Source organism: Anas platyrhynchos, chromosome Z (assembly GCF_047663525.1).
Source record: "Anas platyrhynchos isolate ZD024472 breed Pekin duck chromosome Z, IASCAAS_PekinDuck_T2T, whole genome shotgun sequence".
NCBI lineage: Eukaryota > Metazoa > Chordata > Aves > Anseriformes > Anatidae > Anas > Anas platyrhynchos.
In genome coordinates, this window is record NC_092621.1 from 48,035,635 (window position 1) to 48,323,992 (window position 288,358).

Below are 288,358 nucleotides of genomic sequence, written 5' to 3' on the forward strand. Positions count from 1 at the left end.
GTATCTATAATCCCTAACTAAAGTCCATGGTTATTGGAAAGCAAAGTCCCAACTAAAAGTGTTCCTATAATCTCCCCCCACTACCTACCCACTCTGGCAGTTTTAAATACCAGATCTATTACATCATTCTTAGTAGCAGATGTTGCAGCTTCTTATCTTATATCCAAGCATAGACAGAACCAATGAAGATTTTAACTCTCATTTGTCGTGAAAAATAGTCATCCTACAGAAAGGCTTGAATGCTGAAGAATTTCATGATGGCATATGGGGGGTGGGGGAGAGAAATGTTACCAGAGGGGAAAAAAAAAAAAAAAAAAAAATTTATTTTGACATGAAAGACATGAAAACACTGTCCAGCACATATTTAAAGAATACAGGAATGTGGGAAAGCAATTAGTTTCTAATCACAAGCCAAAACAAGGAAAAAAAATAAAAAAAAAGAACTGAAGGAGATTAGGAGATTTGAAAACTACCAATCTCCTTATTTAAACATATTCATTACCCTCAAAAGGGTAATGAAATTACCCTCAAAAGGGTAATGAAATGCTGTATCTGCAGAGAAAATGGATGCTGATGAGTAAAAGAATGAAGGTCCTGACTTACACATTAGGAGTAGGAAAAAAGAAAAATCCTATATAGGTGGTCAAGAAAGAGAAGATAAAAGAAGGAACAAAAAATAGACCAGAAATATCTCTGAAGACTAATTTAGCAAGAGACCCAGCAGAAATTTGGATCAGTGCTGGGGCTCATCCCCTAATGTCTTTATTGATGATTTGGATGAGGGAATTGAGTGTACCCTCAGTAAGTTTGTAGGTGACACCAAGTTGGAGAGAAGCATCAATCTGCCAGAGAGTAGGAAGGCCGTGTAGAGGAACCTGGACAGAATGGGTCAATGGACAGAGGCCAATGGGATGAGGTTGAACATGGCTAAGTGCCAGTTCCTTCACTTTGGCCACAACAACCCCATGCAATGTTACAGGCTTGGGGCAGAGTGGCTGGAAAGCTGTGCAGAGGAAAAGGATTTGGGGATGTTGGCTGATGCTCACCTGAACATGAGCCGGCAGTGTGCCCAGGTGGCCAAGCAGGCCGGCATCCTGGCTTGTGTCAGGAATAGTGCAGCCAGCAGGAGCAGGGAGGTGATCGTCCCCCTGTACTCAGCTCCGGTGAGGCTGCATCTCGAGTACTGTGTTCAGCTTTGGGCCCCTCACTACAAGAAGGACATCGAGGCCCTGGAAAGTGTCCAGAGAAGGACTATGAAGCTGGTGAAGGGCCTGGAACAGGGCCCTGTGAGGAGCAGCTGAAGGAACTGGGGTTGTTTCGGCTGGAGAAGAGTAGGCTCAAGGGAGACCTTATTGCTCTCTGCAACTGCCTGAAAGGAAGGTGGGGAGCTGGGGGTCGGCCTCTTCTCACAGGTGAGATAGGACTAGAGGCCTCAAGTTGCACCAGGGGAGGTTTAGGTTGGACATTAGGTGAGACTTCTTCTCAGAAAGAGCAGTCAGGCATTAGAATGGGTTGCCCAGGGAAGTGGTGGGGTCACTGTCCCTGGGGATGTTCAAGGAAAGGTTGGACATGGTACTTAGGGACATGATTGAGTGGATGACATTGGTAGTAGGGGGATGGTTAGACCAGATGATCTTGAAGATCTTTTCCAACCTTAACGATTCTATGAAATTTGGAAGTATACTTGTGACTGTAATGGGACAAGTTTAATTTAGAAACAACTGGTAAAGTTAGAAATATCAAAGTCCTCAAAAACAAAAAGCTTTTTGTCTTGGACAGAGCAACTAGGTTTCTTAACCCAGAACTTAAAATATTAACAGGTATTACCAAAAAAAAAAAAAAAAAAAAGTAATAAAAGTAATATACTTCTAGTTAACAAAGGAATTGTTCTGGGTTTACAAACTGCAGCAATACATAAAACAATTTATTGGAGAAATTCATAAAACACACAAAAAAAATAAATATTGTTATTATACTTGGAGAGTGTAAAAAAAACTTTCAAAGAACAGAATGGTCCTTTCAAAAGCACTGCTGCCAGATACAGAGTGAGGAACCAGCATGAAAGTTTGAATAACAGGTCATTTTTCCTTCACCTGTACTGAAGATAAGGACAGTGCTGCACAGAATTTGAAATAACAAATTGAAAATGGTGTGGTTTGTCCTCTATGTTCTTCATTGGTCACTTTATTCACTGAGTCCCTAGTACAAAATTATATTACTATAATATAACAGCTTGAGATATAATTAATCAAAAGAACATAAAACTATCCTGTGTCCCAGTGATGTAGTACTAATGGCTATCAGTGTTGTAAAACACTTGCCCTACATTTGAAGGAAATTAATCAACATAGTGATAAATGATATTATATAATTAAGCATTGTTAATGTTGAAATCTAAGATTACCCAACTCTCAGGTAAGCTCAAGTTTGTGTGATATTAACAACTGTGTGACATTATTGAAGAGAAAATAGTTTTCCTAAACATTGATAAAGAAAATAACATTAACCTTCCTCTACTGTTTCAAAATTACAAGATGATTAACTGCAACAGAAAGGTAACAAAAGACTTACTCCATTTATCATGGCCAAGACATAAACTGCTAGTCAAATTCATGATAGGTTCATTTCAGGGGTCATCCCAAAAGAGGTTACTGACTGGGGAAAAGAGCACCGCTGGAAGCCAAATCTTTGATTGATTATTTTATGGAAAAGAGGAGATTCTGCCAATGTTAGTGGCATAGCCAGATAAAAGATAAAGGTTTTCAATTTTAAAAAAGATTGCTAATATCACATAGCTTTTACAATTCATGATTGCCATTTATCATATTCATGGAAAAATAATTCCTAGATAATAAGAGGTTGACCAGAACAAATGAGTCCTTACAGAGATACAAATAAGAGTGATTGATGACACCTATCAGTGTTTGCTTGTAAAGCTCAAATATGTTAATGAGATCTCAGTGTGTTTAAAATAGCCACAGAAAGCTATCTCAAGTGTAATTGTAATAGCAGTCAGATTTGTATCCTACCCTATGTCACACGTGCTTCTGACACTAAGATGCAGATTGGAGGTGGGAGTTTCCAGGTTCAATTCTAGTTTTGTAATTAGGTGACTTGTCCCCTAAGTCCATTTTCAACACACCTAATTTTAATCACATATCAGAGGGTCTTAAGTTAGTAGTTTAGTCATCCTAAACGTCCTCAGCAGTCTACGGAAAGAGATAGTCACCTGTAGAGGACAGATCAGATTTTACTGCAGTGGAATTACATTTACTGAATGCCCTACTCAATAATTCAGACCGAAGCTATCTACATTAGCAGTTCAAATGTTTGAATAGCATTTGGAACAAATAAATCCCATCTAATCATTAAATGAGTTGTATACTTCTCTCTCCTAATTTAATCTTCTCATGAGCTGTTTTTTGTGAAAAGCAACTTGGTGGCCTTTTAATCATCATTGCTTCTGTATTTAGTATCTTCAAAAAGGGATCATTCTTCCTCCTTTATCATGCTGTTTGCTTAGGTGGAAAATGAGTAACAATCAGGTTTTCAGGAGACTAGCACAACAGCCTTTTTAGATAACTACAGGTGGGTGAGCAGCTGGACCACCTAATCACTTAGCGTACTTTAAAAATATCCAAAATTCCCAAATATTTTGGCTGATGTTCAAGGATCTTCTATTCCCATAATCCAAACATCTGCTCTTTCCTACATGTTATTTAGTAAGATGATGCCAGGGAAAATAACTTCATTTAATCATTTTATACTTTTTTTTTAAAAAAAAAAGAAAAAAATGTTTGAAAAAGCAAAATGTCTGACAAATAACTTGTTGGTAGTCATAGTTAAATAATTTTCCCAAAATACAGGATAATATGTCAAGTCTTAGAAACTGGTAATAAGAAAAAATAGGCCTTATTGCCTCTTCTATTTCAATCATCTGCAGATTAACAATATGAATACCGGAAGCTATTTAGTAAGCGTATAACATAATGATACAATTTCTAAGGCAAATATAGTGTGCTAAATAAAGACAAAACATGGAGTGCAATTTAAAAGTAGAAACAAATATGAAAAACAAAAACCAAACAATCAAAATACTAGTTGAATTTTAAACATCTTTAGATTCTGACTGCTAATTTATAATAAATACTTATTAAAAATGTTTTAGAAAAAAGCTTCTCTTGGAAAAAAAAAAAACATATTCATGACATCTTCCATTCTATGTGACATCATAGCTGCTCAGAAAATTTAGCTATACTTCTTCACTCATGATCAGTTTCTGCATTCTAGGAACATCATACAGAGATACCAATATTTTTTTTTTTTATATTAAAGAGCTTGTCAAAAAAAAAAAAAAAAAAAAAAAAAAAAAAAAAAAAGCTAAGTACTAGCTTAAAGAGGTTGTCAAAAAACAAAAGCTAAGTACTAGCTTTTGTTTGAAAAAAAAAAAAAAAGTCAAACCAAACCAAAAAAAAAACAAAAACAAAAAACACTGCTTCTTTTTTATTATTCGTCTCTAAGAATCTGAGAGGCACTTTCACAGTAAATCTTTATAGGAAACTTTTCTACTTACACAGGACCTCACTATATTTATTGGGATTTATTGCAGATATATACAGATACTACATTATAAACATTTCAGAAAAGGTACTATATTTCCTTATTTACATTGCAAGAAGATTTGGGGATGAAGAAATACATGAATGAATAGATTAATGAACAAAAATACATTTCATTCAAGTATAAAATGGAACAGTATTTCAGTTGTGTCATTAAGTATTTTCCTAGTCAGTATTCAGTAAGACAGGATTTTCTTTATGTAATGTCTAGAGACAAAGAAAGATCAGAAGCTACCACATGCTTCTCTCAATAAAATACTTTCAGTGAGCCAGTTAAGGCCAGTGAAGCCCTTTAATTAAGAATGGCACACAAACAGTGCAAGATTACAGGAATCTCTCATTTGCTTTAAACTCAGCAAATCAGAATCTCTGTGTTCTTATCCTTTCTGTTTACTTGAACAAAGTTCACTTTTTTTCCCTTTTACCTCCTTAGAGCAGCTACCACTCGCCTCCCTCTCTGCCCAGGAGCAGTGGTGTAGCTGTTTGCTCTATAACCTCATCCTGACATCCTTCTGGACTCGAACCACTGATGTTTACTAAAATATTGTAACCAAAGGAAGAAAATTCTAGAAAATCAAACCATTTTTTTGTTGTTGTTGTTTATTTGTTCTGTTTTTTTGTTTGTTTGTTTTTTTCAATGATAGGGAACATGGGTGCTAAAATGACATGCATGTGGCAAAAACATCAGTTAAATCTCAATAAATGGTGTAACAGGAAGGTTCAGGTAGGTGACCATAGGATCTTCAGTGTTGTTTTTCCTCATCCCTACCTGGAGAATTGAATTCAAGGAACCTACTTTGTTGCTGGCAATTATATGCATTGGGAAAACTATTCTACAGTTCTTTTCCAAATAATAGGTCTTTAGCTTGTGGCTGCATGTATGACTGCATGGGAGCACTTCTGGTTGAATGGTTAATAAGGGAACCTGGCCCCCTCACCCACATATCTGATGCTGCAGAAAGAGGCATCCTCAGTAATGCCTCATAAAAGTGCAGCTGAAATGCTACCATGGAATGGTAAGGCGGCATCAGTCACAGCTACAGATCTTACTCAGAGTGCCATAAATATGGCATCAAACCATCTCAAAAAAACTGTGATCATGTTTACCAGATGCTAACAACATCCATTTCATTTAGTTTTGCCTTCCATGCAGTGAAAAATATTGTAATTTTGTAGGAATTACTGTCAAAATCACAGCTCTAATTACATTCTGCCATTTTCAAATGATTGTATATGCATTTAATGTTTCTGAAGGTGTCACCCTGAATACTGAAATTCTCTGTTCATTCACAGAAGAAATACAATATTAACTGCCAATGCGACAGCACCTTAATGTCTGCTAAGAAAAATCACCAAGGAAAGTAAGATTCAAGTGACTGTTTCCAACTTAAAATCTAAGGTATTTATGCAGCTACTTTTGTAGTGCTGCAAAGCACCTGGCTCCTTGGTTTTACACCGCAGCAAGGATTCTGATAGAGCCAAAACATATGTTGAAGAACTTCTGCCCTTGGACCAAGCTTCAGATTCTTCACCTGTGTCTTCATCTTTTAGTAAATCACATCTTTATCCCATCTTTCAGGAAGGTCTTTGCCCTTTCAGACCCCACTCCCATCTCCAGATGATCGCAGTGACAAACCGAATCTTCAAGTCTCAAGTCTCTCTCCCCCCCCACACCCCCACTTTCCACATTCAATTTGATGTAACTATTCTAATTCTAACTTTTGAGAAATTAAAATATTAAACTTCCCAAAGGTTATTTTTTTTCCACTCCTTCAGATATTAGGTTGATGGCTTAAATAAGGGGATACAGCTTTGAGTTAAGTAAAGACTGTCATTAGTTGTTACTAATTTACAGTAATTGGCTTTGGCTATATACAGATCAGATAAATGAGAGCACATGTTTAACTAACAGATGATACATTACAGGACTGTTTGCTTTAATTTATCATCAATCATATGGAACATTTTTATAACAAGTTAATTTTAACATTATTCCATTCCAAAATTCTTTGCTCAAACCTTTTTTTTTTTTTTTTCCCCTTGTGGCTCCATCTGTTGATTAGAAAAATGTTACAAGGCACCATGGCAACGCTTGCTATGCTATAAGACAAACTGAAGAAAGTTTTCAGACTCCTCAAGCAGAACTCAGATATACCAAAAATGAACAACAATGTCAGAGAAATACTCCAAAGATATTATTTCACGTAATTCATAAATATTATATATTTTTATCTTAAAAATATATGTATAATGCACAGACTGGAAAAATTATCTTGCCCTAATAAAAGGTATTTTGGTATTTCATTGTTTCAACACATTTTGTTGTTTGAAACAAAACTCAGGCACTCTCGAAGTGTGACCTGGCAATTTTGATATCTAAACTTCACTGCTCGGCATCCAGATACCGGTGTTGACGATCAATGTCACAAAGAGACAAGTGATACTCATAAGGACAAGCTATCAGGCACACAGGGTTAATCTCACTAGACTTCCTCTTCAGTCAGGAAAAAAAAAGAAAAAAAAGACTCTTACAGGAAAATTCAGAGAACAGACCAATTTTCCCTTTGTAAAGGTGTATCTTTGTCACAAAAGAGACCTAGGTGACCAGCTATGCTATGATTAGGTTGCCCTTTTGCCCTCAAAAATCAAACCAGCCCTGATCTTCATTGAGGGCTCACTTGTAGCAGCACACCTTAGTAACCAATATCAAGCAGCAGGAAACAGAGCATGATCAAACCACAGCATTCATCTTTTACGCAGTCTTCTATCTCAGAAGAAAAAAAAAAAAAAAAAAAAAAAAAAAGGAAATAAATAAAAACCCACATCTACATCATCTATACTGTGCTCATTTATTCCTGCCAAGTACAGCTCATGGAGGATCAGTTCCATCTCCTGCTTTCAGGCTGGATAACGAGCCTGAATTTACCCTTTTCTATTTAATCTTCTTTTGCTTGCAAGCTTCCCTCCATCATATAATAATACCATTGTGATAACAGACCAGTGTTGTCTGAATTTTCCCAAAGGCTGGGGGCTTGTTTCAGGTGTGTTTTGCCTTTAATGAAATGGTAGACCTGACCACAAAGGTCTTTGAAATCCATGCCTTACCATGTGAAATTAAATGCTTTCTATCTGTCAAGACCCAACCTCCATTTATAACACCATCTACACAAAGCATAATAATTTCTCAGCAGTTTTTGTAAGGCCAAACCAAAACAACTGTGACTCAATCTGAGGTAACGATTAGTTTATGTGGTATCCTGAAAAACACCCTTCTCACTGCCAGTCTTTCTTCTGGTATGTCCCAAAACAGATTTTTAAGTCTAAAAACAATAGTACAATCACAAAGTTTTGCACACTTCAGGGCTTTTTAAATACTACAGTTCCAGATTTATATCCTTGTCATATTGCAGCTGCAAACCAATAGCAGTGACAATATTGATCCCAATTCTTTCTAAAGACAGCTGTAGAACTTGGTTTTAAATTTACACTCTACTGGAAACCTACGTACACCAGAAATCTAGTGATAGTCTTAACACACCAATTTGTAAAACAATTTATCTAAGCTGAGAGGCTGATGGAGGTGTCTCTTTGGGGATCAGGTTTAGATGAGCACGGCAACTGTGTCTCCCCCCTGGGTTAAAGTTAAGTGACGACGTGGCTATAAGCCATCTCCACCACTCACAGTCGCTTCCAGAGGCAGTAAGTTGTGTGACATTTTAGCTAGTCCCCTGCTCTGTACAGTACAGAGACAGAGAAGCCAGCATGCACTCTGGCAGGCACGCTCCACAGGCACAGATATATGTACATCTACAGTTCAGAGCCAGTCAAAAACCTGATCAAAGCTTACAAGCTCCCATTCTCACAAACGAATGTTGCAACTGCAGCAGTTATGTTACCAAACAGCCTGTCCCAGAATGCAGTAAACAGACCAACTAACAACATTGTTCTGTCTTCCTAAGGCGTCAAGACAGTGATTTCCATAGCCTCCACCATTTCATTTAAGATTAAAATCAGCATGGCTAGCAATAATTTTATGGAATTTCACAGGAAGAAAAAAAAAAAAAAAAAAAGAGGCAATTCATGAAGTCTGAGCTAGTGGTTGATGCTTTTTGAGATACAGCGCATCATATGGCCTCTGTCCTGAGTCTGAGGATGGGGAGAACAAAAAACAAGAACTGCATGGCAAGACAAAGCTGGTAGCAGCTTAAAGTCTGGTGTCCTCTGGCACAAGAAAAAGCTCATGACATATATCTATTTTTCAACAGTGGAATCAGATGTAAAAATACCTGATGACTATTATGAAATATACTGTTTACTGGTATTGTACTGCTCACCTACATCTTAGTCCAAAATCTATTAAGATGACCAAAGACTTCACTTATTTCAAGTCCAATCAAGTTCGTGAGGATGGTTAACTCTAATGGGTGGGAAGGGAAAACCCCAATTTTAGCACATCTGCAAGCTGGCAAAATGGGACCTGACTCAGTATCCATGACAACCTTGCTGATGTGCTACTATAAACAAGACAAAGGCATTAAGTTTTAATACTTATGCAGGAATCAGTTTGTCTGTTTCTATTCTATGACTTTGCAGAACTCTTTTTTTTTTTAATATAGGTTTGTACGTACATATAAGCAATGATGTAAGATTCAGCTATGGCCAGAACTTCACTCAAGGATATTCTTAGTATAGCAGAAAAAAAGGCATGTTCTCTTAAGTTCTTACAACAGGAACAGTTTAAGGCAAGGTCTGTGGAGGCAGGTAATTCCTTTTCTTAGATTAAATGATACAACGAGAGAAAAAAATGGACAAGGGTTCAAACTGAGCATGTCACCAATATATATCAGTTTTAGAAATGAAGTCATCTAAAGTAGTTTTTTGTTTGTTTGTTTGTTTCAGTCAGGTTTGCAACAGGTCTCCAAAACAGCAAGAGTGGAGCAAACGCCATGCAGAGTTGAGTTTGGTGAATGCTTGTAGTCTGACAGGTAGGAAAGAATGACTCTTGCAATTTTTTTTTTTTCAAGGCAGAATCACCTGCCTATCTATGTTATAACTATTACATTATCTTCTGTATAGATAGGACATGGTAATGTGTAATAGGAAAATTTAACCGGTGGATATTTTTCTTTAGATGAAAGACTAAAAAGTTGGTTGTTAGAAAGATATGGGTGAAACAATGAGAAACTAAAAATATCTGTACTTAATTATGAACAACAGCAACAAGTTTTACTTACCAAGATAAATTCAAAGTTCTGTGTAACAGAACTGTAACAAATGACCATTCTAGTACCAAAACTAAAGAAGCAAGGAAGGAATTCACCAGGAACACTGAAAGTTGAGATGTATAAGCATGGATAAAATAGATAGTTAGATTAGATAGATAGATAGATAGATAGATAGATAGATAGATAGATAGATAGATAGATAGATAGATAGATAGATTTAGCTTGCAAACTGGAGGATTCAAAATTGTGGGAAAGAAATCAAATAACTATTCAGTGCAAGGGAAATACTTTGATATAAGCAGAAACAAAAATGACCACAAGAGAATCACAGAATCACAGGATCATCTAGGTTGGAAGAGACCTCCAAGATCACCTAGTCCAACCTCTGACATAACACTAACCAGTCCTCCACTAAACCATATCACCAAGCTCTACATCTAAACATCTTTTAAAGACCTCCAGGGATGGTGACTCAACCACTTCCCTGGGCAGCCTATTCCAATGTGTAACAACCCTTTCAGTAAATAAGTTTTTCTTAATATCCAACCTAAACCTCCCCTGGTGCAACTTTAACCCATTTCCCCTCGTCCTGTCACAAGGCATGTGGGAGAACAGACCAACCCCCACCTCACTACAGCCTCCTTTAAGGTACCTGCAGTCAAGGTAGACCACATCCGCAGCCTTTCCCTCATCCATCCAGTGTGTCCCTTTGTCATACAAGGAGATCAGGTTCATCAAGCAGGACCTGCCTTTCATAAACCCATGCTGACTGGGCCTGATTGCCTGGTTGCCCTGTAAGTGCTGTATGATGACACTCAAGATAATCTGCTCCGTGAGCTTCTCTGACACTGAGGTCAAACTAACAGGCCTATAGCTCCCCAGGCCTACCCTTTGGCCCTTCTTGTAGATGGGCGTCATGTTTGCTAGCCGCCCATCGACTGGGACCTCCCCTGATAGCCAGGACTGCTGATAAATGATGGTAAGCGGCTTAGCCAGCTCCTCTGCCAGTTCTCTCAGTATCCTCGGGTGGCTCCCATCTGGCCCCATCGACTTGCATACATCCAAGTCCTGTTGCAGGTCACCAACCATTTCCTCATAGATGGTGAGGGCCACATTCTGCTCCCCATCCCCTTCCACCAGCGCAGGGTGCTGGGTATCCAGAAAGCAACTGGTTTTGCTGCTAAAGACTGAGGCAAAGAAGGCATTAAGCTCCTCAGCCTTTTATTCACCCCTTGTAACTAAGTTTCACCCCGCATCCAGTAACGGATGGAGATTCTCCTTGGTCCTCCTTTTTGTGTTGATATATTTATAAAAACATTTTTTGTTATCTTTAACAGCAGTAGCCAGATTGAGCTCCAGGTGAGCTTTGGCCTTTCTAATTTTGTACCTGCACTGCCTCACAACATCTTTATAGTCCTGAGTGGCCCACCCTCTTTTCCAAAGATTATAAACCCTCTTTTTTCTCCTAAGGTCATGACACAACTCTGTTTAGCCAGGCTGGTCTTCTTCCACGCCAGCTCATCTTTGGGCATGTGGGTACAGACTGCTTCTGAGCCATTAAGATTTCCTTCTTGAGGAATACCCAGCTTTCCTGGACTCCTCTGCCCTTCAGAACCACCTCCGAAGGGACTCTGCCAACCACTGTCCTGAACAGCTCAAAGTCAACCCTATGGAAATCCAAGACTGCGGTTTTACTGATCCCACTCCTGACTTCGCCAAGAATGGAACTCCACCATTTCATGGTCACTCTGCCCAAGACAGCTCCCAACCACCACATTTCCCACCAGTCCTCCTCTGTTTGTGAAGAGAAGGTCTAGCGAGGCACCACCCCTGGTAGGCTCACTAACCAGCTACGTCAGGAAGCTATCTTCCACGCTCTCCAGAAACCTCCTAGACTGCTTTCTCTGGGCTGTGTTGTGCTTCCAGGATATGTCTGGGAAGTTGAAGTCCCCCATGAGAACAAGTGCTGACGATTTTGCAGCTTCTGCCAGCTGCCTGTAGAATTCCTCATCCGTCTCCTTATCCTGGTTTGGCAGTCTATAATAGACTCCCACCATGATGCTTGCCTTGTTGGCCTTACTGCTGATCCTAATGCATAGGAACTCAACTTTATCATTCCCAGCCTCAAGTTCCATGACATCAAAACACTCTCTGATATAGAGAGCCACACCACCACCCCTTCTGTGCTGCCTGTCCCTTCTGAAGAGCCTATAGCCAGTCATTGCAGCACTCCAGTCATGAGAGTGGTCCCACCACGTTTCCGTGATGGCAACCAAGTCGTAGCCTGCCTGCTGCACGATGGCTTCCAGCTCCTCCTGTTTGTTACCCATGCTGCATGCATTAGTGTAGATGCACTTCAGTTGGGCCATTGCCTTCTCCTCTGGCCTAGCCATTAGTCCCCTGGCACACCTCCAACAAGCCTTGTTTCAGCCCCATCTCCCTTCCTACCTAGTTTAAAGCCCTCTCAAAGAGCCCTGCGAGCTCCTGGGCTAACTAATAAATCAGATGAGTTTCCATGAAATAAGGCAACAAGACTGAGTGAAACTGGGGGTTAATACATATTCACAGGAGCAGAATAAATTATATAGCCCTACATATAATTAAAATCCCTACATACTGTTGAAACCCTACATACTGTTGAAATCACCCCAGGAACAATACATTTTGTTCTTCACATGCTTGTCCCATGGAAGAGTGGTAAATAATGCTGTGAACTGAAGCAAGATGGTGGTACTGAATATAAGTTTAGCTTCATAATAGTAGGGATAGAAAAATAGAGGCTGATATATAAGGAAAATAAAACATAAGATTAGGTTCTGTAAACAGAATTGATTGTTCCTGAAATTTCTGAAAACTAAGTTCTATATAACTGCAGTGAAAAACAGGATTTGGAATGCCAGGAGAAACTGATACCAATTAAACATATTGCATTTTCTCCCATCTCTACTAAGTAGTCCAGACAGACCACAGCCCTTGGCCTGACTCATCACTGAGCCTTTGGTGTCAGGCTTAGGAGAAAGAGGGAGGGGAAGTCAGATGTGTGTGTGTGTGACTCCTCAAAATGGGGAAACCCTGATGCCTGACAGGGTGACTTTTTGGATTTTTATGGGAGAAGTGTGGGAAATCTTATCCTTTAGCATGTATTCTATGACATTTAGATTCTCCTACCTTCCAATCTTTGTAAATGTTCCCTCACCGTGACAAAAGTATTAATCACACAAGTGTTAGTCTTTGAGATGAAAAAATATGTGCTCTCTGTCCATAATCTGCAAAAAAATCTGTCATGAAATTGTCTTCAAATGTTTAATGAACCAATTAAAATCATCAGAGCCAATAACCATAACTCCCAGTTTTCAAAGGCCACTTTGTGATTTAACATGAAATCTGTGAGCCCTCCAGTGGCTATTTTAAATCTTATACTGTTACAGTAAACACAAGACAAAATATGTGTACACACATATATATGTTTTATTCAGATTCCGTTAGATTTTAATTGAATTCAGTCATCAGCAAGTACTCTAATTAAACATCATATTGTGGCAAACTATTAAAAGGCTTTACAATACTTGCAAACCTCATACATTTTCAACTTAGATACACTTGCTTCCTCTCCTCTGTATGTGCAAATTGTATATGTTATTAGTTTTAAATATTTGAGGAATATTTACTTAAGGGGAAGGAAAAAAAGGAAAGAAAGTCTGCATTGGGTTCAAATTCAAAATTCTAGCCTCTAATTCTCTAGTATTTCAATCCTATCCCTGGAAGCAACAGACTACAGGAAAAGAAAATAATGAATAAATCATTTACAGGCTCCTCCAATATAAAAACAAGGATGTAGCTGATTTAATGTGAACAAAAGAGGATGCATGCTCTCACAAACAAACTTGTTCAGCCATGGAACTCCTTGCAACAAGATACTTTGGAAACAGAATGTTTATATAGGCCTGTGAAATATGGACTATACAGACTGTGAAATTCATGAAACAACAATCCGTCTGGGACTGTCACATGCAAACAAATCCCTGATCAGTAATCTTTAAGTCTAGAGAATGTGGGAAGGTATCACTGCATATTTCTCCAACTCTTACACTCTTCCTGAGGCATACACTATAGAAAGCTGCAGAGACATGTTTGGCTAAAACGACCTTTTCTCAGATCTAGCACTGACGTTTTTAAGATTAAATAAAGCCCTTACTCTAACCATTTAAGCACTGTCCTAAAAATATCAGGCCAATGAAAAAAATCTGAGAGGTTTCATTGCAGATCTTCTTCTGTTGGTCCACTTTGAGATTCTGTCATTTTGCACAATCTACAAGACAAATCTGTGTGGGACTGTGCCTCCTCTGACAGCATCTTCTTATGCTTGACTCTACAGTCATTATACAGTATCATCCTGAATTTGCTATATGAGCCTTGGTTGCTATGGAAATCATCATCTCCTAAATTCAGTATTATTGATTTTGTTTAGCACAGGAACACTTCACTGTGGCTCCTCTTCAGATCTGAGCTGTACTCTTTAGATAAGGTTCTGATCACTCCTTTTACAAGAAAATCCATAGAAAGAGAGCTGAAGAGAATTAAATCTCCATGAGATGACACATCAACACAAGCCCCCAGACTGCTAGGATCTCCATGGATCTTGGGATCTCAGGCATTCTGTATTTCTATCCCCACCCTGCAGGCTGGGCTCCTTTATCACTTGGGAGTAATTTATTCATGAAAGCCTTCAAAATGCAGTTCTTGAATCAGTGCAGGTACTGGAAGGAGTACACATAATTTTATGTGTTTCTCAATTCAATTTATCTTCTCTCTGATGGCAATCCTCAGGAATTCTGCTAGACTATTTTCAACACGTACACTAGCTTACTTAGAGAGAGATAAACCATCAAAATACAGCATCATTCTCTAGTCTCTTCTCAAAGACCTAGATCCCATCTTTCTGTGAAATGCAAACCAAAAGATAAATAATCCATTTTCTTTAATTAACTGTGGGGAGGTTAATTAGCACACAAATAATTCCATGCTTAATGAAAAGATTTTTCAGACTGAGTTAGACAATAAATCCAAACTTAAGTATCTAAAATAAGACAAAGTAATTTTGAAGATCAAGCCTGCAAAGACAAATATTGTTAATTTCACACAGACAAGAAGTCTGATTTAAGTTTGTAGGACCAGTGCTTTGAAGATTTCTGAGACGTGAACTATGAGGCAAATACCATATCAAGCTAGAAAACAAAATCTCGGTCAAATAAAACATTTGCTTACTGAGTATCAGAACTAAGTGAGACTGATTTTTTACAGATTCTTGTTTTTTTGAATGATAGGCTTTTATGTCTTGGAAGGCCTGTGCACCAAAGGCTGGAGGATATTTACTGTGGAGGCATTGGTATGTTTTTTGTTCAGGTTCTTTGGTGTCTAGTAAGGTGTGAATTTGACTGTATTGCCTTGTCCCATCATAACGTTTCTGCTCTGTCCGTCCACCAGCTATCACAAAAACTTCAATAATTTATTTACGAACATTTCTGTTAACTGAAATCAGTCAATAGGTTCAACTGAATCAAAGCCAACAGAGAGTACAATTGCTTACACCTTGTTTTCACATGAAACAGATTGAAAGTATAAATGCTCTGATACCAGTTCATGGATATATGAATGTGATTCACATGTAAATTATTCACAAATTGTTAACTGTATATGCGATCATGACTCATGAAGAAGTTACAAAAGATTCCTTGACCATTATCTTTTTTTTCAAATATCCCATAGAACAGGAAAAAAAAAAAAAAAACAGAGAAATTGTTTTGCAGACCACAAATGGGAAACTTTTCCTCTTCCCCTTCTGTCAAAAATCACTGAAAATGTTTTTATCCACCATAACTTAGATCCTGAATTCTGTATATGCAATCGTAAGTGGCACATTGGTCCTTCAGTATGACAGTTTTGATTTACCATACCCGACACAACTCTGTAGATGGCCTTGGTCACAACCAACAGGTTACACAAAGGGTTGCAATCTGCTCCTGTCTGGATAAACAAAATCATCTAAAAAAGCCAATGTTCATAGTCCATCTGCAGTCCTGAAAACATTTTGTGCTAACTACAGTCATACTATTTTCATACAGATTCTTGCATCTCAAAATTATATGTGCCTACATAACAGCAACAGAAGAGAGAGAGGAGCTCAAGAATATTCTCTACACATTTTTGTCATTTTCAGATTTTATTGGACAGGGCTTCAAGCAGATGCATGCTTTCCATCAGAGTAACTCATGTGTTTCTCCTAACAGGTGCACTATAGGCCTTTTCAGTTTGTTGTATGGCATGCTGTCAGCCAACAACTTGCATGCATGCACAGTATTCAGAAGTAAAATCTCAAATTCCAACTTAAACTTCAAGATATACTTCATTATATGCCTTCAAGCTGCTGAGGCATGAGTGAATAGTAAGAGACAATCAGCAGCTTTCCTCTATAAATAATTTAGATGTTTGTAATTCATTTATTTCTGATCTGGTTCAGAAGCTTCAAAGTCAGGATCTGGACCCACCACCTAATAACACTAATTCCTGAAATTAACAATAGCTATTATTTTTTTGTAATGAAATTATAATAATTCAAATAAAAAAATCATTCTAGAGCATTAGAGAAAACAAACAAACAAACAAACAAACAAAAAACTTGCTGTGAACATACAACTGTCTAGAAAAGGCAAAAGTTGAAGTGGGAAGGCATAACTGACACTGCCACAGCAAGTATCCCCGAAAGAAACCACTGGGCAGAGACAGAATTCGCTGGATCTAGGACATTCCTGCAGGATGTGTTTTTTCTGAACTGTTATTTAAAATGTTCTTATTCTAGTGCTAAGATAGTTAAATTAAGTACTGTTATGAAATGTTTCCTAAAATCTACTCCAAACCTGCCTTAACAAAGACTAAGCTTGCTTTTTTTTTTTTTCCCTTCTTTGCAATGATGACTGTCGTATCCTTTGTGTATAACAATTATTCTAAAGAAAGTGCCTCTCTGGCACTTTTTCACACAAAATCACAAAGAATTGATAAGGTTGGAAGTGATGTCCGAATTTTATCTGGTCAAACAATCCTGCTCAAGCAGGGCCACCAAAAGCCAGTTGCCCAGGTCTGTGTCTGGGCAGCTTTTGAATACCTCCAAGGACCGAGATTCCACCACTTCTCTAGGCAACATGTTTCAGTGCTTGGTCACCCCACAGGCAAATAAATAAATAAAAAATCTTCGCCAATGTTCAGGAGTAAGTTCCTGTGCTTCATTTTCTGCCAATTGCCTCTAGTCTGGGCACCACTGCCCAAAACTGGACACAGTACTCAACGTGCAGCCTCACTGGTGCTGAGGGGAGGGGAAAGCATTGCCAGCATTGACCTGCTGGCAATGGTTTGCCCACTGGAGCCCAGGATACTGTCGACTTTCTTTGTGTCAAGGGCTCATGTTCAGCTTGGTGTCCATCAGTTCTCTTCTGCAGAGCAGCTTTCTAGCTGGGTGGCCCCCCGCATGTTGCAGTGCCTGGGGTGTTCCTTCCCTGTTACAGGACTCTGCACTTGATGAAATGCATGAGCTTCCCGTCAGAGCATTCCTCCAGCCTGGCCAAATCCCTGTGAATGGCAGCACAATCCTCTGGCATATCAGTCTTTCCTCACAGATTTTTGTCATCTGCAAACTTGCTGAGGGTACACACTCCATGCCACCATCCAGACTGGATTAATCAGACTGGACCCAGTATTGACCTCTGGGGTACAACACTAGTTATTGGCTTCCCAACAGACTTTGTGATGCTGCTCTCCAGTCTCTGGGCCTGGCTGCTCAGACAGTTTTCAGTCCACCTCACTGTCTCTTCATCCAGCCCGTATTTCAGCAACTTCTTTGTCAGGATCCCATCCAGTACAGTGTTGAAAGCCTTTTCCAAAGTGGAGGGAAAAAAAAAAAGAAAAAAGAAAAAAGGAAAAAGGAAAAAGAAAAAAGAGAAAAGAGAAAAAAAGAAAAAGAAAAAAAAAGATTAAGGAAGAAGCTGAAATGGCATTAGAGTACTAACAGAGTATGTCCTAACCGTGTGTTGCTAAAAACAGTGTGTTAGTCTTGTTAGCTCTGCCACTTAATTAACAAATACAGTACTTCAGTCCTGATGAACAAGGACTTTGAAAATAATGAGGGATCTAAATGAAAATTGAATGCCCATCTACCTGAGAATCCTCTTAATCCTCTTTAAAATTATGATTCGGTATAATTGTATTTTCAATAGAAGAAAAAGTTGCTTTAAAGGAACTCCAGGCTTTCAATTCCGAGTGTACTCAAAGGATGCTTATACATAGCGTGACGTTAAGGTCAATTTTCTGTGCTGTTTAATATGCATGAGATAAGCTGAAAAGTTATAAATAAGGCACATAGATAAAGCATCTTTGGTCCAGCAGAACTGCTTTGCTGCGGTGGTTTTCTCTCTTTTTTCCATTATTATATAATGACATTCCTAATATCAATTATTTAGTGTACCACCTGTCCTATCTATTAAAAAGTAACTGTTGTTCTGCCATGAAAAAAAATAAATAATATAAAGAAAAAAATAAAAAGAAAAGAAAGAAAGAAAAGGAAGGAAGGAAGGAAGGAAGGAAGGAAGGAAGGAAGGAAGGAAGGAAGGAAGGAAGGAAGGCAGGCAAGCTTTGTTTAATCCAGCTAACATCTTAGGAAACTGATGGCTGGTTTGTACTATGATTGCATTGGGATAATGTTACCTGTTAGATAAGCAAACTCCTTTAAATAGTTGTAAGGGCTGAGATTGGTGTAAATCTCTTCATTTAAGACTTCAGACTGCACTGCCACCAAAAAAGCCACTTCATTTGTGGCCTACTGCTAAAAGCAGTGATCCCTATACAAGCATAGGTGTCTGCATTAGTGCCTTGCACAGTTTTACATTCGTTTCCCATCAGAGCAGATCTCAAATAGATGCATTGCAGGATTAGAGATAACACGTATGCTTCTGGTAGCACCGTGAAAGCAGAAAATTAAGCTGGTTTTCTCTTTAGAAACATTAAGGAGAGCAGGCAGGAGCATGGTGTAGGCACTGAAAGCAACATGTGGGGAGGAGAGGAGTTGCCTTTGAGGCAACAAACATGGAGCTAATCTGAGGGTGACTGCACCTGGGAACCACTACTGGAGTTCAGGAAGGCACAGCGTTGGGTGCTTACATACTGACAACGTTTGGTGCCAAAAACAACTTGTGTCTGAGGGACTGCACCGCCCCTCGGCCATTTCCGGGAACTTGCCGCAAGCGGCCACTACCAGAACATTGACGGTGCTGCTGCTCTTCTAGGTGGGGCGGCTTGAAAGCTGGCACCTGTGCCACACCTGTGAGCACACCCGTGCCTCACGTTTGGCTGCGCACCGAGCCAGAGCGGAGCACGGCGCTGAGGCCGAACCAGGGGCTCGGAGGAGGCAGCGCCTCAGCAGGTCCCCGCCTCAGGGCACCGCGGGCAGCCCCTGTCCTCCAAGTACCGCGCAGCCACTAGAGGGCACGGCACCAAAGGCACTGAGCAGCCAGAACCCAGCGCGCTGTGAGGGGACAGGATATGGGGGAGGACGAAGGGAGGCACGGGCATTAACGGCCGTTAGCAACGGGCATTAGCAACCGTCGTTAGCAACCGTCGCTAACGGGCGCTAAGGGCTGCCGGACGCTACAGCAGCCACTGGAACCGCCCGCCGGCCGCCGGCCAATCACCGCGCCGCTCCGGTCACGCGGTCAGCCCGCGCCCCTCCCCGCCCCGCCCCTTCCAGCCCCGCCCCTCCCCGTTACGCAACCCGCAGCTCCCCAGGATTGGCTGGCGGGGCGGCGCGGCTGCCGTCCCATTGGCCGAGCCGGCGGGCCAATCGGCAGCCGCGGCGTAGGATTCAAACGGAGCGGGCGCGGCCGCGGCGCTCAGTCGGCGGGGAGCTCCGCCCGCAGAGCAGCGCTGCCGTGCACCGCCCGCACCCACCGGGCCGCGCCGAGCGGCACAATGACGGACGGGGTGACGGACGGGGTAACGGACGGGCCTGCCACCACCACCACCACTGTCAGCCCGGCCAGCAAGCAGATCTACTACTCCGACAAGTACTTTGACGAGCAGTACGAGTACCGGTACGGCACCGCGGGGCGGGGGGGGGGGCTGCGGCTCCATGGGGTCGGGGGGGGCAGCGCCTCGCCTCCAAGCCGGGGGGAGCAGCGGGGTGGGGGAGGGCCCTGCCGCTGCCTCGCTAAATCGCCGGTATGCGAAGCGAGTCGTAACTCCGCGTCGCAGCGTGGCGCTAACAAATGTACGGATAAGCTAAAATGAGGCCGGCGGGTCCTAGCAATCGGTATGCCAGGATTCTCTTTCGGGAAGGGCTGGTATTTGTAAGTGAGCCCGCAAGCCACCTTTCAACAGAGATATGGGCGAGGTTTGTAGGGATTAGCGTGTGTAACATGTTAATTGCTAAATTTCTACAGGCATGTGACGCTGCCAAGAGAACTCTTAAAACAAGTGCCAAAAACTCATCTAATGTCTGAAGAGGAGTGGAGAAGTCTTGGTGTTCAGCAGAGTCTCGGATGGGTTCATTATATGATCCACGAGCCTGGTAAGTACAGCTGAATAGGATTAGATGAACAAAAGTCTAAAATATCAACTGCCTGGTGCTTCAACTGAACTATGAAGTGCGTAGTTGATTCTGCAGTTAAACCTAAGTGGAATTCACTACTCAATGTTTAGTCAGTTTCTTGCTATTTCAGCATGGTAGCAACATAACACAGCAGCTCCTTCTTTTTGAACTTCACCTCTTATTCTCAGAACTAGCTATCTTTCTTTCTTTCTTCCAAGTAGATCAGTCTACTGGTAGATAAAGCATGCTAAATTTGAAACAGTTTCTACAGAATTATTTTTCTGAGCTCTTCAATGATGTTAGTATATCAGGATATTTTTACATTATGAAGCTGGCACACCTGCTTACTACAAAAACCTAGCAGATGCTGATGTATACAAACTCCTGCATAAATGCTTTGAAAAATTTACAGTTTGAGCTCTAGTTATGCTACCTACAAAATGAAAAACTAAAACCAGTCTTTCAATTTAAAGGGCACAAAGCCCTAACACCTCTCCAACAAGAGTCTACTGAACATGGCCATTCCTGATGCATGGTAATCAAGCTTGCAAATGGTGATAGATAAATTGCAGCTAGTCCTATAAAATTCCAGGTTTCCAAAAATGCAGATTCTAAAGACATGAGAAGGCTAATTTCTTGGAAAAAAATCTGCAGGCTGTATCAACTTAAGGGACTTGATGCTTGACAGTGTGTACCTAACAAGGACAGCACCAGCAGTTTTTTTATACTGTTACATTAGCAGAGCTCACCAAGTACCTAATGTAGAGCAACAAGTCTGGTACCAACCCTGTATCTTCAGTACTTCCTTCCTGTACACATTCATGATACTGACAACCTTTGCTATGAATTTTTTTAGATCAGCTGCTTGATTCAGAGAACTTTACTGCAAAATTGTAGATGCTACATGTGAACACCTTTGTGGACCTAATTTATGTTTCTTATTTAATTAGTAAGGCCTAAATATTGTCCAGATGTTGTTAAATGTATGAAATATCTGTAACCAAGACATAAGGGTCAGACTGACACTTTGTTCAATTTTATTTCTGCAGAGCCGCACATTCTTCTCTTTAGAAGACCTCTCTCAAAGGATGAGCAGAAGTGAACCACTGTCTAGAACTTGTCTCCTAAATCTTCTGGAACTTTATGTATAGGAGTGTATACATGCTGGTAGTATTCAGTGAATACTTTAAGATGTACAAACATATATCCGTACCTGTGCATGAGCTGTATTATTCACAGCAACAAAGCTCAGTCAAATGCAATTCCAAGGAGGCTGCTATCTGTTCAAAGAATAATGAAACTATCTGTTTTCTTTACTGTTACTGTGTCTGTCTTACTTTGCACTGAATTTCTTATTAAAGTTCACCTACTTTAAAAACCTCGTGTTCTGACTAGATGACCACTTGTTACCTGTGTTCTGTAACTTCTGCACTCTGCTTTGCTGCTGCGTTGCATGCTCAAATCCAGTGGTGCAAATGTTCAGTAGCAGACAAAAAAATAAAACTATTCTTACATGATCTATGAAACCTAGATGTCTAGAGTTTTAATGCACCAGGCAACTAATGTGATGAAGCTATATTGTTCCTCTGCAAGAATTATCCTACACTAGAGGCCAAGATTTGTAACCTGGATATGATTAGTCTTATAAAAAATCAAGTTAAGGGTAAATAAAATGGGTTATGCAACTGATTCTACTTAGTTGTAACCTGGTAACTGCAGCCAACCTCCAAATGCAGCTGGCAGTGGAAGGTGAAATGCAGACCGGCTGGTCACATCCCGAAATTAAAGGACTGGAGCTGGTACAGTCCCTGATGGGAATGAACAAATAACAAATGGTGTGGTGTAACCCTGTCCTAAGGTGTCAAACAACAGCTGAAACATTCCATGAAACTTTTTACACATCGATAACTTCCGTAGTACCATTTATAACCCTCGGTGACGATGCCCGGCGGCCCAGGCGAGCGCCCCGCCGGGTGCAGCACCCCCAGCCCCCGACACAGCCCGGCCCCGGCCGCGGCCTCCGTGCGCCCGCCCCGCCCCGCCCCGCCCCGCCGGGCGGTCCCGTGCCGGGGCTGCCCGCGGCCTCACGTCATCGCCCGGCGCCGCCGCGCTCATTGCAGGCGGCGGAGGGGGAGCGGCGCGGGGCTGGAGCGGAGCTGCGGGGCCCGGCCCGGCCCGGCCCGTCCCGGCGCTGCCGCCGCCATGTGTGCGGGCAGGTGGCCGGCCCCGCTGCGGGGCGCGGAGGTGAGGCCGGGCACGGCCACGGGGCGCGGGGCAGGGCCGGGGGGCGGCGGGGCTGCACGGGGGCGAGCAGGGAGAGCCCTTCTTGCTAGGTGCCATAGGGCAGCCTCGGGCCGTGCAGCAGCGCTCGCCTGCTGAGCTGCCCCTGTGCTCTCTGAAGCGGGCCCGTGGGGTATTTACCGATAACGTGGGGATTAAAGGAAACTTAATTTCTCCTAGGGCTCCTTGGTTTTTCTGCTCCCCCTTCCTCTCTCTTTCTTTTCGGTGCGCTTTGTTGTTTTGCATGCTTTGTGAAGAGCACGGAGAGCAAGCTAACGCCCTTCTGTGGTAGTTCTGCTCGCAGGAGTGAATGTTCTTCGCTTGTAATGTTAATCTCAAAAAGCACGTAGCCTAAAAACGTTTTGTTTCCTAGGGCGTCCAGTTATCAGCAGAGGTCGAGCCGTTTGTCCCAAAACATGCAGCAGTAGCCATGGCATGGACAGAATCCTCAGTAGCATGCATGTCTCCTACGTACTTTACTCCGTGCTACCCATTCTTTCAAAACCCATCTCTGGATAAGTATGTACATTTTCTGAATGTTATTTCTTGGGGGTTTTCAGCTTTCCAGTTTCGGACACTGAGTGCTCTGGGAAAGTCAAAGCTCTGATACACTGATATTCTGCCTCTAGAAATGCTCCACCTGTTGTTTTCCAGGCTTAGATTTGTGTATTTGTGTATTTGGGATTATGGCTGGTACCTCATCTCCTGTTCCCAAGGCCCTGTTTTTGTAAGGACTTTTCACAGGGAGAATGTTGATCTGTGGTGACAGGCCCGGCTCTTGTCATTGCAGGTGTTATTTTGACTGCAGTTTATCAGAATTCCAACAAGCATCTTGTTCTGATGGGAGCGTTTTTGTGTTTTTCATCTCCCCAGGGATGAACAGCTTCATGCTGAACAGCTTTAAAAATTAGACAGAACTGTGTTTTTCCCTCCCTTTTCTTTCCTATTAAACTGTCTTCATCTTGACACAACAGCTGAGAAATGTCCCTCCTCCCCCCTTAATCAAGTTTGGGCCTCAGCATGCAGTTTCTGTAGAAATTATAAAATGAAACTGGAAGGGAACTTCGAGTACACCTTTGAAGGAAAAATGCACAAATTAGACATTTTGCTTTGTATTTCATACATGCCTTCTACCCCATAAGATGCTATATCCATACTTTGTTATTATGCCATTTTGGGATAGATTTCACTGTTTAGTGCTTGTATTTTTGTAGTCAAGTGTCTAATGCATGTTGTGTAGTTATACTGTGCGTTTCATTTGTTTCACAAGAAAAAGCTGACCAAAAATAAGAACAAAGAAGGCTAGTTACCTTAAACAGAAACGAGGGCTGTAAATATAAAACATACTACATTTGCAACTTGGAAACAGGTAACACCTGTATTTTTAAATATTTCCTAAACTGCATGTTTTATCCAAAACAAAATATGTATTTTTTAAACAACCTACAGCAGTGAGCAAATACTTAATTGCAATAACATGGAATACTTTTCTCTTGAAATATAGCTTTCCTGTTAAACAAATCATTCAGACCATGAATGTTATGTTTATCTAGGCATCCAGTATATCCTGAAGATTTACCCCAGGACGACTTCTCATCTCTTTCTCAACGTCCCTCACATAGGGTTATGGGAGCTCCTGCATTCTGTGAATACTCCAGCAGCTCTTACTCACCTGATGTTGTTTCAAATATGTATCCAATAGCTGGCTCATACCATCCTGGTAACAACTCAGCACCCTGTAATGATTCTGGCCTAGTTAGTCAATCTGCCCAGCAAAAGTACCCAACCAGACAAGAAAGTAAGAACCTTTCAAAGGTGAGCACTGTTTTTAAAGTTATGATATTGTTTTAAATCAGTCTAAATGTTTTCTTCCTTTTCAAAATTAATAATATGTAGTTTGGTCAAAAGCTTGGAATGCTTTTAGGATTTTAGTCCTTTTCTAGAAGAAACTCAGTCTTAGAAACTAAGACTGGACAATTTAAGACAAAATGATTTTAAGCTTTTGACAATGCTGTGATTGATTTTAATGAGATCTTAAAACATAGTTGCATAGAAGCATGGAATTCCCATGCTTCTATGCTTCCCCTTTTCCATGGGCTACAAGTAGCACAGTTAAAAAGTAACAAAGTAGATAAAATTCAGTAACAAATCACTTAATAGCTGTTCCTGGTTTTGTTGGTTATTTGTGGTTATGGTGTAGTGTTTATGATGTATTTGCTTCATTTTCAAGCTTCAGGTGCACAGTTAACTTAGTTTTTCTAAGTTCTAGAATCAACTAAACATGTCACAAATACTTTGCAGCAGAGGAGATCAAAAGAGGATGAGAAAAAATCAGACAAGAAAGAGCATGATAGAGAGCAGTCTTCTGTCAAAATCGTGAACAGGACTTCATCCCAGTCCACTGCATGGAGCAGAGATTCCATGAAGCCAGGTATAAATTTTGGGTTGAAACATGTAGGATAGAAGTAAAATATTTGACTGTGTTATAACTTCTAGTTTGTGATCATTTTTCGATATCTAGAGTTGTTAAGGAACAGGATTTTTTTATTTTTTTTTTTACTCTGTGACTTTTTGACAACAGATGGTAATGTCTTCTTGCTGATTGCACAAGCTCATGTAAATTGATGTAAAAATTTCCTGAGCAAGCGTCAGAATTAAATGTCAGTTGCTTGTCAATTTGTTGTTGTTTATACAAGTTGGTTATAAACACTAGGGTTTGGTTTGTTTGTTTGTTTTACTATGAGATGTGTATATAGCAGTGGTTCTTGTAACAGTTACAGTAGCTATGTCAACTGGTGTGCTATAGGACATACAGAGACAATCACAAGCAAGTTTCATTTTTTTGACTTTGCATGCTTTATTCAGACAGCTACAATAAAACTACAAGCAAGAAGTCAACTCAAACTCCAAAAATAGAGTCTCTTCCTTTACCTGCCTTTGAAACTACTCTTTTGGATTTCCACAAGTCACAGAGTTTTGAAACCAGTGAGACATGGAATGTACATCATCGAAGTGGACCAGTATGTTCAGCAGAAAGTAACTTTACGTGCCTTAGTCAACCAGAAATGTCTCCTTGGTTGAACGGAAAGGTTAGCTAATGCTTTCATGTTGCAGAACTCATTAAAATACTTTTTTCCTAAATTCAAGAAACTATTTTTGCATAATGTTAATACCTGTTTAAGTAGCTTGCAAGTGGGATGTTTCATAGCTTAACACTTCTTTTCTCTTTTACTCTTTCTTTCTATTCCTTCGTTATCTGGTGCTGTGTGCAGATACAGGAAAGCCATGTACTATGACAGTTTAGATTGGTAATGCTGCCATGTTCAGCAGTATGCCAAGCATGTTGAATCAGAGTTTTCAACAGTGGCTATAGATGAATCCTTTTGAAAAAATCCAAATAGCATGAGACTTACAGTACCCTTCAGGGGAAAACTGCTTGTGATGGACAGAATACCTTTTTGCTGTTCCTTTTTTTTCATTGCTAGTTTGAGTTTGGTGATGGACTTTGTTTTCAGTGTTCTTGAGAGATTAAGAATGAACAATAAAATGTTTTAGAATCATTGTTTGGGTAACTTTGTAAAATGGAAGTAGGCATCGTACTTGTTAAACACTGGAAAAGCATCTGCTAATATTTTATAATGCAGTGGGGTCCAAATGATGATTCCACTAAGAACAGCAACAACAACAACAAAAAAGTGGGCTGCAAAATTCCCTACACCTTTGTTTGCAAGGGTTGAGGATTTTTTTTATTCTGTTTTTAAGTTTTAGCTCTGTTTAGGTAAGTGGTGTTATTCATATTTGTATGACATGACCCTCTATTTTACAGGAAGATGTTTCTGTGGAAAACAAAGCCCCATCAAAAACTTTAAATGAAGCAGTAGCCAGCTTAATTCCCTCTTCATTTGATGGTAGAGGTAAGTGCTGCAGGTGTAAATTCTTTCCACATATTTGAACTGCTTGCATTTATCAGTTTGCAAATGTTGCTGTGAGTTCCTATCCCCCTGAATAAAATTGATGTTTGAAATGAATGTTAAGGTTAACCTTGGGTGCCCACCAAGCTGCACTCCCCCTCCTCAACCTGCCAGAGGGAGAAAATAAGATGGAAAAGCTTGTGGATCAAGATAAAGACGGGAAGATTGCTTACCAGTTACCATCAGAGGCAAAACAGACTCAACTTGGAGTAGCTAAATTTAATTCATTGCCAACTACAAGTAGAGTAGGTGGTGAGAAACAAGGACAACCCTAAAATGACCTTCTCTGCACCCCCAACCTTCTTCCCAGGCTCAACCTCACTCCTCTCCTGAGTCTTACACCTCCTCCCCCTGAGCAGTGCAGGGGAACAGGGAATCAGGGCTGCGGTCAGTCCCTGAGGTTTAATCTCTGCCGCTCCCTTACGGTCCCTCCCTGCCCCTGCTCCCTGCTCCCTGTGGGGTCCCTCCCACAGGATGCCGTCCTTCCCCAGCTGAGCCTGTGGGGGCTGCCCACAGGCAGCAGCTCTTCAAGCAATGCTCCCACACGGCTCCGTCCCACAGGGTAGAGTCCTTCAGAAAGAGACTGATGTGGCCTGTGTCCCCCCACTGAGGGGGAGGCTGCCTGCCCCTATTGCCAGCAGCCTGTTCCAATGTGGCCTCCCCACAGGCTGCAGCTTCCTTCAGGGCACGTCCACCTGCTGCACTGTGGGGTCCCCCATGGCCTACAAAGTGACAGCCTGTTTTGTGCACCATGGTCTTCTACGTGGGCTGCAGGGGAACTTCTGCTCTGGTATCTGGAGCACCTCCTCCCCTCCTTCCTTAGTGACCTTGGTGTCTGCAGAGTTTTCTCACATTTTTGTCACCCTGTCTTTCACAGCTGCTGTGCAACATTTTTACCCTTCCTTTAATGTGTTAAAACAGTGGTGCTGTCTGTATCACTGATGGGCTCAGGTTTGGCCAGTGGTGGATCCTTTTTGTTGTCACTGGAACCAGCTGTGTACAACCTGAGGGCAGCCCCTGGTCTTTTCTCACAGAGGCCATCCCTCCAGTCCCCTCACTACCAAAACCTTGCCACATAAACTCAATAAACTGCTGTATTTAATCACTCAATTATTTTTATTTATTTATTTTATTTTACTTTTGATGTGCTTTGCTATGTTTTAGGAATATTTACAAAATGTGTGAGTTCTTTTCTCCCAAAACACCAATACCACTAAATGGTAGTGGGTGAAACTCCTGTATGCTGAGGCATGTAAGGAAACCTTTTAGCTTGTGTTTATGTATCTGCAAAACTGGAAACCTTTCAGAAAGTAGAAAGTACTGATGTGGCCTTGTATGTAAAAGCTGTGTGGTTCACAGCTGGAGGAATTTTATATAGACGAATTTTATATAGAAATATCCTAGGAGTTCATAGTTTAAAAAATATATGTTAGAAAATGAGCATGGAATTTATGTAGTTTGTATGACAGTATAATTTCCTGTTATAATTTAATTGGACTAAATGTATGCATATAGGGCCTGACAATATGTGGAGTAATTGTAACTCTGGAAGCTTTTCTGAAGGAGCAAAATGTATAAGACAACATCTTATTTCACTCCTTCCTCGGAGAGAATATAGCTCTATATTGTATTTGCTAGTCCTTGATTAAATCACTATTGACACTGTGTCTTCTGAATATTTGAGAAATATTTTGTGATGTCTTTGAATATCACTTTTTTTTTTTTTTCCTCAGAGGCATTTCCTAAAGCACCTACAGCTGATTCTGCTCAGCCAGGTCTGACTTGGGCTATGGTACTTTCACAACCCCCAAAGAAAACTCCATTGTCACCAGCATCTGAAGGTCTTCCCAGAGGCAAAGAAAAGCAGGGTAGTCCAGTAAAGGTACTTGAGAATTACCTGCTTTAAACTAATTTCTCTTACTGTGTGTCTCTTGATGTGAAACACTAGCTTTTTTTCTTAGATACTGTATCTAGTTATGTTACTTTAAGAAGTGACATAAAGTTCCATTGTCCTTATTAGATTTTTTTTTCTCTACTTGTGGTCAAAAAAAGAATAACAAGGTATCAGAAGAACAATGCATATCCAGCAACACAGAATTCCAAAATAGCTGATTTGAATATGCCACTTTTAGGCCAGACTTTATTGAAATTCCCACATTCTGAAACAGGAATGTAACATGGAAATCTTGTCCTACCTGGGTGGAAATTTCATATTGGAATCTCAGTAGTTCAGATATGTTCTGATAATTATTTAATGCACTTCAAATGAAGAGTTCTTGCAGTACTTCTGAGTTACTAAGAGATCTTGAATTTTCTAGCTTAAGCTGACTAAGATGCATATTATTTGTGTGTGATCACTCTTGTATTTATTTTCATGGGTGATAATTAAATAAATCAATTTCTAATAGTCATACCTCATGATTTTTGTGAACAGGAAGAAATAAACACTGTTGATAATGAAACTGAGAATAAAGAAGCGTCAGAAAAGAAGAAGAAAAAGAAGAAGAAGAAAAAGAAAAACAAGTCACCCACCACTGATGTAGAAGAAACTCAGAACAAACCTACTGCAACACAGGAACCACCAAGGATTGAGGTACAGTGAGGAGGTTTTTGTTGTAATATATTTTTTTTTGGTGTTATGAGTGTGTATTGGAAGACCAGATGTTAGTCAGCTTTCCACACATTTAAGTTCAAATGCCATTAGTAGAGGAAATTGGGTCATGTCCATGTCAGTTACGATTTTTGTTAGAAGTTACAGGTGGGGAGCGGTTGTGCCTTTTGACTTATCAGGGATTGAACTAGCATAGTTGTGCAGGAAAGACTGGAGCATCTGGATGTTAACAGGCTCCAAAAAAAAAACAGATTTCCTAAATGAAAAATATTTTGCAGTAACTGTTTCAGAAAGCAAAGTGTGCAATGGATGGGGAGTATACTTGATACTGTAGTGTGCCACAGTATTAAAGAATGCAATATTGGTAATGTGCTTCAGCCCATCTCAAATCTGGAAGCAATTCTTATGGAACATAGTTGTCACTATTCGTTTACATTCCTGATTGCTAATTATTTTTTTCATTAATATTTTAATTTAACTGTAATATGCATATTAGTGTATTGATACTGTTGTGTATCAGTATCATGAAGGCCTTAGACTCTCCCACCTTAAAGAATTGTTGTATGATCTGTGGTTTAACAACCCTGCATTGAAAGTCCAGTAGTGTACAACAGTAACCACCTGTGTTGATTTATATGTTTGATGTATTGTATGTAATATTCAGTCTGTGAAACGACAACGTAAAGAAAACCTCCTGGCTTGCCTCTGTTCTGTACATTTTAACATGGACCATATGTCAGAACTGTCATTGCATGCATGGTTCATTGCCCTGGTAGGTCAAAAGAAACGACTTTATTAACAGACCTTTTCATTGTTGTGGATAGAATCAAAGATCTGCATGTTCTTATGTTCTTTCCTGCATTACAATATCCTTTTTTTTTTTTTTTTTTTTTTTTACTACATGCCAGAATAGAATATCTGATCTGTGAATGACTTATCTAAACAGAAAGAATGGCAGGAATTGTGGAGAATAGTAGGAGGGTAATGGTACTTATGAAGACAAAAAGAGGGGAAAAAAATCACATAGGACCATAGAACAGAATGTACATATGGCACTGAAATCCATGATGTGGATGCAGCATCTGGGGTGGTAGTTGGGAACAGCTTACAGAGCCTCCTGGTTTGGTAGTTGGGAACAGCTTTCAGAGCCTCCTGGTTTGATAGAAAAGCTTGAGTGTGAAAAATGCATGAGATGCTAGTATGATATTCTTGTAATAGAAGAGCATAAAACGATCGTGTACGTAGAACTTCTGGGGACCTCGAGAACTTAAGAAGGTTCTGCATTTGCAGCTGCTCACTGGAGGAATGTATTGGAATGCTTACTAGATTTCATAAAAGTCACTAATTAATAGAAACTCCTAATGTGTGTAAATTAGTGCATGTGGGGAAAAGTAATCCTGTTTTTATGTCCACAATGAATGTCTCTGAACCAGGTATTTTCCCTGAGGGAAGAAATTATTAGTAACAGCATCAAATCAGGCCAGTGCTAGTAGTACTGGTCAAACATGCAAGCAGCGTTATGAATTATTCACAGAAAAATAGGAAAGAAAATGGAAAACATTATGACATTATAAATCCTGGACAGATCTGATCTAAATAGAATGTGGATGCTGGTTTGCATGCCCTACTCCTTAATAAAAAAAATGCACATACCTGAACTAAAAAAAGATGGAGGGCTCTGACAACGATCAAAGGTATCAAAACTGTTCTTGTGGAAGGCAAGACTGAATAAGATTTCTTGGTCTATAAAATAGATGTCTTAGAAGGAATCAAAAGAGACAAGAGAATAAAAAGGCGATTATTTGCTTGTTTTCATTAATTTGTTTTATGTCCTCTGTTTTTTCTGCGTAATGAGTTAAGAACAAATATAAGGAGGTATTATGCCACTCTGAGTGCTAGATTTTAACTATTCCCTTTACTACAGGGTGTTGCAACTGCCAGAAGTTTATGTAATTTCAGTAAATGATTGGACAAACTGAAATAAGTATTTGTTCTACCGAGGGCTATTTAAATCCAAAAGTACTAACTCTGGTTAAAGAAATCCTTAAGATGGAAGAGTGCATTGACAAAACAGTTTACCTTTCTTCCAGTCTTCTTTTGACCTTCTTCTAAAATAATTTATTGAGTTAGGTGTGTCTGTACAGACTGAGCTTGCCTGTTCTTAAACATACTAACTCGGGCTGTTTATAAGAAGTCTTCCAGGCTCTAGAAGAAGTGTTGGTATGTTCAGCAGTATTGTCACAGCTGAAAAGGCCTCTCAGAGAGTGGGAGGAGAAGCAATTGAATTAAAACCAGGCTGGTGGTTTCGAGTCATTCTGATTGAAGCTCTCCTGGGTATAAAGTGGCCAGTGTAGAGCAAGCTCCACCCTGTCTGTACCAGTGACTTAATTAATCCAAAATCTGGATCCTTTGCTATTAAAATTTGCTAAGTGTCTAAGGCTACACAATCTCTTGACTGATTTATCTGTTTACTTCTGTACTGTAGTCAAGAGTTATTACCCCTTTGCCTGCCCTTTTGTTCTTCACCACTAACATGTTTAAGGCAGAATTGCACAGCTGGAGACTGTACTGGAAGAAGAGGGTAGTTGCTTGCAAGGCTGTTAAATGATCTGAAAAACACTCCTTTAGGAGCCATTTATGTCTAATTATTTGTATCAGCTGACACCAATAACAAGCTGCTGTTGGAAGCATTTCTTTCCTAAGCTCTTTCAGCCCTGAATTAACAACTACTGCCTAGTTGATTTAACCATTGTAGTGCTGATTATAGTTGGTGGCACTACACTCAGCTTCTGAACTTTTGTACAGTGAAATAAATCATGGTGAGTGATAAGCAGGGAGAAAAACATTTGAGCATAGGAAAACTCAGTTTTGAGAATATGGACTTGACGGTTCATACAAAAGCAACATTTTCTGTTTAATTTATTTAGGATGCTGAGGAGTTTCCTGATCTGGTAACTGCTTTTGCTAGGAGAACCAAATTAGGATCTCAGAAATCACCATTAACTCCTGCTGTCAAAAAGGAAGTTGAAGTAAGTAATCTTACAACTTTACCTGAATTTTAAGAAAATAAGCATGAAAAGACTGCAGGTTTTTGTTGAGTGAAGGTGGAGTTCTCTTGACTAAATGTGAATGCTTACGATGTAGCCCTCTACCCATGGCTTTCCCCATAGGTTCTCTGTAAAGTCAATGTATTCAGTAGATTGAGGATTTTCATACATATATTGTTAATGTTTGATTTTGCATTTCATAAAAGGACAAAATAGGAAGACTCATTTTCTGGCCTTGCTGTTTGTGCATACAAACAAATTTCATTGGCATTGGAATTGTGTAACACTGTTGTCAAACTGTGCAAGGGTAAGAACTTCAGTCTGACATTGGTCATAAATTCAAGCTACTTAATTATAAATCAAAGCTACTTAATTTTCCATAAGTAAAATGAATTAAGGATTCATTTGAAAATTTATTAAGGATTAATACAGAAATGCATTCAGTATCGGTATGAATCCCAAATATAAATCACAAGGATTGGAAATGTGATTGCTCTTGCAGAGCAAATAAATAATAAAGGTGAAACACTGTTTCTTTGAAGCCAGTTTTGTTGGTAGAATTTTTTGTCCTTGGTTTTGATTACTGTGAATACTAGTGACATTAACAAAACACTTTTTTTTTTCTTTTTACTGCTCAAGGCAGTAGAAGTCATGGTGATTGCTCAAGCTAGGTTTGCTATAAAGAAGGCAGTTTGCAGACCTGCAGTGAAAACGAGAGAGAAGCCTTTGACTTTTGTAAGCTTAAGTGGAATATCACCTCTCAAAACACGCATAGGTTGTAGAGGCATTATCATAAAGTAGTTTATATTCCTTCATAACAAGTATTTGATGAGGAAGCTGTTTGCTGTTTTTAATTACAAATATGAAAAAAGTAAGGAAATATGAGCCTGATGTAATAGGGCAGCAAATAAGTGATTTCACTGTTACAAGAATTTCATTGCTGCTTAAGATGTAGGTCATGGTTTTAAACCCCATTTACTGTGGATAGGATGACTAGCATATACCAAATGAATTTAATACCATTTTCACTTTACCCTTTTTGTGTCTTTTAATACTTTCTCTTCCTTGTTACCTTTTGTTTCTAAATAAAGATCCATTACCCCAAAGCATCTTGGGATAGTTCCTCTCCCACACAGGATAGGACTCCTAAAGTAGATGGATTGTCATGGAAGCAGGCTCCTTCTTTACCATTAGGAAGGAAGAAAATGCAGGTAAATTAATTTATATTTGAAAATTCAAAATTACGAAGGAAACTAACATATTTAAATATAAGACTAAGTCCAAGCCCTTCCATGATTGTATTCATAGTTCCTCATTCATACTTTGAGGTAAGTGACAAGGTCCTCTTGACTCAAAACACTCAGTGGTAGTAATTGCTACCCCCCTGGTTTGTATTACAATTTTTAGGGGAAAATACTGTTTTTTTAATGCATGCAAGTTTCAGGTATTGCAATACTTCTTTTCTCCTCTCTTACTTGATCATTACATAAATCCAGCCCTCACTGATTGTCTTAAGAAGTTGAGAACCTCTTGAAAATGATTTGGCCAGATTAAGACATGGAGATCCACTTAGCCTGGGTCAAGAAAGAGAAAAACACCACAACAGTGAGGTCAATAAGTAGTTTCATGTTGGCTTGTAGGTTCTGGCATAGCTCTGTTGAAAGGTATGATCTTGCACTCAGCAAGAGGAGATCATATTCCTTAACTGTGTTAAAACAGGAGATAATAGAATTGATCTGCCAGAGTAAGTAAAAATCTGTGAGTTATTTGCTTATCATGTTCTGCAGTCACAGTTTGCGCTTTCTTAGTCTTTACTAGTCTATTCGTTTGTAATCTTTTTATATTCTGAATCATTACATGCCGTAGCAAATATGGGACACCACTTTCAACTTCTCTTCAAAGCAGACAAAGATTAGTGCTTATAAGGCAATGCTGCTTAAAGGAAGAGCTGGTGACCTCTTTCTTAAAAAAGCATTGAAGATAGTGATGTATGTATATTGCAATCACATGCCCTAGAAATTTCACTGTACTTTTAACAAGACTTTCAATTCTGGTAAGCCTTTTTTCTATTTCAAAAATAGGTGGCAGTTTAACCAAAGTGTGATCCTGACATGAAACACCTGCTTTAATAAAGACTTTATTCTATGCTTTATTTCACTATTAAAAAGTAACAACACAGTATTTGAACTGTTTTTGACTTTTTATGTCTCACATTAAAGTTCATATGAGTTTAAAGAGCATAATAGTTTGATTAAATCAAGTTAAAAATTAAAAGTGTACTGTGAATTAAGTTTGTAAGAATATATTATTCAACAGTCTCTGCATTCAGAAATGGAAAACAGTTCTAATCTATACTTCATTTGCTCAGGAAACATCCAAAAGCAATAGTAAGAAGAGTCAAACTCCTGTGCAACTGGATTTAGGTGGCATGCTGGCAGTCTTGGAGCAGAAACAGCAGACAGAGAAGTCAAAACAGTCTTCTAAACCTGTGGTGTTTTCAGGTACTGGTTATGATTAAATTTACTTTCTTTCAACTTGATTTGTGTTTAAGTATTCAAAGTTTAAATGCAGCCTAATTCTGATATATAATCATCTGTGAATATTCAGGCGGGAGCATTGTTCACAAGATGCAAGAGAAAATTATCTTATGTTTTGTGTGTATTTGTTGTTGTTTTTTAATTCAGTTGTGTTTGTTTTTTTGTTTTTTTTTTGTTTGTTTGTTTTGTTTTTTAAAAAGACGTGAAAGTCTAAATTTTTTAGAGGAAGACTTAGGGCAAGAAAAGATCTTCAAGACACTGAATTGTAAAAAAAAATAAAAATAAAAATAAAACATATAACTAGTTTTGAGGAAAATATTAATGTTTTGGGGAGATTTTACTTTGTCTTAAATAAGTGTGTTACTGTTGTGCTTTTAGCTTGCAGGAAGGGGTTACACAATAACAAAGGCCATCTTAAACTCTTTCAATGCTAAAAACCCTAGAGCTATGAACTTATGCAAAAAAAAACTGCTTTGTAAACACAGGGGTTATATGAGAATCACTCAGCCCAATCCAAAGGATGAATTCTGCTGTTCCTGAAAATTGTGTAGCCGTGGCTTTTAACAAAATGGTAGATTTTTGGTGATAGAATCCTTCAAACCTTGTTGACGCATACCAAGGAAACAAATAGTGCCTTTTCTGTTGTAGGTCAAAATTTAGCCTTAGCAGTGTTAGTGTGGTACGTTTTGCAAAAAGAAACATGGTGTTTGCTGAAACTTAAGGATGACAAATGTTCTCTCATGATTTTAGTACTGCGGAAATAGCTAACTGAAGGAGCATTCATCTCACAAAGTTTAATGTGATATCAGGATAAGCTTTTCTAAAAAGCTCAAATTACTAGTCTTCAATCAGGCTTTGTTGAGAGACCCTGTATGATTTTTATTTTTTTTTTAATTCTGCAGTTGATTTTTACTTTTCCTCCATTTGAGTCAGTCAGTGCTGTGGAGGTGCTAACAACCAGTTTTGGTTATATATTATTATATAATGCATGGATTGAAAAGTAGGTGATGGGGCACAAATTTATGGGTCACAGATCTTCCTTTCTAATAATAGATTACCTGCACAAGACAAACTTTTGTATGGTGTTGATATCCTCAAAGTATAAGGCAGATGTTACCTCACTTTCCCGTTTTTATTTTAGTGTTATTCAGTGCAATTAAATCAGTGCTTATCAAAATGCAACATCAGTTTGTAAAGCAGCATTGTGCTGACCTCTGTAGCTGGAAAAGAAGCACAGTGAGCAAGAAAGGCAAGGAATGCAACTGCAGCTGAAATTATTTCATTCCATTTACTACTTCTTTTGGTGAATAATCTGTAGCTGGAAAAGCATAGTAAAGCAGTAGCAATTAGAATTTAAATTCAATTCTGGAAATGCATCAGTCATTCAAAATGACAAACTGTTGAAGTCGTCAGTTTCAGCAACGTAAGTGCTCTGAGGTGCCTGCAGGACGTATGTATTGCTTCAAATCCAGTTTTAATTCTTGATGACACCTATGCTATCATACTGCAACGCATTCTTGGCAGTGTTCTCAGTTTGCCTTTGTTGCACAGTGCCTAAAGAGAAAAGTAGTGGTGTAAGAGATTTGTGAAGTAAGCGGCTTATGCTAATTGTGCTGTATGTGATATTGGAGGATCAGCATGTAAAGACTTTGGAAGCAGTAAATGAAGATGGCTTAAGACAAATTGCCAGAAGCTTTGTGTAATTTTCAGTGGGAAGAGGTTGCCTCGGGTACAGAGGTTTGTCAAGCTCATTCCACTGTTACTTACGTCATCCTGCTCATTTACTTGGTAACGTAGCCTGGTTTATATTGCAGGTAGTGGAAGTGACAGGATGCAGTAATTCTTAGTGACCCTGAGCTGAGTGTGGTAGGGTATGGTGTGGTGGTTCCAAGTTCTGTCACTCGGCCAGTCATTTAAAGCCTCTGTGCCCTAAACCCTCTGAAAAGTGCAGGTAAAGTGGACATCTTCAGAGAGATGTTTTGATTGAATAAAAGAGACTTAGCGGTAGTTTACAGTGAAACACGGAGAGTTCTGAAGGTTTACTAAGCTGAGGTGGCTTGGTGGTAAAGGCAGCATGGAGTGCAGTGATCTGCCAAATTCTACTTCTGAGACAGAGTTTGTGATTCTGGTAGTATGATAATAGTAGAGGAATTGTCATTAACTTGGGAGGGGTCTACGAATACCTTTTTTAAAGAGCACCATTTAATGACACAGAATTGCCTATAAACATTCTTAAAAGCAACACAACACAAATTTACTGTGTGCATACTAGTCCTATTCCAGTCATTAATCTTGCATTGGATTCTGCTTTAGGTACTTCGTGCTAGTTGTCTGATACAGACTTCTTTTTTATCTCAGTTGGTGGTGCCATACCATTGCTTTCTAAAGAACCTGCTACAGCTACAAAAAGTCGCCGGTTAAATCAAGGAAAGATGCCTCATAACCCTTTGGACTCCAGCGCTCCTTTGGTAAAGAAAGGGAAGCAGAGAGAAGTCCCTAAAGCAAAGAGACCAACACCTCTTAAAAAGGTGCTGCTATTTTTAACATTTATAGAATCATAGTACATTATAGGCTAATGCAATTTTAGTATTATTCTGAGACTGTTAAAATTCCTGTTACAGGGATAGGCATCTCAGCTTCTGCTTGCCAAAATTCAGTGTTGGTTTTTCTTGGTTTAAGAAGAAAAGGGGAGGAAGAAAAGTCTTAACAAACAGCATATACCATTTCCCCCCAGAATTCATTTCCTTGCTTACATGACTTTATAGCTGAAGATAGCCATCACTACAAAAGTGTGTGCATATGACTGGAACAGGGGGACACCCAAAGAATCCTTGCGTGGTTTGGACAAGATATGGTTATTTTCAGGAGTGGGGAAAATGAACATGCAAAGTTAGTGTTTAATGTATCTGGGTTCTTCCAAGACAGAATTTCTGCTGACTCTCCAGCAACTGGTGTTAGATCAGCCTGGGGGTTTCAGTTCTCTTCCCTCTTTCCCCATTCATGCTGTTCCTTGTTGTGCCTCCTATGCAGAGTATTTTTATAATACCACTGGTTTCATTTATGGCACTGTCCCCAGATGTAATACTCCATCACTGGGTTACATCTTGGTCTAGAAAAGTTCTTATGGAGCTAGTGAAGGTAGTTTGCTACTCGTTCTGTGCTGACTGTTTGAGTTTGAGAACCGTACACCATAAAACCGTAACAAACTCTTGTGGAGGGAGGGGAGGGATAGTAATCACTGTTGAGTCTTTTGGCTGTTCTATTTTCTCAGGCCCAAAGTGGGTCTGAGGAAGACAAAGATCTGCTTTGTCTGCATAATATCTTGTGTTCTGAGTGTGGTAGGGATTATCTTTCTTCTTTCTTTTTTGACAAACACAAATGGAGAAATTTACTTTGGCATTTAGATTCCATGGTGTAGTTCATTACAAAGTTTGGGCAGATTATCTGAGCTAGGCAGCCTTGTGTACAATAACCACTTCTAGCCAACTACAAAGGCAGAGAAGGAAGATGAGTTTCAAGAAACTGATTAGTGCTTTCACCTATAGCAGCAAGTTTGAATTGAACAAATTTTTGTATTGGATTGTCTTTCTTCCCTTCCTTCTTCAGTGTACCATACAGATAGTGATCTGTAGTTTGATTTTTTCTTTTTTTCTCCAACCTGCAAGTTCAGAAACAGCAATGCAATAGAGATTGACTTGGGATTTTTAACAGGGGTGCAAATGCAGAAGGTAGACTGGTGGATTCTTGGTTAAGCAAATTGCAATGTTCAGGATGGTGGGTGGGAAAGAGAGAGAATTTGAGTGCTTAGCTGAAGTGCTACAAATCTTCAGTTTGAAGAAGAAAGGTAAAGAGGGAGACATTTTTCATTTTCCAGCCAGGCAGATCACTAGAAATGATTTTCTCTACCCACATGCTGGTAGTGTAGGAAAAAAAGATATTTTTTAATGTAGATTTAAGGAATTATCTTTCCTTCCCTATAATGTTACTCTGAAGAACTGCAGAATTTATATGTAAAATTAAAAATACACGTAAAACCTTGAGTTATAGCACCAAAGTTCTCTGATTGATCTGTATGTAAACACTTGGTAAGAGAAACTGTTTTTTTTTCTGTGATAAAGATTTTTTTTATTTCTATGTTTTAGATTATTCTGAAAGAAAGAGAGCAGCGAAAACAGCAACACCTGCTAGAACAAACGGCAACACTAAAAGATGGAGATACTTGTCTCCCTGCAGAAAATACTACTGAAGGTGAACCACTTCCACAGGCTAGTGAAGCAGGTATCTTTCAAGCTATAACATAGTATGTAGGTTGAGATTTGAGAATGAGCACACTTGGCACTTTCAACAATTGTACCAAATACTGCTAAATGAAAACGTAACTTCAAAATTTTCAAAGATTCAGCACTGGCTTATCTGGAGTTTAAAGTATGCCAAAGCTGATGCTCACTGTAGCTGAGTAATTGGGATTCTGATTACTATTTCACACGTTTATGCCTGTTGGATTTATTATACGTCATAATGAGACTCCCTGCATCTCTATGGCAGTATGTTTTAAAAAGAGGAACAATAATTAACAGTGACAGGGGAAGGTTCAGGTTGGAAAACTGGAGAAGGTTCTTCACTGAGAGGGTGTGTGGGCACTTGGAATAGGGAAGTGGTCATGGCACTAAGCCTGCTGGAGTCAAGCATTTGGACCATGATCTCAGGATATACAGTCTGGATTTTGCATTGTCCTTTGTGGAGCCAGGAGCTGGACTTCATTATCCTTGTGGGACCCTTCCAACTCTAAGATTCTATGAATTAAAAAAAAAAAAAAAGTCGTTCACATACTATAGTTATAATACTGAAATAACTCTTCAAGAGATAGGTACTTCACATTAGTCTCTTCCCAGTAGCTTTGTCGCCTGTCTTTTAATTGAAACATCTTTATTTATGTGATAGCTGTTCCTGTAATGCAAGTTACTGAAGGGTTTCTGGAGAGCACAGGAACCCAGGAGTCTACCAAGGAGTCTACAGAAAGCTCTATGGCTTCAAAGCAGCTAAATTGCTGTCTTCCGAAAATCCATAGTAGGAGATTTAGAGAGTAAGTACCGATTGTACTGATATCTGTTTTCCAACAGTACCACCAATGTGGCAACTTCCTAAGAAGATACTTAACTGCATTCTGTGCAACACAAATTAGTGTTTAGTCTAAGATTCTAAATTTCTTTTTCTATAAGCTGGTGCACAAGTGAAAAAGTGAAATCCAGAGACATAGTTTTTACATCATTGTAGCTGTCACTTCAGAATAAATTATCCTTGCAGGAAAAAAAAAAGGTGAAAAAATCATGAGACTGAGGAAGGAAAAGTAGCTGAGTATAAGTACCTTGCATTAAATAAAGTGCCAGCTTAATACTCAACAATAAGAGTAGGATACCTTACTTATTTTTAGTATGGAGTTTTGTTTTCTTCTGAAGTGAAAAATGGCAAGTATGTAAAAAATATTTACTTAAGATTTTTTTCAGTGGCTAAGAACTTGATAGGACAGCTAGATGCCACAGATAACAAACCAAAATAAAACATATATATAGGTTTATGGTATAAGTTTATATATATATATTTATACCAATAAATAAGTCTTTATGTATTTTTTCTAATAAAGCATTTTTCTGAGGATCTTTATTTTGACCTGTCTAAATCAAAGTTCAACAATGAAAGTATATAATTCTAATTTATTTCTTTAAATACATGGCTACTTATAATAAAGATAGAAATCTGAATCAAATTCCTCCTTCTCAGAACATTAAGAATATGTTCTTTTTGTCTTTTGTCCTATTTCACTTAACTTCAGTATCAGACCACAGCCTTGTGGTAAAAATGGATGTACTTCATCTTTCTAGTATTTCCTGGGAAAGATAAGGGTTCTGAATTTTTTTTTTCCCATCTTTTACACAAGTAGCCCTTCAGTAAGGAAGGGTCTCAAGGAAAAAAACTAAGGATGTCAACAGAAAGATGGCAAGTGGCAAATTCACATACCATTATGCGAAGAGTCCAGGGTAAGTCCTGGCTCTTGAATAGTTACAATTATCTTAAGTAAATATTTGTTTTCTTGTATGTCATAAGTGTGTCTGAAGTGGGAATAGAAAATGGACAAAGACACATTTGTAATTTCAGAGTTGTTAACATTTAATTTATTATTTCTTCCAGTTATTGCAGCCAGGTACTTAGCAAAGAAGTTGACAGTTGTGTGACAGACCTCTTAAAAGAACTGGTTCGTTTCCAAGATCGTATGTATCAGAAAGACCCAGTAAAGGCTAAAATAAGGCGCAGGCTTGTTATGGGGCTTCGAGAAGTTTTGAAACATCTGAGGCTGAACAGACTGAAGTGTGTCATCATATCTCCTAACTGTGAAAAGATTCAGTCAAAGGGTAAATAAGTTAAAAATAAAAAATAAAAAAAGTTTGTTTAAAAGAAATGTAAAAAAGCAGACTTTTTATACTTATGATGACAATTATTATTATAATTGGCAGAACCTATCTGAGTAGCCTTTGAAATCCAATCATATAGAGAGGCCTTCCCTTTTCAGATTGTTTAGTGTTGTGCATCTGAAGTGTGAACTAAGTCAAGAATACCTTGGGTGGGGGAAGTTACTTGAAACTGACAACTGTTTACTTACTGATTTGCATTGCAGTTGCACAAAAGATTGCACTGGCACAGCTAAGAAGAGAAAAAGATTACTGATGTCAGTTGTGTCAGCACAAAAAACCCTCCTGTTATCAGTATTTTTAGGCTGCAGATTGACAATGAGTTGTCAGTGATTCTTTGTTTAAAAATTGCTTTACTAATTATTGTCATTAATTTCTACTAACTTTTAAATATTTTTGTATCAGTCAGATCTTTTTATGGCTGATTTGTTTCTGTAGTAAATCCTATTGTTTTTACATACAAAACCAAAAAGAATAGTAGCAGACTAAGGATACTGCTAGTTAACAAAAAAAGTATGAAGTTCTCCTTTAAAATGGAGATCTAACACTGTTATTGAGATCCATGTATTTGTTCTTGTAAACTATTGTCATTTCTAAATGTACCCATAATCATGTAATTTTCATCATCTTTTAACACTGTCTTCTAGCTTGAGTAGTGTTGTTCATTGTTAACACTTCTATCTGCTACAGGTGGGTTGGATGAGACGCTACACAACATTATCGACTGTGCCTGTGAGCAGAACATCCCATTCGTTTTTGCCCTTAATCGCAGGGCCCTAGGCCGCTGTGTGAACAAATCAGTGCCTGTGAGTGTGGTGGGAATTTTTAGCTATGATGGGGCTCAGGTGAGTTGGGAGATCAAGTTTTATGCTTTTGTTGAGCTTTACTTTTTACCTGTAGGGTGGAAAAAAAAGTTCCTTCTTTAAAGTTTTGTTTGTTTTGCTTTTGCATACCTGTATCCTTTATTCTAGGTAAGTGGCTTATATGAGAAATTAATTATAAATGTACAGCCACTCAGCAGTGTTCAAAAAAGTGATTTCACAATCTCTTCCTGACATTGTCTCCACCTAGATGTCTTTCCAACTTGTTTGTTTCAAGAGAGTTAGGTTTCTGTAAAAGCTTGGTTTGTTTTGTGGTTTTATAAACACTTAGGTGGAGGAGTTGCATCGTTTACAATATGCCCCATTCCTGGAAGTGCTGAAGGCCAGGCTGGATGGGGCTTTGAGCAACCTGGTTTAGTGAGAGCTGTCCCTGCCCGTGGCAGGAGGGTTGGAACTGGGTCATCTTTAAGGTCCCTTCCAACCCAAACAGACAATGGATGCTTATAAAAATATTCTTAAAGATAGGGAAAAGCCAAGGCCAAAGGTGGAAGGTATTAAAGATCACCACCGTTTGGTTAGCTGAACAGATGTTTGAATGAATCTGCACGATAACAATCTTGCTGTGAAAATGGATGTAATATGTAGAAGACTGTTTTAAACTTTGCAGTGGTTACATGTGTGGACAAACCTACATTAATTGGTATTGAAAATTTTTTCATTCATGATTTTTCAGCAAAATATTCCTATGCACATTTTAGATTTAGTTCTTACTGACTAAAAACAGACATTGGGTTTCAACTTTATATATAAGTATGCATACATTCCAAATAATGGATATTCATTCAGATTTTCATAGAGATGTTAAAACATACTGTCTCATGTAAGTAATACTAGTATTTTGTATTTAAATAGGACCATTTTCATAGAATGGTACAGCTGACAGAAGAGGCCAGGAAGGCCTACAGAGATATGATAGCGGCTTTTGAGGAAGAAGCTGAAGGAAGACTAAGAGAAACTGAACTGAACATCGTAACCACTGAACATGAAAAAAGTTTCTTATCAGACACTGATAAAACAGCTTCCAGTGAACTTGAGGATGTACCAAATTATAGTGAGTATTTACGGACTTAATTTGATTTATTTTTTTCATCATTCCACTTCATCATTTTCACTGGAAAGATGACACCTGTCATGTTAGTGGTTAGTAAGGGCAGAGGGGCAGAGTTGTGCTTTTCTGTGATTTTTGTTTTCCTGATTCTGTGAAACTGAGGTCAGCTTTGTCTGAGAAACTCTTAGACAAAATCCCTCTCTGAAATCCTCTGGCAGGTGAAACATGTTGCTTTATCCAAGGAGGTTTTAATGGAGTTGCTATTTCCATTTGTTAGAAAATCCTACAAATGTGTTTTATCACCAACACCTTTCCCCCCAAGGTGTATATACTCTGTACTTAGGGTGGACTTAAGTTCTGTATTGAAGCTTGTTTGAGATACATCTTCCTGTCCAAAATGTTTTGTTAAAGCCTAGTACTTCTAGAAACACATTCTTCCAGCTCTGTTAATGCATTCAGCAGCCAACAGTAGTTATCATAGGTACTAGGCAACTTTAAAACTTCTTCAGAAGTTTTGAAAACTTAGGAGTTTTTGTTGACACAAAAGTTGCATACACCTTCAGAGCTGAGCCTTGCTTGAGTGTGAGGCTGGGTCAAGGACCTCAGCACATTCCTGCATATTTAAAATGTTTCATTGGTCATCTGATGTTTCATGATACATGTGCCAACTTACCTCAGGAGGAGGAGGAGCTTCAAAATCAACAACTTTTCATTTTAGGTTTTGCCTCAAGTGTTATAAAGTAACGTAGGGGATTTTGGCTTTATTTTTCTTTGTGTGTTTGTTTTATTCTAATATTCTCTAGTTAAAATCTGGAAGAGAAAGCTTGAAGAAGAGTATAACCCCTATGCGCTGGAACTGGCAAAGAGTGCAACTGCGAATTCAGAAGAGCATCACTTAATGTAGATCTGATTCTGTTAGGTGTCTTAAGGTTTTTCATTTTTCTATAGATCTGTAAATAGTTTATCTAAAATCAAATATCCATCTATGAAAGTGGCATAGCAAGATAAAACAATTTTTAAAAATTGTTATCTGAAGTCAGCTAAGTAAACTGTTCCGAATCCCCTTAAGCAAAATGCACACTGGAATACATGAGGCACTGCCTAATTCTTCTAAAGTTCCGTGTACTTGGCTGATTCCTATAGCAGATGATAATAGCAAACAAATTGTCTTAACCCAGAACAACTTGAACCGGCTTTGCATACTAGTAATGGTTTTATGGACTTTTGATTTATAAACAGTGCAATATACCAAAAGAACTTGTTAGCAAGATGTCTTGCTTTGGGGATAGATTCCACATGATGGATATTTGGAGCTTAGGGGATTTTGATTTATGTTGTTGTTGTCTTTGTTATGCCTTCTGTTTTCTTTATAATAAACCTACTCAGGTGGGCAGGCTGGCATAATTGTCACTCTCTACCAGTCAGCAAGAAGTGAATTCTGGGCTGGCACAGCTAGTTAAAACCTAATTAAGGAAGGCTGTAATGATGAAGATTCCCAGTTCTTCCTGTGATAATGTATTGTTCTGGGATCATACTGCAGGTGTAAAGAAGAAAATATGGAGTATAAAGGACATTCATGAAGTGAAAAGGGAATGTTCTAAAGTCGATAAAGGGAACAGTGATGATGTTTCTGTTCTCTGATGTTACCAACATCAGTTCACTACAGGTCCTGCTTTGAATTTAAAGGATACCAGAGGACATACAATGGGCCAGCCTGCTGTCCTATCTATCTGTACCTTTTCCATGCCGGCAGACTCCTCATTCCTTCATTTCAGGGTTGTGTCGGTGTATATATGCAAGAGTTTTTTAATCAGTCTCTGTTTGTATCTAAGGTAGGGAAAAAATTTCCTATATTTTAAATAAATTTAAAAAAACTAAATGTGCTCATAACAGTGTGGTGGAGCACCTAAGTAGGAATGTTCTTTATAAACACCTCTGTAGCTTACAGATGTAAGAGGACAAGCCTGAAAGAAGTCATCAGAGGATGCAGATGTAACTGGTCAGCTGTTCTGAAAAAAAAATAAAAAATAGATGCCATGTGCTACAGGTAGCATCTCTGAAGTGCATTAATAAATACTTCACCACATTAAACTGTTGTAGTGCAGTACTTTAAAAAGTAGCTGCCTCTTTAAGTTAGATGTGACGCAAAAATCTTTCTTTAAATGAACACTTTTGTAGAATGTAAGATGTATAAAATCTATAACAATATATTGTTTCGATAAACTATGGTGGAAGTGTTCTTTATGATTTAAATAAACTCTTCTGATGGGTATTTAATGGATACCTGAGTTGTTAATTTTGAAGAAAAACATTGGTAAAAGAAGTAAACCACCCTTAGGCTGAAATGCACAGTTGGTTACTGGCTGTGGTGATCATCTCCTAATTTATTCTAATATTAAATGGAATTTGATCCTAGTGATGAAAGATGGTTTTGCCCACAGCTATTCTTGACCCAGAGGTAGGTTGTGATTTGTTAGCATTCATGCCACTTTGATACACATCTAAAACTGCTGAACTGTTTTTTCTAGTCTCTGTGTGGTAGTGTGGAATGGGGACCAGTTGCTGAAGATCACAGCAAAAGCTTCATTTTTTTTTTTGCCACATATTCTATTTTGTTTTATTGTAGAAGAACATGAAAAATGACTTTGTAAACATTATGGGTTGTTCAAAATCTTATGGAATTATTTTCTGCTCTTTGAATGTATCTAAAAATTTCACTATAAGGTGTCACAGCTGTGTTCACTAATTGTTAGACATGTTTTTTTCTTTACAAAGTAGAGCTGAACAAAATCTGACAATCAGTTTTTAACTACTTGGAGTACTTCTTTGCACTCAAGGCAAAATTCAGTTACACTTTTCTAAGGTCTTACCTCATCATTCAGCAACACAGAACTAAACTGAAGTCTGCTCCAAAGCTGTTGAACAAACAGAGGAGGGACAATTCAAGAGAAGTCTTTTTTTGATTGTCCCTTAGCCATGAAAGATGTCATAAGCATAAACAGAATGAAGGAAGGGTTCCCACTGAACGTTGGTGTCAGAGGTCTGTCAGCATTAATTTGTGATTATCAACATGAACAGGGAAAAGAGTTTGCATATAAGAATTTTCAATCTGAATGTGACTACGGAGTGGTTCAGTATTGGAAACCAGCGGGTCAGGAGTCCCAGAATTGGGAGAGTGCTTTCTTCAATGTGAAACAAATCATCTGAAGAAATTCTTGTTAGTTAGTAGATAATATTGGGGCTATGTGTGAATCTTTCCTCTATTGCTAGGAGCAGCTGTCCCCCAGACTCGCCCTATAATGATTCTTAGGTGACATCTTACTTGCTTACAGATTTTTTGAAAAACACTAAGATAAAACTCTATTTCTGTCTTCTGTTTATTAGATGCAGAAGGCCAAATGGCAGAACAGCAACACAGTAATACAGTTTCACTGTGAAATAAGTAGGTCCACACATTTTCAATCTGCAGTTGTTAACTAGCAATAAATGAACATGATGCATGTGTAGTCTTAAAATTCACTCAGTGTGTAATTTTTTAAAGCTACTGTAAATATCTCAAATAGGGAAGAATACTTTGCAATAACTAAAGATTTTAACTTCAGTACGTTTTAAGCTGTCTGTGTTTTGAGTGTTAGTCAGAAACTCTTTATCTGGTACAAAAACTTTATAACCAAAGGAAATGTGTTCAAATAAATGAGCTTGCTAACACCAGAAAGGAATGTTCTTCAAAATACTGCAAACAAAGTATAAGGTTAAATGCATCAAGAGAAAAGAAATGGGAGAGTGGAAGTGCCTTTAAATAAATGTGATCCAAATCTTATTTATCAATCTCTTATTTATACACCAAGACCTCCAAGTCCAAAATAAACTGGTTTGCTTGTATCGAACTCAAAACAGAGGCAATAGATCATAGTACACTGCTTGAGCTGCACAAAGGACCATTTTCATTCTGTGTTAAACTGAAATAACTAGCGTAGAGATGGTTCCAGCATGGGAGTGGTGGCCTCTCTCGTGGCACTGGTGCACACCACACTCATTCTTTGGTGCAGTAAGTATGTCTTGTTCCACCTTATACATCAGTTGAAATGCCAGTCCTAACACTTGCAAATAAGTCTTCAAAAGCTACAATATTAAGAGTGCTGGGCACTCAGAAGTTGCATACATTTCTTTCCAGTGTGCTCATTCCTTTGTACATAAGCAGCTGTTTTTCTTGTTGCAGCTTTCCTGAAGGATAAAAAGGACACGAGTATGTCAACTCCGTTTTATTTTAAAGCTATGTTAAAAGATTAGCTGTATTCATTGTTACACAGGCGACAAGTACATGTCATAGCCAGAAGTTAAATAATCTTTACTCAAACTGTTGGAGAAATAAGCTGAAAGCTAAGTAGAGGTGTGTTTTTAAGAAAGGGCAGCTTCGATTAACGATATTATTTATGAAGACAAATAGTGTCTGCAACTAATTAAAGCCAATCAAACTAACTTACTCCATTCAGTGCACAGACTTACTTTTTTGGGCAGGATGAGAACTATTTCCTGATTTAAACCTTGGTTAGTGTACTGAAGGAGCAAGCTGACATTAATTGTATGTGATAGATCAGGCAGATCATACCCTTGAGAGGGTCAAGAATGGCAATGTGTACAGGAACACTGATTGCCTTGTTATATAAATCCATTCAGTTGCAGAAGTGTTACAGGCTATCTATAAAATTGAGAGTAGTCTATCATGTAGGAAACCCTGCAGGGGATGCCTGCTCCAAAAATTCTTACCCAAGTCTTCCTCCAGTTTTGCATCATCTTGTCGTGTTCATTGATGGCAGTTCTCCAGGTAACAAATTCTTTGGTCCATCCATCCTGACAAGCACTATCTGAAAATTGTAAGTGGGATGATTACATAACCAAGCAATGGTGAAAGGAAGCTGATAACAACTCAAGCAGGACATCCTGTGAAGAACCAGTCCAGAAGGAAGCCAAGACACCATTTTATCATTCATTTTGCTCTACATTCTCTCCAATTACTTGGAAATAAGTTCTGTTCAAGTGGTCATGTCTCTTCCCCTCTGCAGCAGACTTTATAGCCTCCAGCGTGAACAAATACAGTGCTTGAGGTTCCTTTTAGAAGCATGGGAATCTCCATTTAGAGTGTACAAAGGCCGGGGAGGAGACCCGTATAACACAGCTGACTTTTTCAGTAATGTTACGTAGTGAGTTGTCCTCCATTCCATATTTGAGAACTTAAGATGGATTATTTTACTGGATCTTGATAAATTTTTACTTCAAGTCCTGTCTACCAACTATTTTTTAATTTCAGTCCCTACCACTATGGCGGTGACATCCACAGTTGTAACATTTTCTATTTTTCTTTTCATGACACTAGTGGCAGAGGATGCTTTTGAGCACAGTGGAAGGTGCCCTCTGCTTTACGCTTACTTACAGTAGTTTCACTGAGGTGCTCTTCATTTAGCTTCCAACCCTGAGTTTAGTATAACTAGGATGATAGCAAGCTGACTTGTACCACTTCTACTCCACTTTTCTCTACCACGGAAAAGGGCTGGGTTGAGCTGTTAGAGACAAATTCACATTTGCCACTGACCAGCTAAATATGAATTATTCTTCTCCTTCTTCCTACCAAAACAATCCATTCTACAGCACCTTCATTGTTCCTGCTGCCTTTTTGAAGGCTGTTCGGACTTTCTGCAGGTGCGGGGATGTTCTCAAAAGCTAGTTGCAAATAGTGCTCAAGTTGCCTTGGTTAGTTCAGGGTGCGTAAAGATCTTGCCCAGGTGCTTGATTTACCTGACTGACTTCAAGCCTAGTGAGCATCAAAATAAAGAGGTAGGAACTGATACTGCCTGGCTGCAGGCAATTCATAAAATGCCTGACTTTGAAATGCACTGTACGGTGGGCATTTCTTTTTATCACTTTAGTTCTTAGCATTAAAGATCTTTTCTTCATTACCACATACAGTTCTTGCAGAGTGTTTTTGTTTAATATTCACCTTACATCCAATCTGTGTCCATTAGTTTAGCAGTTTTGGTTTCATTTCTAGATCATAACTGCTAATTTGCAGGTTAGTCCTGTAGAAGAGTGTGGAAGAAACAACTTCTATGGTTGTAAAACCTTTTCATACATAACTGAAGTGGACACTAATACAGTAAATGAGAGTTAGTATCTTCACATAAACTTGTGTGCAGTGATTATAAATCAGGATCAGGACACACACAGCATACATTCAGAACCAGCCTACCTTTATCTTCTGCTGTGATGAGCACTTCTGATGCTGTGTTCCCAACTTTTGAGATGAATGAACATTCATATTTTGTATTTTGTGACACTGCATCGTTCACCCAACTTAGAACATGCAGTCTGCCATCAAACAGCATATGAGATTGCTCAGTGATGCATGCCTTCATCCTCTGCCCATTCTTCTTCCAGACAAAGTGTGAATCACTCGGACCTATAAAAATGTCAGTCAGCTTACTTTGGGGAAAAAAATGATACAACTTGTGTCTTTGAAAAGAGAACAAAAGCCTAGGACCTTAAGATTAGACTCAAAGGCATAAAACGTTTTATTGCAATGTTACTTAGGTCCAATTAGCTGCAATTCTGGGCACCAAAAGAATGGGATAGAGAGCTAGCATTGAGAGCTTAGGTTCAAGCCAAAGTTGTAACTAAGTTCATATGTACTAAGGAATTTTGTGTGTGTGTTCTCACGAGGGGGACCTGACCCCCAAACAGGGTAGACCAGATAATGAAGATCAGCACCATCGGCCTGTACCTGAAGTACCTGAAGAACTGGGCCACCCTACAGCTAGTGTCTGGTACAAAGCTGAAACCATCAGACGTGCCTTCTAAAATCTGAAGCAGAGGCCAGGAGGGGAAAAAGTTCAAGAACTCAGGGTGTCAGAGATGCTGGAGCTAATGAAAGAAACAAAACTGGAAGAAGTGTAGAACCATTAGTCACAGCAGGCAATTAGACAAGACAGAACTTGGGATCGGTTTGGATCAAGAACAAAGAGCAATCTAATCTTTTACCCTTGTTGCTATTATTCGTCTTAACCTGCGAGGACAGAATCTGAATAAATCAGAGATTGACAGTAGCCCAGAGGACAGAACAGCTGTTCCCAGAAAATTAGCAAGGTTGGATGAAGTGTACTTGGCACCATCAGAGCCTTTTCATTTAAAGGAAAGGTATCTGGGCCAAAATAAGAACATCACAGTAATTCTGACTTTTAAAACGTGCCTGTTTCTCCCCTGGGGCTTAGAATCCAGACTAGCCTTAGCAAGACAAGATGTAAAAAGAAACTCACAGTAAAAGGAAAATAAAGGATTTTTGCAAGTAAGTGTTGAGAGAACAGGCAACCTACTACAAAAGTCAACTTTTACTATGCAAACTTTTTATTGCAAATTGATATGGAATTTTTGCTAGATAAAATACCTGATTCTTGGCCTGTGTCCTGAAAAATAGTTAAATTTTGGATTGCTATGCAGGTGGACAAAAAAAAAAAAAAAAAAGGTAAGTAGCCTGTACATCTATGTGCTTCCTTAGCCTAACCTTTCAGAAACAGAACTAATAATCCTCTACAACTACAGAGAAATAAATCCGAAGTGAGTGCAAGGCTGAAGTACAGAGAACGTGATCTAATTAAGACATGGTAGATTTCATGTCTGAGGGAAAGAGGTGTGGGGGAGAGGGAGGTGGCATAATCCTGAGAAAGACTGATGACAGCTCTGACAAAAGTGGGGAGGGCAAGCATAAGCAGAACTGCAAACAACTAGCAAATAATATTCTTAAAAAAAAAAAAAAAAGTCATTTATAGATGATTGCACTACTTCTGTGATTAAGAGAAGGTAGGTTACAGCTAGCTAAAAACATGGGAAATTGGGACCATGACCATGGACAACTGACGAAATCTAATGAAGGTGGTATTTAGACAAATGGAAAGAAGAGGAAGTAAATACAAACAGACCGAAATAGAAGTCTTGAAAAGAAAGCAAGGCTTTGAGATACTGGACTTTGCATCCACCTTTTGAAGAGCAGACTCGATTAGAAGCGCTAGTGGATGCCACAGATTAAGTGCTGAAAAACTCAAAACCACTGTGTTGGCACTGAAAACAAATCAGGCAATAGTGTCAAAAGAAGTGGAGATGACTTGGAGGAGCGAAGACTAACTTGGCCACTGTAAAGATCAATGTGCTGGGGCACAAGCCCCAGGATGAGTGTAAGAGTTATTACTCTGGCATCGTAAAGCCAAAAGCCAGGTGCTTGAGTAAAGCCACAAGCTCACAAGTTTTATGAGCCGTAATTCAAGCTCTAGGATGTGACAATAGAGCTATTTATTACCCAAGACCACGGGTTTGAAAAGCACTGTTTTAGGGCCATGCAAGGAAGTGGCACGTTGAGCACAGGACGCTTCTCTAAACATACTTAAAGCGTTTCATGTTACTGTTCACACCAAAGAACCCACTCACTCTATTTTCCGGTGTTAAACATCACAGGTGTCTGGGAAATGCTGCCAACAGCTCGCTGTAGACACATTTCTCCAACAGTAAAATCCAACGGTTTCCTACTATGAGAAGTTTTCCGGGCCACGTTGCTTTTGGCCAGCCCCTGAGCAAGCTGCAACTGGGCGATTTTACCCTACCTTTGTTTTCTGTGCAGCCAGCACTGCAGTTCCTCAACAGCAAGATCTAGGTTCAAGCACTAGTCAGGGTTTCTTTCGAAGATAAAATAAATGAATACAAGTTTATATTCTGCATTTGCTGCTGTTGCTATAATACAAGTGAAATACACATCCAGTGCAAACTTTAAAATATTAATGGCTAAAACATTTCTTTACTTACATGGCCATCCATTTTAAGAATGCTTGAAAGATTTAAGAAAATGATCTTTTTAAAACATTATAATAAAGCAGAGAATTAAACAGCAAGCCAGATTAGACATGTAAATAGCTACATTTAACAATGAAAGGTATTTCAAACAGTTAACTCTGAAAGCATTGTTTCATCTCAGTAAAATCAGCATTCATAACCTAATTCACCCTCTTACCTGGTCTAGAGGTTAACATAGCCTGGAGGAAGGTTAACATTTATACAACAAAATACTATTAAAAAAAAAAAAAAAAAAAAAAACTTGTTGCACTTTCTGAGCTATCCCCTTTCTTTGCAAAAGTCCATAATAATTTCTAGTGTGCATGGAAGCATTTGTTATTTTTTCACGTAGATGTCATTTTCTGTTCCTCTGCTGTCAGCATTTTGTGTGAAGTGTTACTGCCCAGGTAGGTGAAATGGGTCCCATAACCTGCTTTGAGTCAGGCAGGTTTGCACAAACCACGTATTTAGCAGCTGGATGATTTTGTCTCAGGATCTGCAGGAAAAACTCCAGCAGCTGTAGGTAGCATTAAAAACTTGAACTATTTCAGCTGCTTGCAGAGTAAGTTTCTACCTGCCCTTTAAATTTATTCATTAAAGCATTGGTTTAAATTCCGTTTTAGCTGAAAGTCAGTCAATCAGTAAATCCAGCTACAAAGAACTGAAGAATACAGCTACAGATTCAGAACAGCATGCTGATGGGCCCCACGAAACCGCACCGAATCGAGCATTTGCTGTATATGCATGAAATCCTAGGAGACATACGGCTTTCAAGATAGCTTGGAGATACTAATTTAAGAGCAAGAGATTATGGATTAAGCACAGCTCACTGACATATGGCTGGAGCAGGGGGGTAAGAGGGAATAGCAGCCCCTCTGGTTCCCCTTGCCAGGTGCAGGAACGTGTGCCTAGACCTGAGCAGACGTTTCAGAGCTACCTGGTGAGGCTATGCGGTGAAACGCTCAGGAAGTGCTGCTACACCTTGCTGTTGGCTTAATGCACTGTTTTTCCTCACTTTTATACAGTTCTTGGAGATAAAAGGGTAACAGGAAAACTAAACTTCCCCCAAAATGACTCAGAGAAACGTTTCAACATTGAGGTAAAACAAAATAGAGCCAGAAAGCCCAAGCCTCCCAGCTAAACTCATCTCAAAAGGCTGACAGCAAATAGAAATCCAGAAAAAAAAACAAACATACAAAAAAAAATCTCTCCTTTATTCCCCAATACTCACCAAAACTTTTACAAAGTTCACAATAAGTATCAGATTAAGGGAAAAAAAAAAAAAAAAAAAAGCCTGGCATCTGGAGCATCTGGAGTTAACATTTGCTATCTAACTTGCAGCTTTGGCTTGTACTGAGTGCTGGTGAACCAATCATCCCTGATCTTCGGAATGCCAAGATCATACAAGCAGCTCATTCAAAGCAGGGATTATGTTTTAAAAAGACTCCATAATCTGGATGCAGAAAGATTATGTTCAATCAGAGATCAAAGCACAGGAAAAGGTGACACGGCCCCTAGCCATTAATATGGAAAACAACCACCAGCACTTCCCAGCGAGTGAATGGAAGTTAATATAGGAGACTGGCTAGCATTTCAGGAGCTGTAGGGGTCTGAGTCACTGCTGCTGACAAATTAGCAAAATAACAAATGGAGCAAACATTTGCAGTGAAGGGCTGCAGACTGGAAGCAGGGAGGAGGAATCATTAAATTGAGACAAGCACCTCTGCAATTTTCTGAAACTGGATTATCAGGCAAGTCCTTTTATTATAGTTTTTATGTCAGATAACTGGGTTTAATTTTTTAAAAATGAGGTGCAACCCATTATCACTCTACAAGTGACAACAGTTTATCAGCGCTTAAAAAAAAAAACAAAACAAACAAACAAAAAAACACATCTCTAAAATGCCAACAGAGAATATTATTTCCAAGAGCAAATAAACCAGTCTGAAGAAGCACAGCATACTTCTTCAGAACTCTGGTGCTTCTGTTACCTCACTGGTACATTTCAAGCTGGTGCAGCCTTATCTGAACAGATAAGGAGCAGGAAGGGCTGGGCGAGAAGCACGAGCCTCATTAATGCACAACAAAGTAGCCATCCCCAGAGGAGGCAATGCACAATGCATATCGATGAAAGCAGGACACGGCATCTGCCTCCTCAAAAAGAAACGTAAAAGCAGACTGGGAAAACGTCTGGCTGGTCTGAGATGAAAATACAGAGCATACCTGGCTGTGCTTCCCAGCACCACAAGCACTTGTTAGCTATTATTATCTGAGTGGCTCCAAGGCAAGAGTTTGCAATTGGAACCCAGGTAATTGCCTGCAAAGAACAATTAAATGGAGTCCAAACTAGGGACTAGAGCAAAAGAAGTGTGGAGTTTCCAGTTCCAGTTTGCCTGTTTTTGCCTCCACCCTGCCCTGTCCCTGTCCCCCCATCAACTAACAAAGCTATTACGTTAAGTTGTAAAATACGGTGAAAAAAAAAAAACAGAGACCATAGCTATTTTGGGGAGCAAAATGCTCTCCAGAAAGCATTCCTCCTCTCCAGAGTACAAGCTATTGAATTTGCTCCACTGTTTCCTGGACAGATGTAGTGACTGGAAGAGAAGAAAATGAGATATTAACCTCCACCGCAGGCACAGCGCATGCGGCATGTTGAAGCAGCTCTGGTAAGTAATGGCTGCAAAATGGCTCAAAAAAACAACAACAAAAAAAAAAAAAAAAAAAAAAAACAACAGCTATGCTCCAAATCAGTACCCAGCTAATCAGCCATTGTATTGAGGGATTAATTACTAAAAGCCTACAGGTTGTAGCTCTCCAAGGGAGAAAAGTGGAGAGGCAGTCCCTTTGCAAACAGGGCCAGTGGGGGGAACGAGAAGTCCTGAGGAAAAGCACGTGGAAGGCAGCACTACCTGCCAGCCACTCCAGCCCTGGTCCAAACCTCACGGGTCTCAGCAGGCAGGGCTGGGAAACCCGGCTTCTCCGCCCAAGAAAGGGTTTTGGGGTTACTGCTCAGTGCTGAGTCGGAGCTGCATGCTAGGCAAGGAGAACGCAGCACACGTGGTTATTCTGAATTATGAAATAAAGGCCAGCAGGTCAAATAAAACCCCATAAGCAAATGGTGTAACAGAGCACACGTACAGCAAAGAGAAATCTCCTGTGGTTTTCAGGAGACGTGCTGAGATGCAGGTGGATGTGCAGCAATCTTTGCCTTTTACCTACAGCTAGCTGTGCTGTAAAAGCTGCCACGGATTCCTGAGCACATCTTTTTCTTACGTGGCTGTGGTTTCCCAGTGGCCATGTGTGCATGAAATGCAGCAGGTGAATGCTGCTGCTTCCCACAAGTTCTCCTTGGCAAGGTTTTTACCCAGACTTGAAGGTACCATCTGTTCTCCTGTCTCCAGAGACCTTCTGACAAGCCCAGAATGGCTTGGTTCCACCTGTGCAGATATTAACCTAAAACTTCCCGACCAGTGCAATTCCAGCTCTTGGAAGACCATCCATGTGCTTAATTTGCCTAAATCCTCTGCTGACAGATGATACAGCTGATAAAATTCAGCAGTGAATACTCCAGAACACTTACAGATTTCACTGGTTTTCTTTGGTAACAAGGGATAGGCTACAACACGAAGGCAGTTTCAGAGTTTTTAATCTTTAAGCACATTACAACAGCAATAATTATTTGCAAGTTACACTTACTAGTACTAACAGACTCGTTTCCTCATGGGGAAAAAGATTGTAATGTTTCTTATGTTCTAAGTATTTACAAAATTATCAAAAGTCATATAAGAGGAGGTTCTCCAGCTGCACCTGATTATTCACTGCACAGGAAAAACCTGTGCGAATACAGTCAGCTGTATATCGTACAGGATAGCATTCAATTCAGAAGAAAAATAAGGAAGGAAAGCTTCTGAAGAGGAATTAATGATATACTCTCGATTTTATTTCTTCCCCTCACTCCCCTCCTTTATCTTTAGGTGCCTTGAGCTTAAAGTATGCATACATTGATCTTAGTCTAGTCAAGACTCTTAGTCTTAAAATGTTACAAAATAAGGAGATGGCTTTCTTGCATAAAACTGCTGGTGGCAGCCTCATGGTACTTTGAGGGGGCTACAAGAAAGCTGGAGAGGGACTCTTATCAGGCAATGTAGCAATAGGAGGAGTAATGGTTTTAAACTAAGAGAGATTTAGATTAGACATTAGGAAGAAATTCTTCACTCAGAGGTTGGTGAGGCCCTGGCACAGGTTGCCCAGAGCAGCTGTGGATGCCCCATCCCTGGAGGTGCTCAGGGCCAAGCTGGATGGGGCTTTGGGCAGCCTGGTCTGGTGGGAGGTGTCCCTGCCCACGGCAGGGGGTTGGAACGGGGTGGGCTTTAAGGTCCCTTCCCACACAAACCATTCTGTGAGTTTGTGATTCTGTGATTTTCAGACACAGTAACATGGGTACTTCTTCTAGTGTCTCTGGTTTTTATTCAAAATGTGTCTGCAGTATGTAATTGATTCTATAACCTTAAGCAATGACTTCCAAGTCCTTTTTTGTTAATACATTACAGGAGCAATTTCAAGTTTTGAAGTTATCTTCTAGATGCAATTTAAATAATAAAAAATGTGGCACATCACAGATCCGCAGGAAGGAATGGTTTTATCATGCTAAGATCGCTTCAGGTAATGAATGTTCACTCAGAGCAGAAATCACTGAAAGAAACGGTACAAAACCACAAAATGACAAATTAACACTTGCTATCAGATAACTGTAGCCACAGGTGTTGAAACTGAGTTGTAGGCAGGCAGCAGGCAGTAAAACACCAGAGGTTTGCGACGGAGCTAATTCATACACGGAGCTACGGAACTGCTCCAGCAGGTAATATTGTAGCATTCCCAAACGAGGATGGGGATAAAGGTAAACCAAACACAGGTTAACGAGTAACCACGCAGATTAAAGTCAAGGGCATTGCTTCAAAGCATCACCATATAAAATTCTATGATTCCATGACTCAGATAAAATTCAAAATATACTACACACAAATCAACAAAATGTTTCAGGCAGTTCTGAGGTATTTACGTAGTGGATTTCCCTGTGAGATGCAGAGCTTTTTCCCCCTCCTCTCCTCTGTCTCTCAGTTCTGAGTGCATTGGCCTCGGAAAAGCCAGACCTCAGGCACCCGGACACAGCCTTGGGCACGGTCGGGTCTGGCTCAGGCTGCAGATGCTCTCTGGAGCTGAGCCATCTGCAGCAGTGCCCTCGCAGCCCGTTTTCCCCACTCTCCTGCACGCCTTTCGGTGTAACTCAGCAGTTCCCTGCCAGCAAAGCGTCAGTGAGTCGCTCATGATTCTGACTACAGCGAGTTACGGATCTTTTCCTGGACTGACGTGGAAAGCTGTCTTGCACTGCCTTTAAAATAACGTAACCACAGGGAGCAGCCACTGCAGGACGTGGGATTTTATTACGTGCCCATCTCACTATGTCTGCGAAATAACTCCTGTAAACTATGTTCCTGATTTTGCAGAGCTTTTGTCTCACAGGGTTATTGAAATTAGACCAAGAAGTTAAGCAGCAGTTATGGGAAACCTCTAGCTCCAGACAAACTAAGGGAAGTGGTTAGACTTCTTGACAGCACGGAAACTGACGGAGTGTATCCGCAGGCCAGAAATACAAGAGTGAAGCATAACGCTTTGCACTCCTTCTACACTCCATCTGCAAATGTATTTAAAGCATTGCTCAGCACACTCAGGATATTCTCGGATGCCATGCACCTGCCGTGACAAGGTGCAGGATACACTGCCCTGCAGCTGGGAGCGGGGGTGGTGTCAGTGCCACCACAACCACCGAGACACCGCCCGGTTCCTCCTCCATCTGCACCCAGCAGAGCACAGCAGACAAGCGCACGCCGGTGTGTACAGCGTCAGCATCAGCTCACTGCCTCTCCCCTGCACCCGACAGCGCAGTATTTCATTCAGTGTGCTTGAAGCCAGCCTGAAAGGCTCTTAAGCTGTACTAAAGAAAGCACATAGCAAACCTAGCACGTTGTTGAAATGGCCCACTTACAAGGCAGCCACGTGTTGTCCTTCGGAAAGTTTTCAGGTTAAAACATGTGGGATGGGTAAGGGAACTCACCAGCTCCTGCAGAGCTCCCAGACAGCTTGAAGCAGACGCTTACAATTAAAAAATAAATAAACGAGTAATTCTCATGAAAATAATGTTAAGATCTTAATTAAGCTTCAGTCTGACTGTGTGATGTGGCAGTCTGTGCCTATAATCCCTCACAGGGGGGGAACTTGCCTATCCTGCGCCCTTTGTTCGGAAGGCCAAGCACAACACTTAACTCTGCCAGTCCCGTTCTGCCCCTCTGTTCTTTGCAGACACATTTTACCTTATGTGTTTATTTTTTATCCTGCTGAGGGGAAAAAAATAAAAATAAAAAATTCCATTACAGCTATGTTTATGGGAAGAAGGATCAACAACCAGTGGAGGAATGTGAATAAACCCAAGCAGAGATCTCCTTGAAGAAGCATTTGCCAGCCCCCGGCTCCAGACAGATTTGTACACCCTGACACGCCGGCCACAGAAGGAAGCAGCAGGCCGGCATCAGGTCGACATGCTGGCTTGTTGTTTTTTAAAACAAACAAATAAAGCAGTAATTCTTGGCACAGGAAGGACGCGAGGTACCAGCCAGGCATCTTGTTTGCCAAGGAGAAGGGCAGCCCCATCCATACGACAGAGCCACCCCTTGCCTTCTGAGCAGAGGTGACTGCAGCTGGCTGGCTGCCCCCGTGCCACTGCTGCTGGTTTCAGGAGACAGCTTCTGGTCACAGCTCCTGCCCCTGCCTGCCCCTGCTCCCTCGGGCAGCAAGCTCCACAGGCTGCCTTTACGACGCTGCTTCTTCCTTCTCAAGCTCACTACCAAGGCCATTACTGACACACTTTAAAAAGCCGGCCATGAATACCATGCTAAAACACATATGTTAAAGCAATTTTAAAATAAACTCCAGATCTGTAGTACAATCATCAACCCACTCAAATCCTTTGCACTATTCATGCTATTACTCCATTATTATTATTTATTTTTTTTCCCTTGGTGAACAATAAAAGGCTTCTTGAGCATCTATAGCAGCAGTGAGCAAATTATTGCTAAAAGCCCTGACCCCACTGTTGCTCTTTCTGGCCTTGAAAATACAAACCGTGTCTTTGGTAAGACCTGCTTTAATGAAGATTGATGCATTGTGATCTGACTCCATGTAACATTTTAACAATCACAGACAGCCCAGTATGAAACAATGCTTTTAAATTGATCTATTTCTTTTTTCTTTTAACGAATGAAGTTACATTTTAAGACCTGTCTAGGTATTAAATTCATTAAACCCCACTTAAACAGGCAACTACTGTCCAGACAAAAGCTGAAAGACAAATGTCGAATTTTTACAAGAAAAAAAATAGCTTTGACTTTCTCCTGTAACATCAGACAGTACGTTCCCCATAAAATGGAAATTATCATTACCAAAAGTACTCTACCGTGTGAAATAAATAAGAATGAAAAAGAATACCTGACCAGGTCTAAAACAATATGCAAAATTCAAATCTGACAGAAGTTTGTTTTTTTTTTTTTTTAATTGCGTACATCCTAACAGTGAAAATATTTACCTTAAACATCCATATGCAATCATGATTCAGCAGGCTCCTTCAGAATGCAAATGAGCCTACTGAAGTCAATCGACTATTAACAAACTGAAGTAGGACACTAAATCAGAGCCTGTATTTTGCATAATGCTATTTGCAGTGCCTGACTCTTGGTAAAAAGCATGTTCACAAGACATCCTGGAATAGTCCTTTTTTTTTTCTTAATTTTTTTTTTCTTAAATTTTTTCTTTTCTTTTTCTTTATTTTTTTTTTTCTTAAAAAAAAAAAAAGTCAAAAAGAAGAGCATGTACATTGCATGGTCACACATCTAAACCTTTAGTGCAGAAAATACAAGTTGACATAGGGGTCCTCCAACTTACCTGTGGCTTGGCAGAAGAGGTGAAAGTGTCCCCCGACACTAATATGCTGTGCCTGGTCACTTAGGAAAGGTGGCAACAACATGACCTTTACAGGGTCTGTGCTAGACCAGACATCAGGCTGGGTACTGGTGGGTGAAGGAGGTGAATCACTTCCCACACAGGACAAAAAGGAGGTACCAGTAGGAGGGAAAGGTATAGGAGATGAGGCTGTGCGACAGAAGAGGACAGAAAAGAAAAAAAGAGGGTACTAAGGAAAAAAGTTGCAAGAAATACATCACACATTGAAGAAATAATGCAAGAAGACAAATGAATTTTAGAAGGGTAATAAATGGAAGTGTCCTTAGAGCACTAGGAAAGAATGCTTTCCTCCTTCACCCACGTTTTTCCATCCTTCCAATCCCCCACAGGGCAATAACCCATTTAACTGAAGCTGAGAGTCTTCTCCCAACTCTTGACAAAAGTTTTCATTTTTTTCCCCCCTTAAAGGCAACCACAAGGAACATGAGTACTTGCAGTACGGAAAGGAGCGTCGTTATGTCAACCTTCATAAAAGTCAAGGAGTAATACAATTTATTTTAATATTTATTCTGTTATATGTACATAATTAAAATAGAAAAATAAAACCGAACTGAATCTTATAAAATATAAACCGTTTACACTAAGATGGTCTAAATTAACTTTGCATGGATGTTCAACATAGAAAAGCAGCCCAGGCATACTGCTATTTACTGTTAAAACGTACTCTACTTCTAGTCATATTTACAGAAATACGCAGTGAGAGGAACAACTCTTCAGAACTGTACCGCACAAAATGCTTTTAACAGACAAACAGTGCTGTTGTGAACTGCGCTTAGAACAAATGCACATTTTCACTTTTGCAGGCATGATTCACACAGACAGTTCAAATGACTGATTGTTTGAGCAGCTCCAGTTTCAGTCTCCAGTTGCATAGGAGATTGATTGGTAGGTGTCATCCAGAAAGGGTGACGCTGCAAAGATTTGTCACGAAAAAAAGAGGTTGAGTTATATCTGAATCTGAAAAAGAAGAAAAAAAAATCGGCAACATTTTCTCATCAGGCTGTATCCTAACAGTCCATTCCAGCGAGTCGCAAGTTGAGTTATTGTCGGGAATTCTTCTCAATTCCCATTTTGCTTCCACAGTGCAAAAAACCTCTCTGTGTCACTGCTAACTGACAGTTGCTTGCCTGTATTGTTTCATTAAAAAAAAAAATAAACAAAAGAAAATGAAGAAATCCAGTTTTGTATAGAAAAAGAAAATGTGTCCAGCTTGCTGTTTAAAGAAGAAAAAAAGCATTCCTAAATCTATCATTTTCTTTCTTCCCCCTCTTACTCCAGTCCACGTTTTGTACCAATATCGTTGTACCTAAATTTCTAAAAAGCAGCAAGGAAAAAAGCCTTTAAACAAGATTATCCCTGAGAGTCTTACACAAATCAAGCCAACTATTATCCCCATGTTTCTTAAAATCTAAGATATTTAAAGAGCAGTTAAAAAAATTAACTTTAACAAACTAAAGAGACCTAGCGTGCCAAAACACAAAACATAAAACTAAAAATAATCACTAGAAGCAAAGAAAAAAAATGTCCCAATCTGGACAAAAGTCTATAATTTACCAATCTGATAAACTAAACTTAATTTCCAATTTGGAATTCAAATGAAACTAGAACTTTTTTTAATGGCAGCTAAAAGATGTGCAGACTGAAGTACTTTTTAAAGCCAACTGAATTAGTTACTTTTATCCTATGGAAGAAAAGGGCCAAGAAAGGAGTGGGCAACTGTTCACCAGAGTGAAGTGCTCAGGGTTGGGTGGAAAAACCAGGAATAAACAAATGGGGATCTGAAACTGGCCATTTAAAAAAAAAAATGACAGTACAATACAAGATGCTATGGTCTGCAGACAAGAACACCGCTTCTGTATCTGGTGAGATCTGAATGCAAAGTGGCTTGCAGTGTAGCTGAAGCGCGAGAAGCCCACGATGGCTCAGCGGTCACGACCAGGCGCTCGGTGTTCAAAGCTCGCCGTGGCACCGCAGCTGATTTCCACCACCGAAACCGAAGATCGCGTCCTTCAGTCTCCCTCCACGTCTGAGTCAGCGTACTTGAGCTCACACTTCACATCGAAAGGCTTGTCCTTGGCCTCCCTGGGCGCCAGCACGTCCCCGGGCTGGAGCTGGCCGTTGCCGCAGTCTGGCTCCGTCTCGTAGCCGGTGTCGTGCGCCGGCTTCGGCTGCTCCCCGCTCTGGTGGCTGACGCTGCCTTGCTCCACCAGGGTTTCCTTCACGCTTTGTTCACAATCAGAAAAATCTGACTTTGTTTTTTTCTTACCCAGCAGCATGACAGAGCGAAACTTCAAGCACTGTCCTGGCAAATACCCTTTGTAACAGTTGTAGGAGAGCAGGCACAAGAAGAGGATAAAAAAGAAGAGGAATAGGAACATCAACAGAAAGTTATCGTTGGACTTCAGGAACATTGTCTTTTCTGGGACTGCGTCAGGGATTGAATTGAAGAGCTCTGTGTTGGAGGCTGCGCTTGTTAGGACAGGGCCAATGGGTTTTGTTATTCTTGCAGTTGTCACTGGTACAATCTGAGTGGTTGAGGTTTGAGCGGTAGAGCCCTCGGTTGATACAGCTGACACTTTCGGTACATCACTATTACCTTCTGTGGGTGCAGCTGCCACTGTCGGGCCCGCTGTTGTATGCTGGACTTTTTTCAGTTCCAAAACATGCTTCGCCAACACTTGAGAGAATTTCTTATTCTTCACTTTTTCTTCTGACAAACACTGGTAAACACCACTGTCTCCTTCTGACAAATTGAAGATGAGCAGTGCCTTTTCCAGCAGGCGGTATTTGGGGCTCTCCACTCTCAGTACGTCATCTTTGAACTTCCAAACTACCTGCGCCAGATTGGACTTTTGAGAACACTTGAGCTCTGCTGTGCTCCCATGCTTGAATGTATGCTGTAGGGAATTCTCTCTTACTTTATCTGGAACATCAAAATAAATGTGCAAAGTATCAGCAATGATTCCTGCTTGGTCTAATCTGTACAGTTTCATGAGACCGTGCTAGTTGTAATGGAAAGATTACGGTGTTAAGATTATCTGACAAGACCACGACAACAGCATGCAAGAGTCTCAGTGAAACACTCAACTACAGCTGTGTACAGGAAATCAGAAAATACTATGAGACTGGACACCCCAAGCTCCAAACAGCCTCCATTTCCAGGGAGTGGGTGAGACCTTGCTGATCCACAACTGAGCGTGCCTCTGAGAAGAGTCATTATTTGAAACAAAATGCTGAACTTGGTATCACTTTAAAAGCAATTAGTGCATTTTAAAGTAGATCAGCAACTACAAAATATCCGAGAAGAAATGTGACAAAAGTGCTGGTACTCAAATCTCTTCTGAAAGTATCAGCACCTATATTTCATGCCCACAATGATGTAACTAACAAGCGAAACTCTCACAGCAGTCCTCGCTATGCTTGGATTAGAAATGAAAACAGTAAAGCAAAGTGCTGTTTACTGCAATACAAATCTTCTGTAACACTAGTCCTCTTTAAGATCATGATCTGATGTCAGCAACATGCTATAAAGAAAGGATCTGTAGTTACTTGCCTTAAAGCACACTGGAGAGCACCTCAGTTGCTCTGCATGATGTTCTGAGCCCCCCTCCCCTCTGATCATAAAACTAGCTTTTTTCAGGATCATTTCATCTGATCCAGCAGCAATAACCAAGCACTTATCAAGGCTCACAGCAGAATGTCAAATGCTGTTATATCACATAGACAGAGGCCTCTGTGCTAGATACACTTATGACAAATAGTGCTTTCATTCACATGGCGCTGTGGAGGTCATTTCAGAGGTTTGTGCACTGCACACTGAAGTGTACACAAATACAGACATTTTAAGACAACATAAAGGCCATACAGATGCTCAAACATTAAAATGCAGAATTGCATATCTATTAAGATATAAACAAAAGTCCAAATAATCATGGAAACAAGCTGAACTAAACACTACTGTTTCACTATTCCACCTAGACATGTGAAGAAATAGCTCTTCAAAGACTGTAACTCACCAGAACAGGAAGATGCATCTCCACCTATGTTCTGGATCCAATTCCTGTAAAATATAGCACAAATATCGCAACTTCAAATCTTATTTCCTTATTTTTTTGTGTAAAATGAAATTTGTCTTCTAGCACAAGCAGGTATTTTTGACAGATGCAGTTAACAGATAGAAAAAAAAAGCCTACATTTGAAAATATTCGGATAAAAATTACTGGTAAGGAGCAAGACTGATACGATACTGATTGCGATTGTACGGTAATCAAAGGCTGCCATTACCTTTCAATTTCACTTTCTTTAAAAATATCAACGCAGGAAGCTTCAAGGGGTTTCCATGCACAGTAAGGATCCCTTGCTAAAACGCAGTCAACACAAGTGGTGTACTTGTCGCAGAATGCCACAGGAGACTGAACCACGCCGGAATTCGAACCAGCATAGAGGTATCTTCCGCCCTAAAAACAGACACACAGCCCATCACTTTCTCAAACTGCAACAATCAAGTTCATGAAGCAACTGAAAAGTGTTTAAAAGTAAAGAAGTACATACATACAGCTGTGTATCTGTAAAAGCAGCTTTACAATATTCAGTGATACCAGAAGTGGAAAAAGACAAAAGAACAAAAAACTGAAGTCAATACACATTAAGGGAAAGGAAAACTACTGCCTAACTGTAGCTTTATTAAATATTTTTTCTGCAAATATGAATGCACTGAAAAGCTTCATAAAAGGGAAGCCAAGCATATGCTAATGACAAAGCTGCAAAGGGCACATAAAACCCCCAAAAGGGAAGAAGATTTTCTACATACACAGACCACTCCTGCTCTCTTTAAACCAAAGCAGCCCTACTGCAGACCATCCAGATCTCTGCAGATCCATCACCGTCAGCCCTGCATCTGAACCTTGCAACTGCCTACTTGCTACTCAAGTAGAGTTCAAAGGAAATAATGTTGGCTATTACCTAGCAAAAGGGCGATATAAAGGAAACGACTGCTTGCCCTCCTGTTGCTGGGGATCACAAACAAGCCTCACCCAGAGCACACCAGGAAAATAATCACACTCATCCCGAACACCCTTGTCGTAAAAGATGGACAACTGCATTTCACTCATCTGTTCCAAAGTTCAGGGAAACCGATGGCTAAAGGTACACTGTGAATTTACTCACTGCTATGCAAAGCTTCAAGAAAGACATCTGCCCTGCAAGCCCAAAACATCAGTGGCCTACCCTCTAGTACTTTTGAGAGGCAGTGTATACAAAGCCAAACAGTACACCCACCTACGCAGTGGATCTACTCCATCCAGAGTAGAATACTGAGTGAATTTATTGGCACTCTATAGCTGTTGTCATGGCAAAGAAGTCAGATCCAAGCATCAAGTGTTTTTTTCTGTATTGCAGCTGCACAGATTTCAGTACGTAGAAATGCACTCAAGGGTTGTGTCTGCAGTGAGACTGCTTGACCCTGGCAGGATGAACATGGTTGCATAGGCAGGTATCCAAAAAAGCCTCCGAGTAGAGCAAGGCTCTTCATAAACCTCACATTCATGGTGCAGGCTTTTGTTCTTGACATCAAGAACAGCCTCAAGAGGTAAAAAACACAGCTAACAGGGCATCTTAGAGCTGAACTGAGGTTTGGGAGCTCACTGTCACCTCACTAAATTATGTGAAGAGGTATTCCCATGAGGACTCAGAACAGGGTAGTCTCTTTAATGCAATGAGCATGAGAAAGTCTGTTTTAAGAACAAACTAAAGAATGATGCAGTGTGTGTAGCAGCAGTCTCTAGAGGATGGCAACAAGATCAAGCATAAATCAGTTTAGGTCCCTCATATATATGAAGCATATGAAGTGTTCAGATGACTTTCAAGGAAAAACTTGATCCTAGAAGACAAAAGACAAAACAGGACAAAAGAAAAAAAGAGTATACCGGCCCTGCTGGAAGAGAGACCTTGAAAGAGAACAGAACTTCAAAGACATACAATCAAATGCAGTCTTTCATCCTAAAAATTAACTTAGGTTAGTGTTAGTCTGTGCTCAAACGTTCCCAGAAATAAGTCTGCAGCACTGGGAGACACACGGCTTTCTAGGAAAAGCTTCCCACCCGGACAGAAAGCTTGCCCTGCTGCACTGCAGTCTGTTTGTCTCCCTAGAGCTCTGGTAGCCAACATCCAAGCCAGCAGGGCAACGCTGAGCACGGGCTGCAGTGCCTTGGCAGTCTGGGGGTTCAGGAAACAGGTGGGGAACTGCGCAGACCACTTGTAAAACCCAGACACACCTTCCAGCCAAACAGGAGTTACGGGGACCTGCCGTAGGCTCCTGTGACCGACTGCAGCCCTCCAGGCAAGGTGAAGGTGTAAGAGAAGGGCCTGGAGAGTACTACAGTACGGTGTGAGAAAGGATTCCTACTCCAGGGTGGTCTGAAGCCCATCATCATGGGTAACAACTCTTGCCTGCTTGTGGATATCAATTACTACAGGATGCCACTACACATCACAATACCAGCCGTATGAAGGACTTCAGTTGTATCTAACTGCAATTCCTTACTGGCTGACCAAGGAGGCAAAAGCTCAAGCTTCCAGGACAGGGAGCAGAAGTAACCCCCACTTGGCTGGTACCACAGTTACAAAACTTCATGACTCCAGCACCACCCAAGCCCAAACTCCAGTCCATCACTGGCAAGGACTGCTGCCTTCATGGGAGTGTGCTGGACAGCACTGCTTCAGCTTTTGGTGTCAGAAGTTGTTCCAGCCACATAGAGGTTTTTACTTCCTGAAGATAAAGAGATTCTGCACCACAATACCATGAAGGAAGCTGTGTTTTAGTTTTAATTCTTAAGTCTGAGAGAACTTTTGGTGTGAAAAGACAGTGCATTCCCTATGAAGTCCCTATGCTGTGTTTCAGGAATATTCTTGAGTAACTGAGAACTTGGCAGCTGGGTTCAGGATGCATAAACTCAGTGCCACCATTTCTACATCAGGTTGTAATGCTTATCCCTTCACTACCATTTCCCAGGAATGGAGGAACCACAAGTAAGCCAGTACATGAATGACTGCATAATGTACCCACAATTACAAGAATGGATATTAACTTGTGGTCCTATCAGAAGTACAGTAAGTGTGCATTTTTAATTCCAACCCTATAGCTGAGATTTTCAAAAGCCATCTGGACATTGTCTGGACCAGCCTGCTGTAGGTGACCCTGCTTGAGCTGGGGGGTTGGACCAGATGACCTCCAGAGGTCCCTTCTGACCTCAGCCATGCTGTGGTTCTGTGATCTGGCCCGTATGATGCATCATATATACAAATACAAAAACAGAGATACTACTGAAATATATGAAGATGGAAGTTTTTAACCACGTTGACTTTGATCTGTCTGTCAAAAGTATATTCTATCTTCTCAACACTTTTTTCTGTTACAAGCGTGAAAGGACTATTAAGCATGCAAGATGAGCTTGGAAGAATTTTGGCATACAGTTCATCTCCAGAGAATAGATCACGTTGGCAGAGTGTGTTTTTTTGTTGTTGTTGTTTGTTTGTTTTAATAGGACACAAAAGTAAAAGCTGCTCTTAAGATATCTTGGCAGTATTCCTAAATCCCTAATATCTGAGAATTCATTGATTACTGGGTACTTACCAAACATCAGTAAGATTACTACATACTTTTAAACAGAGCCATTCTTTCCTTAAGGAGTCCAGAAATTCCAACAGTTGAAGGGTCTGATGGTAAAAGCCACTGTTTAGGGGTAATACTTTTGTAGGCATTTATGGATCTGCAAGTCTGAGTAACTAGGACTAGAAGGGCTAGTGTACAAGATACACAATGTGATTATCCTCCCATTGTTGAAAAATCATTCTGGGATTAAACCCAGCAATTGTTTAATAATGCTGAACGACCACTGGGTTTGGAGCCTGCAGCAAAGCTTGTGTCTTCCAGCTGCAGCTGAAGCCCTCCCTTGTCTGGCGGGCAGGACCTCACCAGCAGTGGAGTACTGGAATGCAGCACCGAAGTGTCTACTCTCACAATAAATCTACCACACAGAACCAGCCTGCAAAGTTTGGGACAGCAGAAATCAAATACAAAATTTGAGTCTCTCTGCTAGATAAGACTGTTCTTCTGTTAGGCTTACTCCCTCAGGAAAAATATACCACAACTCTTCTATTACTTCTCTGAGGATTTTTCCTCACGGATTTCTACTGGCCAGAAGGGGTCAGGATTTTTACATTACTTCTAAGCTAAAAACTGGTCCCTTCAATAAACAGCTTACAGTTTTCAGCTCCTGTACAGGCAATCAGACTGAAGACTTGCACACCTGTGCCATTCTCTCATCGCCACCACCACCACCACACACACACCTTCCCCATATCTGCACACTTTCAGAAGCATGCTACCTATCCAGTGCAATGGAATGTATTGGGTAATAAATAGATTGATACCGCTGCAGAGAATACAGGTGCAGCCTTCAGCAGTTTGCATAGTCATGGTCTTTCATCAGGACAAGGTTACAAGTTACAAGGTTACTTAGTAAATTTTGTGGAAGAGGAAAAAAAAAAAAGATGAATGCTGTGATGCTTGTAGCACCTACTTTTTTGGATGAAAGCAAGAGTGTTTGGACTGGCTCAAAGTTTGGGAAAAGCTGTGTTTCTTCAATAATATGCATTCCATTTTCATAGCTGATAGCTTTGTGCAGGGCTCCTTGATCTGAAACAAGAGAGCAGTGTATTTAAGTAAGATTCTTAAAACAGAAAAACATGGAGAACTGCACACTTACTATAATTTGTATCAATTATCTGCTTGCAGTGCAGCTGAAGACTTCACACCATTCTGTGTCAAAGGCAACCATTACATGTAAGAAGTTCGGAGCAAGAAAAAACATTCTGGGGGCACAGAATGACCTCTTAGGGATTATGTCATGCATGGTTTTTGTTGCACACATTGCACTTTTGCAGTTCTTCTCCTGCAATAGCTCTTCAAAGCATGCAAGGTTCTCCACTAACTCGCAGTGGCTCCCCACTTTTTAGTGAAAATACCACCTGATATAAAAGCGCTGTAAACATGGAAATCTTTTGAGTTTGTTAGAGCATATCTCAGCCTAGAGAACCATCATTAAAAAGAGTGTTTTGCAGAACTCACCTGTACTGATGAACATAACATCATATATGGTACCATTGAGTGCTCTGACTCTGTCCACTACAATCTGGGTGTACTTCACATCTCGTTTTACTAGTCGGGGCCTGTCTCCCATTGGAGTCACAGAATCATCCATTAGAGGATGATCTTTAACAAACTGCAATGTTTTGTCTGGTAGATTCAGAGAACTCATGTAGTTCGATGCTCTGGCTTCATTGTTTATGCACTAGTATTTAAAATTAAAAAAGAGAAACACCAAATTATATCATAACAGCAGGCACACGTATTTTCTTCTGCACATTATTTTGGCCAGTAAGGGCACCTTTACATTATATTCATTCTACCACAGAAATTACTCAGGTCCTGCAGCACCCTGGCTTCTGCAATATGCTGATCTCTGAGCAAATGCTTCATGCTATGTTTTTGTTTAGACCCAAAATATATTTTTGGAAAACATTCTTTCTAGATTCCCATGCTTCTTAACTACCTCTAACTGTCCTCTTATCTATGAGTAGCAACAGGACAACTGCAGGAAACACGAGAAAATAAGGAAAGCATGCAAGAGACCCAGCACTACTAGCATTTTATTTTGTAAAGCAACTTACTGTATTCGATAAACCTGTTGAACCTAGAAAGACAATGCAACAATTGTTTTATACTTCTGTTCACCTGAACTAAAAAGTCTTTGATGCTCCCTAATGTATACTAATATCTATTTCACCTCTAGAAAATGAGTAACAAAATAATGAAAATATGAAAACAGCAATTAACTCAAGTATAAATAAAAAAAAACACTTTGATCCCCAGAAACAACATTTGGAATAAATCACATGAAGCATTTTTTTCTACAAAATCTTTACGACAGGAAACATCCATATCAGGGCAATCTAATACTATGCTTTAGTAGGTTTTTTTGTTTGTTTTGTTTCTTTACTCTTGCATATTAAAAAACATAAGTCATTAAATCCAAGATACAGAAACTTACTGCACCAGGTCGAGGATTAGGAATTTCTCCATTGTACCGTACCCACTTGGTATGAGACTGTTCAACTGTAGCACTCTGCATATACTTTCCTTTTGAGAAGACTTCTTCTACAGTAGACATATTGTATGCACACACTGCTGACAGCCCCACATTATTCCTACAAGTACAGGAAGAAAGAGAAAAAGTCATGAGTAATTATTACTTGCTTTAGTAACCAGTCAAAATCAAAAGTATTCGTCCAGGGAAAGACGGTAACACACTTACAGTTGTGGGGTAAAAACTCCATATATCACTGGTTCCTTCAAGGTTGGGGATTTGAGAATAAAGACATCATTGATAATATTGAAAATTAAATTCTTATCAGGGATGGTACAAATCAATCTGGCCTTGAGAAAGGAAGTCCATTTCTTCTGTAAAGTCCTTAATCCTCCTTGGTCTCTCTTTTGGCATTAAAAAGAAGGGGAAAAAAAAAAGGAAGTGTAAAGGTGTTTGTGAGGAAGATTAGGCATCATTTTTGTACTAGCTACAAGTACGTAAGAACTATATCTAAAATGCTATTGAACCCTTGTATTTTTTCTAAGATTTCATCAATAACTGTTAACATATTTATATACAGAACAGTAAGGAAGTCAGTTTTGTGGTTTTTTTTTTTTTTTTAATTTAAGCCAACAGAAATAACACTGAATGGTTTCTGTCAACACCTGTGACTAAGATGAGATATGGGCCTTCTACAACACTGTATTTCAGCAGCATTTGAAGAACAGAGATGAGCAACATACCTTCATAAAACACACATGTTCATTAGAACAATTAAAATTTAGGTATATTTAAGTAAAATGTAAGTATAAATGCCTATAGATCTGCAATGTGCATTGATTCCTATTCCTATCAAACAGCAGCAATAAAGCTCTCATTCTACGATACTCCTGTTCTAAAGCATTCACAAGCTGTCAGTGGGCAGAGGGCCACAATAATAACTCCCATGTAAACCTGCCTCCAACTGCTTGTTTAAAGGAAATCTCAAGGGCACTAACTTGTTATTGATGTTTTGACTTCCGTGTTTAAATATAAAACAGTAAAGTCAAAATAAAGCATTTCAACCTCATCAAAATGAAACGGCTAGATAAATTTCCTGTTGGAAAAAAAATACTGAGGAAATTGATACATTCCATTGAAAAGGTTTTTTTGTTAAATCAACATTTTCTACTGGAAAAAAAAATGTCTTCCATCAGCAAGATTTTTAACCAACACTATATACTTGACTCAGTCTAATACTGAGGCTTAAACATACTAAGTGTGACAGAATCAGATGGATGGTGACTGTTTTGTTTGAGGTTCTGGCAGTTCTGCCAGCTTCGTGGAAGTCCCATCTGCTACAACTAGCTGTATCTACGGTAGAACAGTCTTGCTTGTATGCAGCTACTAGTCAAGAACTACAATTCTCAAATGTCCTAGCTGCTCAGCAATAACCTCAGCAATAACCTGCTCAGCAAATATGTCAGTTTTTCCCAGAGGACTGTACTTAAACTTAAAACAAACAACAACAAGAACAAAGCAAACCACACAACAAGAATAGACATCTTCTGTCTGTCTTGTTCTTCCCCCCTAGCCCCCAGAGGTGGGTAGAACACTCAGATGTACTGAAATTTCACCATTAAGTTAAATCAACTATTTGTTTCCAAAGCAACAATTAGACTTTTTCAGTTCTGAAAAACTGATTAAAATTGCTGATTCAATGAGATAAACCAATGAGATTTAACCACTTCCATTTATTTTCTAATAAATATTTTCATATTAATATGTTATATTGATATAGATATAAATATAATATAAATATTTTGTATTAATATTTATACCAATATTTAATATAAAGTATTTTTTATATTAATAAGCAAAATCCATTTAAAGTAGTAAAAGGAAATTGAACTGTCCCACCTTGCACACTCTAGCTATTCTTGGAATCATCAGTTTTCCAACAAACTCATACTCCACGGAGACCTCGGTGAAAAAGAAGTATATCTTGTCGTCCTCTCCATCTGTGCTGTTTTGATCTGCTCTTACCACATCAGCAAAAACAAAATTGGGCTCTAAAGATACAAAGAGAAGAATTTTATATTACATACAACTCTTATAACTTGATTCCCTCTAAGATGCTCTAGGAGTCCTCCCAGGCCTCGCACTGTATTTGACTGCTCATTAACTGACGGACATTTCTTCAAAAAAAAAAAAAAAAAATAGAAATACAGGAAAAAAAAAAAAGCTATGTGAAAATACAACAGACTAAGAGAGATGACAGATCTCTAAGGTCTTGTATCTTGTTACTTCACGTTTTTCACCCACACTCAGGACTGGTTTTCTGACAGGCTTGAGTAGCTGCCTTTCCCTTGCCTGCCTCTCTGAACAAAAGCCAAGGTGCTCCTTAAGGGAAACACAAACATGAGAGAAATGATATGGTGTATTTTTCTATGGTTCATTTATATTTAAAGAGAAGATCAGCTAAAATGTGCAAGTAATAACTTGCCAAGGTTGGCCAGCTATCAGCACCTGCAAACCTGGCAGTTAGTTGGTCCCTTACGAAGGCCAAACAGCCTCAGAAATTCAACAATAACAAAAAAACAACACTAAGCATACTCCCAAACTCTGTTGGCTTTCAAATACGCATAATCATACTGCTGTTATCCAGCTTCCACATGTGAAATCAGAAGACATTTTTCTCAAGATTTAATTCATATCTGCCTTGCAAAAACAACAGTCTTTCAACTACATACACAGAATACCAGACCCTTAATATTTGTGCTGTTAGCTGAAATACTAAACATAACAACTACAAAATTTGCTACAAAATTCCATATCCTACACCTTTTGGACATAGTGCTTTTTTTTTTTTTTTTTGAATATGCCGATTTTATAATTTTGGTTTCTTACGGCCGAAAGCCACAAACCTCTGAGAGCTCCCAAAACTCAGCAAGTTTTGAAATTCAGTAATTGAGATAATTGGGAACCACGGACTTCAAATCGATTTGAAAACATGTTAAAGACAAAGGACATTCTCCTTCATTCTATATCACAGGTATCCTGTATCATAGCAAAGATGAACAAGTGGATATGAACAATAAGTTAACAATGAGTTAAAGTCTGTGTCCTGTAACAATAAGTTAAAGTCTGTGTCTCTAAGCTGTCTTCATTGCCAGTATTGATAAATGTTCTGAAATTTCTAAAAAATAAATAAATAAATATATTGAAGGCACACACAGGCGCATACACTTATACCTCAGTGTATGCCAGTATTACCTAAGCTATCCTCTTTCAGATACCGGACAATTGTTCCTCACCTCTGAAAGGAAACTTAAATTTCTTTGTCTGAAATTGTGACTTTGAAGAAGGAAGAATGATTTGATCTAGCCTGTTCTCACACCCACTTACCATTAAGCCAAGGTATCGCATATTCTGTTCTCAGAGGACTCTGATGAGAATTCCGTGAAATAATAGGTTCACTTCCCAAGAAATTGTAGGAAGTCCCAGAATAAAGCTCCTCATCTTTAACACAAAAACAAATATTTTAAACTTTCTTATATACTGGATACCAAAAAAGGTATATAAATACTTCAAGAGACTATGTTAGCTTAAACTTCCCACAAGAAACGATAAACAAGGACTTCCTCTCGGTTGCCCCAGACATATCTTCGATGTTTGTATTACTGCTGACCACTCTCAAAGCTAACACTTTTACACTTAGTTTATAATTGCTCTAACACAAGCAACTGGCAAAAGTTAGCACTGTTTTCACGGTACTTTAACACTTCCTATGTAAACCTGCAGTTTAAGTAAACTTGTGTTTTGATACATAAGAAATGCCACGTAAGTTTTGAACTAATTGTTTTTTTTCTCTTTACACGCTGCCAATATTCAAACTAAACTTCAGAACACAGGCAGCAACATAGTGAGCAAGAGCTTTACTTTTTCATTTCCTGTTTTGTGTCATTACAAGTTTCTCTTGTATGGTCTTGCGACACCACAACACAGTCACTTTGGCTTTACTAAGTCAAGATTCAGTGGCATCTAACCATGTGGTTATGTCCCTCCAGTGTCTGATTTCCCTGTTCTGTTTTATGGATATGTCTTCAAGAAAGACAGAAGTTCTACTTGTTAAATTTACTGAAATTGCAGTAATTTATAATACAGAGACAGTCAAAATATGTTTAGATTACTTGGACTGAAGCACTTAAAGCTAGTATTTTGAAAGTTGGTATTTTAAAAGTTGCTTCCAAAACAAGCCAAAGTTCTGTGCTCTCCTTTTAAGACACACACTAAGGTTGACTACATGAGTATTTTTATGTCTATCTAGTTACACAGTAGATTTAGAAATACAGACCCCAATCTACCATTTCAATATTGAACTGGAAAATGATAGTGAAGACCAAGTATTTATACATAATAATGAGGTATGCAAAGAAGAAACTTACCAACCATAACAGATGTGTAACTTTGAGCAGGATCAAATGGACACCTGCCTTTACCATCCTCATTCTTACCTCCGAGCTCAAACGAAATCAAATTCTGCAAAAAATGAAGTTGAAAACCATAAAACAACCGTTTTTACTTTTTATTTCAGCCACCCAAATCATGCAAAGTTAACAAAAAACATACATTAATAGACTAAACCTGTAACTTTCAGCCTGGAATGCCTGTTTTCTAAGATTATATAAGGTTCTAAGGTTATAGAAGGCACTTGAGTTTTCAGAAAAAAATGTATGAAGTCGAACAGAGAGGAAATGTGATCCTATAATTTGTGAGGGCAGTAGCAGAAAAGAATAGACAAAAAGTTAAATCCAAACATAAAAAGAGACCTCAAGAAAGAAAACCCAAAAAGCCAGACAATATGAAAAGCAGGAAAGTTAACCAATATAAGGCAAAATTTGTAACTATTGAATCAGCCTGCACAAAAATGGACAGTTTTAGAAATCAAGATGACTTTCTGAAGTGGACTGAGCAATTTTTAGATGATGATAAAATGGTGAGATGGGATATAATTATAATCCAACTACATTTTCTAAAAGCAAGAGAGTACTTTGACTGCTACTTTGTAAAACCCTTAAAAATCAAGGGAATAAGTATCAGTAAGATAATCAGAACTATAGCAACAATACTGGGGAAGTGATTATTTATACTGTGTAATGAAGACATTCGAGGCTAAGGACAGTGACTTCTGGCAGTGCTCCAGAGCTGATGGCAGACAGACTTGCAGGCAGGGGAGACAAAAAAAAAAAAAAAAGAAATTTTAATATAACTACAAGACTTCTAAATTTCAGAATCATTTAGAGCCATAGTAAAGAGAACAATGTCAGAGTCAGCAACAAGAAAAGGAAGTTTTAATTCTGAGCCAAGACTTTATTCTGAAGTGCTCAGCATTATGAAGCTATGGCATTGCCAGAAGCAGAGATGAGACAAGCAGAGTCAGGAATCTGAGAAATTTCAGGGAGATTCAACAACGGATGGAAGTCACAAAGAACATCATTTCAGTTTCAGAAATTATTTTTACACTAACGTACAATACACAGAGAATTATGAAACCTATGAAAGAGTAAATCTGCTGTTAACTAAGGTGAATCAATAATTCAGTGTTTTGAAAAAGGAACAGTATGGTTTATTTCTGTACTCTATCATCACTGTGAGACAGTATTGTAAATGCTTCAGTGCCATGACTAGCACTGAAATTACAAGTGTCTTTGGGAAAAGAGATTAACTCATTGTTTATATGAACTAGTTTTAAGTTAAAGTTGTTACTGGATCAAAAAACCTGTAGGCTCTTACCAGGTAATCACACGTTGGCTGAAACGCGTTAGTTCCACACACATAGAGAAAAGTGTCATTTAGCTGCTGCAGAACACGCACGTAATTACGACACTCTGTCTGTAATAGAGGACAAGAAAAGGACGGGTCTGAAACAATAACTTCCATGTTACAACATAAACAAACAATTAAAATTGCACTGTCAACTCTTCTGTCACCGCTACTCATGCCACACCACCCCAGTAATGCTGGGTGAGAGTCACCCCTGGGACACTGCCACCTTACAGCCTCTGGGAGCCCGAGTCCTGCAGCAGCTGCTTTCCTACAGTCAGTAGTGCACAGCTGCCTCAGTAAACCTCTTACGGTAACGTGTCTGACTACCACACACTTACTCATCACTAGTAACCCCCACTGAACCTGGAGAACACAAAAAACTCCAAGTCCATCAGGGAGAGCCAAAGAGGAAATGGTCCTTAACTGCCCACCACACCTCACCTTAGGCAGGTAAATTGCCTTGATGGTTCTCAGTCCAAGGAAATGCAGATAGCTGAGCAAAGGAGAGGATAGCCTACTCCATATCAAATGAGCCCCTGAATGCAGGATGTCTGTCAGCCCGGAATGCGCCTGGGGTTTTATAACCGGGGGAGCACCAAAGAAATTGTGGATGTAGGGGTGCTGATGTCAAATCCCTTGAAGTGTAAAGTAGTACTGCTTTCTGTATCTGCAGCGCACGCAGCCTTCCATTTTCAAACCTGTACTAAAAGCCTGACCACGAATCTTGCCAAGAAAACCCTTGCTTCACTGTATCGCTATACCATGTGGCACAACACAGAGGGCAAGGTATCCCCACCTACGGTCAATCACCCTCTAGAAACTACCTCTGTGGAATGGCAATATGAGCAAGCCAGCCTGTGTGCCGACAGTCCAGAGGGATGCCAGACACACTAAGGGAGCCCTTGGGCTGAGCTGCCTGCACTGCCAAGCTGGGAGGAGACCGGGCTGCTCAGGCGCCAGGGAGCTGTCTGAGCAGTCAGACCAGCAAGGAGCACACGCATTCAGCATCACAAGGAGGATATACAGCTAGTGAAAAATGCACCGGTGCTAAGTGCTGGCCTAATAAATAAACCCTATGCCCTACAGCAAAGAAGATAAAATAACCTGTCATTTTAGAAAATCAAATGTTGGTGTAGAGTTATTGTAGTAATAAAACAACAGTTGCTATCAATTACCTCAGTTACAGTAGCATTTGTTTATCAATTTAATGGAAAAACGTAAAATAACTAAGCACACATTATTGTGTTCAGATTTTTTAACATTCAAATAAAATTCAACAGCAAGAAATAATGAACTAAGAGTTACCAAAAAGACTAAGCATACTGCTCAAGTATGCTTCTAAAGCTCAAGTTTATTAAAGAATTTAGGTGATTATTTAATTGCAAACGTTTGGAGCCTTTCTTCTTGAACATCATTCCTCTTGAAGTTAAACATAAAATATCTTTCTTAAAGTCCAATAAAAGAACATACCTGTTCTGATTTGCCCTTGACTGCACATTTAGTCCTTTTATCTTCAGTGACCTTCCATTGCAACTAAGTGAAAAACAGGTAATAAGAAGGTACATTCAAAGCACTTTAACACAATTGCAGTATTTTCAGACCTTGCATTACAAACAAAACAAGCAATTCTAAGGTTACTGTCTGCAGCAAATTTAAGTCATTTTGCAAGTAGCTTTCATTTTGCAAGTGGCTTTCAAAAGTTCAAAGCCATTCTTTTCTGAGGAGGTGACATTTCCAAATGCATGTGTCATCAGGGAGTTCAGAACCACTGCTAGTATCTTTGGGGTTAATCATTATATTTCCCCTCAAATTACTTAAAGACCTCCATTAACATATGCTTTAGCGAGGTGCAAGAGTATCTGCTTTAAGCACTTCTCACTTTAATTCACACTGGAAAAGGAAACAATTTGAAAAAATAAAGAAAACTTATTTGACCAGTTCATACTGTGTGGAGAGGTACAACTTTGACATTTACACACAGCCAGAATAATAGTGGAAAGCGAGCTTTATATACTCGTGAAGTTTCCTATCATTATCCCTGAACATTTTGTTCATATTAGAAATCATAGAGCATCGTTCAGAACATCCTGGGTGTGATTCCATGCCATGTCTCTAAGCTTCAGCCTGTACTGCTGGTGTGTGAGAAGCAGGAGCCTGGGAAGGACCTGCAGCAACAGAATTGTGTTAGCAGGCTTCTGCATGGGTTAACCTGCTCTGAGAACCAAGTGTCAGCACACCCAGAGCACTTCTGCAGCTGAGCTAATTCTGAGCGAGCTGGACCAGACCTCTTTGCACTGCTGCTTACCCTGCAGACACAGCTAGAGACACCACACAGAAGCTGAAACTTAATGGACAAGGCCTTCGTCGCATCAGAGGCATGTCTGCGGCTTGCCACTCCTGAGCAAGCTCCAACTTTGCTTCTGTTTCAGATTAATTTTCTTCTGATTCAGATTAAGAGGAGATATAGCCCACTCCCACCAATAAAATAGATATCTAAGGGCCACCTTGACAGCTCATATGCAAAGTCCCTCTAGTCCAGCACACTGTCTGCAAAGAAAAAATACCTATGGAGACCTCTAATAACTTGTTTGTATTTCATTTTCTCTGTTCTTCCTCTCATCTGGTGCCAATAGCAGCTCAATAGCATCTTCCAGAAATAAAACAGGGGTAGCCCAGACAGCATTTTCTCTTTTCAGTACATAACACCTAGAACACAGTGCTGCTGGTATCAGAAAGTGAAGTCAAATTTGGGATATGATTTATATGTGGAGAATAGTGTATTAAAATGCATACTCACCTCATGCTGCTTTTCAGCAATATTAATCGCATTTAATGCAAAGATCATTTCTCTGGCTCCTACATACAGGACATCTTTGTCCTCACTTAACAGCAAGGTTGAATAGTTTGACACTTCTGATTCATGAAAATGTATTAGCTGGACCTCTGTTGAAATGAAAGGAAAATAGCACCACATGAAGAAACATGATCAGTTAGGGTCAAGTTTATGGGTCATTTTTCTAAGCTGTCTAACAGCCCTTGGGTATCTGGAAAGCAACAAAGCTTAGTTTGGACAACACACATAACAGATGAGAGACCCCCTCAGAAGCTTGGTTCAGCAGAAACAGCAGCTCCCATCATTGACATCAAAATCAATGGTCCCTACTTTCTGGTTCAATTTCAAATGCCTACAAATTTCCTCCTGCAGTGATCCCCATAACTCATGTCTACCTTCATATTTTTTTTCCAATTGTTAATTCTTTTTTTTTTTTCCTAACCTCTCATCTTACACATGCACTGTTGGCTCTTTCCTCACCTTCTCCCTTCCACATACCCACCTACTGTGGAAAACTAAATAATTCACCACATCCCTTGCACCCTCCCCAGACAAATCTCACAAAAAAAATCCCTCACCTTAAAATAAGACATTTCAAGATATTATCACAGGAGAAATGAGACAGAGAAGCTAGAAAGGAGCCATGTATGCAGCGTCAACAAGCCGATTTTCAAGTGGAGACTGGAGATAAATTGCACACAACAGTAAGAGATGTGGGAAAACAATGATGAAAAGGAAGAAGAAGAAAAGGGGGAAACATGGGGGAAAGAGGCAGTGGAATGAGGAAGCATGAGAACTGGAACAGAACGGCTTGGAGAAAGATGACACAAAATGATTAATAAACAGGAATATTTATTCTGCGTGTACAAAGAACACGGAAAAACTACTGAAAGGTCGGGAGGCCGTACTTTGTGAGAGAATCTACCATGAGATAAAGCTTCGATTTTCAGAGATAGGCAGAAAACAACATATTTTTCTCAACTGTAACATTAGAAATTGCACCATTTCAGCTGCAAGACCTGGAAAAATAATCGTTTTAAACTAGATTCTGAAGCATACGATTTTAAAATCTTTCACTTGGCAGTAAAATTTTCCCCCAAAGGATGAACTGGTTCATACAACTCTTACCTGCCTGTTCACTCCTCCACTGAACTAAATTCCCCTTCCTATTTAAAGTAAACTTCTTATTCTTAAATACAACAATCTTTAGCAGACAGAGACAGAGAAATAGCAGGAACAAACAAACAAAAAAAATCACATATTTTGAATAATTTGGATACAGGTCTGTGATGCATAATACCACTAAACAGCAACTTGCCAAGTTTGAACTCTTATACACCACAAGAGCACCAAGGAGCCTAAGCAGGAACTGCAAGCCTTGTCTAGACTACTTTCTGGAAAAAACAGTATATCAGCAACTCATTTATTGCTACACCAATAAAAAGGAAAAGCATCTCTACAGCTTTCTCATAAATCAGCTCACTGTAACTATATCCTTAAGCTCCATTTATTTTCTCCTACAGCCTGACTCCTCAGCATTTAGTATCTTTACTTATGGTTGCTTCTTCATACTATCCATAGGTTTATTTGGTTACAGCACACTTGGGTGGCTAACTTTTAACTACCAGTAAAAGCAGGAGTCAAGGACAAAAGCTTTTAAAAGCTAAAACATCCATGACACATAGGGGTGCAGGGGAAAAAAAAAAAAAAGATTATTCACAAACAGAAGCACTATTCCATAGCCTGTGCTCTAGAGCTCTCTTCAGACCCAGGTTGAATAATTAAACCCAAAATCTACAGGAATATCTGATCCCTACTGTCTCTCTTTATGCTACATCCCGCTAACTGTACTGGGAGGTTACAACTATTTGCTGCAACTCCAAGCACAGTGTAAGTAGTGTTCAGTGGAAAATGCTGGGTTGGTTCAGCTCCAGGCATCAAATAACACTGTCAGAAGAAGGCCAAATGTTTTCCTTCACCTAGGGATTAACCTAGAGCTCAGGACTATTCAGCATCAAAACACACCTCAGTCCAAAAAAGTATTAAAAGATCAATGACCAAAAAAAAAAGAGCATTAGCTGGAGAGGTACATTTTGTTATTATGTTCTGTCTCTTGATAACTTGATTAAAACAAAATACATCTGTTTATTGTTTTTTTTTTGTTTGTTTTTGTTTTCCTCTTGGAGCAAGGTTCTCCTGTAAGAATCTTCAGCAGAGAAATCCCAATCTGAAATTCCTCCTTTAAGAAGACACATTTTCAGAACTGTTTGAAGGATATGCAAGAGGTCAAGTCAGTGCCCAAGCCACTGCTGGATATTCTGGTCCTAAGCGCTATAGGATGAGCAAAGCCATCAGAAACTGACTAAACTTTCTGCAGGCAGGCTGGAAGAACACACACAAACCCTGATGTTGTTGCAATCTTCCCTTATTACACTATTTCTCTTCTTACCTCTGTGTTCCCAAGTGATTCTTGGTACCGGACCAAATGTTACTGCCACTTCCACAAGGATAGCCCAAACTGCATAAAAAGCGCACAGAGCCATCTTCACTGTCCTTGCTCTTTTGGGCTCCTTGGATAGCTGCAGCAGGTTGCGCTCCTTTAGCAGAAGAAAACCAAATTCCAGGCAGTATTAGAGAGCAGGCATTTCAGCGCTTGAGAGCAGTGCAACAAGGCAGGCTGGAACAGTCTTCTAAGTATGTGCTTTCAGCAGATCACTTCAAGGAAATGCACATTTTCCAGGATGCTGAATACAGAGACTGCCCACACTCTCCACAGGCTGCAGGGCTGCTGATCAGCGCTACTGAGCGCATTCTTCAGTTTCACTGAAGAAATAAATGATGCTGTGGAGAGAGGAGGGGAACAGTAAGTAGAAGAGAAAGTGAACTGAGCATTGCCAAAAATAGCGCATTGCACACACTCGTCTTGCAATACTTCTACAGCTGCCTGCCTCAGTTTGGAAAGTGAGGGTTCCTTAAAAACTTCCCATGTATTACACAGCATACAGGCAGTAACTGGAAGTAGCCATCTCCATCTAGAACACGTGGTATAAGTATCTTGAGCTGTCATTTATGTTTAACGCCCAAAACCTGACTTTAACCTATGCATTTTCTTTTAATAGTGAGTTGAAGAAAATCCCACCTCTGCACTAATTACACAAACCAAGGTAACAAAATTACTGAGACTAGTTTCACAGAGCAAAAGACATAAGAAGTGCAGCTAAATGTTAAATACTACTTACACAAACCTGCCCCATCTCCTGTTCTTGGGATCTTATTAACAAAAGTGTCATTTTTAGCAAAGTCTTCTTGTGCACTCAAAGTGCAAGGGGGTACAAAGAAATTCACCTAACAAAGAGGTAAGGCACAGTGTACTTAAAAAAAAAAAAAAAAAAGGAAAAAAAAAGCTTAAATACTCAAAGTGCTAGACTGTCATACGGAAGTCAGTCTGTCACCAAGCTGCCTGTTGCTCTCAGGCCCAGAAAGATCACCAAAACCATTCGCTACCTTCTGTGCTATCTGTCCATGAGCCGCCAGTGCTCCACTTCCTATGCTCACTCCCAGCTCAAGACTCATCCAAGTACATCAGCATGGACTGGTGAGGGGCAGTGAACACATTCATCAGCCACTAAGTTACTGCATTTAGGTAATTTGGGGGGACTCTCTGTGGGGCTGCACACTTTAGAAGGGGTGGGAGGGCGGAAAGAGGCATTTTGTGCCACGACAAACAGCAGCAGGCGGTGTCGAAGCCCGATGTGCTGTTTCAGGGGAAAAGGGCAGCACGTGAGGAGGCCAGTGCTAAAAGCTAGGCAGGAGCTGCAGCAAGGTCTCCGGGGAGAAGAGCGGTGCCAGCAGCTTCTCCTCTCCTCTCCGGGAGGGAGAGGTGCCGGCTTTAAACAGGCAGAGGCCAAGGACCTCTGGAAGCTGCGGAGAGCAATCCATTAGGAGCACAGAAGTAATCATTAGCACTGAGCAGGCGATCCACATGCATTAGAAGCTTTTACATCTGGTTTACTCAATGATTACACAAGATTAAAAAAAAAAAAAAAAAAAAAACACTTTTCTTCCTAACAATCTTTTGCCTACTAAGAAAAAAACAATAATCACAATTTGGTCAAACTGAGCCTGGGATTTAAGTTATTACTACTACTATTTTATAATTAGTGTTTAGTTTTGGTAAGCACTTTGATCCAATCACTGTTACGGATCACAGAAATCTTTTTTTTTTTAAAAAAAAAAACTTTGTTTACATTATTTATTTGTTTGTCTGTCTTGTACCTTTCCTGTTTATTGTCCCAAGCTGAGCAGCCCCGCTTTGCTACCCAACCTGTTGAACAGCCCCCTTGCCTCAGAGCTGCCGAAGCATCTCACACGTTCTGATGCAAATAGCTCCACAGGCAGGTACTCACAGAGCCAGCAGCAGTTCAGCGGTGGAGTTCAAGGCAGTTCAGCAATCTATTTTAATGGAAATGTCAGGGGGAAAACAGCACTTTGACGATGAACCCTGGGCCATTATTTCTACACTATTAATTCTTTTCAGGCCATCTTTTGTTAGTAAAAGAGACTCAAAGCAGTATCATTTCCCCTAAACTCTTTATTTAAAAAAAAAAAAAAAAAAGACAAAAAAAAAGACAAAAACTGCCGGAACAGGACTATTCAGCACCAGTCCCAACAATAAGCAATCACACACTGTCTCCAGAGAAGAATTTTCCAGTCCTATAAAATTTCTGGACTTTGCTGGTTTAGCAGACCATCGTGATGCACAAACCTGAACAAACCTTCCCATAGCCGTGATTACACTCCTAGCTTAGCTCGCCTGTCTCAGAAAATGAAAAATGACAACAAAATCTTGCTACTACTACTTGTTATTACCTTCTGAAGGTGACAAAATGACCGGCAAGTGCTTACGTTGCTGTGTGGCCAGGGAACTCCTCTGGCTACACAAAGCAGAAGTCTGTCCTTTCACAGATGGGCTTGCTGTGTAGGTTTGCAGGACAGAGCCTTTTTCACGTTAATATTTTTTTCACATTAATATATTTGACTTACAGAAAATTATTTGCTGAATTAAGGTAAAGTTTTGCGTATTAGGAAAGGGGGGTGGGACACCACAGTGCATGCTGCATGCCCAACAGTGCAAGATGTTCTCACTCCCTTTAGTTTAAATAGCGATGAAAATGCACTCAGGAGCTTGTCCTTAAATTTAGCCTTCAATTTAATTACTCTCCCTCCCCCCTTCCCTGTGCTGAAAATTATCTGGAATAACTCCTTCACTCACATCCACTGGGAAGTCATCCATAATCTAATATGAACCTGTTTTGATATAACACAACGGGTAGAAGGAGCACAAAACCCAGACAATGGCCTAATTTCCAAATTAGCTCAGCTCCATCAGTGTTCACTGGCTTTGATTAGAGTTGAGTGCTTTGCATTTTTGAGAAGTTAGGTCTCCTAATGCTTTAGGTTTGACTCCTAAAAATGAGCTGTAATTTGCTTGAAAACAAGAACATTTAAGAAGTAATTCAGGAAGAAGCCTGCAATGCTTAGTTACACAATTAAACTCTAATTAAAGTGGCCACAGGTCTACTCTTTGGTTTTCTGTAAAATTGCTGAACATTTTCTAAGGTAAATTTAAACAAGTAATTTTCATTTAGGCATTCTTCTGCTTGTGTTTTTAAATCAATGTATTATGATGAACTGGAGCAAACTACTGTGTACAGCACTTGCATGAGTTTTCCATAATGCTCGTATTTATGGTGTCTGAAAACAGGGCAACTACAGAAGAAGAAACAATTAACAGAGCTCCTGTCAGTTTGGCAGGGCACAGCTGGAAATTGCGAGCTGTGAACGCTCCTGTTGACAAGCATAATTTTAGTGCACAGGCAGAGAAAAGAGACGAGATTCTGCTCTCTCAGAGGACAGAAAATTGAAACTGTTAAATACAGGAACGTTTCAGGATGCCTAATTGCTTATAGTGAACAACCCATGTAAAAAACTAACACAAATTACGAAAGCGGGGAGCTGCAATGGCTTATCTTACCATAGTAACTTATCACAGAGCAGTTTGGGTTGGAAGGGACCTTAAAGATCTACCTCCAACCCTCTGGCCAGGGGTCAGGGACACCTCCCCCCAGACCAAGCTGCTCAAGGCCCCATCCAGCCTGGCCTTGAACACCTCCAGGGATGGGGCATCCACAGCTTCTCTGGGCAGCCTGCGCCAGTGCCTCACCACCCTCTGAGTGAAAAATTTCTTCCTTATATCTAATCTTGACTGTTACTGAGATGGAAAAACATCTGGCTCTCACATCGCCCACGTCAGTGGCATCCGATGAGTACTTGACAGACTTGCTGGAAAGAAACAGTGCTCTGGTCCACCTTCTTCTGGAAAATCACTCTCACCACAAAACACAAGCTCTGCAATGGGAGAAGTTGAGAAACCAGCAACAGGAAGAAGGCTCCTATCTTTCTCATCCTCTAGGGCACAGGCACAAAAGAAAGCACAAAGGGGTATTTGTGAAAGTAAAGTTTCACCTTTCACAGATGTCAATTCAGCGACTCTTATCACTACCAGATTAATTTTATGAATGAAGTAATAAAACGCAACACTGAACACCCAGAGGTCAGCGTCTTCTCCCCCTGACAACACTGTAAAGCTGCAACCTGTACGTGGGATACTTGCCCAATCCATCTAAATTCTGGAATTTCCAAGTTAGGAAATGCCCAGTTTTGCAACCTTGATTTTGAAATATTTTTTTTTCCCCTTTTCTTCTCTTAATAAGTACTTACTTACATTGCGCAACTCCTGAATTCTGCTCGGTGTTGCACAAAGTGCTGGATGGATCTTTCCTTATCTTCTTGACAAAGCCTCGGACTTCATGGCAATGAGCTGAGGCACCCGCAGCACGCAACATCACAGCTGGGGCCTCGGCACTCCCCAGAGAGGATCGTTAGCAGCACAGCACCCACCCTACCTCTCCCCCCAGTAAAGGCAAGGCGGACGCCCACCTCCTGATGTCCTCTCACAGCTCCCCAGGCACACCGAGTTCCCACAGCACTTCCCCATCTCTTCACGTAGCCCTGTGCTATGTGCCCTGGGCAATCTTTTCTGGCAATGCTCCGGCACTGCTCCACGGCAGGTCCCACACAGAGGGGCTGCAGCACTTTGGGCACCCTTAGACCAGCGGTGGAGATGCAGCACTGCCCCAGGCGAGCAGCCCCAGGCAGCAGGGACCGGGCTGGGACAGGGCTGTAGCAGAGACACTGCTTGCCCAGGGAGAGGGCCTTGCCAGAGGGCCTTTCTTGTCCAGAAAACACAGCTCCTGGGCCTCCACAGTGGCAGAGGCACTCACCTTTCACACCTAAGAACCCACTGCACCGCCTGCCAGGGGAAAACTAAGGGTGAAAACAGGAACGCTGTCAGCTGCATGCAATTACATTACCATAGGTGATGCAAGCCTCCATGAGGCTGCAAGACAAATGAGCACCTTCCTCTGGGCTGCAAGACAGAGCTTCAAACACTCACAGTTCCCTGCCTCTCCATCTAATTACTTCCACATCTTCCGCTGCCCTGGCAGAGCAAAGGAGGCCTCACCTCACAGTAAGCAGCAGCTGGCCACCAGGCATCCCCTGCCCCAGCAGGAGCAAAGAACACACAGGCTTCCTGGGCAACTTACCCATCTATTTTTAAGACAGATAAATACAACAATTTAATTATGTGTTTGCAAAGTAGTAGGGTTACTGTGATGAGGGATAGGAAGCTATACGGGGCGACAGGCAAACTTTGAGCTGCTTCCTTTGGCAAAAAAAGGGGGAGGTAACGTGATTCATCTGTCAGATGGCATAAAATGTTTTCCCAAAATAATTTCCTTCAAAGGCTTTAGGAAACTTTAACAGAATACAGACCTGCTTCAATGTTTACTGAAGCCTATTCGATAACAAAGATTTTAAGGCTCCATATGAAAAAGCAAACCACAGAACTCCCACTGCGAGACTTTGCTTAAACCTGATTTTTTCAATTTGCTTAGTCTTTGATTCCAAAAATAGACGGAAAACTTAGCAATACTTGTGTCATTACCTGTCAAAATTACAAAGACAGAAACATACAATTCACCTTTGACAACTGAGTTTTATTTACGTAGTTTATTTTGGACTGGTATAAGGACAGACGGGAAATGCCCCTTGCTTTAGATCTCACCCTGTCACAACCTGAAGCACGGTGCCGTTTTTAGACTGCCTGATGGAAAACATCATTTCTATCATCTTTTCTTTATTATGCAACACACACAAACTCACGGTTTGCTAAACTAAGTTAAGACCTCAACCTAACAGACCAGTGTCCCTTTATGACTAATACAAATGTAGAGCAGAGGATTATTTACATTTCAAACTGTATCAAAAATACTTAATAGTTAACTAGGTACTCACAAATTAGGTGAAGCTTTTCAAGATAATTTGATGCATCCTTTACCTGCACCACAAAGCTTGCTGAAGGATGCGTGCTAGGGCTAAAAGGAGGACAAAGTTTCTGAGGAAAATGAAGTTCCCAGTTGCAAGTCGTGTCTAAAATTTTTTAGGCTGAAACCTTCCGTGAGGACAGCTGCAGGGCTATGATCTTGGGATCACCAAGATGTGGTGGGCTGCATCCCATGACTGGAGTGCTGCAATGATGGGATACAGGCTCTTTAGGAAGGTCGGGTTGGGATGACAAGGAGTCCTTTATGTGAGAGCACACCTGGAAAGCATGAAGCCCTATGAAGGGAATGGATGAGGAGCTGACAGAGACCTTACAGGTGAGATTAAAGAGAGCACAGGTAAAGGTGACATGATGCTGCAGGCCACCTGGCCAGAAGAAAAAGCAGATGAGGCACTCAGACAGATGGGAGGAGCCTCATATTCTCAGGCTTTGGTCCTCATGGACCTTCAATACCTGCTGAAGAGACAACACAGCAAGACCTAAGCAATTCGAGAAGTTTATGGAGTGCAGCAATGATACCTTCCTCCTTCAAGTAAGGGGCAAGCTAACAAGGAGAGCTGCTACTCTGCTGGACCTCATACTCACCATTGACAAGGGGCTTATTGGGAACACAAGGATCAAAGGCAGCCTTGACTGCAGTGACCATGAGACGGTAAAGTTCAGGAGATCCTGAGGGCAGGGAAGAGAGTGAAAAGCAAGCTCACAACCTTGGACTTCAGGAGAGCAGAATTTGGCCGCTTCAAAGATCTGCTTGGAAGATCCCCATGGGACAAGGCCCTGGAGGGAAGAAAGTTGTTTAATACTCAAGGATCACCTTCTCCAAGTTCCAGAGAGGTCCATCCCTATGAGCACAGAGTCACAAACGCCAGGAGGCCTGTGTGAATGAACAAGGAGCTCCTGGCCAAACACAAACACAACGAGGAAGCATGCAGGACGTGGAAGCAAGGAGAGGTAAAACGTGGCAGGAGCAGAGACACGGTCAGTTACTTTGACACTCTCCTCCTTAACATTGACAAGGAAAGATCAGCTCATAGGCAAGCTGTAGAGGCATGGGACTGGACGGATGGACAGAAGGGTTGATCAAAAACTGTCTGAATGGCTGGGCCCAGAGAACAGCGATCTGTGGCACAAAGCCCAGTTGGAGCCCAGCAACAGGAGAGTACCCCGGGGTCACTACTCCAGAATATTCATAATCTTCATTGGAATACCTGAAGAGACTTTTTTTTTTTAAAAACTCACACATGTTCTTTTCCTAACTAGTAGGAAAAAAAAAAAAAGAAGTTACAAAGACAAACTACTATGCTGAGAAAAAGGCAAATTATTAAAAGACAAATTACAACACCAAATAAACAAATACCAAAGACTACAAAGGACAAATAGGAGATTAGAAGTCTTATTTTTTCAGATAACTATAGCTGGATTGTCAGAAATGTTGTTAGCCTTCAACTCTGAAGAGCAACAGGAATGAGTAAACACGCTTGTTTCTGTTTGTTTTTCTTTGAGAAAAATAAAAACTAACTCTGGCCTTGCACAAGTCAACCTCTGAGCTAGCAGAGGCTGTAAACATTGTTGTGGGTCCTCGGTCTGGCTGTGCAGAACAAAACTAAGCAGAAGTTATTAATTTAAAACTACACGGATGGTCAGTGGGACCCGTCTACAGCTGCAGTGCCAGCACCTTCTGCTAACCTGGATGTTGAGCTACGTCCCAAGTCCAGACAGAATTCAAGAGCTGCCCAAGGGAGAGATGTGTTTCACTCTATTCCCCTGTGTTATGACAGCATCACTGCTGCAGTACGAACTGTTCAAATGACCAAGAAATAAGATCCATGAAGCTCCAAGTCCATCTTCCCCTACAATTTAAACACCCTGTCACAACATAAAATATTGGTCAGCTTCTTCATTATTTCTTCTCGGGCTTGTTGGACTGAGTCAGTCAATAAAAATTATTTGAAAATGCTTACTGGCTACTAATGGTACTCTCAAAGGCACCTGAATGGCTAAATCAGTTGTTTTTATTTAAAAAGAAACAACAAAAAAGACTAGACAAGATGCCCAGCAACACCTTCAAAGATATAGTTGTCTCAGAAAGCAACAGAACTACCCCCCAGACACAATCTTCTTTAACACAGTACAGCTGCAACCCTGAACAGAAGCTTTCAGTGGTAACCAAAGCACAAGTTAAGCATACAGTATGTTTCTGAGTGAATAAAAAAGTCTCTTTTCTCATAAATTTACTGAGAAATATTTCCATCTGAAAGCAAAACAAAATAATAAATCAAGCTTATTATGAAATCCTTATTTATGTTTGCCATACAGATCAAGACCCCAGTCTTCTTGCTTGTATAGGCAATATATTTGTGTGATTAAGAAAGACACCCCCAATGCAGCTATTACAAATCCCACTGCAATAGCAGGGAGGGGTAACCCACATTTTCCCGTACCTGCCACTTCTTGGAGCCTCCTGTGTGCCGCTGGAAACGTGAAGTCGTCAGAAATCCTTCTTTTCTGCAAAGAGATAATAGGCGGAATTTGACATCGTTACCGCATAAACCCGAAGCACTATTTTTGATATGGGAATTATAATAAAACCTCCCCCAGAGGCTGGCTTTCATTTGCCAGATTCTCAGTGAGAGACTGCTTCTGACAGAAACCAGAACCGATCCATCTGTATCCCATGAGCCAAGATCCTGATACTGCATTTAATACCAAGAAAAAACCCACGAGCAAACAAAAAACTGCTAAGCAGACCTGATAAAAAGCGTACACACAAGCCTTTTTCAGCCACAGTTTGTTCCTTCCCTCCCAAGCCAGCCAGTACAAAATTATTCAGCATTTGCATTGTGGTAGCAATTATTGATCCTCCTAAGCACCTGGGACTTCCCTTACGCTGGGACTGAACACACAGAGAAAGCTCAGGAAGTTTAGACACCGACCAGTCTCACGAACAATTAGCTCTACCAAATCCACATAGAGCAATCTCAACACTCCCCTGCATTACTGAACTTATATTATGCACAAGTGTGGAGCAAGAATATCTGGATACTTATGATAAAACCTACTGCATTTGTATGTATTTTGGTATAATCAAAGAAGAATGGTAGGACTACTCTGATGCAACCACAGCAGGAAACATTTACCTTAGTGCTTATTTTAGGTAACATTTCTAAATATGCAAACATATCATATTGTTACATCAGTTTGTATCCAGCATACACACACACACACACACTTCCTAATGTGCACCCAACAGATCTGAGAAGGGTACGGGCCGCTTGCAGGGTTAGTGCTTTTAAACACTTGTCACAATGGATCTGATTTGGATTTCGATGAGCTGAACAGTAAGGGGGCTCCTGCAGATCTAGATGGGAAGAAACTGCACCTAAAAAAGTCGCCACTGTACACCTGAAGGCTCTGTTCTTGATCCAGAGGATTAGAGTGAAAGGCAGACAAGACAGAAGGCCCCAAAATAAACAGACCAGACCCAAAATTACAAGAAAGTGAGATCAATATTACATGGCAATACGGGAAGAGAGAGCCTACGTGTCTGCTTGAAAATACAGTGCCTGTCTGCCCTGTCCTTCAGCAGAGCCCATTTTGTGATGGGCGGTGGGTGTATTAGCAGGTACCAAACGGCTACATCAGATCTACTTTTGCTGGAGAAAAACGTCTTCTCTCCACAATTCAAAATCATTTGGGATACAGAACAAGGAATGTCTGGTTCTTTCCCCACAACATTTTTTTGGACAAGATATCCCAGAGAAATCTTTTTCTATGGCAGCATAGCTTGCCTGAGCTATTGCCCACCAGTCATTTTTCCACAAGAAGCATGTAGGCAACTTGTTTTTGTTGCAAACCCAAAGCAGTTGTCTATCTTTCATTCTTTGAAAGACAGAAAAAAATAAAAATGAAAAAAACACAGGTGAACCGCGAATCATCCTGGCAATCACAAAGCTCTCCGTAAACGAGCCAACATCAGATCATCTCGATGGCAGTACCTACTCAATACAGAAGAGAATTGTTAAAATCTGTAGGAACTGCTACTTGCTGCTGTAATAGGCCATTGATCGCCACAGTTGTTATTGTTAGCTGTGATTTTCAGGTCCCAGAGAGCTTCCTCACAGCTTATTGCTTACAGAGCAAACAGACATATCCATTTTAGCTGTAGGTAGATTAAAGAGAAGAGAAAAATTCTCCTCTGCCTCCACTTAGAGACGACTTCTAATATTCTGTGGCTTTTACAAGTACCTTCATTATAATGAAGCACTCACTTCTAAGTAGGTACAGGTAGATGCTAATTACTCGAGCAATCCTTTGCAGCAAATAAGCTGACCGGCAGACTTCAGTAGTTCTGAAAATGGTTCATCACAGAAATTCCCCTATCTCAAGAGGCAAGTAGCCCCAGGTTTCTCAGCTAAGACTGGCAGCGACGGAGGAGCTGAAAGAGAGACAGGCAAGTGGCCAGGCCCCAGGCTAGCTTTCAGCAAGTGGATCTTCACAGAGGTGGGGAGATGGAGAGAAGCTGCAAGGCTGCCTCAGCTCAATAACGTGGCTCCTGCAAGCACTTCATTGCTGCTCAGAGAAAAGGGGTGGGAGGAAAAACCTGCCACCAGTTACCTGGTGGTTGTTGGTGTCTTTTGCACAGACCCCAGAGACTCAGGACCTGGTGTGAGGGCAGCTGAGCACAGAGGGAGGTGAGTTTGCAGCACAGGTAGGTTCTTGCCCTTTGATCAGGCCTCTGCTGGCTGCCTGTTTGGGCAACACCTGCTGTCGCACTGCACAAATAAATAAGTAACTCGTCACAGCTTGCCAAAAGCGATGACATAATTGCACGCTAATTCAACCGGGACTCGAATATTACATTAACATTCATGTAAATATTGCAAGTTTTCTGGCACCCTTCAGTCCTTCTGTTTGACCTATATCTTTCATATGGGACTCCAGAACAGGCACTGCAAGAGCTCCCGAGCAACCTTACATGTTGCCAGGCTTTAAGATTGTATTTCGGTGCAAATTTCAGGAGAAAAAAAAAAAAAAAAGACTGTTTCTTCTGGTAGCAATTACTTAAGATGGGGGTAGAAGTACATGGACAAAATAAATTACACCATGAAAAGCTCATTATTTTGACAACTGTGACTAAATCCTCAAAGATTAAAGAAAACACCTACTGGATTACAAATGAAAGACAGCCTGGAATATATTATGTAGAATAACATGACAGTCACTTTAAGGAAACTTTAAATAAGAGAGCTGCAATCTTTCATATATATGTGTGTGTGTGTGTGTGTGTGTGTGTATTTATTTATTCAAGGATCTCCTTCTCCTTTCAAACTTCACAACACATTAACCTATTGCAATGTACTTCTGACTGTCACAGACAACTTGCACTAAAAACAAACAATAAACTTGTACTACTTCTTTCTGTGTATCAATTACTATCAGAAGCATTTCTTTAATCCCTTATTCAGGCTTACAGCTTAATGCTGTAACTAGGTCCAAGAGACTAAATGAGAAGAAAAAAAGGAGAAAGGAAACACAGAAGAAAGCTAGTGAATAAGCAAATTTTAATCACTCACATAGCTCTTTGGGAGATGAAGGAGACAAATTTTAACTTTGGAAATGTTTGTATTATTACAGCATCATTTACCTGCCTTACCAAAGTAATTTGCAGATCAATACCCTTGATGACTGCAAGTGGAGGTGCTTTTGCTACCTATACCTCAAGCCTGACACAACCTATTTGTGGGCTAGCATTCTTAGAAGACTATTTTAGACATGCGTGCAGAAACCACAGGTTAGGCAGACAAATTGCTACGAACAGCTGGTTTACACAGAGCGCGCTAAAAACGCTTCTGCGGCTACTTTGTGTGATTTTGGAGTTCTAAAATAAAGTAATTACACGGAAAGGTAGGTTTGACTACAAAATTTAAGAACTGTACCTATTATCAGCACTTTATTTCAGTAGTTCGGTATGTGTAAAATCAAAACACATGGTAGTTTTCCGTAATTTATTTCCATCACTATTTCCGTAATTCCTGCCCTCTCCTGGGACTGGTCAGCTTGATGATACCTGCTCACCACTTGTGTGAGGTATTTGGGGGAAAGAAAGTCAAGTGGCAAAACATGCTTCAGAACTTACAAAGCCAAGCTTCACAATTTTTTCTCCTTTCCCACCTGCAAAGCTCCACTTTACATAAAAAAGTTTTTATTTCAAATAGCTTCTTACTGGCTCATTAAAGTCCCCCAACTTTTTCTAAACTTTATGTTGAAAATGCATTTGCCTTGTTCTTGACTTTATGTGAACATCTTTGAACTACAGAAGAGCATTGTGCTAGTCCAGGTTTTGTAACAACAAAGCAAAAAAGCCCTCTTATGTCTCAGTCATTTTAATTTTGCCCAAACTGGAATGGGACCTTCAGCTTTCAATTCCCCCCTCTACGCTGACACTCCTCAAATCTCAGAAAGCTGAGAAGAAAATGGAGACTACTACGGAGAGACAGCAAAAGAACTGTGGGTCCTCCTGCATCCAAACAACAAAATACAAATACAGAGACCAGGCCAGCTAGTACTGCTGGTTGCAATGGAGTTCCTTCATTTTTAAGGATGCTGACAAAAACTGTAATTAACAAAACTAACTTCCACAATACCAGGTGGAAGCGTTCGTGATGTTATCTATGCATCCCTACCCTTCTTCAATAAAGGCTTTGAACGTATTTCGTAATGTTAACTTTCCTGCAGATATAATATTATACAAATATCAACTCAAAACCATTTAAATAACATATTTATTACAATCATACTAGTGGTTTTGAATCAAATTCTAGCAAAACCAAAAGGCAACAGAATTGCAACTGTGTAAAACCAAGAGCAAGAGAGCACTGGAGAAAGGAAAGGAGGAAACAACTGCACAAAGACAGTAGCAGATACCAGCACTTCGATTTCAGACTGAACTTTTTAAGCCTCCACTTCAGGGACATGTAAAATTTATGTGTACTCACTATAGGGTACATTTGCTTAGCAAAGCAGCATGAGAATATTTTAAATGTTCAATAAACAATGTACCCTTTGAAAAGCAGAGGTCACTAAGAGCGTACCTGTATTCAACACATTTTTAGCCCAAAAAGGTTAGTACAAAGGAGACAATTACTTCAGCTTCCACTCTACAAGCATCATCCCTTATTGTCCTAAAAAGTCTTCTTTTCCTCCTATAAAGAAAGAAGCAATTCATAAAATGATTTGCTGGTTCTAAAATCTGAACAAGAAGAAAAAGTATTTGGAGGCTCGTCTGCTGCTAAGTATTCAACACTTCCTGATTAATGTTCTGTAGGAGAATGAATTAATCACACTTCCAGATCCTTTTTTTATTTAAAAAACAAAACAAAAAAAACAAAACAAAACAAAAAAAAACTGAAGTCTCTACTACAACCTCTGCTTTGTGGATGTCTTTTCCAAATGGACTATCAGCTGCCAGGTACTCAGCAGGTAAGTGAATGAACGTAATTTTTTCCATATTCACTATGACAATATAGCAACACAGAAAAACTAAAGTCAAAAAAAAGAAAATCAAAGCTAAAGCTGTAACATAAAACATAATTTTAATGTCTAGAACACATCTTTTGTAGCTTTTCAACTTTATCACTCAAACACTCCCTTCCATTTCCTATAATTTTTTTTACACAAAATGCCTTATCACTGTTTATAGGGGATCATCTAAATAATGTTCAGATATCTCATGAATATAAGTCTACAAAACACCCAGGTGCTATTTCACATTGTTCCACACCAAGCAGCTTTCAATGCTTGCTGGTTTCTTTCTTCTTTCCCTTGCCTTGAGAAACGCATAGATTCTTCCAAAAAAATGAAGGCAAAGAGAAGACATGAAACTGAGTCTCTAATGCATCAAGAACAGAGCTTTACACTACCACCATGCAGTATAATAACCTTATTCTTCAGTAACACATGCAAGCTTTTCAAGCTTTCAAAAGAGTTCAACAAGTTATGCCAGGTACTGAGGCAGGTGACAGGCCCTGAAGTTTTCTGCCTCTCAGAGGAAGTAAATACATAAAACACTTTGTCCACAGAGCAGAAGTTTTCAGTACCAAAGCATCCAAGCATCCTCAGCCAGTCTGCCCATTCAAAACAGCCAACTGATAATGGTCCTGTACATACCCACACGCCCTGTGAACAGCATGCACTGCCCAGGGGAAGTCACAGCAACGAGGCAAAAGGCAAAGACAACTCTTAAACCTGAAAAGTATTTCCAAATCACTGCCTTTTTCTTTGTCTGGTTTGGTTTTGTTTTCTCTTTAATAAATTAGCAGTAGATGGAGAAGGAGGAGAAGAAACAGTAAGTTTAATCTCAGTACGCATGATAAAAACAGCTCTTCTCTAACCTGTGCAGCAGAGTTTTCCAGCTTCCCAGAGAGAAGTCTTGGTAAAGCTTACCTGTCCGTCGTGAGTAAAGGCTTCTGTGCCGAAAAAAAACAGGGAACTTCATTTCAAGGAGTCACGGAGACACTTCCTGGGTTGTGTAAGCTACAGCAGCAGCCTCCCTGAGGGAGCTGCGCAAGATTGCTGAAGCAGGGAATTTGAACCAAGTTATTCTCAAAACAGAAGAGAAATAACAAAAACAAAACTTTGCTGTGCTGGACTGTATGAAATTCAGAAGCTGAACCTTGCAGTGGTTCAACTATTAAAAAAACTATTAAAATTCACAGGTGGAATTTTCCTATTTTTTGTAAAAACAAAACAAAACCACTCATGTCCAAACAAAACCCCAAGAGCTATAAAGAAAGGATTTCCTCAAGCTTTACAAGTTACGTAAGGACATCTCTGACTTAGGAACACAGGTAAAAAGCTGTTGTGCTTCTGAACATCTTTATCTCACTGATCATGCATTACTACTCCCTTATCACACACACCCCTTCAAAACTATCTTCTCTCTCACGTCCAATTGCACAGTCATATACATACGGAGAATGTCATTGGACTGGTTAGGGTGATACTTCATATTGCCTTAAAAACATGCTCACTTAATGGCAAAACAACCATGACAGACTGCAGGAAATTTGGACATTCCTGAATCCTCCTGCACTGCATTCCCAGTTTCACCTGGGACCAAGAACTGTGACACCCAATTGGCAAATGGATCTGCAGCAATAAATTGAGCCTTGGGCTTCAGAAGCAGAGGGAAGGCAGGCTGCCTCTCACGTTTCCCTCTGATGTTTAACTGAAGAAATGCAGAAACACCTTTTTCTCGTCCTCACTTACAGTGCCTGATATCTAACCCTCAGAGAAGAAATGTGAAGTTTTGTTTTCAGATACAGGATCAGCAGCCTCGAGCAGCAATGCAGTTTTCCCTGCACTGTTACCACCCCAATTTATTGTGCCTGGCTCCCACTCCTGGCCTGTCACCGGGTCACTGCCCTCTTCCCTACCTGCAGTATTTGGCGACCCTCTCTTCTATCCATATCCTCATCTACTTACAGTGCAGTTAGGCTTTACTGGTCCTAGACATCAACTGGGCACCGGTAAGAAAATACTGGAACATCCTAGTTTTACAGCTCCCATTACAAATCCACAAACACACCAGGGCGTGTGGATTAAAAATCACCTTCTGCTCCCCAAAATGGGACTGGAGGAAAGAAAAGAGGTAACTGCACTCCTCCTTACAGTTACTAGGGGTCCAGCCTGCTTACTGAAAGAAGCCATCCTGCCCACCTACTACCTTTGGGCACTTGAGCCACAGAGCAACCCGTTAGGGAAGTCGACTGATGAACTTCTAGAGGTTTAAAGCAGCTCTGGGGGAAGACAGGGTCAGGTTAATTTAAATCCATCCACAACGCCTCTTTCAGAAGCAGTGTTAGCTTTTGTCAGATTAAATGTATGTGCAGCAGCAGCTTTGAGACATTAAGTCTGAGTCTTTCTCGGAAAAATGGAGCAGAAAACCCAGTAAGTGCTTCACCTACTCAAGCCCTCCCAGCTCGCCTCAGAGCTAAAACAAGAAAAAGCACCCCAGAGATCAGGGCTCCTGGCCTGCAGAAGAAAACTGTGAAGAATTCAGGGATGTCTGGGATTTGGCCTGTGATCTGTCCCCTCTGATGTGGCGCAGCACCCGCTGGGGACTGAGCTTTCTCTGCAGGACTGCTCGCTGCAAGAGGTCTCCAAAGGAGGCAAGTCAGAGAACCACCCGAGGGCAGGGCTAAGTCCCCAGCTGTAAACGTTGCTCTTTTCTTCCTGCAGCATCATTATGAAAACAATTTACTTTATTCTGCCAATGATGAGTAACAAACTACAGTTCCTTTTCATCAGCTAAAATCTGGCCACAAGGGAGTTACTCGTACGTTTACTTGCTTATTCAAGATGTTCAGCTTCCTCTGAAGCACTGGCAAGAGCACGTACTGTAGAACAGCCGCGTGTCCCAGACAATCCCACAAAAATCAGGACGTACCAGGTTTTGGGTCAAAATTCAGAATTCACACCAAACTGCAGAGGTAGGTTTAAATACCTGACACCTTTACAGGGCATGAGTTTCCATCTGCTGTTGGAGACTAATGATTTATTGGCAAGCACCACGTAAATGCAGTAAAATGGCTTCAAAATTCTCAAAATCATCGATTTGTCGTATCAAAACACCTAAAGCAAACAGCATCAGTGGTTAAACAGCAATCCTGGCGTTTTTGCTGCTGAAAAGTGACACAACCACACTTCTGAAAAGAGATGACTAGAAGAAGGTTAATAGTGCTTTCTACAGATAGCACAGGCAGAGGTTACTAATAATCATTAGACTATTACACTGCCACTCACTAACCTTCACTATTTTTTAAACTAGCTGTGCATAGGTAGGAGTCAGCACACTTCCATTAAATATGTGAAGAAACAACACACACCAGTGACTGCAAAAAAGTTTGTGCGGGACAGAACACGCTAACCACAGGTGCTCTGTTGCCAAATTCAGTCAGTAACAACTCATTTCGCTTGTGGTGACCCAGCTCCAGAGTGTGAAAAGGCAACTCTGACTTCAGGACAGCTGACAATGGTGCAGTGGCTTGTCGTGTGTTACTACCTCCACTCTCAGAGGTTACAGAGCATCCATCATACCTGCTCCTACCTCAGTACAGTCCTTCCCGTGACGTTAGCAATGCAAAGGTCATTTTGACCATTAGCTATAAAGCAGGTGTTGGTCCATGCCCACGTTACCTCTTTCCGTACATTCAAAAGCATGGGTGCAGATCCTTCAAGTATTAATGCTTCAGATTTCACATTAAATTATGTGTGAGCATGTCAGCAGCAGGATTAATAGAAGCTTTGCCTGTAGAACATTCTCATGAGCATTACTGGGATTTTAACTCCTGCCAAGCCTAAAATGAGCTTTTTCCTATGCCAAATAAATGTAGCAGAGGGAGTCATTACTACACTTGATGATTAACTTTTAAGAATCTTGTTTGCACCATCATTAAGGACTTTATGAAAAGAAAACATACACTGACAGTCACACACTGAGGAGGTTCTGCCTCAAAGTTTGTTGAGGAAACTGATAATTACTGCAAATTTCCAGCCCTTGAATGCTAAGAAAGGCAACAAACTTTGATGTTTTTAATATTACAGAAAAGCAGAACTGTAAAATTATATGAACACAGTAGTCAGAAGCAAGACAGAATATATGTACTTCCTTATGGCTTAACAGTAAAACATCATGCATTCTCAGCAAAGCTGACCTCTGAGCACAACAGCAGCTATTCATATCTAATCTCATATCAGAAGTCGATACCCCAGAACCTTCACAGCTTACAGATTTCAAATGTCACCCTCAAAAATGAGGTTATGCTCAGCTGTATGCAAAAATGAATTACAGCCTAGGGAGATCTGACAGAGAACTTGATGGCAACTAACATTTTTAATTGTGAAATGCATTCGGTAGAGGTGCTCATGTTAACAGCTGTTTCCCTGCATCCCTAGATAACTGTGAGTCTGGAAGCTGTAAGTGTCTTCTGCGGTTTCACACCGATGGGCTCAGCACCACCATGCCACTCTCACTCTCCCTCCACAACAGAACGGGGTGGGGTGGGGGGAGTGGAGGGGAATATGATATTAAAAAGAAGCTCATGGGTTGAAATAAGGACAGCGAGATCGCTCACCAATCACTGTCACTGACAAAACAGACTCAACACAAGACATTAATGTAGTTTGTTCCCTATTGATAACAGACTGCAACAGTGAGAAGCTAAAAGAGAACTAAAAACACCTTCCCGACATTCACCCTCTTCTACCTCCTCTCACCAAACAACACAGGGGAATCGGGGCTGCAGTCAGTCCCTGTCCCTTCGTCTCTGCTGCTCCCTCAGGGTCCCTCCCTGCCCCTGCTCCCCGTGGGGTCCCTCCCATGGATGCCGTCCTGCCCGAACTGAGCCTGCGGGGGCTGCCCACAGGCAGCAGCTCCTCAAGCACTGCTCCCACACGGCTCCGTCCCACGGGGTCCATCCATCCATCCCCCAGGAGCAAACTGCTCCAGCACGGGTCCCCCACGGGTGGGGGCAGCTCCCCCCAGACCCCCTGCTCCACGTGGGCTCCTCTCCACGGGCTGCAGCTCCGGCCTGGGGCCTGCTCCTGCGGGGGCTCTCCATGGGCCGCAGCCTCCTCCAGGCCACATTCAAAACCTTGCCACATAAACCCGATACCATATCACACCACCAGAAGGAATGGAAACAAAAAAAAAGAGAATGGCCTAGAGACAGCCAGGTCCTTGCTAAATGTCTCAGGACAGATAAAGAAAGAACTCAAGAATGTATCACCATTATCTACATGGCAATTGCCATTCTGAAACTCAAAACATCCTTCTCTTCCGAAGCACAATTGATAGAGCAAGAAACAAACCTCATTTCTCATACTGCCTGAAAAAATAAACAGGCCGTTTCTGTAATTCTCTTCTTTTTTTGTTCCACACTAACTCAAATCAGCTAAACTTTTAAGTTCCAAGTTCTCTGTGGATACACTCATTTCCTAAATTTCAGGTGTCATGTGGGTGATTTCATGAAATAGTTTAATCAGATTTTGTCTGTGTGTTAAAATAAGCGCAGGTTTCATATTGCAAACAAAATGTTTCTTGCTAAGTATTAGTTTCCTTTTCACTTTCTCCTTCCCCTATTTTTTTTTTCTGATTGGTATTACTAGCTTTAAGCTACTGGAAAATTACATAGCATCAAATCAAACACTGTCCAAGTACTAAATTGTGACTTTAATTTTATTTATTTGTGACTAAGGGAACCTAGTCTTACATTCTTCTTTCTAGCCGAATATTTAGGCTTAAAGAAGGTGTTTTTTTGTTGTTGTTGTTTTTGTTTGTTTTTTGTTTTTAATAGATCAAAAGCCATTCAATTTTCCAAGAGTATGAACTTACACTGAGAATTTAAGCCTACTGACAGTCAGCTTGTTTTTCTTATGTAGCTTTGGCATATCTCTTAGAAGTCGTCCACAGTATCCAGAGGTATATAGACCACAAGCTGAATATCTGTATTGCAGCTTAACCACCATTCATTAGATGTTTTGCTATTGCTTTTCTACAGGGAAAGTCTAACAATACTTTTCATTATTTTTGTTGCTACGAAATCTGTCGTTTGTTGGCCTGGTTGCTCATGGTCCTCACTTACTGAGATAGATTCTAAATAGAAAGTTTCATTTAAGCTTCCTTGTTCTTAAAGACTGCAGACATATTTCTGCTAGGTAAAGTGCTTATCATCTTTAACAAAAGATTCACCATTCAGTAACACAAGAAACTGTATAACAGTTTGCGTGCAAGGGTCTGAGAAGTCCACTGAAACGTTCAGCTGACACTGCATACCTCAAGGCACAACACAATCAGCTCTCTATTGAACCCAGATTTCCATGACTCCCTTTTCACAAAGCCCAAAATTAATTTATTCTGCAGAAAAAAAAAATAAAAATATATAAATACAGGTACTAGGTACCTCTGTTCAAACAACTCCTATATCTTTCCAGAATGAGGGGATCCAAGCATTTTACTGTTGGCACCTTTGAGCAAGGGCACTTGCTCAAAAATATCCGATTAGGTTGTAAGTTGTTTAAATTCTAACATGCTTTGAAAGACTGGTAGCACATCCAAAATTTAAGCGACAGCCAACAGTTATGCAATTTCACTACAGTTGACCCCCTCCATTAAGACTTCTAGCAAAACACTGTCACACTGTGGGTCCTCTTGGATGATGTGAAGTGACATCACTCTTCAGCAGAAAAAAGCCCTTGCTCAAGTATCTTTTTGTTAACATGAAACAAGGAATTCAAATATTAATATTTGAGAACACTTCCCAAAATAAACCTTTTGCAAGGCAAGGTCATAGACAAGAAGTAAGCTAAAAAGTCAGATATTATCACTGTAGCATACATGAGATGCTTCATATTGTTGATGCATACTTATTTTCACCACGCTACTTCTGATACTGCTGCTTACTACTGCTCAGGATATGCAAACAGGTTGTTTCATTCTGCCTTTTACAGGATTTTTTTTTTTAAGATTTCCTATGGGAATCTTTCCTGTCCGACGTTAGCAAGGTTTCACGGGACACTTCCATGAGAAAGTCAAGAGTTTTCCTTAGAAAAGCATGTCCTATACACAACCGGTTTAGATCCTCACAAAGAGCCGACCTGGATTGCTGACTAACAATTTCTCACACCACTCTGTGGTTAATAGGTCTTTCCAACCAAGGCCTGGAACTTTTCAGTGGCATTTATTCACTGCCTAACGCTTAGGTATGTTTCCAGCTCTCACAGGCATATGTTATTAGGATTAACCTCCCCGATCTGTGTCAGCGCAGTCATCAGCTCCGTGCCTGAGAAGCAGTGCAAAAGTGTGGCTTCAACTGCTTCACTTCCAAGGAACACAGAAACTGCAAAGACAGGAGATGGTGACTATCGCTATGCTGCTTAGCAGAGCGCTACACCAGCTCCTGGGGTACACCAAAGTTTCTGGTAAAAGACAGGCTCAGGAAGCCAAGAAAAGTATCACAATGGACCCAAGAAAAGGCCCTTACTGGAAGAATACAAGAGCAACAGTTGAAATACAAAACAATTTACTTACCAGGAAGACTTGAAAAGTTTTAAGCAACCCCAGCATAAAAGATGAGAGCGCTGTCTCCTGAGACTCACAAGCACTACAATAATGATTTTCCAGCCACTAGCAGAAACTGAGATATGAACCCCCCTGTGGAAGTCTGCACCATATATAGCTTCTACCACCTTCAGCATAAGCACCTTATGCTTATGGAACTCACCAAGTAATTTTCTCCTACCTCTAAGCCACCTCATTAAGCTTGCAGGGTGACAAACACATTTAATAAACGTATTATCTTCCTGGCTCTTTAACAGGTTTGCTTCTCACTGCGCAAGCAGTGGCAGCACAGCTCACAGGGCACCCAGCCACTCACCTTCTCCACAACTTCACCAGGACAACCCCAGATGCAAAAGATCACCCCAGGAAGAGATTCTGCCATCACCTTACAAGAGGGGTATCCTCTACTTTCTCCTCAGCTAGTCAGTGTAACATGGCTGACAGGAGCCAACAGGAGGTGCAGGTGAGGACATGACAGGCTCCACCATCACAAAGGGCCTTGCTCCATGACTTTGAGTGCTGGGTGGTGACAAATTTTAAGAGCAACAAGTACCAGAATCCACTGCCCCACGGTCAGTGAGCCCCAGGGCCTGCTCTGGGACACCCCCTGCCACCCACAGTTTTAGAGAGGTACAAAATAAATATTTGGACCACCCTCACTGACTGGGCCAAAGGCACCACTAAAAACAGGGCTGGACCATGTTCTTCATGCAAAAGCCCCATAAAATAAAAAATCCTGTTGTGTTCTAGCCTTTGCCCCCAGTAGCTTTGAAATTTAGACAAACAAGATTATGAGATCTTAAAAGTCATCCATTAAAGAGGACAAAGCAAACACTTCAAGGCATAATTGCAGCAATCTGAAAGAAATGGACAAAATATAAATCTCTTTCCTGCAACAAGGAGGCCTTCAGCACCACAGAAGAGCATGGGTTTGTTTCTGCTATCAGTCTGCCAAATTTAAATGGAAAACACTGAATAAAAATGCTAACAGAATACAAAAAAAAAAGTAATTCAATATTGTGAATTGTAGTCCAAAAGAGAAAATTCTGTAACATAAACATGAGTGAGCTACCTCTTACAGAAATGGTTTGCTTGAAAATTGTGTCCATGAGACTGCAGAAGTCTGCAGGGGGATAAGGCAAACCTACAGGCCTTGAAGTCAAGGATCAATCGAGCCTTGCAGAGAAGACCACAGACAAGATAGGGTTTGGGCAGCATCTAGAGCCTGGAGCACAGACCTCTGCTCAGACTCTCTGCCCACGCAGCAGGTGTTCTTCTTCAACTGCAGCTTGAGGAAGATTGAGTAAAAATACCTCAATTTTCTACCTGCACAGTAAACAACTGCTGATTAGCTGGATTCATGTTTAGCACCGAAGATGACACTGTAATAAAAGAATAGAGTAAACACAGCTTACTTGGGCATATGATGGTCCACACAGCAATGACCACAAGGAAAGGAAAAAAAAAAGTTAAATATCCAGATAATTTAATTTTCTTGTTACATGCAGAGAAAGAGGCATTGTGAGGGAGGAAGGAAATAACTCATTCCCAGGCTGTTTTTGCAGCAGTGCTTTGCTGCTTCGGGAGGGATCCACAAGCACCATCAAATGCCATTCCTCTCGAGCTCCTCCCTGTTTAGGCAAAGGCTGTCACTGCCATCCCAGTTTACCTTAAATGAAATCACATTCCAGCATCCCAGAGACTGCACCACTTCATCCATTCACAGGGAAGTATCAGCTTATGGTTCAGAGCTTTCCTTTACCACCACAGGCTCATGAGATGTTCTCATATCCTTACCCCTACTGCTGCTTTCTGCAGCTTCTCGGAGCAGCGTGAAGCTGCTCCTATTTACAAGTGCTAGTGCTGACAACAGGCTCCGAGCTGCAGGATGAATACAAGAACGCTAGTCTGGTTTTCTTTGCTGCAGGTTAGGAAAGCTCTAGAAACAAGGCAGACTGTAACTCCAGCTGAGGATTATTTATACTTGTGTCTTAGCAAGCATTTTATTTTTTTAACATACGGGCCAGGCACTATTATAAATTAGGTTTCAAGGAAGCTGATAATTTACTCAAACAGTACAGAAAAAAAACATCACCACCAGCAGCAAAAGATGTTTTCAGATGTTGAGTATGATTTGGTCCAAACTGATGCTGACTGGACGTGAGAAGCACCTGGTTTGTGGTATTTCTGCAGACAGTTTTTCCTTTTTTTTTTTTTTCCTATTTGTTAAGGTTCTATGTTTGGCAAAACATAAACACAGAAAGCACAAAAATAAAGTATTTCCATGCGTCTAAAAATCAAAGACTGCAAAGTGGCAATAATTTCTGCATTCATGGGAAAAAGCAAGAGTCAGAATAAACTGAGTGAATTTATTTAATCGTAACCACATTAAGCTATTCATCTCTGTGGCAGAATGTCCTGGACTTCATAGCAAACATCTCTCTATGTGAATGGATAGAAACATTTGCTCACATAAGCTGGTTAAATGTGATTCAGCCCAGATGTCCAAAAGGCTTAGCAGTCTTTGTTGTGAGATGTTTGCAAAACATCAAAAAAGAATAACAGACACAAATACATGACAAAGTGCCTGTCCAGCGGACGTGCAAGGCCTGCTGTTCGACAAGGCTATTTTTGGTAATATGTACTGATAAAACTTATTCGTGTACTGTAACTGTAGTTATACAATATTCCATTCTTCTCCAAAGAAAAGGTAAAAACAGTCCAACTTGGACTGTAAAGAGAGGTCCTCATTAAGGTCCCCTCTCTCCTCTATGCAGTGCTCCTGTACCCATCATTAATAGGGAAACAGCAAAGAAATGAGCTATGTAAAACACTGACAATCTGACATGCTGGAAGATACCTGACACACCACACTGCAGCGGAAAGCATTGCACTTAAAGCCTTGATACAGACCCTCAGGTCCAACAAAGGTGTGCCACTAACCAACAAACGGTCCACTCACCTAATTCAATCAGAATAGTAGTGCTGTTCAGCACCTCCTAGCACCATGTGGAGAACACATACAAGGGATAACATTTTACAAGTAGGTACTATACACGTATAAAAATCATTAGAAGAAGTTGGGATAAGATAATGCAGGGAAAAACTCAGAGCAAGGACAGGAACACACCAGTAATTCATCCTTCCAAAACCAAGGTCATTTTCTTCTCTCATTGTGGAATGTATTGATTCTAATTAAGCACAAGTTTTCCTGCAGCAACAGTGGTTAATATGTCTGGTTCAGACAGTTTCTGTAACGTATATACGCTGCTGGTCTACCTTTAAAAAGCAACTTGGGAAAAAAACACAGACTTGTTCTATTACACAAACATGTTTTTCTGTCAGCACACATGTACAGATTTCTACACGACTATTACACAAAAGTGTTTGCTTCAGTATGATGAGACAAACTGATCCCAAACCACTGCCATAAATAAAGGTTTTTCCCCACACACAGTGATCTCACAGCGTATGCATTTCAATGTCACAGGCCCAGATTACCTGCTTGGAGGCATCTTAACAGACTGTAGACCTAAAACCAGCCAGGCAGCTTGGTTAGAGCCCAAATCCTCCCCGGGACATAGCATTTACCAATAGACAATCCACAACACAGGAGCTCAGCCTACCAGCATCAGACCCTCTGAGTCTCCTCGTGCTACTGAGATGAGCTAAAACCTAATTTGTAACAGAGGCATTTCACAGGTGAAAGAATGAACATGCAATAATCAATACCAATAAACTCCACCACAACACTCTCTTCCCTATTACCAGGTTTACTGCCTCCAAATACAAGTTAAAATAATTAAATAAAGGAAACACAAACCCAGATAGGGCTTAACAGGTAAAACTTTCATCTCTCACTTCCCATCCACGAGAACAAAAACTCCAGCTTCAAATTCTTCTCCTTAAATCCATCCCCATCTTTAAAGTCCAACACACCTTCTTCCATTTTTAGCAGGCTATTCAACCTCAAACCCAAGATATGATAACTCATGCATATTTGCCTTGAAGCAAAACTCTGAGGTTTGTGTTTTAATTTTAGGGTGGGTAGAAATCAAGGAAACTGTACCTAGCTATAGCTTAGGTCCAAGCTTTGAGGACCCAGGAGTTGACCCGATGATCCTTGTGGGTGCCTTCCAACTTGTATAGTCTATGATCCTAATTTCCTCTTAACGTTTATTTTGACCTTTGATCACATAACACAACTTTGATCCACACAACACCGAACCCCGGAATAAACAGACCCTTTGGAATGCTACTGCTAGGAGCCTTTTATTAGATGGGAGAGAAACTTTCTGGACATCACTTTCCTTCACAGCTTATTTATAAATAGAGCTAGTTATACATGCAGTTTTTGTTAATTCTCTGGAGAAGGCAAAAACACAAAACAAACCACACAATTTTGTGGCAAACAACAAAACTACATGAATATGTTCAGGACTGAGAAGCAAAAAACAAAGCAAGAGTTTCCCTGCCCAGTATTTAAAATACATGTAGAAAGTGTGATGATTAAATATTAAATCTTCTGTCCTAGTTTGCGCCTATCAGCTTATGGAGCGGAGGCTACACCCCGCTTTTTTTTTTTTTTTTAAAGGTACTTGGACTGATCACCTTAAATAAAATTGATAAAAATATTCTTACTACCTGCCACAAACTTGGAATTGCAATGTAAAAGTAGTTGCTTTGGCCAATTTTCTCCCGGAAGCAGCAACTGCTCTCCTTGCTCCTAAAGAGAATTTAATGAAGCCATCTGCTCACAGCTGAGCTAAATGTGCTCCTGCAAAAACATCCTGCATTCTTTATGTTCCCTTTTACAGTTCAAAGCCTGGCTAGCATCCCAAGGCTACAACCTTTGCAAGCAGCAAAGCAAAAAGCAGAAAAAACATTACTGAAAACGCTGTGCTCATACGTATGTGAAGGTACTTCAGTATCTGCACATACATCTCATATTGTGTATCACTGACAAGAAGTCTGGCAATATTTAGTTTCAAAGAAAGGAGATAAAACAGAAAATTGCAATGTGCAGAATTGAAGCTTGCAGTGCTTGCTTTTGTTGTAATTGAGTTTGTTACTTGGTAAAGTAAACAAACATGTCAAATCAATGAAGCCATTTAACTGATCCACGATGTTAAAATGCCTCTTACACTACAGTACCACATAAGCTTAACAAAGAAGTGAAAAATGCATGTTCGTTCATTTTCCAAAAGCTCTATCCAACCCATCTGCAAAATACCAGCCCAAAGATACAGATTGAAAGAAAAACTGCTGTAGGGACCACAGGAAAGGGCTCTCATACGAGTGAACACACACCTTCCGTGGCCACACTCAGCCAATTAGGCTGAACATCAGCATCATCTGCCCCCTGTGTGGGCGTGAGGGACAGGAAGAGGCGAACACACGCACAGACAACCTGAGCACAGGGACGTCTCCTGCATGAAGTCATTGCTTTTACACACGGACACGTAACAGATACCCACTCTAACGTTTTGATACTTACACGTATGCTTTTCCAATTTCCTGTCTGTCAGCACCCATTTGGCAGCAGACTTAAAAGATGACTTTTCAAGGTGATATACTACTGCATACGATCAGCTTCTGCTGCACCTGGCAGTATAAATAAACGTAAGTGTGCTTTTCCAACTGGAAAACACACAGGTTACATACAATGCAAGTTCAAAAAGGAAAAATTCTGTTGCAAGGTATTTCCAATAAGAGTCCAAAATTAATAGTGTGCTGCAGGTCATCTGGGGACAGAACGTACATTCACCACAACGCCAAGCACAATGGAGCCTTCAATTTAGCCTGGTGCTTCTAGATCACTTTTCCACACAACTGATCATTGTGTACAGCTACAAACAAAACACCACCACCAGAAACCTCAAGAAAATTATGAGTGGTATAATGGAGTGTAAAAACAGAATTGTATTTGTAAGGGAGCAGACTCTGAAAACACAAAACAAGCATAAGCATCGTGCAGCGTTCTGGGTTTCATGGCTTCTATGGCAAGACTTTGCAGTAGGTAGGGAGACAAGAAAGGGAGAAGATTCCCTGTTCCCAATGGGTTTTATGGCGTAAGTTTTCAAAAGGCATAGCTTCTCAGTAGGAGCAATATCTAACATACTAGACTGGCTATTCAAAACTTCATTAATAACCTGTAGCCAGCCATATTCACAGCAGTAGCACGAAACAGGCAAAATCAAAGTGAAACTGCTATTAAAATACAGCAAAGTTCCACACGGAAATGTGAGCATGAACAGCTACTCTGCTCCTGCAGCACTGAATGACAAAATCCCAGTTCTGTGATCACACTTTAGAAAATTTGTGTCAAGTTGCTGTTCACAAAGCCAAGCTTCCTTCAGCATTAAAAAAAAGAAAAGAAACTGAAATACGATCACAATTTACATTTTTTTCTCCCAGATTTTTCTATAATAAAAACTCGTCTTGTATTCATTTAAAAAAAAAAAAAGTGTGAATTCCAAATTTAGCCTTTTCACATTCAGAGAGCAACAAAGGCAAGGCTGTCATTTTTGTACTTTGCAGCAGTGAGAAGCAGAAGCAGAGATGGTACCACAGAGACTAAGACATCATTTTTTATCCAGTGCCAGGATTCTCCAAAAGCAAGCATGCTGCTACAGTCACGGGCATAGCTAACTCATCTGAAACAGGATCTGTCTGACAGAGACAGCTCCTAAAGTAGGCCAAGGTTACCGGAGGGACTGTATCACCAAAACGCAACTTCCACAAGAAGCCACTTCTTTAGTTGTGACTGGTGCCACTTCCTCATCCTGCATGTTATACAATTAAAACAGGAGGTTCATTAAAAGCAAAGCAGAAAACACCAGCGTGGTGCCACAGGTGTTGAAGATACACAGCATTTCATGCTTGGAGAAGGCAAAACCACCCTGTAATTCAGATGAAAACGGTGTAAGGAGGTTGTTTATTACTGCCATTGATTTAAAACAGGAGCACGCACCTCTCCTCCTCTGCACTGGCATGTTAAATTGTGCCCGGACTGCAAAATAACCAACCCGCTCCAGCCTCGCCCTCTGTGGTAAGGTGCATCTGGCAGACTGACAGCAGCACGGGCCTTGCTGCAAATCTTTCGGACACCGGCGCTGCCAGTGCATCCATCACATGCCCCCTTTCTGTGAAGCTGCCTGTAATGTTTCCTGCCTTCAGACCATAAAACTGGCAGCCAAAACCACCTCCCATCACCGCCAGAAAGAGAAGCAAACGACCTTCCTACCAAAGGTGGCAGAGGAGCCTGTGCTCAGCTGCCCATGGCCACGTAGTGAACTGCCTTTCAGTGGCACCTTCACTCACCCTTTTCCCCTCCTTACAGCAAGGGAGGTGCCCGGCATCCCCCCCGCTGCGGTGCCACACAAACCCGGGGTACAGAAAGCTGGAGTCCTCCAGTAATGCAGCGAAGGCAGAAACACTGCTGCCCCCCAAACACAACTTCTTTTTAACCAGGGTCCTAGCTGAAAGCAGGGCAGCAGGAACCCATCCTGCTACTTGTTCCAGCACCTCTCTGATCCGGGAAGATTTGCAGGGAATCTTTCTGGGATACACAGAAAAAACACGATAAGCAAAAGCACATGTATTTTTCAGGCTAGTGCTAGAATCACATCTCTGCAGGCAGTTTTTTCCCCCTTGTTGGCTGGTGTCTGATCCATGTTACCAAGAATTAAAGAGGTCATGAACTAACAAGCAACTGCTTGAAGTTCGCTCAGCAGGGAAAGCCCCAAAGCTCACTTGCTTGAAGTGTGGCGGGCAGGAGAGGGAAGAGACTTTGAACAAACATTAGCAGAACATTAATGAAGATGCAGAGACTTGCCAACAGCAGACACGATCTCCTCTCCACCTCCACAGCCAGGGGCAGAACGTCGTCGCCTGAGGGACCAGACGAACAGGACCAGACAGAAAAACTCAGAGGAGACTCATACAACCACCAAGCTGACAGCGTCTGGAACGACACTCCGATAGCAGAAAACATGTAACTCATACACCACGCTCAGGGATTGAAAAAGCTCTGTGTGCACGTAGCTGGCTTACCTTGTTCTCAGAGATACAGGAAAACACGAAATTTAACACTTTATGTTGGATCAAAAAATTTATCCTGCTGAGAAACTGAGCCATTCGGTTTTTCTGTGCAGAAGTGGAAGTTGTGAGGTGTTACTCTTCTGCCAGGTCCGTACCTGAATGCAGCTCACCGATTTAATATTAGCATGAGGAAACATGTAAGAACTCATTTACCTGCAAATTTTCAAGAAAAATATGCCCCATGTCTTTAACAGTGCAGAAGTGCAGTTTTGGACAGCACTGAGGTTTTGACTGAAATTCTGCCAGCCGGGGAAAATAAAAGGGTGGAAGCGACCAGGGCAGCTGCTGTCACAGAACAAAGCGCCTGTAGGTACCCAACAAGCTCCTCGCAGGTTTGTGTTTCTGCTGACCCCCGTCCCGCTGCCAGCGTGAGGCTACCCGGGTCTGCACGTCAGCATCCTCCTGGCGCTGGCACAGAGGCTTGACAAGAAGTCAGAAGCATGCTCACAGCATGCAGGGAGCTGATCCACCTCCCTGGTGCTCCTGCCAACAGCGTGAGAGCCCGGCCAAACGCCAGCCGAGAGGCGCAGAGGGTGGCTGTGGGACACAGGCTCTGAGAGCCTCATGTCGGGGCTCCTGTCCCTCCCCAGGTCCACTTACAGCCCCTTCCAGCGAGATGCAGCCCCATCCCCGGTGCCTCCTGAGCCCTCCCTGCAGTTACTTACAGTGATGCCCAACCTTCGTCGCACCACTCCCACCAAGAGCTGCTCACAGAGGGTCACAAAGCCCTCAGAAGTCTTTGGTACCCTTCAGTTCCCATGCTGATGGGCCCCGCAGACCCACAGGGCTGCAAGTGAGCAGCAGCACCCAGGAAGGACCACTGAGGAGGAAGAGAGGCTCACGTCACCTGGTCAGAAGCCTGCTTGATGACTTTTATCTATCTTCTGACTTCCCAGCGCTAAAAGCCATTTGAATGCTGTAAGATAGAGCAGATAAACCCCCGAACCACAAGTTTAGCGAGTACAATTTCTGCCACAGGTTGGTTTCACTGCCTGGATATCCCCAAAAAAAAGTATGAACAAGCATGTTCTGCATATTTTAGCTTACTTTCCCCATGTTGAAGGCTGAGAATGTACCATAAAGGCTCATCTTGCAAAACAAAAAACAGTCGGAGTGGCAAAAACACACGCTGCCTGCGTGACAGAGACACAAACAACACAGCCCCAGTTCGACACAGCTTCAGGCTGCAAAATCAGGGAGCAAAATCCATCCGAAGGGCTCCGGTCTTTGAGGAAACAGTTGGAAACCAACTAATGTTTAACCAAAAACTCCCCGTCTGACGCGCTGCAAGCCAGACCGACGTTCCCATCAGAAGATCCTCGCCGCAGCAAGGCTGGAGGAGCAGACAGAGCAGCGAGCAGTCGATGACTGCCCTCTCCGGATCAACGAACAGCGACGGACCGAACACTGCACGTCTACGGCCAGTGTGCGCAGCTGGCAGGGGCGGCTGCTTTCTTCCAAAACGACGGCCAGAGCACCTCACAGCTGCCAAAGGGACGTTAACATACAACTAAGGCCTTCATGCACACGGGCATTTTATTATTTTTAACCTTTGCTTTTCATGCATCGCACCCCTGCGCAGCGCAGATGCGGTATTTTATTTTACATACGTCCTGCTCGCTGTAAATACACACTACCAGAGGTTCCCAAAAGGGACAGCATTACTGGTACGAAATCAAACTTAGATGGGAAAATCATCTGAGGAAGAACCAGGTGGTCCGTGACTAAAACCCTGGTACCCACTCACGTCCCCACGAGGAGAGCTGTTTGCTAAGCATGTGGCTGGAAAGCAGGGCTCTGGAGCAGCTGAGCCCTAGCTCGCAGCCCCTAGTTTCAGCCTGAACTGCCTGTCTATCAGCAGACTCTGAGGTTACAGCTCTCACACCACTCTGAAAGATCTTCAAGGCCAAAGATTAAATCTCCGCATAAGTTAGCACATCACAGAGCGCTGGGCCTGCTAGCACGGTTCCAATGGACTGCAGCAACAGAGTGTCCATTAATTAAAGCTGACGCTTCGTTACCCATCAGTCAGCAGCACATTCAGGAACTATGGCATAATGAAGCCATTGTTAGTCTTTTCTTCACATGTTCATCCGCAGAACAAAAGGTGATGGTTGTAGACTGTCAACAAGGACTTGACTGTCTGCAGGTAGCATTGCTTCTCAAGAACAGGCTCAACAACAAAAGAGACCTCGCACAGAAAGAAGAGCTAAAAAGTTGTAGTTATAAAAAGAAAATAAGACAACACTCTAAAAGCTGTGTGTTACAGTTGTTTAGCACCCTTCCAAAAACGCTGCCAGTCAACATCATACCACTCTGCCATTATCATTAGCTAGAAAAGGCAGGACAAAATGCCTCCCAAGGAAGGATAGTTTTCTCTCCTTCTTTTCTCCCAAGTTGTCACATCCAGTGCTCTTCAGACCTACAAACACAATATGACATTTTGACATCTGAGTATGACACTTACGAGACAAATATATCTAAAAATGAGATACACTCTTCCTCCAAAACATTTGTGGTAGGACAGAGTTATCCTTCAGTAAAACGGAATTAACACCAACACGCTGCAGAACATGTAGCAGAACAAGAAGCCTTACATAAAAGAGCACAAGGGGGATTTTGAACTTGTGGCAGCATTCCATGAATTTGTATGGCATGTTTAAAAACAAATTGATTCATACTCATATTGTTTCTAAACTAAATGTTTCATTAACTACCCTAACTGCAAATAGCAATCAGTTGGCATGAGGCCCAATTCAAAAGAGCAATATAAATGCTTTCTTTCATCCCAATTTTCTTGAAAATAGCAAAACGGAGGAAATGATGTCCAAAGCTGCAGAGATGAGAAAAGATAGGAACGAACCCCTGAACAAAAAGAAATAACGTGGTAAGGCAGGTAGGGGCCTCTAATGGTAGTGATTTATTCTATTACAGCCTGTTACTGTCAGGTTATGTAATGAGCCCACATGATTTAGGAATTCATGGAGGGAGAAAGTGTTTTTCAATTAGCAATATGGATCTGGGTTGGCTCATGTCAAGTGCCTGTAAGTGATAATCTGGAGAAAATGACAGATGGTGACTTTAAACAATAGCTTAAAACTCATTACTTTTTATGGCCTTAAGTTTAAGAAAGAATGCCTTAGCACTATCTTTGAAATAAACCAAAAGAAAATAAAGAGTAGATGTAAGCTATAATTCTCCCAAGTACCAGCCATTCTCTTACACACATACTTTCAGAAGTCTGCTTTTAAATTAGGGTACAGATGAAATGATGTATGAAGCTGAAACACAGAGGTAGGCAACAACAGCTATGAATTAGCTTGTAAGCAATGAAGTGAAACCACAAAAAACAATTAATGCATTAAATACTTGCAGGAAGGAAAACGTAAAAAATAAACATGCAGCAACAAAGCCAAAAGCTGTCACTGAAACTTGATTTGCCCTCCACAAACCAAGGACAGACAGCACCAGTTTGCCATGGCTCAGATACTACAAAAAACAAACAAACACACAAATGACAGCAGCAGAAAACTGCCTTAGGAGTCCTTGGCCATGGCTTTTAAATCTGTTTTACAAGGCATTCAGACAGTGGCTGTCCAAGACCTCACCTTCTCAATGGAACCAAGCTCAGAGCCATGACTCAGCTCAGCAGCCTCTGGGGGTGTCGAGAGGCAGCTCTTGCAAGGAGCCTGAAGCTTCCAGCAAGCACTTACTCTGCATAATCTATAAAACACATTAATCTCATTGTACAACACCAGGGGCATGGCTCAGGACATCGCTTTGTTCCTTCCCATTCTTTATAAAAAGAAAAAGAAACATTTTCAGCTGTTATCTCAGAACACCAAGATTTTTCATTAAATGATGCAAGTTCAGCCACACTGGTGCAGAAGGAGAGCTCCTTGGGTGGGGAAGAAGAAATTAAGCTTTACAGCACTTCTACACCCTTTCGTTGACCACTTCATGTGGGTAAAGAAGCAGAAGTTCTTTTGGTGAAGTACAGATGTAGGAGAAGCTGAGACAGTAACAACAGATTTCGGACGTGGCACAACCTCGCTTGTTCCACAAACATAGTTTCTTTTCTTCAGCGTCAGTCCAATTTTCGTTTTCTTAAGAAATAAATAAAAAACCCTCCTCATTTGTCAGCTAAAATACCCACAAAAAAAGTTTCCAAGAGGAAAGAAAGAAAATGTGACGAGGAAAAACAAAGTTATGTCCTCTAACTCACTGCCTTCCCCCCCTTCATTCATTACCAGTCAGCAAAGCCCTTCCCTTCACCCGCATCAACCACCACCCTCTTCAGGCAGAGAGGGTCTCAACATCTGCCTCCCAGCCGAGCTTCACAGCCTTACGTGGACAAGGGCACGTTAACAGCGGGGGCACATCCAGGCAGGAGGCACCACCGAAGGGGCCGGGGTCTCCCCGTCCAGCACTGCCCAGCACGGCACGTGCCCCCGGACACAGGAGCCTTGTTCGCCAGTGGGGAGGAGGAGAAAGAGAGAAGACAACAGGCAGAAAAGAAAGGGCATTTTGTTGTCCAGCAGTTACCCTTCTGGTTTGGTGGGCCACTTCTGTTTAGATTTGACTTTCTGAGGATGTAAGTGATGCGGTCTCTGGTGGATCACTCAGTGCACCGTGAGAGCACAGGAATTCAAGCTTACTGCTACCACCTGTTTGGAAACGCTAAGTAACACAGAAAAAATAACTTCTTTAAGAAAGGGATTTGGGGAAAAAGCGTAGCAACACTAAAAGGGAAAAACAAATAAATAAAATTTAATAAAATGCTATGCTGTAAGCGAGCACAGCAAGTCACAGAAACACAATGGCGTGGGTCAGCATTTGGAAAAAACACGTAACAGCCTGGACAAAGAGCGTGCTCAGGTTACCGAGAACACCCTACTAACATCGCTGTAAGGGCACATACTTGAAAGAAACTGTTGTAAGAGAGGAAGTTCCACCTCTCCCGGACTGGTGGGAACAAATGCTTCACAAGAGGGTTTGGTTTTCTTTTCTTTTCGGTTTCTTTTTCTGCACCAGACTAAAGGTTAGCCTGGACAAACACTACACTTGGCAAACCAGCCTTTTACTCTGTGTTGCCCAAACGACACCAAATGCATCACTTCAAAACAAACAGAAAGAGTCAGTGAGAGCAAAAACCAAGTTCACCATCCCTGACCACAGCACAGGGCACGCTGGCAGCTTCTTCCCAAAGGAGCCAGGGGTACAGCGGGTCAGGAAACTCAGCGAGGCAGCCCACAGGACAGAAAATAGTCTAAAAAAAGGTTAAAGAAAAAAAACGAAGGTAAAAATCCATGAATTGCTACAAACAGAGGGCACTACTGCGTGGCACCAGAAGGAGCCTAAGCAGCATCACATCTTTCTCAATCATTAACCAAGGCAGGGGAAAAAAAAAAAAAGACATATGCTTCCTTCTGGTAAGTCAGGACACGTTAGCAAGTGCCTGGTTCAGCTCCAGCAGCCCTGAACAAAAGAAAGCATTTCAGAGACCGGGTACACCTGCACAGCTTGCTGCCAGGGACGAGCGCCCAGGCACAGCGCTGCACGGGCGCAGGAGACGCTGGTGGCCGTCCACCCGTGACCATGGGCGTCTGTCTGCAACAGGATGTGACAGACACAGAGGCCTGTGGCCTGCCACCAGCTCTGGGCCACAGCAGCGCAGGAGTCCTGGCTCCACAGGCGCTGACACATCAGGAGAAGGAAGGAGGGGACAGAAATGTTCCTGCTGGAGGGGACCGACACGTGTCACCGAGTCCAGCTGGCGGACTGCTTCCAGAGCACACCGTGACGAGCGTTGTCCAAACGCCGGCCTTCAGACGTGGCTGAAGAAGTGAAGGTGACGCACGAGCCCAGCAGCCGTCATCTGACATTAAGAATTCAAGGCACAGCACCAGACAGTTTTATTATTTTACAAAGTGCTTTGCTGGATGTTAAACCACGCAACTGATTTATCGGAACCTTAAAAGGGGCCTTATCCCTGCTGAACACATTAACTGATCAATTAGTTCAACAGAAGGGTCAACCCTCTTTTCCTGAGGCAGTTCACATGCTGTATCTCCAAATTTTTGCCACCTACAACCTCATCATCAAACACATTTCCTTTATAACCAGAATCCAAAAAGAAATTTACCTGTTACTCAATTCTAGCTTACGAAACACCCACCTGATTTGCACTCGTGACCCATGCACACAAAGCAATGCTACACCCTTCATAAAAGCACATGCTCCCCTGCCAAAGCAAAGGGAAAAGCATTAAAGCCTGAGACATTCATTTTCATGAATTCTTGTGCGAAAGCATGTGATTCCTGTAGTACCTGGAAAGGAAGCTCTCTATATGCCGTTTTGACAGGAAGGAGCCAAGCCACAGCTCACTTTTTAGTTCTTTAAAATTCAAAAATACATGAATGGAAATGCTTTCACTTTTCACTACTGAAAAAAAAAAAAAAAACACTTTTGCAGAAAAATTCATATATCAGATGAATCCTCAAAAGTTCTAACATTCTTCCCCATAACCAAACCTGATTTCACGGATTAACATATTATTTGAAATGAAAGCAGACTAGAGAATACAAACCTGGCGAACTAGAAGTTTAAAGTGCTAGATAAACACACACTACTTGATTAAGTACATTCTATTCTCCACGCAGCCTTCAACAAACAGATTCAAGACTAAACCACCCTACAGCATCCTTTCCTTCAGGAAAATGATTAAAGAGAAGCTGCACAGCATTCTGTCCCTGTGATGCAAATTGTGACATAGAAAGGTTTTTGCATATCTAAAAATAAAAATATCTTACTCCTTGATTTGAGGTTACGACCACATTATTGAACAGCTATGGTTTCCAACATTTCTCTCAGAATTTGTCCACCATTTGTACTACCATATGGGATATATATAGATAGTGTATGATCCTATTAAATACATATCAATCCACAACAGTTAACCATTTTCAAATTCAAACACTAATCTTTGCTTTTGGCCTTCTTACCTAATTAGTTACATGGCATTACATCAAGCGGACCAGCAAACATCACAACTGTCACGTAAGGGTTACCTGAAGCCAGACAGTTCTGCGGCAAATCAGTGCCTCCCGTATGCAAAGCCATTACTGAATGACTTTTCCCCACTAAAAGCCACGGCTTGCCAAGCATAATTACAATACAGGTTGGAAGTAGCATATTACATCTTGGGAAAACTACTTAACCAGCAGAATGGGAGTTGTGAAAAAGCATCATCCACTTACAGTCACACAGACGCAGAAAATAGTCCCTAACTCATTAGCAGAAAAGCAATTAATCAATGTGAGCTGGTCAGCGTTGGAAAATGTACCCAAAAGACTGCGCAACAGATCACCCTGACTTTTCTCACCTCACAGACAGCCGTCCTTCTATGATGAAGGTCCATTTTTAAAACAAGACAGCCTGCAGAACAAAATGCCACCTCCTGAGAGCAAACAAGACAGTGAAAATCTGGGCCTGAACAAACAGATCAAACGCCAACCTGAAATTAAAATTGGAGAGTAAACAGAATACATACAGTCAGGTCTATAACTGTCAGCAAAGAGACGTTTTGGTGCCGGATGCTGTTATTAGACCAGGCTGAAGAAGCTGAGGAGCAGAGGAAATCACTGAGCTGAGCTGGGAAGTAAAGACGGCGGCATCAAAAGGAGGACGTCATGCAACAGGTCTCCTGCACCAAGTCCCCTGCAATTCCTTCCTAAAACTTGGGGGGAGAAAGAAGAAGATAACCTGACAACCTGTCATCACAGAGATTATAATCTCTCGCTCCAGGGAGAGGCGTGGAATGAAAATAACTTTCTTCTTTGGTGACTGCCAAGGAGTATGACCTACAGTTCCACACTAGATCGCAGCTGAAAACAAGCCAATATTTATGAAATATTTTCATCAGCTGAAAGAACCCGTCGCTTCAGCCCAGCCACATTCAACCCTAATTTGTTGGTGCCCGTTTGCATGCCGCGGCTCACCACCACACAGACCACGCCGTGACTCCCCCAGCACCCCTCTCCCCAGCAAAACCAGCTCGGGCGGCTCCTGCCCCCGCAGCCGGGCTGGGAGCAGGGCTGCACGGCCCCGCACCGGCCCCTCCGCCACTTCCAGGGGTCTGTATAGGGGCACGAGAAGGTTAGGCTGGCTCTGCTGGCACTGGAAATGAGGCTGCTGATGGTGAGGAGGAGCTGCCTCCCCAGCATTACGTGGACTGCCTCAACCGTGCCAAGAGGCAGCACCACTGCCTCTGCTTAGATTACCTGGAGAGCACCAGCGACTCGAAAATTGGCTATTTTCTTTCCAACCTACATATGAACACATGCAATTATTGTGGGGACAAGGAAACTGTTTCTGCCCGTGGTTGCCAATACAGTGAAGACACAGGAGATCTTTGGGTTCAGTCACACTGTCCCCGTAGGAGAGCTCCAGTTCACACTTCACTCGCCTCCAGGCACACTCAGGCAGGAGAAGGAGAACATGGGCACACGCCCAGCAGCATGGACAGCAGCTTGTGCCCAAGCCACCACACCGCTGCTTTTATCTCACCAACCTTGTGGGCACCAGCATGCCCGTCCTGGGCTAACCCCAGGTATGATCCCAGGAGGATCCAGTACCTACACGCCCCAAGGGCCACCGAACCACGCAGGTATCTCAGTGCTTGGGTTACTTCGCAATGTGATGGTCACCCCAGCCCAGCCTGCTGGGATTCCTGCCTGTCCCAACACACTGAGGCTACACACCAGCCTTTCTGCCCTCAGCACGGCACTGAAATCAACCAACATCTCAACATCACTGTGAAACCCCGCAGCACCTCTTCCCATGGGTTTTCATGGATGTGTAACGAGCATGCACGAATATTTGCCCCCCGGCAAAGGGCACGCCTTTTGCTGTAGCTGAGGTAAAATGTGTGAATACTGTCAGCAGCCGAAAAACCATCACCATCCTCGAGTAATCTTTATAAACAAAAGAAGCCCCTTCTGTGTAGGCTGTCTGGGTACACGCTGCTAATAAAGAGGATGGAAAACCAGAGGTCATACAGCTAAGAGAGCTTTACCTACCTGCTTCGGAAACATGCCTCGGCACAACATATGGATTGCAAATAAGGCACATGAAATGCTTTTTCGAAAAAGTAGTGCGAGATCCTCTAAGAACCTGCACCTCTACCTCAAATTTTAATTAGGTCTCTCTCAGTAACATGTGCATAGGATTATAGACTCCCCCCCCACTCCCCCCCCCGCAAATCAAGTTTCAAATTGTGGAACAGATCCAAGGAGCTGGTTTCTATGCATTCCTGAGGGAGAAAGGGCTATAGAAAAGCCTTTTATTTCTGCATGTATTTCCCAGAAGGCCTAACTAATGCAAAAGGAAACGTATCAGGCTTCTTCAATGGGGGGAGGGCAGGAGGGGATTAACACGTTTCACTTGCAGAATGTGTGCAAGTGGGAGGGGTGAGCGCTTCGATGTGAGCAATTAAACTCATTTCTTTTGTAAACCTTACGATGAGATAGCTAAAATATCCTTTCAATAGAAAACTACTTGAGTAAATGTCAAGGTGAATTGCGCTGAATGTCACAAAAAGCTACCGTGAAGGGGGACACTTGAGACAGCGTACGTACATCTCTGGAGAGGCACCACTTCAGCACGTCAGCATCGTGAAGTTAAGAGTATAAACACAGGAGTGCGTGTTCTCGGTGTAAGTCAGCATCATCCGCACAAACGATTTCACACACAAGTACTGGCAATGGTTTCCGCCTCCTAAATTGATTTTATACCTGCTTTTCTGTTAAGCCCTTCGAGAGCTAACGAAGGTTGGTTCTGGGCTCGGAAGCACTTCAATCTAACAACGACTCAAAAAAAAAACAATAATTAGGAGCAGACCAACATAAGTTATTCCAGTTTGTCCCTTTAAAGAATGAATCACAAAATACTCCAGCCTACCGTGCATTGATTTTCAAAGTAATACACTCCCTTCAAAACTATTCTTTGTAAGTTTATTAGCTCTTCAGCTTTGATTATTTTAATACTCATTCAGCAAAACGCTTTTTCTACATTGAGTATTGAGGTAAAGGTGCATCCAATAGGAACTCAATTCCAGGGATCACACATCAGTTCCCACCACTAAAATACATCTTACAGAAAACTGAATAAAAGGTTACTGCTCCTGAAGAAGGGCTTGAGCTGCGGGGTGCCTCACAGCCAAAGCATAGCTATAGGCAACGCAGCAAGCAGCTCTTACCCACCTCTCGTCTCAGGGGGCCCTAATCCTGACTCCAGCCACCACATCCACCCTCAGCTGCCCCGTGCTGCATCCAGCTTCTGCTGCCCATCGCAGGTCAGCCGCTGCCCACGGGGCAGGTCCCACCCCCTCGACCCCTGGGGTTTGGGCTTCTCTTTGTGTCCAGGCGCTGGTGTTCCAAGCTCCCTCTCCACCTCGCTCTGGCAAAACAGGACTTACAACACATACAGCAAATAGACACGGGCACAGTTTGCTGAAGGTGCAAGCTGCCCTCATTTCTACCAGGAGGAGAGGCAGGAGACCGCACGGCTGCAGCCCAGAGTTTAGTGTATACTTACCAACATGCAATTAATTGAACGAGGAGCTTAATTCAAGTTTTGCTGCACTTGCTGGTTCAGAAATTCCTACGCCACCTGTATTTAACCACTGTGTTCATGTTTAATATAATATGCAACTAATATATAGCTCTGTTCATACTAAGTAAAAACAAATTCATTCCTTGTGTTACTTGGCATTAGTTAGAGTGAAAAGAACCTAGATTATTTAACTAGTCTACTCAATAACATGGTCATCCATCCTTCCCCCTAAACCTCTTGTAGAAAGGTAAAAGCAGCCAGATTAATTATTTACTTAAAACCAAATAATCAGGTTGATTTTTCTGGGACTGTGCTTTTTGGTGGTGTGCTACTTAGCGTTATATTTAAAACATTTAGTAACTCAAGAGGGGAAAAAAAAAAGCAAGGCAATGCTGATTTTGCTCATTTATTCTTCCCTGTAACGTCATTAACAGTATTTTAAGACTGATAGCTTTGGAGCACTATGTTCTGGAATAACAACTTGACAAATGATAGACATTTGTACACTTCCAAGAACAGACAGAACAATATTTTCAACAGTAAACCATTTGCTTAGGCAGAAAGAAACCACTTCCTACAGTCTACGCAACGAACTGTTAGAGCTGTTAACTACCAGGTGTTAGTAGTAGAAGGTGATATTGCATAGTGTGGTCTTTCATTTAATTAAGTTCTAAAAAGATCCTGTGGCCAGAAACCTAAGATCAACTATAAGATGGAAATACTGTACGGGCACTCAAGGCGCAGAATAATTAACCACTGGACACATGATGAGGTGGGAGATTTGCCATCGTTAGAAACACAGAGTGAAGAAAGATCCTTTTTTCAGCACAGGGGAAACAAGACTAGTACATAAACCCCTGGTCTTGGTGCCAGAATTTCACCCAACAGCACCAGAGACCCATGCTACTTAAGGGCTACGTTAACAACTTAAATTTGCTTTATTTCCCCAAATCAGAAGGGTTTAGGCTGGAAGGGACCTCTGGAGGTCACCTAGTCCAACCCCCTGCTCAAGCAGGGACACCTGGAGCAGGCTGCCCAGGATCATGCACAGGAGGCTTTCGGAGAGCTCCCAGGAGGCAGACACCACAGCTGACAGCCTCCCTGGGCAACCCATGCCAGCGCTCCATCACCCACACCGTAAGGAAGTGCTTCCTGATGATCAGCTATACTTCCAAGGCAGTACTGGGTTATGCTTTTGTCAGATTATCTTTTTGTCTTGGGCAAGCTCAAGTTCAGCACCCAGCCTCACTATCCTTTGTCTCAGACAAGCACTGCAGGGCAGGCAGGATACCAGCTGATGCACTTCTGGGATGATACAAGCCAACTGTTTCCCAGGATGTTTGACTGGCTTTTTCAAGCTTCAGCATTTTTGCTGATAATTTCTACAATGCAGCCCTAGCTACAAGATCCAGAAGCAATGAAGACAGCAACACAGCTGTAGCAGTAGCATGCAAGTCGCTCCAGGCCAACCCCTGACCAGGGCAGCAACCCACTCACTTACCTTCTTCTCCAAGTGCTACCACCTTCTAAAGGTACACCTCACAATCCTGCTCGATGCCCAGAAAAACTTCGTGCACACCTCTCAGTGAGAGAACAAAAATCTAGCCTTCTGGCTATTTTGAAGGTGTTTCTCTGTTTCTCCACAAAAGTTTCATCAGTACAGCACATATTTTTCTGATTATTGGTCTACCCAACCCATCACTAAGTTGGAAGCTAAACCCAGTATAACTACACGCACACTTCCAAAGCCGAATACCTAGTCAGTACAGAGCAAGGCTCTACTAAGTCACCCATATGAAATTCATTTTCAAAAATCTCCTTGACTTCTATTTGGTTACAAAGCTTGGAAAAATCCCACCTCAATTTCAAAAGTGTCCTTCACAAAGCCACACTCTTTTAAGTCTGCTTCTATATGTCATGAATCACTTCAATACAAGTTCTCCATATTAAGTCCTTCAAGCTTGCATGGCATAATTACAAATGTTCTCTCTGCATATTTTTGCATATTTAACTCAGACACATTTCAAGCTATTGCAAAGGAAATGTCTTAGTACACGTTTACTTCATATGTTATGCTTGTGTTATACCATTTATTTCTCAATTTCCAGATAACCTCTAACATACTGCAGGTGTAATTTATAAACAGCAATTATAATACAATATGAATTTCAACATAAGTACACTGACAGAACATCAGCTGAAGGTAACGCACAGGGAACTCCCCAAACTGCACTCGATAATTAAGCACATTCGTGAGAAATCTCACGTGGACAAAAATAAATAAATAAATAAAATAAATAAATAAATAAATCTCACGGCAGCCCAAGAAAGTTGTAAAATCAAATTAATGGGAAGGTAACTTTCAGCCTCAAGACACTGCATGTTCTGCATGCGTGCCAGACCTCAAAAAACTTTCTCTTCAAACCTGAAACAGGATCTGAAGACGTCTGGGACAGTCTGGAATGAAAGGAGAGCAGCAGTTTGTGCTGTTTTGCCTGCGGTAGCATCATGATTTGAGGAACTCGATCACTATTGGTACAACGCAGCATTGTCCAAATTACCATTCAGCTGACTCACCTGCACCGTCTGTATCCTGGTGAGGCGGAGGGGTCACTGAGCATAGCATGAGTGTGGCAAACAGAACCAGCCTGGAAGGCTCAGTGTAAGGATCTCTTCTTTCATGTTTCCAAATCTATCCTGCCAGCAATGTTATGGAGGAAACACCAACAGCAGACAACAACAGGCTTCCCTCCTGCCAGACTTTCCTTCCCCCAGACTGCAAACTCCCAGTCTATCAGCTGGCGTGGAAGTACTATTCATTACTATTCACATATATTTATAGGTACTCTGCAGGAGCCCCGCAAACCTCAGGCAGGGGCATCATGTTTCTTTCCTGCAGGAAATAATGCAGCAGCGTCCCATCAGCCACACAGGTACCTGCACGAGGCCCGGACAGATTGCACTGAGCTCAACTAGCTTCTCTTCTCCGTTCTTTCCTGCCTACTTCCGAAAATATTTCATCTGTTCCTGTCACCCACGGATCTAACACAAGAAGGCAGATCTTATAATGAGAGCTATAAGATCCCTCGGCTTTGAACTAGTAACTTCTCAAATCAAAGAAACAGGTATAACTTGTTATTTCTTCTGAAGTTCCTCATGCATCCTCGGCATAACACCCAAACTTCAAGCAAATAGGGCCCTTCAGGATCCTGTCCTCCACCAGATTTCCAGACAAGAAAATTTGTATTTACATGATAAATGTAATTACTATAATTACTTGTAATAACATATATTAGTATATATTATATGTTAGGTACAATAATATTAATAAAGTAAAATAATTACTTATAAAATATATTTTAGGAAGGTACAGACTTCTTTAATTGACTGATGCCTTTAAAGTTTAAAGCAACATTTAATATAAAAGGAGAGAACTTAACAGGCATGAAAGTCAGCTCATGTAGTCATTTTACTTTCAGGCAAATTTGAGCATCTAAATGCTATTTTCAAGAAGCGTTCTCCTAGCTGAAGCTTCGAACTACAGATTTACGTTGCCCACCTCGCTTAATTTCATAGTCACAGTGCTACCAGCAAGTCCCACCAGACCAAGTCCCACAAACAGACCTCATTTTGCATCTGGTGATGCTGCAGCCTTCCCAGAGGCTACAAACACCCCCCCGCCCAGCCTGCACACTCGGGGACACATCTCTAGAAAGGAGCACAACAGGCCGCCACACCGATGTCCACACTACTTGTACAAGCCACCAGGGATGCCTGCACTATTTGCACGAGCCACATTAGCTGGGGAAGGCCCTGGCTCCTGGCTGGCGGGCTGAGCTGCACACCCCCATCTGGTCCTTGCTCAGGCTGCCCCAGCAGTGACAGGCTAATCCCACACGTCTGCGGGGCTTTCAGAAGAGATCTCGCTCGTTTCACACACAGCAGCTCTCCTGGACCTCATTTCACACTGATGGAGGCAAACAGCTATGACCAGGAGAACAATAGCTGCTTTGTTCATGCAGTAAAACAATGTGAAACTGCCCAGATCGCTCTGAATTGCTAAAATTGCAAAGTTTTATTGCACTACATTAAATAGCTGGTCCGCAGAGCCAAGCCATAAAGCTGTTCTTAGAGGTTCCCCTCTCCCATTCACCCTCTCCCAAAACAGATGCCAACTACTTCATTAGCCACGTTTCATTAGCAAGAAAAGCAGGTGGCCAGCTGATATAAACAGAGGCAGCAACATGCCAGCATGGCTTTGGCCACGTAGGAAGGGGACGACGACACCACACTGAGGACGCCCCCAGTCCCCTCATCACCCCTCCCCTGAAGCCATAATTTTGGGAGCCTGGGGCGCAGGAGAGGCATGGGTCAGGAGGCCCAGGGGTGGTGGTGGCAGCAGGCAGGGGTCAAGAAAGGCCCCACTGAGCCTCCTCATGGCCCTGGCGCCTTCGCCCCAGCCTCCAGCACCCGCAAAGCTGAGAGCGAAGCTAATTACAAGGTGAGGGAGAGGTACAGGAGCAAAAGCAGAGTCCTGCCTACTTGAGTGTGCTCAGGAATCAGGCCCTAGCTAGGGAGTGCTGCCCACAGAGCATGGCCTCCACGCTCAGGTGGAGGACGGGGAGGCAGCAGCGAGGCAGACACCAAAGCCAGCGCTGGTGGGACTGCTCCTCCAGCTGCTGCAGCAGCACGGGTGGCCCCGTGCTACCACCACCCCTCTGACCCACCTGAGACCTCCAGCCCACAGCATCGCCCAGGAAATCCTCCTCTCCATGGAGGCAGGCCAACCCCAGCACAGCCTCACGTGCTGCCTGCTCACTCACAGCCTGCAAAGTCTTACCTGGGTCCTTTATTTTCTTCTCCTGCCTGACTTCAACAAACAAGCTAATTAAGGACTTAGACCCGGACCACTGTAATGAAACAGTCCAATAAATACACATATATATCCGCTAATTGAACACAAGGAAAGTTTCAGCCTGAAGTCCTTCCTCCTCAAATTGCTTAAAACTTCCCCTCCCCCTTTGTTTTCTGTTTCCTATTAGGCAAAGGAACGATGTCAATAAAACCTAACAGCACTGTCTTGCTATTTAGCAGGTTCCTGTTACTATGCAAAAAAGAACTTTTGGAAGCATAAAAGATTATTCTGATGTCTGCTAAAAGGCAGATTTATTCCTGGTTTGCCATTGTTGGAAAGCAAAAGGCAGACTACCTGCAGCTGAGTTTGGATTTGAAGGGAGTGAGTTCTCTTTGTTTATTCAAGTGAACTTTGGTGATGCTGATAAGCAAGGTACACTTAAATTAAAAATGAGCACAAACAGAAAAGCATATGCTAGTTATGCAAGATATATGCTAAGTCTCAGCAAAAAAGCAAAAGCATCAGCATGATTTAATAGCAATAACCAGAAAAACTAGTAGTACATTCTAGGGCACAACCACAACTGAGGGCTTTTTTTTTCCACTCCATTTTTCTTCTAATATCAGCAAGGCTATTCTTTGAAAAAAAATACTGACATTCAGCTGCCAGATACTTATATAAACACAGACTGTTCTGTATATGCCAAGAGAAATCACTTCAAAGTTTCATGTCTTCGAAACAGATTTCAAGCTTCAAACTACAATTTTGCACACCAGCCGTGTACACAAAGCGGCAGCCTGTTCAGCTACAATTTACACAATACATGCATCAAAGGGTTGGGCTTTTTTTGTTGCAGTTGTTAATTCTTATTTAAGCTGTATGGCAATAGAAACCATACAGTATCTATACGCAACTGGCCAACAAAAGACAGGTTCCCAGTAGGTCCCATCACAGCAGTACTGAGGCTCTTCCCTGGGCGTTTCTATTTGTAGGGACTACACCTAACTGTGCCCGACTACTCTCGAGCTACAGACAGGTGCTGAATCCAGGCTGTTAGCGAAGGATATCTCTCTGCAACACGCACACAAACATAAGACCATTTACAATTAATCTCCATACAGGCAACGTGACTCACAGTCGGTTTAAGAAACTCAATCTGCTGAGTAATTCAAACAGCTTTATTGTTAGTTGTGATGTAATGAAATCAGTCAGTCAACAGTGACAATACTGTATAAACCTCTCACATTTCAAGCCTGGATTACAGCATTTTACAAGCTGAAGCAATTATTTTCTACTGCTACTAAATTATTCCCTGTTGTGACAACTAATGTAGTTGATAAAGAACCTTTAAATGAGCTTTCAACTTCCACTGACTCACAAAATAACCAAAAAAATTAATTTCTTACCTGCAACCCAAGCTGCATGGCTGTTCTCACAGCTCTCTTACAAAGACCGTAGCAAAAGGTTGCCTTGAGCAGTAGGCAATGGCCTGAATTTTATCATCAAGTAATGAGTCTATCACAAAAATAATGACCACATGTCAGCAGCCTGCTGGATATAAATCCCTCCACTGATTAAAACTGGATTCTGGATCAATATTTAAGCAAAAACAAAAATAAACAAAACAACAAACAAACAAACCACAATGCTACATGAAAAGAAGAGTAGAAAGAAGACAAAGCATCTATGCTGGTCTCACTAACCATACAGCAGGATGCAAATTAATACTAAATTATTTTATATTCAAGCAAATGTAAAAAAAAAACTTACGGAACAGAACACTTAGCTCTGTGCAGTCAGCCACAAACATGCAGTGCCTCACCGTGCCAATGGTGAAAGCCTTGTAACGGGAGAGCCCAAGACATAGAAATAGTAAAATAAATGTTCTGTGTTTTGTGAGCTTCCCCCCCCCTCCTTCTCTGGCCCTGCTCACCCTTTCCTCCCCTAGGGCTTCAGTTCTTGGTTAACATCTCTCCAGCTGAAAATAATTGCCTGCCTCCGAAAGGCGTCTGGGACAGTGTCACCCCTTAATCAGCAGCAGGACAGCTGAGTGACGCGAGGCACTTCCACCTCCTCCCCGGAGTAATCGCACTGTCTCCGCAAGGCAGTACCATGCTGTCGAGAATTAAAATGACTTCAGATGTGGTGCTCTGCCCTAATGAGAACCATATTCCAGCAAGGCCCCCCTCCAAAAGCCCACTTCACACTACTGCACCAGCTGCCTATTAGGACTTAGCTTATCAATACAGCTACCGCCGAGGGTCAGTCAGTCCAGCCTGAATGCAAACCTCAGGGAAAATCCATTTGCAGAAATGAACCCACAATGCTTTTGGTATACCTCAATACATACATAATCAGCAATGATCAACTGTGTTACCTCTCAATTTTTATCACAGTATGAGCATGGTAACAAGCCACAGTAGATTTGCAAGTCGTCATGCCCTGGCAGAGGCAGGATACCAATAAAACTACCTAGAGTTATAAAACCATGGACAGATTTACAACAAAGGACATTCAAGCAGCTCTCTGCAGAAATACCTCAGAAAATAAAACTAGGTATCGATTTCTCAATGAATTGGAGAGACAGAAAGAAAAAAATGTTTGTAGGCATTACCAATATACTTGCAGCGGGTATACCGAAAAATAAACTGTGTGAATCGGAGTAACGCTAATTTCAGCTTCCATCAACTGCTGTAGCTTCACTCTAGGATGAAATGTCAGCATCTAGAAATTGTGCGGGTATGTTTCTTCAAAACAGTCACCGTCTCTTCCCACATCCTACTTGGAAGATAAAATCTAAACATGTTCTTCAACATCCTCACTGTAAAAGAGGCACCAAAATCATCTTTACTGGCAGGACATGGCATGCTTAAATCCTGTAATTTTTTCCTTTTACCCACAACAGCCACTTTTCTGTCCTTCATATCTTTAACCTTCTCAACTTAGTAAACTGACAGGTAGTCCCCCCCTTCCCTTTTTTACCCTGTGCCTTTGAGATACACGTTTGCAGCATGACTTACAGGAAAGCATTCTCAGACACAACAGCCGAAGAGTCTGACGCAGCAAGACCACGCAGTTCATCTTGAGCTTGCTCTTCCAAATTCTGCTTCTCCTCCTCCTGTGGGGTTCCCTTTCTTCCCGCTCCAAAATATGCTGTAAACTTCCCCAAGAAGGGAACGTGTCTTCCACATGTGTTTATCTATAAACACTGAGTGCACCAAAGCTCTCCTTCAGGCCCTCAAATGCCTACCTGAACACCACAGCCGTGGTACAGGAGTAAAAACATCAATTACACCTGAACCTGATGGCTTCGGATACTTGCAGGAAATGGAGATCGTTAATTAAGGAAATGACAAACTGCCCTATCCCAGCCCTCAGGTCTCTCCTCTCTTCACTAAAGGAACTACCTAACTTGGTTATCTTAGGGCTTGATTGCTGGGATGAGAATTTCAGGGATTGTAGAGCCTTCATATCCTCCTCCACAGCCTCTCAAAGACTCAGGCAAACCTCAGCTTGTTGCTACACAAACATTTTATAAAGTTCACGTTTCTGTCAACTGGAGAAGATTAAACTGCTGGTGGCTCACCCCATGCCACAGACACACAGAAATCTTCAAACCTTTTCAGAAAAGCGTCAGAGAAACAAGTGAAAGCACAATGAAGGATTACGATTAAAGAGTTTTAAAAAGGGAGGAAGAAATGCTTGCTTCAGGAGACCGGAAATAAAGAGTTTTATATCCTTAAAGCGATCACATGAACATAAGAAACTTGAGAAGTGGAAACAACACGGTGACAACATCAGCAGATAGAGAAGCCCTGCCTTGCACAAGTCAGTTGGGGCGAGCCCTTAAGTGTGTGAGTCAAGACACAAGCAAGCCAGGGCTGGGAAGGGGAAGCGCCCGGGCGCCCCTGATTTTTGGAGCGCACCCAGAGCACTTCCTCAGCGAGCGGACGCGTGCCTCCACACCGCCCCAGCCCAACAGGGCCACTGCCATGCCGGGCGCCTCGCAGCAAGACGGGCCTGCCACTCTGCGGGCGGCCACCCCACCACCACGGCCTGTCACGGCCAGGCTGCTAGGCACAGCTCTGCACCGCCTTCACAGGCAGACACAGAAATGCTGCATGTCGTAGCAGAGACCCTAAGACCGTCGTCTCTAAGCCCCAAGCCCAGCAGTGCTGTGCTGGACACAGTACGCCGTGCCCCTCGCCCTGCACGCTTCAGGCTTTGGCACGCACCCCGCTGTTGGATCAGCGCGATGAGGCCGGACAGTCTGTGCCAAGGCGGGTGGCTATCTGCAGCACGTAATCTGCAAACAGAGCAGACGGCTACGTATACATTCGTCGGATGCTGCAGCATCAGGAATTCGAGGCACAGGCAAACGTTACATACAATTCTGCTTTGTTCTACGTGCTGGAAATCCTATGCATGCAACTCAATTTACATAGCTCACATGTGCTAGTCATTAAAAGTGAACTAAAATACCTACTTTGCTCCATGAATGTAAGTATCTCAACAATTTGATATGAAATTTTAGATTAAAACAATTTACAAGCAGTTTGGTATTAAAATTTAAAGTGGTTTTAATTCTAACAAAGCCTGTGGGACATAATTGTCTGTATAAGCAAAGTATCAGCTACGCTTTTTATCAACTGCTTCGGAGTAGAGGAAGTGAAACATAAAGAATTAAAACTAAATTGTATTTTAGCTACTGCTTTTCTCTTTGAATGAGCAGAAGTAATCGTCTGTTTTTATTACTGTTTTGGCCTTCGCATTCTTATACTCAAGACAATCCAGGAAACAATAAAGCTGTTTGTTCCAGTACAGGCAGTACCCACCTGACATGTTCTTGTTCACAGCAGTACAAATAGTTCCACCGATGCACTTTCAAAAAATGACTGGTAGAAAAAAGGCAGTGGCTCAAAACTCTGTATTTCTCCTCTTTGAATGCTGAAATCAGTAGGCATCATTATAGTCATTCTCATAGCAATAAAACATCTTTTTTCTTCCTACTTCCCATGAGAATCCTAATGTATGCCAGTATCACAAAGTACAGCTTCTGTAATGCGTGTGGCTTTACAGTCAACATTTGATTAATTTTAAATCTACCTAGAGGTTCCACCGTGAAGAGAGGGAACTTCACAGGCGTTAGAGAATCAACATATCCATACAGCCTGAACAGCTAAGTATACCATTTTAGTATCAATAGCATATTTACAATTTTAAAGGGTATGAAGTCTTTAAACTCAAGAATTCAACAACTCACATGCATGTAACCACGAAGGATTTTCATTAGCTTAAGAAAAGCTTTAAAAAAACTACTGAAGACATTTGAGCACATCTGAGGGTCTTCTTCAATCTGTGCAGCAATCACAATCCTACATGAACACCTAAACAGCCAATGTTTTCTTGGTGGTGTTGGCTGTAATGAAAGCACATTAAAAGTCTACACTGCTTTTTTCAGGCTCAGAGCTAAATCACTAATAATATTTCAGAAGTCAACAGAAAAATACGCAATTTCTGAACAACACATAGGTACATCTGTTCCTGTTGAGCTCTATCCAGGCATTTCAGGATCTGGATGCCCTCCCTGATCATCCAGACTTCCCAAATGCTACAGTCTGCACTACTCCAGAGCTGCCGCAGCACAACTGGATGTGCATGTTCAGATCATCAGAACTTCAAGGGTTTGAAGCTGTGCACATAAAATACAGAACAAACTTCAACACACACTTTCAATGTGCTTCACTTCAGAACAACTCAGTTCCCCACCTCTACACATTTCCATCTGTATTTGAGAACATTTTCAAACAATATTATTAGGAGCTTGCTTGTGACATAACAGCTTGCACTTACAGAGCTCTACATGCTCAGGATGGAGTTTTTAAAGCTCATGAAACAATTTTTTAAGACTTTAAAAAAAACAAAACAATTAAAGTCTTAGTCGCGGATGACAAAGAAGCAAACTAACAAATGAGTTTATTATACATAACTGAACACCAGGAAAAGCATGCACATTTTCCTGATAGCTGCTGTCAGAATTAGAATCAGTCACGAAAATATGTTTAGCCACAGGAATTAGGAAGGATTTCTTTCCTCAAGCATTGACCCCGTTTACTTTCTGCGTTACCATAGGTATCGAGTCCTCTCCCTCCCTGACACAGGAGCTGATGAAAACCTCACAGCTTTCGTTTTCCGCTGATTAAACACTACAACAAAATTACCTCAGAAAGCCGGTCCATGATTTTGGCCTTTCACTAAAAGCATTCTTTAATCACAACACAAATGACTACCCTCTTCACAGGTGTAACTGGATACACTCAGAGTGTCTTTTATTCAGGTGGAAAGGCAACTTGAACTAATGCTTACTTGAGCCTTAAATGCAATTGTTTAACTGTGGTTAAAAACAAGAGTTGCCAAAACTACAGCTCACACCTCAGCAACTGGAAAGGAGCTCAGTGAAAGAAATCCAGAGATTTCACTCTCAGATTGGTCTTTATTTCGTCACTATTTATATACTGGGACCCATTTTCCAGCTAGCTTACGCAACCTTGGAGCTTTCTTTCCTTAGCAGATTGTTAGTGGGTCAACTTGAGCTGTTCGGTATAATATTCCCCCACACCACATTATCATTCGTTTCCAAAATGCTAACGAGCTTGCTTTGGGAGCAGACTTCAACCAGCATGTAGCTACCAGCTTCATCACTGGCCTGCCACCACCAGCTGAGCTGGCTTGCCTGCAGCACAGTGAGCAGCCTGTGTCCTCTCCTGGTGCAGGGGATCCTCTCTGGGGGTACCAGGGAGCCTGCCCTGGGGCACATCCATGGAGACCTGACCACATGAAGCTCAAACCCAGCCTTTCCCACCCTGCTTGCACAGCAGCCAAGCCTCCGAGCTGGGACCAAACATCACGGTCCTCAAGGGAGATGCTGGACACGAACCTCTGGGAACATCAGCTTTGTTCTGCTCAGAACAAATCATCTTCCCCTCCACAGACAGAGAGGCTGCATGAGGGAACTCAGAGAGTGCACAGCTGCAATGCAAAACCCACAGCTACACCGCTGCTGAACAAGCTGTCACCGCGTCACACCACGCTGCTGCAAATCTTACGAATCGCCAGTCCTTGGAGACTTGTCCACACAGTAAATTTTAAGCCAAACAGCTTTGGAGACCCTGAACCAGCTCCATTCATATCTGAGGGAGGAAGTGTGCAAGGCCAGGTTGGATGGGGCTTTGGACAGCATGGCCTAGAAATGACCCTGTCCATGGCAAGCATGTTGGAAGAAGTAATCTTTAAGGTCCCTTCCAACACAAACCACTCCATGATTCTGTCATTCAGCTCTGTCTGTGTCTGCAACCAGGACAGCATGTCCCATCAATACGAAAGGAGACCCAGAAACCGCGCATGTCCTCAAGGAGTTTAAGCCTGGCACCCTGCTGCAGAATCCTCCCCAAACACAGCCCTGAGGGGATGCCCTTGTGCAAGGCACCGGCATCACCCAGTGCGTGCCCCAGCATCTGCACAGGTCTTCAACCCCTCTTCCTCACCGCATGCAAGGCATAACCACAAAGCTCCTCCACCTACGTGCCTCCAAAAGGGAAACAACATAAGGATTAAGCAAGAACTTTCACAAGAAGCAATTTGAGCGGCAGAATGGCTGATGGTGGGTAAAAACTGAGCACGCATAGTTATTTTAAAGGTAGGAAGGGATAAATAGGACATGGGAAGCAAGACACAGCAAAAAAAAAAAAAAAAAAAAAGCCACTCTGAAGCACAGCATCTTCTAAGCTTGTAAAAGATAAAAACAAAGCTGGCTCGTCTCAGCACTACTAACATCCATACGTTCACAATACTAGTAAATGAGCCACCCCGTCACAAAACAAGCACAATATCACAAGCATTTCCTCATACTTTAGGAAGCGTAAGAAATGCAACATAAGAATACATAGCACCAAACTGTCCACGCTAGTACATACACAGTGCAACACAGAGGAGCCCTTGGGCTGTTTCCTGAGACGGAGCAGTGTACTTTTCATCCTCTGACTACTCGGAAAGACAACCGACTAACCCGAAACCCACCCTTCTGATTCATCAAAGTGGTGGGAAACTCCACAGCTATGTCACGGATCCATCTGACACGGTCCTGACACCTGGATGCTCTCAGTGTGCTGCTGCCTTTCAAAAGCCTATCTAGATCCCAAGCAGTATGTCCAAGGCTACACGTCACCAGAAGACGTTTTTGTTGTTCTCCCACTGAGGCAGTCACGCCATTTCTGTCCTCACCTATAGTCAGTGCGGATTAGTCCGAAGCAGAACCAAATTTCAGCTGCCCCAAGTAAAAGCAGAGAAGAAATACAGCTTTATTTCATCCTTCTTCAGAGCTCCCACTGTGCCAGTCCTGATGTTACACCACAGCTTTCGACAGCATGACCATGAAATCCACTAGCACATTCAGTATTTCCCTCCATCTCCCCAGGAATGAATTGCAAATAGCAGAAGGTTGGGGGGAGGGTGAGAAGCGGGAAGGATTAAAAAACAAAACAAAAATATAATGGCAGATTATTCCAGCAGTGGGAAACCCCCAGAAAGCCTAACGCCACGCACCCGAGCACCACATGTGAGAATCCCCAACCCAAACGGGGAGCATTTCTCCTGCAGCACTGCTACGCAACCACATGTTTAAGACCATGCATATGGGGAAAGGAAGGAGGACTGGATGTGGAGGTACACCGGGCAGAAGCATGCCCTTCTACACAATTTTCTAGCTAACAACCAGCCTGTATTTTCTGCAGTTACAGCTTGCTCTTCCCACTAGCATAAGGCTTTTGTGTATCAGCCATTACACTGCTTCAGAGTCTGTAATTTCGGGTCTATCTCATCTTCCTCCTCTTTAAAAACTAATTTTATTCAACACAGAAATAGCTATTTTCCCCAAACACTTTTATCAGAGGCATAAATCTTGCATAACAGACTTCAAGCACAATTTTGGTGCAAAGTACACTAATGTAAATAAATAGCAACTAAATTGGTGGAGTAATGTCAGTGCAGCTATGATCAAAGTCAGATTGCTATCTCCAGAACACTGCATTTGCCCCGAAATGTCATCTCGAAGCCTACCAAATGGGGAAGGGACAGCTGCGTTCCTTATAAAACCTCCACACTCCAAGGAATGTAAATAAGGGATATTGTTAAAGCGAAAGACCTAGTTAAAGCTTTACATTTGTAACGTTTAAAAGGTTTTCCCCTCCTTTTTTGTATCTTTAATCAAAGGTTATAAATGTTTAAATGATGGCCGTTGCCATGGAAATGGGCAGGCCAGGATCTCTCTGTGGGAACCTCAAAGCCTCCTCCACCGCCTAGCGCTGCCTAATGACAGGGTCACATTAACACCTCTGACTCTCAAAGCCCATTTGTTGCATGGAAATTAACACAGCTGACTCCATTCACCTTCTGCAGGCAAACATTAACTGCTCCTGCTGAACCCACTTCCTGCCGCCCTTGCCCCTTCCCGGACACGCACCCGGCCCATGCCAGCACCATCGTTTCAGCAGCAGCAAATCCATCCCCAGCGCCCTCTCCAAACGCCAACCAGAAACCCAGAGTGCAACGGGATGCTTCACGTGATCATAGGCATCACTCCACAATCTGTGAAGAATTTATTTATTTTTTTCCCAAAGCTACTGAAATGCAACAAATTTGCATCCTCTTCTAGAGGATGGAGGCATAGCTATGAAGAAAAACAGAGGCAGACATGCAGTGACAGGAACTGAACTCTCATAAAAGCCAACAATTAAATTAAAGAACAGAAGACAGGCTCTGAATAATGGTTACTTTTTTTCCCCTGGTGACTATCAGTGCTAAAGCAGGAAAAAGAAGTTCTTAAAAACCTCAGTGGAATTCCTGATTATCAGCATGCATCATTAGACGCGCAATCAATTTATGCACATGGGAGGCCCATTTCAGGGCAAATGCAAGCAGAGACTTCAAAAAAAAATTTTTTAAATCCAGATAAGCAAATTCATCCATTTTAGAATGTATACATATCAGTATCTTCATACTGTGAGCAAACGCTAATCCAAGATTTAATATGCAGGCATTTGATTCATATAGTATGAACTGTATGTGGAGTTATTTCATTCAGCCTCTGCCAATGCAATAGTAAATTCCTCTGACACGTGAAGTGTGTGAGAATCAAAATATACTTAGTTACTTCTTTGTGTATTTGAAAAAAATATTTGCGTAGCATCTATCCTTGTTGAAGGCAATTAGTCAAATATCTTAACCGGAATGCTGTAAATGTATCCGTACGGATGGGGTTTTCTTTATTATTATTATTTAATTCTTCTGGGAGATAGAATTGCACAGAGAGGAAAGCTCTTAAGCCTACGAAAAGGCCTGTCTTACATATTTATCATACAATCCCTCAAAACTAATTCCTGTGCAAAGGAAGTGAAATGAAAAGGCCATTATGTGTCCCACTTACCTAGCAGATAATCAGGATGACCTTTCAGAGCAGTTTATCAATTCCACTGACACCTGGAGTAAAGACATTGTCATATTCAACTGGACAGTGTATTTATTTCAGTAGGGCCCAGCACCTAGGCTTGTTAACTGCAAATTTTTGACAACCCTAATAATTTCAAGAACAAAAAGGCGGTTATTCTCTCTCACCTAAATAAGACTAGATTTTAACAGGAAAAATAAATAAATAATGTAATTCTTACTCTGGTTCAACTGACAGATACTTTTCAGTGAGTTTGTTTTTTTTTTTTTTAATTAGTTCCATCAAAGGTGTTTATTTTCTTTACACCTGGAGTTGTGATGGAGGACTCACTTTCTGACAAACGGATCCTTCAGGTAGGGTAGATCTGCAAGACAAATACAGAGGGGGAATCTGTGTGCTTATACATACACATCGTTAGCAAATCCTTAGTAATTATGCAACTGCCGGGCAACTGCCGGGCAGAAACAAGAACGCCAAAGTCTTTGCCTCTGGTCACTTCATGCACTTTTTTTTTTTTTTTAATCAAAAACACAGAAGTGTGGGAGAGAAGAAAGCTCTGCTAGCCCGACATCACTCCGGCAGACTTCTACATCCGAAATGACAACCAAGAGCATTACTGAGATTTTGTATTCACTCCAGCTTTTCTGCTGATGAATTTTGGGAGAAGCTGGGAGGGTGCACTCAAGAGGGAGCCCCATCGTTCAGGGAGAGCTCTGCAGGCGTACCCCAAAGGCAGCAATGCTGCACCACGCAGACGCATGAGAGGGGCCTGGGCTGTCAATTACGAGCTCCTGCCTTCAGCAGGCTCCTCTGTTTTCAAAGGCTTCGCAGACAACTGTTACTGCGCTCAGATCAAATACAGATTTACAGGCAGAAACATCTCACGACCCACACTACGACGTCTGGCAAGAATTAGGAAGGCCACGAGGAAAACACAAGCTGGGGCTTAGAGGGAAGCGTAGTAAATGTACTGTTAGGTCAGGCTGGAAAAAGACTGTCCATATTCCCAGCAGGTCCAGTGGGAGGTATGGCCTCCTTCCACAAGCTGTGCCCTTCCAGCACCCCAAAAAAGTGGTTTCACCAAGTGGACATGTTCTCCTTGTGCTAACAGCTGGGGCTTTGCTTGCCATAGGCGATCCATAACACAGCTCCTGAATAAACCCAAGCACTGAAGGATAAGGTAAAGTGCACAGGTTATTTTTGATATGCAATATTGATGCATGTTCCTTTCGCTCTGGATTAAGCAGCGGCTGGAGATCCAGAGAGCAAGCCAGCGCTACCCACGTGCACGTGACAGCTTCGCACACCAGCGGGCACAGCAGGTTTATTCTTTCCTACTTCCACAGGTTGCAACAGAACACGTTTCACAGAGTTAAATTACCACATCTCACATGTCCTCACAGAAACTTCGCACAGCCTGTGTTATACTAAATGATGTAAGAAACAGCTATCTGCTTCTGAAGCAGTTCCAGCTTGGGGGCTTAACCACTGCAAGCCTCAGGAAAGCCAAGCACAAGCTCACGGATCTGGTTTATGACATAAATTCATAGGACACTTTTTTGAGAACAAAGTCCGCATAGTTCCACTCTCCCCAAAGCACATCACATTTAAAATGGGAGAATTGAAACATAAATCCAAGACCTTTCACATCTCTAGGCCTCTCCCCTACATCCTGCATTGTTTTTCCAGTAGCAGCCAACTATAATGTATTATCTCTTTCAGTGAAAATGAGAACAAAGACATTCTTTTAAAAAAAATTAGCCTCCACTTTTCTATGCATCCCTTTGTATATACAATGACAAAGTTCAGAGAGCATCATTTGTTTATGAAAAAAAAAATCAAGCACAACTGAGCATATACATATAAAAAGCAATCATCTGGGGCAAGAATAATGCCTGCTTTATATCAGGGGAAGGAGGAAAAACTCGGCAGAAACACAGCTACAGGCTGCCCTGGAAAACCACTCCGGAACAAAGTGAGAGCTATAATCATGTTTCATGCATTTCTCCCCCTTTTCCTCCTGCCCTGCCACTCGCGGAGCAGGCAGTACCTCCCCACGGCACCTCACCTTGCTCCTGCGGTCCCCCTCCTACATGAGGGCGAAAGGCTTGCAGGAGTTCCTGCTCCCCTGCCCGGTCCCCCAGCAGAAACACCCTCCTCCATACGCCCTGCCTCGCTTTGCACATCATCTTCTGTCCCCCAGCCCAACGAGCAGATGCACTCAGGACCCCTTTGGCTTCCCAGCCCAATAACTCCAGGCACTCCTGGTCAGCTCCATGGAAGAGCTCCATCACGTACAAGTCTGATGGGCATGCACATCGCCCTCTTCCTCCTCCTCCTCACGGTGCCGAAAGCATGCTCTGAGGAGAACGGGCAAGTGACACGCAGCCGGCCTGCCCTCGCAACGAGGCCAACAGGTACTGATTTCACAGCACGGCGTTCAATCCTCTTTGGCCTGCCTCATATATAGGCTAACACTAATTTTTTAAGAGGATCAAGGCAGAAAGTGCCTCGTGGATAATGGGTTCACTGCTGTACACGAACAGAGAGAAAGAGAAACAGGTGGAAGAGGCGGGAAAGACTGCAAGATGATCATTATTTCCATATCGTTAACAGACTTGGTCAAAACTTGATACAACGTTTTCAATTAACTTTATTTACTGCCCTCAGAAGGGTTTCTTATCTGCTCACACTGACAGCCCAAGTTCATGTTAATTTGCCACCTGTTTTGTTTCCCCTTAGTACTTCTAGACCATGTTCTTACAGCTGCAGTGTGCTGCTCTGTGCTTCGAAACACCTAACGTCAAAAATATGGGAACAGCAGTGCTGCCAACACGCATGCCCCCTCACAGCAAATACATATTTATGTATTTTTTCCTACCTCTCTCACTCTCGTCCCTGTCCAAAAAGTACTAACAGGATCAAAACTGAATGTCTGCTTATTGACTCATGCCGTTTTCCAAAGTCTGCCTGTGCTGCCAGTTCTGCTAGCTCTCCGGGCAGCAGGGCACCAGCATCCTTTCAGCACTCACAGGCTCCTTGAGGCACTGGATGCCAAAAAGCCACTCTGCAGCCACTTTGTCCCCCTGGAAACAAGACCCTGGAGAAACTGGCAGGACCTCCCCTGCTCTTTTTGATATGCTTCCACCCATCTTCCTCAGGGACTCCGAGCATAGGGCTGCGCAAAGCCAGGTGATGACAGCCTTACAAAAAGCTTCATCATCATCAGAGAAACAGTGAGTGAGAAAGGAAGAGGGGAGAGCTTCAGAGAAAGCACAACCAGGTGCAGAAGGCAGAAGCACATACAGGTGTGCCCCTCTTGGGCCAGCTAGCCGCCCAGCTGGACACATCTTTCTTCAGCAGGCAGCAGCAGAGGACCAGGCACAACAAACAACATCCCCGAGGTGTTTGATATCACCACAATGATGAAGATTGAACACTCATCTTAAACTTCCAGCACAGGAATTTACACGTAGGCGCTAAAATAAGAGAAAGAACCTTTGAAGGATGCACAAGGGAAGTTTATGATCTGTTTTCCTTCTTTTTGTTGCCACCCCTAAAACACCACCCTCTCTGTCATGTGCTACCAGGAACGCACTCCTCTGTTTCATGAGTTTTTCCAAAAGTAAGCCATGCTGAAGAATGATCTCGCAGCTGTGTCTTTAATTAAACTTTAGAGGAAGGCGTAGTAGGGTAGCATCCATTCACAAATAACACTTCCATGGTCACACGCCTTCAGAAATGACTTTTCAACTCATTTAAATCACAGAATAATCTGAATTTCTCTAAGATCCAACATTTGGAAGCATCAAAGGCTTACAAGAAGTGTTACTAAATCTTGGCAATTACATCTTCCTTCCCTCACCACTACCCATTTCAAGCTATCTTTGCAGAGCAAAAGCAGGGATAACCCATCTCATCCTTGGACTCTGATGGGAGATGACTTGCCTTGGACCTGTGTGACCTGGTGGCACGGCGTCAGCCCGTCCCTCACCCTCGTGGGACCGCAGCCTACGTGGTGTAACGCTGCAGCTGCGGCCACGCAGGCAGGCTCAGGAAAGGTTATCAAGCGTTTCGTGTGATAGCTGCTTGCACGGGGGGAGGAGAGGGCCCCGACTCACACCACCAGCGAAGGGAAGGAGCGCAGCACATCAGAGGACACCTCCGAGCACACCTGTACGCACGCTGCCCAAAGCAGCCGCCTCTGAACCAGAGCCGTCCTCAAAGGCTGACAGCACATGGCTCCCTTCGGTGGGGAAGGAGCTACCACCCTGCCTCCCCACCAGCCACCCAGGCCTTTTGTTTCTTTTTCAAACCACACGAAAAGGAGACACCAAATTCAGCTGCGGACCTGCCTGGGTCAGTACGAGTGCGGGCAGCTCTCGCCAACACCCTGAACGCATCTCTGGGTGCACGCAGCTTTTGGGGAGGGGTGCATTATTTGCTCCCGTGGCTGGCAAGTCCCACTGGAGACAGGCTTCATCTGGCAGCACAGCTCCACAGCAGCAGAGCCTGGTTTCTCCCCGTGGCCAGCACGCACGCAGACACCTCGCTGCCTCGCTGCTGGGGGCAGCGGAGCTGCGGGAAGCAGCGCCCAGCGCCCACCCGCACCCTGCCAACCCCCCCGCCCGTCCCGGGGGCCTCGCAGGGCAGCAGGCTCGGGCGGGAGGGCAGCGGGAGGGCAGGGGGTGTCCGGCCAACAAGTGCCCGCTGCGGGGTGGGCGCCACGAAATGGAGCCGGGCTCCCAGGGCTCCCGCAGCGGGCAGGGGACAGGCGGGGACACCGCGGGGCGAGCAGCAGCCGCCTGCCCCCCCCCCACACCCACCCCAGCAGCAGGTGCAGCGCCCCCAGCCCACGCGTGCCCCTGGGTGGGGGTCTCCCCGCCGCAGGCCCCGGCACCCACCTCGGCTCGGCTCGGCTCGGCGGCTGCAGCCGCCCTGCTCCTGCTGCGGCTCCGGCTCCGGCTCCTGCGGCCCCGCTGCGAGCTCTGACCCCGCGCCGGGCGCTGCTCTACCTGCGGCGGCGCGGAGCCGAGCGGGGCTGGGCCGGGCCGGGCTGCCGGGGACGGGGGGGGGCTGCCCGCATCGCCCGGCCCCCGCCCGCCTCGGCGCCTCCCCGCCGCGGGGTGGGCCCCCGCAGCCCCCTCCTCCCGGCGGCGAGGAGGAGGAGGAGGGGAGGAAGGAGGAGGAGGAGGAGGGCCGGGAGCCCGCGTGTAACAAGTTTGGGTTGCCCCGCAGTATGGCGGCCGCCCGGGCTGTGGTTGTGTTCCCCCTGCAGGGCGGCGGGCGAGGCCCAGCGCCTGCCATTTGTGAGGGGCACGGCGGGGAAACGCCACCGGCAGCACCAGGCTGGGTCAGCGCGGCCCCCCGCAGCCCATCAGGGTCACACACCAGCGGGGCACCAGCTCCGGGGCCTCCCTCGGGAAGCAAACACCACAGCCGGGCAGGAGAGCCTGGGGAGATGCCGTCCTCGGCAGGGCGAGGGGCACGTCCCGCCATTTACCTGTCCGCAGCGTGGAAAAGGGTCGCGCAGCTGGGCAGGAAAACCCCCAGTGCAAATACAGTGGCAGGGTGAAAAATCTGTATAGCGTATCGTATTGTATTTGGGGAATTTGCTGCGATTTATGCCGGCAAAAAAGAGTAAGCTGCGTCTCCTCTGGGACTGGCTGCGGGTATTAATAGCCCAGCAAAACCTTTCCAGCGTAGACAAGGCAAAGCAACTCCTGAGGGATACAGCTACGAAATGATATTCCGAGGGAAGAAACAAAGATGTTTCTTAATCCCTTTTGCATTGTGCGAATTCCAGGCTGAGGCAGTTCTCAGCACAGAGCAGGAAAATCACAGGGGTTTTGTCAGGTTTCCCCAGGGAGCTCCCGCTCTGTACAGACATCCCCAAACCCAGAGCAGTACAAAGGAAGGAGCGAAGGCTAGCACCCAGGCAAAATGCCCACTGCTGCCACTGTCTCTATCCGGGTTAGATTTCGTGACCTTTAAGACTGGAGCTGTTCCTCTGTATAGCAATAGTTTTCAGTCTCCGTCCTGGGTACAGCTTGTGGAGTTTTTTGGTATGTCTCGCAGACTGAAAGGTCAGATGTGAAACAGGGTCTTGGTGTCTGGATTCAGAACCTCCCTTCAGGTAAAACATGCTACCAACAGGGATTTGCTGAGACGTAGAAAAAGCCCTAACAAAAAATGGGAACATTAAACAAGCAGCAGCGATTGCACCACTCACAATTCCTATCAGTTCCCATTCAAACATCTTTCACAGTACTTAAACATAAATGGCTTCCTAGACACGACGGACTTAAATCTGGGAGGTTTTCCAAAGATCCGTAACGTTAGTCTGGATTGCATGTGAAGTAGTGGTATAGGGCTAAAGACGCTGATCCTCACGGTAATTATAACTGAATTTGTTTTGCTAAAAATGATCAGCATCTGTCAAATACTACATGCTGCAGCAGTGAGATCATATAATGAACAGCTATTAATGAATGTCCAGAGCAACTTTATAATGGGTATTCCAAAGATATGCATGAAACATGCTTTTAAAAAGCTCCATTAAAAGCATAATAAAGTATAATCTTCAAAAGTACATATAATGTATGCGGTGAAGTAATGATATGTAAGGAGTACCTCAGTCATAATATACCTAGATCTGAAATCATGTTCTGGGGAATATACGCATGGGCATTTTACTCCTAAGCTAGCTGTATCAAATCTGTGCTGGGGAAAGAAAAAGGCAATTAAGCAAGGAAAAGTTAAAGAAAGCATTAACAACTGGCTGTGCTCTTGAAACCAAAGTCCTTAATTAAGCTCAGGAAGAAACAAGCTGCAGGGTGGAAGATACCAGAGGAGAGAGCAGGGAATGAAAGGAAGACTGAAGCTGGCCCGGAAGCTAGGTCTGAAGCTGGGGATGGAGAAGTTCAAGAGTGAGTGAGTGAACAGGTGGTGGGTATTTAGTAAGTCGGTGAAAGGGGCAGTGAGCGTGTCTGGAGGTTTGCAGACCAATATATAATGCAATGAATAGGTCAGCAGCAGAGTACGTGAGAGAATGAATGGGTGAGAGAATAAAAGAATAAATAGTCGGGTTGAATGTATGTGAACAATTCCAAACAAAGTCAGAGTTTCAAGCTATACTGTTTTATAGCTATATAGCTGTGATGCCGTGACTTTTCAGATCATTTGTCACTGATACCAGTGCTAGAGGAAAGCAACGTGCATTACTAAAAACAACAACAAAACAACAAAACAACCAACCAGCCAACAAACAAACAAACAAATAAAAAAAATTCACCACCTTTTCAACTAACAATCTTGGAAAATTACCAAAGTATTGATTTTAAATACACTTTGTAGTTACAGTAGTAAAAATAGCTTTGGAAACCTCAGTACAGAAAAGTAAGCAGATAAAGGCACTCAGAAGCATACAAGCACTGTCCAGTATGTTCATGTTGCTTAACATTATCATTATTAAAACCATAGTGACTGACACAGCTAAAATTATTTGCAGAATAGGAAAATACCATTAACTCTTCATCCCAGCTAGGAAGAGGATGAGGATGCACAATAACTCAAAGTGAATTATGCAAGATTATACAGTAAGTCAGTGGCAGAACCATAAGCAGATAAAACCATGACCTTTTACTTCTCTATATTCCCCATCAGGCAGAGAAAATGCCCTGCCATTCACTTTTGCAATTACAGAGGCAGTGGAACTAAATTATAATAGTCAAGGGGTGTTATCTCCTAACCCTGTAGGGTTTTTTTTGGTCCAAACTCTTCCTATGTCATTATGGATAAACACAGCAATTATGTATAGGATACACTCCAAGACTTTAAAACTGTCTCTGCATTTACCATGTGCCTGTTTGTATGTCTAAGACAGAAGGAGAAGGAGGAAAGTAGGTGCTGCACTGAGGCATCTGCATTTAGACGGTGTGCAGCAGAGGAAGTGTGTGACTGGATGGCACGGGAAAGGAGCATCTCTTTTTCCTCTTTTGGTCCATCTAGCACCCCATGCTGACTGCAGAGAATATTTTTCTTTTCTTATCTTTTTATTTCCTAGTCTGGAATAACAAATTTAGTGGAGCAGCACTGGCAGTTAGTGTCTGACCAAGGGAGAAAAGAGTTATCTGTCATCCAGTCTCCACGAGAGCCCCCTGCAAAGCGTGCTAACAATTTTGCTAAAGGGATGGGGGACAGGTTGAATTTAGGGAAGGATGCCAAGGTGATAGGAATGCCCTCATTCTGATTCTGTGTAAGAGTCCATTAGAACTCACTAGCAAAGTATGTTACTGGCATGTTTTGCTCACAGACAAAGCAGCAACAGCTAAAACAAATGTGTTAAGTGTCATGTATCAGTGTTCAAACTCTGACCCTTTAATTCTTATTTAAGCGGCTAATTAAGCCAAGTTACTTGCATGGGTACAAAAGGAAGAATCTTACCACTCGACTGGTCTTCTCATAGCAGCTAGCATGGAAAGATGTAGGATCAACAGTCAATGAATGATAAATGAATGATAAAAGACACTTCATCCACGATACACAGTGGGGAAAGTGCATGGGTAGTAGAGGATGCACGATGTGTTTGTTAATGAGAAAAATAATAAAAAAGGTGTCAGCAGTGCTTGCCTCAAGGGACAAGGCCTATGAGGCAACATTAATAATGTAGTACAGGAAGAATAATGAAGAAACTAAAACTCAATATATTGTTTTTCTTTCCTCTTGAAAATGTGATTGCATTTCCAAAAAGACCAAAGTTAATGAAAATTTTAAAATGCAGTCATCACCAATCATGTGAATTATCTTCCTTTAAATGTTTTTCATACAAGTCAATATCAAACTGCGGATGTGGGATAACTGTGCTAGCCATGAAGAAGTGTGAATCCAGAGAGGTAACAAACGTGTTTTGTTGTTAACATAGGAAAAGCAAATGTAGGGTATTACAATAATGGAGGAAGACAATTACAAACTTTATACTAAGCTTTCAGTCTTCCTGTATAAACCCTACATTTTTATTGTCTGCATTATTGCAAGTTTTATACTTTCCACAATCATTTTTATAGACTAGTAACTTCATGCCACAGTTCACAAAAAGAAACTAAGAAATGGAATTACAAGGGATTTGTCTGGTGGCCAACTATATTTTAAAATTTACTAGCCCCAGACCTGTCTCTGTTATACAGAGTGAAGAATTTGCATAGCATAACACTATAATCCTGTTTCTTTCCGCACATGCCAGTTTATGAAGAGAGGATCACTTGACTGGTTAGATTCTTTGACTTATACCAGTGCCTGTAACTTATGCTAAATTATCCAACTAAAGCCCGTAGGCTCCGAGTCTGGATGCGGATAAGCAAAGATTATTGACTTAAAAACACGTATCTTGTAGCCGCTGCTGTTCTGCTGGACATCTTCCTCAAATAATGTACAAGGCAATGAATGCCTGACAACACTCAGGCAACCACAAACCTACAAAATAGGAAGTCAGCAATGGAAATATACCGTGAATAAAACATAAAAGCAGACTCCAGTTCTCTCCTTCTGTGCCCTCTTCCTTTTTTTTTTATTTTTATTTTTTGATTTTTTATTTTGTGTGTGCATGTGTGTGTGCTGGCATCCCCTGTCCCTCTCACTCCAAAAGAATGCAAAAACCTGATGTGATTTGCTGCCTGAACTAGGCTGCCCTAATAAGCACCCCTTTGCTGAAGCTAAGCCAGGTCATGGTTTCTCAGTATGATGTTACAGAGACATTTCTTTCCTTCTCTACAGTAAGGTTTCAGTTTCCACCAGTTGCTCCTATTAGATTTCTGTTATTTCGTATGGAGAACAATAGCTAAGGATCCAATTGCCTCAGCATTATAAATTAAATAAAAGGACACACAGCTCAGGAGAGGATGGGATTTTCTAGGATGATATAAGTAATTTGCAGCTAGCAAGAACCTCTTGGGAACATGTCACTGTTCCAGAGAATGAGGAAAAAAATGCAAATAAAGGCTAGAGTGGAAGGGATCAAGGATAATCTTTGACAAGAGACTTATAAAGCCATAAAAGATCACTTTGGCGTGTAGAAACTAGGAAAATTGTATATCTTTCCTATGAGTTGCTTGACAATCAAAGTGAGCGAAAGTGCAGAATATCAAAATTCATATCTGTAACTGTGTCCTGTCTCCTCCACAAATGAAACAAATGCAAAGCTCTTGGTTACTGCATTTAAGGTACACTGGGCATTCTGGTACACAGTGCAAAAAATGTCTTTTAGTTATCTAAAACATCCCCCCTTAGAAGAAGAAGAAGAGGAAACAAGTTTTGTAGAGCAAGCTGGGAATTTTTTTTATGTAACCCTGGAAAATTTCCATTGGTTCACATCAAAACCATTCAAAAGGAGAAAGTTCCAGCTACTATGATTAAATATTTATTTTGTGCTTAGGCTTATCAAGAAAGAGATCCTTAGCCAAAAGTTTTTTATACTGAAAGACTTCAGGTTTTACTTTCCCTGGTTAACTGTAAAAAAAAAAAAAGAAATAAAAAAAAAAAAGAAAGAAGAAATAAAAATCGTGAAATGTAAATAAAACAAATTGATTAACCATTTCCCTGGGAATGATGTCTCTATCCCTTTCCTGGCTTTGAGTTGGTAGCACTTTATTGTCTTGGAAACCTGTCTGGGCCCGGAGAGGAGTCCCCATCTCTGATGGGTGTTCCAGCAGAGGAGAGGTGTGTGACCAGGCATGGGAGAGCCGAACTGCACCTCATGGCATGTGCAGGAGTGGAGGAGCTGCCCCTAGCCTCTCTGCTGCCTTTGGATTCAGTCTGCTGCTGTCAGCTGTGGCTGCGTCCAACACAGCTCTAACCCAGAAGGAGGAGTGTCATAATATTTACTCTTTCTTTTTCTATTTGGTTAATGCTTTAAATTTCTAATTATTCTAAGATAACAGAGATAAGAAAAAGGCTGAGGAAAATGTCAACATTAAGGACATTATAAGCTGATAATCGCTGCTGTTTTTCTTGGCTTTAGGAATAAAAAAAAGGTAGAGAAAAAAAAGTCTGGTAGAAAGAAAGCATCTCTATTAAGAAAAAGGAAAGAAAGAAAGAAAGAAAGAAAGAAAGAAAGAAAGAAAGAAAGAAAGAAAGAAAGAAAGAAAGAAAGAAAGAAAGAAAGAAAGAAAGAAAGAAAGAAAGAAAGAAAGAAAGAAAGAAAGAAAGAAAGAAAGAAAGAAAGAAAGAAAGAAAGAAAGAAAGAAAGAAAGAAAGAAAGAAAGAAAGAAAGAAAGAAAGAAAGAAAGAAAGAAAGAAAGAAAGAAAGAAAGAAAGAAAGAAAGAAAGAAAGAAAGAAAGAAAGAAAGAAAGAAAGAAAGAAAAAGAAAGAAAGAAAGAAGAGGTAGAGGAAAAAAGATTGGATACAAATGTCAGAAAAATAAAATGACTCAGCTGGGCCTGTTATTTATATGTTTCTCGCATATGAAATACATTTTTGCACTGATACAAGGAGAAAGATAAGGAATGTTCTACAATTTGGAGCGATAAAGAAAATTCGCTCCCAGACTTCTAGGGTTTTGAAGCTGCTTTCAAGGCCTGTTGTTTCTGGCTCTTATATGTAACTTCAGTGTTAGGGCAGGCCTGGATTTTCCACCTTCTGCCATTTGTTGCACGATATGCCTAGAGGCAGACATTTTAAAGCGAGGCTTTTTTAGCATTGCTGGAGTACATTGCTATTGTGTATTCACGCCATCTCTACTGTGTACATTCCTTTACTGGAAAAAAAAAAAAATGTACGTGATTCTACAGCAAAGGATAAGAAAATTGTATTTATTATATTGCTCTGCTTGCCCATTTTTCCTGTAACCTTGCACCTGAACAAATAGCTTAATCGGAGACAGTCTGAATGTATTCCAGGGATCACTATCATATCTGTCCCTTCCAGGCACCGTCACACTGCACACGGATCCCCTGGGCTGCCCGGCTGGCGCTCCCTGCCCTAGTGCAGAGCCCATCCTTGTTTCTTTCACTGCGGTCAGACATCCAAGGTTAGTCACTTGGACATCCTTGCGTGCATAACAGACAAGGAATTCTGGTAATACGAAGTGATTAGATAGCATGAAATGATGAAGCAGCAAACAGCATCCAGAGAGCAGCTCACGATTCTCCGCGAAGCAAAGAACAAGGCAAACACAAACATGGTAAAGTCCCTGCAGTTTTTTCGGGAATAAGTTTCATAACCACCAGGTCAGAGACCTGCCTAAGTGCAGATCCTAACAACAGGCTTGGATTGCACATTTCTGCAGTAACTGACCAGTGACAAGCTCAGGAAAAGGGTCCTGTGGACAAGGATGAGAAGCCACGTTACCTCCAACTTCAGTGCAACAGACCAGTGACAAAATATTCACTTGTACCATATCTTTGTTAAAGTTTCATGTCATCTGATTATTTCCTGTGGGGAAAATGGGATAACCAACAGCTGTCCCAAGGGGTTTTAACCCATTTGGTACCATGGCTAGTTTGATGTGCCTGTGCGGTGCAGAGACCCTTCTGCCTGTGGGAAGGGGCCTGGGGAGCACTGCCAGCTCGGCTCCTGCACTACCACAGTCTGAGTAAAACCCTGACCTGGCACCAAGGAGCAATGTCCCAGGGCAGATTGCTTCACCCCTGGCAAAAATACAGATGTAGAGGACGACTTGTTCCTCCTGGGTGACTGCTCCCTTCTCAGCAGGGTTTGCAGGAATCTTTGCAAGGGCAGCCTTCTTCGCCGAGGTTCGATGCAGACGGAAACAGTGCAGGACAATGCTGTTATTGGAAAGCAGCCTTTCAGTTTTCCCCTAGTTTTCCCAAGCACTCCCCTGTTCTTCTCTGGGTTTTAGGGAAGACTCTTGGCCAGTTTCTGGCTGCTGTATGACCAACAGGGGCAGTAGGGACTTCAGTGGGAATTGGCCTTCTGATGACTAGCTGGAAATCTACCCAAAGGTAAAAGGCAGCTACGGACACTAAAAAAAAAAAAAGTAGATGCATTACAATTCTGAGAAATCAAAATGGTTTTTTTGTCCACATACTTAACGCTCCTTCTGGTGTTTCAGACCAAGCAAATTAAATTAAGAAACCACATGAGATATTTCAGTGTGATATGCAGTCAGCCCCAGTGACTGACTTAGGGCAAGCAGCTTGTGAAGGCTTAAAGGCAGTTTTGGAGCACCAGTTAATAACCAATTTGAACCCATTTGAGCTAGGGCATATTTATTTATTTATTTATTCATTCATTCATTTATTTTTAAATAGAGGAAGTTCATTGCTGTCACCAGCGTATGGGGAAGTAGGTTGACAGGAGAGCCAAAACAGCCTGTCTACACCTCCTGTCCTTGACAGCCCTTGTGCAACTTAGGGGCCTCTGTGCTTCCACCTTCCTCCTATCCTCGGACATTCGTTTGACCTTTATGGGGCCAGATTTCTGAAATGACCCAAAGCAATACGGATTCCTAGTCAATAGGCATGCTTGTTGTGCTTGTTTCATAATCTGAATGGAGGTAGGACGTGCTCTTGGGCTCACAAAACACCAAAATGTATCCGCCAACCAGAACTAATTCACAATATGAATTAATTAATGAGAAGTAGAAGCCAGATTAGGATAAAAACGACATGATTTTTCACCCTTTATTGTATATTGCTCCTCCCTGTTCTCAGAACAGCTCAAAAGGAGTTGCAGGAACTGTGATTTGCATTGCTTGGTCTTGTTTATACATGTTGTTAAACCACTCTTCATGCGGGTTTAGTTACACCCTGTACTGACACCCATAATAAATGAAGGATTTTATGAGGCAGCGTAGGAAATGCAGAGCCCTAAGTACTAGGGCTTTTGCCATAGATAACAGAACAGCTCAGATCGCAGCGAGCTGCAACACTCCCCTCTTTCTCTTCATAGATTAAAGATGATTGATCGCTCAGGCTCACCCTTTGTATCACAGAGGTCAGAGCATTTCAGCCAGGGATTCCTGCAGCCCGTGCAGATGATAAGCGCTGTGCGTTTTTCCTGGAGCACAGTACAGGTAATCTTGTTTGAAGGCAGAATAAAAATGGCAGGATGCAGCAGCTCTCTCCTCCGGGTCCAAATTGAAATACCATGTTTTATGGTGTGGGAAGCTCGTCCGGCTGGTATTCAAAGTGCATGTAATTGCTTCTCACACTGCTGCTTTGAAGGAGAGGATGTCAAGTTTTCATGATTATCTGTCCAGCACAATTCACAGACATAAAAGGAGCATATAAATGTATGCACGCGGATATACATACCCACCACACAAGATTACTATTCATCTTGCTCTCTTACTTTCAAATGCCAGATAGCACAAGAAATGCTGTCCTGGTGTATACATAGCCTTGTAAACAAAAAAAAAAAGGATTGCATACAGTAAAATAACTCAGCACAAAGCTCAAGGGAACGATGGTTTGATTGTTGGTTTCCCCCCCACACCCTGCCATGGAGCCTGCAAGTCTGAAAACCAAACACATGTGGGAATCAAACAGATTTCCTACATGCATGGTAATTCTGCAAGAGCTGGTCTAACGGCAGCGCTGCCCTGAGAGCTAACCAGCCGATTTGCAGGATCTCAGCAGCATGTGATCAGTTTAAACCGTGGGGGCATCAAGTTATGACCAACTGGACACTGTTTTTTTACTGCATGTGAGAAAATTGTGACAACCCTCATTGCCTTGCACTTCCTTCCACTGCAGAGCTGCAGCACCGCAAGCCACTGCGCTCTGTTGCTGGAGGTAGCAATAAGCTTAGGCAGCTTAGCCCAGTCCAGGTAATGAAATTACTTGTCACAATTCAGTTCACCCTGGTCAGTGCCCTCAGCCTCCATTTGGAGAATAATTTTCCTGAAAGCAACTGTTCTCAAAGCTCAGCAATACCATCCCTTGCCTCCCGCTAGCTTTTGTAGCAATAAAAGCCCTTATTTCCTTTTTCATTAAATAAAGTATCTCACAAAGCCAAAATGTCAATGCTTTAATGGTATTAGAAAGAAAGAACAATGCGTTTGGCTCTAGCCTCACAGACAAAAATACCAATCAGACCAGAGAGAGCAGAGGAAAAAAGGAAGGTGCAGAGATAACTCTTTGGGCACGAAGCTGTCATAAGCACTCGATCACTCGCTGAACCCGGACGCAAACACATCTTCCATAATGGAAATATTATCACACCCTGTAGCTGCTTTATTGCTAGTCACACTGGCTCTCCACTGGCACACAAAATACAGCGAGTTCCTCCCCAGGGAGCTCCCAGCCTACGTCCCCCTGCCCTGGACATTGGCACAGGTGAGGCCACCACATGTTGGTGACAGTCCCAGATCCACTCCTGGCTCTCCACCCTGAAATCAGCTGCTCGTGACCGGTGCCCCACCACACACCATACTCTCTCCTAGTTGAGGTGTCTGTTTTTGGTGAGTTTCATCTGCTTTTTAAGCTATGTTTTTTTCCTGGGTGGCTCACAGCAAAACCGGTGGAGTGGTCTCGCCCCCCGGGAGCAGGCGGCGAGAACACCTGCGGGCAGCATTGCCACCAAAGGCTCTGTGTCATGAAACTGCAGCCCAAGTAATTATGCTTTTGTCAGCACTTCTCTTGATTTCATGGATTAGCACAAGGAAGACAGGCCATACTAGAAAGATCAAGGGCTGTGATGATTAAGGAGTTAATTAGGGAAGTCTGAAGTTCTCGGTACCTTCCTGGCTCCTGCTAGACCCACGGCTGCTGTAGGGACATGAGAAGGGCTGCGTGGAGAAGGCCAGGAGGTGAAGCTGGGCGTGAAACCAGTGCCCTGCTAATGCTGGGGCACTTCAGGGCCCAGGAAGAGCTGCCTGGAAAGTCCAAGCCTGTGCCTGGGAGAGAGGCTGTGCTCCTCCGACAGCCCTCCTGCTTCACCCTGCCGACTCAGCCGTCCTGTTTATGCATTCCTGGGCGCCTTTATCCTGCTCTGCAAGGGCTGGGGTGGCTTCTTATCAAACTAATTTCCCATCTTTCAGAAACTGTTGTTCATCAGTAATGCAGAAAAGTTTCCCATGCGCTACGGCCTTGTAAAAGGAATTGGTGCTGACGGCAAGAAATGCCACATGATGTTCCCTTCCCAGGAAGACGGTGCGTCTCCCCGCTGCCAGTTTTCAAACACATTCTCATTTCTCAAGTGAAGTGTTGCAGTAGGAAGATGCAGGCCGAGCTCAGAAATCAATGTCTGCTGATACACGTGCTGCTCCTCTGGGAACTTGTTGGCATGAACCAGCACGATGATAAATAGGGGGATGATGTATGGTCAGCTTTTGTAGAAAGCAGCTATGTTGTGATATTATTTATGCAGCACCAGACAATGGTAAGAATGACTCGTCCCTGCAAAAAGTATTTTGGTATAGTTTAATTGTACTCAGTGTGCAGATGTGTGCAATTACTGCCTGAACCAGAATCAACAATACAAAAATCTCTGTTTATTGCTAGCCCGTTATGGTGCAGGCTAAACTATTTGCTCTCCCAATTTATTTATAAACATCCTTGATCCTTCTTGCTAGAAGAGGGATAAAGTTCTTACTCAACATAAGTGTTCTGCATTACTCCATCTTCATTTTCTTTACACAGTGTCAGGCTTCCATCCTACATGCACGCTGCAAATAAAATAACTCCCAGCCCGACTCCTCAGTCCCCGCTGGGTTAACTACACAAAATTGCTGCCGCTAAGTGGTAAGCAGCCAAAAAGTGCTTTAACCCTTCCAGAGAAGGCCCATATCTGTATTCCTTTTGAAAGAACATTGTTATTTCTAAATAAACCATTGTACTTTTGTTAAATGCTTTATGAATGTAATGTCAGTTACAGAAGATGATTTTTATTTTTTTTACAAGAAGCTTAAACTGTAAAAGAGGCACTGAATAATGCATAAAATGCTGCACTTGGCTTTGCCATTTTCATGAAGGAAGTATGTGGCAAAACAATTTCTTTTCTTGCTATTTTAAAAAGTATAACATTTTGGTTTTAGGGGTTTTCTCTTCGGAAGAACAGCCCAGCACAGAAGCTTTGAATTTGCACAGAGATGCTCTGTCAGACTGGTGAAGCGCCCTCTCATTTGTGAAATATGTTTCCTTTTCAGAAAAAAATAAATGAGAAAGAAACATCTCCAAGACAGATGTGTGCTTCAGTGTGCTGTTAGTCTGGCTGCCATACAGAGGTATATGTAGTCTGTGAAGCATCACAGGAAGATTTCCTTTTTCCATCCAAGAACTTAATCTCTGTAAAATCAACCTTCAGCAGCAAATGAAATTTTGCAGTGCTGCCTGTCTGCAGATTGCCCAGAAAGACTTTCAGAAGAGCTTTTGTGAGCTTTTTCATTTTCTGACTTCTTGTGCTTCTGCTTTTATTCAGAATATCTTTTATTAAATTTTTTGCACTTTCTGAATTTTGGTGCTTCTTCCTCTGGCATCGCCCACTTTCCCAAAAGGCAGTGTGGAAGCACAGGTATGTTACTTGGCGGAGACAGGGACTGCCTCTGGCCCAGCTCTTTTCAGAGCTCCTGCTGGTCATTGCTGGGACAATCAGGTAAAAATGAAACTCTAAATTTTAATTTAGGACCTCCCCCCATCCTCCTCTCTCACCGTCCCCAAATCCAGCAGGGCCCTCTCCACCTGGACAAGTGCCCCTTTGTAGGGGTCCTGCACAAGGCCATGGTGAAGGGCACATGGGGACAGGGTGGAGGGTGGCCCGGGGAGGGAGAGCAGTGGGGAGAAGTTGTTCCTGCACTTGAGCTGTGCCTGGCTGCAGTCTATTTTTGAGTAGCAGCCCGCTGTCCACCTTTGTTGTGCAGCCAGGCAGGCTGGGCCGGCCAAGCCGCAGCAGAAGCGTGAACTTTGCTCGTTCCCGTTTTTGGGGGAATTAGCTGAAAAGCCTTCCTGGCTATGTAAGTGCTTTATTGTTAAGCTGGGGAGGCGGAATGGGGAAACATTGTGTTAGGAATCACATCAACTCAATACTAGTTGAATGCTTCAGCTGAAGTAACTAAAATATAAAACGGGACCTAACACTATCCACTGTGAATCCCCATGAGTACGTAAGGATAGTTACGTTTTGGATGCTGTTAGCAGGTCAGGTTGCAGGGATGTTAGTCAGCCTAACAAACACGTGTTCTTCCAAATGTAGGAGCTATGGTGATAGAAATAATGTTGTCAATATGTAGGGGAAAAAAAAAAAAAAACAAATGCACCTTACATCCTTAACCATTTAATTCTCTTACAAAATTTTCAGAAACAGATTTTTCTTCCCAGCAAGCCTGCAGCCGGGCTGCATGGCGTGTAAGCTGCTGTGCTGGCTGAAAACGTTTTGATCTCAGAGGTTCCCTTTGTCTCCCGGCTGGCCTTTGAGAGCTGTGGAGCAGAGCCACAAAACATATCAAAAGCAAAGAAGGGTTTGAAGTGCTGAGTGCAACCACCGGTAAAACAAAAAGCACACAAAACCTGGGAAAATCCAGGGAGATTTCCTATAACGAATTGCACAAACCAAACACCCTCTGGCTAAGGAAGCGTCAGCTGTGCTGGTGAGTTACGAATCCACAAGCTTCACAGCAAAGATACTGCGCTAACTTCTGCTAATGAGTACAAACCTGAGTATAATCGCTGGGAAATGCAGCCGGTGTTTAAAAACAAACAAGAGGCAGGAGTGGAAGACAGGCTCCCTCCTCGCCCTTTGCCTGGACCGGCTCCCTGTGGGGCAGAAGGGACCTGATCCCAACACGATCCCCACATGATCCTGATCCCAATTCTGATCCTTCTGATCCCCAACTGAGTCCTGGCCCTGGCTGCTCCCCCCAGTTCCTCATGCTGGGCCCCAGGCCTGCTGCCACACACATCCTGGTTATTCCCGTTATCTCCTGGGTTTTCCAAAAGACTCCCACATTCTGAGCACTTTGTTTCATGCACTGAAGAGACATCCCCTTCCCAGCAATTTACTGTCTGTCCCCACATCTCCCTAGGCTTTGCCCTCCAGGATGCTGCCTGTAGTCCTTGTCCCCCCAAACAGTCCTGTGGATGCTTGCCTAGACCCTGCAAGGGCGCAGTGACCTTCCCCCCCTCACAGTGATACGACACGAAGTTTAAGGAACATTTTGTTTCCTTCTTCATCTCCCATAATGACTCACACAGTCCCCGTGTCTATAGGCACCGCATTTTTCTTCCCCTAAATAGGACATGCCTGACAACCCTTTTCCTTCTGACGGCAGACTACTGTGCTAGGCAGCAATCTGTCATCCGCTGCTTCGGGCAGCAGGCCTGGAGAAGTGCTCTTGCACACTTGCTGAGAGCAAGGCTGGTGGCGTGCAGCTGCTGGGCCCTGTCCTCCATGGGGTCTGTCACCAGCGCAGAGCCCTTCTGCACCTGCACCTTCTGGTCTGTCTGGGACGTGCTGGCCTGGCCGCGCAGGAGCAGTACATCAGGTGCAAGGCTTGCAGGAGACACTGCTTTCAGACCTGCCAGCATCAGTGGGTCTGTCAGGGAGAAGCAATTAGTTTGGACAGGAAATGAGGCACAAGAGCCAAGTGATGTGCCAAACTATGTGGGAATGCTCCGCAGCAGACCCTGGGAATGAACCTCACCCCTGAGTAAGGCTGTAATGGCAGAAACCATGGAGTGAGTAAACATCAAACGTGACCCCACTTGAACATGTCTGTGCTGTAAAGAAATGATTTCTACCCACCTTTCCAACTCCATTGCCTCTTACATGAACATGGATGAAAGCTGTGCTACGCATTACCCTCTAAAAACTCTGCGGCTACCCATTTATCTGACAGGACACCTACAGACCTGCCTGCCTGTCCTTACGCACTTCGGTTTGTGCAGGGCTAAGACTCTCTCTCTCTCTCAAAGTATTATACAGCTTTGGTAGATTGAAAAATGTATGTTTGCATATAATGTAATACAGAGATCTGATCACAAAAGGAAAGCATCTGGATATTAGGTATGGGTTAAGTGACCTTCCTCCCCTCCAAAAAAAAAATAAAAAAATTTACAAATGACTAGATCTACAGCATCTAATTTTCGACTTTTTTAAAAACTTTTTTTTTTCTTTACTATGCAATAAGTTTAACTGAGAACAAAATGTACCTCAGGCTGCCTACCCTTATTAAAAATCAGTAGATTTTTCACCCACTCTTCTCCCTTTGCTTATCTGTAGAGCAGATGCAGATCTCTTTGCTTAAATCAAGGCTTATGATTCACTGGCACATCAAAAGAGCAGCCCCAGTCGTGTCACTTTTATTATTGCACCTTGTCTGTGTGATCTCCACTGCATCCATGGCGCAAAAGGAGGTCCCTTTATTGCTTCCCTTCCTTTCCTTCTGCTCTTCGTGGAATCTGAGCTAGCAATCAGAATAATAATGATTTACCTCCAAGGGAATGTGAACGCAAGCCAAGTTCTTCTGGTAGGCAGGGAAATCAGTTTGGTATTGTTTACCCATCCCCTGTGGATTCACCAGATGGCATCAGACAGCATTATTTGGAGCTCCTGCTCAAAAGAGAGAGGCAAGGCCTGAGCAGCAAGAACTGACAATGAGAACTTACCAGGAACAGTTCTGATCCTTTTCTTTAATTTTTTTTTTTTTTTTTTTGAGGACATGGCATGTCTTTCATCCTGATTGTAAAGCACACAAGGAAACAAACCATATTGTAACACACCTGGACTCCTAACGTGTTGAGCAGACCGTTTTTAACACTGTCATTCGTGAGTGATTTTGGCTACTCCTCTAATAGCCGCTTCCCCCCGGGGAGGATGATCTGCCTGGGCTGGGGTGAAGGTCCTGAGCAGGTCAGCAGAGGGGAGGCAATGGGAAATGAGGCATTGCAGCTGTTTCCTTCAAAGCCAGCTCTGCGTGAATTCAGTAAATAGAGGATTTAGGTTTCTGTTCTTTAAATATCCCAGGCATAAATTATTCACTCAAAATACATTTGTCAAAGAACAGAAGCACTAGGAAAACAGAAATGGAAAGCCTTAGCAGGGCCTGAACCAGCCATGGCTTCGCTGGCCGCAGCACAAAGCACTCAGTATAGCCTGGCTGCCCTGCCCCGAGGGACAGAGGAGATGATCTAATCATTCTTTCCCATCTCATTTCTGTGACTCTATGATTTGAATTGTTTTCAGTCCAGATACTAAACCGACGTAACTTTGCTCTGCTTTCCTGCAGTGAATACCGCCGCATTGATTTAAAGCCGCTGAGTTTCTGGCCTTTGAGGACTGCTTTAACCTTCACAGTATTGACTTCTCTTTTCATTTTCCCCAGCGCTGGAAACAAGCCCCTCGGTCAGACCCCCGGTTGTGCAATGTGCAGAGGAGCATGGCGCTGCCCCGGTTCCTAAAAGCGGGCGGCCTCAGAGGTGAGAAGTTCAGCAGCCTCTGCTGCGGCACTCATCACCCCGGAAGATCGCACGGTGGTGACATGTGCTGGTGGCACCCATCCCATCCTGCTTGGGGGCGAGGGACCACGACTGGAGGGAACTGAATTTTGCCCTCACTGGGGGCTCCCCCATGCTCAGAGGAGCCACTGAGGGAGGGGGAGCTGCCGGTGGCTGCAGGAGGTGCTGGAAGTTTCTGGAGACACGAATCATGCAGGGGCTTCTCTGGTGACACCACCGCGCAGATCAAAGGGGCTGCTCCAGGAGCCCCAGCCCGTCCCCGGTCTTCCTGGCGACTTCAAAGCGTGCTGGCCCAGCCGGAGCGGTGTCTGTCGGGATGAAACGCATCTCTCTATTTTTGCGAGCCCCGATACAGATCTACCGCTCTGGAAGCTGCTAATTAGGGTGATAAGAGCGCCTTTTCGTTACGCCGCCCCTCTCTGTCATGAGTGGCCGGTTTTCCAAGGGGAGCACACGCCTGCCTCTGGAGCTGCCCGGAGGAGCACGAGCTGCGTGCCTTGTGCCATCAGCTTACAGCTCTCTGTGCGGACAGCAGGGAGGGACAGCATGCCCTGCCGGCAAGAAGCGGGGTCCCGAGCTGGGAGTCTACCTGCAGGATGCACCTGGCCCTCGTTTGTAGCAGATGAGCAGAGAAAATGAGTTTTTTTCTGGGTTTCAGTTCCGAGTTACTCCTCACTGAAAGGCTTATAAGGCAGGTGAAAAAAAAAAAAAAAAAAAAAAAAAAAAAAAAAAAAAAGGAACATCTCATATGCTCCATCCTCTTTTAGAAGTATTTAAAAGGCATATAGAGGCAAGCTTGTACAATGAGAGCCGAACATACCTGGGTGCCAGGCAGAGGGTGTGATTTTATTCACATGCCATGCTTGTCCCCCCTGTCAGCATCCAGGTTTAATGTATGGGACTGTAATGGTGACTTTGGAAGAGGTCTAAGACCTCCAGCTGGACAGGACCTGCACACTCACGTTCTTTGTCCCCCTGCTGAAGCAGGACATTCCCCATAGGGTCTTGCTCATCCTACTTTGACTTAAGGAAGAGGGCAGGGAAATCCCAAGTTTCTCAAGGGTTTATCCCTTCTCCCTTGCCTCATGATGTTTTTCCTGCATTTTCCTTCACGTGGGAACCTCTTGCCCAGGTCCACTTGTGCTGTTGACATTCAGGGTTGAGGCAGCCCGCCGGCTACTTGCTGCTGCGCTGTGGGGGGGTTTACCTGTGGGTAATTTACCTGTGGGGCACCCCCAGGGCAGCAGCACATGGGTCCTGCCTTGCCAAGGGCCCTCTGGCTGAGCACTCTCCTGGAGCGGTGCCACAAAACAGCACATGCACTTCTCTCCTGTGCTCCCAAACACTCCTTTCTCACAGTTGCCCATGGTGCAGCGCTGCTGGGAATCTGGAAATACCTCCTCACACCTATTCTGATGTGCCCCCTAGCAGAGGGAAGGCCAGAGGGGCAGGTAGCACAGGGACACTGTGCCAGCTCTGTGCTCCCCCAAAATTCCCCGCCGCTTCTTTCTCGGCAGCCTTCCAAGCTGTTAGTACCGTGTGAGCGATGCAAAGTGATCCTCTTTCCTGTATGCTTTCATTTTTCGTTTCTTTTGGTTATACATTAGCTTGCAGCTAATCTCACTGTAATTTATCCACATCCCTGGCTGAGGTTTTTAGCCCCCACTTTTACTGTTGTAACTGACAGCGGTGTCCCATTGGCATCGGTTGCAGCTTGCATAAAGTACCCTTTATCCCAGTTAGACAAATAGAGAGGAAAGGATTGGTCAGCCAACTATTTGTTCAGTTATGTTCTCATCGCTGAACAACTGCATGAAAATTAAGGAAGTTACACGGTCAAACAAGTATACTTATAATATTTTGATTGTTATCCATTAAATTGTCTTTCTGCCAAAGCGATACAATTAGCAGCATTTCTGACTGTCTCCTTGCTTGGTGTGAGGACAGGAGTCGGGTCTCTGTCAGGAAGACAGATACCCACAGCAGTTCAAAATGTACTTAGCATGCTGTACTGGTTTCTATTGCATGTGCATTATCACACCACCACTTCCACATTTGTTGGCAGGAATCAAGTCAGCTAATATATTGGAAGAGACAGCCTGGCGTTACTATTGTCTTATGGTCTGTGCACTTCTCAAACGTTTCAGACCCATGGATGGAAGCTCTGCCAGGGGTCAGTGGAGGCCAGTACTCCCTTAATGCAGGCACCCCATGACCTTTCCCATAATAAGATAAATCATCATACACTTGTTTCATTGATGTCTAAAGTCCGGAGACTTTTAGTTTTATAACAGCTATGACAACTTTTAATGATGTCTTCTAGAAGTATAACATGTTTGTTTGTATACCCATGACTGTGGAAAGCCTTGCTAACATAGTCAATAATCTGATCATCAGCAAAAAAAAGTTAATATCCAAGCCAGAAATCAGGAGGAGCAAACCTACTTGTCAGGTCGGGTTGGTGGTTTCAAGATCACCTTAATTATTTCAAGTCCAATCCGAAAAAGTCTGAGGATTTTCAGCTTACATTATAATCGCTGAGAAGTAAGTGCTCAGGGCTGTGCAAGAGTGGGCCTGAGAAAAGAACAATTTCAAGTGTTGTATGCCAAGTTCATCGCTACAATGGCTCATCTGGAACTGAACCTGCTCGTTACCATGCATTGGTTTGGCTCCAAGGCAGCAAAGCAAGAGAGCTTGTCAAGACAAAGGTACACCAACGTGCTGTGTGAGAGAGGCCAAAGTACAAGTTAAAACACATCTTTCTGACTGCCAGGAGCGCTGTGTAATTATTTGAGAGTGCTGTTGTGCAGTGTCTCACTAAACAGGTCTCTTTCATTTTACCTATTAAACACAGCGAGTCCCATGACTGGGCTGCTTGCTGCTTCATAAAATGCAAGGCCGGTTTGTGAAATCTGATTTCTCCTCTCCTCGCCTCCAGACCATGTCCTTTTCATGTTCTGAAGCAATCATATGTAGCTAATCCTGCACTATTTGTAATTACTGAATGCCCAGCTCCTGTTAAATTATCTGCTCCGCATGCAGCACATTCAGCCGGCATCCCAGGTTGTTCATGGGACATGTCAGCAGACAGAGCCGTGTGGCTCTCCGAGGCATCCCCATGGTCTGCGTGACAGCAGTTGCGTGCACCTGGAGGACAGGCGGCCCTTTCAGAGCTGGGAGCAGGCTGCAGCCACTCTCCAAGCGTGTCTAGGTCAGACACTTCCGTTTTTCTACAGACAGGATTTTTTCCCCTCTTCCCCAATTTTTGCTCTTGCAAAGAGTTGACATGACTAGGATGAAAAAGCAATTATCTGCACCAAAAGTCTTTTGGCATCAATATCTAAATCAGAACAGGAAGGAGAGAGGAGAAATTCAAGGAGGGGTGGGGGTGTAGGGGGCATACCTCTAGCCCACTGGGAAGGGAACTGTATGGCTCTGTGTCCTGGTTTTGTGCTTAACAGCCTTCATACCATACGCAGAAACGTTCTCTGGAGCAAGGTCAAGAACTCAGACTTTCAGTCTCCCAGATTTTATTCCCAGGTTTTGCTCTTGCATTGCTCTCTGTCCTGTAAATGATCCCACTGTGGCATTGGGAGGCACAAGGATGAGACATTTTTCAGAAAAGGACTTTGGATGGTGGGTTCTGGTGGTCCTGACCCAGAGCAGTCTCTGCATAGGATGGCATTTCCCACGTGCTTGGTGCTTGCTTCTTGTGGTACAGAGATCCAGGTGTTTTGTCTTGCCAGTCTGAGTGCCAAGGACTTCCAGCACGCTGTGTCAGCAGCCCCAGTATATAACATAAAGTTATTTATTGATCCTCATCCGAGGATCAAGTGTTTAAAAATCCATTGCAGCACTTAACTTCTGCGCACGTCTCTTCTGAACCTAGCCCACAGCTTGGTCTTTGGAAATTTACAGATTGCAGAGGATGATTTCATTTATTATGCAAATGACTAAATAAAACATGAAATGATCCCTACAGTTACAGCTGTTTGGTAAACATACCTGATTTGAAATGCACTTGGGAAAACTCTTGTTTTCCTATAGGTGCCAGTTTTGCAGTTTGCATAGGATTAGCTAACGGCAAAGCACTCAGCTCAGCAGAACCAAGTGCTGAGAGTATTCCCAGAAGTACAGCTCTGCTGGGCCCAGGGCTCTGCATCGCTGCCACAGAGGGAAGAATGTGCCCTGTTCAGACAGTTTCAACCAAAAAGTGTGTTTATAAAGTTTGATGTATAATTCTTAATAGTCCACTAAGTTTCCTCCTAGTTACAGCACTGAAGCATGAATTCGTATCAAGAACATCATTTCCAATTTACATCAATGTGCGGAAGGGAAAACTTGCCCTCAAAGCTATCTGTCCCTAGCCTTAAGTATTTGTACTTTTCTGTCCTTCTTAAATGTCTCAGGCATTTGAAGAAAACCTTCATTTGCCCTGTTACTTCATTTCTGGTGTTCTCTGGCAAAACTTGGCCTCAGTGTATGAAGGTAAGCTTTTCTTAATCCAAGTTTTAGGAATGGGGAGGACCGTTTCTGCCCAAACACTGACAGTTTCAAGCCTGCAGTGTTGGTTATGGTCGCTAGCATCATCCCCAGGGACTGCAGGGATATGTAGCATGCCAAGCTGCAGCACTCCATCTGCTTTGTGAGAGCGAGGGTGATGGCAGTGTCGGATGCGGCACCTCCAGGAGCGTTGGCTGCAGGCACCACGAACCAAGCTGCTTTCGTGCCGTATGGGATGTGAGCTGTCTGCAAGCTGCTCCCTGGAAGCCAGTACATCTCACCACCATCAGCTCCTCAGCCTGTGTGCCAGCAATATGGTGCCATTTTCCTACCAGGCCCAGCCTCAGGCTTATTCTGCTACAAACGTCTTTGAAAATGTGCCTCAGCGGGCCTGACATTAGTTCAACTAACAGTAAAAGCTTCTCTGTCTTCTACAAGTAAGCTCAGTGCAATAATAGCCAGATGCTACTGGAAAATCCATAGGTCTCCACAGGGGTCTGGATGGATATTTACACCCTCTCTGACTGACTACCTGTGTGTAAGAACACAGGCCTCGCAGAACTGAATAACAAGACAAGAACAAAAATTAACTATCTGTGTTTTAAAAACCTGGTGATCTCCTCTGCTTGCTGTCCACCCATCTGCACGGTCATGAACTGCTGACCAGAGAACAGCAGCTCATGAGTTCATCAGTATCCAAACACACCGCCACTTCTGCAGGTAGGCTGGTGGCCAGGACGCTGATGGGAAGGCAGCTGGCTCCATCGCTGCCTGCTGAACAACCCGGGGCTTTCTGACCTCTCTGTGGTGAGGACTGTCCCTCTGATAAACATGTCACCATGGCACTGACCTCCTTGGTGAAGGCCATCCACACCTGCTGGAAAAAACCTCTGTGGATGTTGGGGGAAATGGTTAGAGCAATGATGCTTCTTTGCAGCTTTGGAGAATCATTTTCAGCTAGAAAACCCCTTTTCTCCCATAAGTTTATTCAAAGCGCATCTACATCTTGGTGACAGAAGCTGGGTGTATTTGAGGGCAAAACTGGTTTTGTCACGGACCTGATACAAGTTCATCTTTTTAGAAACCAATGTTTGGGGGAATCAGCACTTCTGTGAACGCAGGGACCACAGACATGCCAGAAATGAGGAAGAAGTGTCAGATCCAGTTTGGGTCTGCCTTGGAGCCCACTTTCCCACATACTCCACAGTGCTGGTGTGCAGCTTTCTGGCCATCCCTCTGCACTGCCTTCCTTTGTCCTCTGACCATTTTGGTCCTGCTGACCAAGGGAAAGGCTCAGCTGCAGCCAGGTGGAACCAGGCAAGCCCCTCAGTGCAGCTCCACCAAGCCCAGATGGGGCTGGCTGCTTCCCAGGGACAGCAAATCCTCTGGGGCAGGGACTGTTCAGCCTGGAGAGGGGGAGGCTCAGGGGGGTCTCATCAATGTCTGTAAATACTTGAAGGGAGGGTGCAAAGAGCAGGGAGACAGTCTCTTTTCAGTGGGGCCTAGTGACAGGACAGAGATACCAGCTGGACCACAGGATGTTTCCTGAAGTTCCCTCTGAATATCAGGAATCAGTTCTTCACTGCATGGGTGACCGAGCACAGGTCAACAAGAAATGTGGTGGCATCTCCTCCTTGGAGATCTTTAAAAGCTGCCTGGACATGGTCCTGGGCAACCTGTTCTGGGTGTCCCTGCTTGAGCAGGGGGGGTTGACAAGATGGCCTCCAGAGGTCTCTGCCAACCTTAACCACTCTGTGAGCCTGATTCTGTGGCTACACTTCCCCCTTGAACTGCAGCGTTCAGTGCAGTGCCCCCCACATCCATTAGCCAGCTGCTGGTAGCAAAGTAATCATAGAATGGTTTGGGTTGGAAAGGACCTTAAAGATCATCTAGTTCCAACCCAGATGACATCTCCCACCAGACCAGGTTGCTCAAAACCCCATCCAACCTGGCCTTGAACACCTCCAGGGATGGGGCATCCACAGCTTCTCTGGGCAACCTGTTCCAGTGCCTCACCACCCTCATAGTAAAGAATTTCTTCTGAATATCTCATCTAAATCTACACACTTTTAGTTTAAAGCTATTACTCCTTGTCCAATCACTTCAAACCCTGGCAAAGAGTCCCTCTCCTGCTTTCTTGTAGGCTCCCTTTAGGTACTGGAAGATTGCTATAAGACCTCCTTGTTGCTGAGAATGAAGTCCAGCCTAGCAGCTCTCCTTGTTGGCACCTCTACAAGTGGTGGGAGTTGTCATCAACACATCCCTGGAACCTCCTGTATTGCCTATGCCCTGCTGTGCTGTCCCTCCAACAGATATTGGGGTGGTTGAAGCCCCCCATGAGGACCACGGCTTGTGGACATGAGGCTGTTTCTATCTGTTTGTAGAGGGGCTCATCTGTGGCCTGTAGCAGACCCCCGGGATAATGTCCCCTGTCCCTGGCCTTTCTGTAATCCTGACCCATCAGTTCCCAGTCAGCTCCTCACCCATCCCCAGGCAGAGCTACATGCCGAGACTGGCCTAGGAGGGCCTCCAGCAAGGTGAGGGGAGGCAGGAAACAGGGGAAGAAAAAGTGAAATCAGTCAATTTGTAGCTGCAGGACTTCTGCATGGCCTCAGCCCTGCCTGCATGCTGCCCAGGGCACCTGGCTGTGACGGGGAGGGACGCCGGTGGAGACAAGGGATCTGAAACGGCCTCTCCCTGGAAAAGACGCGTTTGCCTTTGATTGATGTCTGAGAGGGATAAGAATATAGTGATGATTACTTTCTATTCCATTAGTGAGTGACTAGGGAGGATATTAAATGGCAGATATTAAACTCAAACATTTAAAAATCTGCAGGATTGGATAACTTCCAGGAATTGGCCAAGAAGCTCTCTAAGCCATTAATGTGAAGAAGAAATTGAAAAGGTTGGAGAAAAGCCAATCTTTTAAAAGAGCAAATGGCACGACTGGTGTGCATTCGGGCCTGTGAACTTGACATCCATCACGCGGACAGAATTGGAGCGACCGATACAGGTTGTAATTGGAAAGGGGTGAAAAGTCTCAGCCCCCACAGCACTGGTTAAAAATCAGATATAACCAGTGCTATGCAGAATGGCCATAGCACCCTGTGGAGTGGGGTGCCTGGGGCCCACAAAGACCAACTGTACATGGGGAAGTGCTGTCTGCGGGGAGCGCTTCATGGTAGGCGTCAAGACGGAGACCTCGAGTTCGGGCCAGCAGGGAGCTGAGGGCAGTGGGGTGCCAGGGCTGGTGGCAGAGCCGTGAGCGCTGTGTCTGAGGCTGACCGTGCACAGGCTCCCCATGTCATGCTGTGCTGTGATCTCTTACACGCACCTGCCAGCTCTCATGCGTGAAGCTGGGAGCTGGTGCATTTGGGTCCTGTCTCCCATTGCCCCATAGGTAAGGCTGCGTCTCATGCGTCTTTGTGGCTGTGTATCTGCTCATGCATGTTAGTTGTTACTCTTTAGATGGTGTGAATCGGCCAAAAGTATTTTAAGCTGGGTTGGGAGAGTAATTTGTTTATTCCCATAGTGCTGTTCCTGCAGTGGATTCCAGTGCAACAGTAAATTAAAAATCAAAGCTGAGCAACCCTGCCTGTTATGCCTCAGACAAGGTATAGCTAAGGCAGCTGGTGGCTCACTTTTCATTTGCTTTTTGCTGTATCATAAAAAGGTGAACACTCACTTCAATAAATAGCACCAAGTTTGAGTTCTGGGTGGTTTGGTTACACACCCCTTCTTTCTCAGAAGCTCTTTCACTCTTTGTCATGTGCTTGTTTTCTTTGTCTCAAGCGGCCCAAAATGGTTAAGTCAGACTCTTGCAAATTATTTTCAGGTTTAGTGTATGTCCTTGGGCTGTCTGCAGTTCTAGTTTAACAAAATCATTCAAATTCATTACAAGAAGAAGAGTTGAAATGTTCCACGAAGGCTATTAAATCAGAGAGACAGTGAGCTCGGCTCATTGTGAAGTGACACAAGGGACCAGACTTCCAGCTCCAGGTTTCCTAAAATAAACCCAGCATCTCATGCTTTCCTCCTTAATGGCTGCAAGACTCCCAGGCAGGCAGAGCAAGCCTTTGTGTGCACAGCATCCATTTGGTAGGTTATCAGAGTGGCTGGGCAGTCATCTCCTTGTCCATCAGCATGAGGACCCTGCAGCACAAGCCTGCAGGCAGTGACATGGGATGCAGGGTATGGCACAGCCAGCCTTCTTCCCCTGAACCTCCCCGACACCCAGCACTGCCTAAAACTGCAGCAAAGCAGCTCCCTCCCACAGCTCGGCCATGAAAGGGTCTTTTCCAGGTGACACAAATCCTGAAAAGTCCCCCAAATGATTGTGAGGTTCTGCTCCTTCTGCACTAGGAATGCAAGGCAAAAGCAGTGCACATTTTGGTGTGGCTGCAAACATGGTCTTAGCAATTAGCATTGATTTCTCGCAGCCTTCTGGAAGTTCCTTTATGGAATAATTTCCAGGCATGATATTGTGTTAATGGCATTATTTTGTGATCACGTGCCAGCCATGTTCCAGAGGCCCTGTACACTGCCAGCAGGGCTGTGCATGGACTATGGTTCATGCTGTATGTAGAATAAATGTCAGGGCCCAGGCTGTGCTCGGTCATACGGACAGGGCTATGCTGTGCAAAGGGCAGCTGCAAGTCTGCGCACGGACAGCCTAAAATACTTTGTTTCTGTTTCGCTGCTCAAGACTTCTGAATGAGAAAGCAGAACACAAATCTTCACAAGACATTTTTTTTTTTCCTTTGGTCATGCCACGAGCTTCATTCTTGATTTCCTGAGTGCTGATATAAGGTCTGTGTCTCGCAAGTGTGCTGTTTACAGTGTGTCAACCAGCTGTGCAGGCAGGGCCACAGATGTGCAGGCGATGATGTTTGCCACGGAAATCAGGGGGAAGCATATGACTGTGTTTCTCCAGGGAGCTGACTGACTCTAGCGAGAGCTCAGTGACCCCTGGAAGAGGCTGGGGCCTCTGCGTGTGCAGGGTGAGCTGCTGCAAGCAGAGACGGAAGGAAGAGTGGGAGCCCCAGGGGAGCCAGCAGGCTGCAGGGGCCAGGGTGCCCCAACCATACCATGTGAAACAGATTTTTCTCTCTTTTCACTTCAGGTGCTGTAGATGTTTTTTGCCTGGGTTTTGACTCCAGAAAGAAGAGCAATGTGTGAAACCTTCAGCTTAATAATTATCATCATCATCATCATCATCATCATCTAACTGTTGTGTAAAATAACAAATATTTATTCAGCTTTTACTATGGTATAATTTTAACCAGACTTTGCGTTTGCAAATGAATGAGGTAGTGGGATCTTTCAGACATTTTACAAGCACAGATGCAATGATAACATCTAATTGCAGGGATCTGAGACTGTCTGACTGCAGATGGGATGCTATTAACCTCTTTATATCTGTTACAGATGTGTTAGAAAATTTCCAAGGCAGTGCAAAGCACTCTCCAAACCTGCATGGCGGAACAAACGCTTGGGTCCTGACTCTGCAAGAATTTAATATGTGCTTAGGCTGATGCATTGCAAACAGTCCTGTTGCAACAGTACTTTCAAGGTACTTTCTTATATATAACTCACCTTATAAAAATAAATTATTGAAGGAGTATCCTGAAGAGTAACCACAGCTTTAATGTACCTCATTTCAATATGAGCAATACTTCAGGTACCAGAACACTAATTACATTCAAATCTATGTCATACAGTAGGATACTGTATGAACAGGCTGATGTTGTCTGATGCATCATTTACTGTCATAGCAGTCAATTGTTCTTTCCTTCCGAGTTATGCTTCCTGATTACTTTCAAATTTCAAAAGCAATACTTTCTATAGGTGGCTGCCAGAGGTATTCTCGGTACAGGCAAGAATGTCTGCAAACTCTCTGAAAGCCAAGGGCTTTCTAGGCAAAATATGGAAATTGTTTCACTATTTCCTTCTGTTTCTCTGAAGTAGCATGACTAGGCTCAGGTACGCAGGATCTGTCCTATTCTGACTGCTTTGTATGCAGAAGGTAAATTAGAAAGAAATAAAGAGAAAGGTATGTAATTCATATTTAATATCAGAAAGTGATGACAAAAGGAGCTCTGGAAAGTTTTTAGGTGTGCTTAGCAAAGCAGTGACCAATAGCTACAAGTTCAGTCTTGCTGTACAGTGAGGCATGATGACCCATCTGGTCGTGACTGTGAGGGAAAAGCCAGTGCTAATAGACAGATTTCCACAGGATTCAAAAACTGGTGAAGAAGCTGAGCTTAGGAAACCTGAAAGAGCATAATCCACGGCTGACACCTTGTGAGCAGTACTGTTGGAGCTGCTTCCAAGTTATTTATTCACACACAAGCTAGCACAGGCACAGCAATCATTCCAGGCCTGGTGCTTTTTCTTAACAGCTCACACATGAAAATACACTGAAAATCAGAAAGCAGCAAACGCTGCCCTGCTGCCTGTCAGGGCACCGAGCCAAAGCCACGGCCCTGACTTTGCGGTCATGTTGTCTTTCCTCCTGCTGATGGATTGCCAGGCTGCCAAGCAGAGAAAACTAAGACACACCAAACTCAAGTCTTTCTGAAAAATAAGTATCTTTTAATATAGAATTATAATGACAATATGTAGGGACAGTCTAAGGGCATGTTTTTTCAGTCTTTTCAGAGGCAAACTGAATTTCAGGGAGAGATTTTTTTTTTTTTTTGGTAGAAATTAGGCTGGGTTTAGCAAATGAGCTTTTACTCCAAGCTTGGCAGCCAACTTCACATTATAACATTGCTATTGCATACAAAACAAACAAACCCCCCTTTTAATATTGGCTCCCTTGTTTTAATGTTCTTTTACATTAACATTATCCACATTATGGTTGCACCTGAAGGAGTCAGTTAAAAGCAGGGCATCACAGTGCAGGAGAAAATGTGGTTATATGGCAAGAGACCAACCCTGTCTCCTGAAGGTATGACAAACTAAGGAGACAAGGCCAAGAAACAGTTTGAGAAATGAAATATTGTTGCAAGCTCTTCAACCTCAAGTTATAAACACAATAAATAAAATGTGAGTCAGGTTCACAAAAACAGTCATGAAAGTTGGTTTAAGGATCATGAGTTTTTTATTTTTAATTAGTGGATTCTTTTTTTAAAATGTCAGTCTAACAGTTCATTCACTTATAGCTTTTCTCTCAAGCTGTGAGAGTCAGAAAGCTTTAATTAAAAAAAAAAAAAAAAGAAAAGAAAAAAAAAAAAAGAAAAACATAGCTTCCCTTCAATAGTATGAATCAAACAATTGGACAGATTTAAAATGACAGAAAGCATACTGAGATTCAGCCACTCTGTTAATCCTGTTTTGCAGATGTGGAACTAGTCCAGGCACAGACAGATCTACTATTTTGCCCAGCGTTACATATAATCTTGGACAGAGCCGTATGCCCTGGCATCCACATTATCAGACAAGTCTTCCTCTTTTGAAGAATTGAAATCACCAAATTCTACAGCCAGTTCCCTCTGTCAAATCGTAATAAAAGTTTACTTGGCCAGCACCACCTTTAACCCTTGCTAGCATATGTTAAGCTGAATGTATAATTTTTGGATTTCTCTCCTTCAGTGATTATCATTTTTAGGGGATTGCTTTCCTGTTCTGAATGATCACCATTTGTCGTGCTCCCAGTGCAATGAGAGAAGATCTCTCTTGCAAGTTTAGTCTAGTTATTGTTATTTAAATATTGGTTCCAATGCCTGCAGATTTCCTTAGCTAGCCTTGAGCGAGCCACAACTCCAGATCTCTGTATCCTAAACACTGGATGAGAGAAGAGTAAGTTGCAGTGGGAGTACTTTCGTGGCAATGGTAAAATATATGCATATTTTCCTCCTATAATGTCCACACAAACTGGATCCAAGGAGAATTATATCTATAAAAAATATTTTATCATTCTTAGACTTTGACATATTCATCCAGGATGCTGACTGGAGGATCTCCACAAAAGTGTGAGACACAGTGAGTGAGAGAAATCCTTCGAAGATATGCCCAATTTAGCCACTAGAGGTCCATTTCACACAAAGCTTTTGCAGAGTACAAAAAAGACTGAGTATGAGTTCACAAACTTTAAGATCTAGCGATAATAAATAAATAAATAAATACATACATACATCTACAGTATTTTGCTTTAAGTGAATACTATAAGAAGACCACCCTAAAAAAATAAGGTGATTTTTTTCTCTGTCATAAGCATTTCTTGTGGCAGCCGGTAGATCTTTGCTTATTTTAGCATTTGTCTAGCAGATTACTAAACAAGAGATTAGATCAGTGTGCATCTGCTAGTAATTTGAATCATTTCTCCCCCCTAAATATGGAGGATGAAATCACTGTGCAGGATGATTCATGAAAGACCACTTTAGCATCCTTATCTCCTTCTCAGAAATTTTGGAGGCATAAAGGAGTTTGCTAATGGCCTCTCTTATCACTCTTAGACAAATTACAGTGTCAGAGCTGCATACTGGGAAATGAGATACTCTGACCTAAAATGAATTATCAAACCTGGAGTCATGAGGAGAGGAGTCACTGCTCAGTGAACTTGTCTGGGACTTTGAAGTACCTCTGCCTGCCCAGTTAAAGATTTGATATATGGCTTTGGGTAAACAACCACAAACAGACTTCAAGGGCAGAGATATGGTGGGTACAAGCTGAAGAGCAAAATTCTTAATCCTCCAGCCTCTCTATCTGTGCACCTCAGATTTCACTAGAGATGTTTCCAAAACTGAATTCCTGCCGACGTCAATGTCTAGAACAACATCAGACTGAGTGCTGCTGCTCCATAACTAAGCCAAATCTGCCCCCTAAAGCCAAGTCCCGAGAGCCTGCATGCACAGCCCATGTCTTTACAGCCGGACCCTGCACCATGTGCTGCTGTTCTGCCTAGGAAGGCCAGGGATGGAGGTGGAATTGTTCCTGCTGCCATGTCCCTCACAGCTGGGCAGAAAAGTCCCTGCTCAGTGGTCCCACAAGTCCTGGTTTCCAGTCCCAGGGCTGCCAGCAGCTCTGCCTGGGAATGTCCTTGGTTCAAACCACACACTACACTGGCATGGGCAGTACTTTACACCCTCTCTTTTCAGTCCGTACAGGTAGGCAGTAAGTAGTTCCTCTCCCCACCAGACCCCCAAATACCTTGGGCTTGAGAGAGTCTTGCTCAGAGACTCTGGCACATTCTGGTCCCCTTACTGAGGACCAATGCTTCCTCCACTCAGGGTTGTTTATTGCAGACAACATACATGATCCTCGGAGTGTGTGTCAGAGGCCAGGCGTAAATCATAGCTGATGGACCTCATGCTGTTGGTGTGGATGCTAAATTTTTAATCACCAATAAAAGCATCTACCAGTGCTACTGTGCTGCCCCTCTGTTGTACTCAAGGTCATACACAAATTGGCTGGAGTCAGAGAGATTTTAGGTATCCACATTTTCTGAAGACAGCATCATACCCGTGCCCTGAGTGGCAACTGATTAAAATGTATGCTTCAAGTGAAGGCTACCTGCCACCTCCTCCTTCTGTACACCTATCTGTCATTCCCTGCACACCCCAGATGAACTGCTGATGCGTAGAGGGAAACCTGTGATTTGTGTGCTTGCTCCAAAATCCCATGCTGGCTGACTGAGGAATACAGCTACTTGACAGAATGACAAGAAACTACAAGACAGGAACAAGAGAAGGCTAAAATGTGAAAAGCAACTGAAGAATAATGAATACTTGGCCAGTTGGTATACACACGTTTCAATAAAATTAGCTAAAACTATCCCGGTGAATTTTGAGACGAACTGAATAAAACTCTTCACTAGTAAACTGTGACAGCCAAGAATAATAGTCCTACTACAGGAACTTAAAAATCTCCCAGTTGGCCTTCTATTCAGGACTGGACTGCATCTAAATGTTAGGTTATATTTTGGCACGTATATTAACTGTCATCACTTTCTTTTTGTAACTGTATCTATCAAAGGGTGCAGCTTTGGGGGGGGAGGGAGAGGGGAGCATTCAGGGCACACTTCTCACTATGGCCATGAGGCAGTAGCTTAATTTACCTCTTTATAGCTTAAGTAAAGGTCTCTGTTTAAGGTGGGTGAGGGGGAAAGAGAAAATATGTTCATTTGCTGTGGCTTACGATCAGGGAAAGTATGCAGAAGTGTCTTGGCAGGTAACAATGGCAAGTAAAGATTTCTGCTATTCTCACTTTTCTGTTTGTTTTAAAGGAAAGGGTTAGGATAAACTAACTCATCAGGCCTCATGTCTAAACTGCTTATATATAAACCACTTTCATAGTGCTTTTTGAAGATGGGAAAATACAATCGGAGAAGCTTGGAGTTCATTTAAGATCTAGGCTGATCATGTAAGTCTCCATTCTGAAGTTGTCTGTTTCGTTACACCCATGACAGAAGACACAAAAGGACTAATGAAGGACCAGATTATTTTGGTCAGTCAAGCACATCTCTTCAATAATGTTTGATTAGACAATTTTATGCTGACATACAAGAGGCACTCAGTGTAGGGCCACCCATCTGCTTTCTTTGTGAATTACATTTCTTCATGCTGCAGAATTACCCAGTAAAATTAATAATTATGTCAGCATCTGGACTGAGGGAAGACTGTGTTCTTCTTTCATTACAACATACAGCTCAGAGATCTTCTTAAGCATTTGATTTTTAGCTCTTGTTTTCATCCATAGGAAAGTTCAGTGTAAGACAAAATAAAAATCATATTCTTTAACATTGTGCTGACCAAGTTATATTCAGCTATTCAAAAATTCTCTTTGGCATCTTAAGGAGCCATCAGCACTGCAAAAGCTGACGTTGTCACTCAAAGAGGTCTTTAATAGCTTCTGGTTGGGCTGGAGAGTGAGCAGAGCAAGACTGTTTTTCAGTATCTTTGTTCTACTAGAAGAGAGGGGCCCCTGTGCAACAGATTAATAGATATGGCAGAAGAAATATGTGAAGGAATTAAGGGAAGTGCAGATGAAAAACAGCTATACCACAAGAAATTCTTGGTCTTATTTGTAACTGAGCCTCACTTGAGACTATTATTGGCACAAACCAGAGCCCTCCAGTGCTGTGTGGATGGAGGCTCAGAACCTGGGATTTTTGATGCTTGGATTTGCCCCTGTTCTTCCGGCTTGCGTTATTAGCAAACACTATTTTTAGTGTCACTTATGTAATTTACTAAACTTGAGTGTCTGTCTGAAGTCACCCTCCTAAGCAAGGTTTCCGGGCATTCCTGGATAAAGGTATGCACTCAAGGATAGTAAATCTGCCACTGCAGGCTTCCTGGCAAGCAGACTTCAATTGAACATGCACGCACAATCTGTCCAATCTGGCTTAAAAACATAGGACTTTCTGAGCTGGGTGTAACACAGACGTGGTGCATATGGGCTGTGAATGTGTCTAGGATTTCCAGCCATTCAGCAGCCAGTCAGAGCTGCTGTGAATGCACAATAAGGTTTCAGTTGCTGGACCTGCAGGCATGTGGAAATCCCAGGAAAGGACTGATCCTGAAAAGTCTGGCCTGATAATATTTTGATCTGAAAGAAAGAAAGCAAGAAAACCTGGCATTCAGCACATCTTAATGAAAAACAACAACAAAAACACCAAAAGAAACACCACCAAGAACAAATAACAGGAGAAGGAGGAGGAAGAGGAGAGGAGGAGAAGAAGAGGAAGAAGAAGAAGAGGAGGAAGCAGAAGAAGGAGAAGGAAGCAGAAAAATCCACCACTCCTCCCAGTGTTTCTGAGGGGCTCCCAGGCAGGGGTCATGCTAAAGCAGCAGGTCCCCTGGCACTTTGTCCACCACCCCCTGTGAGCTGCTTCAGACTGTCCTGCTCTCTGTTGGGTGTGGATTATGAAGATTTTGGCATAAGGAGGCTAGGTAGTACCTGTCCCAGGCGTATGATCTTTGCACATTTGCAGCTTTGCACAGTCTGAATACAGAATGCACGATGCAAGACTGTATTTTTTTCTGCATTTTCCTTTTTTTTTTTTTTTTGAGAGGCACACTGCATTTGGTGTCTTGAGAACACAAGTTGGTATGCTGCTAAGTTTTTGAAGATAAAGATGAAAAGGGAAGCCTCTTCTGTCTGTAAATACATCAGTGACTCCTGGTGGGCAGAGATAGGCAGAAGATGCATGTTTTGTTTAGAACACGAAACCCAAATATGCAGTGCTCTTTAAGACAATACATTTGACTACCCTTAACCCAGGCGCCACACAGCTAGATAAACGAAGTATAAGAATGTAAGCAACCACATAAGAAATCATTTGTAAGGAGGAAAAAGTGCTTGAGCTTGCTGAATACTTCTGTTTGATTGTGTCAATGAAGGCCAATCAAGGCTTATCCGCCCTCATTGCAAAAAAAAAAAAAAAAAAGCACATTGTTTGGGGTGAGAAGGGGATGAAGGAGACTTCTTAATCAACCGGTTTCAAGGACGGTCAGCTGTGTGCAGAACCCAAACAGGAGGCTGCATCAGTTGGGCAATGCCAGATTGCAAGGTGCGGCAGCCAGCGATGTCTGTTTACATTGCCAGGTAGGGGTGTCTGCTCCTCTGCAGCAAAACCAGGCAGGGAATGCAGAAACACTCCAGCGTGAGCTGCTGGGCGCAGTATTTCTCCCCTTCCCTTGGCCTCTGCGGTAGTTGGCACTTCCTCTAAGAGGGCCCTTACCCGGTCCAAGTATGTGTTTTCAAAATTAGCTCTTTCAACATTCCACCTATATAAAAGGAAAGAGTTGACTAAAAATAGCCACCCTGTGTAAAACCTCTAAAGCAGTCCTTTCTTTTCTTAGAGCAGGAGAGAAACATTCATCTATTATTAGAAAGGCGCTCCTCTGTTATTAGATCAACACTTCTGGTTTCTTGCTTTATTTTAAGATTAGCATCTGCAGGAGGAAAAATGCACTAGTGGTGTGGATTCAGCAACACTTACAAACAAACACTTCTGGCTACACACAAACACTTGATGCAGTGTGCCATTGTCGAAACAAAACCTCAGACAACCAAAATTAATGCAAGAGGTACTCTAGTCCTTTTTAGCTCAAAACCTGAACAGATGACAGAAGTGGAGGCTCTGCGCTCAGCTGCAGTACATCCTGTAATAATAAGGTCTATGTAGCCAAATAGGTGGTGTCCTTCCTACAGCACTTCAGTTATATTTGTAGGAACACTCCATTTTTTAATAAAACTGTAAAACACTTAATGTAGATGAATACTGCTTCTATTTCCACAGCGTCATTTTCAACCCTGACTTGTAACGTGCGGGTTTATTTATTTTGGAAAAAGAAGGCACTACAGAAAGTCTTAATTCCCTTATTTCTCATTAAGTCGATACCTAAGTTTTTGATACCTATAAAGTAACCGTTGTTGATACCATAAGTCTTTGATAGCTATAAATCAGGGGTGTTTGGTTTTGGCAGGTGACATTTCTGTGGTTAAAGTGCCACCGAGCAAAGAGTATCGACAGAGGGAGCTCTCTGCCTTACTCCTTAAAACCTGCAGGTTTCACCGAGAGGATTTTGGTTTCATTTTTATCTTCTGAGATGCAGTATTTGGAGAAAAAGGTTGCTGGGTGAGGACAATAGGGCTGACCAGGTGGAGGACTGGAACAGGAAGAGAAGTTCTGATGGTTTTGAAAAGATTTCGGGTTGGAGGTGCTCCACCTATACTGAAAGGAGAAGTAGTATCTCTTGGTGAAAAGCATCTTTCAGATGGGAACTCCAGGCATGCAGCAGGGGCCAGGAAAGCACCAGACAGGCTGAAGTGTCCCACGTCTGGGACAGCTGCTACCTTGCTAGCTTGCTTTTTCCAGTGCAGAAGTCTGGATTCTCCTCTCCCTTAGGCAGAAGTGATGTCTGTGTCTGCTGCTTTTTGCTTGGCAGTATGTTACTATCTTACTCACTTAACTGTGACAAAATCATGTGTATTACCAGCAAAACAAGGGTGTAATCTATCTGCTGTCGTGTCTGCTATTTCCTGCTATGTTACATTGCCTTTGCCGTAATTGAATACATTATTATTTCCCTGATACTCTGCACCTGACTTTTTATAAGATTAGGAGGCTGTTTTCCCGTTTGCTGTTTTAAGGGCTTTCTTCATCGAAGAAATACTGATTTGTTTTGTTTTGTTTTGTTTGTTTGTTTTCTTTTTCCCCTAAGCTTTCTCCAGAAACATTAAGGGGATGAGATCAGGCACTGAATCTAGGCGTCATATGCCTTTGGGCTGGCGATTATTTTTTGTAGAAGTAGTATTTTACAAGTCCACCAGAGGTCAGAGTTTTACTTTGAATGCAGCATCACGTTTGTCTGAGAGGTGTTTGTTCATGTGCTGTAGCTGCCGGTAAAAAACCCAAGAGCTTTAGGCTAGCTTTTTTTTTTTTTTTTTTTTCTTTTTTCTTGCTATGGAAGTGGCACTGGCATTATACCGGTGCTGTCAAATTTAATGTCAAAATCCACGTATTCTTGGCAGTAGGACTGCCAAGTGATATTCCCACCCTGATCTGCAGGATGGCTTCCAGCACTCAGCAGCTGATCCAGCAGAGAACTGGTGCCTCTCAGCTTCCCATCAAATGCACAGACCATACTGGGCTGCATTTGCAGGAGTGAATTTTGGTGCTTAGCATTGGGCTTGTAAGTGCACTGGGGACACTGACATCCACCTGAGCGTGCTCAAGTGTCCTAGGGCAATGGGGGGTGTAACTTCCACTGCCAGAGCAAAACATTCAGCATGCTTACTTGGGTGTTCGTGGGCAGCAATGCTAAAAAGTGAATAAGATGGAGTTCTTTTTTTTCCTATATATTAAAGACATGGGAGGCAAAGACCAAGTAAGTGAGTAGTGGAGCATGATGTCCACTGAAGCTGGAGTTTGCTCTGCAGACAGCAGAGTCCGAGGAGCTGGCTGCTTCAAAACCGGAGGAAAGAGAGGGACGGGACCAGGGGCAGGCACAGCTCCTTCCTGCACCCCCGGGGCTGCTCGGGAGGCCTGATGTTGGCATCCTGGTTTGAAACGAGCTGGACCAGGCGTCTGGTCATGCCCTGTGGCCTTTGGCACCGTCTGTGCCAGGAGAGACGGGATGACGGCGCGATGTGAGCGCTGCCGTGAGGGGAAGCCCTGACGCCAAGGCTTTTGGGCAAGACGTGGAGGCCTACGCGTGGAAGGGCCGCTGCGCCCATAGGCCTGCATGTGTGGGGTTGTGACTTTGGTGCTCACACGTGTTAACCTTCTGCATCCGCTACAGGCTGCTGGGCCTGATTTCTGCCCGTTTCAAGCCCCTTTGCTTTGCACCGTGAGGGGACGGGCGCTGAACCCACAGCCGGGCAGCGGGGCACCGCTGGGCTCCCCACACGCCTCACGGCGCCCGGGTGCCTGCAGCGGCTGCTGGGCTCGCTGTGTCCCGCTGTGCTGCGTTACTGGGGGCTACATGGGGGGGCGCTCAGTGTGTTATGCGGCAGGGAGCTGCTTTTACACGCCAAGGGCCCGGCTGCTCGGCCGCCTCCTCACACACCCGTGCGCGCTCCCGCTGCCGCTCCCCTCCCCCCCCGCCATTTTCCCCCCCCCTTCCCGGCCGCGCGCGGGCTTCCCCGCCCGGCGCGTGCCCCCGCCGCCCCTCCCCCGCCCCACGTGTCCTGCCGGCACGAGCCGCCCGCTCCCCCCCCCTCCCCTCCCCTCCCTCCCTCCCTCCTAGGCGCGCGCCCATTAGCATGACAAAAGCCCCCTCCCCCTTCCCCGCCGCCGGCCAATGGGAGCGCGGCACCCGCCGGCAGCTGCCGGCGCCGCGGCGGCGCGGGGCTATAAATAGGGGCGGGCGGCGGGCGGGCGGCGCAGAGCCGCTCGGATCGGCGGGTGGCGAGGAGCGGAGCGGAGCCCAGCACAGCGAGGCTCGGTGCCGGCTGGGAGCGATCGGCGCCGCCGCGGCTTGTCCTTATCCACCCGCTGCTATGACTCTGGAGGAGACCCACGGACAGGAGCCAGTGCCCGCGGGCAGCGACTGGTAGGTAGCGGCGGCGGCGGGGCGGCGGTTGGGCGGCCGTTGCGGCGGTTGGGCGGCGGTGAGGCCGTTGGCGCCGCGCTGACTGACCGTGCCCGTCTCCCCCTTCGCAGGATGCAGGGCGCCGGCAAGGCCCTCCACGAGCTGCTGGTGTCGGCGCAGCGCCGCGGCTGCCTCACGGCAGGCGTCTACGAGTCGGCCAAGCTGATGAATGTGTAAGTAGGGCGGCGGGGGCCGGGCTGGGCTTGGCGGGGGGCTGCAGCACGGTCCGCAGAGCCTAACCTCGCCTCGCCTCTTGCAGCGATCCCGACAATGTGGCTTTCTGCGTGCTGGCGGCCGATGAGGAGGACGAGGGGGATATCGCCCTGCAGATCCACTTCACCCTCATCCAGGCCTTCTGCTGTGAGAACGACATCGATATCGTGCGGGTCAACGATGTGACCAAGCTGGCAGCAGTCGTAGGGCCCAGCGAGGAGGATGGGGAACCGCGGGACCTCCACTGCATCCTCATCACGGTGGGTGTCCCCGGGTGGCGAGGGGCTGGGGGGGGGCTCTCTGCGCTGCTGCTTGCAGCACAGCCTCTGCACAGGGTGGCCACGCTGCCTGCAGGTGGCTGGATCCTCTTCTGGGCAGAGAAAGGGGACTTGGCACACGTGCCTGAGAGCCAATCTGCTGAGTAGTAGTAGGCTACGTTTCTCGTAACTGTGGATTTCCTCTGCCCGCAAGGGTGACAGCTCTGCTTCCTGCTTTCCCCGTGCTGGGACAGAAGCTATCTGAAAATACCTCACTTACTAAGTCAATGCTTCTGTAAATAATGTCATGACTTCAGCTGGCAGGCAGTTCTCATGGTGTGCAACTTTTTTTTTCCCTCTTGCAGAACCCAAATGAGGATGGCTGGAAGGACCCAGCTCTAGAAAAGCTGAACTTCTTTTGTGAAGAGAGCCGAAATGTCAATGACTGGGTGCCAACTATCACCCTGCCCGAGTGATGGTGACCCAGCGCACCGGGGAGGCTGAAACCTTTGTTGCATTCTCAACGTGGTGTTGGTTCACCGAAGTGTGCAACAAGCTGCTGATTCCATGGATTAGCCTGGTCAAGAGACTGGATTAAGGTCACTCAGACTGGCATGCAGTGGGCTCTTACAGAGGAGAAAGAAGAAAAGAACAGCTCACCCCACCAGTGAGCCTCAGTAGGCTGCAGCTGCGGTGGGGAGGCTGACATACCATGGAACTGAAACAAGTATTGCAAGTTTCCTGGTCGAGAGGAGCTGTTTCAGAAGACAGAGAAAGTTGGGGGAAGTGGGCCAAAACTTTACAGAAGGACTGGACAGAGTACTGTAACTAGAACTGTTGGCGCTGTCTATAAAACATGGAGAAAAGGAAGTTCCAGTATTTGATGGACTATTAGAGACTGATTACTAAGGGGGATATAGAGACTCTTAAAGCAGACTTCAACAGGCCTCTGGGCCACTCTGCAGAACTGGTTTAATAATGCAATAATTTTTATTGAAATATTTGCTGCTATTGAAGCTTTCATAATAAATTTTTGACAATTAATTTCTGGGAGTGTCTTGCTTACTGGGTGGGGAAGCATGTCACTGAAATACCACTCATGTTTTGCTCATGGGCTGTAGTCAAAGGTATATACCACAGCAACGGGGCCATTGCTCAAACACTTTCTCTCTCGGGTCAGCTGAATGAAGAGCTATGCTTTCCAAGTTGATAATTCAACCTTTCACCCTCTGCAACAGCTGCTTATCGCAACAGCTTGCAAGACTAAGGAGCTGCATGCTTAATGAGCTCACTTATTGTAATAGGTGGTCTTTGTAGTCTGCTGAAGGAACACAATACATGTTAGGAACATGGATTTTCTGGAATACAGACCTCCAGTAAATGGCATCATTACTTGCTGAATATGACTTACTCATTCAGAGCTGTGGTGTTGCCACTTGACAGAAGCAGTTTAGACATGATGGGGGCTTGCAGAACTCCTTAGATGTCAAATACATCTTACACTTGCTTTGACTAGAATGACATAGTTAGACTGAAAACTAGCTAATAGAGAATAAACATCACATCTGCCACAAGCTGCCCTCTGATTGCCATATGCTCCAACAATAGGAGCTGTCACTCCAGAAGGCAATTTTGTGAAACTGAATTGCACGACAACTCCAAATTAAGTCCAAAACAATTTAAGGACGGGGTGGCCTTTCTCAGAGATCTTGTCATGAAAAATTAATATGGGGGGGGACACCAATTTTTCTCTATGTGAAAAGGGAAAAAAATATCATCCCATTTCTGTGCAGAGTCTAAATCAGTGCCCCAGTGTCTGACGTTAAAATGGCATAGTACTGATCCCTTCTGAGAGCAAGAATGCTAGACTATTCACTTCCTCTGCAGGCACTAAAAATACTCAGTTATTAGAATTGTGTTTCCTCTGGCCGGGCTTGCAGAGATTGACAGTAGCACTTGCTGAAAAGTGGTAATTTCTACCGGGTGTGTGTGAACAGTTGCAGTTTCTGGTAAGCAGCTTGCTCTTGGTTTCATTGTTCCTGATAGGGGAAGTTAAAATTCAATTCTAGCATTCCTGGAATATGCCCTGTGGTGTACTCGGTATTTAGTGCTGCTCGGCCTTTGTTACTGTGTCATGAGGGACTGCATGAAGCAACAGAACCAGGAGTTCAGGCTGAAGATGAAACTCTGCAGCTCTCAGACCTGCAACTGTTTCTTGTGGAGCTTAGGGCTCAGGTGGCCTGAGTTTCCACTGGTGAGCACCAACTGGTGCCCCTCTGCTCCAGCACTTCGAGAAAAGTCACACCCAGGAGCTAAGAGGGTAAATGGTTCCTGCAACCGTGATGGGCACTGACAGAAAATGCTTTTAAGGCAATTGCCTCGATGCAGAGAAAATGCCAGGTCCAGATGCTGTAATTTATTATGTTTTGATTGTTTATTTTGTTTTTTTTTTTTTTTTTTTTTTCCCTGAGCAAATGCAAAGTTTCTTCATTTCCAGTGGTTTTACAGCTAAGAAACATATTTTTATTCTCTCTTTGGGGACTAATCAGTTCTCAGAGCCAGGAACAGATTAACGTGAACTGTCCTGAAACTAGCTGTTATGTAAAGTAAAGGCAGCACTTCAAAGACTCAGGTAGTATAAACAAAAGCCGGAGCAGATAAGACTGAAGGAAGTTCTCAAGCACATATAACTGAGTAAAGCAGGGAAAAAGTGTGGCTAGCTTGTCTGAGACTATAGGCACAGATAGCTGTTCCTGGTACAAAGCTTAACTGTCCAGCTTTTATGGAAGAAACGCATTACACGGCAAACAATGAAATTAATGAAGCAACACCAAAGTACCATTGTGAGGGTGTTGCCTCCAGTGCAGCAGAGGATGGATGGCTGACCTTTGCCTCTCCTATAGTCTTCTGAAGCTGCGAACTGTGCCTCATGTGTGGCACAAAGTTCTTCCTATTTCAGTGACCCTCCTGAAATCCCTCCTGGCTCGGTGCAGATAACAGTGCAGCAGGAACAGCATGAAGCCCAGGTTAGCCTGGAAATGCTATTAATACGGCATTACAGCCAAAAGCAGCTGTGACTTGCAAGTTATGTACTGCTGCAAATATCTCTAACGATCAACGCTACTTAATGTAGCAAAAATTCAGCAGCTGGCATCAAGCAAGCTTCATCTTTATGTGCTCAGATATATAACTGTGTGACGAGCAGCTACACAGTTGTTGGAGACAGACAGACAGAGTGGACCTGGGCACTGCTGGAGGTGGTGGGGCCAGCTGCCTGGGAGATGCTGGTGGGCTCACCAGGTGTCCAGGGGACTTCATCAGGCACGCAGGGGAGGGGACAGTAGCTCATCAAAACCATGTGTTCGAATATTGTAATCACAGGCGTTTGTGTTGTGCTGTCTGCACTTCTGGGACTAAACTTTTTTTTTTTTTTTTTTTTTTTTTTTTAACATAGTAATTTATGAAGTTTCATTTAAAATTTCTTGAGTAATGGGTCTAGTTTCTTTGCCTAGGTATCTGTTTCAGCATCAAACAGCACTGACTGACAGGAATTTCCCCTCGCATGCTCTCTGTTTCCTTCTCTTAATTCTGTTTTCTTCCTGTTACACATAAGTGCATCACTCTGCTTTTCTCTCTCTTGCGGTTACGGTGGTGATCTTCTCTTCAGATGCCCAGTCCTTTTCCTGTATGCTATATTGTTACCTGCCTTATCATCTTATCAGGGTTTATATAAACAATACTTTCTCTTTGCTGTTGAGTAGAAAATACAAAAATGCAGCTAGTAAAAAGTGTACTAGAAAGAGGCAGGCAAACCACTGCAGGGAATATTGTTTGCACAAAATCTGTGCAAGTACTAGAAAAAGAAGTGTTTTCAGCACAGGATACTCAGGGAAGGAGAGGTGACATGCCCTGCTGCAGGGCTGGAGTTCTGCAGACTGGTGGAGCCTTAATCGTAAGGGGAAGCTGTTAAAATTAACATATGTTCTGCAAGGAGCTAGTCCTTGCAAGAGCTCTAATGACAGAAACGTGCCGCAGCACCACTGTCAGGCATGTAAAGGAGACTGGTTCATGTCAACACATCTTTTAGCTCCAGCTCTCAGATCCCCTGTCATCAGGAGGAAAGAGCCGTGTGTGCCCAGGTTACGCCATGTCAAGCACAGAGAAAATATTTTACTAGGGGAAGCAAACACCATCACACGTGTGGTCAGGAGAGATGTGTGGGGAAGGATGTGTGAATACTGTAGCCCTTGTAGGGGCACACGTGGCGGTCAGCTGTGCTCATGACTGCGCATCCACGAGATCTCAGCTTGCTGTGAAGCAGCCCTGGCAAAACCCATGTTCAGGGGAGAGGGAGCCGCGCAGGGTACGCCAAGCCACAGCCACATTTTCCACAGGCTTTTGTGAAAGCAGCTTTTGGTTCCTGCTCATTTCTTATCTGTTTCATCATAGCAGGTGTGATTTGTTCACTTTGTGAAGTCTGGACATGCAGACATATTGGAAAAGCTGAGTTAGAACTTTATGTGTAATTATTTCGTGCTAAATGAGTGAATGTGCTGCTTATTCTTCATTGTCCTGCCATAAGGTGTCCTTTTTCACATACGACGTGCAAAATTTCGGAGTGTGTACAACATATTTATTTGAATGTATTGATTTGATGATTTTAGTAGTATAATCATCTTAGGCTTGTTACAGTGATTGTAAGATCTCCAATGTCCCACTGTACTGGTATGTGATTACTTTGTCCTGCTTATTTTCTGATTTTTTTTATATGTGTGTAAAGTGCACAAAATTATTATTTTTTCTCCATGTGCAGTCCTCTTTGTACACCTCATTGTATTTTTAAATCATGGCTTTGAACTTTTAGTGTGAGCACATAGTGCTGATTCAACACTAGTTTGTACAGTGGTTTTGTTTGTTTGTTTGGTTTTGTTTCTGTATTAGAGAGACAGCTATAGAGGAAAAGCAAGAGGTTTACTGAGATTTAATATTTCCTGCTTGCAACAGATGATGAGGAAAAAAACAAACAAACAAACAAACAAACAAAAACACTACACATTATTTTTTCCAAGAAGAATTGGTCTTACTCCCTGCAAGAAGTCCCACGTTATAATCAATTGCAGAATGTTGTGGTAATATTAAACAAAGAAAACCCAAGATGCACTCCAATACCAGAAGCACTTTTTACTGCCCTGACACACTGTGAAGGTAAGGTTTGATTCCTATTCTCTATTTTGGAGTGCCCAAGCTGTAGTGGCCTAGATTTCATGGGTGGTCACCTTCTTACTGACGTCAATAGGAAGCAATTGTGCTTAGCAATTTCTACTTAAATTCATGAGCAAGTAGTTAAGGCTGGAAAATTCAGATTTGGCCTCCAAAAGGAAGGCACCAAAATGAGATACCTACTAGGCACGTTCAGATGCCTACATCCTCAGCTAGGGGCCTGCAGCTGAAGCCCTCCAACTAACCAGGTAATTTAGGTGTATAGCCATAGACTCACACACCAGACTTCATGTTTTATTCTTCAGCTAGACCATGTGTACCATAAGCACAACAGCATTAGTGCTTTGCTTTGGGCTGGAAGAGTAACAGAAATTAATCTATAGGCCATTGACTGCTAGTCTGCTTTGGTTCACATGGCAGAACCGACTTGGAGCGTGCAAACAGGATTTCTTTCAGAAGAAACCAAGCCAGGTGATGTACTCCAAGGGACCACCTAATGCTTTTCAGCTGCTGTTGAGCATTCAGTTCTTAGGACCACACTTGAAATACATACAGCACAATTATTTGCTGATTAAGAATAAATTGGCAAGTCTTGGCAATAAAAGAAGAGAAATACGTTGGCCTACTTTTCACAGAAGAAGAGATTTCAGTGTAATATACATACCAATTTGTTTCAAACAATTGCATACTCTTGAATTAACAGGGTTAAAAATCTGCTTTGGCAGCAGCTTGCCGAACGTAATTGTTTCTGAGGCAAGAACAATGAATGGGACTATTTCTAGAAGTGGTTGCCAGTACTTTTTTTTTTTTTTTTTTTTTTTTAATTTAATAGACCAGCACTGCCCAACTGGCAGCACTGGGACAGCTTTGCCTGGCACGTTGCCTTTGCGCCTGAGGAGCAGGTGTCCCCTCGGGCCACGCGTGGCCATCCTCCCCCGCCGCTCCGTGGGGGCAGCTGGGACCACCCCGTGGGTCCCGTGCCAGCCAAAGCAGGGCTGTCCCTGCGGTGCAACCTGTCCCCTGCAGCTGCCACTCATCACGCAGCTGGATTGTCTTTGTCAATGTAAATATGCAATACGTGCAGATGATTTCCAGATGACATAAGGATGAGTAGGATCGTATCCTGACAGAAAATATTACAGCAAGATCTGAATCACTGGGCTGAATTGTTACAATTTCACAAATCATCTTTTTAATATAGATAAGAACGAGGTGATGCGTCTTCTTGCATGGCAGGAGATGATACCTACCAAATGGGAGGCCATGTAATCTTATGTCAGTGCCAATGCCCCTAGTACCTCTTGCTGTTGCTTCAGATGTGCCTGTGCTAAAAGCAACCTCCTTGTTGCAGGCTGTTTTTTCTACACTTAAGAGTTATTGCATTGAAAACAAACAAACAAAAACCAAACCAAAACAAGCTTGCTGTCATTATGGGTGGTTTCATGCTGCAAAAGGCATGTTTATGGAAAATGAGCAATAAGTGCAAGCTAGTTGGATGTAGTTCAAAATAGGAAGATGGTAGAGCTTTGCACAGTTTTACAGTGGGTTGTCTGTACTCTTCATTAATATAGATGTTCTCTGTCTTCCATGCCGCTCTGTTTCTCTAGTGCTATAGAAACCCTTCAAATGAACTGCTGAAGAAGAAGCCAGTGGCAGGCAACGCGTGGCATGCACCGAGCGGTTGTGTTCCTGAGATGCTGCCTGACCCGGCACACTGCAGAGCGACGACAGATGGGCTGTACACAGCCCGTGCTGCCTGTGCCGAGAGCTGCTCACCCCTGCAGACGCTGTACTGAATTTCAGGTGCTCAAAACCAGGTGCCTAATTGTGTTTCTGGGCCATGATCGACAGGAGCATGCTGTCTTCCCATTAAATGTGATGACAAAAATTTTTTGCATGTCTCTCAAAACACCTGGCTAACAAGTGTAAGCTAAAGCAATGGTAGATGACATGTCTTTGTGGAAAGAAGCATCTTCCAATCCAGAATCTGCTGTCTTGATTTAAATACATCTTTAAAAGTGCTACTTTTGTTGTTGTTGTTGTTGTTAATAATTTAGGCCTATTTCCAGAAAAGAGAGAATGCATGCACTTAAATGCAACATACATATCCTCACATTGCATACAGGAGTGTCACACCCATGAACATCCAAAATGGATAGTTGCACAAATACACAAGAAGGAGATGCAGAATGGTTCAAATCTTACACGTAAGTGTAATTGTATTTTATCACTGTGTGTTCTGCTCCATCTGTTGTCATAACATAAATGACCCTTGGAAATCTGCTGCAGAATGGAATTCCTAGCACTTTTTACAGAAAAACAAAGACAAAAACAAAACCTTGATATTGTGCTATGAAGGTCTGGCTGCATTACACATTTCCCCTTGGGCAGGTCACTTCATGGCAAAATGACAGCAACTCTTGGAAAACTGTGCAATAGGTTACTGAACTCACCCCTACCTCTTCCATGGGGTCTGGACAGCATTTTCAAAGAGCTATTTATCTCCTGCTAAGCTTCTCAATAATTGCTAATTCACTGGTGTCTAGGGCTCACAGCTTTTCTTCTGAGGTGCAGGAGTTGATGAGGTAGCAGAGAATTCAAGCAGGAAGGGAGTGAGAGTTGTGCAAGAGCTTGCCTTGCAAAGCAGCTGTGGACAACACAGCACGGTGCTTCTTAAAAGCTGTGGCATAAGACAGTTTTGACATCCTAATTATTCCATATCTGAACAATCAGAAATACATGCAGCTTTGTGCCTGGTTTGCCAGAGGAGCTAAGTGGTGCTTTACCTCACCCAGCCATGGAAGCAGCAGAAAATGCCTCTTGAGGAAGCACGACCAGAGAGTTGTGGCTGAGTGCCACTGATTTTGCAGGCAGGAGAGGTTGTCCTACAGCCACAATTGCAACACTGAGCCACTTACAAGGAGCTCCACAATGGAATTTTGAACTGGCTGGATAATGGCTGCCCAAACTTGCCATAGGACCAGAGCTCTTGAAAATAGCTAAGCTCTGCAAGATCTGTAAAAATTGTTGGCTGGATAGATCAGAGCAGATCAGTGCCCTGACTGGTGCTAAGCCTGCAGTGTGTGCTCATAATGTATTACAGGCTCCAGAAAACCCTCTTTGGAGGGAGGGTTTCCAAATGCTTCAGCCATGGAAACGGCACCAGGCAGCATGCATAATCAGCTGTGAGATACACATGCAGGGGAAACCAGGCCCAGAGCTCACGGACGCTGTAGCAGCCCCGCTGCAGCAGGTGAGCTCAAGGTGATTGCCCGCGTGGAGCTGAGCCTGACACCATGCTTTGTTGACGAGGTAAACATTTGGCTGGCCTCATTGTACCTTCACCTGCATTACTAATAACTCACTGTGGCGTGTCGTTTGGAGCAAATTGCAGAGTATTAATTACGATAATAATCCCATGCAGGCCAGGTCCAGGAGGACCCTGTGGAGAAGGTGCTGGAGCAGGCTCTGCTCCCAGGAGCGCTGACGTTACCTCCCAAGCCTCCGCTGGTTAGGGGCATTTTGCAAGAACTGGTTCCCTACCTTCCAAACCTGCATTTCTCCCCCTGAGGCCCACATCCTGTATTGCTGCCTCTGCAGTGCTCTCAGATGCTGCTTCCCTGTGCAGGGCCAGGATGGGCTGGGCTCTCCGGGCACCTCTCCATGCAGCCTGGTGACCCCCTCTCGGTCTCTGCAGGGAGGGAGCCAGTGCCTGCTTGCAAAAAAAAAGCAGGACAAGGATGCAAATGTGTCACCAACTGTTGCTGCAGGGGTGGCTGCAGGGGTATTCCTGCCCCAGGACTGCCCAGCCCTGTTCTCCTGCCCCAGGGAAGGGCTCTCCTCCTTGCCCTGCCCCAGCCTCACCAAGCTCCCACAGCCCAGCTGGTGTGCCTAAATGTATCTGACCACCTACCTGCTGAAAGCAGAACGTGGATGGATAACCAACAATTGCCTGAAGCCCTAGGGAAAACCACCAGGCTAGGGGAAAATATAAGAACCTGCATTTTTTTTTTTTTCCACAAGCTGAAGATAAAAAATTCTTTCTCTGGTAAGTGCAGAAGAAAGCAGCCACCTGATCCAGCTTTTGCAGTAACATTTTAATCTGGCATGGGCATATTGTTTACTGAAATGAAAAACTGAATATAGCCTGCAATTGAGGTTACCAAATACACTTATACAAATGACGGGAAAGCTTTTCAGAGCAACGCACATCAGCTGGTAGGGCTGCTACTAGAAACTAAGGTTTCTTTGTTTCTTAGCAGCAGATGATTTCCTCTTCTAGGGCAATTATGTAGCCTAATTGCCTGTAATAATCATCCCTGTTAAAAGTGTGTTGATGCCAGCCCTTCTTGTTTTTGAGGAGTGTCTCCTTACAAACTTTCTGCTTCCAAGTACCAGAGATGGGCTTCACAGTTCTGGAAAATATGGATCACATCTGATTACCTGAGTCCCTTCATTTATGCTTTTCTTGGTGCATGAGCCACTATTAAAAAAAAAAAAAAAAAAAGAAAAGAAAAAAAAAAGAAAAAAAGAAAGATATTATTATTAAGTGTGACCTATCCTTAAAAGATTCATTGCCTTTTTAATTTCTTAGAGGTTTTTTTTTTTTTTTTTTTTTTTTTTTTTAACCATTCTTTGCATTTATTCTTTCTCTAAGGTAACAGTAAAAAAACTTACTTTGAAAAGTAAGTCGGAAAAGTCACAGAAAAAAAGTCACAATTGTATGTTGTCGGGATGGATTAATTAATATAATACATTTTTGCAGCTACTGACTTTCACAGTTTCATAGAGACATTATCTGTGTCTTCCTCCTAGTCCATTGTTGTAGTGATGCATAATCATTGAAAAACATGTTTTACAGCATTCACAGATGTGAACAGTAAGGAATATCCCTTGATTTTTTTTTGGTGTAATTCAGCAAAATATATAACCATACAGGATCAGAACAAAGGACTATCCAGACTAGTACCTTGTTTCTTACAGCAGACAAGAGCAGGTGTCTAGAGAAAAGTCTCTGGAAGAGTCTAGAAAGGGCAAACATCTACGGATCCTTTCTGTAGCTGATATTCCTAAGAAACTTGCAGCCCTGGGACTTCTCATGCCTAAAACCAATACATATTTTCCAGGTACAGTCCTTAGAGGCCAAAAGCTTGAAATTCAGGTGCTGGTAGTAGCTCCACGGCACGTGCAGAAGCACGTCAAAAGCAGGTCAAAAAGGTCCCTGAAGAAGGCCTGAACCCCCAGGAACAGAGAAAAAGAGAGTTGCCAGTATAGGTGAAATATATACAAATATCAAAGAGGGGCTTTATTCAGCTCATCACAGACAGTGAAAGTGAAATTGTGTGGGTCGGGAAGAGATAACTTACATGTATGTTATGACTGAGCAGGACAAACTCCTTGTGGGCAGCATAACCAGGATGTGTATGTGTTCAAAGAAGAGGTGTTAATTCTGCACAGTTTGGTAATTTGAATAAAAATAGTTGTTGGATCTTGAGGGGTTAGCTTTTCCTTCCATTCCTGAGAAAGTGCTCCCCTGTGCTCTCCTTTAGGTCTAAGGGAGCCAGCCAGCTGCTTTCCAGCATGGTCTGACTCCATCAGCTGGAGGCTTGTTCTAACTTATGCTGGCTGAGCAGCCTCTGGGATGCAGACTTCACGTTGCTGAAAAATCACCTTATCATTGATGGCCAACCGGGCTGGCTCTTCGCCTGCTTCACCGAGCGACAAGTCTCGACAAGGCTGCATCCAGAAAAGGATTTGGACCTATGGTAGTGATGGGAGAGAGGTCAGGAGAGGCTCTAAAGGCAATGACAGTGTCTTGTTTCCTGAATTTTAGTCTGAATCTGTCCAGCTGAGGAAAGGTGTGGGAGGGCAGCCATCGCTCTGTGCCTGAAACCAAAATTGGGGGTTACTTGCAGCAAAGTACCCTCTCCATCGTTTCTCAAGCAATGCTGCCAACTGTGAGTATTTGGCTCAGGCAGTACTATTTTACACAACCCAAGTGCTGGCATGGAAGCAGGTAGTCCTGTGTATACATGAGTCCCATGCTGGGGACCAAACAGCCACCAGAGTTCTGCAAAAGCTGACCAGACCTGAAGGATTTCTACTTCCCACCCAAATCATACAGAAGAAGCAAGGTTATTTTGGGCCCTATCACTTTACATGCATGGGAACACCAGTCGTATTAGTCATCGCTGTGTGGCTTGAAGAGAGCCGTAGATGAGACTGCACAAGAGTTAACTCTACGTTAAGCCTTTCTGTGAGGAGTTTAAGTTTACTGCAGCCACAAATTCTCCCAGATAGAAACAGTCTTGCACTTTCTGCAGCAGGATTTCATTGCTTGACCATTATTTTTCAAGCAGAACAGATCTGGATGTTGAAACTGATGATTTCTGCATCCCCCTGGGAGAAACAGAAAACTGTGCACTAGTGAGAAGAAACTTCTCTCTGCGTGTGGTGCTGCTAATTATCAGAAACATGCAATGACATTGGAGAAACATTAAATTTTGCAAAAGCTGAAGGTGCCCTGGGGCCTCAGCTTATGGAAGTTTTTATATGGCAGGGTATAGTTACAGAGAAAAAAAAAGCAAAAGAAAAAGCAGCTATTGAAAACAGGTTTGCAAACTGTTACTCTTATGTAATTTCCAGAGAAAGTGTGCTGCTGCTGAAAAAGGAGTGGTGCTGTACTCAGCCTCAATAGGAAGCTGTAAATGCTGGGCTCAACTGTCTTGGTTTCATCTCTGTCCATTTCAATGGAATTAGAGGAGAGCTAAATCTGGCATTTTGTGACTGCCTTCCTGGGATGGCTGCACAGATGCCTCAGAGTCCAGAAAGGTTTATCTCATCCCTGACTTTCCCTGCTATTTGTATGATAATCGGAACTACAACCTCCAGACTGCTTTATGAGCATCATGCCAGCACAAACAATGCCACTGAAGGGTCCAAAGCACTCGGTATACACTGAAGTGCTTATATATGCATATGTATATTCATATATATGAATGCCCTTTTGCAAGATGTATGCATGGTGTAGCCAAGACACCCTGGTTGTTGGGTAGGAGTGGAACAAAACCTATAGGGTGTTACCTTATGGTTTGTCTGTCTTCCTCTTTGCCTCGCTGCTGCTCCTCCTGGAAACTGCCTCTGTGTTTACCTTTGCTGTGTACTTCTAATTACAGACAACACCTAGCTCTTCGTAGTGAGATATTAGACTCCCCTATGGAAATATTTAGTGCAGCTCACTTCAAAAACAAAACGAAACAAGAAAACCACCATCCTTAACACCTGCTAATTTTTGGACAAAAAGTATGAAATAGAAAGCGGGGAAGCAGGTTTCTGGTTCTGCAGCTGGAGCTGCACAGAGCTCTTTGCAGGCAGGGGAATGCTGCTCTGCCATGGTGTGTGGTCTGCCCTTTTCTACCTGAGTGAGGATGGCATTGTCTGCTCTTGCAAAGTTTTGAGCCTCTGAGGGGAACTGAAACCTAGCATGGCAGCAGCACTGGGCACACTGCATTCCTGCACAGTTGCCTCAGCCACTGCCCTCTCTGTCTCCTCGGCAAGGATGATTAGCCAACAAGTGTATCTATCTTGTAAGCATGCGGGTTGTCGCTCCAGCTATGCATGCTCACCCACACATGGAGTCAAGCAGGCTGGAAAAGACAAAGGCATTTTTTGCTGGCATGAGAGTCATGAAGCCAAAATTAAAAAGGAAGCAGTGAAGAGACATGAAACTGAAATGCAGCCATTGTGTGTGTTATTGCAATTCACAATTTTCTACAAAGATCTTGCAGGCTTTTTACCAAATGTGGCGCTTGCAAGATTCCCTGCTACTAAAACAACCTCAGAGTTTGGAAAGTTATTTGTCTAGAGACATAAGGACCACTTACTCTTCACAAAAGAAAATCAAGGCAGGTTTTCAATGGAAGCTTCAGTGTTTAATTTCCGTGTTTTCAATCACTGCCAGTGCAGCAAAGAATATTTTTATTTTCCCCAGTTTATTATCACAACTCTCTTACGAGGCACACTCCAGGTGTCATTTTCTTAGAAGTACTTGGATTGCACTTGTGCCAGGTCCTTCACTGCCTTGAAGATCTACATGGTGCTTATGCACATAGGTTGTTTAGACAGTGTTGGTCACTTTGACATTGGTCCGTGGATGTATGCAGGTAGAATGCCTAAAACTGCAGATGGGTTTCTCTGGTTCCCATTCTAAGGCCCTGGTTGGACTTGTTCATGTTTTTGCATTTGGAGAAAGCTCCTCTGCAGTTCTCCAGATTCCATGTTTGCCTTATGCTGAGCTTTCTGGCAATGCTGTAGCTTGAAAAGCTCTGCCATTTCAGGTGCAGAGCTAGGGGAAAAAGTGTTGTTAAACTTCTCAGGAACATTTACCAGTGAATCTCTGGAGCCGCCCTTGCAGATGGGCAGCAGGGTGGCCTTTGCCAGACATCTGCCTGCCTCTCTGGAAAGCTGCTCTACTTTGCCAAGTGACCAGCTTTTCAAGTTAACTTCTCTGGATCTCCACGGGTCTGGAAAGGTGCCCAGTATGCCGGGCCTGGGAGGATTTTCCTTGCCAGGGAGGTGTCTGGTTTGCAGCACGGTAGCGGCAGGGCAGGGCAGGGAGGGCAGATACCCAGCCTGTCCGGCCTCCTCTGGCAGCCAGGGGGACCTGATGCTGGGTGGCAGAAGGGACTGCTGAAGAGGGAAACCTGGAGATTAGGGAAGTGCAGGATGATTTCCACCTTACAGACGGAATGACTACATATAGAGTCCTTTCTAGGCACCTGTCACTGGTAGCTACTGTAGGAAAGTGAAACAAGCTATGTTGTGAGGTATGGGGGATAACCATATTTATTCCCTGGTGCATAGTCCCAATGCCATTCTCATTCCGATGTACAACAACTGATCTGGGGGCTTAGTGAAGGGAAATAGCTCCAGAAATGCAGAGTGTAAGGTTTTTAATTCCCTTCAGTGAAGCAGATTGTTCATATTTATCCCAAAAGCTGAAATAACAACTAGAATTCATTTACTTTCACATTTCTGTGTTTTAGAGTAAGCTGAATCCTGGCATCATTTTCAGGCATGAGGAATAATATGCATGTCAGTAAGATACAGGGACAAAATTAAATGAAATGTCACATTGGGACTGTATGTAGAAGAACATCTATCCCACAATGGATGCATAGCTATGAATACCATGTGAAAATGCAACGGCTTTATGTATATGTGTGGCTCTTTGGGTCTCGGGATATGCTTTGTGTATTCAAGACCATGTAAGGATTCCTGGCAGTATGAGAGAGCATCAGCCTTGCATGTATTTCTTTTCTTCCCTGACAATGTTGTGCAATTGTGGCAGACGGAACCTCAGGAGGTTCAGCAAGGCCACGTGCAAGGTCCTGCATCTGGGCTGGGGCAATCCCAAGCACAGACAGAGGCTGGGTGGAGAATGGATTGAGAGCAGCCCTGAGGAGAAAGCCCTGGGGATGCTGGTTGATGAGAAGTTCAAGATGACCTGGCAATGTGTGCTTGCAGCCTAGAAAGCCACCTGTATCCTGACTGCATCAAAAGCAGCATGGCCAGCAGGGTGAGAGAGGTGATTCTCCCCCTCTGCTCTGCTCTCGTGAAACCCTACCTGGAGAACAGCATTCAGCTCTGGGGCCCCCAGCACAAGAAAGACATGGACAAATTACAGAGAGTCCAGAGATTGCCACAAAGATGATCAGAGGACTAGAGCAACTCTCTTATGAAGACAGGCTGAGGGAGTTGGGATTGTTCAGCCTGGAGAAGAGAAGGCTCCTGGGGGAGTGGCCTTCTAGTACCTAAAGGGGGTCTACAGGAAAGCGGTGGAGGGACTTTTTTTCAGGGGCTGTAGTGATAGGAAAAAGGGCAATGGTTTTCAACTAAAAGAAGGTAAGTTTAGATTAGATATAAGGAAGAAATTCTTTACTATGAGATTGGTGAGGCACTAGAGCAGTTTGCCCAGAGAATCTGTGGATGCTCCATCCCTGGAAGTGTTGGATGTCCTTGGCAAGGATAGGTTGGATGAGGCTTTGAGCAACCTGGTCTGATGGGAGGTGTCCCTTCCCCTGGCAAGGTGGTTGGAGTTAGACAATTCTTAGATTAATTCTATGAAAACATGTAAAATATATTAATAGTATGCTTGATGTACAAAAGAAATTAAAGCAACCTGATTATCATAGTAGAACTAAACTTTGCACATGCTTTCTGCACTTTGCAAAACAGTTCCCCTATGGAAAAAATGTACTGAACTACCCCTAGGCATTCCTAAATTAACTGCCCAGATTCAGTCTGTCTCCTACCATAACTACTGTTTCTGCACCCACAGGAAGTATAAATTAGGCCTGGAGCCTCATTCCTGAAGGCGAAGGTATTAACTTGGGGAGAAGAGGCAGGCAGGTCACTCCAAGAAGTAGGTCTCTCAGGTCTGGATTGACCTCTAGACAAGTCCGATTTAATCAGTACTGTTAAAATCACTTTAGGAAGCACAGTTGTACTGGGGGGATGGTGTGTTCAGGTTGGTTCAGCACAAGACTGCCATACCCCTGCTATCTCTTTAGCATTTCTCGCTGATGCTGCAGATGTCTCTAGCAGAGAACAGGTCTGCGCACTGTTTGCAGCTAAAGGTTTGGGGGCTCAGTATGACAAAGGGGAGCGAGGGGTGCCCAGGTCAGCACGCAGAGCATGGCTGCCTAGGTGAGCTGCCAGGCTGTGAGGTGACCCTCCTTTCTTTAGGTATCTTTTGCTTTCCTTTTAAAACTGGGGCAAGCTGGAAAAGCTTGCACAGTTGATTATTATTATTTGTCCCTTGCCCAGAATCTGGCCCTTGTGTTACTTATTAGCTGCGTACAGAGGGATATTTTACCCACACAGAAAGGACTTTGTTCTCCCAAGGTTTTACAGGACCTGGCAAGGGGGCAACATCTTGGCAAGACTTAGTAAAATGTAGATAATTTTAATTCCAACATTGTGTTTTCCTAAGGATATTTCTGTATTTTTTTCCTACGAAGGACTGGATGCGGTGTGTTTCTCTAGTGCATGGAAGAGAGCTGGAGTGCATGACACTTGTAGCTTGCTTGCTGAAACGGAGTGGATGCTGCAAGAGCTCCTATGTGTAGGTTGACTTTGGCTTTCTGAGCACTCCCAACAAATCCCTGGGTCATCACAACCTTTTCTGTAGAAATTAAGTTTTGCAGGCCAAAACCACTGGCCGTATTCTCTTCAGGCTAAGTTGAAGCCAAAGGCAGGGTGACCTTTTTTTACAGAACTGGCTGCTCAGTGGATGCTGCCTGCGGGTCAAGGCCTGGAGCTCATTGTACTTTTTTTTTTTTTTTTTCCTCTCTCTATGTCTGAAACCTTGCATCAGCTAAGCTGGAGACAGGATTTCGGAGCAAAAGTGTGCTTGCAGAGCTTGATAACTTTCAGTAGCTACATTCTGTGAACGTAGACAAAAGAGTTAAAACTTTTGATTTAAAGGAAAGAGCAGTAGGTTTGAAGTTATATTAAAGATGGGCTTGATTCAACATTCCATGTTAAGAAAGAAGAAGTGAGGAAAATAACTTCTCCATGCTCTGTGTTCTGACGTTGCAGTACATGAGATCTTAAGGTTACAAACTAGCTTTGGAAATATCAAGCTATTGTGTATTGTGTAGAGATTTATTTATTTATTTATTTATTCTTTTATTATGGGTTCACCCCAGAAAGTCAAATTTAGAACCAGAACACCTGTACCTTACACTGCAGATCTATATAGTATGTATAATACTTTAACATTTCACAGTAAGAATAAAAGGAAATCATGACAGTACAGCTAAAGAGAAAATAATTGTTAAAAAATGAAAGAGGGTAAAACAAACTGTGCAGCACTGGAGGAAATCAGCCAACAACAACAATGACAACAACAAAAAAAACAAAACAAAACAAAACTCAAAAACCAAAAAACAATTCTGCTCTTGGGATGCTCTGCCTGGAAGGGGAGGAGTGGTTGAGCAGTCAATTTACATTTACTAGGAAGAATGTCTTAAGGAAGATTTTTATTCTTTGTGTAGCAAAATCTTTCAGAGAATATGAAGTCAATTCATAAAACTGAAAACAAATATTTTCTAGGAAATGTTTACTAGTAAAAAATACATAAATAATAAAACCACTAACAATGAAAGATAAAAACTTTATGAACTTGCCAGAATTAGGTCTAAAAATGTTCACTGGGGGGAAAAAAAACACCAACACCAGTCTAAGAAACGCCTCTATAAAGTATTTCTTGTAAGTGATAAAAGTAACTGCAGTATGCAAAAATTCTTCACTTCGAACTGCAAATATTTTGGGGCAGGCCAACAGTTCCCACACACTGCAGGGACATGAGAAGCCAACAGGATAAGTGCAGCAGATCCAGCTTGCACCAGCCTGGTCCCACTCCTGGCAGCTTGGACAGGGGGATGGCACCCTCATTGCACCAAATGTGGAGGAGGGGTCTTAACTTGGGAGGGCAGTGCTGCCTCTCAGGGTCTCAGCAGGCACCCTAGCAGAAATCAGAGTGAAATCTCCCATTTGGGGTGAAATGACCCCATGCAGCTGCAGGGGCTGGAGGCTGCCTGCCTGAAGCTGCAGCTCTGCAGGAAAGGTGGCGAGGGTCCTGGTGGACCCTCTTTTTTCCCTGGAGGGTGGTCACACACTGGGGAAGGTCGGGTGCTGCCATGCCTGGAGGGACTCAAAACCTGGCAGGACACAGTCCTGGTCTAACTGTGGTGTGTGTCAGACTTCAAGCAGAGGGGTGGGCTGGGTCGTTTCTTGCCATCTTGACCATCTTAAATTGCCCTTTGATTCCTTTCTGTCCTACGGGTGCTCTCAGATTGTGGTTATTGCTAGACCTAGATCTTCAAGGGAGACTAAGCTTCTTGATGGCCACTTACAATGGACAGATGAGACAAATGTCATATGTCCCTTCCTCCTGTCCCCATCTCCTGGGACTGCCAGGAGTTAATCCATCCTTTCACATCTAAGTTCCCAGCTGGCCTGTAAGGACAGATTTAAGGCCAGGGGCACACAAATCCACCCCCAGTGTCCCTAAGTATGTTAAGGTGAGCCTGGTGACAGAAGTAGCTGGCCAAGCATTTGAAAAATTATGTCAGGCAGACAGAAGGAGACACTCCTCCTGCTCATTAGGCAGCATATGCCACTCTCTTCCTCTGAATAATTGGATAGCGCTATTGGTGAGCGCTCTGCAATGCCCCCTCTGCAGAGACCCCCCATACCTGCTTCTGTCTGCTGCCAGGCGGTGGGGATCCATGTGTGTGAAAGCCACTAAAAGCATCTGGAGAGCTAAAACTGTTTGTGCCCTGAGCATTCCTCCCTGATTAAGGACATCTTGGCCTCACATGAAATCCATATTCACTCAAAATGGTTTTGCTGAGAGCTTTCTACTCCCTGCCTCGCCATTGTTCCCTGATGCAGGCTCCTGCCAATGCTTGTCCTGCTCCAGGACCCATTTCACTTGGCAGAGCTCCTGAAAAGGCAGACACAGAGCTTTGGCAGCTCCCTGACTCCACCTTTCTTTCTCCTTCCACTCTTGCACAAAGCAGAAAGGCATGCTTGACTTCTAAATGCTTATTACTTTTTCACTGATGTTATCAGTCCCACACAGAACAGTGCTGCGTAGGGTCATACACAGACAGGGTTTTCCTAACATGAGCTCAAGAAGCTGCTCTGTATATTGCCTTTTATGGGAAAACACCTTTATTCTTTATGGGAAATTGTCTTGAACCATGGTGGTCTCTTTCTTCTAGGGTTCATTCCCTTGGCTCACAGTAACCCTAAGGCTCAAGTGCAGTGCTTTGCATTAATCTGTAGATGCTTGGTGATAAACAATCTCAGAACATTTACTCTTCCAGCAGCAAGATACAACCAGCTGTAACAGAGCTGGCCAAATCAGATTTGTAATTTATTTTATTTTATTTTATTTTATTTTATTTTATTTTATTTTATTTTATTTTATTTTATTTTATTATTTTATTTATTTTATTTTATTATTTTATTTATTTTATTTTGTGGATAAAGTCACAAAATATGCATAAGTGAGTGTGTTTTGATACATTTAACCCAAATATCTGCAATTCTCAAATGTTAATCTGACTGACAGGTGACATGTAGTGCTCACTGTGAGGATGTGATTCTTTAGTCAGGTGCAGTGCTATTCTCTGTGTCTGTATAACTCTATAAAAATTAGTGATCATGAACTGCAGAACATAGAAACCAGTGCATCTGAGGTGACTGTTTACTACAATGGATAGTTAATGTAAACAGTCTGTGAGCCAACCAAAGGCTAATGCCTGGTCACATGAACACTTCACCAAATGCTTCTGAATTATGAAGATGTTGCAAGAAGATAAATCCAATTCATGAATGGGGTAAACAGCTAAACTTGCAACACCTATTACTGTGAGTAAAATACAATGTGCCCAGCTCTGTGAAGAACAGGGCAGAACAAAAACTGAGCAAAATCACCAGTTCTGTGCTTTTCCTCTGTGATAGGCTACTGTATTTTGCTCACTGCTGCTGTGTGCCTATGCATTTATCTGCTGCTTGGGTTAGAATACTCCATCGGAGTTCAAGCTGTTTCCCTGCACAAACCCTCATTTCCTTATTTCCAAACATATCCTCAATTTCCTTATTGTCAAAAAGTCATTCAGGTTTCTAGGGCAGTATGTCATGCTGGAAACTGGAAGTTTTCTTCCACTTCTCCAGCATTGTTAGGTGACTTTTCTCTATCCCTGATTATACACCTGGGAGAAAGAATGGTATATGCAGAAGTGCAAGGTGGTGGTGCTTGCGTGCTGGTGGGGATCTCAGCAGACAAATCTGTGTGCAGCTCTGGCCTGTGTTCTCCAGGCCCTCCTTTATACAGCCTGAACCTGTGCAGCAGCATGAGGAGTTTTGTGGTGCTGAGGCTATGAGGCTTACCAGAAAGCAACGAACCCTGCATATTAGAGAGAGATTTACCTTTTTAAGATGATTTTTCAGATGACTCAGAGGTTTACCTTTTTCAGGACTCCTGCTGCAGCGTGGGACAGGCTTTCCCGCCCCGCTGCCCTGCCAGTGCGGGCCTGTCTTTGGGCTAGAGGTGAAGAAGTGCGGGATGTGGAAAGCGATACCGAGGGGGCGGCTGGCTCCCCTTCCTGCTTCCTGCCGGCACTGTCTGCGGACAGGCAGCAGCACGCTTCCTCCTGCCCCAGCACGTGGAGCAGCAGCAATGGTCCATGTGGCCACACGCATGGGGCACCATGCAGACAAGGGCTGTGGTTATCTAGCTGATCCCCATCCCCAGAGCAGGGAGCAAAGCTGGATGAGCAGCTCGGGTAATTTTTCCCGTCCCTCTGCCAGGGGTCTGGTGTTGGCTCTGCACAGAGCACGTGTCCCTGGCGCTCCCCAGCCCATTGGGCTGGCTGCCGGCAGTGAGCTGCAAGCCGCAGCAAGCCTCGTGGACAGCAGCCAGCTTCTCCTCCTTGGTGTTGTTATTTCAGCCCTGGCTGCTCCTACCAAGAAACTTTCCCCTCAGATGGGTGCCTGGGATGTGATGGAAAAACGCTGCAGTGGTAAAGCACATATACACTCTTGCACTCACTACTACCCATAGCACTTTTGAGCCAGAGACATATAGTAAATGTTTTCCAACCACTTTCAGCTTATATTAGAAGTGTCATAATGCAGACTTCTCTCCTTATCAGATCTGCTATCGTGAATGTAACTATATCTCCTATCAGACTTGCTTTGTGTTTCATCTTGCTCTGTGATTTCCTTGGCCTGGGTTGTAAACAATACCTCCCAGAGCTTGTGTTTCAAAAACATTATGAAAAACATTCACCAGAGCCCAGAGTGCAATCTGATATTTCCAAGAGAGATACATTTGGTGCCTAGATTTCACGGAGATCATCTTACTTTGCAAACAGAAAGCAAAGAGGACTTTATATATATATATATATGTTTGTTTTTGATTTTATACTTCCTTAAAAACAAACAAACAAACAAAATGTAAAAAAAAAAAAAAACAACTTTGAAATGTAACCAGGTGCAAGCTACAGCCGGACCCATGGCTGTGAAATGTTTCTCCATACCACAGTGCTGTGCAGAGCCTGCAGCTGGCCCACGTGCTTGCTGGCCCTGAGGCTGGGGCAGCGTGGGGCCGGTGTCAGTCCCATAGGGAGGACAGGGTGCCCCATGCCACTGACATACCAGTGCCTGCACAGGTACCAGCCACTCTGCAGCCCCTAGCCTCTCTGGGCTGGAAAGCTTGCAGAGCTCCAAGTCTTCTCATTTCTAATAATAACCCTACAGCAGGTTTTGGAAGGTAGCTGCAGAGGGCTTGTGTCAAGTGAGGACACAAACCAGGACAAACAAGCCAGGAATAGAGCCCTGTTTGCAGAAGGTCCTGGTGCCCCGTGCAGCTGGAGCAGCTCCGCGTGCCCCTTCACCATGCCTCTTCCCCTAGTCCATGCTGGCTAGGACAGCTCAGTTAGCCTGCACATGGGCTCTGAGCAGTCACTGGGGCTCAGCTTCAGAGACAAGCCTGCCTTTCTCTATCCCTCCTTCTTGGTTCTTCTGGTGACTTGGAAATAAATATTCTGAGCATCCTGTGTTAATGCTCAGTACTGTCCTTCCCAGCTCAGGTAAAGGCAGTGCTTCTGCTTTGTGAAAAGTTTGGCATGGTGCCACTGAAGTAGCTGAGGGAACGGCATGGAGCTGGGACAGGGGAGGGTCAGGCTGGGGGTTAGGGAAAGGGTCTGCACCCAGAGGGGAGCTGGGCACTGGGACAGGCTGCCCAAGGAGGTCACAGTCCCAAGTGGTCACAGTCCCAAGCCAGGCAGAGTTCAAGAAGCATTTGGACAACACATGGTCTGTTTTTTGGGTGGTTCTGTGTGGAGCCAGGAGTGGGACTCGATGGTTGTGCTGGGTCCTTTCCAGCTCAGGGTGTTCTGTGATGCTATGACTCTGTGCTTCTACTGCAATTGAGCCTTCTGCTAAATTCGGATCTTATGCATATCCCAAGCATTAATTAGCACCTTCACTTGTAACCCACAGAGCATGACACATCTGACCTCGTTACAGCTCTGTCACCCCCATGAGAGGCTGAGACATGCTCTGGAGGAGGGGTGAGGTTTGTCCCCTTCCCCTGCTGGCCCACCCGCTGCATGCATGCATGAGGGGCTGTGGAGCAGCTGGAAGGTGCTGCTGTCACTGTGCTGCTGGCACAGCCCAGGTTGTTGGTAAAAGAGATGAAAGCCCCCAAAAAGTCCTTTGCCTTGAGGAGGTCTGGCAGGTGGTGTGTGCTGGCTGCCTGGGGGTTAGTCCTGGGCATCTATAGAAACTTGCCTGCCAGCTGCTGCCAGAGCCTCTGCACCCTCTCAGCTTCACTTGTGGTGTCTTACTGGGGATTCACCAGCTGGGCAAGTGCCGTCAGGCAAAATCCCCATCGCTCTTGACTTGGAGATGTGCCCAGTGACTCCAGCAGGCACTGAGTCATGCCTGCAGCCACCTCCTCTTCCAGGCACGCACCTGTGCTGCATGGGTGAGGGGTTCTGCCCCTGCACAAAGCCTGCCTGAGGAAATACAGACCTGGAGCCTTCGGCGTCCATTTCAGAGGCCTATGAAAACACTGGGACTGGAACCTGGCCTGCTAACAGAGTCAGGAGGGGGTCAATTTCCCAGGCTGCCTCCCTGGCATTTTGGCTTTAGCAGTGTGCCTGCCAGTCCCTATGTCGGGATCTACAACTGGACCCTATGCTAAAGGTCATGTAGGCCTATAGGAGATGAAGGTGATTTTAGAAGTCAGGCTTAGATAAAAACAAAGTCAGCAACATAGGTTTGTGGTAATAGTATGAGGGAGACAATGGGCTATTTTTTTTTTTTTTTTTTTTTTTTTTTTTTTGTGGTGTGGATAATGAGCACAATGAATAAGTGGGATACTTCATAAGTCACTGTGGTACATACATGGCTGCTCAACCTTTTGTTTTGCAGAAGCTTAACTGTTCAGTCCCTGGACCTGAGACTTTGTTCTGGTGGGAACAGTGGGCATCCCAGCTCCATGTATTCCATGGGAATATAGTGAAGAAATGAACCACATACTTCAGATAATGGCAGCCCCCAGAAACAAACAAACAAACAAACAAACAAACTGGAAAATCTCTACTAGATTAAAAAAAAAAAAAAAAAAAAAAAAAGATAAAAAATATAAATCTGTCAATTTGGCCCTAAAGAAATGTATTGTGCTTAGCTGGGAAATTTCAAATGAGAACACATAAATTAAGTCTAAGTCTAGAAATCAGGGATCATTCACAAAATCAACATGGACTGGAAGATCCCATGTTCCCTGTGAATACCGTTTTTATTACGGTCTGCTCTCCAGGAGGCTGCCTCTGCGTCTTCTGTTGATCCTGCATTTCTTCTACATACAATTCTTACAGGCAAGCTCTGTTTGCCAACAGGACCTTAGTTACTAAGGCACCCAGTGTTTTAGGATCACAACACAGTGCTGGTTACAGATCAAGCCTCCCCACTTTGTGTACTTTTGTCTACCACCAGCTTGATCCAGCGATTATTAGAAGAATTTAGGAAAATACTGCATTGAAAGACTGACATTATTACATCTAATTGTTGGCAGAAAATGCAGATCAACGGGTCAGTCCACGAAGCCGAGGAAAGTGTTGAGTGAAGATTGATTAAAAGTCTCATTAAATGAGTTCAGTCAGAACAGCAGACTGTCCATCCGCAGCTACATGTGGTGAACCCACAGCGCACCTTACCCCAGGCTGGTCTGCAGCAAGGTGTATTTACTGCTAGGCTTTGCTGCTGTTCAGCTCTGACTGTATGACGAATGTCATCGGTTTCATCGCATCTTCACGCACAGGGAAGTATTTGCAGGATTAGGACTTTAAACCTCAATCTCAGTACAGTACATGCCTACATCCGGCAAGCTCACAGCCCCAGTGACTCCCATTGCTCCAAGGGAGAGAAGCTAAATATGAGTTTACTTATCTGGAAGGTCAAAGACTTTCTTTACCAACTGCTTAAGGTAAGGTGTGTGTCCCACTCCATATTACATAAGGATTGATAGAGCTGCACTCTTTCAGGGTACAAAGCAATGCATTCTGGTCTGACTGGGATAACTTTACTACTGTTTTCTATCGTGAGAGCTGGCATAGCTCATAATATGGTCTGTGCTGCAAATCTTTGTAAGGTCTGAAGGAATGCTTGGCTAATATGCTCCTCAAACGACTTAAATTCATCAGTTCTGCAAATGTCCCTTCCAGCCAAGCAGCCCACTGGCGTGGCCCCAGGAGGCAACGGATGCTCTTCCTTGCTCAATGAACAGTGTGAGCCTCACTGGGAGCCATTCCTCACCCTCTGACACAGCTGGTGTTATCAGCTTCACTTTTCTGATATCAGCAACCCCATTCAGGTTTTCCTGTCTCGCTGATACTGTCACCAGGGCTGGGCCATGGAGTGTTTCCACTTAGAAACAGATGAATGGGTGTCCACTGAATGGGGCTCAAATGGTCTGTCACTTAATTTTAACAATTGACTAAGATATTCTCTTTTTTACTTTATTTTTTTTAACTATTTCTGTGTGAAACTTTTTTTTTTTTTTTTTTTTTTTTTTTTTTTTTGGTAAGCCAGCCAGATAATACAAAACAACTTTCATTCATTTCCTCATCTCTAGCTTTTGTCTAAACTAGCAGGTCCTTCTTTCCTCTCGCATATCAATTACCAGAATCAGCCAATGTCTTCTATTAGTAGATAGTCATTATCTAACATGTATGGAAATTAGGCTGACTCAAACTGAGATACAGAACAGAACGCACCCCATTTGATAAAGCTCACTATTATAAAAGGGGATTTCCCAAAATTTCTTTTATTGAGAATGAAATCCAAATGCGCTAGCTGCCTGCTATCAGCACACTCCTGTGAACCAGCTTAAATATAGCCTAGCAATAGCTGTAATTTTGTTCTGCAGTGACCACACTTGTAGAAGTCTGAAGTGAAGAGGTTTCAGCTGTGCATATCTGACAGTCATTCAGATAAGGTACATTTATTAACTGTGTTTACTTTCCTTCCTCTTGACACTATACTACTTCTTGTTTTCACGATTTTATCTTATAAATTGGAGGGCAGTAAAAGCCAGATAAAAAACTTGCTCAAATGTGGGGAAAAAAAGTGATGAGTATATTTTGTATGAAAATAATGCATCTTTCCAATTTTTCTGTTTTAATATCTAGTTTCACCTGAGATTCATTGATTACAAACGATAAATAAATAAATAAATAATCTTTGTCAGTTATTTAACACCTCCAAGTTGTCTGGAGCCAAGTTATGACCACTTACGTGAATAAGCAGTGTTTATGACTGTAGTCAGGTTATATGCATCATCACATGCTGTACAAGTGCTATATAATGTTTATGAAATAACCACAACAACAACAGGAACAGATAGACAAAGCCTATACGAACTAGCAGTTTTTCTCCTATAAAGAAAAAATGAGAGACCTATGGCTGGTCAGCCTGAAAAAGAGAAGGCTCCAGGGAGACTTCATTTCAGCCTTTCAATACTTAGAGAGGGCTTATAAAAAGATGGAGAGCAACTTTTTGCTTGGGCAGACAATAACAGGACAAAGGGGAGTGGTTTTAAACTAAAAGAGGGGAGATTTATATTAGAGGTTAGGAAGAAGTTCTTCACTCAGAGGGTGGTGAGGCACTGGAACAGGTTGTGGATGCCCCATCCCTGGAGGTGTTCAAGGCCAGGTTGGACAAGGCCTTAAGCTACCTGATCTACTGGGTGGCATCCCTGCCCATGGCATGGGGTTGGAACTGGACCTTTAAGGTCCCTTCCAACACAAGCCATTCTGATACTATGATACATCACATTTTTGACTTGAGCAATACTTGTAATGGTCTTCTTTCCCTACCCACACTTTTTAGTTTGTGGAGCCTGCAGCTACAACACATTTGGTGTCTGAATAGGGACCATCCTTTTGTAGGTGGCATGTAGTTTTCAGATGAGGGGTAGATCTCAGTGTTCTTCATCTTTTTGTTTGTTTGTTTGTTTGTTTGTTTGTTGTTTTACTATATCTTTTTTTTTTTTTTTAATTATCTACTCAACAGAAGCTGATACGTAAGTATTCATGGAGAGATCAGTCTCTATGGCATGGGGAACACAAACTCTACTTCTATGAAAGTCCGTGAGCCCTGTAGAGGCCATGGCACCGAAAGGACCATGTTGCCCTTAGATTTGGTTTTGGGTAACTGATCAGGCTCCCTAAAAATTATGGCAAACCAAAATCCTGGTGGAAGGATTGTCTTTTTCCAAAGCTGAAAATTTTCTCTATGTATTTGAGGGAAGCAATGTTATTTCTGGAAAAAATGCCTACTTAATGAATTTCTTCTTCAATATTTCTAGTTATGTTACATAGCATTGCAGGAGGAATGTGAATTCCTTTGATTTGATGCTTTTACTGAATTGAACATGGCAATATCACAGAATCACAGAATGATTGAGGCTGGAAGGGACCTCCAGAGGTCACCTTGTCCAAGCAGGGACACCTAGAGCAGGTGTCCCAGGACCACATCCAGGTGGCTTCTGATGATCTCCAAGAGGAGAGACTCCACACAATCTCTCTGTGTAATCTATGCCAATGATCTCTCATCCACACAGTAAAGAAGTGCTCCAGGATGTTTAGATGGAACCACCTGTGTTCCAAATTGCACCCGTTTCCTCTTGTCATGGTACTGGGCATCCCTGAAAAGTGCATGGCTCTGTCCTTGTTGCACCCTCCTTTTGGGTATTTATAGACTGTAAGGAGACCCCTCCTGAGACTCCTCTTCCCCAGGCTAAACAGTCCCAAGTCTCTCAACCTCTCCTCAGAAGAGAGGTACTCCCAGGCCCTTTATCACCTTAGCAGCCCAGCATTGGACTCTCTCCAGTAGCTCCATGCCCCTCTTGTTCTGGGGAGCCCAGAACAGGACACAGCACTCCAGGTGTGCCCTCACCAGAGCTGAACAGAGCGGGAGGATCACCTCTCTTGACCTTCAGGAAATAAGTTACCTAATCCATCCATGAACACCATTAACCTTCTTAGCAGCAAAGGCACATTGCTAACTCATGTTCAGCTTGGAGCCCACCTGGATCCCCTGGTTCTCTTCTGCAGAGCAGTTTTCCAGCTGGGTGACCCCCAGCACATACTGGTGCCTGGAGTTGTTCTTCTGCAAGTGTGGGACTCTGCACTTCTGCTTGTTGAACTTCATGAGATTCGTCAGGTCAGCCTCTCCAGCCTGTCAAGGTCCCTCTGCATGGCTGAGTGGCCCTCTGGTGAGTCAGTCACTTCCCCCAGTTTCATGTCATCCATCAACTTACTGAGGGTGCTCTCTACCCCATCATCCAGGTTGTTAATGAAGGTGTTAAACAAGACTGGACACAAGCCTCTTGCAAGCTTCAAGCAATGTGAAAGCATGTAAAACATTTGGAGGAAAAAGAAAAAGGCCTTTGAAAAGGGTTCCCCACTGCTGCAGTGACTTTCCTGCAATGCCTTTTCTGCACAGGAACTAACAAACCTCGATGGCACAGAAAGTATCAAGGCACTGGAGCCTGGAGCATCTTTCCTTGGTGTCAACTCCAACTGACAATACTTACAGGGTAACAGGACATGCTGCTGGCTAAGGTGGGTGCATTTACATTTTCTCCCACCTCATATGCAGATGTTGGTAGGTGCAGTTCTTCCTCTAATCTGTACTTGTAACACCATTAATTAGACTAAGGGAAAAACATGCCCTTTTATTGCCCAGCACACATCTTGTCACCTTCTCACGTTTTCTATCTCTGACCACAGAGATCGGCCTTTCCAAGGGACGTGGTGCAGACTGCTGGTGCCTTTGCTGTGTATTGAAGCAGCACGTTGATCTGTGAGATGGAAAAAGCATGCTGTGTGAGTCAGGTCATGAGTCTGTGATGGAGCCTGGGATGTGGTGGAAGCCACCAGCAGCTGGTGCTCTCCAGGTGGAACACTGGCCCTGGTAAGACACTGCCCTCTCATCCCTCTTCCCCTTGTCTGCCTTCCTTGTATCAGGCTGACCTGACTTAGAAAACAGCCCTCTCATCCACACATGAAAGCTGTGTCTGTGTGTGAAGGAACATGACCAAGCCCTGCTCTGCAGGTCTTGGGACAAAGGCTGCTTTCTCCCTCATGTAACCATTCCTGTGGTCTCCACAGCTGTTACCTGACTATTTTTGGAGGCAGTGTAGCGTTTGTTATGTGTACAACTTATCCTTTGATAAGTCTGGTAAAGAGCAATGTGTCCACTTTGGCTGGGAGGAGTTTTCTCTTGGGGCGTTTTTGGTCGTGGCTGTTGCTGAGGAGCAGGCCACTGACATGTTGTACACTTCAGGGGTGTTTTCAGGTGGCAGGAAAGCAAGCCAGCTCACCTGTCCTCTGGACAAGGAAAGCCTCAGCCATGCTCACCTGAAGACCTAGAAGAACATTTTCCACTTAAGCATTCTTATAGGTCATGAAAACCCTGTTGGTTAGAAAAATTGGATGGACACCTTCTCCCAGCAGAGGAGAACCAACACTGGTGGGCTTCTCTCAGCCTGTACCATCACTTACAGGGAGCAAACCCGAGGCTGTGTCAGGAGGTGAGAGTCTTCTTGATGCCTGAGTCACTTTGAATGAGGCTAAATGGCAGCCCAAGGACTGTGGCAATGAAGCACCTGACTGCCGCAAGGGAACATTGCTGTTCCCATGTGTCCTGGTGAGCATGGCAAGTGCTCTCCTCACAACCACCCTGTGAGCAGCAGAGCCAGCAATGGCACAGGTGTGTTTATGGGGGTTATCTGCACATGAGGAGAGGTACACACCAGCCCTGCAGTGCAGCAGTGAAATATGAATGCCGTCGCCAACAGGACACAGAGGCAGAGCTGCCGTGGGTGCTTTGAGGTGGGGGAGGCAGCTGGATGCAACAGGAGCACACGCCTTAGGAGACACAAGTTCTCTGACCAAAGAAGGCCAGAGAAGAAAGAAGAAAAGCAAAAGGAATGTTCTGTATTAGTTCATTATGTGGCATTATCCTCTTCCCATGTAGGAATGGAGAAGGAGAAAATAGCAAGCAGACAATGGAATAACGGGCCTCAGAGTGTTTTTTAAACACCTCTGTGCTAGTTTACAGTGTAAGCAGCCAGCACAAAAAGTGGATGTGGTTTCCACGAACAAAGCTAATCCAAGCAAGAAAAGATTGGTGCTTACCCAAAAGCAGTGAGCACAGGACTACGCAGGCTCCCAGGACTACGCAGGCTCCCAGGACGTGTTTCCCAACGTCTCTGGAGCGGAGCTGGGAACAGTCTGATGCTGTGGCGTGGCCCCCGGGGACAGCATTTCCTCCCGCTGCAGCCGAACAAGCAGCCAGCTCCCAGCTTGGGCACGGCACCGCTGGCCTGTGGGGAAGTGAGAAAGACAGTGCTGGCACCTCTCCTCTACCAGGTCCCCCTGTGCCCCAGGGGGCTGGCCGGGGTGGCCTCTGCTCGGAGGAGAAGCACTCAGCACACCTGCAGCCCAGCGATGCTGCTCCTCACCTCCCCACCCTCCTTCCGCCACAGCCCCATGGCCTCCCTCAAGCCACAGAGCAAATTTTTGGCTTGTCCTTGACCCCTGGGTGCAGGGGCACAAGCCAGCAGGTCACTCAAGCGCAATTGCTTAAAGATAGAAGAACCCAGGCTCAGCACTGACTGGTACTGCTGGTTTCCACTCTCACTTTTACTGGCATAAAGCAGAAACAACCTTATGGGGGGAAGGGTGTTACACCATCTAGGAAATCAGTGCCTGCTCACATCACCTTCTTCCAGCTTCCCTTCTTTTTGGCCAAGAGATTTTTATTATAGGTGGGAAGGAGGGAAAGGGACTGAGGGAAGGGTTTATGACACCATATTTACTTGGAAGGATTAATAAGGAAGAGAGGAAGAATCGGTGCCCATTTTGCTGAGGGGCTTTCTCCTGTGCAGTGCCTGAGAAAGACAGCTCTGGTGCTTTCTCCTCTTGCTTTTCTGCCTTGTGCATGGCCCAGCCCTTCAGACTGACCCGGAGTCAGCCCTTTGTGAAAGGTTATGTTTTTTATTTATTTTTCCCTATCAGCAAAGCGTAAAGGACAAGGCTTGCATTTTTTTTTTCCCTTCCCACTAGCTTCCTGCTCTCCCAGCATTGCATTCTGCACTGCTTCTGGCAGAACATTGTGTTACTGCTACAGCAGATCGAATGCAAACTCCCTGACATTGTTGATTATCGCTTAACCCGAGTGCTTTCAGCATTCATGCAGGACCCTGAGAAATTGTATTTACACTTACGGGAGGTTTCGGCTGATTTGGAAAAGTCTTGGAGCTGAATTTACACGTTGGCATATAAAGAGTTGCACCATTCCCTTCTGCTCCTGTGAAGTCCTGAAAGGGCTCCTACTGTCTCCGTGCCAAAAAACCCTCCAGGCAAAAAGCTGTGGCCAGGGGAGGAGGGTGGTGGTGTGCTGGGAGGGAGACAGGAGGCGGGGAGGGGGGCGAAGCTAAGTTAGGACGGTATCCTGATAGTCAAAGCTTTCCGAGAGCAGCCCCTGATTCTGCAGTACAAAGTGCTTATAAATAAACTCCCAACAGCGACAGCGCTTGCAGAGGGAAAACAGCTTCCCACCTCCCACACTAATTGATGACTGGGACGGCATCTAGTTATGAAATTCAGCTGGGCTTTTGCTCCTCTAACGCTGTGCTGCCCTGTTTGTGTACAAACTGTCCTGTGCTGTTGCTTTCTCTCTAGCGCAAAAGGGGTGTCGGGCAGCTGAGGGGAAAGGCAGAAGGAGTACTGTGAAAATTGCACAATTTGCACTGTGTTTTGTCCCTTTACTCGAGATCCCTGTGAAAACAGTGTCTGCTGATGATCATGAGAGGAAGAAAATAAATCTTGGTTTCTCTTTCTGCAGGCACCCAAGGAAGCTGGAGTTTGTTTTGTAACGTGGTATCTGCAAAACAACCCTCTGCAACTGCAGCAGGGACTGGCCACAGAAGCTCTGCAGCTTAGGGTGCTGTGGTAATGGGGCCATTATTATTCACTTTCCAATAATTGTTTCCAGTGCTGACTTATCAGGCTCAGAATGCATTGCAAAAGCCAAAATTCAGCATACAGAGGATTGTCTCTGAGTATTTGTTTTCTGCTTTAAATCCTTCTCAGTTTAGCACCCTGGCATTGTGTGGTAGGTGCCGAATCAACTGCGTAAGTTATGTGACCAGCATGTGCTGGGGAGCTGGGGACGTAATCCCTCCACAGTTACCACAACACCCTGCTGCAGTTTCGCACTGTTAACTATAAATCTGCCACTTTGCCCGCGGTGAAGGTCCAGTCATTTCCAAGTTACACTGCCTCTGTTTGCACATGGTCCTTGTGCCCGTCCTAGGCTTAATAAACCACGTTGAACCTCCCCCATTCCCCCGGCTCTCCCTTCCCTGGGGAGAGCAGGTGGAGACAGGGACAGGGAGGGAAGCAGAACCAGTTTCAAGGAACTCTGTGCAAGTAAAGATTTTTTATAGCTGAGTGTACTTACACAGCCCTTGTATTTACTGACTATAATAATAAAAATAAAAAATACAAATTGTAATCTGACACCCAGTTTAGCCAGATCTCAAATAAGTGTGGATAGGTGGTCAATTAACTCCCCAGAGCCCTGCTGTCACGAATCTTCTGCACAAAATAAGTTTTGCAAAGGATCCTCAGTAGTTGCACGGTGGTGTTCGGTGGCGTGCAGGTGCACATGTTGGTTGTATGGCTGCATGCATATGCATGTTTAAGGTCGTAGGATTATCTAAAGATTGCCTGCAGATATTTGCTCGTGTTGCAAAAGTGTGCGTGCAGCTACCCTTTCCTAATGCACATGCAGGAACATTTCTGAAAACGTACAGATTTTGAAATCGTACAAATGTACATCTGCTATGTACAAATTGCAGCAGGATTATAGGCAGGCTCTGTTCACAATTAAGAACCCATGGCACTTCCTTGATCCATGGATTGAGATTCACAGACTGCCCTACAGAAAACCCAAGTATATACACTTCACAAAATGTTTTGATTCCTAGAAACTGTCTAGATTTATATAATCTTTTTTTTTTTTTCTTGAAAATGGGTGGGCTATTCATCCTGGAAAAGGGGAGAGGGTACATTTGAGCTTTGCTCTAAGAAGAAGATAGGAGTACTGTGTGCCATAGGGTAGGAATATATCCTTCCTTTTATCTTACTTAAGGGGCTACAAAATAAGAACATGTCAATAGCTATATGAGACGAGATTTTGCATAGGAAGGCTGTATTTCTGTGTGTTAATTATTTTATGTTCTAATTACTACAGGCAGGAATGGAAGAGACTTCATTTTCCCTGCAAGGAGCCTCATGAAAAAGCACTTACAGGAGTGATGCTCATGTTGATCCTGTTGCCCTATTAGTGACCACAGTGGGTCAAGGTAACCTTTTTAGCAAAACACATTTTAAAGCCATGTGCCGTGGCTGATCTCCTTCAGTGCAGTGACCTAGGACTGCATTTTCAAAAGTGAACACAAAGTCCCATAAACAAGAGCACATGTGAAAGGTATGCCTTCATTTGCAGCCAGTTTTCCCAGAGTGAGAAGTGCAAAGCATTTATACAGACAATAATTAAGGCTGCAAACAGGCATTTGTCTGCAGAAACACTTAATTTACACAGAGGGTCATGGTTACTTTTGCAGATGGGTCTCTATACAGCTTAATTTCTGAGTGTCAAGCTGATGAAACTTGACAGCAGCCTTTCAGGATGGGAATACAGTGTGACCTTAAACGCTTCTGAGGCACTGTGTAAGGTGTGTTCTGGATGTCTGTGCACAAACACATGTGCATGTGGTCCTTGACCCCATCTGAGGTTTTCAAAGAGGAGCTGCAGAGCCATGACATGCAGTTGCTCTCCTGCCTCGCCCTTTGATCTCCATAGTGGTGAAGAGCGGCGTACCTGTGGACTGCAGGATGGCAGCCAGGTGGCCAGTGCCCCTGTTGGAGATCACAGCCTAAAATTTGCCCAGCAGAAGAGCAGCACAGCCCTGTGGCCCACACCTGTGCCGACACCAAAGCCTGTGCTTTGACTTTGCCCTGCCTCCTGTGTTTGCTGGCATTTGGGAATCTGCTGCAGGGTCAGAGAGCAATGCTGCTGTCGTCTGCCTTGTGAACTCGCCCACAGTGAAGGACAGAGCGAGAGCCCCGTGCCGGGAACACAGCGTCAGAGCTGGATGGTTATTTTTTCGCTATTCTCCATATGCTGCAAGTTTCCACTGGCAATTGAAGTGTTTGCCTTTTGGGCCTTCCAATCGCACTATTCAGGGAATTAATGTTGACATGAGATGATAAGATGGGGGAACGTGGGTACAAGGCTGCTACTTGCTGGCCAGCTTATGAAGCCTGCAGCTCCTGGTGGTGATGGCTTGGCTCTCCCAATTACTGCAGCAGCAAAATTCCTGGCTTCACAACAGAAAGGTGTAAGGACTTTCAGGAACCCATCTCAAAAACACTCAAAATCAACAAAGTGGATTGCTGCAAATGTATAATCAGATGTTCTCCCATGAAAAGACCATGACAATTTCTGATTCATTATTTACTAAACTACCCAGACTTCTGGAGCAGGTTTATCCCATTTTGATAGCTACATTCTTCCGTGCAGAAACTTTTCATTTTACTCGGAAACAGAAATTGCAGTTCCCATGTCTAGTGTGTCAGCTGGTTGCAGAGCAAGACTTCTAAGTGCTCTTATGTTTTTTCCTCTTGATATTTTGACAGGCTTTGCAGATGCTAAGTAATGCATGTCAAGACCAGGAAGACGGGAGAACAGCACAGATACTGGTGGAGGGCAAACCCTTTGCAGATCCATGTAGCTGCAGTTGACTGAAAGTGAGCAGTCTGTACTTGAAGACTGAACAGGTCTGAGTTGGACCCAGGAAATAAATAAATAAATAAATAAAAGCAATAGTTGAGCAATGACAATAAAAAATAATAATAGGAGATGTATTAATTTCCATAATCACTTCCAATGCATTTATGGTACGGAAAATACAGTTGTGCCCTGAATAAATGTGAAATTGTAGACTGTGATGATTTTGAATAAGGTATGAAAGAAAAAGAAAAAAAGTGGAAAAAAATGAGGTAAGGTGAAAGCAAACAGGCTGTGAGCACTGCGGTGCAGAGAAGGAGAAGCTGAAGAAAGCCTAGATGGCATTGTTTTGAAGAGTAAGACCTTTCTCTGCGTGCTGCACTGCAGCTGTCACCTTTAATGACCCTGCTGCTCCCAAAGAGCACTTTGCAGAGTGAGTGGTCCAAAGAGTGCCTGGTGATGGTCTGCACAAAGTGACCTGATCACAGGGTGCTGGCTCCTTCGCCTTGTTTCCACCTCTGTATCTAAAAATACTCCCCATAGTTTCCAAAAGTGACTTTTTTCCATGGAAGCAAAGGCAGTCACAGTTTGATCAGCAATTACATGCATGACCATGAACTGGAGGGAGCAGAGACCATAAAGACAAGGGGATGTCAGCTTGTTTGAGGCAGAGTGCCTCGTCTGGGTGTCTGCAGTTGCAGTTGCTTGGGATGGTGCCAAGCTGCTCAGCCATGAGCTCGCTTTCAGGTCATTTCTCTTCCAAAGAGAATTGCACAAAAGCGCCGTGAAGGAGTTTGAGAAACCCAACCATAAAATTACACCTGCTTGAAAAATATGACAGCGACTGTCGGGATGTTCACCAACATCTCCTGTCTGACCTTCCCTAAGGCATCCTTAGGGGATCGGCTCCACCAGATGCGAGCAGGTTTCTCTGCGCAGGCACGGCGTGCACCTCGCCGGGCGCCTGCCTGCAGCCCCGATGGCCAGAGCTGCTCATAACCGGTGAGAGTGAAAACAACACCAAAACCCGGAGGATGCAAAGACCTTTCCACCAAATCTGCCCATAAATAAATAAATAAATAAACAAACAAATATAAAACAAAACCTTTAAAAACCCAGCCAGGCACCGGCGTTCCGGCTCGCCCCTCGGGTGGCCGTGCCGCCGGAGGCCGTGCCAGCGGAGACTGTGCCACCGGAGGGAGGCCGAGCCGTGCCGTGCCGTGCCTTGCCGTGCCTTGCCGTGCCGAGCCATGCCGAGCCGTGCCGGCGGAGGGTCGCGCCCCGCCAGCTGCCCGCCCGGCTCTGCCCGGCAACCCGCCCCGCTCCATCTGCCGCTCCCCGTCGCGCCGCGCCGGCTCCGGCACAAGCCAAGTCTCTTTCTCCTATTCACCCGCGCTCCCCTTTCAGCGTCCTATTGTTCTTCCCTAATGGCCTTACAATAGCCCTGCCTGTTGCCTTTGCAGCCGCGGTGAGGCCAGCCGGGGAAAGCCTTAATCTCTGCTTCAAATTAAAGGGACTCCTCTGAATTAATAATGCTGCCAGGAATGCGCTGGCTGATACAAGGGGATGTATAGCACTCTTCAGCCCTCGGCAGCTGTGATTAGCTGGGGCTTGAAGTGTCCTGTCACAATATTTCATTCTGCTCCCCCGCCGCCCCCTCCCCGTCGGCAGGGTTGCCACATGGCCCCTCTTGTGCTGCCTTTTCAAGCCCCGTGCCAATCATGCGGCAAAGATGCCCCAGATATGGTGACAGATGGGACTGGGGTAGTTTAAGGCGAGGATGGGGCCTGGGGGCACTCGCTGGTAGCTCAGTGGGATGCAGATGACCACAGGCAGGAGCAGGACCTCTGGCTGCCCGTAGCCTGGCCCTGCACCACGCGCTTGCACCCACATCCCGGGGGGATGCTGAAGGTTTGGTGCTGGATGCACTTTGCTGTCTCCCACAACCTGGAGTGCTGGCCAAAAGCTGTGGGACAAGAACGATTTTGTGGAATAAAGAGACCCCCCCAGCAGCTCACTTGCTTTCCTGAAGCCTGCCCAGACAGCCACATTTCCAGGGGGGGGCACACTGCAGATCTGGTGGGTTCAGCACTTCTGCAGCTATGCTAGGAAACATACATCCTTTTTGCAGGGGCAGGGGGTTCCCAGGCCACGGCAATCACGGGGCCCTTCTGGCAATGGAGATAAAGAAAGGCACTGCCAGCCTGACAACCACCTTCCAGCCAGAGGATTTTTCTTTCCTGTAACAGGACACTTGGAAATGTTCCCTTGTTTTCACCATACCGTAAGTCAGCTGGCCAGGCCATCTCTTGCTGAAAAGTCCCTTGCAAACACCAACACGAGGACAGAAAGAGCATTGCAAAATTTACTACATCTAAGTTAATCATGAAACACTGCTGAGGGGGAGCACCATCAGAAAATGGAAATCTTTTAAACTGAGCAATTTGAAACTCCATGTCAGAGAAAGAAACCCTAAGTGGGAAGAAAAAAGAAACCCTGCAATGTCCCGTCCCATGGCAGTGGCATTGCAGCTGGTCCCATGCACAAGGTCCCATGCTGTCCCCATTGCAAAACCGAGCTCCTTCCCAGCCTGCCTGTTGCTGCTCAGGACAGCACCCAGTGCCCTGCTGCCCTCCCTGTCCCAGCCTTCCCTTTGCCAGTCACATGCGTGGTGAATTTTCCTCCATGAGCAATGTGAGAGGGACAGATCCTTTTGGCTGCCCTATGTTGTGTGTGTGTCCAGCTGCTTGCTGTTGGAGTCCCACATGGGCCTCTAAGATGTCCCCTGCCTTTCCTGGATACCTGGACTGCTCCAATGGCAGCTATAGCTACTACCCAGGATAAAAATTCACCTGACGATAACACCGCTTGGTCCTTCTGCATGCTATTCCTCCTCCGTAAATCCCACAGAACTTTGCACCACAAACGCAGGATTACTGGCCTGATTTTGCAAATGGGGAAAATGAAACAGTGAAAGACCAGGTTTTGCAGGACATGCCAGGGGCACGTTTCCTAAACCCTTATGAATCTTGGTGTTTTGTCCATTTCCTTTGTATTTAATGTGTAATGCTTTTATTTTGAGACACCTGTTTTTCACTGCACATTGCTCCCTGCCTGTGCCTTTGGTGGCCCTGCACAGTGGTAAGTAAGGATTGCATTTGTGTTTGCCTAACTAAAAGCAAAACACATCCCTTTGTGATTTCTCTGAGCACTACAACAAAACTCTGGCTGCACCCAAGTGACTAATGCTGACACTCTCCACCCAAAGCAAGTTACCATTTATTGAAGATCCTGGTTCATCACTCTGAGGCTTATTAGGATCCCCGAGGTGTGTGTGTGTGTGTGTGTGTGTAGGTCTCTGTGATGTGGCCTCTCCTTTGTCAGTTAAATCCATTGCTTTCTACAGATTTGCTAATCTTGAAAGCACTGACACGCTGCTGTGTCAGATCCGCTCACAGCCGAGGCACGTGGCCTCTGTCCAGCATGCAAATGTGTGGCAGTGTTGTTGCCCTCTGGCCAGGCAGCCTGACACCCACGGTGCGCTCGGCAGGTGCTGAGCACGGGGCAGGTGTACCGCGTGCCATATGGTCGGCTTGGTGTAGTGTTTCTCTTAAGTACTTCAAATTGCAGGCCAGGTGAGATAAAGCGAGTAAAAACACGTGTATGGAGCAAGCTGGAGAATATACACAAATAATGCAGAAGTTGTTGCTTATCACAGAAAATGACCGGGAGCAGTGAAGTAAACCCACGTTTGTCCTCCTAGCTGCAGAAAGGTTATAGCAGTGACAGGGTCGGGAGGGAGGCTTGTTTGTTCCATTGCCTGGAGAGGAAACTATGCAATGGACCTCTGCAACAGATGAGACAGCCACTTTTTAAATGCTTAGTCTTTGGGAACAACTGCACATAGAAATCAATCAAATTCTCATTTAATGATTAGCCAGAAGGCTGGTGAGAAGAATACATGCGTAATGGGGGGTAGGGGTAGGGACAGGGTGGGGGGTGGGAGAAGAATAAAATAAACTGCATGGGGAAAAGGAAATGAAACAGTTTTTAATGTTCGAGTTTTTTATACATCTTTGCCACAAGACGTGAGTTTGTAAAAGTGAATTTCCTTAAAAACTTCTCCTCTGTGTTCCAGCAGGGAGCAAAGAGGTGAGGTTTTTGCAAAGCTATATGCACCACAGAACATGTGAAGAGGCATGCACATTTACATGACTAATTGGAGTCTGTAGCTACTATGTCTGCAAACTCACTTGAGGCAACTGCACCGGCAAATGACTGCAGCGTTGTGAAATTTATCATTCGTGCGCACGCTTGCCATTGTTACAGGTACCAATTTGGCATGCAAACGTGCATGTGTTTGCAGAGATGGAATTATGTCTTGCATTCTTCTGGCCCTAAACAACCAATTTTGTCTGCATCTCGTTGTGAAATGATTGCACGTTCATGCTGTCTGATCACCAACCCAGCCACAGACACTCGTATCTGTCCCTGCTTTAGCTCAGAGAGTAGGGGCACTCATAACCCAGTAGAAGAGGTAAAACCATGATGTATATGTTTTTCCCCCTGCTGTGGGCTGTTTATGCTGCTCTCCCTCCAGGACAAACCTTTCAAGCAACTGGTGTGTAAAAGAGGGGCATGCGTGACCCATGCATCAGGCTCCTGGAGGCCCGTCCCTTTCATACCCAGCAATTTTGCAGGGGGTTGTTTCGGCAGGGAAGGTATAATGCAGCCATCCGGGGAGCCCTGCCCTTTGGAGCGTGCGTTTTGTTCTTAGATCAGCCAAAGTTCAAGCCGGTGCGTGCGCGGCGCGGCGGTGGGGGCCGGCAGGGTGGTGTTCCCGACACAATGCGGCATTTCAGAGCACGTGCTGCCAACTGTTGCCAAACGCAGGGGGATGTGGATGCTGGCTCTCCTCGGCCCCGCTGGTGCTGCCTTCCCCGTCGCGGGGCGCGGGCGGGCAGCGGGCCCCAGCTGACAGCTGTGCACGGCGCGTAGCACCAACAGCTGCCTTCTCCTGGGGGGAAATTAAAAGATTAGGGGGATGTGGGCACGTGCTGGCTTCTGGGGATGGAGACAATGCTTGATTTAGGGTGGAACTTGTCTGCAGCGGCCGACAAAGGAGGTAGGCTGGAGCGAGGCAAGGGTCAGAGGGGCTCTTGCTTGGGGGGGAGACAAAGGCAGGGAGGAAGGAGAGGAGGAGGAGGAGTGAAAAGCGGCTGCAGAGGGGCTCTGAAAAGGCCGCCGCGGTCCAGCAACAGCTGCTCCCGCACAAGAAATTTGAGACGGTCCTTTCACAAACACAACGGCTGGCAGAAGAATAGGGAGGCCACACTTCGCCAAAATGAATCGTTTGCGATTGAAAAGGGGGGACCCAGGGCTCCCAGTGCTTTTAAAGGCTTGCACCTAAAGGTCTAAGAAATGATTAGTCAAAGTACATCGCGGAACAGGAGAAAAGTGTGCCACAGACCATAGGGGGAAGTAAATCCCTGCACTGCTATTAAAAGTTGATGCAACAGCTATTCTCCACAATAAGTGGCACAGAAGAAAGCCTCCACGTCTGTATGGATGCATGTATACATTTATCACAGCGTTTAGCCAGGCTGCTGCGGCCGTGTTTGTTGGTGCAGTTGGAGCAGTTTGTTTGAAATTGTGGTGATTTGCACCTGCTGGAGAAATGACAAGACTGCTCACATCAGAAATCAGCACAGCCGTGAGGAGCCTGGTGATCTGCCCTCCTCTGAAACCACTGCCCCAGATACTGCTGGTGAAAATCCCCACCAGAGGGCTGCTCAAAGGCTTCTCAGTGCATCTACCCTGGGGAAACAACAGTCCCCAGGGAGCAGAGATGAGTTCACGTAGGAAAGGCCTCTTGGAGTATCAGCCCTGCTCCTCCCCTATGCCAGGCTGTAGACATTTAGCGTTAGACATTAACACTAATAAATGACAAATGGCTATAAGGGAAGACCTTTCCAGAATGTCCTAGCTACTCAGTAAAAATTGGCAGATACACATACTGCCAGGTTTGCTGCCACCCTCCTCTTCTGTGCTGCCTTTTGCTTGGATAGTGCCTGAATGAAATCTACTACATTATATATACTAGTGTATACAGCGATGCATATAGGTATATATAGTTATATGCATATTTTAGGACTGTGGTACAGATCTCTTTTAGGCTAGGTCTTTGCAGTAACACTGAAGCTTTTTGCAACAAAGCCAGTAGGGTTTGCACAATTCAGTGGTGAAACTCTTTGGTGGACTTCATGATTGACCATGTTATGGTCAAAGAAGGGAGTAACTAAAGCAGATCAAGCTGCATGTGAGATGGTGAAATTTGAAGAATGTAGGCCCCAAAGAGCAAAATGACAGAAATATTAATGCATTTATTAGTGCTTTATACTTTCAAGATGACTTTGCAAAAGAATAAGAACAGTAGGAGGAAAAAGCAAAACAAAACCACCCCACAGCATAGACATAGCTGTCAATAGCCATTTAATCACTGATAAAACCTCAAATAACCCCAGTAATTTGTCTGAAGAAATCTGTGGTGCCTTCAGCACAAAAGGGTGGCTGAGCTGGGGCAGGATCCCAGCTCACGGCCACCCTTCATGGGCTGGCTGCTGACAGGAGGGTTGTGCCATGCACAGATGAAGGTTTCGGCTCCTCAGAGAGCCCAGCTTGCCTGAACAGTCATTTTCTGCCTTCTTTAGGGAGGAGGAGGTTGGGCAAGACAGAAGCAGACACGGGCTGGGTTTAGCTGGTTGGATCACACTCTTGTAAAATGCCTCTTTTACGGCGGATGTTGGGTTATCATCAGCGTGATGTAGCGTGACACCTCCCAGGCAGTGTCTTTGTACTCACCAGTTAGATCAGCATTCCAGCCTTGTCTACAGAACGTAAAGAAAATACTGGCATATGAGCAATGATCCTGTATATCACCTAAAAAATCCTGTGCATCCAGATGAAAGATGTCTTTTTGTTTCATAGGATTACTGGTCATTTATGATGATGATGGTGATTATTATTAAATACAACCATTAGTTGTATTTGCAGCATATATTTAAGCCACTGTAGTTGCATTTTTTCTTTCATTTTTTCTGTGACATGATTCTGTAGAGATCAACTTAATGAAAGCATGTGCATTTTTTTCATTCAAATTATGATTTTTTTTTTCCTATATGATTTTGAAGTCATTTGAAGGTGAAAGATTGGAGTTGTGCTAAAATTTGAGAGAGACTGCATTCTACTTAAGCATTGTGCTGTCATTCCCAGAAAACAAGGAATTTGGGGTGATAAAACCATATGCGTGTATGTCTGAAAAACAGAATACAGAGCATGAACAAAAATATGCTAAAGATTTAAAAAAAAATACAACAGTGCACTTGGAACCACTGTTAATGACTGACGTTTTGATCCTGTTTGAACTAGAGATGCAAGAATGCCCTTTGATAATTATACAGCGCTGTCTTCTCTTTGGTCAAACAAAAAACTACAGCTGGCGTGACACCATGGATGGTGGCAGAAACAATTTGATATAAAACAGGTGTAGAATGGTAATCTGGGCCACAGTCACTGCAGTAAAACTTGAATCACTCTTGGGCATTCAGCACAGGTGTCAAATTAATCCTTGATAGTTTGCCAAAATTGTAAGTATGTCAGATTGTTGTTACAGGGAATAAAAGGGCATACTCTATAGTTTCAGATGGAAAAGAAAAAAAAAAAAGTACTTAAAGAAGTTTCAGTAGTCCAAGACACTACAAGGTTAATCTCTGTGGTGTTAACCTAAGAAACTACTGAGCTTACTCGTGGTGTCAATGTCCTGCCAAGCCAGCACGGGCTGAGGCTGTTCTGTGCTCTCCCTGCTGTTTGTACAGCGTTCATGTGCCAGCCTGTTCAAAGTACAGACTGGGAGCTTCTCAGAAACTTGAGGCTGTTACTAGTCTCCTGCAAAGCATTCAGAAGTGCAAAAAGACGTGCACAAGCCCTGCAAGGTGCAGAAAGGACTCACATACAGTGCCTTGTGAAAAAGGTCTGATTTAGCAGAGAATGTCAAAAAATGCAGTTCACCTAACAGCGTGTTCTGATCTGAAGTGGGGCTACTGTCTGGTACCTCATGTCCCAGCCACATCAGCTCTATTTGGTCACACACACACACACACACAAAAAAAAAAAAAAAAAAAAAAAAAAAAAAAGTGAAGAATTTGCTGAGAGTAGCATGAAGAATAACAAGCATTGCTGGCATTTATGCTGACTGTTTAGAGGGGGAAAAGCAGTAATACAACTGTTTCTAAACAAGGGGAGTAAGTGGAGATATCAGCTCACAAGGCAGCACTCTTCACTTCTCACTTACTGGGTGTTATGACACAATATCATTCATACTGCAAATTTGAAACTGTTCCTTTTGTACAATGTGGTGGGGCATGAAATACAAGTCCAAAGCCAAGACCTTTGGAACAATTTGTTTTTGAAACTGGAACGAGGGTGACTGCTGTGCTTCAGCATTATCTGCATATAACAGGTCAAGTTGCACCCTCACTAGTAGTAACCCATATTCAGCAGAGCAAGAATGTGAGAAGTTAAAAAAGGAGAATAATTTATTAATGCTTTAGAATGACTGACTATTAGTTCTCCTTGTTGAAGGAATAAGAGTGTCCACGATGAGAGTTTTCAGGTTTGGGATTGGAACCAAGACATACACGTTGCAGCTAGATTTTGTGGTTCATAGCCAGAAGTGTGTTTAACTAAAGTCTTTTTGAAATATGAGAGTCTTAATTTCCTCTGTCCCTTCTTTGGTTTGCTCCCAGAGCTGACCATCATCCTGTAATGACCTGGAATGGATCCTCTATCCTGATATCTTCAAACGTACCGCTGAATCGGGACCTTAGATTGTATTTTTCCATCTGTAGTAATGTTCTTGTGCTCTATTTAAGAAATCTGAGCAAAAAACTACAATCACCACAGAATTTCTTCTCCATACACTAGTATGTGAAAAAAGCAGGGAAGGCTTTGTTTAATGTGAAGTTAATTGTCAAAGGGACTAGGTTTGCTCATTACTAAATTGCATTACTGCATTACTGCTACAAAAAGACAAAGTCCTGGTAATTAAGAGCAGGCAGTCCTTTACAATGTGCTGCAGAGACAGCAGCAATTCATCAGTGACATTTGCAAATTGTGGCACTGTGTGCTCCTTGCACAAAAGGCACAGCTGCCCGCAGATAACATCAGTTCAGCAGCGATGGGGTCCCATTTGTTTTCTCTCTGCCTCTTGCTGTCTCGTTTGGGGAGCAGGTGAATATCAGCTGGCCCAATCTGCTTGACCTCTGGGGCTGGTCTTCTGGGAGGCGCAGCTCACCAGGCTGACCAGCGATGCACTTGTTTGCCTTGTTGAACTGGGCATGCTTAGCCCAAAGGTTATTGCTTCTCACCTACATTTTAGATTAAAGCTTCTGGAGAGATGAAGTACTCTCACTTTTTCCTTAGTCTGTGTAAAGAACCACAATTCACATCATAGACTGTCCTAACTCCAAGCAATGGGTAAAAGTTACTCATGCAAATTACAGTGACTGCAGTGTTATAGAGATTGTGCACAAGAGATTTCAGTTGCTGAAGTTCAACCTCCAGCTGGTCTCTAGTGGCAGAAATCCCCTGTGCAGATGATCCCTGAAATAAGTGGAAAAAAAGATAGTGTGTCTGTCAGCAAGGTGTGTGGGGAAAAATGCATCTACATACACATATCTTTCCGATCATATCTGGTTCAGATTACCCATGTTCTTAAGTATGAGCAGCCCTGGGCTGAGTGTTTGCTAGGGATAGGGCCATAAACACTGTATCCTTCAACTGTGGCTGCCATGGCAGTGTGAAGAAGTATTTAATGCATGCTCTTCCCTGGATTTTGTGTGTTATAGATGCCATGTAAAGTGACAGAGTGCATTGCTACACGGACTTCCCTGGTACCATGTGGGTAGTAATACTGGCCACATCTGCAGAGATTGTTGCTTGCTACCCTTGTTCTCCCCAGCTTAAGGATAACACGGAAAGACAGAAGGGAGGGCTATGGTAGGAATGCAAGCTGAAACATGTGTGTTGCTGGCAGTGAAAATTATTCTGTCCTCCAGCTGGACTTGTGCATGTTTGAGATGGCAGGCGGTACAGCAGGGGCTGTCCTCATGACAAAGGACTGGCAAATGCTCTGCACAATCCCTGAAGGACAGAGTCCCTGCCTTACTGCAGACCTATGGTGCTGTGTTGTCCAGAAGAGACAACAAGAGTGCACAAGGGCAGGCAGCAAGACTCCCTACCTGCAGTGTAATTACAGCTGAAAGGCCGTGAGAGGTGAAGGGCATCAGGTCAGTGTCCCTCCTTTGGTGGGGAGGGAGCAGACAGTGAGTGGGGACCCTGGAGCAGATGAGCACGTTCCCCCCCATGCTTAGCTTGCTGGATTAAGCCACGTGTTACCTGACATTAAATGTTACAGTGGGGTTTTCTCCAAATGTTGGGAGGTCAGCTCTTGGTATGGGGTCAAAACGAGCTGGATGGTGGGAAGCAGAAGCCACCAAGGGAGGGCTGGCAGAGCCATGAGCTTCATCAGGGGCTCTGGGTTGTGCAGGATGATGTCTTGTGCTCCCAATATCCCTCAGCTGCAATCCTTTCTCAGTGGCTCCAGGGAAACCCCTGTGACTCAGTTTCAGCAGAAAGAGGCTAACAGGCTGGTGGAAGCATGGTAAGTGTCATTTTATGTGTAGTATCTGCTTGAGCTTGCCACAGGTAGAACTACCCATCATGACATGATCATGGATTAGGAAAAAAACTCAGAGAGAAAATGTGGTGAACAGCACTGAGCCCACAGAAAACAAATGCCAGTTAACCACACACATGGCTACTATGTGTGGAAGTGATAAATCATTCTGGGTTAGGCATGCATCGAGCTTTGTATGAATTTCCCCACAAAAAAATCCCAAACCCTGTTGCTATATGATCATGGAAAAAAACAACAAAAAACAGGTATTTGATACTAAGGTCTGAAAAACTAAATTTTCTACTCTTGCCTTACATAGCATAGGTTTATAATTCTTAGAGCAATGTGGGAGTAATCTCTAGGCAATTTGCCATTCAGAACAGGAAAAAAGCAGGCTGATTTGTTCCCATATATAGCATAAGTGAGTTTCTTGAGGACACTGGCAGCCATTCTCCCAGTGACATTTGTGGCATGTTTCTGTCAAAGAACCAAAAGTGTGCAAGCGCTGTCTTGAAATCCCTCAGATTTTCAACCAGGAGAGGTAACTGCTTTGAAGAGTTGTGGGCATGGGTTATTTCTGCACTCTGGAGATGCTCTGGGTGGGGGCAACCTGTCCTACAGGCAGGTTCTTCAGACAACAAGTCGTGCTCTCTGGCTGAGAGAAACGCTGCTGGAGAAACTTGTGGAAAACACCTTTCTTGGTTGTTATCCTATTCTCAGATTAGGATGGAGGCATAGACCGGGGAACCCCCTGATAGTGTGGCTCATGGGGGTTAACATAAGGACATCTTAATTTTGTCAGTATGAGCTAGAAGCCCCAGGCTGTACTGGGAAATCATCAGCCCACAAGGCTGATACTGGAGATAATGAAAGCAGATGTATTTGAAGAGACCTCTGGCAACTCAAAAGCTGATAGAAGGGTGTTTTAAAGAAAGTCACCTTGCAAAACATCTCGTCCATGATAATCCCTGTAAATAAGATGTTTATTGTTTTACAAAAGAGAGTTACATTTAGTATCTGAATCCTAATATTGAAAAATACAACATCTCAGCTTAAAGAGTAGAACTGAAATATGTGACTGTCCATATGCATCCATTTAGAGCTGTGAGGTTTTTTTTACTGCATCTTGAGCTGAATCCTATTTCAGTTCCTTTTAAAAAATACACATTTTTTTTTTAGTAATGCCTAACCACTCACTGCTATATGTTTATTGATAGCTACAGCAGTATTATGCCCTTGGCTTACTACATTAAAGTAAGCTGATGTAGTGGCTCAGTGGAACTTATTTGAAAAATTGATAGTCTTTGGCTACAGAATTCCAATTCTGAACAAATCACCAGCCTTTTCTCAGCTGTGGTTACTAGAATCTTTAGCAAATTAATGTGTCCAAAATTTATAAATGATATATATAGAAAAAATTGTATGTGAGACACACCACTGGGCTACACCGCTAGTGCTTGAATAAGGGGAGTTTTAGTATCAGCTTAAGAGGAGGTGGGAAAAAAGCATCTTACAGGTGTGGAAAACTAGTCCACAACTCTCAAATGTGGACCCTAACACCGGACGCCAGTTTTCATCCCTTCCTTTTGCTGGAGGAAGGGTGTCATCATGGTGCGCATCCTCCATGTGCTCTGAAACACATGAGGATGCTTCCTCTTGTAAGTCTGAGCACGGGGAGACCTCAGGTGAACGGTGTGTGCTGCAGCAGGAGAACAAGTGAGCCCCACACACAGCTGTTGGAAACTCCCGATTCCTATCCTGAGTGGAATCTGACTCCTTGGGTGAGCACTTGGCGTGGGCTTGGGGGACTTCCCACGAAAGGGACAAACTCCTGCCAGGGTGCTGCTGGCTGGGGGCTTGCCCAGGATTTTCTAACTTTGATTTCTGTGAGGGAGAGTCCTAATAAATGCATATACACGTGTGCAGAAACTGATTTTGTTTTACCCTCAGGTTCAAGTTCAATGCTTTTTAGAGGGAAATATTGGCAATGTCTTTATAAGCATCAAAATTAAGAGTTTTCTTCCTGCAAGCTGGCTCTTGTTTCTCCAGAAACATGGGTAAAAGAAAAAAAAAACGGGGGGGGGGGCAGCGTAGGTGAGGGGGAAGGAAAAAGAAACCAGTACAGTGCTCTCCCAACATGTGGGAAATTCTTACTGATTGAAATTTCTTACCTTGATACCTTTGTCAGAGATAACAGTTTTTGTCTGTGTTATCCCAATCCTCCTGCAACATTTTTTGTTTATTTATTTATTTATTTATTTTTTCATGCAGAATCTTAAGCATAACTGGGAGAAATTACACATTTCTGCATGAATTGAAGGGATACGATTTCTCATTTCCATACGGGAATGAGAAAAAAAGGGAAGAAGGGGAAAGTGGAGAAGGAAAGGCACATACTTTGGCCAGGACAATTTGGACATGCTACTGATCATCCCATCACTTGCAATTGGCCCAAGTGACCAAACATGCTGCCCGCTTTTCACATTTCACCTGTCAGCAGCACCTTGTCCCTTCCCTATTCCTGCATGTCACCCTGGTGTGTCTGGACTGTAAATGCCCATTTTTGTGTTCCTAATGTTACTGAGGTAAGCGTGCATGTAGAAGAGTGGATGTGCACACAGTGAGCTGGTGCCTGGTGCTGAGCGCAGGAAGGAAGGAGGACGGCCTTGTGGTTACAGCACTCCTCCTGCACTCGGAAGAGCTGCGCGTTGTTGCTGCTCGACCTTACGTGCCACGCTGCCTCCCTGGCTCTGGTTCAGCAGAGCTCTTACAAACGCCCTTTGCTTACAACGTGTGCTGGCATATACCTTTGTGCTGCAGAAGCTCCTCAGCCTGCTCCTGGGTTTGACTCAATGAGGATGTAAGTTAGCAAGAACGAGGCACCTGCTGGGGGCAGCCCCGTGCTGACCTGGGGCTGTGCTGCCAGTTCCCACCTAGAAACTGGAAGAAGAAAGGATAATGCAGGCTGCTAGGATGGGAGGGTGGATATCCTGAACCACTGTTATGATGCCTGTGTATGTGCTGGAGGTGTGGGAGAACAAGAACTCCAGACAAGCAGCAATGGTGTGGAGAGGAGTTTGCATATGCACGAGCTTTTTAAAGTGCTTGGGGAATGTCGAGTGAAGAAGATGCATTATCTGAAAACAGTGACATAAAGGCATTATGTCTTACAACAATATGAGCAATGATTTATCATTAATTACCATGATGGAGCAGTTAGCCAACTTCGTTTCAGTGTTAGCAAGCTTTTGCTTTAAGGGGAATGACTGTACGCATCTGGGAATTCCCTCTTTTCTCCAGAGCCGTACTGGCATTTCCCTTGGCAGCTCAGTGTGTCCCTCCTTCAATTGCTCCACGTACTTTTCCATCAACTTGAAAGTCCTGCTTGGTGATAGCTGTGTCTGGTTGAGCAAGGCAGCTCTCCAGAGCCTCGGGCCCTGCAGTGTTAGAGGTCTGCAGTTTGCTGGGTGGTGCTCCCTGGGACGGGTTGCACTAGCTGCTTCTGCGGTGCACCGCACCCGGCCTAGTCTGGTGGGGACAGTCAGAGCTGGGGACCTCGAGCTGCGGCGTCCTACACAGGGGCTCTGATGTTACTCAGACACCACATTCATCGGTGCACATCAGGAACTGCAGCAGGGGCTCTCACCAGGCAGTGAAACCAGCATAGTGATGTTTCCGTTCCAAACTACGTTATACAGCTGGAAGATCTGCTGTTTTTCAGCTCGGTTGTACCACTCTCTAAATATGAGTAACGCAGCTCTCACAGGGCTCTGCTGGGATTTCCAGGCTAGAGCTGCTGCGTTTCTCAGGGAGGCCGTTTTCCAGGGTGGGTGGGGGAAGCCAGGCTGGTGCAGGGGTTTCCTTACTCACTTTGGGGAAGACTGGGTTGAAACCAGGTGAAAGTTCAGGCTTGGACCAAAACCCCGAAGCTTGTGCTTCCCTCTTGCCGTGTCAACGTGAGGTGAATCATCCCCAGAATGGTGCAGTGTGTGCAGTCGGGGTACAGGGGGTGCCAGGGATCTTCTCTGACTTGCACACAAAATCTGTCCAGGAGGGCTGAGCCCTGGGGTGGGGGCATGGTGAGGAGCAGCTACCTCCTTCTCGTCTTTGCAGCCAGTGAGGACAGCTGGGCCTGGAAAGATCAGTGTGGTCTTGGTTGCATTTGCTTCTGGAAAGGTACTGCGAGCTGTCAAGCAGGGCACTGCAAACTTCTCCTGGGTCTTCCCATTTCTCAGTGATGCCAAAACCAGTGTGGGCTGGGGGTGGCCAGGACCATTCTCAAGAGGGGACCACAGAAAAAGACAGAGCTAAGGGAAAAACACTGAGATTGAACTTTAACTGTAGTAAGGTGGAGGCCATGGGTGGATAAAAGGAGTTGGTAAGACAAAAGGGTGTCAGGCTGTGGGTGTCCGAGGCTGGTGGTGGAGATGGGTGAGCAGCAGTGCCTGGGTGCCAGGCCTAGCAGCAGAGCAATGGAGAGGCCCTGCACTTAACCTGCTGAGGCTGGTCCCCAGGGCAAGACGTCAGAGGGAGGTTGGGAAAGGAAGGGCGAGGCTGTGAGTCAGCCCCGCAGCTGGAGCAGGAGGGCAGAGCCTCCCAATCCCATGCAGGCTGTGTCTGCCATGGCCTTGCTGCTTCCCTGCCTGGCTGGGGCTACCCCAGTGCCAGGTGTCCCCCTGGGGTGTCCCTGCTCAAGCATCCCCCTGCAAGCCGGGGCTCTGCAAATCCCTCTGGAAAAGCAGCAGAGGGGTGGGAGGTGACAGGCTGTGCCCAGAGGTGCTTCCAGCAGCTCCAACCACCAGTGGCTTCCTCAAGTTTTTGGCCTAGTGTGTGGCTGCTTGTGTGCTAGTGCAGCAGTGCATTGTTGTTAAAGCAGACCAGGACACATGCAATTAATTGAAAGTATGTCGACTGCTTGGCCAGTGGATGTTTGCCAGGAGGTATCAGACTGATTTGTGCACTGGGCACAGCCCAGTACATCCATCCAAAATTTGGCTCCAGAGAGAGGGGGTGGCCGGCAGGGAACAGCCCCAGCTGGGTCACATCCTCCAGCCTATTAACCAGAACCAGTGTTACCTGAGGAGGACATCAGTAAGACAGGCAGCCTCCTCTGAAATATTAGTGCTGCACTGAGAACATTTTTTAAGCTAAATGCCAGTTTGAGTCAGATTTCCAACAGTCAGGCATTCATCACCCAGGTTTACCCTGAGGTACCCTTACTTATAGCTGGAAACACTAGTGATTTAATAATAAATAAAGGTCCCTGTGATCAAATTCTAAAAAGCACTGTAATGTTCTCTGGATTCCTTAGGTGAAATATTGTTTTTCATTAACAAGTTCCTACCCTTTTCAAAGACAGTATGTCTCTGTCTTTCTTGTTTCCATGTAATAAAGCTGTAAAAATAAACAAATGCTACACACATAAGTATGCTTGATTTTAGGCAATATTTTACACAGTCACCGTGGACATAGAATAACCCAAATAAACTTCTACTCTTATGCAAAGGATGGCTTGATGAAATATTTAAGAGTGAACTGAACATTTAGTGTTGAAACGTGTCAGTCAAAGAGCTGATTTTAAGACATAGTTTCTTATGTAATTAATTTAATAAGAGGAAACTATAGGTTCCAGTTGGAGACTAAGCTTTTATCCACGCTAGACAACACTGCAGTATTGTCTTCAGTATTAAAGGTCACGCCGTTCGGCGATGTAAAGTACACCAGATGTGCCAAAGGTCATTTCGAGTTGCTTTGTTCAAGACCCATGCTTACCTTAAAATGTACCTACCTAGAAGGCTTAACTATAAGTCAGAGCAAAACCAATAAAAATTCCTGGGAGGTCAGCTGAGTGATGATTTGAAAAGGTTAATTAATGTTCTTTACAAGGACACTTTTTTTCCTTCAGTAGTAGAGTAGAGCCTATCAATGTAGAATCATTAAATTCGTTATTCTTTGGAAACTCCAGACGTCACCTGTAAGAAAAGAGAAGTGCGAAGTGCTAGTACTGAGGCTGAATTTGTAGTAAATAGCATGCATATTTGAAGGGATATCAAATGCTACCAGGTGTAACCTTGCATGAGGTCTTAAATCCTGAATTTCAGATAAAATTGAATAATATCGTTAATAAAGCTTTCATTTCCCTTCTTTGAACACCTGCTAATGGTTTGAGGTAAGAGTTCACTCAGATGAATCATAGGAGCACACATCTCTCAAGCTGTTGGTGCAGGTTGTTTGCAGACCTGGCTATAGCTACGGTATTTATTGATTTACAACCTGTTCTTCCCTGAAAGCTATTTCTTCAGTCCAGACGCTGGGGAATCAGCTTTACGTAAGTGAAAGCTTAGCTCCCAAAGTAGGATATGGTGTCTATTAGAAAACCATTATCAGTGTTTTTCCAGCGAATTAGCTTACTGAAGCCCTTAGGAATGTGCAGATACATGGAAGCAAAATTCACATGTGCCTTTGTTTTGACCAACAAAGGCATCAGAATCAGCCTCCAGCTTTCTGCAAAAACATTTCAAAATCCATAACAGCAGAGTAAATCATAGAGGAATTAATCTCCCTTCCCCCCCCCCCCCCTTTTTTTTTTAAAATTTTTTTACTCTTGCAGTGCATTAATGCTGGGGGTCTGGGGGTCTCTGTTGCAAGAGTGGTATTAACACTGTAATGCTTGCAAAAATTCCTGACGTAGGTCAGGCCTGAAGTAGCATGGCAAATTGAACCTTATAATTTTCCTCTCCACTCACATGCTTGTCCATGCAACCCCCCCTCATTTTTTTTTTTTTGTAGGTCTTGCACGGTGCTCCCTGTGCCACTTTCCATGCTTGGCCTTTACCTGCTGTTCAAACGCCTGGCAATATGAGGTGAAGTTACCGCTGGGGACTGCCTGAGAAGCTGTGTCAGGACTATTTTCTAGACATACATGTATTCTTAAGTACGGCATAGATACCCCAAATGAATACCTAAACAATTTCAAGTAAATACACAGTTATGATTCTAATACAATTGTTGGACTACAGTAGTTTGTGGTCGGTGGGGTGTTTACAAAGAAAATCTGCCTGGCTTCATGGTTACACTGCACCTTTGAATTCAGATTTTGGGTGTGATACTGACAGACCAGATGCTCAGAGGCCTGCTTAAATGTGATTTGCTGCAGAATGGTACAAAGAGCCGATTAATTTCATGATCAGGAGTCAGCCTGCTGTTGTAACAGTAGCAGTGCTCTGGATCCAACTGCTGGATTCAGACCGGTGTGGAGTGATGTTGGAGCACCGTGCTTGGCTGGCAGAACTCCAGGTGAACCTCTCTGCCAGCTATCAGGATCCACAGTATTTTAATCCCACTTCCCTGCACTGCTCAATGCCCAGTGGAAATTCCCACACATCCTACCATTCATGCCTGTGATTCACTTGCATCTAATTATATAAATATCGTACTTCTGTGCTTGACATTTCACAGAATCATAGAGAAGCATGGGGACAAAATGTTTTAACCACTGAGCATCCATGCAAAATTTTAGTTTAATTTTAAAATAATTTTGCACATAATTTTTATGTGCATTAAACCCCAAATCTGTGGTTATTTTTTTTAAGGCCTGGCTCCCAGAACACCATATGCATGCTTCTGGCACTCCTGATAGGTGCTGTGGTGGTGGGGCCAGCATCCCTGGTGTGCTCTGGTGCTAGGACTCCTGGCTGTGGCGCCTGGTCTCCTGGTATGACAAGCAGCAGCAGGCTGCTGACAGTGAGGGTCCTCGTGAAAGAGAAGTTAAGGATTTTCAATGAAAAGCCTCCCCACCAACAAATAATTTTTGGTTGCTCACTTGTTGCAAAACAGTCCCCACCAGCTTGCAAAACTAGCTTGTGGTGTACAGGGGCTGAAGCATTTGACCTTGGACAAGGCTGCAGGGCCTGGAACATGGTGTTTTGCTTAATGCAGTCATGGTTTCTCCAGCGTCCTGAGGAGAAGCACCTGTGATTGCTCGTGGGACAAGGTTCCTATTAGTTTATATCACCAGCCACACTGGCAGCAATAAGCTCCCACTTGCTAGCTAGCTCCTCTAGGGCATGCCTGAACTACACGCATGTTTGAGCTCCAGTGCTGGAGAGGGAATCAAAGACCATGGGTGAATGAGTGTTGCACCCCATTTCAGTGTTAAAACCATCCAGTGTGTGGTGGAGGGGGCTGATAACCTGTTCTTGTTCATCGATCGCTTTGCTGCTAAAGAGGTCGTAAAGGCTCTCCTGGCAGATTGTTCTGCCTCCACTGTCTGCTGAGTGGGGGGTGAAGGGATTTGAGCCCACCACAGGACCGGGACAGTACGGAAGTGCTGCATACATAGACCTAAGAAATCTCTGTCTTTGCTTTTGTCAAGGTCCCTGCCTGCCTGACACTGCAGACAATTTTGTTTATGCCTACCTTGGTTAGATCTGCTGGGACTTCCCTCGGCTCTTTCCCTAGTCAGACTTTCATTTCTGCAGCTGGCCCTGGAGGTTTGCCCAACAAAATACACATAGGCACCCTGGGGTTTCTCGTAGCTCAAGCAGAGGGAGAGACAGACCCACAGCTGGAGCAAATCATCGTGGTTCTCCCAGTTCAAATGGGCTTTGGCCTAGTAGATGCTAGCTGAGAAAGGTTGCTTGGCATTTTCTCCTATGAGTTGCTCTCTCTGTGCTTCTCAGTCACACCAAGGAGTGCTTCTGAACTGCCCCATACCCCTAGAAGTGAAGGGCATGTGCCACCAACAAAAGGGGTGAGGATAAAAGCGGTTCTGGGGCTTAGCTATGTCATGAGAGGTACTGCACTTTGTAATTTGTGTCTGAGGCAGCTGCTCTCCCCATGGCACCTCTTCTGAGGAAAAAGGACTGAAGTTTCCACCCATGTAAACTTTGCCCTTGCGTAAGTGCCAGTTTCCCACAAAAAAGGAAATGAATGAAGTGAAAAAAACCTCTGGTCTGATGGCTGAGGAAGGGCAGGAAGCGGTGTTGCTAGAAACCCAATGAAAGATAACAGCAGAGAAGTGAAGCTCTTGAGATGAGAAGATACGGGGGCACACTGGTTTTACCATTTCAGCAAGTGGAACTGCATCTTACTGGAGTGCTTCTTGCACCATTTCTGCAGTGCCTGCGTGCTTTGCTTTGCCCTTTCAGTGGGTTTGGGAGATTCCCTCCTTGAAGAGGAGAGTTGCTCTACATTGACAGAATGTGAAAGGAAAGATGCATTAAATCTTTCCAGGGCCTGGGGATGTCTCCTACTTGGCAGCACTACAGCAGAGATGTACTGTGCACTGTAAGCTGCACATCTCACTGTTTCCACACTGGGCACAATTTATGCAGATCAGATTGAAAGTTGTGTTTTGTGTTAATCATAGACTTGCAAGGTAGCTTTAGCCATGGGATTTCTTTTTTCCTTCCTGATTTTTTTTTTTTTTTTTTTTTTTAAGCTGAAAATAGCTGTGGCTATATTAGGGCTGTGTAAACTTTCTCAGATTTCTCTGATCTGTAAAAATCAATTCCTTTGGCTCGAGTGTCCGCAGCTGTTAGGAAGGCACTCTTTGCCATGGATTTAGTGGTTTGCCTGAATAAACCAGCAGAGCAGGACACAAACATTAAAAGCAGTGCTTATTGAATGTGAAAGCAGGGGAGGAGAGCAAAGGCGAGTCAAGGTGCAAGGTTTCCAGAAGCAGCCTTTCTGTGTACACCCACCATTCCCAGACAGTGGGCACAAGTGGGTCTTAGTTTTAGGTAAACAGTCTCGCAGCGCAGGCTTTTCTTTGCTAATGGACTGACCTGTAGCAAGGGACTTTGCACAGTCCCTGAATATAAGTTATTGGGAACATTTTTTTTTTTTCCTTACATAACACTGTTATTCACCCAAACTTATTCAGCAAAAATCAGGGACATGCCACAATCCCATCCAGAGCTGGAGGGGCATCTGAGTAATGTAGCTCAGATACTAGAGCAAAACCTTAAAAAATGTTTGTGGCACAGAGGCTGAAAATCCAAACCAGACCTAATTTTCTATACAAAATTTCTGTAGACCCTGAAATATTTATTATAGATTGGTAGTTTCTGCTTGTGGATCATGTAAGTTTGAGTTCAGCTAAGTTGTTTTCAGACAACCCTCAAAAGTTAAGACAAACAAAATGTTAAATAAACAAATTATCTTCTCCAGTTGTTTGCTTGTATTTTTGTCTATGCCAGACATAAACACTGGGGTGGAGGTTACAAAATCACTCAGGACATACCAAACAGCAACAATCTAATCACAGTGGAATAGGTGGAGAGAGGTGTTCATTAGTTAAAAAAATCAGGCAGCACTTTCCCTTGTGCATTCAAACAAAAATGTCAGAAAAACAGAGACGTTGTCTGAAGGACAGGAAAAGTAGATTTTTGTATGAATGACCTAAGCAAGACAAAACTCCCCAGTAAAAATCAGAGATTATAGGAACAAACACATGAATAGTTTTAGTACACTGTTATTTTTTCATTTTTTTCATTTTTTTCATTACTCACATAGCTAACATACTTTACATAACTAATGGAGAGCCGCATTTGTTTTGCACAAATATGTTTTCAATACAACCTGCTGCACTCTGCAAGTCAACAGGGCAGCATTTGTTCTTCAAATTCCCCTGTGCACCTCTTCTTATAGACTGAGATACTCAGAACTGGGAAGAACCTTCATAACTTTCTGACTCCAAAGAGAAGTGTTTTTTTCAAAGCCAGTTATTATGGTTCAAGAAATACCTTGATTGGATTTCCTGCTAGAGTGTAGTGGTTACTGTAATGATATTTTCAGAACATAATTGGCACAAACCCTACCTGCTATGAAGAGGCTCTTCTTTCAGGACATGCAGTGCCTTTGGCATTCATTAATGTGCATTAGCACTTGCAGATGAAATATTTAAATATGTGATGGTGGGGTTGTTTATATTTAACATAGGGATTGTGGATGCACATTTTGCATACAAATGAGTTGTATGTATCTTCTTTTAGAAATAATAATAATGAAAGTGTCTGGGTAGTGCTTTTCTCATCAGTTACTATACTGATATCTGCATTCAGCTCGGAATATTTCCAAAGATCTCCGGTGCTGTATCTTAGCTTACTTTCTCCCAGCATGGTGATATCTGATAGATACAGACCATCCAGACAGCACAGAGTACTTGATAAGAGGCTTTTGGGGTCCACAGGGGAGCAGGGTGCAATGGCACCTTTTGGCATCGGTGGGCTGTCCCTGGCCTGTGTGCTCTTGAGCAGTTTTATCTGATTTCCCCCTAGCTGTCTTAAAATTTTGTAAGCCACGTTTACTAAACCCTCCTGTTGTGCTTGTCCATATCAGTGCTGCAGAAGCTGAGAGGGTGAGGCGGAGAGCCTTGCCCACAGGTGCAGAGCTAGTGCCGCGTCCAGCTCGGTGTGACCATGCCCCCTGCAGACCACCTCTCCTGAAGAGGGAGATGAAGTCGAGGTGGCCCCAGTGTGTTGGGGACAGCGTTGCCTTTCCAGCAGCAGGGCTGGCACCAGGAAGGAGGACCTCCCATTGATAACGCTGCTCTGCAGACCCTTTTGCCAACAGTATTTTCCTTGCAAATGTGACCACCTCTGCTCTGACTGACATTTATTTAAACCAAGAGAGGGAAGGAGAACGAGACTGTTATGACATAAAAGAGAAAGTTTTAGGTCTTGGCAGAAAATGCCTTGAATATCATATTTTAAAGATACCTAATTTTATAACCTTATCAGGAGAGCAAAGAAAATTTTTTCTGGGAATCAATGCCTACCGTGGAGTGGTGTTTCAACTGGAACATAGCAAGTACTCTTAGGCTATTTAACATTTTGTCTTCTGATCTGGAAGATGCCATTTCTCAGTGTTTTAAACTGCAGTTGCATAAAAGTTGGAATGTTGTTGACTTACATTTATTGAAAGTATCTGGATTCAGATTTACAGGGTAAATTCACAAAGTAAAATGTTGCTTGTTTTATTTTGTTGTGGCCTGCTTGAAAAGAATTGACTGGATACCTGTATTTGCAGACTCCTTTCACTGAGTGTATGTTTACAGGTTCATTACTCGCACAGCTTAAATAGGGAAAAAAGCTACCTAAGCCAACCATTGATCTGGCAACATCTCCCTGTATTGAAATCAGGTCTTCTCCTATTATAGGAAAGTCATCATAGATCACTTCCCTTAGCTGGCACAGTAGTACTGGCAAAAGTTTTGATGCACAGAATAGACCTGGCCTTTGTTCCCCTCACCCACTATCTCTGCAAAGCAGGAGGTCAGCTCATATCACAGTGAAGCTAGTCAGCTCCTAGCACCAGCAGCTGTCAGATTTCTGCTAGTTTTACTGGATCCAGCTGTCAGATAAGGGCAATTAATTACTCTTAAGTGGTTAAATGACAACTGTAGTCATTTGTCCCACCTGCTGTATAACGTTTTATGTTTCAGAAAAAAAAAAAAAAATTAATTCATTTTTCTGCTTGGCATACATAAATCTGGACTGGCAAATACTGCTGTGCTGTGTATTCACCACAGTACTGGTGATGCAATGTACTTAGGGAATCCTTACTGGTGAGATCATATAATGGAAAAAAAGAAGAATAGGTGGGGATGCCTTAGCTTATTTGTTATTTTATAATATAGGCATATTAAACTGTGTCTGAAATGTGCCTTCAGTATGAAAAATGTAATCTTTTTAGAAATTATGGTGCAATGGACTAGATACCGCAGCCCACTGCTGGATCTGGGGCATGCCACACTGGAGCAGATCTTCAGTACAACTCAGAGGTGTTTTGCATGGACTTTCTTTAAAGGTAAAAAATATGAAACAGAGATTTTGTGTTGGATATTGTAGCTAGCTGAGCATTTGAGGCTTGTTTTTGCACAAAAGTACATGTCCACATTTTCTTGTCTTTTATGTATTACAGTTGTCTGCATTTAAGGAGTTTTTACTCTATGTGAGAGCTAAAAGCTATTTCTACCACTTGAGATGTAATCAATTTGCTGTTATACATTTAGCCAAACAAAAGCTTTTTTTTTTTTTTTTTTTTTTTTTGTGGTGGGGGAAATGACTGGTGTGATACTTTTGGCTTTTGGTACAGCTACTGTAAGGTTTGTACTATTCTATATGGTGTGCGGTAAATCATGTATAACGAACACATTTTCAGTTTTAGTTCTCTCCTTTTTCTACTCATTCATTGAGCTACATTGCATGTTGTGTTTCAGGTTTAACAGCTCTTTCAGAAAGACCTGGATAATCTTAAATATATGGGCTACCGTGGCACCGAAGTTAAAACAGCTGTGGCTACTTCCCATCTAAGCAGCACCAGAGAAGGCCTGTGGTCATATTGTTCTCCTCATTCCTACATTAGCAGAAAAAATACAGTTTTGGTTTTCAGGGAAGGCAGTTTAGAAGTCCGCATGGGCACTGTTGGAATCAACACTGAATCAGCCCTGAAGGCCAAGGTTCAACTGTGATGTCCTGCACCTTGCTGATGTTCTCGCCAGTCCTGTCCCTCGCTGCCAAACCGTGTGCACGTGGGGGTGAGGGCAGCACATAGCTATGTGCACTGCTTGTGTCTATATTTGTAAGATATACGGTACAAGGAATGTTCCCAGGCGCTGGAACCTGACTATCTATACCCTTAAATTGTTAAAACAGTCCCATGTGCAGTTCCAGCCCCTGCCAGCCAGCGCTCCCCTCGACAATTGCCAGGCACTTATTTGGAAGTTGGCGTGGGCCAGGGCCTGTGTCCAGCAGGCAGCCTGCACCCGGCCGTCCTCCCCTGGAAAGTCGGAAGGCTGAACAGTGTAGGCACAGGCTGTGCAGTGCCAAAGAGCAGTCCCTCACACACCAGGCCTGCCAGAATAGCTGAGGCTGCTGCCCATTGCCCTCTGCTGATGGGGGGGCAGCTGGGTGTGCTGGCAGAGTGAGCCAGTAGGCCTCACACCTTTTCCCATAGCACGTTCCTCAGCAGGAGCACATGCATCGCAGCCCCCTAGCTAGTCAGTGAGACTGCCTTCCCTCCTGGTGCTCCTCAGCCACCGGTTTGTTCACAGCACTCTCTGACACGTGCATTACACAACACTCCTACCTAGTCTATCTACTTTAATTGATGTTGCTGCAGACCATCTTCCTGTGTCCTCTCCAGTGCGTGCTGATCAAACTGCTTCCCATGGGTGAAATAGGTTCTTTCTTCAGGGTTTTCCTGTGCTTGGGGGCAAAGGTGAGGATCTATCTATCTATCATATTCTCATCAGTTTCTAAATGAAATGTGAGCACAGAGTATATTGAAAACATTCTGCCTTGTAGAAATTAACTTGACAAGGATAAATAAATGAGTGCCAAAGATATAAGTGTCACAGGCCTTTGTTTGGATGTTTTTTTCTTGCATCTTGTCCATTACAAAGCATATAACTGGGGTAACAAAGAAAAGAGGGACATTACAGGAAGTTACACTGTAGTGAATTGTGTGCCTCATGGTTAGTATTCAATTTGTACTATTTGCATTTTGTTTGAGAGGCTATGGAAAAAGAAGCAGAAGTGGGTATTCCACTATAACTTGAAAAACATCCTTCTCACGTCCTACCCCAAGCAAACCTACTTCCTACCCAAAACAAACAAACATAATACCTGCAGAAATGAAGGGTTTTCTGTGAGATGCATGTTTGTGCCAGTCTAACTTTTTGGAGATTGAGTTATTTAAGTCAGATTGCTTTTGGCAGTATCATAGCTGTGTATATAAGTGACAGGAAAAAGAATAGCCTTAGCTGAATTTACGTTTATAGAACTTGTAAACACTAGTAGCAGTCTGAGTTGCAAAGCTCTCACAGTTGTCAGCTGTTTGTTACCCAGTGCATAAATCTTACTTTAATTAGAGATGTATATTTAACACATTATGATTTTTTATCTTAAGTAGACTTCAATATAAGTGTAAAGCTTATTTTTTTTTATGTGATAACGTTGTCCCAGGACAATATTTCTTCATAGAAGAACACCTTCATTGTAGTTAATTGGTTGCCTATGGTTTGTGGTAGCATTTCAGAGTGCATTACAATGGGGCCAAAGCATAAATGACTTTTGACATAACAGAACTAAAAACAAACAAACAAACAAACAAACAAAAACAGTTAAAACAGTGTACTTAAGATGATAAGATGCTTGTTCATAATGGATGGTGGTTTTTTTTTTGTGTCCTTTTTTTTTTTTTTCCTATCGACAGTTATCTGAATAGTCCTACTTGTATAAATACTTATTCTCCTGCAAGTTAGAGTACATTAGATACAAAGTCCATAAGAAAAAGTTGTCTGTGAACAGATTTCTTCTTAGAAAGGAAACAAAGGTGGATCTTCTCCCATACGGTCTGGAAGAGGACATCTTCCAACTGCCATTATTTTTTTTTTTTTTTTTAGAGTCTGTTTCATAAAAGGCTTTGTTGGACCTAGAGAATCAGGTAGTTCTCTCTGACTCTTCAGACAACTTTAAAAGACAGAATCATTTCTTTCATGTGTGCTACTGTCAGCCCCAAAACCAAACTTTGGCTTTTGAAGGTTGTAGGTTTTTTGTTTTGTTTTGCTTGCTTTTGTAGTCGTATGATTTAAATTACAACACCTAACATAAGGTACTGCAAAATGTCTTATAGACCTGAGCATCTCCTATTTTGTGTTTGCCTTCCTAACAGGGTTTAGCACACATGCTGCCAAAGCACTGACAAACATCATCCAAACAGTGACTTGAAGTGTACCAATTTACCACTGAGTAGTAAATCACTGTTTTTGCAGCAGTGAGTTTTTGCATTCTTGCTTACCTAATCTCATGAAGATGTAGTATTAGCCTGTATGTCTGTTCTGGGAATTCACATACAGTAGCGTACAACTTCACCTGGTATCAAAATAATACGGTCAAGGACAGACGCAAGCAGAAAACACACTGTGGGTGTCATGTTCCAAATAACCAGACCAATTTGTTTTTTCTTTATTTTCTTAAAGCAAACATGGTCTTTATATATATATGTATTTATTTATGTTCTAAGTAAAACTGAAGGTTTTTGAAAAATATAATAAATATACTAGACCAGTATTCCAGAGGGCATTTATAGCCAGCTAAAAGCTTTTGAATGAAACTGTAACAAGCAACTAATGATTTTTCAGAATTCTTTTGTGGCATTTTTCTTGGTAATATTTCCCCATCCCTCTTTGTTCACCAGTGCAGCTAGTTATTCAAAGAAATTCCATATGTGCCACCTCCCTTACAATCCCTGAGAAGATGGTTTGTGAGCAGAAGTTAGTGCTTGTCCTTTTGGCTATGCTGCTGCCTTGCTCCTCTGTAGAAGCACTTCTGGAGGAGGCAGAAGGGTCTGGTTCATTGCCCCCATTTCTAATCATGCATGGTGGTCTCCCAGTGTGGGGGCACCCCATGCACAAGGCAGGGAAGCCATGAGGATGAGTTTTAGTCTTACTGTCCCCCTACACAGACAACAGTCCCCTAAGGACTGGGACAGCCACCCTCAACCAGGGGGAGAGGTAAAATATTGAGATGGCATTTTCTCCCAATGCAGAGTTTGAGCTATCTGTAACTACTTTACACAAAGTAATGGGGAGAGCATGGTAAGGTCCTGAAAAACTCTGCTCCAGGTGCTGTGATAATCAAAAACCAAAGTGGACACATGGCAAATACAGGAAAAAGGCAGGAGCTTCAGCTGGAAGAAAAACTGAAGCCAGAAAAAGGTTAGTCTAAGATGCAAGAGTTCCTGCCAGAAGAGATAGCACAAGACCCACTCAGAGGACAGATTTTATGGACTGGAAAAGGCTTTGAAGGAAACATGAAGGAAAAAAAAAATGAAAGGAGGGAAGAAAGAGAAAAAGGCCTTGTTTGCACTCTAAGTCCCCCAAGCAGTAACCACATCCTCTCTTCTCCCAGCTGCTTTCCTTTAACTGCCCCGCCAATGCAGTTCATATGGGCAGTGCTCACATTTGGAGTGTGAATCTGTCACTTGGCAATGATGAGGAAGCACTTCCTCCTGACCTTTCTCTTTGTGCCTTCCCATAATTTATGGCTGTGAAGTTTGTTCAGCTGCTAGGCTGGGGTCTGTGTGCCACCTTCCAGCCCTGATAGGTCTTAAATTTGGCAGACTGCGTACGGGCTGATGTATATCACTGCAAACAGACAGGCCAACGTTGCCCACCCTTTCCATCCACACGCTGTTACTTCATTTTGGGGAAAATATAAAGAAATATAGTCCTGAAAGCTGTTTTGTGTACTGGTTTTGACTGCCAGAGTAAAACCACCACAGGGGAAACGGAGCTGGGGACACAACCAGGCTCCAGCTGTGATAACCCAGTGTCAAGGCAAATCCTTGGAGGATGGGGGGCTGCCCCCAGGAGGCAGCAGCACTTATTTGCCCTAGCATCCTCCTGGGGTGCAGTAGTGCAAATGCTGGAGCTTGAATTTTCAGGACTGCCAGGGATCTTATTGCAGCGATGTGAGATGGGAGTTGCTGAGTTTGCACAAAGTAATCCATGGGAAAGAGAGGTTACAGCACATTTGCAGGAGCAGCAGGCTTTCTCTTGGGAAGCCAGTGGCTTGCTTTGCTATTTGTGGCAGGCAACAGCAGAAACTGGTGTTGTTTTGCCACCTTGCAGTCTGCAAGTCTTCAGAAGGTGATGTCTTGCAGCTGAATTGTTTTGAATTCTACTGCCCTTTGCTCTGTTGAGAACTGAACTAGCCACCCTGTTACAGCTAAGTCTTCACTGGTGCCACGCAAATGTGCAGCAATGTAACCAGAAACATTGGTTTGGGGTGGATTTCTTCAGAAATCTTTATGATAACATCACACTTCAGAGCATCCTCTAAGGAAAAACAAACAAAAAAATGAAAAACCACCACCACCAAAAAACAAACAAACAAACAAAAAAACTTTTCTGTTTTTTAGTTAGCTTTTTGTATTTTTATTTTTTTTTCTTCCTTAATCATTTATCGTCTTTGTTCTGATTATCTTCTCATGTAACACTTCCAAAGCATACAAATACACAGAAGGTAATCCTGAGCTGTAGGTAAACCAGCAGGTCCAAAATCAAAGTATAAAGGAACTGTATGAAGCAATCCAAGTATTTCCCAGTGTTGCGCCTCTGGTTGTCAGTTTGTTTTTTCTAAGTGTTAATAATTTCAGGCACAGCAGCACAGAGATTGCTGGCATATGTACACAGGTTGTCAGCATTTGTGGGGGAGGGGAGTAGTGTCATTGCTCAGAGCAAATCTACTGGGCAGTGAGCACTGAAAGAGCAGCATAATGCATCTATTTCCCTCTCATCCGGGAAAAGCACCCAAAGAGCTGGCAAGTTTACAAAGAGAAGAAGGAGGGGGCTACTGCAAATATCAAAGACAGTGCTCACTGCTTACACGAGACAAAAGAGAACCAGCTGGGAAGCTGGAGTCTGGAGGACGCAAGCAGCAGATCTAATTGATGTGGCATTGCAAAAAGCTGAGTGCCTGTCTGAACAATGGCCCGCGTCTTGGTCAATGTCAGGAGAACTGCATCAGTGATAGCTCCAGTGGGAAATATGTAGCTAATTTGTTTTGTTGCAAGACAGACTCAAAACCTACAGACGGCCAGACTCTCAGTCCAGAGAGAACAGCATTGCTTTTAGAGGAAAGAGGTGCAGCAAAGAGGGTGAGGACGTAGCAGTGTCTGCACAGGTTATCCAGGCACTGCTGATGGAACAAATCACTGTCACACCCTCTGTGCAGGGTAACCTTTATCTCAGATGTGCTTTTGTTAAACAGGATTGTGGGATGAAACAAAACCCCAAACCATCATTCTCCTCTCTCTACTTATTGATTCAGTTACATGCTCGAACAGGTAGCACAGTGCCTAGCAAGCTGCAGTGGCAGTGCTTAGACAGGATCCCAGAAATCATGCAACAGTCTTAACTGCAATTTTTTTTTTTTTTTAATGGGGAATATCTTTTGCAGACACTTCTGTGATTAGAACTTGCCCTCTGCAATTTCCAGCTTTGAAGAATGTATATGTGTGAGAGGGCTGTGTTTAGGGACAAATGAATGCATGCTTTGGAAGATCTCTAATGTCAAAAAATGTTTGTGATAGGAATCTATTGTGCTATTTTTTTTTTTTTTTGGTGAAATGTTTGCACTCAAAATAAAATACTAGTTAAAAATCCAAAGTGTGATCAAGCTTCACAAATGAATAACATCCTGCAAACTTTTGCTTCTGAGTCAACTTCATGTATTTATTTTTAATGTAGCAAACTCCTCTTTGATATATTCACTAAACCCCAAAAAACTTCACTAATATTTAGCTCTTCTGAATAATCTTCCCACATAAGAGGGGAATTTTTCTTGTGGTTTTTCAATAGATACTCAGACTGTTTTGGTTAAGCACCTCTGTAAGCTTTTTCTTTTAAGTCTGAGGCTTTTTCATGAGCTTGCAGGTGGTTTAGAAAACAGTGTTCTGCTTTCAACTTTTTTTTTCTGGTCTATGATAAAAGAGAATCTAGAGTCTTTTCTAACTAGCTTTCTTATAACTGAGAAGGGCTTCGTGTGAGAAGTAAAGAACATCAAATGCAAAAGGAAGTTAGCTCAGGTGCATACTAGCAGATTGTCTTAAATGTGGAAATTCCAGGCTATGCTACCAGTTGAAAATATTTTTTTTTTCTTTTTTTCCCCTATTTCCTTAAAACTAGTAAAATGAAACTGTTTTGGAAAGTGTTGTCATGATGTTAAATTGACCTTAAAATTGCAATTTGAGGAAGTTCATTTGAGCATAAGAGTCAAGAAAGCTGCAGTTTCTGGGGTTTATTTAGTTAATTACCCTTCAAAACAAAGTTGCATGTTTTGGTAAGAAAGATGGAGAAAGTACACAAAACCTTCCACTGCTCCACAGAAACTGCTGTGGTGCCATGTTGATTTGTTTACTGTGCTGTTCAGTGTCTGCTTACATGTGCATGCATTTTTTTGCTCACTGGAGATTTCTCTGCCTTTCATTACTACTTAAGATATGCTTCTAAGCACACAAAATGATGCATGTTGTTTCTTTTCAAAGCAGAAGTCCTGGAAAAGTACACAAACTTTGATTGAGCTAGGACCTCATTCCCAATCCCAAACTGTGAATTGCTGTTGTGTTGGTAGAAGGAGCCAAGTTACTCCTTGCAAACATAATTTCTTATAAATAATGTTTGCAGAGTGGTCAGGATTTCTGTATGTTTATTTCTCTAATGCTGCATGGGCTATATGGCTTTATGCATTCCCAATTTCTCTGAAGTGATTAGCTTTGTGTCATTCAGTGAGGAAGTTTTTTTTTTTTTTTAAAGAGCTGAAGAAGTTTTGCTTGAAAAAATGGGCCCTGTTGTACCCTGGTGCTTTCTCCCTGTGAAGCTGCAAAGCTGTGGAGCCCAAGAGCAGCATGGGGCCACTACACCCCTCCCATGCCTCAAGGCTCCCTTCAGTCCCCAAAAACCTTCTTGGGAGCTTCATTCCTGAGGTGATCTAGAGTGACCTGCACAGGGAGCTGGCTGCAGTCTTCCAGGCATGATGTACTGGGGTGGCTTGGCCTGGCTTTCCCAGGACCTCTGCCCCCACCAGCGCTCTGAGCCGGCACCAGCTTTGGGGCTGACATTGCCTGGGCTCCCCCCATATGAAGGAGTAGGGGAAGTGAGATTAGGGGATTTCTGTGCTTACTGACCTGCGCAAGTATCCTGTCCTGCTTGGCTGGTCTTCCTGCCCTACTTCCTATCTTACCCTTCTCTGCAGTATTTTAGAAGTCCTTCGTTAGAACATGCCATCCAGAGCTGGCTGGAGTAGATCAGCTCTGCAGGCATCTGCTGCTTGCCCAGCACCGTGGCAAGTCCTGTGTTCTCCTATGTAACTTTTGTCTGATATAAGACAAGGGATGTTCATGTGCTGTTTTAGATGTCCTCATGTCATGGCTGATAGCAGGGCAGTGAGTTGGTAATTTTAACCAAAGGAGCAGAGGATGTTGCAAGGGTCGTACAAAATTAAAGGCAAATATCACATAAATGGGTGACATCTGCAGAGTCTGGATGATTCCAAGGAGTGAATCTCCTCTTTTTGAGAACACTGGACTCGGACATGTAATTTTTTACTGCTGATCTATGCTAAAATGCATCCCTTGTCCCTGCACCCCTTGTGCCCGCCAGGTGCCATTCAGAAGAAACGGAGCATTGGCACCTCACTCCAGGATGATTAGCTGTGCTTGGTGATAGCAGATGCCCTTCAGCACATTGCTGCTGCTCAGATTAACGTGCCTCGAGCCAAATGTAAGAGATGCCTATAAAAGAAAGCAGCTGCACTAGGAAGTGTACACTGCTCTTTAAAGAATTAGAAGAATGTCAAAGAGATGAAGCACTTGTACTTTATACAAATTAGCTGAAAAAGTACATTTTTTTTGCCAATGGTCTCATCGCTGCCCTTTTCTTCATAACCTATTGGGCCCTGAGATGTTAGCTGGCACTTTGCCATGGTCATGAAATTTGAATTTGTCCTTAATTCGGTGTTCAAGGACAAGAAAGAAGGATTTATTGATTTCATAGATCACTAGAAGAAATAAAAAATCTTTGCTCTGAAAAATAAAAAGAAGCCTAGTCTTTTGGGAGCTGCCTTGGGGGGACTGTGTATTAGCAGATGTACAGCTAGGAGGAATTTCCCTTCTCTATAGCAAGTAAGATAGTAAACTTTTCAGTGACCTCTACTACTAAAATCTCAAAGCTGTTTGTTAGAAAAAAAGTTCCATTGATCAACATCTTCAAAGACAATAAATTCAAAGATTATGACTGGCTCTGTTCTTGAATGAATCTGCTGTTGAATGTTTGAAGTTGTAATCCTAACTATCATATTATAATACTTCATTCTGTGGGCTAACTCACTACCTTTAATCACAGGGAGTTAAATCTTACTCTTTCAAGAGGTGCATTTGAGTTTCTGTTTGTTTGTCCACTTCAAAGAAAAACTGTAGCAGAGGAAAAGGTTCCTCTGCTCTATACCTTCAGAAGGAGGCAGTAAAAGCTGAGTGAACCTAATTCACAAAGTATGCTTAGCATTTCTGGGAGCCTCGCCTCATGAGTAAATCAGGTACATTCTGCAGCTGTAATCCTTATCTGTGAAAGTATTAATAAATACGTGGTAAAGATGAAAGTCTTCCAGTTGTAAATTCTGACACCATTTGCTATTTGCATTTCTCTTAAAGGATTTGTTTGTTTCCTCCTTCTAATACTTAAAATAAAGCTGATGCTGTTAAACTTTAGGCATAGAAAGGTAAGAGAGAGGTTATATCTCTATAGTAGTGGGGCTTCCAAAATACCTGAGCTTTTTAAAGAGAAGCTAAATGGAGCAGCTGAGAGAATTAAAACTTTACAGGCAGCATAGAGGCTTCTGGCAGACTCAGATTGAATGCACCAGCTACTAACAAAGGACTGAGGGCAAAATGAAGCCAGGCTTTTTAGAAGAGGGAGGAAAAACTTACCTCATGTTAAAGGGAATCCTTCAAAAGGCTGAAGTGCTATCCACGTTAAAAAAAAAAAAAAAAAAAAAAAAAAAAAAAAGTATCATAAACTCTGGCAGATTAAATGTATAAATAAAACCTCACTGTCCAAAAGGGTTTGAGGAAAAGCTCACAAAAGTAATAAATCTTTCTTCAAATGCATCAAGGGTGGGAAGCCTGCCAGGGAGTTTGTAGGGCCAATAGATGATACAGGTATCAAAGGATCACCTACACATGATAAAGCTTTTGCAGAACAAGTAAATAAACTATTTTCAGAGAAGAAGAAACTGGAGAGATTCCCACTTTGGAACCCGTCTTTGTGAGGGACTTTTCAGAGAGTAAGCCCAGAGAGTAATGAACTGGCTTTAAAATTATAGAGCAAATAGGAGGAAAAAAATAAAAAATAAAGATTGGTAATACACTGCTAGAAGCAGATGGTGTTCATTTAAGAATTTTAGCAGAATTCGGGGGTGAAATGTCTGAGTGATTAAGACTGGTGTGTTACCCCATGCTTTACAGTGCTTTGATAGCTGGTAAAGGTGACACCAGACTTTAAAACGCATTCCAGCTGAGGTCCTGGGGAGTTACAGACCTATGGCAGTGATGTTCAGAGTAGGAATATTGGGAGAAATGGTAGAGAAAAATTGAAATATTGGGTAGCCAGATAAATATAATCAATTTAGAAAGAGTTAATACAGCTCATTGAAAGGGAAGTCCTACCCCACTAACCTGGTTTTGATTTGAAGTGTTTTGCTGAAACATGTTAGGTGGGAGACACCATATGATACAGACTATCTGGATTTCCAAAAGACTTTTGGCAAATTTCCTTCATCAAAAGCTTTTAAGTGCACTAGATAAAGCATCTGGATGTATGAGGAAGTCACAGATAAATAGCAAGCTAGAAGGCAGAAACAGGGGAAGGGCAAAGGGTCAGCTTTCGTGTTGGAGCAGGGAACAGCGATGGAGCTCTACAGGTGTCTGTGCTGGGACCTGTACGTCTATGTTCAATGGTACTCATGACCATCCTTAAGAAAATGACCACAAGTTCAAAATGATATTCTGATATGTACAATTCTTACCTGACTTTGCACTGCTATTTGCACTATGTTAGGTTAGAAGCAACCTCTTTGTTGTATCTCTAAGGAGTTTTAGTTGCTGACAGAGCCATCTGACTTAAATGCCTAAAGGACAGATGTTATGAACTTCTACTAAGCTTTTCAGTATAAACTTGTGAATGCTGCATGACTTAAAGGTCAGCACTGGACACTCATGCCTCTTAAAAAGACCACTTGAGTCTCAGTGCAAATGATTTCCTAGGAGGAGTAGTGCAGCTCTATCTGTGGATCACCAGCAGACACGTCCAAGCTGGAAATGGAGTGACACTCTTTACAGGTTCCTGATGTCAGTGTGTGCCACACCATTTCCCCAGCAGTTAGCTGGAGTAATTTTAGGCTCCTGTATGAGTAATACACAATACTCCACACAACTATGAGTGTTGCGTAGTTCTAACATTAGTTAATAACAAAAGATATTTGGACAATTAAGTGGGACTTGAAGGCTAAAGAAGACGAAGCAACCAGTCTGTCTATGTGAGTGTTGTGGTTTAACCCAACAGGCAGCTCAGCACCACACAGCTGTTCTCTCAGTCTCCCTCAGTGGGATGTGGGAGAGAACTGAAAAGAGGTAAAAATGCAAGAACTCAGAGGTTGAGGTGAGGACAGTTTAAAAAAAAGGGGAATAAAATAAAACAAAATAAAATAATAAAAAATAACTACAATAATAATCATAATAAAAAATGCAAGTGATGTACAAAGCAATTGTTCGTCACCAGGTGACCCAGGCCCAGCCAGTACCCAGGCAATGGCAGCCCCCTCTGGCCAACTCCCCCCAGTTTTTATTTTTCAGTATGACAACACATATTATGGAATATTCCATTGGTTTCTGGGGTCAGCTCCCATGGCTGTGTCCCCTCCTAGCTCCTTATACACCTTCAGCTTGCTTGCTGGCAGAGCAGCATCAAAAGCCAAAAGCCTTTGGCTCAGTATAAGCACTGCACAGTAACTACTAAAACATCAGTGTGTTATAAGCATTATTTTCATCTAAATTCAAAATACAGCACCATACCAGCTACTATGAAGAAAATTAATTCTATCTCAACCAAAACCATTACAGTGAGGACTAGATTTGTTCTCCTCATTAGAAAGGTCCCTGTGACCCTTGGGCTTAATAGCGCAGGCTGGCTAATGCCTGTGTTATGAACCAGTGATTTCTGGTAGGGACCTTGGTAGTTAAGCTCTTGTTTTTGGGCTAGCTTGGCTCGTTCCCATTATCTGTACTGTCAGGTTGACTTGCTCTTTGTTCAACTCGATTTGTGGTTCTCCCTCTTGATCTTTGCTGGTAGAATAAGTATACTGTGGGGTCCCTGCAGATGGAAAGTATGGACTCATCACAGCAAGTCCTAGCATCATGCTGCAAAAAATCCTCTCCTGGGTTGTAACATAATTGCTCTTTACTTAGAACAGTTTGAAGACAGTGCTACAGAGAAAACTGTTCTTGAGTACAGGTGCTACAAAGGATCCCAGGCTGACCTGTGTAAGAAAAAGTACCCTATGATTTGCAAGCCAAGAGCAGCACTTACTCACGTTACTCCAATACTATTTGGCCTGTAGGCTCGAGTGTTCTGCTCAGTGTAGCACTCAGTGACAGCATAGACACGGCTCGACATGAACCTAGCGTGAAACAGGGTGAGCCATCCTTTGATGGTCTGGCACAGTGACAGTGTGGGGAAGGGAAGGCAGGGAGTCGTGAGTAGCTCTCAAAGACAAGGCTGTTCATGTGTGGTCAGGTGTGTCATGGTCCAGAGCAACTGCAGTGCACCCACGGAAAGGTCAGAGCAGGGCTGTGGGGTGAAGTGGGAATGTAGCCGGTCAGAAATGGTTTTGTAGCTGCTTCCATCAGGAACTTTAGCTATGGGGAAGGTGCCGCAGCTGACACAATGCCATGGTCTTTGGTGAATATTGCTGAAATGCTGGAACTGAATTTTATTTTTATTTTTAATTTTTGAAAGGGACCTTAAAGATCATCTAATTCCAACCCCCTGCCATGGGCAGGGACACCTCCCACCAGACCAGGTATTTCAAAGCCCCATACAGCCTGGCCTTGAACACCTCCAGGGATGGGGCATCCACAGCTTCTCTGGGCAACCTGTGCCAGTGCCTGACCACCCTCTGAGTGAAGAATTTCTTCCTAATATCTAATCTGAACTTGTTCTCTTTTAGTTTAAAGCCATTACCCCTTGTCCTATCACTACACTCCCTTGTGGAGAGTTTCTTCCCATCTTTCTTGTAGCCCCCATTATGTATTGGAAGTATGCCTTGAAGATATGGAAAAGAGAGAATAACATGGAGAAATTTGAGTCAAATCATGAAGGAACTGAGAGAAGACTGTAGCCTTCTCTAATGCAATAAAGATGAATATGGAAAAAATGTTACTTGTGCATACAAAGGCTTGTGTATAGAAATTAAATCATGCACAATAAGACAACAATGGCAATGATATTTTTAAAATTCTAGCCATGCTTCTAAGTGGTGCTGTGCCTGAAGTAAATTATATATTGAAATAAAATATTCCCTCAGAGCCACAAATATTAATATTGTAATGATATTTTCTTTGAATAAGATATTGCTTACAGATGACACACAACAACCACAGAGGGTACATACTGCTTTTCTGTCAATAATGCAGCGCATGAAGAAGCTGAATAGCACTCTTAAACTTTATGGGGACATAGTCAAGGTATTTGTACTGTAAAATGGCTAAGGGTCTTTACTGGATCTCCAGAGCAAGAAGTCAAACGTAGTTTGCTGTATAATTGCAGACATTATTAATAGAGAACTAATACAGAAACAGATGTCTCCTCTGCTCTGTTATAACTGACAGCAGCTCTCTTGTGCTTATACAGCATGAGAACACATTGATCATTTGTGATTAACACTTGGGACATTTTAGTGCATCATTTACAAAGAGTATGCCAGTTAAAAATGTACAGTTTTATGAAGTTGCTTACTGCTATGAAGATTTATTCTAAATAAAAGGGGAATATACTGGTCAAAGAAGCAAAACTATCTGATGGTAACAAAACTAAAAACTGATGGCAAACTTCCCTTTTGAGAGTCTCAGGAAATGCTGAGGGTGCCAAACACTCTTGTAATTATTGCCTAAGACATTTCATTATGTTTTCCTTCACTACCAAAATTAGTACACTTTAAATTGAAAAATGAAAAGCACAAAACCTTAGGGACAGAGGAAGAACAAACAAATACACAAAAAAGCATGACTAACCATGGTAAAAGGTCCTTCCCAATCCATCCTTCCCAAAAGGTTCCCTCCCTCTGCACTGTAGGTTCAGTTCCCATCTCTGCCTCAAATTATTTCACAAGGATGTCTATATTTATTAAAAATATGCTCTGCTAAGCTAATCCAAGGAGGATTGAAATACTATAGTATGTTGACATAATTTTGTTAAATGTTTAAATCGCTGCTGACCACTTCAGAATATCTCAGCATCAGTGCCTGTGCATTACTTCTTTACTTTGAAAAAATAATCGCCATATTTACTTTATTCTACTCCAGATTGCTCAGTTTCTCCTTTCTTTAGACCAGGAGGCTCAGATCTGTGAAGACCTTTGAAAACTTAAGTTCTTTTGACATTCCTAACTCCTACTGAAATCACCTATTGCTGGGTATTTAATGCCCATGGGGATCTAGCTGAGGCTCACAGGAATACAGTTTTTCCATGTTGAGTTGTGCAATGGTGCTTAAGTGGCACTGCAAAATTGTTCCACACATCTTTAAAAAAGATGACAACAAACAGTCAAGGTGTAGGTTTTGGGATTCTGCTCCAGTAGTTCCTCCTTGCTGTGGAACAAATGATTGACGCTGATCTTTGATATACACTTTACATTCATCTCACCAATTACAATGATAATAAAACTCTTCCTATAAGGGAAGTAAGTACGGTGAAACTTAATTAATGTAGAGGATGTCTTCTGATTCACCTTTCCACAGATTCTTAGTAGGTTTGATAGGAGGAAGTTAAATTACTTTAAGGCATGATATTACAGTGAGTCACTAGACAGCAGCCTGAGGAGTTCATGAGGCAGAATGATTTAGTGGTGACATAATTATGGGAATTGCTTATCAGTTTGTTGTTTTTACTGCTGCAAAATGTGCAAAACTGAAGAAATGAGGAGGGGAGAAATCCATGAAAATGAAATAAAAAATCATCAGTCCACCAAAACAATGTTAATTAAATTACTTCAAGTTCATAGTGTTGATACAACTTTTCTGCTTTTCTGCTATTCAGCTTTTCTGCTGTGACTTACCTGTTTATCGGGATTTCAAATATAGTTTCCCATAAAAAGGCAGACATGTATGTAAGCACATGAATGATGAACATAGAAGAGAAGACAGAAAAACGACCCTCACTGACACCCTGATGAAAAGCTCAGATGCCGAAGTGGGAATATGTAACGCGATGTATTTCATGCCATGCATTTTATGAGTCTCACTAATGTGATCCTGGGTTATTCATTCTATTTACACCACAGGTTGGTCTTACCTGTCTCTGACTGTAGTTTAACAGTTGTGAATATATATTTGCAAAAATCTTTTCCTCTGTGTGGCTCAGTTCTTTACACTGCTTCCATGCTTGACTGTTAATTAATCATAGCAGTATAGAACTGCTTGGGTTTGAAGGGGCCTTGAAGGCTGTTTAGTTGCAACACTCCCTGTCATGGGCACGGATGCCACCCCCTAGACCAAACCTACTTAAACTAATTTTTTATTTTAGGCACAAGTTTTAAAACTGGACAGATTCAAATTACGTAGTGGACTAGTTTCCAGGCTTCTCTGCAGTTTCTAAGGCAGAGAAATCTGAGCAGGTCTGGCTACGGTCACTTAACAACATCACAGGCCCCAGCTGCCTGCCAGATCCTTCCAGCAGTGCTCACCACCTCCTCTGCAGCGATGTCAGGTAGGGTGTGCAGCTGTTTCAAGCTCCAAGGGTGATGCAGCTGCCCCATCACCCCCCTAGAACAACAGTTTCTACTAACACGTGAAGTGGGGTGGCTAAAGTACACACAAACATCCTGACTGCTTGTCAGGTTTATCCCTGGGCTGGTGGTGTGGCCAGGGATGCTGCTCTCTCTCCCCATCCAGAGGATCAAGGGCTCACATAGCTTACATGAGACCAGCAGCAGACGGGGCAGGCCATCAGGCTATATGTTTATGTTCTGATATAACAGCTAATTACAAACCTGGCAGGACAGGGAGGTCAGGGAAGGTTTCCTTCACTTGTCACGTTGTGTGTGGGAGGCATTACACATGCTAGTATGGCTGCTGTTTTACTGATCTGCTGTGCTGTGGCACATGTAAATTCATTTTTCAGGAAACTGTAACAAGAGACATCCTACTACCAAATTAATGTGTTCTTGTCCTCTCTCTTAAGGTTTCTTTCTCTAGGAAGTACTATAGAAACTATGTATATTGTACATGTAACATCACTGTCAGAGAGATTAAAATGATGCTGGGAAAAATACATGTTGATTTATGATTGTGTGTCTTTTATGTATTCTTTTAGTTTTGATTTTCATTAATTGAAAAGTTTCAGATTATTAAAAAGCTTTACGAGATTTAAGAAAGCAGAGAACAAATGAAAGACTTGGGTTTTTGCCAACTCTGCACATTGCTGCTTTGTGATGATGTTAATGTACTTTCAAAACAGCTATCTAAGCTGTAATATTTTCTGTTTCTGAGCATTTTTTTTTTCTCCTCAAAGATATATTCCTGATGAAATATAATTGAGGCATAGCAGGGGATAGTCTGGGTGACGTCCTAACCAAGAAGAACTTCCCAGGAAACGCTATTACACCATACATGTTGGCAGAGAGCCCCAGGGATGGAGTTTCAGCTTACGTGTACTATGGCTGCACTGAAATACAATTGCTGCCCTGTCATCTATAGCAGAAATCCAGCGCAGCTCCAGAGTAGATGTGGTCACTTACATCAGCTAGATATGACCCATCAGATCCTTCAATTTTTTATCAGTGTGCTTGAGTGAAGGTGACATTAGAACTGCTGCTTGCCTGTTGTCTGGGTGAGATTGCCATCAAATAAGCAGAAAGGTCCTGCAGGTGCTGGGAAGTGATTTATTTTTTTTTTTGTGTGTGTGTGTGTGCCTTTGTCAATTTTTGACAACTGAGCACAGTTGAATCCAATATGCCTGCACACAAAGAGGTTCTGAATCTAAATAGCAGTGTTAGTCATTTGATTTCAGCACTTGTAACATTGACATGGATGTCCTGACATACTTATTTTAATAAAGCAAGTGAATAAAATAATGATTACATCCAAAGCAGATGACTCAATCAGACAGTAACATTATCTGTGCTAGTATTTCATCAGATTTCTGATGAGGGCTGTGTGCATAAAAGACGGATTTCTGTAACACCTCCCTACAGGAGGCAGAAGAGGAAGAACTGAGATTCAGATACAGTGATTGACTAACCAGTGAACACCGGAAAAATATACCCTGCAAAACAATGATGCAAGATCCAATAAAAATTACAGTTGGCTTGGCAGTCAGAAGCTGATGTCAGGGCTGGAAATTTGATAGCTGATAATCTGATAAGGGGAATATTAAAATGGGTTTATTTCATTATTGTACAACTACGTAGTGGCTATTTTTCTGCTTTCCTTTCTGTTATGCAGTCCTGCATGTGCACATATATGGGAGGTAAGACAGCAAGACAAAAAGTGTTTCACAGCTCATGTACTAACATAGTGGACTGTGCCAGTCCTGTCCATACCATCATCCTGTCCCATTACCTTATAGACTTACTGAAAGACTTTCCAGCTCTGTTCTTTGAGTGAAATGAGTAACATGTATCTGGCTCATTTATGCTCTAAGGAATTCAGTTTGTACCACATGGGTAAAGCTACAAATGCCTGTTGAGACACCTATGGGCGAAACAAAAGCTTTTGGAGACACAGTACTTGAAAGAACATCGATGGATGAGAATCGCCTTCTCGTTGTGATGTGTAGCACACGTGATGTTGTATAGTGGGACTGAGCCCTGATCATGTCTCATTTGGTTGTCCAAGGTGCGTGCTGCATCTCTTCTTGGTGTTATGTGCCTTTGCCATCCTGATCTCACCCAAACCCCTGCTGAGGAGCAGGTCAGAAGCTGGTAGCATTGTAAATAGCCCTTCAAGGTTGAGGCATTTTAATTTTGTCCTAAGGTATGTAAACTTGGATTGTCTATTTTAACTCTCCCAAAGGCTGACTCTGACATACTCAAGCAGGTGGAGTGCTCTTGCTTCAGTACATAGTTCCTTTGGGTCAGAGATTTTTTTCAATAAGCCTACTGTCCATAGTATTAGTGAGTAATAATGATGTCAAGGAACATCCCTCTGAAGGTGTTAACAGGAATCACAGCATGCTAATTGCCTGCAGCAATTAAAAGGGAACCTCAGCACTTGCTGCCACTTTCTCCATTCCCTGTGTTAAATGCTGATGAGAATTCAAGGTGAGTCAAGCAGGACCATGGCTTTGCTCTTGCATGTGCCTGTTAGCCAACAGGCTGGATCTGAGCATATATAGGTCTTACATTGCAGTCTTCATAGAGCAGAGTTCTCATTTCTGGAGTCCAGTTCTAGGGAAGCCAGTCCTTAATGTTATTATAATAACAGCACTGATTTCTTGTCATTTAAAGTTTTCAGTGGAGGACATTCAGCCATCTCTGTGATGTCCCAAGCAGTTCACAGACTCACTTTCTCTCATATGAACATTAAGAATGCTTCAGTGCTGTACCATGCAGACATGGAGAGGGAACAAAAAAAATAAAATAAATTAAAAAAAAAAGATGTCTTTTAAACACTGCCATCTTTCCTAATCCATTCAAACCAATTCAAGCAATTATATCTTAGATCTTTACTGTGCTTACAAAACATATCATTTTCCTTTTAAATCTATGATACCTGCTTTCATTTTGTAGTCTTAGATAACCTGTTACTGTACTGATATCAAGGATATATTATCTCATGAGGAGGTAGCATGAAGGCTTCTGAGGTAACAAGTTCCCCAGTTGTTTGTTCATTCTTGGGGGTTTAAACCTGTTCATGTTTAGAGTTTTATAGGAAAAGTTTATAACTGGACAAACTTCACAGTTCTGAGTTTTACTCTGAGCTGTATAACAAGCAAAATTAAAGGCTTGTCTTAGAGGTTTTGCTCTGTAAGGGAGGGGAGGTTTATTGGCAAAGCTTGTTTACATAATTTAGGCTTCCAGGACAAGCTTCCCTATAAACATAGTGTAACCAGAAATCCCTCCAGCTCAGGAATGGCTGCTCTCCAAGCCCAAACAGTGCATTGTAGAGTGCCAGCACTCCATCCTTCAGCTCTGTCCCAGTGCTCCCAGAGCACTGGAGGCCAAAAAGGAGAAGTCCCAGGTGAGATGGAGTTCTGATGTGTTCACACGTGGATTGGGGTTTCATTGCCTTCATGCAAGCATCTGAGGTGCAGATGAGCCTTGCCTGGGGGCCTCCCAGTTGCTTCTCCAGAAGGGCACAGAGGTCCTGCACCATCTGTTAGCTCTATTCAGATGTTCTGGATTCTTCCTGAAATCTAAAGAAAAAGGTTTAGTCACTGTTTCTGCAACAGTATCCTACCTACCCAGAGGGTGTAAGGTGCTTTCTGGAGTTTGAAAGTGAGTTCATACGTCCTTGTGTACACAGCGCCACAAAATCTGATCAGTTTAATATATCTGTGCTTGAACTTGGACAATGTCTGAAATGTATTATTATTATTTATTAAATGTATAACTGTGAACTCCCTGCATATGCATATGCTCCCAGGCCCTGTTGGGACAAGCACAGAATGAATGTGGCGTTGCCACAGATGAATCTAATTTTGGCACTTAAATACTGTTTGTAACAACACAATACTTTTCAAGTAAAAATGAATGCATAATTTTACAGCTGAGAAAATTCTGACCTTAGGAATCTAGCTATTCTCTTTTCTTTTTTTCCATGTTAATGCAAATTTGACATGTGTATTACTTGACTGTAGAAAAACATGACACATCTTTTTGGAGACAACAGAATAAGGAGACCCCCTTGCAGAGTGCTTGTACCCGGTGGTTGGAAAGGAGTTATGTAAGTTTCTATAATCCAAGATTACTTACACTACTGCCTCTAAAATCACTTCTGTTTTCCTCAGAACAGTTGCATCAAATCCAAATGTCACAAAATCCAACACAGTTGTTTGGGGAAGAAGGATAGGAGAAAACAGCTGGCAGCAGTGTCCTCTGCCATAAGTCAATGAATATGCAAAATACAGAGAAATTTCATGAGGGTAGGTAAAGCATTACCAAGTCAAAATGGATTATAATTCAGAAATCTGCAAGGCACATTGCCCAGTGATCAATCACTACCCAGGTACTCTGCATGAGCAATAAATGTAAAATGAATGATTTCTTTTGGAGCAGAGCTGAGAAACTTTCCCTGAGACCTTAGCTGGGTTTCCCTTCTACAGCCTGCATCATCCCTCACCAACACTTTTCTACTCACCTTTCAATTCTGACAAAATATGAAATAAAATAAATCTGGCAGAACAAGGCGTTCACAGATGCAGCCTGCTGTTCACAATTATCTTCCCCCTAGTACATGACATACCTGGCTGCGGTAATAAATCCTGCCTGCCTGTAGATTGCAGCTTACCAAAGTCCATTGCCAGGATGCAAATGCATTAGTCATGTTGTGCCACTGGCACCGCACAAAGGTGGCTGGTTTGTGTGTGCATACAGGAAAAACATAAAAAGTACAGAATGCTAAATTAAGTGGGAATCTATTTAAGATGCTAATTACTAAATGCAAACCAGAAGGGTAACCGCAACAAAATAGGCCTTGCTGCCACACCTCAGGGTTGCTGCATTCCTCAGTGAACACAGTAGATCATGCTTCACTTACACATCCTAGCCAAAGTGTTAGTGCAGCATGTGCTGTTGCATTCGGTGTGCATGCTTACCACAGCCTTCACCTTCCTTCACAACTTTCTTCCAGCCTGCCAACAAGAATGCCTGTTCCCTTAGTTTTTGAGGGAGTGTGCTAGCAGAAAATGAGTTTTGCTTTGTCTTAGGTTTTTCTTCTAGTGGCTAGAAATTGGATTGCTGATATCAGTGTAGGATTAAGAGACTCCTGAAGAAAAAAAAAAAAGAAAAAAAGAAAAAAAGTCATCCCACCCTATAGAACTTTGTGCTTTCTTTAATTGATTATGAGTACAAAAATGATTTGCTTCACAAGTGCATTTTTTTTTTTTTTTTTTTTTTTTAAGGAAAGGTGATTAGTACTGCAGACTTCTAATTCATAAGGCTTTTGGAAAAGGAGACAAACGTTACTCCATCAGTAAAACAAATAGAGAAAAATGGATACTTTTCACTGTTAGTTGCACTGGATGACAGATTTTTACCAGAGTTAAATGATGTCACCTGTCATATCTTTGCATACAATATAGTGTATGAGGTATTTTGCCCCTTTGCGGCTAGATAATTGGGTTGGTTCAGCTGACTTGACCTGCCGAACTTCTCATTTCAGTTTTATGAGATGGCAGTGGCAGAAGCTTTGCAGAAGGTCTGCAGTCTGTGACCTATCCTCATGCATACCTGCCCTCTCTTCTCCTGTGACAAAACAATCATGTTTTAATGGCAGAAGTGAGCCACTGTTTAAGGCTTGGGGGTAGAATTACTATGACCATTTAATTTCCAGCAATGCGCTTGGCTTTTTGAGGGATCAAAATCTCTAATTTCAGTGAAAAACACAATGAAGTTTGAAATGACTAGCCTTTGCTAATCAAGCCATTTGTCCAAGTTTCAAATGGTGCTAATATTCTAGCAACAGCATTGCTTCTTAGCCACCTGTTAGAGGAGTCAGGAATGTATGTGGCATTTTCCTCTGGTGAAACCCTTATCAATAGGTCCCATTGTTCCGAAAGAGATGCATTTCTGCTTTATCATCTGCAGTGCAGATAAATGCTGAGCAGTGTTGTACAGACACAACTGGGAAATTATTTCTTAGTGCACACACCTAGAATTAATATTTTCACAATTCTTTTCCTCTTTTCACAACAGTCTTGGTCTTCACATCACTTTGTCAGGAAACCCTGGCACTGGGAAACACCACTGACCCCACAGACCCTCCAACATGGCATTTTTTTTTCAATTTTTAGAAAGCACTGAACAATTTATGTAACTGCTTAACTATGCTCTTGTGAGTCAGCATTTTGATTTCAGAGACTGTTTTCAAGCAAGTTTAGTGTATGGTAACTCCTGTTATATGTAGACACTCTCACTCAGCATATACATATATTCTCTCTCTTAATTCAATGCGGATGCTGATTTATTCTGATAAATACCCATATTAGTCAAAAGCAAAGATGAAACTTTCAATAACACTCAAGAAATTTGCGGTCCCTGCAGTAACTGTTAAAAGAATAACCAGTTTTATCCTTCATTGTAACGTAGCAGATAAGTAAGGATTTCTGGTTCTCAGCTAAATGCAGAAAGCATAGATTTTATTTATGCCTTCTCTTATTCATCACAAAAACACATAACAAAATGTAGGTGACAAGTTTTCTTTAAAAGACCAGGGTAAAAGAAAGATGCTGATATCTTTGGTGCATGGTGTCTGGGGAAAAAAACACGAGTATATGGGAGGCAGGTGCAATAGCTGTATGAGGTCAGCTCCTGAGATGCTGCGGGTACAAGCAGTGTGTTGTTTCCAGGAGTCCCGGGGCCCCTTTCTCCAGTCTGGAGGCTCATAAGGTGTGATGGGGCTCTGCCATCCCCACCTGCCCTGCCAGGATCCTTGTGCCAGGCCAGAGGTATGAGGGGCTCTCCCATAGGGACTTGGTGTTGTCTTGTGAATAGCACGTGGCTGGTTCGTGCCAGTGTTCAGCTGGAGAGCTGTCCTGCTGGCTTTGCCTAGAAAACTGGGGCAAGCCACAGTGCATTTTTGCCCTTAGCAGGATATTAATTATTTGATTTTATAAGATTAAACAGGGGAATAATTCAAAACATGCGGATTTCTCGTTAAGAGATTTCTCATTAAGATACCTGTTGCATTAGTGAATGAACTACTTTTTGTTTAAACAACATGGGTATGTTTCACCTGATATTTCAGGGCTATTTAGTGCCCTTTCACTGTATGAACTGAGCTGCACAGTTGCAGTAGTTTCACTGAAACACAGGATGAACCCCAGACTCCTGAGACATTTGGAGAGGCACTAGGAAAGATAAAAATACCAGCTCCTGGGTGGCACATAGAGACTCATAGCACTTTAAACCCTTGCCGGGGTTTTCCTTTAAGGGGTCTTTGCCACTTGAGAAATGTAGCTGCAATGAACTTGCAGGGCTAGGTTTCGCTTGCCTGTCCTGGTAAATACCATTTACGCTGTCACATGCAGTGTGTGGAGCATGGCCACTGTTTCTGTTTTTATGAGCCTCTGTTTTTATGAGTCTTTTCTGCCAAGTGCTGTTTCCTCCATGGAGGAAGCACGACGAGCAGCAAGGCAGTTTTTGGAGTCATGTGTAGTAGGTCAACAGCTCTCTGGGACTTCTATAAACACGGCTGTCTGGGCACGGTGCCACCTCCCTTGGCCTCCTGAGCAAAGCTTGCTGGTTTCCTGCAGGACACAGAGGGTCAGAGCTGTGTGTGCTTGTGTAACTCCAGGAAAGCACTCAAATTAAGCACATGCATGTTTTGTAATTGCTTTGAAATCACACAGTGTCTTCTTCCAGTCTTGTTAGGCACAATGTCTTTCTCTAATACTCACTCATGTTAAACTAAGAAAGCAAATGGATACAGAGCAGCCCCTCAGTGACGAGCCTGGCATCCTTCCCACTGCACTCCCCAGTCCTCACGCATGCACTGCTTTCTGTGGGACCACACAGACCTCACACACTGAGCAGCAGCAGGACATAACTGTTACTGTTACCTTAATTTTCTTTTGACCTTGGCTCTTTGAGTCTCAAAAAAAAAAAAAAAAAAAAAAGACTAAAGGCAAAGACAGAACTGTTTGTGCATGCTGGCAAAAAGGAAGGTTCAGTGGGGATGTGGAGCCAGAAAGCATTCAGAGAGGGCTATCAAAGAGAGTAAGAGTGGCTGGGGGAAACTCACCTGCTGCGTTTGATGTTTCTTGCCGAGCATGCAGTTGTCCTCTTTGAAGTGTCAGGAAGCGGGGGAAGGAGCAGTGTGAGTGGCAGGGGCTGCAGCCCAAGGGCTGTAGGACATGCAGGGACAGGGACCCGCAGTTGCTTGCACCCCCTGCCTGGGTGCCCAGCTGGTTGGGAGCCGCACCTCAGCTTCCCTTGGAAGAATTCTTGGGAATTCATGAGGCAGTGGGAATACATAAAAGGTTTTATTTCTGATTCAAAGCACTAGAGGGGCCTGGAACAAAATGTCTGGGCAGGGATGAAGGGAAGAAGAGTCTGTCAGAGGAAAGCTCTGACTTGACACACACCCTCACTGAATGAAGGTGTGTTAAGGGAAGGCAACCTCAAAACTAACCTGTCATCCTAGTGTCTGCAGTGACTTCTGCCAAACAGGTTGCACAGCTGCCAGAAAAGCTCCCTGAGGTGTGCCTGTGACAGCTATGAGCAGACCTCTGCTGCAGAAAACAAGGGTCATATTGGAGCATGCATGTGTGCTCATTTCAAAATAAGACTTGGTCATCTTGGAGCCTATGCGGTTGGGATTATTTGATTAAAGGTCATGAAAATTAGGGTATAGGTTTTATTTTCCTAATGCCATTGCTCCACACATCTGAAGTACCATGTGGAGAAGTATGAACCAAATCTGAGAGCCCCGATGCTGCTGGTTTGCATCCTTTTTTGTTTGTTTGTAAGATGGGATGGGCCCTTGCATGAGATTATAAAATGAGGTGTGTGCGGCTATCTGCTTTACATTGCTAACTACAAATAATTTAGGGTCACACAAATATTTCTTAACAACTCTTTGCAGCAGTTGTGCTTTTAATTTTTAGATAAGAACTAGTGAGGCTTAATTGCCTCCTTTTTGTTATTTTTAATGTCAATGAGTAGCTGCTTAACCCACCAAGAAGGTTTCTTCCAATTTCTCTCTCTTTCTCTCTCTTTTTCTGTTAAATGGGGATTTCCTTATTCTTGCAGTTACATACTAAATTTCTGAGACTGAACATATGGAGTGATAATGAGAATAACATATGAAGTTGTCAGAGGCAAATTTACAAGGAATAGGCAAAGATACAGGTACTGCTCTTTATGATGTTTAATGTCAGAATAGGATCCACATTTTTTAAAATGTTCGAATATCTAACACCAATTTTGGAAGAGCAGCCTTTGCAGGAAAAAGAAAAAAAATAGTTCCAGGAAACAAAATTCTTTAATAATCTTTCAGTGACTGATCTTTATATCTGCAAGGTGCTGCCAAAAAAGTTAATCCTAAAAAGATTCCTAGAATTTATTTGTTTTGTAAAGATGAAAAATAGCTTGTGGTTTGGAGCTTATAATATTTTTTAAAATATAAATTTAGTTAGAACTACAAAGAGATTAATTCTGCAGTAATAGGAAATAGTCCAGAGACTGTGCTTGCATCGCTACAGTAAGTCTTCTAAGGCAAGGAATGATATTAATGTGCTTTTTATTTATAAAGGTGATAGCTGGCCCCACAGTGCTAGTGCACTTCCTCTGCCTGAGATCTCCATGGTCACCTGCTGTAGAACAGTTAATGAGTCCGGGAATTATTATAGTACACGGAGCCTAAGTTTTAGCCCTGGGCTAAGAACCCTGTCTGAGCTGTTGCATGATTAAATGTTCCTTTCATTTTCTGTCTTCTAAAACCAGGAATGTATCTGTGCTTTTTTTGACATGTGTGAAATCTGCAGCTGTCAAAATCTTTCTTTCTTGAGGAGTCCTATGTCAGAAAAAAATGATAATATTTGATTTTCTGTCAAAAGCTTGAGTATTTGCTGTGAAGTATACATCTGAGTAGCAGGAACATTTTCTTAACTTGCAGTGTTTTAAGAACTGCCTGTGTACAAATTCTTTTCTGGCTGCAAGAAAGCAATGTTCTGCAGCACTGACTTCACTGGTGATCTTTCATTCTGACGGCCAGTGATCAGGGAGACCCACAGGAGCATTTTAAATCTGTGCCCCCGAGCCAGCATGTGCGGGACTGGCATTAGCCTCGTAATGCTGCAAGCCGGGTCACATCTGGCCCTGTCCGCAGGCTGCCCAGGGTCTGGAGCAGCAGCAAGGCTGGCGGGAGCACTGGGTGCAAAACATCGCTCCTGGGCACCCAGTTAGCTGCATTTTTAGGCTTGATAAAGTAATCCTGTAGCCCTGTGTGCACGTGTTCACATTTGCCCTGCACATGGTGGTCGTAACCCTGAGTCTGACTGCAGCTCCATGTAGCACACTGCTCTGGCTGCAGCTGGATGGGGCCTATGCCCTGTGCTGCTGCTTTGCAGAAGTAAATTTTCCTCTCTGCAGTGGGACAGATGGCTGCAGAGTTATAGTACTTGTTTTCCTTTGGTGTGATCAGGCATTGTTTGCTCAAAAGGTTTTCTATTCTTTAAGTGGTGTGATCTGCAGCCAAACAGCTATAAGTCTTATATTTGAATGTTCACAGGAGCTTGGCGATTTCACCTCTTGTTCAAGTGACATTTCTGCATGTCCTGTACTTGCACATGCGTGGCTGTTGGTCTGAGAGTGGGAGGTGTGAAGGAACAGGGTGACAGCAGGACGTGGCGGCAGCCTGCTCTTTGGAGGGGTGCTCTGGCAAACTGTCCAGGCCAGCTGGAGCAGCGCTGCCCATGCCTGGCCTGGAGCTCACCTTCAGGAGCTTTAGGGAGTAAACAGAGTCAAACCAAACTAACCAACCAAACAATCAAAACAACCATCAAACAGGTTTTACTTATTTCTGCAACATACAATCAGGATTTGTCCTCACCTGTTTTTTTTTTTTCTTTTGTATTATTTTATTTTTTTTCCAGAATTTTCAGTGCAGACTTCAGACCAAGAAAACGAGACAGCATGCGTTTTTTTCTCCAACTATTTTGTCTAGTTTTAGTCATTTTCTAATGTCTGTTTGGAGTTGAAATGCAGACAGAAATATTGTCCTGCTGCTCTGTGCAGTCAATAAAAACGTATCAAATACAATTTGTTGAATATAATCTCTGAATCTGAATTATCAACAAATGGTAAAACTATGGAAGTGTCAGAAAACTTCATGTGTAGAATTAAATTGACACTGGCAAAATGTAGCAGCACTCTAAACTGACATGAATCAAAATGTGCAGCAACTAGGACTGTTGTGGTAACAGAAGATAATGCATCAGCTTTTGCAGGGCAAATCCTTCATCTTGAAGAGTGACTCATCAGTTTTAGCAGGGCACATTTAATATACTATTGCTAAAGACAAAAGTGATGCTGCCCTTGCTTTGAAGGGACTTTTTTTTTTATTACAGAGGAATCAACTTGTCCAGCAAAGTGTTGCGGTGCTGTTGAGGACAGAAGGTGATCACCATGGTCACTGAAGGGAGCAGGAGACATGCAGCAGCCACATGCCCTACTTTGGATGTCAGCCGCTGCGCAGGCAAATTTAAGATGGGGGTCAGGCTCTAGGGCACAAAGTGAGGGAGGTTTCTGTGTGCAGTCAGACCTGCAGGAAGGAGGCCAGGCAGACAGCACAGCCGTTCCCAAACTGTCCCTTGGTCAAGCCACAAAAATTCATACACTGGCTCTGGGTGGGGAAGAGAAAAGCTCTGCAGCAGTCTGTAGGGGCACTTTCAGTCCCACATCGCTCAAAACCCTGTGATGCTGGGGGAGCACTGTAGCCAGCCCTGCCCTCTGAGGGTGCATGGGACAGATTTTGAGAGGCAATTTTCTGCCCTTCTGCTGGCAAGCCATTGACTCATCATTCAGGGGAAAGGGGCAGCTGTTCAGACAAACTGACATACTGCAGGGACCCAGTGTTTCCCATGTAAAAGTCGCTTTTCTTGGCATGCCAATTTTTCTGTAGTCCGAAGGGGAGTGGTTACAAACTGAGTGGCTTTTGTTTAAGTTCCTTCAGGAAACGAAAACATGAGAGCTAAATATAACTCACACAAGAACATGAAAGCAGTTATTTAATATAACCCAATTTGTGGTGCAGGAATGAGTTATTATAGAAATGGATCTTGTAAATTTACACAAGGAGAGAAAAAAAAAAAAGTACTTCTTTCAGAGTTTAGAACAATCTTACAAAACTCACCTATTCTTGGCACCTGCCACCTGCACTGATTCTTCTCATGAGATCCACTGTGATATTTGAGCTAGGTGTTAATTTTTAGCACATGTACTATCTGGTAATGATGAAAAATACAAATGGCAGGTGCTTTATTTATTTATTTATCTATTTTTTTTATTTTAAGTTATGAAGATGCACAAGCTGGTATAACGTAGTGTTTTCTTTCTCTCTCTCTCTCTTTTTTTTTTTTTTTTTTTTTTTTTTTTTTACAGAAGTGACTGTATGAATGTATTCCTTGAAGTTTTGCCCCAGAATTTGATTTTGCAATTTCTTTTTCTGTAACTTTTGCTTTGCTGCTTGCTGACAGGTAGGAGATCTCAATTTGCTCATATTCAAAACTGTACTAGAGTTGTTCTCAGGCTGCGTTTGATGTCTGTTTATCTACTATTCTCGAAAGAGAGCACAATCCACTTCAATTGGGCTGAGGTTTGCAAATGAGAACTCACTTTGCAGTATCAGGCCTACTTTCAGTTGACTAATACTTTAAAGACACAGTCAGTCAGAAGGCACAGCTTTAAAGCCCATAACCACATCAGAGGGAGAGGAAACACATCTACACAGGCTCTAGCACTTATTTGAGATACACAGACTTGTAATAGTGTCAGCTAGCTTCAATTTTACACTCTGGTTCACTGGTCTATGGTAGAAAACCAGTCACTGGTTCTAGAGGTAGAAAAAGCACCTAAAGATGATTATTAATTTATATTTTATTTTTTATTATTATTTTTTTAATTTAACATGTAATTGCAATAAAGAGTGAGGAACTGTTGGAGAATATGCACACAACAGCATTTTTGGGTGAGAATGATCAGTATAAGGCTGACTTTTGCGAGAGGCAGAACAGGGTGGCAAAAACACCAGGAATTTTAGAAAGGCAGGTGATAGTGAGCTTGGGATATAAACAGGAATGACCCCATACAAATCGTGTAAAGGGGAGGAAAGCTGTCTGGTAGAGCTGGTGATTCCTGTACAGGGTATATGTTAGGGCTGCAGCCTATCCTGGTGTGGGAGGTAGGAGAGTACTGCATAGAGATCATCTAAATCTTGGACCTTGACCTTTAAGATAAAAGGAAACGTGTAAGAATTGAAACTCATTCAGGCTACTAAGAATGGATACAAGGGAAAGTATGAACAGGTCGGGACAAATTAAAAGATATCAGGGTCTGGACTGCGCCAGGGCAGAGTACTGACAAGTGTCCTCAATGTGTGCTGCTAGTGAGGGTGATAGGAAGAGAAGTTGTAATTTGTCACCAAATTGGAAGAAAGAGCTAGATGGTGCTGAGAAAACTAAAATGTCTGATGCTTGTTATGTCTCCCTTTTTACTAGAAAGGCCAGCTGAAGTCACAGCTGACCCAGCAGTGCACAAGCAGGAGACTAAACTAGAGAATATTTAGCTAGGGTAGAGATTTCCCGTTTGGAGCTGACCTGAACCTGGAGAACTGGCTGAGACCTGCACAGAACTGTCATCTTTGGGAAAGGCTGACCTCGCTCCTGGAGGCCATTGACTGTAAAAGGTAAAGGCAGTGCATAACTCTAAGAGAGAAACAGGAGGGGACTGACATTGTCGTCTCTGGCTATAATTTGAGTTCCCAGAAAAGTACTGGAACAAACACTCAACCTGTTTGAAAATACCAAGAAGATAAATACAGGGATAAGTAAGAGCCAAAATGAATTTGTTCAGGACAAGTGATTCCAAATCAATCTAATTTCCTGCTTTGACAGGGTAACAGGCCTTGTGTGAAGCAGCCAGATCTCTTTAGTGGGACTGCCTGACACTCTGCTGACTTCTTAATAGAAAACTTAAGGGGACAGAATCTAGCAAAACTCCTCCAGAGAGAGTGATCATCTGATGGGGAACCAGGTTCAAAGCGGACTGATTAACTTCTTTGTGTTGAACCAGAAAGGTGTGATTTTGCAGCAGTCTGCCCTGCTTCAGACTCTATTCAATATTACTCTGAATTATTTGTAAAGTGGAGTAGAGAGTATGCTGAATAAGTTCACGTGGCACTTCACTGAGAAGAGCAAGAATTGCACCAAGCGACTAGATGAGAACTTGACATGAGCACAGCAAACTGGATGCAGTTTTAAAAACTAAGATGCAATTCAGCAAGAGCAATTTGGTTTGGTGAGGATGTGGGAATAGTCACATGGAATAAATCTAGGTTGGACAAAACCAAAGCAAATAGTAATTCTGTAAGAAAGGTCCTAGCAATTATAGTAGATCACACACTGAACACAAGTCAGCAATGTCATTCTGTTGTGTAAAAGGTAAATATCACATGGAGATATCTGGCTGGGTCTGTCATCTGCCAGACACATGACAGCAGTGTTCAACCCGCAGCTGGGGACCTGTGTCCTGATTTGAACACTGGACTTCCAGAAATAGATAACTATCTATATAAAATCCAAGGTAAAGCAATGAGAAGGATCAAGGGTATAGAAAATATCACCTGTGAGGAAAAATTTAAAGAATTGGAGTGGTTTAGTCTAGAGGAAAAAGAAAAAAAGGCTGAAGAGAGACCTATTAACAATCCTCAACCACATAGAAGGTAACTTCAGGAAAGGAGGAATTAATTTGTTCTTCAGGACACCTTTTGCTACAAAAAAGAGATAACATTGTAGTAGACAACTGAAAGCAGCAAGTACTAGGAAAACCTCACTACCAGATTGAGGCATTAGGAATGTACTGAGGGAGCTGCGGCATCACTCAGTGTATTTAAGAATGTCACAAATATCTGTACCCCAGTACAAGAGAGGATCCCCTGGCACAGAACTAACACCTTTGAAATAAATGAAACAAAATTGCCTGCAGGAGGTGACTGCTGTGGATACATAGATCAATATACCCATTTTCTGCATTATTGATAGCACCTGTCTGTGGCAACTTTTTTTGACACCCCTTTCAGCCCTTTTTCATGTGCTGTGGATTTTCCATCTGTATGCCTGCTAAGAAAAATAAACTACTTAGAGACTTGTTCAGAGGTCTTTTTAAAAATATTTTAATATTTATTTAATTGTCTTTATTTCATGGTTTGAGGAGTATAAGGGAGGCCATGCAAATATGAAAATTTGCACTCTGCAATCTCATCAGTTGTTTGCTTGAGTTTCTCTACTGTCTGTAGGATACAGTAGAACAAAATATTGCTTTATTCATACCTATGGAAATAAGTGAGTAGGATTTATGGAATCATAGAATGATAGAATATCTGAGTTGGAAGGGACCCATAAAGATCATAGAGTCCTGCTCCTTGACCCCAGCCTTCAGAGCTCTGAACAGTAAATTTCCTCATTAACATTTTCAGTTAATCTGAAATGAAAAATGAATCAGAAGTTTCACTTCAGGTATGTCTATTAATGCTTATGTTACTACAATCATGTTTCAGCTGGCAGTACACATAGAAGAAGTGCCAAATCTGGGCTAATGTCTTTTGAAAATTTGATATTTTTTATTATTTTTTTTTTCCCCTCAAGTCATCAAACCTTCCCTCAAGCCCTGGCCCCAAAAATGTAGGTTTTACATATCTAGAAGTTGAAAGCCCTAGATAAAAGCAAGAGTCCATCTTTCATAGACTGTCAGAGCACTATCTCTGAAAACAGACCAGTTGCTTATACTGTCTGCTTTGCAATTTTGGCTGTTACACCTGAAGTCTTGCACTAGGCTGAGACAGCTGAGACATTTATTTTTTTCATTATTAGTGGACAAAAATCGAGACTGACTCAGCTGTTTTTCTAAGATGTGCTGCACCTGCAATTGCTCCCCTACCCCTGACTCTTGCCAAGGAACCAGAGGATCAGACTGAGTAGGACCATGTCTGTTTATGCTGGATTTAAATCTGAACTAGCTTCTGTGTATAAAAACAAAACATTCCTGTCTGTTTCAAGTCTGATGCTTTTCCTGCATCTTTCTCTTTTCTTAGGACATAGATGGAAAAGGTTCTATTACCCAGTAAGGAACTGCAGGTGTTTTCCTCCTGACTTTTACCCTCATCAGGGCTTGTTGTTCCTTGTGGGCAGCTACCAGGGTGATCTTGTCCAAATTGCATAATATGTTACATAGTCCGCAGTTCAGCTGACAGCTAGGGTAAGGTCATTGGCAGGCTCCCAGTGGGCCTGCTTAGAGAAAATCTTTGCTGTGCTAATACTCTTCTGAGCCACTGCAGATTTAATTAGAAAATTTGCAAGGGAATTGTTGCTGGTTGAAAGAATAGCTAATTAGGCCCATGAAGACTACTGTCAGGTAAAGAAGTTCTAAAGATACATTTCCTGTCAATGCAATAAACACATTGAATGTCTTGAAGACGGCTGCAGTTTTGTTTACATGCTATGGCATACCACACGATCATATGGATGTTTGGGGTAGGTGTGGCCAAGTGAATGTGCAAAGTTTCTATTTTCATCTCAGATGTAGTAATGAGATATGTATATTAGCTAAGCAAGATAATTTATCTTAGGTCCAATTGTATCATGAGGTGCAGTAAACTGAGAGACAGTTCATTGAACAACCTCTCTGGTCAAAGCCTGTTTTATTGGTATAATTAATTCTGTGTAATTGGTGCCCTTATTGTTATGAATGAAATGAGCAATATTCAGATTAGGACACTTGGATCTTGTGTTTTTGAGATGGGTTTAAAAAAACAGAGGATTTGCCATTCTGTAGTTTTCACTGTTATCAAGCCTGTTCCAAACCTTAGTGATGAAAAGAGGATGACCTGTGGAATTTGCTCATGGCTTATAACCAGAAAGAAAGAAAAACACAAACAAGAGTATGCAGAATTTTCAAGAGAATTAGTCTGTAATGCCTGGACTTTGTACCAGGTGTTTTGCTTTCCTGGTGTAGGGAGAACCCTCAGCTGATCTGCTCCCCTTTCCAGATCATCACAGTTCAGTTCTGAACGGACCTGATCCAAATGGGGGCTGTAGCAGTAATGTTAGCCCTAAACCACTCTTACCTCCCCAACCTCCCCTTAGAAAAATGAAAAGCCAAGAGCACCAGCCTAAGCATGTGTAAGTAGGAGTTGAGGCTATATGTGTTAATAGTCACATATACTTACTACCCAGAGAAATCCCATAGCGTGGCTGCCACAATAGAGTTGTTCTGGTAAAATTTCAGTTGACCTCAAAAGATCCTTATAGGCGAACTAAAACTGAAAATCTGTTTTTTTTTTTTTTTTTTTCTTTTCTTTTTTTTTTCTTTTTTTTTTTTCTCTAGCTCTATTTGCTGTTATCTCTGGCCAATTTGCTGAGCTGTTACATGATGTCAGTGATGTAACCGGAGTTGCATCAGGATCACATGAGCTGTGGGAGCCTGGAGATGTAAGAGCAGCATACAATGGAGGAGAGCAGGGCTGCTCTGAGTCATGCCGTGTGATGTCTTCCGCATGGGGATGGCAGGGCTGAACGTTAGCACCAGGTCTGGCCCTCCTGCAGCTCTGAGTCACCATCCCTAAGGGTCAGTAAGTTCACACACATCCTTCCCAGCAGCTGGATTGTCAGGGGCAGGCTGGGAAATGCAAAGTATCTCTTGATTCACCAGCAATGAACCTACAGAAGAGTTAATTATCCCTGAGATCTGTGGACTCTGGCAGTGGAAGTGGCATTGTAGAAACTCCAGGCTGCTACGCTTAATCTCATGTTTCGATGTTGGTTTGCAGCATAATTCTTCTAGGAGATTGAAGAAGTTCAGGGAAAGAGATGAGAATTTCAAAGACTGTAAGCTGTGGAAAGGATAGCCTGGATGCAAGGTGAGAAGAGCAAATCATGCAACCTGAAGGAGATTTTGAAAGAAGAAAAAATGAAGTGTGAAAACTTCAGATGGAAAGAAAATCACAATTTCACAGTTATTTTTGAAGTTATCCAGAAGAATATAGCCAAAAAAAAAAAAAAAAAAGGTTCAAAGAATCATCTGGTCTATTAGCTTTGTCATTAACTATAATAATACTAGTAATAATAATAATTTGTTATCTTATAGTGCCAAGAGGGAGCATCAACAATTTACACACAGAATCAGACTCACATTTACTGGGGCTACTCAAGGGGGAGGCAGTGGCCCCATCAGCATGGACAGGGGCATGAGGAGGTGTATCTGTACCCTTGAGGTGATGGCACAGGGGCAGTGTACAGTCCCCTCACTGTGGCTGGGGTCGGTACCAGGCAGGAAGTCTCATTCTCCCTGCAAAGAGCCTCTGATCTCTATTTCAGCCATGGCAACTGGAGGCAACTCATAAGGCAGGGATGGAGCAGTATATTCACCTGCTATTAACCTTTAATCTGGGCCAGGTTAAGCCATAGTGCCTCAGGAAATCCTAAAATCTGATGTATAACATTTGCATACAGGAAAAAAATGAAGTACTTTAGAAGTGCCAAGCTGGAAGGGGGAGAGTCACATCTGGTGAACCTGAAAAAGGGAAATGGTGACATTTTTCACTAGAGAAAAAAATATTTTTGGCAATATATATAAACATATATATTATATATATATATATGTATATATATACACATACGCATACATGTATATATATGCATACATGTATGTTTATGTACATCTCTATATATGTATTGTTACTATGTATCACAGAATCATCTAGGTTGGAAGAGACCTCCAAGATCACACAGTCCAACCTCTGACCTAACACTAACCAGTCCTCCACTAAACCATATCACTAAGCTCTAAATTTAAACGTCTTTTAAAGACCTCCAGGGATGGTGACTCCACCACTTCCCTGGGCAGGCCATTCCAGTGCCTAACAACCCTCTCAGTAAAGAAGTTCTTCCTAATATGCAACCTAAACCTCCCCTGGTGCAACTTAAGCTCTTTCCCTCTCATCCTGTCACCAGGCACATGGGAGAACAGACCAACCCCCACCTCGCTACAGCCTCCTTTAAGGTACCTGTAGAGTGCGATAAGGTCATTCCTGAGCCTCCTCTTCAGGCTGAAAATCCCAGCTCCCTCAACCACTCCTCATAAGACCTGTAGAGTCCTGTCTTACTTGTAGAGTCTCTCCCTGTATATATGTATTGGAAGGGTGTAGTTGAAGAGTGAGAACATTCAAAATAAAATGTGAATTTTATTTTGTGAATGAAAAAAAAAAAATAACTGGTCCAGTTTTGTGTATCATCCATATTATCTGTTCATACAATTCTCAAAATTTTATGTTCTTCATCTGTTAATGGACAGAGCATTCTGAGAAGTTTCAGAATACTAGTGCTATTGACACACAATAGTGCTACTGGAAAATTCAGATGCTCCCGACTTCATGGAGTATAGAGCATGAAGTTCTCTGGGAGGGAACAGAAGTTACACAATGAAATTAAGATTTCTACTTTGTGGAAAATGTGGGAATGTGAAACAAAGAGAAAATTCAGATATCCAAAGATGAACAAACAAAAATATTTTATGTTTAGTTTTGGATAGACTGCTGAGAAAGATTGAAAGTGAAGAGATAAACTGGTGTACTTGTGATAATCAAGAGGGACAACAATACGGATTGGATTGGAACTGAAGGCCTTTTGGGATGCTTGAAAAATAAATCCTGTCATGAGCCAAATTCTAAGTGCTTGACACTAAGGAATACAGTTTCCTATAATCAAATTGCTCTCACACTGCAAGTTGTGGGAATTTTTGCTCATCTTTCTGAATCACCTTGTCACAGAATAGCTGAGGCTGGAAGGGGTCTCTGGAGGTCATCTGGTCTAGTTCGCTGCTTGAGCAGGTTGCCCAGAACCGTGTCCAGGTGGCTTTAGAAGATCTCCAAGAAGGGAGACACCACAGCCGCTCTGGGCAATCCGTGTCTGTTCTTTACTGTGGTCACCTGCACAATGACAAAGTGCTTCCTGAAGATCAGGTAGAACCTCTTGTCTTTTCAGGTTGTGCTCATTGCTTCTTGTTCTGTCACTGGGCACCACTGAAAAGAGCCTGGCTGCATTCTCTTTGCACCTTTCCTTCAGGTATTTATAGCCTTCATTAAGTGTCCGTCCCCCCCCCCCCCCATCCCCCCCCCCCCGCTTCCCTGAGTCTCCTTTTCTTCAGGATTAACAGTCCCAAGAAGCTCTTAAGAGCTGCCACCAAAAGAATAACCTGGAACTGAGTCTTATTGTCTTGCAGAGCAGATCTTGTAGATAAAAATATGGGGAAAGCAGATAAATTAAAGTCAGTCTCACCCTGGACACTGCCTTTGAAAAGGAGTAATTTAGCAACGCGAAGAACAAGTGCAGCCATTCAGCCTGCACCTCATGCAAGAGTTGGGGTACTCTTTCCACTTTTGGGTGGTCTCTAGATGTTTGCTGCCTGACTTCATGGACTGTTTGCGATCAGCCCATTAATCATCACATATGCTGTGTGATGTTCACATCATCTTGAGAAGAAACAGAGTTTTTTATAGAGGCCCTTTGGAAGGGGCTCATATTTCACGTGCAGTTCCCTGTTGCTAATATGCTCTTGCGCAGAATGACATCAAACAAACAAGGGATTTCCTTGGAGTGTGTCCTGGAAACCTGAGGAGTCCTTGATGGCATATGACATCCCATTTGCCTTGAAGTTAACATTTTGATGACATCTTGCCTGGCTTTACCTTTATATAATTATAATCCATGGATTTTAAGCTGTCTGAAAGAGCTCCAACTGTTTTCCAACCAGCTGGCACAGTCTGACACTTGGCATATGGATAATGGATAGAGTTACCAATTTGGAAATGTGCTGGAAAAGTAGTAAATACTTTTTAAGAAAAACAGTGTAGAGATATTGGTGAAATCCCTCAGAAAATTAAGAGACAATTGTTGTGTTCTGGCAACTGTGAATAATCTTTCTAAAAGAACTCTTGCTTCTTGCCTTCAATTTTAATTTCCTTTGTGTATACTACATTTAAATATTTTTGTTGTCTCCATCATCAGGAAAAGAAAGAAAAGAAGGAAGGAAGGAGGGAAGGAGGGAAGGAGGGAAGGAGGGAAGGAGGGAAGGAGGGAAGGAAGGAAGGAAGGAAGGAAGGAAGGAAGGAAGGAAGGAAGGAAGGAAGGAAGGAAGGAAGGAAGGAAGGAAGGAAGGAAGGAAGGAAGGAAGGAAGGAAAAAGAAGGCTACTGCAGATGCATAAGGCCACACCTTCACCTTTTATAGCTGGTGGACCATTTCTCAGTCCAGGAGTGTGCCACTGCTTTCCTAGAGGTGAGCTCATTGGGATGAACTGTGCAGCAAGGTGAATGGCTGCAGCCATCTCTGCTGGTGTCTCCTGAAGGATTCATAATCCTATTCCCAAAAACTTAGCTGGGTTCAAAAAAGTGATCACCTACTCCAAAACATGGCATCTGATAGGGGGAAATAAGAGCAAAATGGAAATACTAGGATGGGGTTTTCAGATGGGGTTTTCAGATGGGGTATTCAGGTTGCACAGTTGGTTGGCTTTGCAAAAGGTTAGGAGAGCTATCTGTGACTGCTGAGCTGTGCAAGAAGTTCACAACTTGCCATGTGTTTATCTTTGCAAGTGATGGTATTACCAAGTGCACCATGACCCTGCTGGGTAAAGCATGATCTCTAATATTTGATGATAGTTCAGGTCATTCAGCATGTTGATATGGGCAATGTTCCTCTTTCCTAAATAAAACATGAGTTGGGATTTGCAGCTTCTCCAAAGCTTCCTCTCCCCTCTTTATTTCCACAATTGTCCGCACCATACCTGGAGACATTATAATCCGTTATAACTTTATAAAAGAGGAAGAAGACAAAAATACATTAGATGTCTTTCAGAAGATTGTTTAAAGCAGAGCCTCACTCCTGGGTACCTCTCCAAGAGGCATCCTATGTTACAGTCATGATATTTTTAGTCAATGTTTCCTTGTGACCTCTCCATTTACAGGCAGGTTCAAATCAAAACCTTGGTGTTGAGTGCATTGGTAGATTAAAAAGAAATCAAACTTAATTACCTTGACTGAAAACACAAACTGTTAACTGTTGAAGCCATGCCCTGGTATGCACTTCCTCTTTCCCAAAGACATTGGAAAACTAACAAAGGAACTGCATGCAATGAAAGAAAGTGGCAGGTTGCCCTGCTGAAGCAGAAGGAGCAGTGAGATCTGAGGATGCTGCTAGCCCACGGAGGTCTGTCCTGGTGGGCAGGGAGCACTTCTGCCTCCTGAGCTCTGGCAGGGCAGGTAGTGGCTCAAGGCCAACACCACACACATGGTTTGGGGAGAAACCATGTCCCTGGGACGCGTATCCTTCTCCCTGTATACCAGCTGTGGGCCATGGTCATGCGGCTGTGATAGCCCCCGAGCCCAGTGGTGGCTTCTGATCCTCCATGGGGCAGGGCTGAGTTCCTAATTACTAGCACCATGGCAGGGTGTCAGTTTTAAGAATGTAGGAGTTGCCTCAGCAGTTGCCAAAGCTGTATCTTTGCGATTAAAAATACTTTTTGTGTAGGTTGGAATAATGACACTGTGCTGTACTGGGTGGGGGCTGGGGAACAAGTAATTGGATTTATTTTCAATAGACGTTGTTGAAAGGGATCCAACATGAATAGAGATGGTGTTTTCTTTTTAACAGTTTCCAAGTTAAATTAAGCTAACTTAGATAATGAGGGTATTGCTTTTATATTTGGGGTGTACATATCTTCCCATTATTAAAATTTAAAAATAGTAAATGGCATCAGAGCATTGATTTGGGCATGATGCTGCTTGCTCTGAAGTTTTGCCATTTACTTCAATGGAAACAGCTCTTTTAATGAAAGTGAGATGTTAGCGTAAGTACTTAATAAAAAAATCTGAAATATTAATTATTATAAAGGTCCTATTTTTGAGACAGAGAGCTGGAGAAAAGGACTGTGGTGCACAGAAAGGACACAATAGAGGGATCTGGAATACAACCAATTTATAAAAGAAAATGGAGACTTGGTTGAAATGTAGAAGGCTTCTTAAACTTCTGTCCTAAGACAGTTGGACAGATACACGCTGAAATGTTTTTTAGTAATCTGTGCCTCATAATCTTACCTTTAAAACATTTTTTTCCACAAATTCTTTAGAAAGGAATGTGATATCATTGGCTCTTATCTCATTTTAACTGTAAATTGAGAATAATTCTAGTAAGCTTCTTGTAAAAAATTATGTGAAGGTGAACAAGACTTTTGGTTTCTGCTGTTGCAAGGTTTTCTTGACATTTATTAACTTGTAGCATATTTTACCAGGGCTTTTCATTACTTACCATCTGAAATAATGTTAAAGGTTACACATACTTATCCGACAGTGGTTAAGGGTTTGTGCATTAGGCCTCTCCCATTTTGTCAGTCTTTACTGCACATCAGTGAATGCTGTGTGATGGTTATTACGGATCAGACATGTATTTGTCTGTGCAGGAGCTGACTAATAAGACCCTTCTCCATGAAATAGGATAGAAAAGCCATGCTTCAGATTTTGTTTCTGTTGAAGTGACTAGAGGGGAAAGAACCTTTGATCTTTGTAGGTGCCATCTGAGCTCTGGAGAAGAAAGATGCTTCAGGAAGATGCTAATTCCTTCTTTTGCACTGCCCAATGGCTTCCACCTTGCAAGTACTCTGAGAGCACTAAGGGCACAAAAATTTCCAGTGAGCTCCCTCCAGATCATGGTCTGTTGTGTTAAATTCTGCTGTGATGACAGCCCAATGTGTGAAAACTCTCCATCTCTTTCCTGTTTTTTAGGCTAGATCTGTAACAGCCTTAGTTCATAGTCCAGATATCATATGGCTTACCATGCTGCAGCTGCAGCAGCTGCAAACTGCTCTGTAGGCAGCAAAGGGCTGGGCACCTGTGCCAGTGGCACAATGTTATGTTTTTTAGCTAGGTTTTTAGTCATTTCTTAAACAAATGTGATTATTACAGTTGTTTACATTCTAGGGAATATATAAAGAAACTTGGGGAAGGATGAACTTGACCTCTCAAATGCGAGGAACCTACACCGATATATTGATTTGATGGAATTGTTTGTTCCTTTACACCATCTGAGGGAGATAACAGTACTGTACAAATGAGCTGCAGATGAACTGAAAACGAAAAACAAATCAGCATTATATCACAAAATCCAGTCTGTCAAAGCCAACCAATGCCTGCAGCACAGCTTACCTTTGTTTTTCTGGCACCAAGTGATTCCTAAAAATCCTGGTGTCACAGCTCAATCCCCCCTGCTTCTGGAGTGAAGTAAAAACCTTCCTTTCAGGTCAACTAGGTGCTGTTCAGTTTGGAGGATGTACTGTCTGTATCACAGGCCCAAGGGAAAGTGGCAGATATTTCCTGTGGAAATCCATGTGATTGCTGGGCTCCCATCTAACACTGATGTCCGTACAAAATGGCACTGACCTTGCAGAACCACTGAAGTGTACAGATCCATCCATAGACTCCCATCCTGGATGTGGGCCTTGTGATAAAACACCTCTTTCCATCATCCAAAGGGGAGAATGAGAGCTGAGAGTGGGGAATTGACAAGGTGCACATGTAGAAAAGAAATTCAGTAATTGTAATTAATGGCCTTTATTCCTCAAATTGATGAATTGGTCCTTGAGTGTTTGGTGCCCAGAAGGGAGTGGGGCCACAGGGGGAGCAGTGCAGGCCTGCAGGTCTGGAAACAGCCTGTGTACCTGGGTGCACAGCCTCTCTGCCTCTCTGCAGTGCCTTACTACTCTGCCGCTATGCAGGTTGCCTTCTTCTGGCCGCTTCAGTCTTTTTTGTCTTTATCTCTTTGCCTTCATTTGCTACTCACCTCTTTTTCCCTCATAAAACGGTTTTCTGTGAAACTCACATAAGAAATTAATGCATTTTTTTCTTGCATATGTAAAATAAAGGCCAAAATGCTTTCAGCTGCTGTAACTACTGAAAATCTTCCCTTTAAGTTCTTAGTTACTTTAATAGTTCTTGATTTTCACAATGTGTAAAACCTCATGTGTACAGTTCTCCTAGTTTTTGAGAACATGGTATTACTGCATGCAGAGTAAATAAGAGTTACTGGAAAGATGGTGGGGGCCCTTAATGGCTGTGCAGATTCAATAGTAAGTGCATGCACTTACTGTTTCCTTGGTTTTGATAATTTTAAATAAGTCCGTTGCCCAAATGCCACTGCTCAATCAGTTAGTTATGCAAACAAACAAACAAACAAACAAAACAAAACAAAACAAAACAAACAACAACAAACAACAACAACAAAACAACACAAGAAGAATAAGCGCAAGTTCTCAAAATTTTACAAAAGATAATGCTATCCAAAGACCTTCCATATGTAGTAATATGAATAGATCTAATTGTAAAGTTTAAGAAAAACATTAAGATCTATGAAATAGAAAGATCTTGTAATTTTTTACAAGTTTATTTATGTATTTATTTGTTTTTCATGTCTAGATAATACTTTTTGTAGAGTTTGAAATAATCCTGTAAGAAGAGATGAAAGTTCTTGTCTGCATTTTGACATGTAAGTATTTCAGTACTTTGTTTTGATTACAAATACTTTTGCAAGGTTCCTTTTTGCATACATTTGAAAAGCTCCATTTAAAAAATCCTGCAGCATAATTCACAAAAAAGGTATTAACTTCAATCTGGTAACAATTTATTTTATTGACACACTCTTAATATTTCTTATTAAACAAACAGTTTCAGTCCTCTACAGTTAAGATGAAGAATATAAATTTTTGCTTTACAATATTGGGATGTGTTGCTTATGCAGAGAAAAGCAGCAATGACATAGACGCGGTCATTAGTTTCCACTGCTACGCTGAAGCCCTGGACCAAAATACACCATTTGGTCCTCTCAAATGACATTTACGGTAATAACTCTATGCAGACAGCTAGACTGCAAAGCATATACAAGTGAGCTGGTACATTCTAAAGCCATGTGCATGCCTACATGAAGAGTGCATCTATCTATTCTCAAAGTAGCAGGGGCTAAATCTTCTGAAATGCCATTTCATTGTGTTATTTTTCAGGCAGATTAGTACATTGTGTTCTGATTGAAAAGAGTGTTCTGCTTTCTTCTGTGAATCTAATGACTTTGTGCAAAACCTTATTCCATTCTGAAATCTTTGTAAAAAAAGAGTCCTAGAAGATTACTCCAAGGACTTATCAGTGACGTGAAGAACTCAGCCTTGTCCTTGTATTTGAGATGGTAGTTGGGTAATTGCAGATACATAAATACAACAATGTAATTGCATGAGCTGTGTGTATTATTTGCAGGCTCCTGAAAAATCCCCAAGAAGTGGCCTAGACAAACAGATCTCTGCTCTGAAATGTCAGTTTAAGTCTAGATTCCTCTAAGCATGTGTCACTCAATATTTTTGGGCTAGATGATGGCAAAGGTGAAAGGATAAATGTTGTAAAGGGGATTGCATAATTTGCTGCCTATGTTTTTATACCTGAAGCACTCTCCTGAGCTGCTCCTGTAGGAAGGTAAGTGGTTTGGTAAGCTGCTTTGTTGTGCTGAGCCAGTGTGCAATTGATCTGCATTTTTGTCCCCATTTAATAAAGATGACCAGGTAACCTAAAGGCAAAGTCTATGCTAGCCGTGGTGAGCAGTTTTGCACAGCTCCAACATAGTCAACCTGAACTTGCCTGCACCCTGCTTGGCAGCTTCTCTTCTGGGCAGACAGTTTTATTTTTAATCAGCTCATACATCCTTCTCACTTCTCAGACTGAAATTTCTTCTACGAAGTGCAAAACCACATATAGTTAAAGGAAAGCATTCAGTAATACATAAACTAATGAAGAAACAGGATCAAAGATCCTATATAGCAGTGGAGGAAGTTGTTTTTAGAGATCTCAAAAAATCTGAAATGTCAGAGGTGAAAGAAAAGAGGTGGAAATGACTCCGGCCTTTTATGCAGTCTCAAGTCTCACCCTCCCTTTAGCAACCCCTCATGAAAACAGACTGGCCTCCAATGAGCCATGATGTTCCAGGACAGATTTGGTTCAGGAAGCCTACAGTGCTCTCCTCATTACAGTGTTTTGTGTAAAAGCTAATCACTGGAGCCTTTTGTTTTATGAACTGGTAGGAGGCACCATAGTGTTCTGGATGAGCTGTTTTTATCCTTTCCTTTAGAAAGCTGAATATCCAGAAGCTGTTGATGTCTTCTGCAAATGCATTTATTTGCTATCCTTAATACAAATTCTCTGCAATTAAAAGCACAATGCTATTTCTACACCTTTTGAACAAACTCTCTTCCATGGGCAATGAAAATCTTCTTGTTTGAGTTCACCAAAACTTCCTGTCTCTATTACCTCTACTTTACTTTGTTTCTGCATCAAAAGGAGGACAAGCGAGGCTTGCTTTTGTCCAGCGTGTTCCCAGCTATGGGGTGAAAGTGTTTAGATGTGCACCCACATTGCTATGTGTCGTGTCAGTTTTACTAGACATATAAAGACTTTTTACAGTTTAGCTACTGCAGCAGAAAAGGAAAGGAGTATCTAAGTAACTCCACCTGGGACATTGAGCTTTTGTAGAGAAAAATCACTGCCTTAGGTTACACATGGGATCTAAGAGGAAGATGTGCTACTATGCCTGTGTTTCTTTATGTAGGATTTGCAGGCCACAAGAAGAGGCAAAAAGGTGATAATGAATTCTATGGAAGCTCCAAGGACGTCATTTCAAAATACAGCAGTGAACTTAATAAGCCTGATAGAGAAGACAAAGGCTAACTATATGAATAAGTAGGGGAAAGGCTTCTGATAAGGAAATTCCCATTGTGCTTTGGTCCCCTAAATTGGAGGACGGTGGCTTTCTCTTCTAGATATTATCCTAGTGATAAAAGAAAATCACTAAAAGACATTAAATTAGCAATAGCACAAAGATTTCTTGTTTCAAGATTATTTACAGAAACCTATCACTGATAGACTGTGGATTGGAAAGTAACTTCATGCAGATTTGGTAGTCTCAGACAGAACATACAGACATTAACTGAATGAAGTAATATTGGATGAAAGGTGAAATTACCCCTTCTTGCATTAGTACTATAACAAGAGTCATGAGTAGATGTCATAAAAAGAAGTGGGTTTAGCACCAAAATGTGAGTAATAAACCAATACCTTTTTAATTTTAGTGAGTAAATATGCATGTTTAAAACCTGGACACATAGGTAGAAATTTGAAAGCTTTCTTCTGTTGAAGAAAAGAAGAGTAAAGCCATACAGTCCTTCTCCAATATTTGGATGAGACAGTAGCAAATGTTGCTGTTTGTTAGTTTGTTTTGAGGGGAATTTTCTTTTATCTTTTTGTGGGTATATGGAATTTGTTTACATCAACAGAAGAAATGGGTACAGTACACCCAGAAGCCACTTATCCCACCATTGAAAGAGCAGTGCACATAAACTCATGGCATGGAACTGCCCACACTGCCCACACACCTACATGTATGTAAGTGCTAAGGCACAGATTGACTTGTCAATCATTTTTTTGCCGTTGTCCTATAGCAACTCCAAAGACATCCTTTCCTTAGTGGATGAAAGCTAGTAATTTCACAGTTTCATACCTACATAGTGATGTTATATACCTAAGTCAAGAAGAAATAAATGGAAATAACAATTTAACATTCTTTCTTACAGTTTTTACTTTGTGCAAAGTTTTTAGTTGACTTGCTACCAAAACCATTCCATCTTAACAGTGCTCTGGCTGTTTTGGCTGTTGTAAATGTTGATAAGACACATTGTACAAGACTCTACAGATCCTTCCCTATACAGATGATTGTTCTCTCTCTCTCTCTCTCATTCTCTTTCAGTTTCTTTCTCTTTCACAGTGAGAGGAAACTGGTTCTTTTTTTTTTTTTTTTTTTTTTTTAAGGAAAAATGAAGGACCTATCTTACTTCAGGATAGCTACACCCAACTCAGTTTACCATAGATCATCCTGCCTTTGGTTACTTAATAAATAAATAAATAGTGAACCTGCTCTGCTTTTTGCAAAAATAATTTATTATAAAAGGTTCTAGTGAAGAAGATGAAGAAAAATTGACTAAATTTTTCTATCCCAGGTTATTTATCTAGGATATAGGCTATAATCAATAACAGTTAAGAAAAAAGTGTTAATGCTATCTACAAGTAGTAAGCTTTGCTCTAACAAAGCTGCAACAGATAGTGACTGAGTGATGAAAGCAATAGCAAGGCCTATGTCTTCTTGGTATTTTATTTCCCCTGGTAGAGCACAAGGACAAATAAAAACAAGGAAAAGGAACTATTTACATCTCCTCTCATTTCCTCATCCAGGATGGTCTCAGCTGTTTGGGTTCAGGTCCAGTGCAACATCTATGTGCTTACCGTGCTGATAGTAGTGGACTTCTGGCCACTGCCCAAGACTTCTGGCGGCACTTGTTTAATGAGACACCTCGTTTCCTGTCCAACTTGTTGGCAGACCTCCAGATGCTGCAACTGTATCATCAAGATGTGTTTGGAAAGAAAATTCTCACTTTTATTCTGGAGCTGTGTTTGCTTTGATTTTTGCTTGTCATTAGTTTTAGTGAATGTCATGGAAGGTTGTCTAAAAACTAATGTCATTTCCTCCTCCAATGTCTCATACCTCTCTGTGATTTTTGCACACAGCGGTATTGCAGCTGGACATCAAAGCCTTCATCTGGTTTTCTTGTTTCTGATTAGTTTTAATTTCTGCTTTGCCTGCTATTTTTCTGTGTTGATATCTTTTCAGCACTTTTAGGAGAATGCTGAGCAGCAGAAAATTACTGGTAAAATATAGGTCTTTATAGCTTACAACTTCAGTTTTTGTGCTGGTTTCATTATCTATTATTAGAAATAACATCAAGAAGAGAGGGCATCCCTGTTTCTTGCCATGTTTAGAGTCTGCTCAGGGGCTGGTGGCAGGACTTGGACACATGTATTGGCAATGGCTGGTACTTGCCATCGTGGGAGCCACTGTCTGCCTGCTGTTTGTGGTGGAGCCACGGGCTTCCCAAAATCATTGAAAATCAGAAGTGCCACCTCAACATTAGGGCTCCTGTTTGGTGAATCTCCATGCCTTTCCTTCTGCTTGCTGTCATCATGAAATGTTCCCAAAGATAGCCATCAGTGCCGTTTCTCTCTGCTTGCTGGAGTCAGTGAGAATTCCCTTTTCTGGGTGTTCTAACAACGACTTGATATTTTCCATGTCGTGTTTTTCCCCCCTACACTTAATTATGGAGCTTTTGAAAGGTACAATCAAGTTGTTTTTAAGTGCTGTTTCTTTGATTTAATCAGCTTCTGCCATTTTGTTGTTTTTCAACTTCTCAGTTGCTGCCTGGGATTTAGAATTAGATAAATAAAAAATGGAGGGGGAAAATTCATCATTACCTAGAAATGTATTTTTAAATTGAAATTCTGTGGGACTCAATAAGTTAAAAAGACTCATTTCTCTAACCAAATGTCATGCTAGGCTTTCTATTGAAAGAGATGTAATTGGATTTTCCATGGAAAGAATATTTCAGTATAAATGTATCCTTGCAGCGAGACTCTTCAGTGCCTTATTCTTCATTACCAAAGGGAAGTAAGTACATTTCAGGAAGGATATAATGTATTAACACAGGATAAATAGATAAATATTTTACTGTAGCTAAGATCAGACTGAATTCAGCTAACTTGCAAACACATAAACTGCAGAATAAATGATGCTTTAGAGATTTTTCCCTAGATAACCCAGGGAAAGGTAGGAGGAAAATCTTAAGCATCTCAACAGTAGCAGGCACTTATCCATCTTTCTTAATTTCAACATCTATAATGCATACTGTTCTCAGGAAAAGTGATGTGCATGACGCATATATTGAACTCACTCATAGTAATAAAACACCCTGACAAGTCCAGTGAACAAATGAAGCCAATGACAATGTTTAAACTTATGTTTAAACATGATTCCTAAACATATGTTTAGCAATCAGCTGCATTGCTTTGCCGCATTAAAAAAAAAAATAAAAAAAATGTGTTTATGCTAGTATATTCAGGGTAGATTGAGTGTTGAGTGTAAAAATCCTCTATGTGGACATTCACCCATTCAGTGCCTTCCTCATGGCCTTTAGAGCATCCTTTGCATTGCATCGTCAGCTCCCTTTTTCTTTCAGGAATGTTTTAAAATGGACAATGATCACTACAGTTGAATGGTTTTCTCATTTTTTTTCCTCATTACTGTCAAATAGTCTCAATCTCCCAGCTGCTGCTGTTGTTTCTGTGCAGTGATGGATTGTCTGCAACTCCTTTCTCTACAGCTCCCCAGAGCAGACATTTAGCAGTCAGAAGAACACCTCAACCCTTTTAGTGGGATGAGCAAAGCTCCTCCTTCACATAAAAATAGTTCAAAACTGTTGATTTTAGTCCTGGAAGAACAGTCAGTCAAAGTCCTTCTGAAGAATATAAATGAGATAGAGAAGAGATTTGACTCTGCATAACATGGGCTTGGAGCACACACTTATATCTTCATATAACCCATACAGATTGCTTGAGCAATCTAGCAATATAGCTAGCAGATTTTTTTGTGGTAGAGCTTTTTATTAAAAGACTACTATACTTTCCAATGGTCTGTGTGATCAGCAGCAGAAACAAAAACCCGTGCTAAATTTATTATACACAGCTCTGTCTTAGACTACAAGTCTGACTTTTTTGTTGGGCAGCACTTTAAATTAGTAAAATCTAATAGTTTCAGCTAGAAGTTACATAGGCCCCCCAAAAAGAGAATTGAGCCTTTCATACTTGTGTGCTTTTGGCATCGGATGAGAGACTGTTCAGTGGGGAAGAGTAGCAACATTACTGTATGACAAATTGGGCCATCTGGTCCTTTAGATGGGATTATACTCTGGGGAAAGTTATTTCCATGCACTCAGCTGCCCTGCAGGCTCAATCAGGTGGCTAGCTGGGTGGGTCCATGGAGAAAACAGGTCACACCACCATCATATGTAAAATTGAAAGGATAACACTGAAAAGAATGATGCTCTTGGTGCTTGTGAATACGTTTTTTTCTTTTTTTTTTTTTTCTTTCTTTTCTTTCTTTCTTTCTTTCTTTCTTTCTTTCTTTCTTTCTTTCTTTCTTTCTTTCTTTCTTTCTTTCTTTCTTTCTTTCTTTCTTTCTTTCTTTCTTTCTTTCTTTCTTTCTTTCTTTCTTTCTTTCTTTCTTTCTTTCTTTCTTTTTCTTTCTTTCTTTCTTTTTCTTTCTTTTTATTTATTATTATTATTATTATTCTCAGTAACTGAGAGTTTTGCTGCTCATTCTCAGTAAAGCAAAACAGATTATGGTAGCAGTGGACAAGAATCAGTTAACTTTGCTGCACTGTGGAGAGGTTGTGAAGAGTTTTACAGATAGTCAAACAACAACAACAGTAAAACTAATTAGAGACAGGGCTACATTCAGAGATGGAAAGTGAAGTTTTCTTTCTTTATTTATTTTCCTCCTTAATCTCCTTGACAGATGCAGTAAAAGCAGCTGTATTTTGTGGCTTTCTATTTTGACCTGGTGATGACTGTAACTAACTGTAGATGTACCCATGTTTCTACACCAAGCAGTTGTCTCTCCTTCAGACACTACTGATCTTGCCCAAGTATCCAAGTTGCTGATCTCTTACTATTTGTGATTAGCTTAAAACATTACAGGCCTTAAAATAATTTCTTATATTTCATATACCTGCAGCTAAGCTCATTCTCTGAATTCAGAAGAAAATGACTGGTGGAGGCACCTATGACTCTAAGACCTCTGTCAATCTCAGAATCCCTGTTCAGTTGCTGCCCGAATTTGAATCTGTTTGAATTTCCTCTGACAGGTGTAAACAAAGCAAAATCTTGGCATAGCTTAGGCCTACTTGATTGTGTCCAACTCTTGCAGTTTGACTCAAACTAGGTATTCTTGGCTTTCTTCATCCAGTGCAAGAGGTCTGCAAAAAAGGAAATATCTTCATGGCTTTTTTTAGGGAGGTGTGAGCACACTGGTGCTCTACCCTAGGAGATGTAAGGTTCCTGTGCATCCTCCAAGACAGCCACAATCAGATAACATGCATGGTCCTCTTTTGAGCACTCGACAAAGCATCTTGCATTTCAGCAGGATTTACTAGTTTAGAGTAAGCACTGAACTAACTGTAGTTTCATGGCTTCTGTTTGCAGATCAACATCACAAGTTTAAACGTTGCAGTAAAGTAAATCTTTACCCTTAGTTTTATATGCCTTCATTTCTCATGTGTCAAGAAGGAATAATAACATTGTCATTACCTTGTCTATGTGTTCTGAAGATAAGCAGTTCAGATTTCTGAATTACAGTCTCCTGAATGGCTCAGCTCTGGTGGCTATAAAACCTAAGTTAGATATAGTGTAAATCCATTAATATGGACTGTGTCATTCAAATTATGTCAGTATCCAGTTTAAATTCTTGATTTTCTTTTACTATATATATATATATATATATATATATATTTTTTTTTCTAGAAACAATGACAGCAACAAAAACATAAAGATGGGATCAAGTTGAAGATGGTTTAAGGAATTTTATTGGATTTCTCCAAGTCATCTTCAAGGTGAAGAAATAAACCCAACTCAACCAAATAAAAATTTAGCTACTCCTACTTCACCTTAAATGTATATAAAATACTACACGGGGAAATCTTTCCTCCTCTGCCCTGAAGTTCTGCTCAAACTGAGTACAGCGACCCTTCCCTCTAGTTACTGATGCTCCTGTTTCTTTCTGACAGGTTATAACACTACCATGCAATAAGCCTGATATCATTTTTATTATAGAATAGAATCATGGGGTCATAGAGAGGTTTGGGTTAGAAGGAACCTTAAAGATCATATAGTTCCCACATAAAGATCATCTAGTTCCTGCCATGGACAAGAATACCGTACACTAGATCAGGTTGCAAAGGTCCAACCCTTGAACACCCCCAGGGATGGGGCATCCAAAACTTCTCTTGTTCCAGTGCCTCACTGGACTCTGATTAAAAAATAAATAAATAAATAAAATCTTTCTTATATCTAACCTAAACCTACCCTTTTTTAATTTAAAGCCATAACCCCTTGTCCTACCACTACATGTCCTGAAAAAGAGCCCCTTCCCAGCTTTCCTGTAGGCCCCTTTATGTACTGGAAGGCCACTATAAGGTCTTCCTGGAGCCTTCTCTTCTACATGCTGAAAAACCCTGACTCCTCAGCCTGTCTTCATACAAGATGTGCTCCATCCCTTTGATCGTCCTTGTGGCCCTCCTCTGGACTCCTTCTGATACATCCATGTCCTTCTTGTGGTGGGGGCTGCAGATCTGAACACAGTGCTCCAGGCGGGTTCTCACAAGAGCAAAGAAGAGGGAGAGAAACACCTTCCTTGTTTTGCTGGCCATACTGCTTTTGATGCAGCTCAGAATATGATTACTTTTCTGGGCTGCAAGCACACTTTGACTTTGCAGATATTTTCCTTTTTCTCATCTAATGAATTAGTCAGCTGTATCTGTCTTAAAAAAAAATGTAACTCATGATAAAAAGAGGATAAGTTTTTTTGAGAATCTTGTTATAAGTTTGTGTATGATGGCCATATAAAATATCCAATTTTGTTTTTCTGCAGTACTTACTACCTGTGAAGTAATTAAAAATTAGTAAGTCAAAACCATTTACTAGTACAGTTGATCACAGACACCCTTGTTTTAATGAAAAAAGGAAATTGATTCATTCCTTTAGAATTTTGATTAAGTAATTAGAAAGACTTTCTGTAACAAGAAGTTTAATCATGAATTAATGGATGTACTTAGCAATTTTCAAGTTTAATATATGAATGAAGTTGTATTTAATCTTTATAATGTTACAAAACTAAGATCACTGTTCATTCTGCAAAAAGGTAACTAACCATGACTGAGAGAGCCAGTGGTATGGCAGTGGTGACGTGTTTCATCCATAGCTGGGTTTTCCATGTTATTGCTCATATTGCTGGCTGCCTGTGTGTATGTGGCAGGAATATATAAGCATGCTTGAAGGTCAGAGAAAAGTTTTGTTGTTGTTTTGTTTCGTTTTGTTTGCTTGTTTGTTTTCCAACTTCTCCTAGTAGCTTCCCATATTCCTGGGAAAGGCTAATGGTAAACATTTTGGCATTCATTACTTCAAATTTTCTTTCATGAAAGTGCTCACAGAAAAGGCACTAGTTCTTTTCATATGTAATTCATTTCTGACGCTGAAGATTATTCTGAAAAAATGATTCCTAAGGTAGTCACTCATATGGCCAATGGGAAGAGGGCTCAAGTCAGAACATAGGTTTGTCCATACATATAACTATATTAATCTTTCAGGTTGGTTGTTAGGAAGCCACATTGCTGCACCATGGACTTTAAGACACCTGAGGGTTTTAGAGATCTGTGTTTCCTAGGCAATGGAAACTACAGAGAGCAGAAAGCAAAGGTTCCTCTGCTTCACAGAAAGAAGGAGAGGAAAAGTGTTGGTACTCTGTTTTCTTGCTGAGAAAATCATCTGACCAAAATTATCTGTTGTCTGTATTATCCTGCATCTCTGAATGCTATGAACATATGA

The 288,358-nt window shown here is 42.8% G+C and overlaps 4 protein-coding genes and 2 long non-coding RNA genes across 12 annotated transcripts; 4 read left to right on the forward strand and 2 right to left on the reverse strand.

The window, feature by feature from the left end:
- Positions 1 to 19,728: 19,728 nt before the first annotated feature.
- Positions 19,729 to 22,000, forward strand: CKS2 (CDC28 protein kinase regulatory subunit 2). The gene is made up of 3 exons (XM_027446925.3): positions 19,729 to 19,977; positions 20,326 to 20,453; positions 21,524 to 22,000. The coding sequence occupies exons 1-3, from the start codon at positions 19,856 to 19,858 to the stop codon at positions 21,574 to 21,576; spliced, it is 303 nt and encodes a 100-aa protein (XP_027302726.3). The 5' UTR covers positions 19,729 to 19,855; the 3' UTR covers positions 21,577 to 22,000.
- Positions 22,001 to 22,558: 558 nt separating this feature from the next.
- On the forward strand, positions 22,559 to 45,594 carry SECISBP2 (SECIS binding protein 2). Of its 3 annotated transcripts, none has more exons than XM_038170141.2 (18): positions 22,559 to 22,718; positions 23,128 to 23,273; positions 24,308 to 24,569; positions 25,056 to 25,185; positions 25,620 to 25,843; positions 26,581 to 26,668; positions 28,459 to 28,607; positions 29,160 to 29,318; positions 32,264 to 32,365; positions 33,475 to 33,594; positions 34,752 to 34,884; positions 37,279 to 37,448; positions 39,063 to 39,198; positions 39,862 to 40,003; positions 41,107 to 41,327; positions 42,075 to 42,229; positions 43,118 to 43,316; positions 44,117 to 45,594. In XM_038170141.2, exons 1-18 carry the CDS (start codon positions 22,677 to 22,679, stop codon positions 44,215 to 44,217), a joined length of 2,679 nt encoding a protein of 892 aa, XP_038026069.1. In that variant the 5' UTR covers positions 22,559 to 22,676; the 3' UTR covers positions 44,218 to 45,594. The 3 variants fall into 3 exon arrangements, with proteins under 3 accessions (XP_038026069.1, XP_038026070.1, XP_038026071.1); XM_038170142.2 differs by having other exon boundaries at positions 25,059 to 25,185; XM_038170143.2 differs by having other exon boundaries at positions 24,377 to 24,569.
- Positions 45,595 to 46,876: 1,282 nt separating this feature from the next.
- Positions 46,877 to 141,936, reverse strand: SEMA4D (semaphorin 4D). Of its 5 annotated transcripts, XM_038170147.2 has the most exons (19): positions 141,600 to 141,936; positions 89,946 to 90,009; positions 81,487 to 81,878; positions 79,002 to 79,147; positions 77,675 to 77,737; positions 76,172 to 76,270; positions 74,824 to 74,917; positions 73,784 to 73,897; positions 72,296 to 72,447; positions 70,625 to 70,800; positions 70,361 to 70,517; positions 69,379 to 69,601; positions 68,831 to 68,946; positions 64,536 to 64,708; positions 64,268 to 64,311; positions 60,174 to 60,380; positions 49,558 to 49,767; positions 48,081 to 48,178; positions 46,877 to 47,537 (listed from the first exon to the last, which is right to left on the reverse strand). In XM_038170147.2, exons 3-19 carry the CDS (start codon positions 81,578 to 81,580, stop codon positions 47,493 to 47,495), a joined length of 2,211 nt encoding a protein of 736 aa, XP_038026075.1. In that variant the 5' UTR covers positions 81,581 to 81,878; positions 89,946 to 90,009; positions 141,600 to 141,936; the 3' UTR covers positions 46,877 to 47,492. The 5 variants fall into 5 exon arrangements, with proteins under 5 accessions (XP_038026075.1, XP_071886809.1, XP_038026076.1 ...); XM_072030708.1 differs by lacking the exons at positions 46,877 to 47,537; positions 48,081 to 48,178; positions 49,558 to 49,767; positions 60,174 to 60,380 and adding exons at positions 60,738 to 63,174; positions 108,120 to 108,226 and having other exon boundaries at positions 141,600 to 141,923; XM_038170148.2 differs by lacking the exons at positions 46,877 to 47,537; positions 48,081 to 48,178; positions 49,558 to 49,767; positions 60,174 to 60,380 and adding an exon at positions 60,738 to 61,208 and having other exon boundaries at positions 141,600 to 141,926.
- Positions 141,937 to 178,416: 36,480 nt separating this feature from the next.
- On the forward strand, positions 178,417 to 180,163 carry GADD45G (growth arrest and DNA damage inducible gamma). The gene is made up of 4 exons (XM_027446775.3): positions 178,417 to 178,610; positions 178,721 to 178,822; positions 178,909 to 179,122; positions 179,485 to 180,163. The coding sequence occupies exons 1-4, from the start codon at positions 178,558 to 178,560 to the stop codon at positions 179,593 to 179,595; spliced, it is 480 nt and encodes a 159-aa protein (XP_027302576.2). The 5' UTR covers positions 178,417 to 178,557; the 3' UTR covers positions 179,596 to 180,163.
- A 23,872-nt stretch (positions 180,164 to 204,035) lies between these two features.
- Positions 204,036 to 210,009, reverse strand: LOC113840237 (uncharacterized). Its single transcript, XR_005261824.2, has 3 exons — positions 209,721 to 210,009; positions 208,630 to 208,817; positions 204,036 to 207,290 (listed from the first exon to the last, which is right to left on the reverse strand). It is a non-coding gene; the product is annotated as an uncharacterized lncRNA (long non-coding RNA).
- Positions 210,010 to 236,565: 26,556 nt separating this feature from the next.
- LOC140000769 (uncharacterized) lies at positions 236,566 to 238,383 on the forward strand. The gene is made up of 2 exons (XR_011805969.1): positions 236,566 to 236,840; positions 237,253 to 238,383. It is a non-coding gene; the product is annotated as an uncharacterized lncRNA (long non-coding RNA).
- The last annotated feature ends 49,975 nt before the right edge of the window (positions 238,384 to 288,358 follow it).

What these genes read in the sequence shown, in the direction of transcription:
- GADD45G (XM_027446775.3), top strand. Translation starts at nt 178,558, where the DNA reads ATGACTCTGGAGGAGACCCACGGACAGGAGCCAGTGCCCGCGGGCAGC. An exon ending in GTGCCCGCGGGCAGCGACTG is followed by an intron (nt 178,611 to 178,720) that starts GTAGGTAGCGGC and finishes CCCCCTTCGCAG; the next exon opens with GATGCAGGGCGCCGGCAAGG. An exon ending in TCCACTGCATCCTCATCACG is followed by an intron (nt 179,123 to 179,484) that starts GTGGGTGTCCCC and finishes TCCCTCTTGCAG; the next exon opens with AACCCAAATGAGGATGGCTG.
- CKS2 (XM_027446925.3), top strand. Translation starts at nt 19,856, where the DNA reads ATGACGGACGGGGTGACGGACGGGGTAACGGACGGGCCTGCCACCACC. An exon ending in GACGAGCAGTACGAGTACCG is followed by an intron (nt 19,978 to 20,325) that starts GTACGGCACCGC and finishes AAATTTCTACAG; the next exon opens with GCATGTGACGCTGCCAAGAG. An exon ending in TTATATGATCCACGAGCCTG is followed by an intron (nt 20,454 to 21,523) that starts GTAAGTACAGCT and finishes TTATTTCTGCAG; the next exon opens with AGCCGCACATTCTTCTCTTT.
- SEMA4D (XM_038170144.2), bottom strand. Translation starts at nt 81,580, where the DNA reads ATGGCTCTGTGCGCTTTTTATGCAGTTTGGGCTATCCTTGTGGAAGTG. An exon ending in TCTTGCTTTCATCCAAAAAA is followed by an intron (nt 64,709 to 68,830) that starts GTAGGTGCTACA and finishes GTCTGTTTTTAG; the next exon opens with GGCGGAAGATACCTCTATGC. An exon ending in AAAGAAAGTGAAATTGAAAG is followed by an intron (nt 64,312 to 64,535) that starts GTAATGGCAGCC and finishes TATATTTTACAG; the next exon opens with GAATTGGATCCAGAACATAG.
- SECISBP2 (XM_038170141.2), top strand. Translation starts at nt 22,677, where the DNA reads ATGTGTGCGGGCAGGTGGCCGGCCCCGCTGCGGGGCGCGGAG. An exon ending in AAAGTAAGAACCTTTCAAAG is followed by an intron (nt 24,570 to 25,055) that starts GTGAGCACTGTT and finishes AATACTTTGCAG; the next exon opens with CAGAGGAGATCAAAAGAGGA. An exon ending in TAAACCTGTGGTGTTTTCAG is followed by an intron (nt 34,885 to 37,278) that starts GTACTGGTTATG and finishes TTTTTATCTCAG; the next exon opens with TTGGTGGTGCCATACCATTG.